Source organism: Ovis aries, chromosome 12 (genome assembly GCF_016772045.2).
Source record: "Ovis aries strain OAR_USU_Benz2616 breed Rambouillet chromosome 12, ARS-UI_Ramb_v3.0, whole genome shotgun sequence".
NCBI classification, from domain to species: domain Eukaryota; kingdom Metazoa; phylum Chordata; class Mammalia; order Artiodactyla; family Bovidae; genus Ovis; species Ovis aries.
Window position 1 is genome coordinate 72,621,027 of NC_056065.1, and position 273,901 is coordinate 72,894,927.

Here is a 273,901-nt window from a genome sequence, read left to right on the forward strand (position 1 = left end):
TGATAGCACATTTAAATAAGATTCCTTTTAAACTCAAGATCTTAATAACATCTATATATATCCACTTGATATCTGCTTATGAAGGTGACATTATTTTATTTTGTGTAACAGTCACAGTAACACTTGTCAGTGATAAGCATTCAGGCTGATTTTTGGGTATCATCAACAGAGAAGTTACATGTTTACCTATTCCAAATGAGTACTAACATGTAAAGAGATCTGTTACAGAAAAGTGAAGAAAAGTGACTTGTAACCCACACAAAAATTTATTCTCTGGAAAATTAAACTGACGTTAAAATCTCCTTGGATTAATAATTTGAACAGATTTTACACTGTTTACACAGAGGTCAGCAATTTCTTTCAGTAATACAATAATACAAAAGGAAAAAGGCACCGAGACAATCGGTGAGTAGATAGTAGAAAAGTCAATACGAGGATAAAATGCAACAAACAGCACATTTTCAGTTACATGAAAATGGTTAGACATATGCTCATCCTATAAAATGGGCTGCTTCACACACGCATCTGTTCATATTTTTGATCAAAAATGCAAATTAATATGTGACAATAATACAGCACTGTTGATAACCATACAGACGCTATATTAATAAGATCCATTAATGGTGTAGACTCTAGAAAATACATCGGAGACAATTTAAGACCAAGGGAAATGTTAGTCAGCAGTGCATTTCTTCAGGTTAATAGAGTTTTGCTCACAGAGCATTTAAACTTCATCACATAGTTATATGCATTATTAGAAAAATAAGTAAGAAAGCTCTGTAGAAACTATCCTATTAAGCTTCTTGCCTCAACAAAAGAAGAAAGGAAGAGAAATGATGATGGAAAGAAGCAAAACAAGGGAATATTGAATAAAAGATTCCACTAATTGAATTTTCCATAAAAATTACATTATGTTGACAAATATATAATACAAGAGTGTTGAGCTGTGATGACCATCATGAGTTTTAGAAAAAAACAGATGCCAACATTTATCAAGACCCTTAAACTCATATAATTGTTTTTCATCAAGGCTAACTGAACTGAAAAGTATATTGATACATTTATAATTTCAACATTCTAGTAAAAATCTAGCCAACGTTTGGCTAGCTCCTCTATGACAGCTTCAAAGATTCCTCAAAATTGTTGCCACTGTATTATTATCTTCACCACAGAAACAAAGGCCATCTCAATAGAATTATGTAGAGACATTATAAATTAACTCTGTAATGCAAGCCATTACTGGAAATTTTCCTTGTAAATTTAAAGTAATATTTATAATTTCAAAATACTGTCAGAAATGTCACCAGTATTTCCTAGCTGTGTTTCAAATAATTGTTTAAATATATTTCAATACTGAGAGAGCCAATTTATATGTAAAAGCTACCTTGGTCTCCCCTCACAAAACAAATGTGACGTTATTGTAGAATGTTGTAAATACTCTCAGTAGTTACGCAAGAAGACTGCCCCACCAGGACCAGCACCCTGTCTGCCCAAAGCCTTCTCATGACTGTTTACTTCAGTCTTCCTTTTTTTTTTTCTTTAATAAACGTGCCCAGTTAAGTCAACATTTAACAATTTAAAATCAGGACTTTAAAAAAGACTTTCTCACCAAATGTAAATTCAAGCTAGAGAGGAAAGAGAAAAGACCAAAAGGTGAGAATTTAGGACATAATGACCCAAAATCTCATTTCCAAGAAGTTGGCTTCTATTCCATTACAACTGAAATCATCCTGGGTATTAATTTGAGTATTTATGGTGTCATACCAGGGCACTAAGACATTGGTCCTTTGCATCAGGGGTCTTTTCTCCTCTAGGTGCTTCTGTATTACTTTTATCAACATTAACAGAGGCTACGAATAGGAATCACTGGTGAGGATTGACCTTGAGGGTATAAGTGGTTTGGTTGTTACTGAAAATAATACCATCTGGAGGAGGTGAGCACATTCAGAGACTGACAAATGAAGTGTTGGTAAGAGGTTCACAGCTTCAGCCAGATGTAAAAGGCAAGAGAGGCAATAAATCTCAGAGATAAGGGGAAGTTACTATTTTCTCACTAAACATAATACCATATTTAATATTAACTGCTTAGATTTCTGGAAATAAGCGTTCTAGCAATATCCAAATATACAAACAAATTTCAGCTAATTATTTTTTCAGTGTATAATAAGGTATTATATTTCCTCTGTTGGGTATTCATTTTAAACACAGTAAGTGTCAGGTGAGAGAGATCACATAGTTAAGGATGAAACAGAAAGGGGTTAGGTTTTTCTTTTTAAAACTGTCTTGAATATTTAAAAGACAAACTCCAATATCAAATAGTCATCAGAATAACAACAACAACAAAGGGTGAAGGGCCCTGAAATAAAAGGACAATTTGAGAAGCAGACTGTCAAGACGACATTGAAATAATGTCTAACATCTTGCAAAACTACTGCTGTATCAGTGACTTTGTTCTCATACTTAATTATTTAGAAATTTTCATGTACTAATGGGTTGAAATTCTACAATAAAATTATGCCAAACTTTTGTTACATTAATAATCACATTTTTTTTCTCTGCTCCCAAGCCAGGCAACATGGTATGAGGGAATCACACTATTCAAGAGAAGTATACAGCAACAGCAACCATCACAAGGTATCCAACAAGCCTGATGACTAAGAGTGCCGAACTTTGCTTTCTCTCCAGTCTCTGAGAACTCCTATCCAGTCCTCTCTGCTGTCCAGTTCATGTGATTAAGTGTAAAAAGTCAGGGTATCACTTTTTGTTAGAAATTATGCAGCTGTGATAACTCTGGAATCTACTGTGAATGTACATGAATGTGTTGTTTTTAGTCGCTAAGTTATGTCTGACTCTTTTGTGACCCCATGGGCTGCAGCCCTCCAGGCTCCTATCCATGGGATTTCCCAGACAAAAATACTGGAGTGGGTAGTCATTTCCTTCTCCAGAGGATCTTCCTGACCCAGGGATTGAACTCTCGCCTCCTGTATTTGCAGGCAGATTCTTTACCACTGAGTCACCAGGGAAGCCCCATACATGAATAGGAATGGAGAAAAAAGTCCTGGAGGAAGGAAGAAGGAACATTTTAAGCAAGATGCATACTTGACTAAATAGGGAGAGAATAAAGCAAGATTCTTATATTCATTTTTGATAATGGATTAGTAAATCAAGTTTGTCAAACTCTCTCATGTTAAGGTTGTGTTAGCCAAATTTTAAGTTATAACCAGACCAAACACTGACACAGGAGCATTCACAAAACAGCCTAATTCCATACCACATTATTTCAAATATTCAGCGAACCTAATTTTTCAGTGGGTTAATCACAGATCTTTGTCAGGAAAATACTTTCAAAACGTAAAATACATTCATGCAACATATTACAGCAGAAAAGTTGGTATGACAACATTTTAAATGAGGGAAAATAGAAACTCAGATGAACATAATATATATGGCATTTATTTTTAGAGAAAAAGGACTCGAGGCTGATGTGTTAACTTGCTATTTGAAATAAAAAACTCTAAGAAAGAGCTAAGCAATCAAGGAAATGGAGATCAGATCAGAAGCGATAGAAACACTGCCGTTTTTGAGTGAAGAATCCAGGAATGAGGTTCATCTGATGAGTATAATGACAATGAAGTCATTCAGGATGATGATAAGAGGCAAGAAAGCTTACTATACACAAGAATGAAAAATGCCACCACCTATGACTACCCCTGTACATGCACTTAAAGGTCAGTCTTATTTCATTTAGAGTACTGACAGGTATACTAGGTAAATATCTTCTCAGACTCTCTTTGCCTTAACCCTATCATTGTAAAGATAGTTTGCAAGGAAATATTTGAACAATAATCCCAAACAAATTTTCAGGAATAATAAAACTAACAGAATAGAATTTATTTATTATATCATGAAACACTTTGGAAAAGTTATGTTGACTGTGAATGCAAAGAAACTCATAATTAAATATTACTTTTAAGTGCTTCATTAAATATCTTTCTTTTTAAGGAAGCACAAGTAAAAAACAAATCAACAGCACTAATCCTAGCTTAATCTTGCTCTTCTTTATCACTATCACACTTTAAGATCTAATCTATGGGTATTGAAACGCGACTGCCAATAATTCTATATGAGTTGTACATTCTATACCAATGCATCTAAACAAAGAATTTCCTGGGAAGCTTAATAAAATTTAGATTCTTGGGCTCCACTCCAGACCAAATGAAACAGAATCTCTGGAGGCGGGGCTTTGGAATACAAATTAAGCTCTCAAAATAATTATTAAACACAACAGTTTGGGAACCACTGTTTTAAAATTTTGCCCTTGGAGAGTATGTCCTGTGATGGGAGTGTAATCTGTATTTGATCTCTAAGATTCAACTCAGGCATTCTTTCCTCCAGGAAGATTTTTCTGAACTCCATGTTATTCCTTTGCTAAACTTATTCTGTGGTTGTCTTTCCACTTTATCATGCAAACTCTGTGAGGGCGAAGACTTTGTCTACCCGATTTATTCTCTCTCCATTTGTAGCACTTAGAAAAACACATGGCACATAGTAGGTACTCTTACATATATGAAATGAAGAATAAATCCATGCACAAGTTCATAAATAAATGTTGAGATATATAACAGTATTATTGACTTCTTCTGTATAGGTAATTTAGTTTAATTCAATATTTATAGTGTGCCTACTATGAGCAAGGGACATACAAAGATAACAATACAGGACATTAAGTACTGGTGAGAGGGGAGATGCATATAATAAAATTAGCTGTCATCCGGTTAAACCTTAACAAAGGGTAGAGAAGCAACATAAAGTAAGAGTGCAGAGGAAGACAAGAGTCTTTCCTCTCATCATCAGTATGGGCAAGACAGAGAATCATGGATACAGGCTATCCACTTCACAGGGCAGAAAAGTGAACGTGTACAATAGAAATATTTGGATTCCCAGTAATGGACAAGGAGCAGAACAAATTGATTCATACATTTTCAGAATATAAGTATAGGCTGAACTGGCAGAGTAAATTAATCCCCAAGTCTTTGAAAATATAAGCCATCTACAAAGTACGACACAAAAGTACCATTTGTGTCCTGAGAAGGAAAACAACCCTCTGATCTTTTCTTCTTTGTCTTGTAATTCTTTTTCCCAAGCTCTGTGTGTTTTGGTCTTCTTTTTTTTCTAGTTCAGCCATCCAACTAAAGCGTGTGTGGGGTATTATTGATGAATGTAATGTTGTTCAGTTTTTTCTTGCAATTAGTTAAGAGGGATACAATTGTAATACGTATGATATAAGTTTCAGAGTAATTTATATGTGGGTCCTAATCCCAGTTCTGTTACTAAGTCTGCGTAACTTCTAACCTGCAGTTGTATCATCCATAAAATGTTGACAATATTACTTACCTCATATTACTGTTGTAATATGAGTATCAAAATAACAAATTATTGTGCTACATCTTAGTAAACTATAGCAGTTACCAGCATCATTATTATACATTTTGGTGAATACAGATGATGTTTTAAAGTTAATCTAGGGGAGGGAGGTGGGAGGGGGGGTCATGTTTGGGAACGCATGTAAGAATTAAAGATTTAAAAAAAAAAAATTAAAAAAAAAAATAAAGTTAATCTAAAAAAAAAGTACTCTGTTTAACTTTGTGCTCAATATTGAGTTTTGTTGGTGATGATGACGACACAATGGCCACTTCCAGTGCAGGCCATGGGTGAACTGGTGACAGTGAAAGAAAAAGGAAATGGGGGAAACTTTGGAATAATAGCTCTCAATGAGAAAAATCTCCATGAGTGGACATGTAGGCAAACAGCAGTTTCAGAACGTGGATTTGTATCATTGCTATTAACAGCTGCATAGAGACCTTGAGAAATTTGTTGGTGACTACTGTTCTAGTTTCATTTAAATTTATACTTCAGCCTCTCTCTCAATCCACTTGAAAAGCTATGATGTCATTTGAGCTCCATCTTCATCTTAAAGAACACCCTCAGTTGCATGAATTCTTGTGCTATAACAGTTTTTGTAAGCATTACATTTCTGACTCACTTGACAAGTAAAGCAAAGATGAAGGAATCAAGAAAATGATTTAACATATAGCCCTGGGCTTCTGAAGTGGACTGGATGAAAAAGTCCACCAGGCCCTAAATTTAAACATGTTGCTATAACTAAGGGTAGATTAGATATTTTCTCATTGGTTTTTCTGTTTTTAAAATTGTGATTCAACTTATTATTTTTGTCACTAAGTTCAACAATATCAAGAATTCGCTGAATGCACGGTAAGAAAATATGCGAAGAAACTTCACAAAAAGTGTGAACAGTACAGAAGACACAAAGATTACAGAAGAAAACTTCTTAAAGGTAAGAGGATATATGAAACCAATTCTCTACTGATTTAAGATACACTCTGCTTCCTGGGCAGTAATAAACAACTACATTTTGCAGCTCATTTGGGAGACAAATAAAACCTGTAATTCCAAGCTCAGGAGCTCCCATGAATGCCAGTCAATTGCTGTATTTGGACTATCTCATTTTATTACAAAACTTAGGGGATCTGAAGAGAACAACAAGAAAGTGGGTTGTCTTTCTCAAGTTTCTCAGACAACACCTGCTGCCCACCACTGGGCCCCTATTTGCTTTAATTGCTAAGATGTAAGATTTTTCCTTTAAGCTTTCATGCAAATTTAAGCTCACAAAAGAGCAGCAGTACAGTCTTGTACATTAGATTCAGCAGAGTGAGTGGGTCTCTTGAGCCCTATTTAATCTTTTTCTCAAAGAATAGACAAATTTGGGGTAGTAATTACTCTAAGTTGTGTCAATCCAAAGAATAAAAAGATATATATTTTGCTGTGTGTGGAGGAGAATGGCAGCAAATAGCACCCCAAACCAAATATAATTTCTAGTAAATATACAGAGGAGAAAAATAATCCGTAAACTTTGTAAATGCGTTTCTATTTAGTTATCTGAAAAAAAGCCAGGGCACCTGCATCTTTACAAATACACACATATATGTATACATACACCCATATATACATATACATATTGTGTGCAGGTGTGTGCTGGGTGTAAATACCCATACACATACTTCATAATCTTTGAGGACTTGGCAGCTGGGGCGGAGGTAGGGTCCTTCTTAAAATTAAAAAAAAATTGTTGATTAAATTTTAGGCCATTCTGGATTTGATCCTTAGACTAGCTAAACCTCTAAGGATATATCCAAGCATACACACACAATTCTGGGCACAGTCTGAAGAAAGACAGATTTAACAAATAATATCTAGATAGTTCTTTACTTGCTAAAGGAGAAAGCACCAAGCTGGTCTCATGTGTTTGACTAGGCTTTGTTACAGCTGCAAATGAGACTGATAACTCTTTTAATTATTAGGCCAATCCTGGTTGTTAGCAGTGCACTTAGTTGTTTCAAAGCCAAAAAAGTTACTCGCAGCATCAAATGCCTAAATCCAATTTCTCAGTGAAACCTACAGCCCCCCTTCTAATCTCTTCCCATATCTGTTGCTAAAAATACTTTCATGAGATATTTTGCCATTTGATTCATGTTTGAACTTTATAACCTAACTGAGTCACAAAACCCTGGAAAATGCTCATTAATGTAATAAGAGAATGGGTTCTTCCTGTTAATGCATCTCTGTAACATACATTCTTAAACCCCATGTCACCTGATACAGCATTTGTTTTGTATCATATAACTCATGTATATGAATGCAGAGAGCTGCCATTTTTTTAAACTAAAAAATATTAGGAGTTCACTGTCTTTTGGATTTCTTTTAAGGCCTTTCAGTACAGCCAAGCTGAAGTAATAATATCTATGCATTTTTTATTATGGTAATAACAAGTTCTAGCTTACAATAATACATAGTACTTAGTTGGGACTAGGAACAATGATATACTGCTTTTGAATAACTGGTAAATAGTCTGTTTTGTCTAATTTAACTAGGAATTAGAAAGAGAAAAAAGAAAATATTTTTCATATATACAAAACATATTCTATTTAATAAAGTATGTGCATAAAATTATATATTGGTTAAGAGGCAAAATTAAAAAGAAAACTGCTTATAATATTCCTGATAATTAGAGTTCCTAAATATAAAAACAACAAATGCCTTGCCATTTAAAAAAATTAGCACATTGTACAACTTTTACATACTTCAGAGGAAATAAAGATCTTGTGACACTGTTCTGAGGAATCTAATCTTTACATTTATAAAAATTGAAGGCCTAATTTTGCAAATACAACTTTCAAGCTGTATGAGCAAATTTAACTCACATGGAAGGCACAGGATGACATCACGTTGAAGAACGTATCTGTAAATTTCATAAAATCTAGTCACAAGTTACTAGAAACATTTTAAGGAATCTCAGAACTGTTTATGCTGTTCTGATTCACACTTAGAATTGAAGAGTCTTTATATCACAAATACAAATTGAAGTAAGAGTGAAGAAGAAGAGAACTGTTTCTTATTTGAATGCTACCTGCTTTATGCAGTGTTGGTTAATAAACACTCAGAGCAGATGATTAAAATTTCCTTTAACTTGAATTGTTTTCAATTTTCAACAGCTTATTCACTATATTTTTTTTAGTTTGTAAAAAAAATGTACTTTCACATTACTACAATTTTAAACAGTCAATCATTGAAAGAGATTTTTAAGTAAAGTCCTGCTCTATTAGCTTCCTACATTGGAATACAAGAATACAGGAAGTGCTTTCAACAGAAAGTTACATGGTTCTACAGTACAACCTGTCTAGGAGACTTGCAAAGGACCAGTACAGTGACTTGGTCTCTTTGGATCAGGCAAAATCAGAGGCAATTGAAGAAGTGAACTTTTCTTAAAATAATACATAAAAAGATTCCCTTATGAAAATGAATACTTGCTTGCACTTAGATTTAGTGCTATTGAGAAGAACAGAGGCACAACAAAAAGGAAAATAACCTGAACTAAAACAATGTACAATGTAACTGAAAGCCTTCACCATTAGACTTGACTGATGCAGGATGACTTTCTCATATTAGAGAAATCACACACACTGGGGACGAGCCAGTTTTGTGGATAATATGTAGCGTGCTGCAACTACAAATTCTGATTTTCAAAATCATTTATAATCGTGACTTTTCATGATGTTACTGGCTCTTTTGCTACAGTAAAATTAACTTCACGCCAAAAGGATGCTCTGAAAGCTCTGGAGGACTGTTAGTTTAACAAAGAGGATGCCAGTTTCTCATTTTCTCAAACGCGCTCTGCTAGAGACCCATCTTTTCTTCGTTGATGTCAGTAATAGACGTTTGCTCCACAGAATTTAAAGCTTTTGGGGAGAATGTTACAGATGACTCTTCAAAGAATAGCTCTTCTAACGGTGACTAGGTAACAGGAACGCTGCACTCAGAGATGCTGCTGCCTGGAACCGGAATTGCCCCTTCCTCCTGAGTCATCACGACTCTAGCAATGCGTGCCATCTACAGACTTGCTGTCCTTTAGACTCTTTCATTTCAGTCCAGTGGTTGAGTTCCTCTTCTCCAGAGCTGTTCAGACCTAAGGAAACCCAGCCTATCATCTCTTTCCTTTTCATGCTGCGTTTGTTATACACGGACAGTATGAGCGTCACATCAGAGAGCTGAAACAGGGCCACTTGAAAAACAAACGTTTCTTTGTAGACCGGATTTGGCTGCCCTCTGCGGATGGATGTCTTGCACTTGGACATCTCTTGGCCCATGGAATTCAGTAGGGTTAATTTAACATATGTATCTACAGAAAAAAAAACAAAGCAAAACATACCACAAATATCATTTGAAACAAACTCAAAATGTCTTTCTTGTAACACTTGATGAGGTTAAGTATTCAGACTTTATAAGGATATACCATGTTTACCATGTTTACCATAGTATACATGTATACCATGTTTAGGAGAAATCTGGTAATTCCATTTTGATGTAGAAGATCATAAAATGTGACAAGTACAGAGAACGCTAAGTAGGCATAAAATCTTTGGGGGTAATAATATCTTAACCTCACTATTTCTAGAATTTAAAGGTATACCTCATAATCCTTCCCTTACCCTGACCTCCCCACCCCCGACCTCCCACTACCCACCCTGCCCATTCCCACCCCCATTTAGATTCACTAAGCAGGACATCATAGCATTAATAAACACTTAGCAAGCTCAGTTAGCCACAACACTGTAAAGCATTCCACTGTGTTTTCAGAGTGTAAGAATAAACAAACAAATAGAAATGAAGGCAAATGGCAAGGAGGAAAAGAGAAAGACAAGAATGCAAAGATGACATCGAAACAGCTTAGGATGAAATGTCAAAAAAATCTCTGCATGGATGTGGTTTTTAAATACATTTTTAAAACATTTCAGGGCCAAAATGAAGCCAAATGCACTAAAGACTCAACGTTTAGCAAATCAAGTAAAACTTTCTCCTTGGTTTCATGCAAGAGTACATTTAATGTGCTTTTTGGATGGTTAAAAATAAATACTACAGGATTCCTTTTTGGCACAATTTAATGTGAAGTTTTAAGTATGGTATCTTAACTATTTTCATGAATTATAAAAAAAAGTTGATGTGATGTTTAGTGTACCAAGTGAAACATAACAGTTCATTGCCTGGTTACTTAGGAGATAAACCCTCATTTCAAACAACTGTGTTTCCAATTTCTTCAGAACTCATGCAAATGATCTTCAGCATGTAGATCCATCATGTGTACTTCATATCAAAATTTCAATTAATTTTATGAAAATTTCAATATTTCTCAATGAAATATGTTTCTACATGAATCAATATAATGAATAAAAATTAAAACCTTCAATTTTAAAAGTTTTGCTAATTTTATAGATACTCTGAATACCATCATCCATAATCAGAGATAAATTCTAAGTTAGTTTTATTCAAAGTACCACAGATAATAAATGTGCATTTTTTGGAAATCAACATGGTGGACAGCTTCACTGCTGGCAAGTTTTAGGGTATTTTGTTTTTGCATGAAAAGACAACATCCAATTAGCCTCTACAGGAACTCACCTCGGATTATATAAACCTGTCCACCTATCAAGTGTTTTAGACAACAGAACAGTCCATCTGAGAACAGGGGGTGGAAAGCAGTAAAAGAAATAATGACCAGATGTCAATTGTTGGGTGAAGGAGGGTCAAAGGTTAGAAGTAAAGAGGAAACGCTGTTCACTGGAGTGGAAGAACACAACACTTTAGCATCTTAATTCAGGTAGAGGGTTGAACAAAGGGTATGTTGGGTAAATTTCATGGAATGAGAATTTTTAAGGTCACTGTGCAATCTTAAACAAAAATTACACTGTTTTAAAGTGGGACATCTTTATAATGATATCCTTGTGGTCTAAAGCACATTGAACATAGAATCATGCAAATTATCAGACTATAAAAGACTGAATAAAAGTCATTAAAAGATCATTATAATTATTATTTCGCTAATTTTTAAAGTTTATCCATGCAATAGTTAACATTTCCAACACTTTTATTAATCCCAATGTAATATAAAATTAAGTTATGAAAAATAGGACTACTAAAATTTTTGTTCCTGAATGTTACTATTGTTCTTTTAAGACAAAAACTGGATTAGTCAGTCTATAACACAGTTCAAAGCTTAGAACCCAGGTATATATGAAGGGTCACAATCTTATATACAGTATGACAAACTGATAAAACTGTCTTCTATTTTACTTTATAAATATTTTATTTCATATAATAAAGATTAATGTTAACTTGTATTTACCTGCTAGCCACCTCCCAGCTAATACCAGTAACTGTCCTAATACTGAAGCTCTAAATCTAAAATAATGGAAACTGCTATAACCTATTCTTTAACCTGAAAGATCTATTCTGTGGATGCAAATCTCTCTTGTATATTATCCTCTCCTGCCTCTCTCTACTCCCTATCCTTCATTTTAGTTCTGATAATTGTTTCTCTGCTTCTATCAGGGTGGCTTCAGCAAGGACAGAAAGACAAACCTATCATTTCATTCTGCTCCTTTCTAGCATTTCAAGTTAAAGATTTGTCAAAAAATTAAACTATTGGCTAAAGTAGGAATGGCAAACTGATGGCTTGCTACTAAATGTAATCCCAAATACATTGGGGATTTTTTATCCCAAAATTTTATCTGTTTATCTGTTACAGTGTTTCAAAAACACTCAAAGTTTAGCAAATCAAGTAAAACTTTCTCCTGGTTCCAAGCAAGAGTACAGTGCTCCCTTGCATTTGCCACAGGTCTTTCCATGATTTTATCTTTCATTTACAAATTCTGCTCATTTAAGTTACTTCCCAGGCCATTTGAGTTTCCTTTCCTAGTGTGGATTAACGAAGATAACCAAGTCACACTTCCAAAGCTGTTTAGTAATCACTTCTTTCCTTCCTCTGAATTTTTCCTTTTGAAAGGAAAAAGGGGACAATAATAATTGCATCCTTTTTACGTGCCTTTATCTGATTTGAGTATCACAATTACCCTGTGAGATACAACCTTAATTTTAGACATAAGGAAACAAACTTAGGGGAGTTAGGTCATTCGTCCAAGGGTAGAAATATAAACCTAATTTTGGCCTCCGACTTTCTAATGCAGGGACAGATACACTGTGTGATGTATGTGAGAAGCAAGGTTTCCAGTACTACTGAGGGCACATTAAATATATTTTTATGACTTTTCACTTTGACTGAAAAAATAATTGTTAGAATACTTAGAAGTAAAGTTAACTCAAGGGTGGAAAAAGTTTCCCCTCCTCCAACAATCATTTGCTACCTGGAGTAAAATACTGCTTTTAGCAAGTTTGTGAGAAATCATGAAACAAATATAAGGGTGCCATTACTGTTCAAGACTTCCTTTCAAATTTTGAGCTTAGGCCATCAACAGCTTTAATTTTACAGAAATATAAAGAAGCTGCTACTTTCCCAGTTCGTTTCTACAGATAACAATAAACAGTTTTGGAGGTATACTGTGACAATTTCTCTGTGCTTGATCCACTCCCCACCTCCTGAACTAGGAGAGAGATGAGAGAGGAGAGAGAGATGCTGATGGACAGGGTAGAGGGGTGTATACCATCTAGCTTTCCTTTCTTAGCATCCAGTATAAACGTCAAACCATTCCTTATTCGTTTTGTCCTGGTAAAAGCAACGCATATTTCATTTAAATAAGACTCTGCAGGCAGTACGGATTTATAATTTTAAAGGAGGAAAAATGTAAAGAAACACTTTTTTTCTTAAAATTGTTAATGCAGACAATAAGGAAAAATACAGAAGGATACACATTAGTTCATAGTACTGCATGCAGATAGAAAACACATTGATTTTCAGTTAACAATAGCTATAAATATTCCTCATCATCTGTGGAATATTACCTTAAACAAAGACTCATAACTTTTTCTGGTATTAGAAGATAATGGCTATGATAGGGCTGATTTATTCTGAAGATGCTGAAAAATGTAAAGTCTTGTCAGCTTACAATTAATATTTTGATTTTCAAATCTTTCTACTTCCCAAATGACTGGAAATAGAAAACATGAAATAGATTAGCTGATGATTGCACCATTATCAATTGGCTAAGACTAAATGACAGGATTGAAGCCCTAACACTTAGAATCCCGTAAGTACAGAAAACATTAGAATTAAGAAAAGTTTTCACTCACTGGGTGGCCTGTTTGCTGCCAAGTTTTTGAAGTGGCTGCCTTTTATCACTTCTGCGGATAGCCTTCCAGTTGTGGCGTTATAGAGCAGACCAATGAGAATTTCTGGGACCGAGCCGTGTTCAAGAGACTGACAGGAGGACGTGCTTTCACTGCAGGACATTTCCGACACGCTCATTTGGGAGTCACAGCCCTGCAATCAAAAATGAGATCTTTATAGTATTTTGTAAAAAAAGATATATTAATAGATATGTTGGTAATGCCCTGTTTGTTGGAATGAGGTAGGTAAATCATGATAAAGACAAGAGTTGCAAGCAAAATTCCCCAAATACTAGATGAGAAATGTTTTTAGCATATTTTGGTTTCTGGATCTCTTTTCATCATATGACAGTCAAAGGAATAACAGGAGATGAGGTTTCATAAATTCTTGCATGTTTGTATACAAAAGAGAAGAGAGAAATTTCTTAAACTCATAGCTGTTAATGAACTCTTTCCTGAACACAAAAGATTGTTCAAAGATTTACTGACCTTAAAAGACTGACCCAGATTTAGACTCAATTGCATTAAATGTAAATGTCTTAATTGTGCCTTTAAAGACACAGATTGGCAGACTTTGATTAAACAAGCAAAAAATCTGCTATTTATACACTGATACGTAAAACACTGACATATAGAAAGTCGAATAAAAAAGGGTGGGAAAATATTTGCCATGCAAATAATAAGCAAATGAAATTTGGTGTAGCTACATTAGTATCAGCCAAGGTTAGCTTCAAGGCAATAATAATTTCTAGAGATAAAGAGGTACACTGAATAATAATAATGCTTCAAATTTACCAGAAAGATAAAGTAATTCCAAATTTGCATGCATGGGCTCAAAAGCAAAGATTTAGAAAGCAAAAACTGCCAGAACTGGAAAGGAAACAGGCAAATCTACAACCAGTGGGATACTTTAGCATACTTCTTTCAGTAACTGACCAAATAAGGAGGCAAATAAATACAGTAATGGTGTAGAAGATTTGAATATCATGATAAGTAAAATTGACCTAATGGTAATATGCAGAACATCATACGCTACAACTACAGAATATACATTTTCTCAAGCACATAGTGGATATTACATCCTTTTTTTCACAATAGACTTCTACAAAAATATGTATTAAAAAAGCAAACAAATTTCAAATGATGGAAATAATTCAGAATTTTTAAAAAATCAGCTATAAATGCAAACTATCTTCTAGTGAAGAAAGAACTCCTAAAAATTTGGAAATTAAGGATATAATTATAAATAACCCACAAGTACTTAAACAATAATGAAAATAAGTTACTTGAAAAGATGAACAAAAATAGATAAATGTTAGTCCAATTAAGAAAATAAGAGACAAGGCACAAATAAAAAAATATCAGTAATGAAACGAGACACTACTATATATTCTACTATATAGACCATGAAAAGATTTTTTAAAGAGTAAAAGCAGCTTTCTTTCAACAAATTTGAAATTCTGATGTAATAGACATATTCTTGGAATAGTACAACTAACCAAAATAGACACAAGAAGAAATACAATATCTGAACAGTCTTACTGAAGAAATTGAATTAGTAATTAAACAAATTTCCAAAACAAACAGAAAATAAAACAAAAAAACTTTAGTTGGAGGCTTCAACAGTGATTTCTAATTAATAATACTAGTCTTATGCAGGGTTTCCCTGATAGCTCAGTTGGTAAAGAATCTGCCTGCAATGCAGGAGACCCCGGTCCAATTCCTGGGTTGGGAAGAGCTGCTGGAGAAGGGATAGGCTACCCACTCCAGTATTCCTGGGCTTCCCTTGTGGCCCAGTTGGTGAAGAAGTCTTATGCAAACTCTTGGATAGTAGGAAAAGAGGAAACACTCCCCTGTTTCCCTAAGAAAGCAGAAAAACTTCGGGGCTTCCCTAGCGGTCCTGTGGTGAAGACCCGTGGTTAAGACCCACTGAATAGGGCACGGATTCCATCTGCCGTTGGAGAACTAAGATCCCACGAACCACGTGGTGTGGCCGAACAAAAATAGCCAAGCCTTAAGATCAAAACCTGACAGGGCATTATTAAAAAATTACAGGATTTTCTCATTCATAAACTTAAGATTCAACACTAAATAAACTGAGCAAAGCAAACTGAGCAACAGATAACATCATACTTAGTAACAATTTTCAGTGTTTCCCCTTTGAAACTGGAGATGTGACAATGATGCCAACTATTACCACTGGCAGTCAGCGCTGCACTGGAGACTCCAGCTAGAGAAGGTCCTTCGCCTTACGAAAGGCAACACAATGAAATAAAAGGTACAGTGACTTGGAATGTCCTTATGTGCATTCTACACAGTTACGCCACCATGAAATCGAAAAAGTCTGCAGACATGTCACAGCTACAAAGGTAAAATTTAAGAATCCATATATTGCTATATACCAGCAACAAATTCAAAAATAAAACTTATTTTGAAATGGCATTTATTAGAGGATAAAATATAAAATATCTAGGAATTAATGAAGAAATGGTATGCAAGGACTCTGTACAGAAAACCACAAATATTATTGAGAGAAATTTAAAAGTGCTGTATATACTATGTTAATGAATTATAAGGTTCAATTTTGCAATATTCTCTCCAAATTGATTAAATGTAATCATAATTAAGACCTTAAGAGGCTTTTTGTGTGGAACTTGACAATCTAATTCTAAAATGCATGCAGTATACAGGTACAATGGAATAGCATTTAGTCTTAAGAAGGAAATCTTGCCATCTGTGATAACATGGATGATCCTGGAGGCCATTATGCTAAGTGAAATAAGTCAGTCACAGACAAATACTGTGTGGTTTCCCTTATGTGAGATATCGAAGATAGTCACAGAGCAGAGAGTAGAATGGGGGCTGCCAGCGGCTGCCAGCTCAGGGAATGGAGAGTTGTTGTTCAGTGGGTATAAAGTTTCAGTTATGCACAGTGAGTGAGTTCTAGAGATTTGCTGTACAATAATTAATCAATCTAGAGTTAACAATATTGTACTGTATACTTAAAATTTGTTAAAGGCTAGATATCACATTAAATGTTCTTACCACAATAAATACAAGATAAGATAGGGCGCTCTGCTCTACTGAGTATCAAAATTTACACTAAAGTTACATTACTGAAGACAATGTGATAAAACAATGCATAAAAGATTATTAAATAGAAAGCCCACTAATTAATCTACACATAATAGACGCAATTCACAACAAAGGTAGAACTATAAAGCAGTGGGGAAAGGACAGTCTTTTTAATAAACAGTGACAGAACAACCAGTTATTGACATAGAAATAAATGAAAATTAACCCTACCTCAAAATAGACCAAAAAACCCCAACTGTAGATCTGAATATAGAAGGTAAAATGATAAACCTATACATTAAAATAAGAGACTATATTCACCATCTCAGGGTAGGGGAAGACTTCCTTAAAGAAAACAGAAAAGCATTAATCGTAAATTAAAGTTTAGTGAATCCAGCAACATTAAAATTAAGAATTTCTGAGCTTCAACCAAGACTTTTAAGAGAGCAGAAAGGCAAAATCATCACGTAGGAACAGAGGTCTGAGATATACATAGTTCACAATTAGCTCAAATTCCAAATATACTAGCTCAAACACCTATAGCGCCATAAGAAAAAGACGACAATGACTTGACAGATACTCGAACCAGCACTTTCACAAAATAATCGTCAATAAAAACCCGAAATGATGTTCAACTTCATTAACAATCAAGGAAAAGGAAATTAAAACCATGAGGTAACACTATATAACAAACAGATGGGCTAAAACAATACTGTGGTTAGGACACAGAGCCTCATTTTCCAATGGTTATAATGTAAAGCGATGCTTTCTCAAAATGTTAAAAATGCACAAACCATAATATCTGTCAATTCCATATACTTATCTCCATCAGGAATATGTGTAATGCTTGCCGAGATACCTATGAAAGAACGTCCTTAGCAGCATTATTTATAAGGACCCGGAAGAGCGGAACAGATAAACAAGTTGTGGTGAGTTCATAAAACACAGCAAGTATGCTGCACATACAGTTTCTATACACTAGACAGCAATGAAACTAATTACAACTACATTTACAAACATGATTTTGAGTGAAAAATGCTGACCCTAAAAGGATACTTAGCTATATGGTTCCATTTATTTAAATTTCGACAACAAAAGCCCAAAACGAAAACCAAAGAAAGACCAGGATAATACTACACTTAAGTATTTCAAATACTAAATTTAAGTATTTCATGATGATGCATGAATAGACGGTAAAATGATAACAACAGTAAAAAAGTGATTAACTTAAAAGTAAAAATTGTGGTTAACCCCAGGGGTGGGGAGAGAAGAAAGAGTGACTGGAAAGGACACAGGGGTTTCTGGGGGGTACAGGCAATGTCTTATTTCCCGACCCGGATGGTAGCTACATGGGTTGTACATTTCTGTCTTTTACGATTTCTACTATGTGTTTGCGTACGTACATGCTAAGTCGCTTCAGTCGTGTCTGACTCTGCAACCCTATGGCTTGCAGCCTGCCAGGCTCCTCTTTCCATGGAATTGTCCAGGCAAGAATACAGGAGTGGGTTGCCATTTCCTCCTCCAGGGGACCTTCTGGACTCAGGGATCAAACCCGCATATCTTTCTGTCTCCTACGTTGGCAGGTGGGTTCTTTACTACTAGTGCTACCTGGGAAGCCTTCTATGCGTTTGGTTTCACAAGAAAAAAGGTTTAATGAAAAAATTACATGACACAAGGATACAACATTTATAATGACTAAAATAGTATAAAAATATGATAAAATATTTAGGATAAAATAATGATAAAAATATTTAGGGCTTTCTTTGCACACTCCTAAAGGGATTCACTCCATGAGTTAAAAGACGAACTAAAGAGCCTCTTGATGAAAGTGAAAGAGGAGAGTGAAAAAGTTAGCTTAAAGCTCAACATTCAGAAAACTAAGATCATAGGATCTGGTCCCATCACTTCATGGCAAATAGATGGGGAAATAGTGGAAACAGTGAGAGACTATTTTTTTGGGCTCCAAAATCACTGCAGATGGTGACTGCAGCCACGAAATTAAAAGACGCTTACTCCTTGGAAGTAACCTAGACAACCTAGACCAACCTAGACAGTATGTTAAAAAGCAGAGACATTACTTTGCCGACAAAGGTCCGTCTAGTCAAGGCTATGGTTTTCCAGCAGTCATGTATGGATGTGAGAGTTGGACTATAAAGAAAGCTGAGCACTGAAGAATTGATGCTTTTGAACTGTGGTGTTGGAGAAGACTCTTGAGAGTCCCTTGGACTGCAAGGAGATCCAACCAGTCCATCCTAAAGGAAATCAGTCCTGAATATTCACTGGAAGGACTGATGCTGAAGCTGAAACTCCAACACTTTGGCCACCTGATGCAAAGAGCTGACTCACTGGAAAAGACCCTGATGCTGGGAAAGATTGAAGGTGGGAGGAGAAGGGGACGACAGAGGATGAGATGGTTGGATGGCATCACTGATTCAATGGACATGAGTTTCAGTAAACCCCAGAAGTTGGTGATGGATAGGGAGGCCTGGCGTGCAGCAGTCCATGGGGTTGCAGAGAGTTGGACATGACTGAGCAACTGAACTGAACTGATAATACTATTATTCTACAACAAATTTTTAGATTTAAAAATTATAGATTTAGATGTTTAGATTTAAAAAATCTAAATATGTCTTGCCCAAGTCTTCAAGTTTGAATTTAGGTTGGCTTATACAAGTAATCAAGGAGAATTAAAACTTACTTGGGGATTGTATAAACTCACTGGACTAATATTGAGAGGGATAAAATCTCCTATTGTCAACTCTAACTCTAAACCACAGAGGAGAAAGCCAGAAAAAAAAGATACATCTTATGTTCCTAAATCATGGGTACACACAGCACTTAGTTTGGTATGTTTTCATGACAGTTGGAGGAGAAAACATAATTTTAGTAAGTTTCAATTAGGATATATCATCACTTATGAAAATAGTGTCAGAAACATGCTCAAGCACATTTGGTGCGTTTGCTACATTAGGCTATTATACTAGCAGCATCTGTTAGAATATTGTGAAATGTATTTTTCATAGTATAGTATTTTTCATGTTAACCTACTGTCAGATAATAAGATAGGAACCTAATGTTTTCTTATCCACCCATTAAGGTCATTACGTGATGTCCCAGGAAAGTCTTGGGAAAGGTCTTTCTTGCTCCTAAGCAAAACAGCTAACTTTATCTCCCCATGTACTGCTGCAAAAATGTCCTTGTCTCCAAGCCCAACAATAAAAAGAAAGAGTGGTAAAATCCTCGGTGATCACATTTTATTTCAGGAAGCCCTGCTGAAATATAGTTAGTGTTTAACAGAAAAAAGACTATTTTCTGAGGAGTTCATTCTGAATTTATACCTTAGAAAAAGTGCAAATCTCACGGTCTTTTCCACTGCCATCGGTGTAACTGCCTATCCAGGGTTGGCATCGGTGTGGCAGTGCATGGGGATCACTGAGTACCATGAAGGCAGTCGAGAGTAACAATATAGAGTAACTGGAGCAAAGACAAAGTAAATACAGATCCTCTGTACTCAAGTGGCATCTTTGCTTTGACGATTCCTCAGGGCAAGTTGCTCCATTCAGCGTGCATTCAGGAATCTACCTACTCTCGCTGCAGACTCCATCATTAATTTATCACTAGGGCTTGCCTTGGTGGCAGTAACTGTAGGTGATTAACCCAAAGTCGAACAAATCCCAATCATAATTGAGTCTACTTAAAGGAATTGTCCCACAGGCTCCCTAAAGTGAAAGTATAACTTCTTCCCATATAACAGAATACTTCTTTTTCACACTTCTCTTCTTTCCTCTTGAGTCCTCTGCCCTAGGGTGAAGGATGATAAGCAATCTGTAGGAAAAAGAATAGTTTAATTTCCCCAAGAAATAAACCAACTCTATATAATGTTTAGCATAAGCAGAATTTGTGCTTATGATAGCCATTACATGTCCTTATGCTAATAGGTTAAAAACAGGTAGGAACTTGTATATATAGAGAGAAAAACATAAGATTAAAAAATATAATACAACAGGACTATTAGGTAAATGTGCTGAGTTTTTAAATTAATACTAAACTGACTTCACCTTACTTGTAACCACTTCTACTCAGGGAAAACTGCTGAACTCTATAATGGTAATTACGATGAATTTGAATATTTCATGTTGAATTTATTTTCCCTGTGCCTCGAAGATATTTCCTGGTTTTTAAGGTAATTTGCACAGCATGAAATGCTTCCATTACACTTTCCTAAAAATGGGGCGATGGGGGCACAGAGGGTGCTGAAGTGTGACTACTCCAGGGCTGCAACACTTAGGGCCCTTCCCAGCCCCAGGGCAAGAGCACCAGTCAGATGAGGTAAGGAGGAGACGCGGTGGTGGTTTAGTCGCTCAGTCGTGTCTGACTCTTGCAACCCTCTGGACTGTAGCCCGCCAGGCTCCTCTGCCCATGGGATGCTCCAGGCAAGAATACAGGCGTGGGTTAGCATTTCCTCCTCCAGGGGATCTTCCCGACCCAGGGATCGAACCCGCACCTCCCGCACTGCAGGCGGATTCTTCCCTGACTGAGCCAGCAGGGAAGCCCACCACGGGCAATTTCAGGAAGGAGGAAGCGAGAACAGAATAACTGCGCCACGTGTGACCCCTCTTCCACTTCCACTCCCTCCCCAATCCAGTGTAAAGGAGAGTCATCCTGCATTTTGGTAGAGGTATAAATACCCATTGACTCTAAAGGATCACTTAACTGGAGTAAGCAAGGATGGGTGGATCGTCTCCATTTCAGAGTGGTACTGGAATCAGGATAGGTTCCGGTTGCAAGTGACAGACAATGGCTACTGGCAGGGTTAGAAGTGGCCTTCCCAGACTGGGTCTGCCCCCAGAGCAACAGGTTACCGAGGTTACCAAGAGCTCCCTACCAAAAACACAGGAGGGACAAAGACAAAAAGCATCAAAGGGAGGACCAAGAGAGGTGGAAGGCAGCAGCAAGCCCTCCTCCTGTCTGCGTGGGGCCCTTGCACTGCACGAGGAAGGAGACTCATTTCAGCCTGCAGAACACCAGTCTGTCTCCCTCCCTGCAGGGAAGCCTGGTGCCGAGAAGCTTCTGGCACTTACCATCAAACTACCAAAACTTTCACGATCTGAACACACACACGGGAATTTACAGCTTTTGTAATACAACAGTTAACACAAGGGCAGCTTCAGATGCTCATGGGTCCAGGCCTCAACCTGTGTCACTAGGAAGAGTTCTCTCCCATTCCTTGGGTTTGTTTCCCAAATTTGGCCTTATTCGCAGGTAGACTCTTTGCTCCAAGCTGCCAGATAGTTTTCAGCAGCTCTGAGTATTTTGGGAAAGAGGAAGATAGCATCCTGATTGCTCCAACCAGAACGAAGTCACTTCATCAAAAGTACAGGGGCAGGATGGTCTCCCAAGCGAAATCTGGATACTGTGGCCACAGGAAGACAAGGGAGCCAGGCAGAAAAAAACGGATGTCTACTACAGAGCCTGTTCAATTGAGCTGTTCGCCCTGCATTTTCCCCCGTGACCTTCAGTGAGGACTATCACTTCTGCCACTGAGGAGCTGGTGACGCTGCTCCCATCGCATCAACCGTGACTACTTCCCTGTTTCTTTGCTTGGTTTGTTCTGAGGTCATTAGCTTTGCAAGAGCCAGAGAAAAGGAAATGATGGTTCAGAGAAAGGGAATGTTACTACACTCGTGGAGCAGAGCTCTGATATTCAGGTTAGCTAATGAAGAGTGGGGAAAAAAGGGGAAAATTCTCACTTTCTCTTTCATACAGAAAGTTTTTTCATATTAACACTGAAGATGTACTGATAAGATTTAAGATACAACAAAAATTAATTGTAAAACAAATAAAAACAAGACGTTTTCTAGTACCAATACTTGAATACAGCATCTTGTGGAAATGGTCATAAAAACTCCTGTTTTTATCTAAATTTCTATATGTATATGTACAAATATATGTACATATTCTTTTTTGCTACATTCAATATGAACATATTTAATTTGGCATTTCTGCATACATGCTTGTGAAAGCTTGCTTTGAGCTTGTGAGACTGGTTTTTATAAACCAAAAAATGTTTCCCATGCTTTCAAACAATTCCTATCCTACATAAACTATTTCAGAGTATACAAAAGAAAAGTACCCTTCTCTTTTGAGATGTATAACTTTGACACTAACTAGATAAGAAGAATATAAAATTATAAACGAATCTCACTTATAAGCATATATGCAGAAACCCCAAGCTAAATACTGTATTAAATTGAATTCAGCAACAAAACTACGTATATATATTTCATCAAATAGGTATTATTCCAAGAGAGTTATGTGTTCATTGAAGTTGCCTTTGAAACTCAACCATCTTTTTTCTTTCTTTTATGAGAATCTGTTTAGACTGCTGATTGAAACTTCTTAATGGTAATAAGTCATCTCAAGTTTCCATTACTCCTGAATCACTTTTAAGAAATTCATATTTTCAAAAAAATTGCCCATTTCATCTAAGTTTTCAAACTTGTTTTTCTAGAATTATTCTCTTTATGATCCTGAAATTTCCACTGAATTGATGATTATGTCCCCCTTTTCACTTAGCATAATGTTTTTCTTTCCTGATCAATATCTCCAGAGGTTTATCTAACTTATTAGCAATTTAAAAAACCCAGCTTTTGTTTTTCCTAAAACCTCTTTACTCTTTTTCTTTCAGTAATTTCTCCTCATTTTCCTTTTCTAACTTCCTGTGTTGAAGAATATTTAACTCATCAATTTCCATTCTTACAATTATATTTAAGACTATACATTTCTCTGTAATATCGTTATATCTGTAGGGCATAAATTTAATTCTGTTCTCATTTTGTCTGGTCCTAAACCTTTCCAATTTCCATTATGCTTTTTTCTCTGACCCAGAGTTAAAGAGTTTCTTATTTATCTACATATAGATTTGAGGGATGGGCAGGCATGAGGCCTTCCTCTTTGACCTCTACTCAATCACGGACTTCTAGCTAAATGGGCCTCCTTGCTTTTCCCCGAAAACATCACACACCCTCTGGGCTCGCAGGATGGGCTGTTCTACCTGCTTGCACTGTTCTTTCTCCAGATATGCAAATGACTAACTCTTTAGTTCTAAGTTTTTGCCCACAAGTTGCAGTGCCTATGGTGACCTTTTGTTTAAATCACAACTCCTTGCCAACTAGCACTCTTGACCCTGCCCACCCTTTCTTCCCATTCACTATCATTATAACCTTCTCACATACTGTATACTTATTATATTTACTGTATCCCAAGTCTTCCCTCTCCACTAATGAATTAAATTCCGTGCAGGTAAAATTTATGTCTACTTTTCATTAATGCACTCAGTACACAAAACAACCAGGATGATGTCTGGCATATAATGTATGTATGTGTCAGAGATATTTGTTGAAGGAAATTCTAATTTCAATCAAATGTGGTCAAAGAATGAAGTTTATATATTAATTCCTTGTTATTTGTGGAGAATTCCTTTGTGGCCTGACATATGTATGGTTGACATTTGTAACTACTCTACACATACTTACGTTTATTAAGTAGAGGTCCCATACATATACATCATTAAATCAAATCGGGCCTTCCATATCTTTGCTAGTATTTTTCTGCTTGCTCTATCTCTGCTTATTTAGGTTTTCTACACACTTAACCTCTCAGCTCACAGTTACTTCTATCTTATTTCCTTCTTTTGAATTCAACGTTCTTCCTCTACAAGCACATGCTTGAGTAATTATCCCAGCAAGGGAACTATGAGTGCTACACTCTCTTGTTCTTTGCTTGAAAACACTGGAATTTGCCCCCTTCCTTAGCAATAATTTAGGTGGCTGTAAGGTTCCAAGTCGGTAGCTTATTTGCTTTGGCTCCACACAGATATTATACCAGTGCCGTTTAGGGTTTAGGGCTGTTGAGAAGCCTTCTGTTGGACAAACTACTGTTCCCTTCCCTTTCCTCTGTGCTTGTTTTTATCATTTTGTCTCCAGTGTTCATCCTATCGCTGTAGCCTCTGTAGATGTGGTTTCATTTATGATAATTCTGCTTATTAGCACTTGCACTTTTTCAATCTGATGATCTATGTTTTTCAAATGTTTCCTCTTACTATTTCTAGTCTCTCCTTCTGGAGTTTTTAAAAGAAAATATATCTTAATATTCTCCTTCTACTCTTCATTCTGCTTACCATGTTATTCATATTTTTCATTGATTCTATTTTTAATGACTCTATCCTTCATTCCAGAAGTTCCATATGGTCATTATTTAAATCTGCCTATTTTCCCATATTGTCTTGTTCTTTCCTTGTGGTTTCTGTTACGTCTTTTAGTTTTTTGTTCATTTAAAGCATATTTATTTTATAACCTCTTCCATAATGTCTTATTAAGTTGAAAGGACTGTTGCTGAAGCTGAAGCTACAATACTGTGGCCACCTGATGCATGGAGCCAATTTCTAGGATAAGACCCTGATGCTAGGAACGACTGAAGGCAGGAGGATAAGGGGGTGGCGGAGGATGAGGTTAGATAGCATCACTGACTCAATGGACGTGAATTTAAGCAAACTCCAGGAGATAGCGGAGGACAGAGGAGCCTGGTATGCCACAGTCCATGGGGTTGCAAAGAGTCACACACGACTTAATCACTGAACAAAACCAACAATAGCAACAACAGTGTCCTATTAATTTATGTCCTAGAGATGCCAACGTATCTATTTTTGGGGCCTGCTATCATCATGGTGGGTTATTTTTTTCTGCCTATACTCCTTTCTAATGTAAGTTCATCTTTAAGCTGCTAAGTCGCTTTAGTCGTGTCCGACTCTGTGCGACCCCATAGATGGCAGTCCACCAGGCTCCGCCATCCCTGGGATTCTCCAGGCAAGAACACTGGAGTGGGTTGCCATTTCCTTCTCCAATGCATGAAAGTGAAAAATGAAAGTGAAGTCACTGAGTCGTGTCCAACTCTCAGCGACCCCATGGACTGCAGCACACCAGGCTCCTCCGTCCATGGGATTTTCCAGGCAAGAGTACTGGAGTGGGGTGCCATTGCCTTCTCCTTCATCTTTAAGAGGGATTGTTTTTCTTTGTCGGGAATTCTGTATTACTTAGGTTTGGCTACCTGAACAAAATAAGATGTTATTTAAGGTTTGGCTACCTGAACAACGTAAGATGTTCCCAAGAAGTAGTAGGGAACAAGATATTTGTAGAAAACCAACAGTAGCCATTATACCCCCATAGCCAATATTTATATTCTCCGCTTATTTAATAATTTTTGGAAATACTTATATTCATCTTACAATCTTGACTTAATTTATTTGTGACCAGACTACAAGCTACTTGCAAAAAAGTAATTAACAAAGCAAATATTGCTTTCTTTATCTTACTGAAGGAAACTAAATAGAATAGAAACAAAACATTTTGGAAGTCAGCAGTATAAGAATCTATTGAATGTTTGTTCTGCACATAGCACTGTTCTTGGGGAGAGATGAACTAATCCTAAACCAGGCTATGCTAACATATAATCAGAGGTTTATGGGAGAATACAGGTAGATCTGATCAACTCTGGAATATCGAAAACTATATTCCCAAGAACAGATTTTGAAGTAGGCCCTAACAGGATTTCAGTAGGCACAGGGCAGGGCATTGCAGACAGCAAAGTGAGCTAAGGCCCAAATGTGGATAGTATATTCGGTTAAAAAAAAAAAAAAATTGATCTGGTGTAGCTGGTGTATATGGGGGGGGGATAGAAAATGTAGAAAGTAAGACTGAAGCCAAATTTTACTCACCTAACTAGGTGAACATTTCCATCATAAACTATAACCTTGCTTTGTCTGTCTTTCTTGCTAGATTCTAAGTCTGTTGAAGGTAGAACCTTTGTTTTATTTGTCTTTTATGTCCCCAAATTAGCATAATACTTCTCACTCAGCAAGCACTTAACAAGTATTGTTTAATAAAAAGAATAAGTTGTGAAAAACATGAAGTGTGGGAGTAAGAAATACTGGACCTGTTCTCTAAGCAGTGGAGAGCAGGAGAGAGAGAGGCACTGTGAACTGGAAGCAACATCTCTGGTTGACGCCTTAGATAGCCGATGGCCAAACATGGGCATGACTGAGTGCCTGGGCAGTAGTCACGCTTTGCTTTGTTCGGCTAGTGACAGATAGGTCTCTCCTTGAGAAGTACCTGTAGTCTGTCTTTGGGTACATTTTACATATTAAGCAAAAAAAACTGTAACTTTTTACCTTGTAGGAAACATAGGCTTTCAAAATATATGATTTACTATAATTTATTTTGATTATTATTGGAGATCTAGAAACATGTCATATAGTGGCAGTAATCATATTAGATTTTTGTAACCTGCAAAACAGCTTTAGCACATAAGAACCAGGACTTTTGTTTCAAAATAAATGTAGCTGACTTCTCTCTTTTCTTAATAATCTATCATATTTCTGAAAACCGGAAAAACTTTTTTTCTCTAAGGTATCTGAGTCACTGGAAATATGTATTGCTAAGGTAGTATAGAGGCTGCACCCCAGAAATACATACAACTCCTCACAGAAACACTTGTGGGAGGTGTAAGCTTTTTAAAATCGGTCACTAAGCTCACAGAGTGTTGCTGCTGCTGCTGCTGCTAAGTCACTTCAGTCATGTCCGACTCTCTGCGACCCCAAAGACAGCAGCCCGCCAGGCTCTGCTGTCCCTGGGATTCTCCAGGCAAGAACTCTGGAGTGGGTTGCCGTTTCCTTCTCCAATGCATGAAAGTGAAAAGTAAAATTCCAATGCAATGCAATTCCTAGTGTATTCCAAACATATTAAACTTTTCCTTTAAACAATTTGTTTTAAATGAGATGATCTGAATCTGTGTTCTTACTAGAAATGTAATTTATTTTTTACTATTGGAAACTGAACTAGAATGATAACAACAGGCCCAAATTATTGGGTTGGCCAAAAAATTCATTCAGGTTTTCCTGTAAACTCATGAAAAACTCAAATGAACTTTTTGGCCAACACAGTATTACAAAATGCTTCCTAAATTTTTTGTTATATTCTATTACCCAGTGGCTACTGGTTTTCTAACTGTGGTTAATGGAACCTATTGAATTTCATTTTGAAAAAAAAAAAATTTAAACTATTTAAAATCTAAAATAATAACTGTAAATGCACATAAATGAGAATTTAAATAGAGAGGTGATACAGCATACTGGTAAGGAAAGCAAACCCTGGGGTCAGACTACCAGGGTTTGTCAGTTATGAAATGTGACTATGAAAAGTAGTCATGCTTTATCTAAAAAACTTGTAATAACTGTCTACTTTCTTAGTAGTTAAACTGAATGCTAACAAACTATAGAATACTACTGCATTTACTTTTATTGAAGGTTTAATTTTGTATTTTGGACTAAAGATTTACCTGCTTGCCATTTCTGTTTATTTAGAAGTAGTACTTGGATTCTGCACAGTGAGCTGTTTAAAAAGAGGTACCATTTGTAACTCTATCTGTGTGAATCAGACTTAGTTTTTGTTGTGCAATATTAAAAAAAAATAATCTGGACTGAATTTAAGAGCTGAAGTTAAGATTAAAACGTATTATCAGCAACTGTATAACTGTAAGTATCTGTGCTATATCTTGCCTCGAAAATTCCACAGACAGAGGAGCCTGGTGGGCTACAAAGAGTCGGACACGGCTGAGCAGCTAAGCATGTACCCACACACGTGCTTTGAAGTAAGACAAGGGATTTATATGCAAGCTCTGACCTTTTGCCATCTGTATGACCTCTGACATATTTTTAAATTTCCTTGAGACTCAATTTCTTTATTTTTAAAACAAAGATAGAAATAGTATCAATACTATCTCAAAATTTTTATTCTACATTTTCTTGTTCAAGAAACAGCTCCATTATTCTCAGTGTTTGATGTTATAAATAAATATTACAAGGTAAGAGCTCTGTTAGTAAAATTATTTTATATATTTGGGTTACCAATAACATTTCTTTGAAATAAAGGATGTGACTGCTTGAGAGACTTGAAAAATCATGTCCCACACTGTCTTTATACTCTTCTGTTTCTGAATGGTCCATTCGAACGACCAAATTTTAAACACTATAAGGCTGTGCTGCCCCCTGCTGCCCCAGTTTCTCTAATATGTTTTGAATTTTCTGAGAAATCAAAACTTACACTTCAGTATTATAGTTAAGTCACTCTACAGTAGGCTGGAAGACTGGATGGTCAAATTGGAATGCAGTGCTCAATAATATATGAAATTTGTCAACTACTTAAGACTTCCCTGGGAGCTCAGATGGTTAAGAATCTGCCTGCACTGTGGGAGACCTGGGTTCACTCCCTAGGTTGGGAAGAGCCCCTGGAGGAGAGCATGGCAATCCACTCCAGTATTCTTACCTGGAGAATCCCATGGGCAGAGGAGCCTGGTGGGCTATAGACCATGGGGTCGCAAAGAGTCGGACACGACTGAGTGACTCACACTTATTAAGAACACACAATCTGATAGTGGGAACAGATAAATATAATATGCTCCCAATTTGCATAACATTTAAAAACCATTCAGTTATTTGGCTGCGCTGGTCTTAGTTGCTGCATGTGGAATCTAGTTCCCTGACCAGGGATCAAACCTGGGCCCCCCGAATTGGGAGCGTGGAGTTCTCAGCCACTGGATTACCAAGAAAACCACCAATTTGCATAACATTTAACAAATGTAGATGTCCCACGCTAAATAACTACTATAATTGCTATTACTTAAAGTACTACTGACACCTTGTGGATAATATGGCTCATCCACAAGAGAAAAAGCAGCCAGTAGAAATTGTCCTGAGGAATCTCTGATACTTGGCTTGACAAGTAAGATTTTAAATCAGCTCTTTAAATAAATAGCTGAGAAAAGAAGAGAAGCTAAAGGCAAAGGAGAAAAAGAAAGATATACCCATCTGAATGCAGAGTTCCAAAGAACAGCAAGGAGAGATAAGAAAGCTTTCCTCAGTGATCAATGGAAAGAAATAGAGGAAAATAATAGAAAGGGAGACTAGAGATCTCTTCAAGAAAATTAGAGATACCAAGGGAACATTTCACGCAAAGATGGGCACAATAAAGGACAGAAATGGTATGGACCTAACAGAAGCAGAAGATACTAAGAAGACGTGGCAAGAATACACAGAAGAACTGTACAAAAAAGATCTTCATGACCCAAATACCTACAATGGTGTGATCATTCACCTAGAGCCAGACATCCTGGAATGTGAAGTCAAGTGGGCCTTAGGAAGCATCACTACGAACGAAGCCTAGTAGAGGTGATGGGATTCCAGTTGAGCTGTTTCAAATCCTGAAAGATGATGCTGTGAAAGTGCTGCACTCAATATGCCAGCAAATTTGGAAAATTCAGCAGTGGCCACAGGACTGGAAAAGGTCAGTTTTCATTCCAATCCCAAAGAAAGGCAATGCCAAAGAATGCTCAAACTACCGCACAATTGCACTCATCTCACACGCTAGTAAAGTAATGCTCAAAATTCTCCAAGCCAGTCTTCAACAGTATGTGAACCATGAACTTCCAGATGTTTAAGATGGATTTAGAAAGGGCAGAGGAACCAGAGATCAAATTGCCAACATCCGCTGGATCATTGAAAAAGCAAGAGAGTTCCAGAAAAACATCTATTTCTGCTTTATTGATTATGCCAAAGCGTTTGACTGTGTGGATCACAATAAACTGTGGAAAATTCTGAAAGAGATGGGAATACCAGACCACCTGACCTGCCTCTTGAGAAATCTGTATGCAGGTCAGGAAGCAACAGTTAGAACTGGACATGGAACAACAGACTGGTTCCAAATAGGAAAAGGAGTATGACAAGGCTGTATATTGTCACCCTGCTTATTTAACTTTTATGCAGAGTACATCATGAGAAACGCTTGGCTGGATAAAGCACAAGCTGGAATCAAGACTGCTGGGAGAATTATCAATAACCTCAGATAAACAGATGACCCCACCCTTATGGCAGAAAGTAAAGAACTAAAGAGCCTCCTGATGAAAGTGAAAGAGGAGAGTGAAAAAGTTGGCTTAAAACTCAACATTCAGAAAACTAAGATCATGGCATCTGGTCCCATCACTTCATGGCAAATAGAAGGGGAAACAATGGACACCATGAAATTTGGAAGGAAAGTTATGACCAACCTAGACAGCATATTAAAAAGCAGAGATATTACTTTGCTGACAAAGGTCTGTCTAGTCAAAGCTATGGTTTTACCAGTAGTCATGTATGGATGTGAGAGTTGGACTATCAAGAAAGCTGAGAGCCAAAGAATTAACGCTTTTGACCTATGGTGTTGGAGAAGACTCTTGAGAGTCTCTTGGACTGCAAGGAGATCCAACCAGTCCATCGTAAAGGAAATCAGTTCTGACTATTCACTGGAAGGACTGATGCTGAAGCTGAAACTCCAATACTTTGGCCACCTGATGCGAAGAACTGACTCATTGGAAAAGACTCTGATGCTGGGAAAGATAGAAGGCAGGAGGAGAAGGGGGTGACAAAGGATGAGGTGGTTGGATGGCATCACTGACTCAATGGACGTGAGTCTAAGTAAACTTCAGGAATTGGTGATGGACAGGGAAGCCTGGCGTGCTACAGTCCATGGGGGTCACAAAGAGTTGGACACGACTGAGCAACTGAACTGAAATACATTCAAAGAACTAAAGAAAACTGTGTCTAAAGAATTAAAGAATGAGAACAATGTCTCACCAAATAAAGAATATCCACTCTAAAATATAAAGCAAAAAGTGGCAGAATTAGAAACAGACAATTCAACAATAATAGTTGGGGCTATCAATGCTTCATTTTCAATACTGGATAGAACAACTAGATAGAAGAACAGTAAGGAGATAGAAGACTTAAAAATTGTCAACCAACTATATCTACATGATATCTACAGGACATTCTACCCAACAGTAGCAGAACATACTCTTTCCAAGCACACATGAAACATTTCTCTATGGATAGATGAGGACAGACCATCTATTACGCACAAAGCAAGTCTCAATAAATTTAAAAAGACTGATAATCATACAAGTTATGTTCTCTAATGACAATGGAATTAAATTAGAAATCACTGACAGAAGGAATTTTTGGAAGTTCATTATGTGTAAATAAAACAACATTCTCATGAATAACCAATGGGCTAAAGATAAAATTATGAAGAAAATTAGAAAAAAAGCTTGAGAGGGATACAAATAGAAACACATCATATCAAATCAGAAAGGAGACAGTGAAAACTAGCTTAGAGGGAAATTATAGCAGACAGTGCCTATAAAAAAAAAAAGAAAATATTTCAAATCATAACCTAACTTCCTACCTGAAGAAACTAGAAAAGAAGAGGAAACTAAATCTGAAAAATTAAAAAGACTGAGAAACAGAAGAAAAGTTACAAAAACTGGAGTAGAAAGACTCTGAAAAATACCAGTAAATAAAACAAATAAATAAGTAAATAAATAAAATTGAAAATGTTTCTTTAAGAAGATCAATGAAACTCACCAACTTTTAGCTAGAATGACCAAAAAAAAAAAAAAAAAAGCACTCAAACTCTAAAGTATGAAAGAGAGGTCATCATTACTGAACTTTCAGAAGTAAAAGAGGTTCTAACAAAATACTATGCACAATTCAACAAGGTAGATAAACTAAATGAAATGGAAAAACTCCTAGGAAGACACAATACTGAAAGTGACCCGAGAAGAAACTGAAAATCTGAATCCCTATAACAAGTAAAGACTGAATTACTAATAAAAAATATAAACAACTTCCCACGATGGGAAGCCCAGACCTTCACTGGTAAATTCTACCTGTTGTGGACTGAATGAGCCCTCCAAAAGATATGTTCAAGTCCTAACACCTGTTACCCTATGCGTGTAAAGTTATTTGGAAACAGGGTCTTTGCAGATTCATGAAGACATACGTTAAGATGAGACAGCACTAGAGTAAAAGAGAAGCAAGGAAGAAATTCTGCTCGAGAGCCAGCAGAAGGAATCAATCCTGCTAACATCCGGGTTTCAAACTTCTGAGCCCCCAAGATCCGTGAAAGAATCAATTTCTGTTGTTTTAAGCCACACAGTTTGTGGTGGCAGCCCAAGGAAACAAAGACACTGCCAAATGTTTAAAAACTGCCCCACATAATAGAGGAGGAAGCACTTCCCAGTTCATTCCTTAAGGTCAGTAATACTATAAAGCCAGGCATAGATATCACAAGAAAAGAAAACTACGGAGCTACGTCTCTTGTGAACATCATAAACATCCTCAGCTCACTAAAATACTAGCAAACCAAATCTGTAATATATAAAAAGGATTATATATCATGGCTAAGTGGGATTTATCCTAGGAATGTAATATCGATTTAATGTATGAAAATCAGTCAAAGTAATATATCATAACAACAGAATAAAGGACAAAAACCACAGTCATCTTAATAGATGCAGAAAAAAAGCATCTGACAGAATCCAGCATCTTTTCATGATAAAAACACTAAACAAACTAGGAACAGAAGGAAATTTTCTCAACTTGATAAAGGGCATATATGAAAAACCTATAGTTAATATTATACCTAGCTGTGGAAAAGGCAAGGTCTGGTGGCTCAGACAGTAAAGAATCTGCCTGCAGAATCTGCCTGCCATGTAGGTGACCCGAGTTCGATCCCTGGGTTGGGAAGATCACCTGGAGAAGAGAATGGCAACCCACTCCAGTATTCTCGCCTGGGAAATCCCATGGACAGAGGAGCCTGACTGGTTACAGCCCACAGGTTTGCAAAGAGTTGGACACAACTGAGCAACTAACACTTTTACTTTTCACACTAGTTGTCAAAGATTGAATGCTTTCTCCCTGAGAACAGGAAAATGACAAGGACGTCTGCTTTCAACATTTCTATTCAACACTGTACTAGAGGATCTAGTCAGGGTGATTAGTAAGAAAAATTAAAAAAAGGCTGTTAAGATGATCACAATTAGGGAGAGAGATCAGGTTTAAATCCAAATTCAGCAAAGACAACTGCAGATTCATAGCCAGTGAGCAGAGTTGAGGGCGTCAGTCGATGGAAAATTTTCAAGAAGAAACATCAAGGGGAGGGAAATTCTTCTTAAACTGGCTTAACAGCATTTCTGTCTAAGGCAGGTCAAAGGCTTACATATCAGAAGCGGGTACATATCTGATCTGGGCTTACAGATCAGATATCAAAGGTAAGGGGAATTCTCCCTAAACTGACTTAGCAGGATTCTCGGCTAAGACTGGGCTGGGCTGAGCTGATTAAAGACAAGATCCCGATCAAGGTAGAGGCTTAGTCGAAAAGATGGCTCAGAGTGGGAAACTGATGAACATGTGGTCAATGGGGCAGCCTTTGTTAAATCATTCTGATTGGAGAACAGAAAATTATCTCTACCACAGATGACACAGTCTTCAATACAGTAAATCCTAAATTACATGGTGGGAAAAAAACATTAGAACTAATGAGTGTGTCCAAGCAAGGCTTCATAATGTGGTGGTTTAGTTGCTCAGTTGTATCCGACTCTTTGTGACCCATGTACTATAGCCTGCCAGGCTCCTCTGTCCATGGGATTTTCCAGGCAAGACTACTGGAGTGGGTTGCCATTTTGTTCTCCCATGTGACAACATATAAAACGTAGGGAACAGACTATGGTTACCAAGGGGGTGGGTAAGCAGAAGGGGGGTGGATTAAGGGTTAGGGTTAGCAGATGCAAACCATTATATATAAGACGGATAAACAACAAGGTCCCACTGTATAGCACAGAGAACTGTTAATATATTCAATATTCTGTGATAAACATAATGGAAAAGAATATAAAAAAGGCATATATATGTATAACTGAATCACTTTCCTGTATAGAAGTAATTAACAGAACACTGTGAATCAATTATACTTTAGTAAAAAATCAGCTGTATTTTTATACACTAGCAATAAACAATTGAAAACAAAATTAAGAAACCATTTCATTCACAAAACCATCAATAAAAATAGAATACTTAGGAATAAACTTAACAAAAGACGTTAAGACTTCTATACCAAAACTAACAAAATGTTTTTTGAAAGAAACTTAAAGACCTAAATACATATAAAGACATCTCATATTAATGGATTGGAAGACTTAAAACAGTGTTACCATGGTAATACCTCACAGGGCAATCAACAGATTCAATGCGATCCTTATCAAAATTCCAAAGGTTTTTTTTTTTTTTTCCTTTTCAGAAATGGAGAAGCTTATTCTAAAATTCATGTGTGGGCTTCCCTGGTGGCTCAGTGGTAAGGAATCTGCCTGCCAATGCAGGAGACACAGGTTTGATCCCTGATCCAGGAAGATTCTACACACCACGCAGCAGCTGAGCCTGTGCACAACTATTGATCCTGTGCTCCAGAGCCCGGGAGCTGCGGCTACTGAGCCTGTGCACCCCAGAGCCTGTGGACCCCAGAACCTGTGCTCCATGAGAAAAGCCACCAAAACGGGATGCCTGCATGCTGAAACTAGAGGGGAGCTCTTCACAACTAGAGAAAAGCCCACGGAGCACCGAAGAGAGGCAAGGGGGGCAGGAGATAAATTAGGGGTATGAGATTAACTACTAGTTATGTATAAAATAGATAAGCAACAAGGATATGCTGTATAGCACAGGGAACTATAATTATCTTGTAATATCCTACAATGGAGTACTATCCACAAAAATATTGAATTATCATGCTCCACACCTGAAACTAATATTTAAATCAACTATAGTTCAATAATGGAGAAAGGAAACGCTACGCACTCCAGTATTCTGGCCTAGAGAATTCCATGGACTGTACAAAGAGTCGGACACAACTGAGCGACTTCCAAATCAAATCAAATAGTTCAATAGAAAAAAGAAAATGGACTAGGTCTCAGGATTCTGAACTCACTATACTTAGTCTCAGAGTCATTTATTACTCATATTAATAAGCTTAAATCCCCATTCTGTTTTTCAAGAATCTCTATAATTTGGCTTCATCCTAACTCAGTGCTGTATTTCCTTCCCTGCACAATTTGTGAGGGCAATAAGGTCCCAAAATTGCTGCTGAGGAAAAATGGGGAGAGCAATTGTTGGAATGATGGGATGGTGATGGGATATTGGTGGGTGAGTATTCCACAGGTTATCAAGAAGGTGAACACAGGCGCTGGAGGTTGCTGTATCCAATTCCCTCTCAAACGTGGAGCTCACACCCTCTTCCTTGAGAGTTTCCTTTATTATTTGAGGCGGCTTTCAGTGGGGGCCAATATAAAATTAAGGAGTCAGATACAGTTCCCTCAAACCTTCCCATAACACTGACACAAATGTATTTTTATGAAATTTTGATGCATATGTTTCTAAAGTCCCTGGATTATTTCTGTATAACACAGTTCCGTCTGAAGCGCCTGCGAGATCTGACCGTACTGTCCTCTTCCCCCTCAGCAATGTTTTCAACTGCAAATCATCCAGTAAAGCCTGCTCATTTACTGTCGATTCCCACTCGGTTCCAGGACTTCTCCTATCCCCCAACCTGCTCTGACTTAAGGTGAATCAAATTTCCACACATAGTGCCCTTCCAACACCCATGGGCACTAAGGTATTTGATTTTCTCACCTTTAATGATTTCTTCCTCCCAATCTCATTATTTTTTGGATCCTGGCATCATCAGAGGCTCTGGTTAGGTCTTCACCAAAATAACCAAGGAAAAATCCCAGGTGTCAAGCACAACCCCTTAGTTGTCTAATTTGCTGATTCAACTGCTACTCTTGCAACACCACTACTTTGCCTAGATGTCCATTCCACTGATGCTAGACTTTTGTTCATCAGCCTCTCCCTGGTCTCACTTCCTCCTCCATCAAGATTCTTCATTTCAATCTTCTCTTCGCTTAAACTTCCCTGCTTTTCTGTCTATTCAACACACTTAATAGGCTGGCAAAATGCTAACCTTGGATGAATTTACTGTACTGGGGAAGTTATCACACAACTCAGTGGATTGGAACTTCGGCTGAGTCACTGTCTGGTTATGCTTACAGTCTTCTTATACTTCCCTAGTATTTTTCCCTTTTCTCAATGATTGTATCATTCCTTCTTCCCAAAGAACCTGACACTGTTTTCTCCCTTACTTATCTTTGCTTTTCACTATACATGCACACACACCATATGGAATCTTCCTCAATTTCCTGCCAAAATATCTACAAACTCTTACATCTGGATCCTTCCCTCCCTTTTTATCTTTGTCCTAAGAGAAGGAATTCCTTCTATTTCAGATCAATTTCTCCACATGTTGTCTAGATTCTGTTTCCTCAAACCTTTTCTGAAATAGTGCACGTCTGTTTCTCTCATATCCTATATATCTCTTTGCACTGGATTTTTCTCATCTATATTTAAATATGCTCATGTTTCACTCATATTAAAAAAAAAAAAAAACCTCTTTGGATCACAAAGTCTCCTCCAGGTATCCTATTCTCTCTTTCCCCTTTTTCCTTTTATGTTTTCCTCATTCAGTGTCAAATCTGGTTAAAGAGTTGGTCTACATTAGCCCATATCCTCAGCTCTCACTTATTCCTGAGCTCAGTATGCTTCTACCATCCCGCCAAATGTTCTTTCATTAAGATCACTAGAGAGATCTCCATGGTAAATCTAATAGGTAACATTCAGTACAGCCAACTACCCTTTCCTGTCTGAAACTCAATCCTTCATTTCTGTGATACCATCCTCTGTTTTTGCTTTCTTGTTCTTTCTTTCTAGTTGTGACACAGACTGCTAACTATTCACAAGAATTTTCTCTTCACTTCTGGATGGGCACATGTCTGCCCCATTTTTCAGCTTCTTTTGGAGTTAAGGTATGGACACGTGACAGATCTCTTGAAAATGGAATATAAGCAGAAGAGGTGGACGCTACTCCTAGGCCCAGGCCTTAAGATAATGGCCATGTCTCTTCTCTATCATCTTTGCCCCTCTCTCACCTGGAATCTGGGTGCACTGCAGACCAACCACATTTAAACAATCACACTAAAGACACTGTCCTAGAGTAGGAATTGGTAAATAACGATGTGTAGCCGTATCTGGCCCCAAATCTGTTTTTCTATAGTCTGCAAGCTAAGAATGAACTTTATGTTTTTTAAGGGTTACAAAAAAAAAAGAAGAGGGAGAAGAAGGGTATGCAACAGAGACTACATGTGGTTGTCAAAGCCTAAGATACCTACTATGTGGCCCTTCATAGAAAAGTATGCTGACCTCTGTCCTGCGAGGATATGTGACAGCAACTACAATGAAAGAAAAATGGATCCCCGACAGACTGTGTGGGGCAGAGCTTTCTCCTTCATCTCGTCTGATTGGCAAGCATCCATCTGGGTCCACCTGTATTGCCTTTATGGAACTCGAGGGCAGGGGAACTGACGCAAACAGGTTGATGACAATGCTGGTTATAAGAATCATCAAGTTCCTTACTGCCAGGATCCACTCAACTGTGGTAGCCTAACTTGTCTACTAGAAGTAGGTTCAATTCTCAGCCTCTTCATGGTTAGCAGGAACCTTGTGTTAAATATTTTTCTTTTAAACATAGTTTGAAAAAAAATCCACATGAGAGTCTTCATCTTTCATTAGGCAACTGCATGTCATGTTATTACTGACACATCGGTCCTGTTGCTTTGTGCTTTCTGTTTTTACTATCTGTTCTGTTCTTTCCTTTCTATATCTATTTTTTGATTTTTAAAAATTAATCTCATATCTGAAATGATCATTCAGTAGAGTTAATGTGGCAATTTAAGTGTACGGTTTAAAAAATTTAACAAACGTATACATTTATGTGCAATCACTCCCAACCAATATGCAGAATACTTTATCAGAAAGTGTTCTATTGTGCCTCTTCTCAATCAATTCTCCCATCTCAGATGACTACTGATCTGATTTACACTAGTTTCAGACTGACACACTAATTTTCCTTTTCAAAAACTTTATACAAATGTAATCATATGATACATATCTGTCTTCTAAAGGAAATCAATCCTGAATATTCATTGGAAGGACCGATGCTGAAGCTGAAACTCCAATACTTTGGCCACCTGATGCAAAGAACTGACTCACTGGAAAAGACCCTGATGCTGGGAAAGATTAAAGGCGGGAGGAGAAGGGGATGACAGAGGATGAGATGGTTGGATGGCATCGGTGACTCAATGAACACGAGTCTGAGTAAACCCCAGGAGTTGGTGATGGAAAGGAGGCCTGCTGTGCTGCAGTCCATGGGGTCGCAAAGAGTTGGACACGAATGAGTGACTGAACTGAACTGAATCTATCCTTATACCAATATCATACCATCCTAATTACTGTGCCTCTGTAGTAAATCTTGAGATCAGGAATATAAATACTCCATCTTTTTTTCCCACAAAATTGTTTTGCCCATTTTATGTCCTGTACATTTTAAAATAAATTTGTCGCTTCAATTTCCAGCCATGATGGAGTAGCAGGAACTGGCTTTATTTTGGTCTAAACCAGTAAGACAACAGATACTAATGCACATAAAAATGGTTTTCATATAACGTGCAACAGGCAGTGCCGGACAGTGTAGTTTACTGCTTGGAGTTTCTAGACTGCAAAGTAGATAGGGAGAAATCACACAGAGCCTGAGGGCTCCCTGAGCTAAGGAGATAGTATGGAAAATATGAGAAGGTAAAGCCTATGATTGTGCAGATCACAACAAACTGGAAAATTCTTACAGAGATGGGAATACCAGATCACCTTACCTGCCTCCTGAGAATCCTGCATGCAGCTCTAGAAGCAGCAGTTAGAACCAGACATGGAACAACAAACTGGTTACAAACTGGGAAAGGAGTACGTCAAGACTGTATATTGGCACCCTGCTTATTTAACTTATACGCAGAGTACATCACGTGAAATGCTGGGCTGGATGAAGCACAAGCTGGAATTAAGAATGCCAGGGGAAATATCAATAACCTCAGATATGAGGAAGACACCATCCTTATGGCAGAAAGCAAAGAGGAACTAAAGAACCTCTTGATGAAAGTGAAAGAGGAGAGTAAAAAAGTTGGCTTAAAACTCAACATTCAAAAAACTAAAATATGGTATCCGGTCCCATCAGTTCATGGCAAATAGATGGGGAAACAATGGAAACAGTGACAGATCTTATTTTCTTGGGCTCCAAAATCATTGTGGACGGTGATTGCAGTCATGAAATTAAAAGACATTTGCTCTTTGGAAGAAAAGCTATGACCAACCTAGACAGCATATTAAAAAGCAGAGACATTACTCTGCCAAGAAAGGTCCATATAGTCAAAACTGTGGTTTTTCCAGTGGTCATGTATGGATGTATGGATTTAAGAGTTGGACTCTAGAGAACGCTGAGCAAAGAACGCTGGGAAAGATTGAAGGCAAGAGGAAAAGGGGACGACAGAGGATGAGATGCTTGGACGGCATCACTGATTCAATGGATATGAGTTTGAGCAAGCTCCAGGAGATGATAAAGGACAGGCAAGCCTGGAATGCCCAGGCAATGGGGTCACAAAGAGTCGGACATGACTGAGTGACTGAACAACAAGGTAACTAAGTTTAACAGGGCAAATTTTAGAGAGCAGAGAGCAGAGAGCAGCACAAAGATATCTTCAAATATTCAGAGGTCTTCAAAAGATACACTTTGAATCTTCAGCTGAGTTTTGATTAGTGCATGCATGTGAGGAAACTATTTACAGCCAAGGAGAATAGCAATGAAGAGAATCAGACAGAATAATTCTCAGAACTCACATAAGCCTGGGAATAATTCATACTTTGAACAGCCAAATGGAAAAAACTCATATGGAGTATCAAGTTGAATAATCAGAAGGATAATCCATGAGCTGTGGGGCTAAATAAGCCCTAGACTAAAGAATCTCTGGCTTTTTAAAATGAAACTTAATAGGATTAAACTGTTTTCAAGTTATTTGACTGCATGTAGGAACAAAGTTCAAATATACTAAAGACAAAAGAATCCAGCACACGGCAACATAAAACCCATAATGTCTGGCATTTAATTAAAAAAAGTCAAGCATACAAGAAAGAAGGACAATACAATTCAGAATAAGGGGAAAAAACCAATCGACAGACCAAGAAATTATACAGATGATAGAATTTCTAGAAAAGGACATTAAGAGGGCTATTATAAAAATAGTCTGGATTTCAAGATAATAAAAGAATGTATAAACATGTTAAGGAAAGACAAAGTGGGTATAAAAGAGACCCAAATTTAACTTCTAGAGATGGAAAAATATATCTGAGATGAAAAGTACACTCAACTGAATTAGCAACACAGATGACACTGCAGAAGAAAAGATTAGTGAACCTGAAGACAAAGCAACAGAAGCTATCCAAGAGCAAACCAGAGGGAAAACTGAAAAAGAACAGAGCAACAGCAAGCTGCGGGATAACTCCAAATGGTTTAATACATGTGTCCATGAGCCAAAAGTAATATTTGAAGAAATAATGGCAAAAATCCAAATTAAAGTTAAATTAAAACTATAAACCTATAGCTCCAAGAAGCTTAACAAACACCAAGTGAAAGAATTATGAATGAAATTATACCAAGTCATGTAACAATTAAGTTGCTTAAATAAAAAGAGACAATCTTTAAAGTAGCCAGAGGGAAAAAGGAACATTATATACTAGAGGAACAAAGACAAGCATTAAGGAGACTCTTTGTTACAAGCCAGAAAAAATGGAGCAACATTTTCTAAACACTGAAAGAAAAATAAACAACTATTAACTTAAGTATCCACACCCAGCAAAATATCTTTCCAAAACAAAGGCAAAACAGATTTTTTTGAGACCCACAAAAAGTGAAAGAATTTGTCACCACCAAGTCAGCACTGTAAGAAGTTTAAAAGGCATCCTCAGGCAGAAAGAAAATAATACCATATGTAAAGCTAGATCTACACAAAGGAGCAAAGAACACCAGAAATGGTAAATATGTAGGTAAAATAAAAGATCTTTTTCCTATGTTTTAAATGTTTTAAAATGTAACTGACTTTTTAAAACAAAATATAATAACAATGTTATTATGGGATTCATAACAAGGAAGTATAATGCATGACAGTAGTAACACACACTGAAAGAAGGAAAATAAAATTATATTATTATACAGCTCTCAGCCTATATATGAAATGAAAAATATTACTGCTGGTACAGTGTAAGTTGAAGATGTAAACCACAAAGCCTAAATCAGCCACTAAAACAACACAATAACAACATCAGCAACAACAAGAAAAGAGAGATAGATAATTAAGCCAATAAAGGAGATAGAATAAAATAACAAAATATTCGATTATTCCAAAAGAAGACAAAAAAAATGAGGAAAGGGGAACATAGAATAAATAGGAAACAAACAGCAATATAATAGACTTAAATAGAGCCAAGTAGGTGATCACGTATAATTTATTATTTGGTTTGACAAATGACTTCAAGGCAGAAGTGACTTTAGGGCTATGCTTATCCTTTTGGGTTCCAGTCTGTTCTCTAGATCTGAACTCAGTAATTCCTCAAAATCTTATTACCTTTTAAGTGCTTAAGGTATTTTTTCATGTTTCCTCCAGCTTTATTCACAGGTACCTTTAGTGAAAGGGTTAATCCAGTTACCTTATCTCACCATTAGCGCTCACAATCACTCTTCTAATTTACAACCTAACAATACTTTTAAATATCCCATGAAATACAAATATAAATATGAATATGTAGCTGACATTTAAAATTTCAGAATTTCTAAATTCAAAAGATATTAAAGCCTATAATAGAAATTAGTTTTATTTGCAACATACCCATAGCAGAACTGCAAAGTTTTCAAGCATCCTAAAGGAACATTTAAAAAGTGTTTGATAACTTTTCAAGACAAGGCATGTTTAAAAGTTAGGCAATATTATTTATAAAATTAATCATGATATTACATCCTAGAACTGGATGTAATAGTTACAGACTTCAAAAACTGAGTGATTAAAAGAGACAAAGAAGATCATTATATAATGATAAAGGAGTCCATCAAAAAGCTATAACAGCTGTAAATGCTGCTAAGTCACTTCAGTCGTGTCCGACTCTGCGCAACTCCATAGACGGCAGCCCACCAGGCTCCCCCGTCCCTGGGATTCTCCAGGCAAGAACACTGGAGTGGGTTGCCATTTCCTTCTCCAGTGCATAAAAGTGAAAGTGAAGTTGCTCAGTCGTGCCCGACTCTTAGTGACCCCATGGACTGCAGCCCACCAGGCTCCTCCGTCAATGGGATTTTCCAGGCAAGAGTACTAGAGTGGGGTGCCACTGCCTTCTCCAACAGTTGTAAATATGCACCCCCAAATCAGAACACCTAAATATATAAAGCAAAAACTAACAGAGATAAAAGGAGAAATAAACAGCAATACGATAAAAGCTGTGGACTTTAATATCCTACTCTCATCATCCAGACAGGGAATCTGTAAGGAAACAGCAGATACGGACAACACTGTAGAGTAAATGAACCCGACAGACATATAGAGACTGTTCTATCCAACAACTGCAGAACACACAGTCTTCTCAAGTGCACACAGAACATTCCCTAGGAAAGACTGTAGTTTAGGCCCCAAAACAAGTCTTAGCAAATAAATAAGACTGAAATCACACCAAGTATCTTCTCTGACCACAGTGGTATCTAAATAGAAATCAATAACAAAAGGAAAACTAAATTAATAACTACATGGAAATTAAACAACACTCTCTTGAGCAACCAATGGATCAAAGAAGGATTTAAAGATGACATTAAGAAGTTTCTTCAGACAAATGAAAATGGAAATAGAGCATTCTATAACTTAAGGGATATGAAAATCAGTTCTAAGACCACAGTTTATAGCAATAAATAGCTACATTAAGAAGCAAGAAAATTCCACATAACCAACCTAATTCTATGTCTTAAGGAGTAGCACAGAGCCCAAAGTCAGCATAAGGGAGAAAATAATAAAGATTAAAGTAGAAATAAATGAAATAGAGAACAGAAAAATAATAGAAAAGATTAACCAAACTGGGAGTTGCTCTTTGAAAAGATAAAACAAAAAACGGACAAACCTTGAGTAAGACTAACTTACTGCAAAAGAAAGAGGGCACACTGGACACCTAGAATAAATGGAAAATATACTACCTACCAAGACTGAACCATGAAGAAATAGAAAATCTAAATAGATCAATTACTAGGTAGGTGATTGAATCAGTAACCACAATTTTCCCATGGAGAAAACCCAGAACCAGATAGTTTCACTGGTGAATATTACTAAACATTTAAAGAAGAATTAACACTAATCCTTCACAAACTCTTGCAAAAAAATGAAAGGGAAAGACTATTTCCAAACCTATTTTATGCAGTCAGCATCGATGAGGACACTGCTAGAAAAGTAAACTACAGGGCAATATCCCTGATGAATACAAATGCGAAAGTTCCCAGCAAAATATGAGCAAACCAAAGCCAGCAGCACATTAAAAGAGTCATTCACTGTGATCTAGTGGAATTTACCCCAGGATCCAAGGATGGTCTAACATGCAAATCAATCAATGTGTTATATCACATTAATAGGATGAAAGAAAATAATCATATGATCATCTCAGTACACACAGGAAAAAGCATTTGACAAAATAAAAAATCAATTCATGATAAAAAAATCAGCAAAGAAGGAACATATCTCAACATAACAAAGGTCATATATGACAAACCTGTGAATATCATATGCAACCATGAAAGTTTTTCCTTTAAGATTAGGAAAAAGACAAGGTCGCCACTCTCACCAGGCTTCCCAAGTGGTGCTGCTAGTGGCAAAGGACCTGCCTGCCAGTGCAGGAGACCTGAGACCTGAGTTCAAAACCTGGGTGGGAAAGTCCCCTGGAGGGCATGGCTATCCACTCCAGTATTCCTGTCTGGAGAATCCCAGGGACAGAGGAGGCTGGTGGGCTACAGTCCATAGGGTTGTGAAGGGTCAGACACAAGTGAAACAACTTTGAATACACATAACCACTCTTACCACTCTAATTCAACATAGAACTGTAAGTCCTAGTTAGAGCAATCAGGGTAAAAAAGAGAAATTTAAGGCATCAGAATTGGAATGGAGGAAGTAAAACTGTGTCTATTTACAGATTATGTAATTTATTTAGATAAAATCCTAAAGACTCAATCAAAAAACTGCTAGAGCTAATCAAGGCATTTGGTAAACCTGCAGGATACAAAATTAACATATAAAAACCAGTAGTGTTTCTATACACTAAAAACAAATATTCTGAAAAAGATATTTTTAAAAATGGATCCCACTTACATAGCAGCAGAAAGTAATTTAATCAATGAGTTGAAAGCACTCTACCCTGAAAACTATGAGACACTGATGAAGGAAGTCAAAGACTATAAAAGATAAATAAAAAGGCATCCTATATTCCTGGGATGAAAAAATTAGTATTATTAAAATATCAATACTACCAAAAACCATCTATAGATTCAATGTAATCCTTATCAAGAATCCAAAGGCTTTTTTACAGAAATAGAAAAAAACACTTCTAAAATTTCTATGGAACTACAAAAGATCCTGAATATAGAAAGAAATCCTGAAAAAGAATAAAACAGGAGGCCTCACACTTCCTGATTTCAAGCCATACTGTACAGATATAATAATTAAAACACTATGGTACTGATATAAAATAGACAGAACATATCAATGGGACAGAACTGAGAGCCCAGAAATAAGCCCAAGTATATACGAATATTTGAAAAGGGGACTATGAATATTCATTGATGAAAAGATAGTCTCTTCAGGATATGGTTTTGTGAAAACTGAATGATACTGAATGAATGATCCTGAACCCCTATCTTACACTTCTCAGAAAAATCAACTGAAAGTAAACTACATACTTAAATGTATGATCTGAAACTGTCAAACTCCTTGATGAAAGCACAGGGGAAAAGTTCCTTGACATCAGTCTTGGCAATGAATTTTTCTGGCGGCCTCATACCGAAACAGAGGCAACGAAAGCAAAAATCAACAAGTGGGACTATATCAAACTAAATAGCTTCTGTGGAGCAACAAAATGAAAAGACAGCCTGTAAACCATGAGAAAATATTTGCAAGCCACCTATCTGATAATGGGTGAATATCCAAAACATATAAAGAACTCATATGATTCAATAGCAAAAAACCCTGAAACAATCCAATTTAAAAATGGACCAGAACAGACCATCTCTCAAAGCAGACACACAAATGGCCAAAAAGTACCTGAAAAGGTGCTCAACAACACTACTCATCAAGGGACTGCAAATCAGAACTGTGGTGATCTCACACCTCCCAGCTTTTAAAATATAGATTATAAAAAAGATGAGATAACACTGGCGAGGGTGTGGAGAAAAGGGACACCCGGCGCACTGCTGGTGGGAATGGAAACTGGTGCAGCCACTGTGGACAACGGCATGGAGTTTTCTCCAAAAATTAAAAACAGAACTCTTAATACCACATGCAAAAGCGAAAGTGTTAGTCACTCAGTCGTGTTCAACTCTCTGCAACCCCGTGGACTGTCGTCTGTCAGGCTCCTCTGTCCATGAGGCTAGAATACTGGACTGGGTAGCCATTCTCTTCTCGAGGGGATCTTCCCGACCCAGGGATCAAACCCAGGTCTCCGGCACTGCAGGCAGATTCTTTACCATCTGAGACACCATATATTTTCTACCAATTTTATTTCTGAAGTCACTGTCTTGAAGACATCACGCAGAATTATTCACAACAGACAAGACATGGAAGCAATCTAAGTGTTCATCACTTAGATAAATGGATAAAGAAAATGTGGTATACACACGCCACTTTAAAAATCAAGAAAATCCTAAAACAGATTCACTGATTTGGGCGGAGGGTGTGTGGGGTGAACCAGGTGAGGGGGATTAAGAGATACAAACATCCTTTATAAAATAAATAAGCCACAGGGATGTAATATACAGCACAAGGAATATGGGTCATAGTATTATAAAACTTTTCATGCAGACAGATGGTTATTAGATATTATGATCATTTCATAATGTATGTAGTAGTGAAAGTATTAGTTGCTCATTATGGAAATGTCAAATCGCCTGAAACTAAGATAATATTTTTACGTTAACTATATTTCAATTTTTTAAAAAGGAAAAAATGAAGAAAATTTGCCGTTTGCCAAAACACGAACAGACCTTGAGAGCATTATGGAAAGTGAAATTAAGTTAGATAAACAAACACTATCATCTCACTTTTATGTGGAACCTAAAAACATAAAATTTGTAGAAATAAGAGAGTAGGATAGTGGCTGCCAGGGGCTGAGAGTTGGGGAAATGGGGTGATGTTGGCCAAAGGGTAAAAGTTTCAGTTATAAAATGAGTAGCTTCCAGGAATCCAGTGTATAGCATGGTGACTACAGTTAATACCGCATTGCATATTTGATGATTGCTCTGGGAGTAGAGCTTTAACGTTTTCACCATGCAGCAGTGGTGGTTAATCTCTCAGTTAGACTCGTTGTGACCCTATGGACTGTAGCCCACTAGGCTCCTCTGTCCATGAGATTTCCCAGGCAAGAATACTGGAGTGGGTTGCCATTTGCTTCTCCAGGGGATCTTCCCGACCAAGAGATCAAATCCGGAACAACAACAAAATGGTAAGGAAGTGAGGTAAAGGATGTACTGACCTTACTGTGGCAAGCATTTCATAGTATAGATGGGTATTAAGTCATCACAAAGTTACACAATGCTACGCGGAAGTTATATATAAATAAAGCTGGGGGAAATCTCAGAAGCGGTTAAGAAGCATAGTTAGGTATAACAGTAAGGAAGATTCAAGGCAGCTACAAAGTCCATGAGACTATGAAGACTTGTCAGTACCACGGACAGCTCCATGCTGACCCAGTTTCTCTGTCTTTAATCCCAAGAGGCCAAAATTTATACCAAGATGCAATATTCTTAAGATTATACCTGGTGGCCATTTTAAAGACACACAGAAAAGAAATACCTCAATTATTTAGGATGCAGAGTATAGGCATATGTTCTTCGTGGCCAAAATAAGTTAGCTGCTATCAGCAGAAACACATCATCATCACCATTATTCCTAAACGCACACCTCGGGACTGGCAAGGGGTCACTAACTTAAAAAATCTATTAAGGCCAAGCAGGCTGAGGAGGGCACCCTCAAGAGGAACTGGACACCAGCCCAAGCAGGATGAGGAACATGTCCATGCTGCGGTGGGGCAGAAGATACGAAGTGGTCACTTAGTGTGGGGAGAAAGAATCCAGATGGGCAGCCTGATGGTGGCCATCAGGTCCTGAGCAGAATGAGGAGGTGTGGCCTAGCCTGGGGTACAGAGCCCCTGGGCAGGGTCAGGAAGATGTCCTGCTGAGGACACTGAGGAGTAAAATAGAATGGGTTATCAGAGACTTAGTAGGGTGAGGGCACCCATTCATAGGATGGGTCAGTAGGGGCTGTCAGATCCCAAACAGGGTAAGGAGGCTGTTTCCACAGACAGGTGATGTACTCCAGGGGTGCCACAGCCAAGCCTTGGCATGCTGCGAGATCACCCATGCAGTGGTGGAGGTGAGGGTGCAGACTGGTATGGGTGTCCGAGGTTGAGCACAGTTAAGAGCTTCTCCACAGGAGGAGCAGACACAGGGATCTGGAGCCCGAGTTTGGAGAGGAGGGTGTGAATATGGAAAACGTGATGGCTGCAATGGATACTGGTTACACACAAACAGATTGATCAAATTGGTGCATCAAGGCCAGTAGAAGGCTTCTCAGTGTCAAAGAAGGTAGTTACAGATTAGAATGAACCCTGCTGTGTTGAAGTGGAACTGGTTCTCTCAGTGTGAATGCACAACTTTTAAATGTAAATTTGAATATACATATATATTAATAGAATAACAGGATAAATATTTTATATCTATGAAAGAGCCATGAAAGATATTTAGGACAGTTTATATGGTATGAGTCAGTTTCATTGAGTTAGACAAGCCGAGTTAGATCATGATGGTGTGATCACTCACCTAGAGCCAGACATCCTGGAATGTGAAGTCAAGTGGGCCTTAGAAAGCATCACTACGAACAAAGCTAGTGGAGGTGATGGAATTCCAGTTGAACTATTTCAAATCCTGAAAGATGATGCTGTGAAAGTGCTGCACTCTATATGTCAGCAAATTTGGAAATCGCAGCAGTGGCCACAGGACTGGAAAAGGTCAGTTTTCATTCCAATCCCAAAGAAAGGCAATGCCAAAGAATGCTCAAACTACCGCACAATTGCACTCATCTCACATGCTAGCAAAGTAATGCTCAAAATTCTCCAAGCCAGATTTCAACAGAACATGAACTTCCAGATGTTCAAGCTTGTTTTAGAAAAGGCAGAGGAACAAGAGATCAAATTGCCAACATCCACTGGATCATCGAAAAAGAAGAGAGTTCCAGAAAAACATCTATTTCTGCTTTATTGACTATGCCAAAGCCTTTGACTGTGTGGATCACAACAAACTGTGGAAAATTCTGAAATAGATGGGAATACCAGACCACCTGACCTGCCTCTTGAGAAACCTTCCGCAGGTCAGGAAGCAACAGTTAGAACTGGACATGGAACAACAGACTGGTTCCAAATAGGAAAAGGAGTATGTCAAGGCTGTATATTGTCACCCTGCTTATTTAACTTATATGCAGAGTATATCATGAGAAACACTGGGCTGGAAGAAGCACAAGCTGGAATCAAGACTACTGGGAGAAATACCAGTAACTTCGGATGTGCAGATGACACCACCCTTGTGGCAGAAAGTGAAGAACTAAAGAGCCTCTTGATGAAAATCAAAGAGGAGAGTGAAAAGGCTGGCTTAAAGCTCAACATTTAGAAAACGAAGATCATGGCATCCGTTCCCATCATTTCATGGCAAATAGATGGGGAAACAGTGGCTGACTCTTTTGGGCAGGGGGCTCCAAAATCACTGCAGATGGTGACTGTAGCCGTGAAATTAAAAGACGCTTACTCCTTGGAAGGAAGGTTATGACCAACCTAGACAGCATATTAAAAAGCAGAGACATTATTTTGTCAACAAAGGTCCGTCTAGTCAAGGCTATGGTTTTTCCAGTGGTCATGTATGGATGTGAGAGCTGGACTATGAAGAATTGATGCTTTTAAACTGTGGTGCTGGAGAAAATTCTCAAGAGTCCCTTGGACTGCAAGGAGAGCCAACCAGTCTATTCTAAGGGAGATGAGTCCTGGGTGTTCATTGGAAGGACTGATGTTGAAGCTGAAACTCCAATACTTTGGCCACCTGATGCGAAGGGCTGACTCACTGGAAAAGACCATGATGCTGGGAAAGATTGAGGGGAGGAGGAGAAGGGGACAATAGAGGATGAGATGGTTGGATGGCATCACCAACTCAATGGAGATGAGTTTGGGTAAACTCCGGGAGCTGGTGATGGACAGGGAGGCTGGGCATGCTGCGGTTCATGGGGTTGCAGAGTCGGACATGATTGAGCGACTGAACTGAACTGATATGGCACAAGTGTAAAATTAAAGCTTCAAAATTTACTTTTTCTTTCATATTTTATAACAAGTCCTACTTGTCAATTCCCTTCACGGGCCACTGCCTCGTCATGGTGAAGGGACTTGTATGACTCAATGCAGCTATGAGCTATGCCAAGTAGGGCCACCAAAGATGGATAGGTCATAGTGGAGAGTTCTGACAAAAATGTAATCACTAGAGGAGGGAACAAAAACCACCCCAGTATACTTGCCATGAGAATCTCATAAACTTAATAAAAAGACAAAAAAGATATGACATGGAAAGAAGGGCTATTGGAAGGACTCATGCTGAAGCTGAAGCTCCAGTATATTGGTCACCTGATGTGAACAGCTGACTCATTGGAAAGTCCCTGATGCTGGGAAAGATCGAGGGCAGGAGAAGAGGCCATGAGAGGATGAGATGGCTGGATGCCATCACTGATGCAATGGACATGAACTTGGGCAAGCTCCAGGAGATGGTGAGAGACAGGGAGGCCTGGAGTGCTGCCAGGGCATGGGGTCACAAAGACTTGGACATGGCTGGGCAATTGAACAATGTTTCTATATTAGTGAGACTATCCATATCAAAAGGCAAAACATTTTTAAAAATTATCCATGTAGAAAGTTAACAGGAACCAAGTGAATTGTGAATATAGTGAACTGTTGGGCTGCTACCAAAAGAAAACCAAATTAAACTATTCTGATGCAAAAAATAGGTAAAAGGTGAAAATAGTAGTGGCTGATAATAGTAGTGATGTGATGATGGTGATGATACTGGCATAGCTAATATTTACTGAGGGCTTACTGAGTCCCAGGTAATGTGTAACTACTTTACACAAATTAAAATCTTAAAGACATTCATCACTGAGGCATTAGAACAATGATGATTTCAGTTTAAATGTATAAACACCTTGAACTTCAAATTTCCTTTTTTAAATTTTAAAATGGTAATACGATTCTCTTGTGCCACAAAACAGACTATTTGAAGATTAGTTCTGATTCAAAATTGAATGTTATGAATAATTTAGTGACAAATGAAATAGCAAAATAAGATTTATATGTTCATTAAAATATGAATATAGAAGGATATTTCTGAGAGTCTTAATGGAACTTCATAATGAATTCCCAAGCTATCAGAGTTATTTCACATGATGTTATTACTGTTGTTTTTGTACATATCCTCACAGAGCATTCAAAGTAGTTCCCAGGGAATGAAATGTTACTAGAAATAGCAATGCCTTTTATTTTACTTCATCACAATGTGTCCTATTACGGAACAGAAAATTTTTTAATGCTATTTTCATTCTTTACCTATGTAACTTTACAGTCTGAATTTCAGGATTGTCCAGGTGGGACTACACTATAAAGATGGCCTTGAAGACAGTTACGAGGTCCTTGGCATATTTTACAAAACTTATGTTCCTGAGAGATCACTGAAACCCAGGAAATGCTAAATTTGTCAATTTCTGAAAATTTTGTTATAGTATCTCCAGTGCCACAATAAACTTTAAGTAAACTGAATCCAAAGAAAATCTAATCTATAATATTCTAGGCTTTATACATAGTAAATATTTTTGGCAAAATAATTCTTACGGCCATAAGTTCTTTAATTCCCTTTAAAATGTTTCTCATCTTTTTCTGTTCTCAAAATATGTCAAGCTTCTAATGCGTCAAGGAGATAAATAATTTTAATATTTTATAATATACCTGAAATACAAAATTTTAAAATAAATCAGTCAATGAAACTTAATACTTACTCCGGTACGCAAAACAATATTTCCTCCTATTCTGGCCTACCTCAAAATAATTTATAAAAATTGAGTTCTCTTTACAAGTATTTAAAACTTCTTGTGCTGATGATTTTGAACTAATGGATTCAGAATTGAGAATCACGATTTTCAGAATTTAGTTCATCACCAATTAAGCATGTCAGAAAGATGTCAACTGTGTGAAACACAGAACTCAAGACTCCTGAAGCAATGCACAGAAAAGTAGGCCTAATTCTGAGGAATCATCAAAGCTTCTGAAACAGGATTCCACCAGTGTCATGTTCAATCACTAAAGCTTTAGTGAATTTCATTTTCAAGGAATTTAAATAAACATTGTGTTGGACACGAGTTGGTTGTCTCCCGAGCATCCATTCAACACTTCCTTCCAGCAGTGAATGTACTCCTTTTCATTTCTTATCTAATGTGGTTTGGGAAGTGACCCACTGCTCAGCTCTAGGGTTAAATCTAATCAGTGCAGCCCATCACTGTAGCCATAGTAACTGGTTCTGAATGGGCATGTAGCCTAGTCAGACACATGAAGACAGCTGCTATAGAAAACTGATCATGAAGTTGACATATGGAACACAGATTGGTAGGGAAGTAGAAAGAGAAAGAAACTAGGACCTTGGTGATCCTAGTGACTTAGAAACTAAGTCACTGGATGAAGCCATGCCCAAAGACACACCCGCTATCTGGATGGATGTTCCCTTACTGCTCGAGCCATCTTGAGTCTGGTACATTCTCTTGCAACTGACAGAATCTTAACTGATGCAAATATTTACTCAATGTAATCACTGGCTCCTCATGGGTAATTTCAGCTAACAAAATCAAAGTGCGGGATTTTCCAAAAAGGCATCTTCTCTTCATATTTTTATCATCACTTCACTGACATTTTGTTATAATTCTGCTCCTCCGAATTATTTTTTCAATGCCCAAAGAACATACATTGGTAAATATTTGAAAAGGAAACCAAAGACAATAAAAGATGAAGAGATCTGATGAAATACAACAACAAAAATAATGTATCCTCTGAACTGACCCTAAAATAAACACCTTATATATTTTATTATTAACATTTTCTATATAAGTGGTCTTTAAATTTTAATGTAGTTAATGACCACTTGGGGAATTTGTTTAAAATAAAGATTACTAGGCTGCTTCCCAGTGATTCTGATTTGGTGGACCTGGTGTTGAGCCCCCATCATTCACACTGATGTGAATGACTGTTAGAGTTCACTCTGAGAAATTCTGCTTTCAAACTACAGGACTTATTGAGAAGAGGGTTAGGTATTTGATTTGCTTCATAATAAACATTTTAGATTTTAATTTTTCATTTTAAACATTCTATTTTTGGAGTGGCATTTATAATATGTATATAAAAATATGAAACAAACCCAAAGGTTAAAAAGTCTAAGTTCTTATTAAGAGAAGATGAAAACAATTAGGGTTTAGGGAAGAAGAAATACTTTATATGAGGGATAAACTTTTTCTTGCTTTAACAGTATAAGACAGCTGTTTACTATCTAGACTACATTTACACATCCACTTTGAAAATAATTAGTGGCTATATACATGATCTGATCATCAGATTTTAAATATGCAATACTGCATACTTGGGAAGAGGGGGAAAATTTAAAGGAGAAAAGTTTCATTTTATACATATTCTTCCAAAATGAACTCATGAACATATAAACTTGAAGTCAGCTACCAAAACTCCTGGTTGTAAACCACAGTGAATACTGCCAGTTGTCCACTCAACAGTCATTCTCCATCTTTTTACTTCTTGCTTGGAGAGCTCACCTCTCACCATGAAGACTAAAATGCCAGATATTTGCATTTCTAGTCTCTCTTGCTGAGGCTAACACAATTTAGTAAACTGTTAAACTGCTCTGAGTTGTGAAATTTTAGGATTGATAATGAAATAACATTTTATAATTCACTCTAGGATACAGGATTGTAAAAGATTCAGAAGTAAATGATGAGAAATATCCAATAAATTGAGCAGTTCTAAAAGAACAAAGTTTGAAAAGAAATGGTACAGAGTAAATCAATGAGAGAATCCTCCTTCACTTTTCATGAAATCATTTTGGTTATGATATATTCTCAGTGGGATACCAGTGTTAATTATTAGAAAGCATTTTTAGTTTTCATTTCTGGATCTATTTTGCATTTTTTTCCTAAAAATTACAATCTTGACCTTTAGGGATTCTTAGAGATTATTACATCTAATAAAACCAAATTTCATGGGAGTAAAGACACTAAAAATTTTAAGTAGGTCTCACTTTCATGCATTGGAGAAGGAAATGGCAACCCACTCCAGTGTTCTTGCCTGGAGAATCCCAGGGACGGGGGAGCCTGGTGGGCTGCTGTCTATGGGGTCGCACAGAGTCAGACTTGACCGAAGTGACTTAGCAGCAGCAGCAGCAACAACACTCATAGAAAAATTTAGTCTTACATAATGATAAGGTTTCAAAGAGGCAGAGGAACCAGAGATCAAATTGCCAACATTCGCTGAATCATGGAGAAAGCAAGCAAGTTCCAGAAAAACATCTACTTCTGCTTCATTGACTACTCTAAAGACTTTGACTGGATCACAACAAACTGGAATATTCTTCAAGAAATGGGAGTACCAGACCACTTTACCTTTTTTCCAGAGAAACCTGTATGTGGGTCAAGAAGCAATAGTTAGAACTGGACATGGAAGAACTAACTGATTCAAAATAGGGAAAGGAATATTAAAAGGCTGTATATTGTCATCCTGCTTATTTAACTTCTATGCAGAGTACATCATGCGAAATGCCAGGCTGGACGAATCACAAGCTGGAATCAAGACTGTCAAGAATAACATCAACAACCTCAGATATGCAGATGATACCACTCTAATGATAGAAAGTGAAGAACAACTAAAGAGCCTCGTGATGAAAGTGAAAGAGGAGACTGAAAAAGCGGGCTTGAAATTCAACATTCAAAAAACTAAGATCATGGCATCCGGTCCCATCACTTCACGACAAATAGAAGGGGAAAAAGTGCAAGCAGTGAAAGATTTTATTTTGGGGGGCTCTAAAATCACTACGAATGGTTACTATAGCCATGAAATTAAAAGATGCTTTCTCCTTGGAAGGAGAGCTGTAACAAACCTAGATAGCATATTAAAAACTAGAGACATCACTTTGCTGACAAAGGTCCAAATAGTCAAAAATACAGTCATGTACAGATGTTGAGAGTTGGACCATAAAGAAGGCTGAACACTGAAGAATTGATGCTTTCAAATTGTGGTGCTGGAGAAGACTCTTGAGAGTTCCATGGACTACAAGGACATCACACCAGTCAATCCTAAAGGAAATCAACCCTGAATATTCAAGGAAGGACTGATGCTAAAGCTGAAGCTCCAATACTTTGGCCACCTGATGTGAAGAGCTAACTCACTGGAAAAGACCTTGACGCTGGGAAAGATTAAAGGCAAAAGGAAAAGAGGGTGGCAGATGATGAGATAGTATCACTGACTCAATGGGCATGAATTTGAGCAAACTCTGGGAGACAGTGAAGGACAGAGGAGCCTGGTACGTTGCAGTCCATGGGGACACAGTGAGTCGGAGAGAACTCAGTGACTGAACAACAGCTACAAATTGATAAAGTACAGAGCAACTAAAAACACAGACTGTGGAGCGATGGACTGAAATTCCTACTCTGCAATTTACTGTGTGACCCTACGAAGTTCAGTTAACCTATTATGCCTGTTTGGTATAAACTGGGGCTAACAGTACCCATTATCTATCTTCAAGGGTAATTCTGAGGATTAAATGACGGCAAGTACTTAAAACTGTACCTAGCACATGGACACACCATTCAAGTTCAAAGTAAATGAATGTTATTTGTTTTAACTTCTTTTATTAATGTAACTATTTTCAGAGATTATGTTAAAATTATTTTAACTAGAATTAAACCCTAGTTATAACTGACAGTGTCCTTGTAAAGCATGGACTACTTAAGATAAAATTTTTAGAACCTGAAAATTTAAAATCTGAGATCTCCTTTTCTAACAGTAACACTAAGCCTTTGCTGTGACCTGTGTTCGTGAGGGCTCAGTGAAGGAAGAAGAAATGAGTTCAGGTATTTTAAGAAGAAAGAGATTTAATTCAGTTAAGTTAGGTGCTTACAGAACAGCAGGGAGAGCTGGAGGAGCAGAGTCCAGGCCGGTCCTGCAGGAACAACTCCTTAGAACACAGAAAAACTGACTCACCAAAGCATCTATTACATTTACCAAAAAGGTGGGGAGATACAGTATGAGTTAAAAACATAACTATTTTAGCTTCATTAAGGGATCAGGAAGTCATCACTGCCGTTACAATTACTCCTGAGCATCCACGAAGCTGAAAACTAGCTATTTGAATGTTGCTAGAGGGGGAAAAAAACATCTTCCTTTGAACTTGCCTGCCTGCAGCAGCAGGAAGATGGCCTCTGTCTCACTTCTACCTTGCAAATCATGCATGAATGCATCTAATTGGGAGAACCTGATTAGCATTCAGAACTCTAGGGAATCTGAGAGCATCCTCGGAAGCACAGGAAAGTAGAAAAGGCTGGGAATACTTGGAGATTGCTAAGCAATCGAATGTAACACAGTGACTTTGGGGTAGTCAAAGTCACTGAAGTACCTTTTTCTCATTGGTAAAATGGGGATAAATAATGATACCCATAGTGGGGTTATGATGAGGATTTAAGAAAACAATAAAAATTATTCTCTTGCAATTTTGAAGCCTTAAGTTTCCAGCATCTAGCATTGCAGCTGAGAAGTCTGACGTCATTCTGATCATCATTCGTTTTTCTATGATACCTGGGCCCTTTTAGGATCTTCCCTTGATGTTCTGAAATTTCTCTATGATGTGTCTAAGTCTGGACGTCTTTATTGCTTGTTCAGGCTCTTTATTTGGACACTCAGGTCCTTCAGCTCTGGAAAATTTTCTTGTATTTTAATACAGCTTCCTCTCTTCTGTGCTTGTTTCTTTTTTTAATGATTCACCTTTTAGTCATATGCTAAATCCTCTTACATATTGTGTCTCTTATTTTTTTTTTCTTTTTTTGGTAATTCTATTCTTTTTTTTTTCCTTCTCTATTTCTGGAAATGTCTTCTCATTTCTATCTTCTGACTAATGGATCAAGGAAATTTTTCGGTAAAGAGCCAGACAGTAAATAACTTTTTCTTCACAAGCCATATGATCTCAGTCCCAACCAGGCAACGGACTGCTGCCGTCCCAAAGCAGCCATGAACACTATGTAAACAACAGGAGTAGCTAAGAATTCTCATCACAAGGAAAAAATAAAATTTCTATTTCTTTAATTTTGTATATATACAAGATGATACACACTAAACTTATTGAGATAATCATTTTATGATGTGTTTATGTGAGTCAACTCAAAACGCTGTATATCTTAAACTGATAAAGTACTGTATGTCAACTGTATCTCAGTAGAACTGGAAGAAAATGAAGGGTTAAAGAATAAAAAGAATATGTGACTGAGACCATATACTGTGGCTTGTGCAGCCAAAACAAAGTTAACTTTCTGGTGCTTTACAGAAAAAGTTTGTCCACCTTCGCTTTAGAGACCTGAAATGTCAATGGAGGTAGCATGTCAATTTTGGGCAGAAGCTTTAAGAGATAAGGCTTAGTTTGCTACGTCCTCTGACAACCAGCAAGGTTTCAGAAAGCACCTCCCCTCTCAGTTTGGACCCCAGAAGGAAGACAACATGGAATAGCACCAAAACTGACCCAAAACGGACATGCAGCACAAGCGAGAAGAAACCTCTGCAGTGTGTAAGGCACTGAAGGTTTCGGCGTTTGTCATCTCAAAATAAACTTGCCTAAAACCGCCTTGCAAGTTTTGCTACAGTAATAAATTACTCCATGTACCTGAACTTCTTTAAATAATATTTATAATTCAGAGTTCTTAATAATTACTCAAAATATATGTCTAAAAAGTTGGATCTTAAAAACGTTCAAGGCTTGAATTATATTTGGTTCCTAAAAAATTATTTTCCTAGTTACTTGCACGGACTAAGCACTCTTTGTATTGTTGGATCAAAGCACTTCTACTTTCCTCTCTTCCTGATTGCAATGTTCCCTCTGATTCTGAAACTTGAAAAACACAATGTAATACATTTTTAAACAGCATTAGCTAAAATTTGTCTAAGGTTCTTTAATTTTTTAACATTTAAAAGTTCCTACTCTGTGCCAGATGATATTCTTTACATGGATAACTTTTTCTTTTTTAATCATCCCTGTTTACAAATGAAAAAAATGAGGCACACAGAGGTTGAGTATTCATCTAAGAACATCAGCAGATGAATGGATAAGAAAGCTGTGGTACATATACACAATGGAGTATTACTCAGCCGTTAAAAAGAATTCATTTGAATCAGTTCTGATGAGATGGATGAAACTGGAGCCGATTATACAGAGTGAAGTAAGCCAGAAAGAAAAACACCAATACAGTATACTAACACATATATATGGAATTTAGAAAGATGGCAATGATGACGCTGTATGCAAGACAGCAAAAAAGACACAGATGTATATAGCGGACTTTTGGACTCAGGGGGAGAGGGAGAGCATGGGATGATTTGGGAGAATGGCATTGAAACATGTATACTATCACGTAAGAATCAAATCACCAGTCTATGTCCGATGCAGGATACAGCATGCTTGGGGCTGGTGCACGGGGATGACCCAGAGGGATGCTGTGGGTAGGGAGGAGGGAGGGGGGTTCATGTTTGGGATCGCATGTACACCCGTGGTGGATTCATGTCAATGTATGGCAAAACCAATACAGTATTGTAAAGTAAAATAAAGTAAAAATAAAAAGTTAAAAAAAAAAAACCACACAGGAAGAAGTGGGGAACTAAGACATGTATCAACCTTCTTATATGCAAATATAAACTTGATCTTGAAAATCTAACAATTTCACCATTAAAACTGTAAGTTTCCACTATCCAGTAATTCTTTTTCTATAATTTATTTTCTAATTGAAGGATAATTAAACTTTACAGAGTTTTGTTTTCTGCCAAATATCAACATGATATCCAATAATTCTTAAACCTTTTATAGGAAACCACAAATGAGCCAGTATAGTTTCAGAACTTGAATATAGTTTAGGAACAATGGCAGTTTTCAATTCAAAGAAAAATATATCCCCTCCAATAATCTAATATGAAAAATGTACTTATCATACATGCTATTTTCCATCAATTAAATGGTATCATATTCCTTTAAAAATGAACCAAATTAAAGTTTAATCAGTTTACTTTTTTACTGTAGAATGTGGATATACTGAGACATATAACTTTGGGAATACAAATTACATACTTTGATTATACAACATGAGATAATTAAAACTCTATGTGTGCCAGACTTAAGTCTTCAGTTCCAGTTAGCTCTCCTAGCTTTTCTCTGCTACAAAAGAATATAATTAGCATGAATCATCAATTGCCCCAAAGGGTGACGGACTGTAAAATGAACACTGTTAATAGGTAAGATATAGCCTATGTTGTTAACTCTAGGTCTAAGATACAAAAATCATTATTTTTGTAAGACCAGAGGGCATCTTTAAACTATAAAACAATAAATAATAGCAGAATGATTAAAATAAATTAAGAATATGTATTTTATTTCAGAGTAAGGTGGTGCTAGTGGTAAAGAATTTGCCTGCCAATGCAGGAGATACAAGAGACGTGGGTTTCAATCCCTGGGTTGGGAAGACCACCTGGAGTAGGAAATAGCAACCCAGTCTAGTATTCTTGACTGGAGAATCCCATAGTTAGAGGAGCCTGGTCACAAAGAGTCAGACACGACTGAGTGACTTAGCATCAGTATGAGCCTGTTCTAAACCTGAATGCAGTATTTCTTAATTCAGTGTAAGAATATAAATGCATCAAATGTAAACTGCTTTTTAAAATTAAATTTCAGAAAAATGCTTTTGTAACTAGCATTTATCAGTTCTCTTTAGATTCCCACTGTATGCCTAAACAGCCATTACCTTGGAAAAGCATCATTAAACCCTGTCAGAGAAAATCGCTCAGTCATGTCTGACTCTTTGCAATCCCGTGAACTATACAGTCCATGGAATTCTCCAGGCCAGAATACTGGAGTGAGTAGCCTTTCCCTTTTCCAGGGGATCTCCCCAACCCAGAGATTGAACCCCAGTCTCCCGCATTGCAGGCAGATTCTTTACCAGCTGAGCCACAAGGGAAGCCCAAGAACACTGGAGTGGGTAGCCTATCCCTTCTCCAGGGGATCTTCCCAACTCAGGAATCAAACTGGGGTCTCCTGCATTGCAGGCGATTCTTTACCAACTAAGCTATCTGGGAAACCCTTACTCTTTGAATAACTGTCTCTAAATAGGCCTATAGCTATTTAGTTTTATAGTAAAGTGAGCCATGACTAACATTACTGTTACTATCTAGGGAACTGAATTGCATACATGCAACTTTCTCCTTGATGCAGAAATTTTTAACTGGGATCATTAGTTTATCATGAAGTATTTATTTTAAATTACTTTATGGTAAAGAAGTAAGTATAATCTACGTTGAGAAAATGAAGGTTTTTATTGACAATAGTAGTGTGTTAATTGTAGTGAATATGAAAATTGCTGAATGATGCTGGGAAAGATTGAGGGCAGGAGGAGAAGGGGACAACAGAGGATAAGATGGTTGGATGGCATCACCGACTCAATGGACATGGGTTTGGGTGGACTCTGGGAGTTGGTGATGGACAGGGAGGCCTGGCATGCTGTAGTCCATGGGGTTGCAAAGAGTTGGACATGACTGAGCGACTGAACTGAACTGAAAAATTTTTAATTTTATATTGGAGTATATAGTTGAGTAACTTAATTTCAGGCATAAATTTTAAAAGTTATTTGCTAATAGAGACTCAAGCATGATTCTTAGAGGAACACACCTTTCAATGATAAAGTCTGAGCAGTAATTCATCTCTCTTAAAAATAATAGTACAAATATCAAACTAAATCAATTCAATCCATTAGTATAAAGACAGGCTGTTTTTAAGACACAGGGATTATAGAAATTAAAGGCTGAAAATACAAGGGTCTAAAATAAGTCAGTCATGAGGAAAGTTGATCATTCTTAGGACACTGTGGCATAACACTCCTGAATGAGAAATTATATAAGTATTTATGTCCCTAATTAGGCAATCATGATTTAAAAATGAAATAATTCCTGCTATGTTTCTATTAATTACCTAGAGGTGCATATTTATTGAATTCCAGGTCACAAAATATTCCTAATAGAGTTGTTTAAAGCATGCTGCTGGGCTTCCCTGGTGGCTCAGTGGTAAAGAATCCACCAGCCACCACAGGAGACACAGGTTCAACCCCTTGGTCAGAGAGACCCTCTGAAGAAGGAAATGGTAACCTACTCCAGAATTCTTGAAATCCCATGGACAGAGGAGCCTGGAAGGCTACAGTGCATGGGGTCACAAATGTTGGATACAATGGAGTGACTAAACAACAAGTGACCTGATACCTATCAGGGAATAACGTTATATTGAACTCAGTAAGACTTTTAAAATGAGTCAGTTTAGCCGAACATGTCAGTGAATCAATTTCACCTATGTTCTAGGATGTATGAAAAATATCAAATAAGGATAACAAGAGTATCTATTCTCCAAGTGGTTAAATTCTAGAAGGAAGATAAAAAATAAATTAGAGAACAAGAAAACACATGACTAGCTGCAAAAATCAGCATTAGGGGCAATAACTGAGAAATATTATATACTATATGCACCTAGTCACCCACCCATCCATTCAACATTTATATAGCAATAATCAGTACAGGTGGGCTTACTTGCTGGGTCAGTTGTAAAGAATCCGTGTGCCAAGTGGGAGACCCAGGTTTGATCCCTGCATTGGGAAGATCCCCTGCAGAAGGAAAAGGCTAACATTTCCTATGCTAGGAATGCACTCTAGCATTCCTGTCTGGGAAATCCCATGGACAGAGGGGCCTCGTGAGCTATAGTCCATGGGGTCGCAGAGTCGGACATGGCTTAATGACTAAACCACAACCAGTACTAGAATATTTGATTCTAGACAGAAAAGATCAACTAATTTAAATTATATTGGACATAATTGAATAAATTTTCATAAAGATTATATTTGATTATATTTAAATTAGACTTTAAAGGAAATTTGAGATTTAAATAGACTCAAATTACGATTAAGTTAAGTTGCTTAGTTGCGTCCGACTCTTTACATCCCCATGGGCTGTAGCCTGCCAGGCTCCTCCATCCGTGGGATTTTCCAGGCTAGAGTATTGGAGTGGGTTGCCATTTCCTTCTCCAGGGGATCTTCCCGACCTAAGGATCAAACCTGGGTCTCCTGCATCGCAGGCAGACTCTTGAACATCTGATCCCCAACAAAGCTAGCTCGTTAAATTATGATCGGGAATGACATTTTGGTATAGTGTTAGTTCAGTTCAGTCGCTCAGTCATGTCTGACTCTTTGCAACTCCATGTGCAGCCTGCCAGGCTTCCCTGTCCATAACCAACTCCTGGATGTAAATGAAGCAAATCCCTGATGATACTGCCATCTCTTTCACTTTAACATTCATTCTATTGGGTTGGTCAAAAGGTTGGTTTGTGGGTGTCCATAAACCCGAACGAACTTTATGGCCAACCCAATATACTCACGCATTCTTGGCACTTCCTCTCCAACGCGAACTTCCATCCTCCTCCTCCTCTTCAGAATCTCCTTGCTGTGCCTTCGGGCGCTCCTCGTTTATGATAAACTCCTCCAGAACTTGAGTTTCTTCTCTGAACCGTCAACACCTTTAACTGAACTCCAATTCTTCCCTGAGAGTGTATCATTCTCCGCAGTCTTTTCACCCTGGTTATTCTCTCACACCTAAAATGCCTCAGAGTCAGGCAGCAAAGTTCTCTGCTGCTTTCGCAAACACTGTTCCTCTAAAATCATGGAAAAGAATAATTTTCCTTTAAGGCGCACGTGATTTTGTCTTCATAGTTATTCTGTCCGAGTCATTTCCTCTTCATTCCCTGATCATTTTCTCTTTGTTTCCTGAGAATCACAATCCTTGATTAAATCCTATTTTATACGTCAACTTCAGCCACCATCTTTTATGACTCTCATGGGGATAACCCATCCAAGAACCTGGCCTCCTTTAACCAACTGGTCCGTCTCCGGTGTCTTTACCTTTTATTCCATCTCAGCTGCCCACTGTTACACTTAGTCACTCATGTCCAACTCTTTGTGACCCCATGGATTGTAGCCCGCCTGGCTCCTCTGTCTATGGGGATTCTCCAGGCAAGAATATCGGAGTGGGTTGCCATGCCCTCCTCCAGGGGGTCTTCCTAACCCAGGGATAGAACCCAGGTCTCCTGCTGTGCATAGATTATACTAATTAAGTACTGTCTGTACTTAAAACAGGTTGTATGTTTATGAAAGAAAGAATAAAGTCTAATTATTAATCAATCACAATGAGTATATATAATATTATTAATAAATTTAATAAGTTCAATAGGAAGTAAAACTTGAGAGGGGAAAAGGGAAGAGGCTATTTCAGACAACTGTAATAGGAAGATTACTATATGGTACCAAAAATGCATGTGAAGAAAGTAACTGGGGTTATATTAATACACAGGAAAATGAAACTGAAAGTTGCTCAGTTGTGTCTGACTCTTTGAAACCCCATGGACTGGGAATTCTCCAGGCCAGAATACTAGAGTGGGTAGCCTTTCCCTTCTCCAGGGGATCTTCCCAACTCAGTAATCGAACCCAGATCTCCCGCATTGCAGGTGGATTCTTTACCAACTGAGCCACAAGGAAAGAATGTCATCTAAACAAGTTAAGAGTAAGAGAAAAGTTCAAATTATGAGAGGGATAAACCATGGTGGGCTTCCCTGGTGGCTCAAATGGTAAAGAATCTGCCTGCAATGCAGGAGACCTGGGTTCAATCCCTGGGTTGGGTAAATACCCTGGAAAAGGGAATGGCAACCCACTCCAGTATTTTTGCCTGGACAATTCCATGGACAGAGGAGCTTGGCAGGCTACAGTCAGTGGGGCTGCAAAGAATCAGACACGACTGAGCAACTAACATTTTCACATCATGGTAGGAAGGGTAACTAACAACACTCTATTGAGTATAGCTTAAGAAATGACTATAGCAAGTAAACACTATACCATATGGCTACTTCAAAGTTTCCAGTCAGGGTTCTTATTTGAAATCATTGGAAGCTAACTCTAAGTGATACAGCGATTTATTAAAGGGACTGGGGTGACAAGAGAACCAGGTTTATGGCTAAGCTTCTGAAGAGCAAAATCTAAAATCATACTGCAGAACTGAGCTGGGGAGGAAATTTGCTACTGCTCGTACTGCGCACTTGAATGCCAAGGTCTCTTCTTTTCTGCAATTATTACTTAACATTGTTCAGCACCAATACAATTTCTGCAAGAACAAAACTATTTCAGAATTACTACTGACTCGATATCAGATTCCTCCACCATCAGCCTCATGAGAACATAAATTGAGTGCAGCATCTCCTTCTCTGTTCAGTCTGTGCCGAGGTTTCTTGGAGGTGAGTATGAGTGGAGTGTCTAGGTACCTGCCCTAGCTACCAGTGAGACTGGGAACGTGAAATAAACAGCTTAACTGAGGGAGGTGGGAGTATTAACTGGGACTTCCTCAGACATAAGAAGGTTGCTGAAAAATTACGAAGAAGTGAGAAAACATAATAAATGTCCACAATTAAACATCACATACTAAGCATACAAAACTCACCTAAAAACCATTAACTTCCCCCTCAATATATATTAGTAGAATCAGAGAACAAAGTGATGGGTAGAACCTTAGAGATCATTTCTTTTAATTCCCTCATTTTACTAACAAGAAACCTGATGCCAAAAATTATTAATTTATCCAAATGCACCAATTAGTAGGTGCAACTACTAATTAGGCAGAACACGTGCTTTTTAACCCTTTGTATATTTTCTACTGTTCACTGATCAAATTATATGCTTATCTTAATGTTAAACTTAAATCTTACCCTCAAGGAAACTCAGGGCTTACTTCTCAGAAAGTTAGTTTGGTGATACTGGTCATTTTTCTCTCAATGTATTGTTTGGATCAGTTTCTGAAAAATTAGCTATAAAACTAACTTATTTATGCAGAATTCTAATTTTCTATTATTACGCATGGAAATGAACCATCATTAAGCTTCAAATATGCTTTAACCAAAGTTTGTAAATTTTTTGACTAGATTAGAAATTTCCCTTGCCAAAAGGCTAATAATATTCTTTCAACAAGAAGAAATTATTCAAAAGCTCTAAGAATAAATGTTTAATTATGAAAGTACCTCTCACTCGTATATTATTACATCTTACAAAAGCAGAGCTAAAAATCACCGAGGTGATCTACAATCACATGATTTCTTTATACAGTTAATATCAAAACTTCAGCAAAGAGAACATTAACACTAGAGAACAGCCAGAATATATACATTCTTTTAGTCTTTTATTTTTATGACAAGAAAACTGATAGAATTTGAACTCTGAACCTCTCAATTGTCAAACGCTAGCTGTTTGGCACAGAAGCCAAAAACAAGCAATGAGATTTTGAGCAGGTGGAGAAAAAAGAAGACAGAGAGAGTAACAGTTCAACAGAGGCAGACTTTTAGAAGTAGCAGAGACTTTGAGAAGCATGGCAACGCAGAGGAAAAATTCTCTAAGAGCAGAAGATAAGTTTTGTTCAGATTTAAACGTTACATCTTAGATGCTATCTACTTAGCACTTTTTTCTTTTTGTGAACACTCCACAGAAATTAATTGTACTGGTTGTCAGAAATATAGAAATACAGAATTAAATTTAGGCCAATACATGTAATGGAGGTGTGTACAGAAATCATTTAGTTTGGCCAGAAGGAAAAAAAAAAACATGTTAAAACCATATTATTTTGTATGGCTTCATTTTCTTTGTGAAAAGTATATAATTAATACAGAATTGGGAACAGAAAAGTCAAAGCAAATGAAGGAACACAAAATACATACCTCTTGATGGTACAGGCATTCTCTTCTAATATAAATCAGGTATTTCTATATATAAGAATGCATTTTCCACAGATTAACTAGTAACCGCTCAGACCAAATAATGAGAAAGTTTAAAAAAATCACAGTAAGAATTACAGAATATTTAGTTTTATTAAAAAGTTATCTTTCCCCTCTGAAATAGTGCTTGCATTTTTTTTCCTGCTCCCTTCTGATAAACTGCTGGCATCTACAGTAATTCTAAAATTTAAAGTGAAAACAAGCTATCATTTTATCCAATAAAGGATAAATATTATCTTAAAAACCCAGAGAGATACACTAAATTATCACCTTTTGGTTTTTAAAGACGCTGAAATCAGCTAGTTGAAAAGGTATGGTTCTACTGGGGATGAAGGTCCTATGAGATCAAAGGCTGCCTGGTAGAAGTTCAATTAAACTAATCTTGGACTTAACGCTTGACATTTAAAAGCTTAGAAACAATTCTAAAATAGTATACTTTCATTTTAATACACAGATTTATTCCAAACCTGTGTATTTATGGGTAAAAATACTTCTTATTCAATTGTAAGAGGACTAAATATAATTCAAAATTTCTATTTATAGCATATCATGGATTTTCTCATAATCTAAATAGCTATGTGGCATAGTATATCTTCCTGGTTTAAATAAGCTCTCCTGTGACCTGCAATGCCTTGTGGCAATTTAGTTTAAAATACGAAGAGAGACAGACAGACAGACAGACAGGGTATGTGATCAGAACCTGGAGGAAAAAAGAGAAGAGCTTATAGTACTAAACACAAATATTCTCCCAGAAACACCGTAAAATCTTTGTTTAAAAAAAAAAAAGTAGAAAGTATAACAAGGGCAAGGTTTTTTGAGCCCTTTAAGATAATTTCACAGCCGTTCTGGAAAGACCATCAGTTATGACTGAGGCAGGAGCATATACTCTGTAAGAACAAGTAATTTCTACAGTGTATCCAACAAGACATGGGGCTAGATAGTCGTTAACATATCAACCTAGATTTAACATGGAGAGAAAACGATAAATTCTCTAAAGAGTTCAGATGATATCACAGGCAATCATCTAATACATGTTTAATAAGTATGTGAGACATCAGGCCAGGCTCTGTGAACATAAAACACATAAATCATATATAATCTTCAAGGGCAACTTTTATAGATGAGAAAAGGTTATACCTACCTATCTAGGACTTAGAAATTTTGTAGGTATGATTACCATGGGAAAAAAATAGGCTGAGAAAGTTGTTGGGTTGATCATAGATTTTAAAAATTGTGTATATTATATACCATGACATAAACTGTATTTGGGCTATTTGAGCAGATACTCACAGAATGATTGTAAGAAGGTTCCAATATCACAGGTAATGACATTTTCCCTTGAAGATTCAATTTTGTTAAATAAAAAATCTTTTCCCCCACAATCTTTTCTTTTTTCATGCGGTGTATACCATACAGTCTAAACCGAACTGCATAATTTCCAATCATCTCAGATTCAACATGATTAAATTTGAATGTTTCTGTGAAGACAGGGCATGGTCCTCTCTGGATGCTGGTTTTTGCTCTCTGTTTCTTTATAGGCAGGAGCACAAGGTGTACTTGCCATGAGTTGCCACCTGTCCTGTTATATGTTGGGATATCTGTGACAGCTGTCACTGTTACCAGAAGCTTCTGTTCTTGTGAGTCATAGTCAAAAGTCACATCCAGGGTACCATATTTAGCTTCTGGCTCAGGATCAAAAGGTTTAGGAAGCTGTGAAGACGATCCTCGAGCTGACACATCCTAGGAAAAGCAGATTTAAATGTTTTCAGTTTTTAACTCCATTATTTAATTCAGCATGTAAATAAGTACCTGGTATGTCTTTAGAAAGATGATATAAAAACTGCTTTGATTTGCTGTCATGAAGAAAGTAATAATAATCAGCAGCCAACTACAATCAAAAGTTACTCTTTGGAGGCAGAATAACGTAAGTTAAACTCAAAAACTTAGTAAATAAAGACATGGAATAGTCACCATTACAATTTTGAGAAAGTTGGCTGTATGTTTTTAACGTGAGAAATTGAAAATATATATTTCAAGGTATATCTCTGTTCTTTTTGTGAAAAAAAAAAAAAAAGCTAAATTTTTAATGTTATAAACAATACAATTGACAGCTCGGTATCAGGTTTGAGAGAAAGAGAACATGGATATAAGTATAATGCTATTGAAACATCTGGTTCCAATTCCAGATGTGTCCCCAGATGCCCCCACCTGTATCAGAATGTTAATATATTTAGGCTTAAAAGTCAATGGAAAGGTGAAATATGAAAGTATAAATACAAAAGCCTCAAAATACTTAAAGTCAAATATTTATTTTCCATAACACACACACTATTTCTATTTTTAACTAGAATTTCAAAGTATATATTATTTTTAATACTAATCACTGTTGAAAATGGTAGGATACATACTTCAAAAGTTCAAAAAGTGCTAAACTGTATATTTTAATTATAAGAGTAAAAGAAACTGTATCCACTTTAATTGTCTCAAATTCCTGCTAATCTAACTATCTGGGATGTAACAGTTTCAGCTAGTTACTGAATAGTACCAAATCCAGCTCTCAGACTTTTCAGCTATACCACTTCACCCCTTCAAGTATTTTAACAAATCAAAGGTCCGTCTAGTCAAGGCTACGGTTTTTTTAGTGGTCATGTATGGATATGAGAGTTGGACTATAAAGAAAGCTGAGCGCCAAAGAATTGATGCTTTTGAACTGTGGTGCTGGAGAAGACCCTTGAGAGTCCCATGGACTGCAAGGAAATCCAAACAGTCCATTCTAAAGGAGATCAGTCCTGGGTGTTCGTTGGAAGGACTGATGTTGAAGCTGAAACTCTAATACTTTGGCCACCTGATGTGAAGGGCTGACTCACTGGAAAAGACCCTGATGCTGGGAAAGATTGAGGGCAGGAGGAGAAGGGGAAGACAGAGGATGAGATGGTAGGATGGCATCACCGACTCAATGGATATGGGTTTGGGTGGACTCTGGGAGTTGGTGATGGACAGGGAGGCCTGGCATGCTGCGGTTCATGGGGTCGCAAAGAGTCAGACATGCCTGAGCGACTGAACTGAATTGATAGCTGATTGGGGGCAGGAGGAGAAGGGGATGACCGAGGATGAGATGGCTGGATGGCATCACGGACTCGATGGACATGAGTCTGAGTGAACTCCGGGAGATGGTGATGAACAGGGAGGCCTGGCATGCTGCGATTCATGGGGTCGCAAACAGTCGGACACGACTGAGTGACTGAACTGAACTGATGGCTATGTAACTCTGCTCCAGCCCATGGGAAAGAGAGAGAGTTCTGAATAAACCATGCAGATCAGGTCTGCAAAAGAAACTACGTGCTCTGCACTCTCTTTCTCTGTCACTCTTCCCACAGCAGATAACACACAGAGGATGTGGGGGTCAGCTTGGACCATGTAGGTCAGGTCCACACCCTAGGGGATGACAGAGACTAAAAAGCATGGCCTGGGCTGGCGGGTGACGCTGTCGAGCGGTCTGTCAAACGAAAGGCAATCCTCCGCGGCTTTGTGTTTGACGTGATGTTTGTCTCCTTGTTTTAGGACCTTTGTTGTTTAGTCACTCGGCTGAGTCTGACGTTTTGCAACTCCATGGACTGTAGCCTGCCCGGTTCCTCTGTCTGTGGGATTTCCCAGGGAAGAACACTGGAGTGGGTTGCCATTTCCTTCTCCAGGGGATCTTCCCGACCCAGGGATTGAACCTGCACCTCCTGCATTGGCAGGTGGATTCTTTCCTACTGAGCCAACTGGGAAGCCCAATAGGACCTTAACGTGTACCTAACTATTGCGCCTACTATGTGCCTGGCTGTATGTTACGTGGCAGGATGCAGCAGAGAATCAAAACAACACAAGTCTTTGACCTTATAAATCTACATGTCTACCTATGAGGATCCAACTGCTATCACGTAAGAAAAGATGACAAGTGAAGAATTCTTTAGGAGCAGGAACAAACTCTCACGGGGGAACTCATTTTTTTATGCAATATGATTAGACTGGTATAAAAATATTCTTACTCTGTTACACTTATAGTTTAGAGCAAGATGTTTTAATACATGCCACTTCATAATTATAGATGATTAATTACATTAATTTATTTTTCGATTAAATATTTTCTAAAATAGTGTCATGACAGCTAAGATTGTCAAGGTAATAAATATTTTTATAAGGTCCCAGGAGGCTATTTCTGAATTTTGTTTCTCTTGGTGCCTTCCTGGTTTTTTTTCCCCCTGGATATTCTGAGAGCTGTCATGAAACTGGGGGTTTAAAGGGACCTTTAGAGATAAAAGCTACTATTTGTATTCTACAAATAGGTAATTAGAAAACAACTCTTCTTTTCAAGGTTCTGAGCCAAAGTTGTGAATAATCTTTAGCTAGCAACAGGTTATCAACACAGTTAATGAACTCCTTGCCTGGGAACCTTGTGATTCCTCCTTGGTCCTCTCCCAGTTCAACTGTGTATGGAGAGAGATAGGCTCTAAGAGAGCTGGAGCCTGGACTAAATCAACAGGAAGGTAAGAATTTTCTAGTTGATAAATAATATCTATTAAAGGAATGGTGGTAAGCAAAATAAACTGCAAAAGACACAAGAACAACATAGGCTATCAGCAACACAGGCCAACAGCACTGAAGTATTCAGGTGACATGCATTTGCTGTAGCTTGAATATATCCAGTTTTGCTGTAGAAGACACAAATACAAGCAAGGATAGGGGAGACTCCTTATAAGAAGTAATAACACAAGAGAGCAAGCTTCTGAAATACGGGCGAAACTCACAGGCTCTGTTAACTATAGGTAACAGGTAAGGAAGTAACTTGAGAGACACAAGCAGAATTCAGAAGATGTGATAAATATAGATAATAACTAAGTTAATCACTTGTAAGATATGCTCAAGACAGAATAAACAGAAAACAGGACAGCACACATGACTATTAGCTATGGAAAGGGACAGAAAGCCTAAGCTATGATCAAGTCACCTCTGGGCTGACAGCTCTGCCACCCATGTGTTCTATTTAAGAAATGCAGATAAAATCCGTGTCTAGTAGACTAGCTGCAAGCCTCTATGGTGGCCAGGAGGACCTTCCCCTGCATGTCTCCCATACAACCAGTATGGCCCTTGGAACCCTTGTTCAAATCTCAACTTCTGACCCTGTTACCAGGCCATAATTAGGGAATGCTAATAGAGCAGAAATCGTAAGACTGGACATGAGGACATCATGTAAACTGGGATTCACACAGTGTGGTCCTGCCACCTGTCCTTACTGGTATGCTATCCTAAGTGTGTTCTCCTACCTTATCTTGCTCCTCTTGCTTCTTGCTTTATATCTGAAATAGCTTAACACACACACGCACACCTGCATATGCACTCACACATACACACACCAGGGTAATCTGAGCATCTAAATTCAGTCTGTTTTGAGTCCTCTGGGACTTGGAGGGAACCAGTGCTTCAAAGCAATTCCCCACTCTATGATTCAGGTGAAGGGGGCACTGTAGCAAAGCTTTTTAGAGCACTGTTTTTACAGTCAGGTAGACCTGGGTTTGAATTACATTTAAGATCTGTTTATACTTGGGCAAATTGCTTAATTCTCTGAGTTTTAGTGTTTTCTTTTCTAAAATGGAAATAACAACTTCCTGAAGGTGATGTTGTTAGAATTAAATGAGCTGACTGTGTAAAAATTACAGCAAAATTCCTAGGACAATTGGTGATAGCTGTTACTGTTGTTAGTTAGTTCCACAATCCAGGTTTCATTGTTACCTTCTTGGCTAGCTATATAGTTTCCAAGTCTATAAAATAGTTATATCAAATTTGCTCAGCTATAGAACATGGAGAAATATTCTTTGTGGAAAATCATGAACTACTGCTATATTAAACTTATAATACCAATGTAGAATTTTAGATACTATATAATAACAGTAGAAATAGTAGAAAAGTAGTAACAGATAAAAAGTGTCCTTAGAAATTTTTATGTGAGAAAAAATGTAAGGAAATTGGATTCAGAGCTCTACTTTCATTATCTTATTTTGGCAATAGATAAAAATTCACCTAGTAAGAACACTGACATCCTGCAGTATCATGAAATGTAGTATGGGACAAAGCCTATAAAAACTTGCAATCTAGAAGAAAGTAAATACTGCCTTATGAAAACCTCTAGATTACCTTTACAGTTTCCATCATCATAGGAAGATCAAAACAAATCCTTTTTAGAACATGGAAAGACTTCAAAAGTATAACACACCTATTTTTATTGCTGTTTTCACATTTTCTGCTCCACAAAAAGGAAATCTTAAAGCACAACCCACCAATCACTCTGAATGCATGATGCCATGGATTCAAACTTCATAGTAAAGCTGAGCATCACTTATCCCTTCCATATCCCAGAGAGTGAAAATGCAAACAATATCCTGTAAGGTTTGTAAAACATTAAAGGGCAACCTCCCAATAGTAAAAATATCTAAATTCAGTAGTTTAAGAAATAAACACAAACATAAATAGGAACCTTAACATAAAAGAAATGGGTAATTCCAGAATATTTTATGTAAAATGCTAAACAAAAATAAATTTTTTTAAACCCCAACAGGAGTTGAAATGTCGGGGAAGATACTTTTCAGCATCTTGTATATTGCTCTCAGTTTTATCAACCCATCCTTTTTTTGAGGGGGAGTTGAAGGATGGGTGGGACAGCCCTGAAAGGTCTGCTGGATAAAAATAGAAACAGTAAGCCACAAGGACACGATAGTGATAAAACCTTCTGACCAGGAGGAGAAGCACAGGATTATCTTCCAAATAACATTAATTTCAACACTCTAAGTGCTTTTACTTACTTCGGGGCTCAGGACTGCGGTGCTGTCACTCGGAACATCTTCTTCAAATCCTTTATTATGAAAACTTTCTATTTCATGACCTGTGCTTCCTTCACTCGGACACTTGTTATATGAGCATCTTGGACTGTTGCTGCAGTGGGAAAATTCACATTTACTGTCCCCAATTTCTGAGGGTGTACATGAGAGGTGGGGAGAACCACTGTCATCCTGATATGGTGGTGGCTGCAATTCATCCAGTGGGGGTGTTCTTCTCATTCTCTGAATGCAGTTTCCTGATAATGATTAAGAATCTGGTCACTGTTTCCAATTAGCCTCAACATGCAGTATAGTCCACAATAATTGTAAATAACTTAAAAAAATTGGATTAAAATTTTGTGGCAAGGTAATTACTAGATTTACTAATGAGTTTTCTTCTTCCCTGGTTCAGATGCAGAAATCAAATAATCTGGTTTCTCAATCCTCTCCTGCATGGTAAGATCAGGAAAAATAAGTTATGTACCAAGACACCCTGTTTCTTCTTATAAAAATGGGACAGCAATAAATACTAGTGAAATCGATGATTCATATAGGTCTGTCTTTCAAAACAATCCTAAAGCATACAAACTTCAACTATTCCCTCATGATCCGTGACCTCTCTCGTCACAATAGGTAGGTAAAACAAATATAAACCTCATTTATTTTCTTCAATTACTGAGACGAACTTGAACTAGCATTCACCTCAGCAGCACTGGAAACTAGGTTTTCCTGTCTATCCGAGCTCCAGAATCCTGAAATGAAGTGCACTGTGAATCAAGGCCTAATTCCTCCTGCGCTGTGCTTAGGCACTCAGCTGTGTCTGACTCTTTGCAACCCCATGGACTGTAGCCCGCCACCCACCAGCGGAGTCTGAAGTCCGCAATCCACCCTGTCTCCCTTATAAAGAGGTCACTCCCTGCCCCACCACGTCCTGCATCAGGGCTCCCTTATAAAGAGGTCACTCCCTGCCCCACCACGTCCTGCATCAGGGCTCCCTTATAAAGAGGTCACTCCCTGCCCCACCACGTCCTGCATCAGGGCTCCCTTATAAAGAGGTCACTCCCTGCCCCACCACGTCCTGCATCAGGGCTCCCTTATAAAGAGGTCACTCCCTGCCCCACCACGTCCTGCATCAGGGCTCCCTTATAAAGAGGTCACTCCCTGCCCCACCACGTCCTGCATCAGGGCTCCCTTATAAAGAGGTCACTCCCTGCCCCACCACGTCCTGCATCAGGGCTCCCTTATAAAGAGGTCACTCCCTGCCCCACCACGTCCTGCATCAGGGCTCCCTTATAAAGAGGTCACTCCCTGCCCCACCACGTCCTGCATCAGGGCTCCCTTATAAAGAGGTCACTCCCTGCCCCACCACGTCCTGCATCAGGGCTCCCTTATAAAGAGGTCACTCCCTGCCCCACCACGTCCTGCATCAGGGCTCCCTTATAAAGAGGTCACTCCCTGCCCCACCACATCCTGCATCAGGGCTCCCTTATAAAGAGGTCACTCCCTGCCCCACCACGTCCTGCATCAGGGCTCCTAAAGTCCACTCTACCTTGTCTATAGGAGGCATCTCCAGCTCCACGTTTTCTTTCTCTCTTAAATTTTTAACTTTTACGTCAATGATTTACCTAAATAACAGAATAAGCAGGTCTGTGAACAGGACAGAGGTGGGGACAGGCAGGTATGTTAGGAAATAGAGTTCACCATATAACTCAGGGATAGCTAAATCCATGCAAATAATTCCTGGACATAATATCAGATATAAAACTTAAACATGGCTCAGTTTTTCCTTTGATGGACTGTCACTCTCCTTTCTCGAAAGGAGCTCTGGAAAATGGGTCGTTTGTAATTCTTCTAACAGAGAAATGTTCAACAGGTCTTCTATTCTTGCTAAGATAGAAAAGCTTCTTGCTAAGACAGAAAAACTCTACATAAGAACTATAAAACTCATTTAAAAATTACCATGATGTCTGGCTCAAATGAAAAACACTGATCTGCATGAACTTAGCACAGATTTACTTATTTGATCAGAAGTCCTAATTTTGGAAAAGGAAACTAAATGAGTCACCTAGTGAGTCTAACATACCAGAGTTAGGAAATAAACACAACGTATAAAAATTAATGACTTAAGTTGAAACTAAATTTGAGGAGATAGATTGGAAGTAGTAGCCAATAACACAATAAATCAGATTTCAGCATGGGGCTTCCAGGAAAGCTACTGTTTTCCTGACAAAGCAGCAGACTTAACTTGCATGTCCCTTTTGCCCAGTGGCCTTTCCCCTTTCTCCTGCTTTAGCGGTGTGGCACTCATAACCATGAAGTAACAAGCATGAGAATGAAAACTAAGGATGATGAAGGGGTATCTGAAGAATCACCAAGTAGCTACCTCCAGAATTTCTTGATGTCTGAGACAAATAAATCTCTATTTGTTAAACAAACAAAAAAACCCACAAAAATGACGACTTCCTTGGCAGTCCAGTGGTTAAGACTTCAAGCTTCCACTGCAGGGGACATGGGATCAATCCCTGGTCAAGGAACTAAGATCCCACGGGCTGCATGGCATGGCCAACCCCCACCGATCCCCGTCTCCAAAACAAAAAACCCCCAAACTTGATATCTGAATTTTCTTTTGTTTCTAAATAGTCTCTGATAGTTTTTAAACTGACATCTTCTCTCTCTTTGAAAATGTCTATTTAACCAGTCACTGAATTATAAATTAAATTGTAATACCTAAATATTTACTATAACATGAAGTAAATTAAAAAATTCCCAACATAGTAGTTCTAAGAATCAGCATACCATCTTTTCCTTTATCTTAATTTTTTAAAAAAGAGAGATGATCTTTCCCAGAAGTCTCTTATTAATAGCATATTATCCCACAGGTCTCACTGGACAGAACTAGGTCACATGTCTATTTCTAAACCCACCTGTGGTGGGGGGATGTGATTACCATAATTGCCTTAACCAGAAGCCATCAAATTGAAGGATAGGGATAGGATACATCTCACTGCTCATATCTATATGGTAAAAAGTAGATGCCACTCAACGAATTAAAAAAAAAAAAAGGACTGGGAACAAGGATTCTGACTCTCATGGTACTTGAAGTCCTAGCCATAGAAATTAGGCAAGAAAAGAAAGACATCCAGATTGGAAAGGAAAAAGAAAAACTATCTGTATTGGCAATGACATAGTCTATATAGAAAACTGCAGTGTCCACAAAAGAAAACCTTTTAGAACTAATAAACATAATCAGTAAAGCTGCTGGATATAAAATCAATGTAAAAATCAGTTGTGTTTTTATCAACTCACACGAATTACCATCAGAAGAAGTTAAGGGGAAAATCCCAATTACAACTGCATGTAAAGGATCCACCTGCCAATGCAGGCGACATGTGAGACATACATTTAACCCCTAGGTTGGGAAGATACCCAGGAGAAGGAAATGGCAACCCACTCCAGTATTCTTGCCTAGGAATTCCCATGGACAGAGGAGCCTAGTGGGCTACCATCCACGAGGTTGCAAAGAGTCAGGTGCAGCTGAGAAACTGAGCATGCACCAGCATGCACCAAGGGATAAATTTAACCAAGGAGGTGAAACACCTTCACACTAAAAACTATAAGACACTGATGAAACACAAATAATGGAAAGATACTCTGTGTGTGTGGATTGGAAGAATACTGTGAAAATATTCATACTATCCAAAGCAACCTACAGATTCAATGCAATAGCTATCAATATTCCAATGGCATTTTTTTTCACAGAAATAGAAAAAACAGCCTTAAAATTTGTATGGAAATACAGAAGATTTCAAATAGCCAAAGAGATCTTGAAAAAGAAGGAAAAAGTGGGAAGCATCAAACTTCCTGATTTGAAAGTATATTACAAATCTACATTAATCAAAGCAGTATGTTACTGGCACAAAAGCAGACACATTGTCCAACAGAACAGAGAGCCCAGGAGTAAACCTACATATGTATGGTCAATTAATTTATGACAAAGGAGCCAAGAAAATACAAGGAGAGGATAGTCTCTTTAATAAATGGTGATGGGAAAACTGGACAGCCATATGCAAAAGAATGATACTGAACTACTGTCTTGCATCATATACATAAATCAACTTGGAATGGATGAAATACTTGAATATAAGAACTGAAACCATGAATTGGTCTTAATAATGTTTTAGATCTGACACCAAAAGTAAGGGCAATAAAAGCAAAAATAAACAAGTAGGATTACATAAAACTCAATAGCTTCTTCACTGCAAACAATCAACAAAATTAAAAGTCAACCTACAGAAGGGTGGAAAATATTTACAAATCATGTATCTGGTGAGGTGTTAATCTCCAAAATACATGAAGAACTCACACAACTCAGTGAAATAACAAACAATCTGACTGAAAAATGGGTTGAGAAACTAAAAAACACCTTTGGAAAGAAACTGTTTTCCAAAGAAGATATGCAAAGACCAACGGAAACATGAAAACGTTTTCAAATCACTAATCATCAGAGAAATGCAAGTTATCCACCACGAAATACCAACTCACACCTGTCAGAATGGCGATTATCAGAAAGCCAAGAGATAACTAGCACTGGGCAGGATGTGGAGAAGAGGGAATCCCTGCACACCATTGATGGGAGTGCGAACTGCTGAAACCGCTATGGAGAATAATACGGAGATTCTTCAAAAAATTAAAAACTGAACTCGTATATGATCCAGCAATTCTACTTCTCTGTACTTCTCTGAAGGACATGAAATCACCATACTGAAAAGATACCTGCATTTCCATATTCACTAAAGTACTATTTGTAACAGCCAAGACATGGAAACAGCTGAAGTGTCCATCAATGAATGAATGGATAAAGATAATGTGCTTTATACAGACAATGGACTACATTCAGCCATAAAAGAAAAGTTGCCATTTGTGACAAGAGGGATGGACCTTGAGGCCAATAATGTTACGCGAAGTAAATAAAAAAAGAGAAAGAGAAATACTGTATGATGCCACTTATACACAGAATCTGAAAAATAATGAATTCACGGATATGGAGAACAGATTGGCGGTCGGCAAAAAATGGCAGGGTTGGGGGTAGGAGAAAGGGATGAAGGCGGTAAAAGGCACAAACTTCCAGTTACAAGATAAGTAAGTCCTGGGGATATAATGCACAGTGTAGACTATACTTAATGATACTGCATTGCATATTTAAAATTTGCTGAGAGCAGAATAAAAATAGATAAAAGTTCTTATCAGGAGAATAAATGTACAACTATGTAAAATGACTGATGTTAACGAAGCCTATCGTGATGGTCACTTTGCAATACTTACATATTATGAAACCATTATGTTGTGCACCTTGGAATAACACAAAGTTATATGTTAATTAAGTCTCAATAAAACTAGGAAAAGTAAAAAAAATGACTCAGTGCTTTCCTTCCAAAAACGCATGCACGCTGGGAGTACAAAAACACGCACGCATTAAACAAAACAAAAACGTGGATGCCTGAAGATGCCAGGAAGGAGGAAGATACAGGATCCTTGCCTTTCTTATCCATCAGTCTAGCAACTGATTTCAGTCTTTATTTTTATTTAAAAAAAGAAATCTTCTCTTTATGTGAGTCCGTTTCCACTTTTAATAATCCTCTTCTGAACTTCCTTTTGACGCGACCAGCACATACAGTTTCTGTCTGGTAACTGTGTTATACCTCACTTCCTTCGGCTTACTCTCTCACACATCAAGTCCTTGTCTAGCTGCCACCAACTGCGGCACTTACACGGCCGACCTCCAATCACCTGGATCTTATTTAGAGTTCGTGTCACTGTGGTCCAAAGACTAAGGCAGAAGCTATCCCAAAGAAGTTTACTGATATTTAAAGATGCTAAGTAGGCTCCATGGGTTGATTTCAATATTGTTTCTGGATTTGAGAGAAACAACTTTAAAGCTGTGAAGTGGAATATATAAAATATTTTGGAATACATAGATATACATATACAAACATTGGGATTTATAAATTATATGTTTATATAATTATGTATTATTGTATAAATCCTCAAAGCTCTGAATATAATTACCACACTTTTCTCTTTAATTTTCATTTTACTCTTGCATTTTACTTCTCAAAGAGAAGAAGGCCAAACGTATCTGGAATGTAAATTTCATTGAAAAGATACAGTTATAAGGATTTCTTCTTTAACTCTCTGCAATAGTATCTTTTTTTCTCTAGCTGTTAACCGCTTTTCACTGTCTACATAGTGTAAGAACTTGGCTTAAATTGAATTGATGTTGGAAAAATTTTAAGACAATTGTTTTATAAAATAGCACAATTTATGTCAGAGTTGTTAGATTACACTATAAACATCCAACCTTAGAAAGAAATTTTTTGTCGGACTATCAAATACCAGAATGATAATGCCATACTCTTACTTCATTCCTCGCTTTACAACCCAATTTCATACTCCGTTTTATGGAAATGATATAAAAGGGTTCATGCATGAATATATTTTAAGCATTTTAATTTTCCATTTGCATATCGTACAGCACCTAGAAAACAAGACAAATTATCTTCCTACTTTAAGAAAAAAAACAGGATGCACGCATATCTGGAATATGACCTGTAGGTCTCAACACTGTGTTTTAAGACACTGGTTTTCAAAGTTTGGCAACTGCAGCTCTAAAAACAGGTGAATATTCAACATTTGTAGAATTCATACCACTCTTCAGATGCCTGTGGAAATCTGCTAAAATTTACCATATACTGGGTGATAAGGCTCAACATATTTCACAAAACTGGGAGTGTAAAGGGGATGTTTTCAAACCACAGTGGAATTAAATTAAAAATCAGAAACAAAAATATAATAAAATTTATAGAAATCTAGATAAAACAACTAGAAATTAAGATAAACTTCTAAACTGCCCATGGATTAAAGGAGAAATCACAACAGAAATTAGAAAATACATTGAAAATAATGAGAATAAAAATAATCCATATAAATACTTGCAGAATGTGGCTAAGAAGGACAGTTACAGGCCTAAGTGCATATACTGGGGAGGGCAGGGGAGAGAGGAAGGCTGAAAACCATAATCTGAGTACCCATTTCAAGATGTTTTAAAAACAAACAAATGAAATTCAAAGGAAGTAGGAAGAATGAAACAAGGAGCAGAAATCAAAAATAGAAAACACGCATACAAAAAAATGCACACAATAGAAGAGCATTAGCAAACCAAAGGCGAAGGCAATGGCCACCCACTCCAGTGTTCTTGCCTGGAGAATCCCAGGGACGGGGGAGCTTGGTGGGCTGCCGTCTATGGGGTCGCACAGAGTCGGACACGACTGAAGCGACTTAGCAGCAGCAGCAAATCAAACTAAAATCCATTGAGAACACTAATAAAATTGATAAGATGCTAGAAGAGACTAGCCAAGAAGAAAAAGAGATGGCATAAATTATTAATCTCAAGAATAAAAAAGAGGACATCATTTCAAATCCGTGACACATTAAAAAGACAGGGAGCTTTCCCTCTGCTCTCCCCTTTTTGGAAATCTGTCAGTCCCGGAGCTATTCAGTGGGCAGAGGGAGGCAGCGGTCCGCACTGCTGGTGGCACCAGAAGCTGTGTGGGCCAGAGCCATGTGTCAGAGCCCAAGGAGGGCAGAGAGGGCATCTGCACGCGGGGCAGCGCCACGCAGCACGACCGAGTCCAGTCTGAGTGAAGCTGGGTGTGCTGGGTGAGCACAGCATGGGGAGCCAGAGCCTCAGCAGGGTACGTGGCTTCCCCGTGGAAAGGAAGCCTAGCCCAGGCAACAGAGCCCAGAGTGAGGAGTGTGTCCACAATGAGGGAAGGGGCCAGAGCTGGGGGAGAACCAGGGGAAGAACTGGAACACACCCTGTGCTGCTGAATTAACATGGAAAGATATCAGTGTGAGCTCAGGTGTTTAGAGGTGGGCATAAATGCAGTGTAAATATGCATACAATGTGTATACACACACACACACACACACACACACACTCCTGAGTATCCTGGCTCTATCCACAGCTTAAGAAAAACCCTTTGACAGCAACAAGCATACCTAAGTGCTCCAATCCTGGCTTCTCAATCAGTTCTTCACTAAAAGGAATCAGGACTCCATGAAGAAATGGCTAATTCCAGAGCCGAGGAAAGGAAAATACAAGCCAAGCCTAGATAAGCTTCTTGTGTTGAGAGTAAGGACACACTCAAAGAGTGATGAGGTCATGTCAAAAGGACAAAGAAGCCAGCTTGAAGGGGGTCACACTGACCGAATCTCACTAACAATTTGAGCTTCAAAATAAATAAATAATCACAATAATGGATCATAAGACACAGAGGAAAAGAGGACACCATGAGTCCATCTAGATATAAACAAACACAAAAATAAACTGAAAGAACTTTGAGGAAAATAGGTCATTTTTACAGTTAGAGATGCATTCTGATGAAGGACTTAATTATCAAGAGTAATTTAGTGAAGAAGCCTAGTAGACACCTCCTTAACGATGAGAACAAAGGGAACATTCCGAGCAATGGAATAAATCAAAATTGTGCATCATCTGCTAAGATGCAATGAGAGGAATATGGCACCACTTTCACCTAGAGGTGCATAACCTGAATCTTATCATGAGGAATATCAGACAAACTCAGATATCCAAAAAAAAAAAAAGTGTAATAGTCAAAAGGGGAATGACTGAAGCACTATTCTAGACTAAAGGAGACTAGAAAGAAAAGGTAACTAAATGCAAGACAAGATTTTGAATTTGATCCTTTTGCTATAATAACATTATTTGGACAACTGTTGACCTTGAGAAGGTTCTGAGAATTAAATGGCAATAAGATGTCAAAATATCAATATTAGTACCTTATTTTTGATGGTTACAGTAAGGCTATGCAAGAGAATATTCTTGCTTGTAAAAAATACACACTAACACATTTGAGGGTGAAGAAGCAACCCATTTACCCTTAAATGGTTTAAGGTGGAAACAAGGACTATAAAGTCTTGCTACAAATGCAGGATGGATTTAACATTAGAAAATGAATCTATCAAAGTCATTGCATTGAAAGAATAAAGGTTAAAAGTAATGTGATAATTATAATAGATTAAAAAATCATTTGATATAATTAATTATCCAATTATGCTAAAAGATTTCAGTGCAAAAGAGGAATAGAAGGCAATTTTCTTTAACTCACAAAGAGTATCTTTGGAAGTCCTCTGTGCGTGCATATGTGCGAAGTCACTTCAGTCATGTCCGACTCTTTGTGACCCTATGCACTGTAGCCTGCCAGGCTCCTCTGCCCATGGGATTCTCCAGGCAAGAATACTGGAATGAGTTGGCATGCCCTTCCCCGAGGCATCTTCCCAACCCAGGGAGCGAACCCATGGCTCCTGCACAGCAGGCAGATTCTTTACCTCTGAGTCACCAGGGAAACCAAAGTCCTCTAGTAAACATCAAATTTACTGGTAAAATGTTGAGAACTTTACCTCTGAGGTCGAGAGTGAGAAAAAGATGCCTAGCCAGAAAGGTGAAAAGACAACTCTCAGAATGGGAGAAAATAACAGCAAATGAAACAAGTGACAAAGGATTAGCCTCCAAAATATGCAAGCAGCTCATGTAGCTCAATATCAGAAAAAAACAAACAACCCAGTCAAAAAGTAGGCAGGCCAATTCAGGCTAACACATATCAAAAATCATCACAATATTATAATTATCCTCCAATTAAAATAAATAATTTTGAAAAAAGTAGGCAGAAGATCAAGCAGACAGTTCACCAAAAAAGGCATACAGATGGCTAATAAACACATGAAAAGATGCTCAATATTGCTCATTATCAGAGAAATACGAATCAAAACTTCAATGAAATAATCCCCTCACATCGGTCAGAATGGGCATCATCTTGTTGATGTTTGAAAGAACACAACAAAATTCTGTAAAGCAATTATCCTTCAATTAAAAATAAATAAAGTGGCAAAAAAAAATAAATCTACAAACAATAAATGCCCGAGAGGGTGTGGAGAAAAGGGAACCATCTTGCATTGTTGGTGGGAATGTAAACTGATATAGCACTATGGAGGACAGAACGGAGGTTCTTTAAAAAGCTAGGAATAAAACTACTATATAACCTAACAATCCCACTACTGGGCATAAACCCTGAGAAAATCATAATTGAAAAAGACAAATATACCCCAGTGTTCACTGCAGTACTACTTACAATAGAAATAGAAATATAATGGAAGCAACCTAGGTGTCTATAAACAGACGAATGGACAAAGAAGCTGTAGTACATATATATAATGGAATATTCAGTTCAGTTCAGTCGCTCAGTCGTGTCTGACTCTCTGTGATCCCATGAATCGCAGCACGCCAGGCCTCTCTGTCCATCACCAACTCCCGGAGTTCAGCCAAACTCATGTCCATCAAGTCGGTGATGCCATCCAGCCATCTCATCCTCTGTCGTCCCCTTCTCCTCCTGCCCCCAATCCCTCCCAGCATCAGGGTCTTTTCCAATGAGTCAACTCTGCATGAGGTGGCCAAAGTACTGGAGTTTCAGCTTTAGCATCAGTCCTTCCAAAAGAACACCCAGGGCTGATCTCCTTTAGAATGGACTGGTTGGATCTCCTTGCAGTCCAAGGGACTCTCAAGAGTCTTCTCCAACACCACAGTTCAAAAGCATCAATTCTTCAGCGCTCAGCTTTCTTCACAGTCCAACTTTCACATCCATACGTGACCACTGGAAAAACCATAGCCTTGACTAGACAGACCTTTGTTGGCAAAGTAGTGTCTCTGCTTTTCAATATGCTATCTGGGTTGGTCATAAGTTTCCTTCCAAGGAGTAAGCGTCTTTTAATTTCAGGGCTGCAGTCACCATCCTGCAGTGATTTTGGAGCCCCCCAAAAAATAAAGTCTGACACTGTTTCCACCGTTTCCCCATCTATTTCCCAGGAAGTGATGGGACCAGATGCTACTCAGCCATAAAAAGGACGGCATCTGAGTGAGTCAGTTCTAACGAGGTAGATGGACTGAGAGCCTATTACACACAATGAAATAAGTCAGAAGGAGAAAAACAAATATTGTTTATTAACATATATATATGAGTCTAAAGCGATGGTACTGATGAACCTATCTGCAGGGCAACAATGGAGACACAGACCTAGAGAACAGACTTATGGACATGGTGGGGGAGGAGGGGCTGGGACGAATCGAGAGAGTAGCATGGAAACATATACACGACCATATGTCAAATGGACGGCCAGTGGGAACTTGCTGTGTGGCTCTGGGAGCTCAACTGGTGCTCTGTGAGAACCTAGAAGGCTGGGATGGGATGAGGGGGAGAGAGGTTCAAGACGGAGGGGACATATGAATACCTATGGCTGATTCATGTGGATATATGGCAGAAACCAACATAATACTGTTAAGTAGTTATCATTCAATTAAAAATGAATTTTTTAAAAAAGGAAAGAGAACAATGTGCCAGAGGTCCTAGCCAATGGAATAAGCTGAGAAAAAGAAAGGGATTGGAAAGAAAGAAATAAAACTGCCGTAATGCTCAAATGATGACTGTGATATAATAACAGTAGATAAATTCAAATGTTCAAGCTGGATTTAGAAAAGGCAGAGGAACCAGAGATCAAATCACCAACATCCACTGGATCATTGAAAAAGCGAGAAAGTTTCAGAAAAACATCTACTTCTGCTTTATTGACCATGTCAAAGCCTCTGACTGTGTGGATCACAACAAACCTGTGGAAAATTCTTAGAGATGGGAATACAGCCAGACCACCTGACCTGCCTCCTGAGAAATCTATATGCAGGTCAACAAACAACAGTTAGAACTGGACATGTAACAGCCTACTGGTTCCATATCTGGAAAGGCATACGTCAAGTCTGTTTATTGTCACCCTGCTTATTTAACTTATATACAGAGCACATCATGAGAAATGCTGGACTGGATGAAGCACAAGCTGGAATCAAGATTGCTGGGAGAAATATCAATAATCTCATATGCAAACGACACCACCCTTATGGCAGAAAGTGAAGAAGATATAAAGAGCTTCTTGATGAAAGTGAAAGAGGAGAGTGAAAAAGCTGGCTTATAGCTCAACATTCAGAAAACTAAGATCATGGCATCCGGTCCCATCATTTCATGGCAAATAGATGGGGAAACAATTGAAACAGTGAGAGACTCTATTTTGGGGGGCTCCAAAATCACTGCAGATGGTGACTGCAGCCATGAAATTAAAAGATGCTTACTCCTTGGAAGAAAAGCTGTGACCAACTTAGATAGCATATTAAAAAATAGAGACATAACTTTGACAACAAAGGTCCGTCTAGTCAAAGCTATAGTTTTTCCAATAGTCATGTATGGATATGATAGTTAAGACTATAAAGAAAGCTGAGCACTGAAGAACCGATGCTTTTGAACTGTGGTGTTGGAGAAGACTCTTTTTTTTTTTCTTTTATTAAATTTTTATTTTTACTTTATTTTACTTTACAATACTGTAAGTCTCTTGGACTGCAAGGAGATCCAACCAGTCCATCATAAAGGAAATCAGTCCTGAATATTCACTGGAAGGACTCATGCTGAAGCTGAAACTCCAGTACTTTGGCCACCTGATGCGAAGAACTGACTCGCTGGAAAAGACCCTGATGCTGCAAAAGATTAAAGGTGGGAGAAGAAGGGGATAACAGAGGATGAGATAGTTGGATGGATCACCGACTCAATGGTCATGAGTTTGAGTAAGCTCTGGGAGTTGGTGATGGACGGGGAGGCCTGGTGTGCTGCAGTCCATGGGGCCGCAGGGTCGGACACGACTGAGTGACTGAACTGAGCACCAAATATCTAAAAATAAACTTCAGAAAACACCTTGCTGCTGTTTTGGGGGTTTACTATCAGAATGCATACTCTGAAAGCCATTGGCAGAATCTACACTTGGCCTTTCCAAGCAATGTCTATGTGCTATATAGGAGGGGACAACTGGAGACTAGTGCAGACTTCTTTCTTTAGCAACATGACATCTCAAAGGAAGAGCAGAGATTAGTCTTAGTCAGAGGCGTGAGGTGTGAGGAAGGCCTCCACTAGTCTGGCCTCTACAGAAATTAACAGAATTGAAAAATAACGGCAGAAGACCAGAAACTGAATTCGAAGACGACATCAAGTGGTGCTGCCACTCCGGATGGAGCCATCTTACACAGCAAATTAACACAGCCTCGGTATTCGATACCTAGCTTTAATTTAGCAAATGCCTTTCCCTTCACAGCAATCCAGAGTGAACACAAGTAACAGGTTATTTACATCTCATCTGGTAAGAACAGCAATGCTTCTACCACCCTACATCAGGGAAACATAGTAAAGTATTCTTGTTCTCTGCTGTGATCGGCTTTGCAGAGACCCTGGCCGCCCTCACATTCCAAACAACATCTCCTTGAACCTGTTCTAGAAGACAGCAAGCTATTAGGACTTAGAAGAGTAGAAGACTGGACAGATGAGATTTCTTGCTAAGTGTACATGTGTGATGGAAGTGAGAACCAAATCTTAAGGAAATACAGGGGACTTGCCTCGTCAACCAAGTTCTTGAGGATCTAGGGTTTGGTTGGAATGTTCCTCCCAAAGTCAAAGAGAATTTGCTATCCCTTGTCTGCTTGACACGAGGGAGACAAAACTTTGGTGGGCCTCTTTAAACTTGAAGAGAACCACAGTCCACAATTGAGTGTACAGCTCTGATACTTTTATAAGGTAAAATAAAAAGCTATTAGCTTTGAGCAAGAGCTATTACCCAGAGCAAGGTAAATCTCTCCAGGTGATCCAGGTACAGTGGCATAAACTCTACACTTGACCTTTAAGATTCAGCAAACCAGACGGTCCTCCAACGATTGCAATAGGTCATGATGCTTAAAAGTATTACTGAGAAGTTCTGATGGTAGACTGGCACTGCAGGCCTTTTGATTTTTTTTTTTTTTTGGTACCTCCAAACACATTTTATTAGAAGACATAGATCAGATTATTTTTGTACCATGCCTTAAAACCCTAATCTTTCTTGCTTTATTTCCCTGATAGCTTGAAATAATTTCTGATTTAAAGCGAACTTCATATGTAGCTACTGACTTTGTAACAGTACAGTCTTATTCAGTGCATCTACTTTCTGAGTAGAAAATAATTTCATTGCCTCTCATTTCTTGACTCTCCAGTTCAGTTCAGTTCAGTCGCTCAGTCGTGTCCAACTCCTTGCGACCCCATGAATTGCAGCACGCCAGGCCTGCCTGTCTATCACCAACTCCCGGAGTTCACTCAGATTCACGTCCATCGAGTCAGTGATGCCATCCAGTCATCTCATCCTCGGTCGTCCCCTTCTCCTCCTGCCCCCAATCCCTCCCAGCATCAAAGTCTTTTCCAGTGAGTCAACTCTTCGCATGAGGTGGCCAAAGTACTGGAGTTTCAGCTTTAGCATCATTCCTTCCAAAGAAATCCCAGGGCTGATCTCCTTCAGAATGGACTGGTTGGATCTCCTTGCAGTCCAAGGGAATCTCAAGAGTCTTCTCCAACACCACAGTTCAAAAGCATCAATTCTTCAGTGCTCAGCCTTCTTCACAGTCCAACTTTCACATCCATACATGACCACTGGAAAAACCATAGCCTTGACTAGTCGGACCTTAGTTGGCAAAGTAATGTCTCTGCTTTTGAATATGCTATCTAGGTTGGTCATAACTTTTCTTCCAAGGAGTAAGTGTCTTTTAATTTCATGGCTGCAGTCACCATCTGCAGTGATTTTGGAGCCCAAAAAAATAAAGTCTGACACTGTTTCCACTGTTTCCCCGTCTATTTCCCGTGAAGTGACAGGACCGGATGCCATGATCTTCGTTTTCTGAATGTTGAGCTTTAAGCCAACTTTTTCACTCTCCTCTTTCACTTTCATCAAGAGCTTTTGATAAAAAGATTACACTCATTTCAGCAGGTGAAGTCAAAGTGGTTTGTCCAGTATGTAGCAGCAGCTGGCATGCGATCACCCAGCTACTGAGTTACAAATGTCAAGCTGTACCCCACCATCAAGGGAAATTGGCAGATCTTGCATGAGGACTGAGGAGGCTCTGAAAGCCAAGGAGGTATTATGATTATCTTGCTAAGCCTGCACGTGTAGCCTCACAAGTAGGCTGATTACAAAATTATGTCTAGGACTTCCCTGGTGGTACAGTGGATAAGAATCTGCCTGCCAATGCAAGGGATGTGGGCCTGATCCCTGGTCTGGGAAGATTCCAGTGTCGTGCGGCAACTAAGCCCATGTGCCACACTACTAATCCTGCACCCTAGAGCCCACAGGCCATGCCCACTGAGGCCGTGCGCCACAAGTACAGAAGACTGCATGCTCTACGCCCATGAGCCGCAACTACGCAGCCCACGTGCTGCAACTCCTCAAGGCCGTGTGCCCTAAAGCCTGTGCACAACGAGAAGCCCACGCAGCACAATGAAGACTCGCTACAGCTAGGGAAAGCCCACACACAGCAACGAAGACCCAGCACAACCCAAAGTAAAATACAAAAAAAAAAAAATTTATGGCTAATGATATGCCCCAAACCAGAAGTGGAATGTTCTGGGATTATGAAGAGCTATAATCTTTCAGAGCCCCTGAGAGGTAAGAAAGAAGGAAACTCTTCTCAGTGGATAGAAGAGATTTTAGAAGTTTCATGGAAGGTTTTATCATGAACGGAACTTGAATACAGTAAAAACATTGCTCCATCAAGTATATTTTGCAACTGTTGAATACAGTGTTCTATCAATGTTAACCATAAAAAGTTGGTTGCTTTCTGTTGCTGAAGTCTTCTACATCCTAACTGATTTTCAATCTACTTTTCTTATTCATTACTAAGAAAGAACTACTGAAGCTCTGAATATAATTGTGCATTTCTATTTCTCCTTTGCTTCAAGTTTACTGAAACTGCTATTCAGGACTGTTATATCTTCTTGATGAACTGACTCAAACTATTGTGGAAATGTCTCTCTTTATCCCTGGTAAGAATGCTTATTCTAAAATATTCTTTGATATTAACATATAGCCTCCTCAGCTTTCTTTGAGTTAATGTTTGCATGGTAGGTATATCATTTTTTTTCTATCCCTTAACTTATAAATTATCTATGATTTTATATAAAAATTAGGTTTCTCATATACACATATATTTGGATATTCTTTTTATACATACAGTTTTGCTTTAAAAATCTCATATGACAATCTTTGCCTTTTAATTGGCATATTTAAATCACTTAGATTTAGTATAATTATCAAAATTGAGGACTGACAAGCTTTCTCTAACAGACCACACAGAATAAATAGTTTAGAGTTCGTAGGCCACACACAGTGTCTACCTCACATTCTTTGTGTGCATTTATCGTAGCTCTGTGGCTCAGACGGTAAAGTGTCTGTCTACAATGCGGTAGACCCGGGTTTGATCCCTCAGTTGGGAAGATCCCCTGGAGAAAGAAATGGCAATCCACTCCAGGACTATTGCCTGGAAAATCCCATGGACAGAGGAGCCTGGTAGCTCCAGTCCATGGCGTCGCAAAGAGTCGGACATGGCTGAACGACTTCACTTCACATGAGTTTTACAATACTTTAAAACTATAAAAATCTGTTATATAAATACAATAGGATATTATTCAGCCATAAAAAGGATTAAACTCTGCTATTTGCTATGACATGAATGACACGAAAGACTCTTAAAGACATTGTGTGAAGCAAAATAAACCAGACAAAAGAGGACAAATATTGTATGCTTCCATTTATGTAAGTTACTTAGAGTTGTCAACTCATGGAGACAGAAAGGATAAGGTGACAGAAAGGTGACTGGCAGGAACTTGGGGGAGTGGAGAACGGAGAATTATAGTTTAATGGGTACAGAGTTTCAGTTTGGGAAGATGAAAAAGGATGGATGGTGGTGATGGTTGTACAACAATGTGAATTTACTTAATGTACATTTAAAAAGTAAATTTTGTCATATATATTTTTCATAATTAAGAAAAATGTAAAAATCATTTCAAACACACAGGCCATACAGAAACAGGCTGCATGCAGATGTGCTTAATGGGGTATAGTCTACCCATGCTGCTGCTAAGTCACTTCAGTCATGTCCGACTCTGTGCGACCCCACGGACTGCAGCCCATCAGGCTCCTCCATCCATGGGATTCTCCAGGCAAGAGTACTGCAGTGGGGTGCCCCTGCCTTCTCCGAGTTTACCTACATCTCATCTATATGTTTGAGTCAAATCTACCCTCCTGTAATCTGTTTATTTGCCCTAATTATTCTTTGCTATTGTTGAATTATTGAAAAATTGCTGAATTGTTGAAAAAATTATTCATTTTTATTCTTTCTGACTTCTTTTGGATTGAGTACTTTTATGATTCAATTTTCTCTCCACTATTAGCTTACTAGCCATCAGTTCTGTTCTATTTTCCAGAGGTTCTTCTAGGATTTATAATATCTATCTGTAACTTCAGAAATGTATCTTCAAATAATTTCAGATATAATATAAAATATTACAATAGAATACATCTCCTTTGACTTTTTGTGTTATTTTCATATATTTTTACTTCTACATACATACAGTATCTACATAGTAATCAATATTAATCATGACTCTAAATTACTACTAAAGATACAATTAAGTTACATATGAAATATAAATCAGAAAGATTTCCATTAAAAAATTAAAGAATTCTCATGCTTAAGGAATAAATTCCATTATCTTTTGAGGAATATAGATAGCTTGTAACATACAGCATTCATATTACATCAGAGATGCAAGAAATTTATTAACGTATAGCTGACTTTATTTCCAAGTGCAAATTCTAGATATCTGGTACTTCTCATCTCCAACATTTTACAGGCTCCTAAAATTTTACATGTTTATGTCAATCAGCATATAAAATAAGCTTATAAGTAAATGAAAAGTAAAAAATTAATATAACTGAATTACAAAATAGTATCTGCTACATTTCCCATTGTATTTTTTATTCATATAAAAGAAGATAATAGATTTTTTTCACATCTGAGTTTTAATTCAATCATTAATCTGAAATAATAAATTTTAGTTTATTTGCCTGCTTTGATGTGTAAACCAGAAAATAAAATGTAAGTACTATATATGCAAATGTTATACTCTACTTGATACTACAACACATACCAAATATTTAATTTTAAAATCAGCTTAGGCCTTGTTGAGTTTATATATTACATTTTTTGCCATGAATAATCTGGTGAGAAATTTTTATATTTGTTTTATGAAATGGGAAAAAAAAAAACAAACAATGTTCTTAGAAAGACAAAAGAGTAATTCAGTTCTGGCCTGTAAAATATACATAGATTTACACAGAATGATGTTAAAAGTGTAGCTGGAGGTGGGCGTGGGGGTTATATACTAATAAAGACAAGAACGAGAACAACTAATTAGCTTTTACTTATGACATAAACTGGGGATGTGATCTCAATTCTTTGAGAATAAAACAATAATGCAGATTTCATTACCATTTTGTGTTAAAAGACTTCAGGCATTCTGAGGATTTTTATTTTTTTCATTTTTATAACACCAAGTAACCAGACACTTCAAAAATAGATGGCTGAAACAGTAGCAATTCAGGATTATGAAGCAGTTAAGTGCTTCACAATGTTGATGTAATATAGCAATTACAGACCTTTGTAATTCAGCAAAAAGGCTTTGTTTTCTTTTATTCATATTGAAACTATACAATAATAATGCCTCCTTATTTTCACAGAAAAGGGTTCATGTTTTTTTTTTTTAATCTGCACTAGTGTTTTGACCATTGTTATGAACTCACCATTTGAAATTTATTATTTTGTAACTAAAAATAAAATGAAGCACTAAGGGGGAAAAAGGTTGTATAATGTTAGAATTTTGATTAGCAATCACAGCTGCACCAGAATTAGTTTCTATAGCAACAGGAAGAAATAATGTGTTGAATTGCAATGCAATACAAGATTATTCTTTACAGATTGCAATTCAAAAGGAAATCTTTAAAGAATTTTGTCTTAAAAGAGTTATTAATCTTTTATCCACCATAATTCTCCAACAGAAAATACTTATTCTAGTCTACTTTTCCAGAATCCTATTTTAATTCATTCAAATGTAATATGTTCGAAAAAAGATTGAAAATTTAATATACCTGAACAATAAGAATTTTAGCTACTGTCTTATATGCATTTTAAAATAAAAATTATGGACTCATTCTCACACATTGTGTAGATAGAGAGTATGTTTGCTAGGTATATTAGAATCTATAAGAAAAAACCTGATGGGTGCTGTTTTGAATAAACTATGTTGGAGGGATAAGAATTAAAAATAATAAACAAATTCCACATTTGTATCAATACGAAACTAAGCCTACTTTTTATCAATGTATACTCACAGGTTCAAATTATGATTAAGAAACTATACCACCATGAGCGTTCAAAGCATACACCTCCTTACTTTTGTAAGAAAAAAAACAATCATCAAATTTCAAACGCTGCCCATACTATTTCTAACACTGAAAAATATTACTTCACTGCATCCTTTCCAGCCACAGCTATTTTTGGAAACTAATTAAAAGCATATGCCTGAACCTTTTATGTATTTTGCCCTTATAATGAGACCTATTACTGTGGCTTACTCTATCCATCTGAGTTTCAAAGTATCTTTGGAGTTACCATGGATACCAGTGACAAGCATTCTCCCACAACTGCTTTATGTGTCTCATCAAACACAAGAAAAACTGACATGGCAGGAATCAAGCCATCTCGATACTATGAATTTCTAATTATGCGTACAATTATTGTTTTTAAAAAAATAGAAAAAAATTTTAAGTAAACAAACCAGATGACCAGCAAATTATTTCTGAAACTCTGAGTAGATATCAGGGCTTGCCTTGTGGCTCAGCTGGTAAATCAAATTACTGGACAAAAAATAAAAGGTATTATAAAAGAAAAGGTACAAATACTAAAGTAAACCAATACAATAGCCCATCAGCGATTCATAGGGTCCAAAGTGAAACCTGGACTTCGGTTACGAACATTTCAAATTATACTAAATAATGTCTCATAGGGACATTTATAAATATAGCCCACAATAAAAAATTTCAGAACTCATTTATGAGAACATGTAGAATGTCTTAACTGCTGCCTTCTAACCAAAGCATTATTGCAAAATAGAACAGAATGTGTATTATCAGCAAAATTACCAATAAAAATTATGTGGACAATATTAGAAACCATCTCCTTTGTCTATACTTTTTTCTTTCTTATTGTAGCAATCAAATTTTCTTAAAAATGAAAATCTTTCACTATGTAAAATATATTTTTTAAAAAATCAAGAATTTAAAATCAAACTATTTCTAGCAAGGAACAATTTTAGCATCTCCTTTTGTAACTTATATTTTTAAAAAAATAGTGTAAGTAGGTAAGGGGTGGTGCAGCAGACTTCTCATAGAGTTATAGAATTTTATTTTTAAAGACAAAAATATGTATATACAGTTTCATTCTCTTCAGAGGACATAAATTGCAGGAATTACTAAATATGGGCAGATATGTCATTTAATGAAAGTTTAATTACTCTAAATTTTATGATTAAGATACATCAACTTAGCAATACACATATTATTCCAACTATAAGGACATTTAATCTAGAAATCATATAGAAAAATAAACACAATTTTTGTTTTTTTTAACCTAACAAATGAATGTATGATTTACTGAAGGAAAGCTCCTGAATTTATAAGTAGTAAACATAATAGTGGCTCAGATGGTAAAGTGTCTGCCTGCCGTGAGGGAGACCCGGGTTCGATCCCTGGGTTGGGAAGATCACTGGAGAAGGAAATGGCAACCTACTCCAGTATTCTTGCCTGGAAAATTCCATGGACTGAGGAGCCTAGTAGGCTACAGTCCATGGGGTCACAAAGAGTCAGACACGACTGAGCAAATTCACTTTCACTTAAACATAATACAGAAATTCAGTCTGATATAATGAATTCTACATACAAGTTTCAAGTCAGATTTCATAATGCCTCAATTTCTCCATCTGTAGAGGGGGAGAGCATCTTCCGTAGTTACTGAAAGATTATGAAAGTTTCTAAATAGAAATCATAAAAACAGTTAAAATGAGATTACTTGGTTGAAATCAGAGTTCACTGAGGGAAAAATAATACATCTCTGAAATTCTTGTAAGGATTCACAGTAAATGTTTAATACCTGTTTCCTTTACCACTAATGACTATAGCAAAAATCTGTGGAAAAAATTATACTCACACTATCCTTGTTGAATTTAGGTGAATAGCAGAGAAAGTTCATCTACCTAAATCAGTTTCTCTCATGATTGCCACAGGGGACCCAAAGCCATGTTCTGCTGAGTGGTTTTGGGAAATAATACGTAGACCCACACTGAAAAGCACCCACCTGATTTCAACAGGCCTCCTCAACAGGCTCACATATAACAAAGTGTAAACCACTTAAAATGGACTTCCCTGGTGGCTCAGCAGTAAAGAATCTGCCTGCAATGCAGGAGACGCAAGTTCAATCCCTGGGTTGGGAAGATCCCCTAGAGAAGGAAATGGCAACCCACTCCAGTATTCTTGCCTGGGAAATCCCATGGACAGAAGAGCCCGGCAGGCTACAGTCCATGAAGTCTTAAATAAGTTGGCACACGACAGCTACTGAACAACAACTTAAAACAGAGCAATTCCAAGTTTACCTATCTTTCTCTTTTAGGAAATGATAAATGTATTTATTTTGGTATCTATTTTGTGCTAGGCACTGAAACGCCATTGGCCCCCAGAAGAAAACCTAATTTGCTTTTATGTCAGAGATAGGAGAAAAAGAACACTAAACAGGGAGGGAGAAAATCTGAGTTTGAAACTGTGCTCTACTACTAAGAAGCTAAGTAAGCATATATACTCTGGGCCTGTGGGTATAAATGGAAGAAAATGAATTTATGATTTAAAAGATCTTTATAATTAAAAAAGAAAGATCCTTGCAGTTTTAACTATTATGAATCCACAACATTTAACAGTTCCATTTTGGAACGGAAATAAAGTAAGGGATTAATTTTCTTAAAGTGAAAATTGCTAAAGACGTGATGAATTGTAAGAGAACACTGGACTAGACTTCTACTTTCTTGAAGTCTATTTGCTCAAAACTAGTTTTACCTTTTGATATTTGAGATGTAGATCTTCCTGCATAACTACATAGCTTTCAAGACCCTATCTGGCTTTGAGATTCCAGAACTAAATACATGGTTATTGCACAATACAAAAGGAGCTGGAAAGCATGTCAAGAAAAGTTACAGGTAAAGGTTAAAAGAGGAAAAGAATAAAAACATTTTTCACTCCTAAGAAGATGACATTTATATCAAGAAATGTAAGTGATCATTGCGTATTGCAGATATTTTACATTAATATTATGCTGGATCTCAGAAATAATTTCAACTTTAATGTGAACAATGTTTTATTGCAGTGTTTCTAAATCCCTAAACCTTGTTTAGAATGTTTACAAATATCCTCTTTTCTAAGGATATTTCTAGAGACACAGATGCCATCAAATAGAGAGACCATCACAAATTTATGCACACTAAATTATGTCCCTAAAAATCACATCAGGATGAAGGCCAAAAAAGAGAACAAGCAGCGCAGAAAGAGTGGAGTGAACAGACAAAAGAACATGGCAGAAATAAATTCAAACAAATGAGTCACTGCAATAAGTTTTACAATAAACATATAGGAAATATATAATATAATGTGTATTACAGTTTTTGAGTCCATTCCCTGAAAACTATAAAAATGAAGAGATAAACACGGTTAATACCGTATAATGACAGATGGGATGATTTACCAAAACATATAAATCCGTAAATATGTAAGTCCCTGAAAACATAACTTTAAAGTAATTTAAGAAAAACTGAGAGAATTCCAAGAGAAAAATCTGTTAACAGCCAAAGATATAATACATCTCTCAATGACTGAAAGGTAAAGCAGACACTCACTGCTAAGTCACTTCAGTCTTGTGCGACCCCATAGATGGCAGCCCACCAGGCTCCCTCGTCCCTGGGATTCTCCAGGCAAGAACACTGGAGTGGGTTGCCATTTCCTCCTCCAATGCATGAATGTGAAAAGTGAAAGTGAAGTTGCTCAGTCGTATCTGACTCTTTGCCACCCCATGGACTGCAGCCTACCAGGCTCCTCCATCCATGGGATTTTCCAGGCAAGAGTACTGGAGTGGGGTGCCATTGCCTTCTCCGAAACACTAATTAGAGAAATGAAAAATCAAAACCACAATGAGTTAAGATACAGTATTACCTGACATCTGTCATAATGACTATCATGGGAAAGACCACCAATAACAACTATTAGTGAGGATGTGCAGAAAAGGAAACCCCAGTACACTGTTGATGGGAAGGCCAACTGGTGCAGTGAAACTGGGGAACAGTATGGAAATCCCTCAAAGAAACAAAAAAGAGAACTGCTCTATGATACAGCAGTTCTACTCCTGTGTATATATCCATAGAAAATGAAAACACTAATTCAAAAGACACATGCAACCCAAAGTCCACAGCATTATTTACAATACCCAGGATAAAAGACACGGAACAACAGACTGTTTCCAAATGGGGAAAGGAGTACATCAAGGATATCGTCACCCTGCTTATTTAACTTATACGACACGACTGAAGCGGCTTAGCAGCAGCAGCAGCAGAGTACATCATGCGTTGGATGACGCACAAGCTGGAATCAAGACTGCCGGGAGAAATATCAATAACCTCGGATACGCAGTTGATACCACCCTTATGGCAGAAAGTGAAAAAGAACTAAAGATCTTCTTGATGAAAGTGAAAGAGGAAAGTGAAAACATTGGATTAAAAAAACGAAGATCATGGTATTCGGTCCAAACACTTCATGGCAAATAGATGGGGAAACAATGGAAACAGTGAGAGACTTTATTTTGGGGGGGGGGGTCTCTAAAATCACTGCAGATGGTGACTGCAACCATGAAATTAAAAGACACTTGCTCCTTGGAAGAAAAGTTATGACCAACCTAGAGAGCATATTAAAAAGCAGAGACATAACTTAGCCAACAAAGGTCAGTCTAGTCAAAGCTATGGTTTTTCCAGTAGTCATGTATGGATGTGAGAGTTGGCCTATGAAGAAAGCTGAGTGCCAGAGAATTGATGCTTTTGAATTGTGGTGTTGGTGAAGACTCTAGAGAGTCTCCTGGACTGCAAGGAGATCAACAAGTCCATCCTATTGGAAATCAGTCCTGAATAATCATTGGAAGGACTGATGCTGAAGCTGCAACTCCAGTACTTTAGCCACCTGATGCGAAGAACTGACTCACTGGAAAAGACCCTGATGCTGGGAAAAACTGAAGGCAGGAGGAGAAGGGGACAACAGAGGATGAGACGGTTGAACGGCATCACCAACTCGATGGACACGAGTTTGAGCAAGCTCTGGGAGTTTTGGTGATGTTTGATGATGGACAGGGAAGCCTGGCGTGCTGCAGTCCATGGGGTCGCAACGAGTCGGACACGACTGAGTGACTGAACTGAACTGAAGATAAAAGAAGCAACCTAAGCCATCCATCGGGCTTCCCTAGAAGCTCAGTGGTAAAGAAACCACCTGCCAATGCAGGATATGTGGGTTCAATCTCTGGGTCCGGAAGATCCCCTGAAGAAGGAAGTGGCAATCCATTCCAGTACTCTCGCCTGGGAAATCCCACAGACAGAGGAGCCTGGTGGACTACCATCTTCGGGGCTGCAAAAGAGTCAAACACTACTTAGCGACTAAGCAACAGCAAAAGACATCCGTCAAGATGATTGGCTTAAGATGTTTTATACTGTGTGTGTGTGTGTGTGTGTGTGTGTGTGTGTGTGTGTGTGTGCGCGCGCGCGTGTATCTATTACAGAATATCACTCAGCCATTAAAAAAGAATGAAATTCTGCCGTCTGCAACAATGTGAATTGTCCTAGAGAATATTATGCTACTGAAGTAAGCCAGACAGAGAAAGACAGATACTGTATGTTATCACTTATATGTGGAATCTAAAAAAAAAATAAAATAAAATAAACAAATGTATATAACAAAACAGAAACAGACTCACAGATATAGAGAACAAATTGTTGGTTACTAGTGGGGAGAGGGAAGTGGGTAAGGGCAAGATAAGAGTATGGGATAAGAGATACAAATGACTATGTATAAAATATTTACATAGGCAGCAAAGATATGTTGTACATCACAGGGAGAAACAGCCATTGTTTTATAATAATGGTAAATGGAGTATAATTTATAAAAATACTGAATCATTATGTTGTACACCTGAAACTAATATAACATTGCAAATCAACTATATTTCAATTTTTCTAAACAAAGGTCAAGCAGAAAAATATTTAGGAAAGACACAGTCAATTTGAACACAGTAAGTTTGACTAAAGGACATTCATAGAACCTTGCAACCAAGAATTAAAGAACACATATTCCTTTGATGGCGATATTAAACATTGACAACCTGCCCTCTCACTCTCTCCAAAATACCTTAGCCACAAAAAGCAAGTCTTAACAAATGGTAAGAGTCAGTATCACATAGATTCTGTTATCTCTTCACAACATAATTACTTAGAACTCATGAACTAGAAGAGACTTTTTAAAAATTCAGTTTATTTGGAAATTTTCTATATGTTTGAATATTTTTCTAAACTTTAAAATAACTTATGAATGAAAAAATAAAAAAGAAATCATGACAGAATTTAGGGAAATCATAGAAACAAATGTGAGTAAATATATTATGTACTAAAATGTGTGATACAGTTAAAATGGTAAAGAAATATATACCCTTAGTTACAGTATGTTAGAAAACAAAAACAACAAAGATAATAAAGTTTCTAGTTCAAGATGTTAAAGCAAGGATGAACTCCAATGAAAATGGGAAAAAAACAACACGGAATTAATAAAATTTAAAAATATACTCAACAGCAACGATTGATAAAAACCCCAAACAAGTTCCTTGAAAAAACTACGGGGGAAAAAAAGTAACTCTTAAAAGATTGGATAAAAACCAGAATATAATTAATAACTTTATAAGCATAATTTTAAAATATATAAAAGAATTTCTGGGAAAATATAATTTACCAAAACTGATTCAACAAGAAAATAAAGAACCCAATTACACTTGTAACATTCAGGTACTGAATCATTTAAAAAAAAAAAACTAACCACAAAAAAATGATAAGGTACAAGTGATTTTACAGATTGATTCTACCAAACACTTAAAGAACATGTAACTCGCAATTTTATATATTATTCTAAGAAAATGAGAAACAGGAAATAATCTAAAATTCATTTCATGATTTTAGTAAAACGCTGAATCTAAACCTCAAACTAGGGCAACATGAGAAAAGTTTACAGTAAGTTCCTTTAGGAACACAGCTACAAAAATCCTAAGGCAAACAAAAGAGTAATACTAAATATAGATATGATTTGATGCTATCTCCACAATGCAGGTTTGATTTAACATATGAATATCTTTTAAATATAATTCATAACATAATTGAATAACATAAGCAGATTAAAAGTTAACAACCATGTGACCTTGAAGATCACAAAATGCAACTGATAAAATTAATCAACTCATAACTAAAAAACAAGTCTTAGAAAACTAGAATGGAAAGAAATTTCTGTAACTGAATAAATGATAATTTCCAAACATCTACAGCAAACATAACAAAATGAAAAGATAGGAAATCCCTTTAAGATAGGATCAAGAAGCATTTGTTAGCATTCAACATTGTACAGAAGTTCCTAGCAAGAGCTAGAGGCAAATTGTTAAAAATTATTAAAAACAACAAACAAAGATGCTGAATAAAGTATCTTTTCTAATATTTGCCTCTACAATCTCTTTCCTCTTTTAGGCAAACAATCACGTTTTCCAGAAATGCCTGTTTTATTTCTTCCTTTCAAATTTTTACAAATTTCATTTCTTTTTCTGTCTTATCTGTTCTTCCTAGGAACTCCATCACAATGCTGAATTCTCTCTACTAGACTGCCAAAGTGAAGAAGTCTGGCAACCACCTGTGTTGATAAACATACAAAAGGTCAGTAACAACGCTTACACACTGTGAATGGAGGGCAAATTTTAAACATATGTTAAAAAAATGCATGGGAATGACAAACACCAAATTATAAAGATACATATACATAAGTCTTCAAATCTATTTAAGGTTCCTTTTTAAAAAAAATTCATGGAATATAACAGAATGTTAGAGTCTAAAAACACCAGAGAGTGTGTGTTATCATTACAAAATTATCTGTACTAATTTGCATGCGTAAAACATTTCATTTAAAAACAAATTATTAAAACTTCTGGCTGATAATAAGAGGAGCTCTACTCATCTGTTCTCCACGACAACTGGTGAAAATGATTAAAAAATTAAAAAATGTTAACTCTGGAAATGAACTACAAATGAAGAAATATCCATTCAAGAATATCGATGAAAAGTCACTAAGAAAGAAAGACAAGAGTCTATAGCATTTGACCCAAGACTGCTCCCCTTTCTTACTCTTTCTCAGTTTAGCAAGGCAGAGACTGCTCTAGATTAGTTTATAGAGCAATTTAAGACTCAGGGCATTTTTATAAGTACCAGGGTGATCGGCTAGAAACTAGTGGATTTTGATAGCTGGGTGTGTCCAGGGAACAAGAGCCTTACTGAAACCACTATCACTCATGGAGACTATGGGCCTACCCAAAGCTGTGGCTTAAAATCAGAACTGAACACTGTGGCAGAGAAACAAACTTCACTGAAACAACTCAGGGAGTCACTAAATAAGTAAACAAGCAAACAGTAATAACAAGCCTCCAGCCTGGGGGCATCAGTACCTACAGTTTCTGTATTATATAAAATGCCCAGTTTTCAACAACAAAAAAGTTATGAGGCATTCAAAGAAACAAGAACGTATGAATCACACAGTTAAAAAAAAAAAAGAAGAAGCAACTGAAACTGTGAGATTTCAGTTTTATCACAAAGATAAATAGTAGCTATCAAAAATATCACAAAATTGAAGGAAACCATGATTAAAGAAATAAAGGAGGGCATGATCAGAAAGTTGTATCTAATAGAGGATATCATTAAAGAGGAGAAATTACTTTAAAAAATAACCAAAGAGAAATGATAGAGTTGAAAATCACAAAAGCTGAAATAAAAATTTCACTGGAAGGGTTCAACAGTAAACTGTGAGGAACAAGAATATGTAAACACAAGTTATATCCACAGAGATTCTGCAAGCCAACAAACCAGGAGAAAAAAGAGTGCATAAAAATGAAGAGCTTTTTAGAAAGTGGATCACCATTAAGTACACTAACACACACCAAAAATGGGAATGTCGGCAGAAGAGAGGAAAAAAGCAAAAAAATATTCAAAAATATTTTTTAGAAGAGAGAGAAAAGGCAGAGAAGCACAGAAACATCGTAGTAAAAATGCTGAAAATCAAAGCCAAGGAGAAAATTCTGGAAGCAGCCCAAGAAAAATGACTCTTCATATACAAGGGAATCCAACAAAATTAACATCTGACTTCTTGGCAAAAACACTAGAAGACAATGGGATAAAACATTCAAAATTAAAGGAAAAAAAAAAACCGTCAACCAGGAATTCTATATCCAGCAAAGTCATCTTAAAAAGAAAATAAATAAAAATGAAGGCAAAATAAAGACTTTCTTAGATAAACAGAAACTAAAGAAAATTAGAAGGATAGGAATTATTTATGTAGGAAGGTCTAGGAATGTTTAAGAACAGAAAGAAATGAATCATGGAAAGAATTAAGCTGAATAGTAAAAAAAGGGACAAGTGATTGCCAATAACTGATTCTAGCTGAGGTTATAAGTAGAATGTAGCAAAGGCATAGGAAAATTATTTGACCTCTAGTAAAGATGACAGGTAAAAATAAAAAGATTCTGAAATGGAAAGAAGGAGCACTGAAAAACTTCACATTGGTAATTAAAATCAACATTAAAAAGAAATCAAGAAAATACCTTTGATGTAATGAAGTCAATATGACCCCAACCAAAGTAGCATGTGAACTGTTCTAAAGTGCATCTGGAAGAATTAATGTATAAGAATAACTAGAAAAAAAATTGACAAAGAATAAGGTGGTGCCAGTGGTAAGGAAACCACCTGCCAACGTAGGAGACGTAAGAGACACGGGTTCGATCCTTGGGTCAAGAAGATTCTCTAGAGGAGGGCATGGCAACCCATTCCAGTATTCCAGCCTGGAGAATCCCAGGGACAGAGGAGCCTGTAGGCTACCTTCCACAGTGTAGCAAAAAGTCAGACATGGCTGAAATAACTTAGCACATCCACAACATAATGTTACAGAATATCATTACACACTGTAATGGAGGAAGCAACTGAAACAGAATAAAGTTCAGAAATAGACACAAATTCAAAAATAAATTTAATATATGATAAAAGTGACATGTCAAATTAGTAGTTAAAATATTATATTCTTCAGTAAATAACATAAAGATAAATGTCTAGTGATTTGGAAAAGAAGAAAGCTGTATATTCACTTCAGTCCTTATATCAGAAGAATTCTACCTTTTGGATCAAAGCTTTACAGGTAAAAAATGATACCATAGAAATACTAGAAGAAAACACAAAAATTTTTCAAATCTAAAAATATGAAAGGTCTCTCTAAACATAAGATTAAAAAGCCATAAGTGAAAAGACTAAAAAAATTTTAATCAATATAATATTAAAATTCTAGGTTAGAAAATCAGTATCAAGAATATTTAAAAAATCAACCTCAAAAACATTTATTAACAAACAACTAAGACTATTATTTCCCATTCTCCGTGGAAGTGCAACATACAGGATTTTAAGAGACTGCAATGCCATATTTCATTTGTAATGTAAACTTCAAAATGTTTATGGTAAGATGTTATAAGTAGCAACAAAAAGCTTCCTAATTTTTTATTTAAAAAAATGTAAGCGAGGGGCATGCCTAGGAATAAACTCATTATCTCTGAAAGGTAATCCTTTTTCACGTTTATTACTACATTTTTGTTTTCTACTGTCAAAAGTTTAAAAATTATAAAAAAAATTACTGACCTAGTACACTTAGCAGACAGCACATTTTATATTTATAAAATACAAAACAAGTTATTATATTGGCAGTCAACCATTTGCAGAGATTGTCCCTGTGTAGTTTTACACTGTAAAAATCAAGTTTCCAAATATGCACTTGGTTATTAGTTCTATTTTTAACCTGCCACTCATATACTGCCATGTACTTAAAATTCAGAACATGTTTACATTATCCATCCAGCAGGCTAATGCAACTGCACACCAGACAGTCATGCATAATTCAAATCAATATCCTCAGGCTTGCAAATCTAAGTCAAAGCTGCCTTTAAAAAAGCTAGGGTGTGACTTTAACATGAATAAAGTATAACTAATTTTTCTTTTTATGTGACAAATTGATGCTTTCTGCAATGGGATGCCAAAAATGCAAAGCCACTGTATAATAGATCTTTACACTACTGAATAAAGAGATAATTGAAAAAATAAATAAGGCAAGTACAGCAGTCTTAGAAAATTAATTCTAAATAGCAAAAGACATAAAGCTGAACAAGAGTCAAATAGCAAAGCTCACGACATAACAATAAATTATATGAAGTTTTGCCAACAACTGGAACATACATAAAATTACAAAATCAAGGATCTAAGTTATACTGTGAATTGAGAGTTCTTTTTACACTTAAATTCAGATATGGTTTTAATATCAGTAGAGTTGATTTTACTTAAATTTCTTAAATAAAAAACTCACTACTAAATTTCTATAACTAGTAATATGTATAGAAATGGCTTAGGTCTAGAAAACATTGATTTTATTGAACTTAAATTGAGGTTTATCAGTCAAGTATGTCAAGACATCGCTCTAAATATCTACAATATCAGACTTGAGTCTCTGTCACCTCACAGTGGATATTTGTTTTTTAAAAAGTTAAAAAAAGAAAGACAATTGGGTCTTAACCTATACAGGTCTGTTTTTGAGGCCACTAATTACATAAATATATTTGCCAATAGCTTGAAATGTGGCACATAATTGATGAACCTCTGGATTAAAATTCTTCTAAGAATAAATGCATATATTTTGATAATTCTTCCTCCCACAGGCTTCAGATTTGACTCATCATTTAAAGAAACCCTCCAGATATGAACGACATCCTTGCTTGGGCAACTCAACTCAATTATAAAAATTTGTTAGTCCTATTCAGTATTACAGACATACCAAACATAATATCCTCTACAATGACAGTCCATTAATGTCAAGGTGCAGTAATATGAAGGATGAAATTAACGGGATAGTGAGAAGGATTCAATGGTATCTGAGTTAATGAAAAAAAAGATTAAATGGCAGGCCTTTGGGAAATACTCTAAAGGCATGGAAGTCCTTTCAGTGAAGACAGAGAATCTAGTTCAGTTACACAGAATATATCTTTTTAGTTTTCTTGCAGAGATGGAAAATTCAAACAAAAGTTCAGATGACAGAGTGGATAAATCAAAGATGTCTTCATTGATGAAGACCTGAATTTAATTAGGAGCTTATAGATAGCACTATTCGCCATACTAGTCCAAAAACTATTCTATAAGAGAGTAGCAGGGAAAAAAAAAAAAGTTTTAGAGCAATTCAACCAATTAATGCCAGATAAACAAATCACAGAAATTAAAAAATTATAATAGCAATAGCAAATTGAAAAGTGCCCACTTTACAGATTATACTAGAAACTATAAGGGCAATAAAATGAAATTTTAACAGTTCTGCTTAGGACCACAGGACCTCAGAGTGTGGGAATGAGAATGAACCTTCGGTCATTTGCTCAACCCTATCATTTCCACAAAAGGAAGCAGACAGAGCCTGTGAACTGACCAAAGTAACGGTTTGTAAGAAGGGCAAGATGAGAAGCCACATCTGCCACTTGAAAGACTGCTGAGTACAGACCTGTACAACCACCTGTGGCGGCTCAAACCTTTTATCTTAAGTGGTGGTGGTTTAGTTGCTAAGCCGTGTCTGACTCTTGAGACCCCAGGGACTGCAGCCCGCCAGACTCCTCTGTCCATGGGATTTCCCAGGCAAGGATACTCGAGTGGGTTGCCATTTCTTCCTCCAGGGGATCTTCTCAATCCAGGGACTGAACCCACGTGTCCTGCATTGTAGGTGGATTCTTTACTACTGAGCCACAAGGGAATCTTTTGTCTTAAGTAAGTCTAGGCCAAATATGAAGTTTTAACAGTAATACAGATAAAGCAGAGGCCAAAGTCAGACTAGAGCTGAGGTTCAGACACAGTTCATAGAAGGAACTAGATGACACCCTCAACTTCCCACCTCCCACTCCACACCTCCCACCTTCCCCCACTTTCTACTCCTTACTGATCAGGGCTGAGAACCCTTCAGGAGATACCTTAAGCTAAGACTACATACAAGTATGTTTGGAATATTAGAGGGTGAAGTGAACAAGACGATCCAAATGGGACTCTGGACACACACAGTCTGTTAAGGAAAATCATGCTAAGCTTTAGGGCCTGAAGTCAGGGAAAAGAGACCCTCTCATACAAGGTGATGAATCTATCAGGCCGAACTGCTGCGGCCATGAATTCACGCTCTGGGAAGAAAACATGCTTTGCATGAACTGAAAGAAAAGTCTCCTAGACTCTGTTAACACGTTGGAGCTCTTAACTCAGCCAGGATTCCCCAAACTGAGCGTAATGCAAAAAGAGAATTCTCTTTCTCACTTGCAAAAGGACGGTGAGCTGTCATGTCCCAGGCATTATTGGGTGCCAAGGTGGTAGAGGTCAACTGTTACTGCTAAAAGCAGTGCTGACAAGGTGTTTATAGGGTTGCAGAACCAAGATCAGTGCAGAGCAACAGAGGCAGAAAAGGAAGTAGCAACCTGGTCTAAATGGCACCACTCGAGAGCTCCCTGAAATAGCTGAAGGAATGGGACATGCAAGAGATCAGAGTGTCTGCATGAGTACGAAAAGCTGGAACTGCTAAGATTTGAGCATTACTGTAATGTGATCCCATTCATGCCCACATGACAGAAAAACTTGGCAATATTTGGGATGGATATACAAATACACACACACACACATTTTCTCATTCAGGTTAGCAGAGGTGAGTTTATCAGCTCTTAAATATCAAATCCTTTCCCAAATTACTAAATTACTCTCTCTGACTCTAGTGTTGGATTTAATTAAAGAAAAATGTAAAAAGCTGGGTTTTCATTATATACTATTATATTTATTACATGTATTTTAGTTTCCCTGGTGGCTCAGATGGTAAGAAGTCTGCCTGCAATGAAGGAGACCTGCGTTCGATACCTGTATCAGGAAGATCCCCTGGAGAGGGAAATGGCAACCCACTCCAGTATTCTTGCCTGGAGAATCCCATGCACAGAGGAGCTTAGCGGGCTACAGTCCATGGGGTCGCAGAGTCATACATGACTGAGTGACTAATACTTCTTCTTTCACATATATTTTGAATACATGAAAGCTGAGTTTATTGATTTAAAATATGTAAGCAGTTTGTTAAACATTCTTACTTCGGAAGAATATAGCATGAAGCAGCATATTTTTTATTCTGATCTCTTCTAATGGTATGATATTGAATTTCCCCATACTGTCTTTAATTTGGCCTTAAGAAAGTTCATACATTCCCAGCTACTTTCTGCCTGTAAGGAATCTCAAGCTAATGGAATTTAAAAACTCCATTCCCAAGTCTAACCCAAATCTCACCTCTATATCTAAGTTTTCTAATTTGTGAAAGAGTTAAACCCTCTACAGTTCACAGAGCTGTTAAAAGACTAAATGAATACAGCTGAAGAGCTTAAAACAGTACCTTTTTCATAGTAAGTACTATGTAAGTATTATTGATAGCTTTTATTACCCCCTCCCATGGATGCAGATAAGCTGCTCACAGCATCAAGCGGGAGGCAAGCTATAGTCTGCACTTGCAGTCCTCCTTGTCCAGCGTTCGATACCTGTATCGATACCTGTATCCAGCTTCTCCAGCACCTCGGTAACTCAGTTCTGGGACATGATCTGCCCCTTATTCTCCCGACTCCAGTTACTATGCTGCATTGAAGAGGGAAAATGGAAGAAATCGCTAGAACTGCCTGACTGGCTGCCTGCAGGTGGTGGGGAACCCCAAACCTCACTGGAGTCCTGAGCATGCTGGCAGCTCTTGCCGACGTGGCAGTTTCTTCATAGGAGATGCACAGGATGGGTTAGGGTGACGTCCAGCCTCCCCAGAACAGGACAGCCACGCTTTCCCTCCCCTGTGGTCAGCAGTCCACGCCCCCAGCCCTCGTACTAGGTGGAGTATCTTCTAGCTCGTAAGTTGCCCGATCAGCCCCATGGCTATGTTCTCTTCAACCTTCCATGCTCTTCCTCATGAAACCTCAAAAACACCTCCATGCCTTCCAAGAATTCAAGTGCCCACTGAGAGGTGAGATGAGAAAAAAAGAGCTTTAACATACCATCTTTCTATTTCAGACTCCCAACTCTCTTTTCTTTTCCTGTCTCAGTCTTCTATTTGACGCGGGATGGGTGCAGAGATGTGGGTGCTGGAATATTTGTGGGTAACAGAGCCAGTCTGTACTCACCTCATAATACATACTCAGGGAAGTTTCTGACTCAGACTGCTAGCTGGCTCCAGATTTAGGACAGAGTGTCGGGAATATAGTGTCACCTTCTCAATCTATCTTTGGGCCTCGACTTAACCAATTATAGAAAAGCAAATGTCTCAAGAAAAGTCCCATTGAACACCCTCATTTTGGGATAAACTATTTTCCGCAAACATCACTGCAGCTTGTATAGGGGCTGATACACAGGCTAAAAGCATTAAATACCTGTGTGAGAGCAGATAGGAAGTACACATATTCTATACATTGTGACGGATGCTCCTCTTTACCCCTAAACAGTCAAAAGAAATCTGTATGTACGAAGGAGTATTCTGTTGCCAAGGTACAGAGAAGTAGAAGAATAGCTGTCAAAAATGAATGACTTCTCATCCCATTCTGCGGGCAAATCAAGACGAACGCAAAATGAGAAAGAGCATAAAGCTCGTTAAAGAATCACACTGAGGTTCAAATATGCAGATAACTCACAAGATTAAAGTTTCATAGTAATGAGGGAAACAGATTTTAATTGGGAAAATCAGGTTCATAAGTTAGTTTCAGTTAAATAAAAAAAATAACTGATCTATTAAATTTGTATCCTGTGAGCACTGTGTGAGAAACTAGAATTCACACTGCAGTGAAGTGAAATAAATTACTGTATGTCACAAAAGGACAACCCAAAGTAATATAATCAAGAGCTATAGAAATTGTGAGAATAAAAAGATCAATGTGTGGGAGTATTAGGAAGAAAACTTCATGGCAGGAGCTGGCCTTAACTTTTGCTTTGAAATATAGAGCTAAATAAGTGAAAAAAAAATTATGGTATTCCAAATTTGGGTAGAATATCAACAAAGGTACAAAGTCAGGAAAAAGCATGATGCCCACAGACAACAATAAGCAACTGGAGAAGGTGTTTAACAACAGGAGAACAAGGAGCGCCTTACTTAGACATTTATACCACCTCATGTTCAAATGCCGTCAATCTTTTGATTTCAACTATCAATACTATTAAAATGACTTTCAGAGAAAAGCTGTCTAGTTATAGACACCTATGTTCAAATAAAGTGTAATTTATTTAAACCAGTAAGACATGAGGACCGAGATCTCCATCTCCCCATTTGCATTTCCCACCCTCATTTGTTCTCACTCCTAGCCACAGGACCCACCCACGTGGCACAGGTTTAAAACTATTGGGGACTATCTGCGGGTCTCAACTAGCTTCAGGTGGTTCTATTCTCATCTAGTTTCATATCCCAGAGATGCCATCTATGGGGTCGCACAGAGTCGGACACGACTGAAGCGACCTAGCAGCAGCAGCAGCAGAGATGCCTTTATACATGGTTTCACCACAAACTCTTAAGAGACTTCAACTCCATTAGGCTAAATGTTGGAAATAATTTACATCAGAGCAACTTTTGTAATACTATGTTACCTGATGTTCTTTAAAGAACATGAACTTAGGAAAATAAGGCTTTGGGTCTAATTTATACCAGTATTTTAAGTGATTTTAAAATAAGCAAACTTTGCATCCGCATGTATAATTGAAGAATTTTCACTAAAATTCAGGTTGCTGCTGCTGCTGCTGCTAAGTAGCTTCAGTCGTGTCCAACTCTGTGCGACCCCACAGACAGCAGCCCACCAGGATCCCTCGTCCCTGGGATTCTCCAGGCAAGAACACCAGAGTGGGTTAGGTTAGTTATAGGCAAAAGGACAAAATATTTTTAAAATATGGTATCAAAAATCTTAACTACAAGGTGTTTCTAAATGCTAAGAAGAAAGTCTTGTTTAGAGGTGGTTTCTAGAAGTCTTGTGAGAGTGAAGTGAAAATGGTAACTGAGAATTAATTTAAATTTTAACTATTTAACCAATAACTATTGATATAACTGGAATTAATTTTTTGGATGGGAGATAATTCTATTTTTAAGAATACTACTCTGATAGGGAGAAAATGGGATACTTTTGCCCTTTTGACTAATGAAAAGTCAGCAGTTCCAATTTCTATAGATCCAAGTTTATGAATTCATTTTTTCCCATAAGGTAGACTCAGAAAAGCTAATTGTGTTACACATACAATAATAATCAAAGATGGATTTTCATTTTTTCCACAATGTATTCATTTCCTGACTCATGTGACTAAGTTAGAATATGATGAGAAGCAAATTCACTCCAGAGAACTCTAGAAAGGCTCATGTACTATGGAAGTGTTTGTCCAAATCAAGAAAAGACAGACAAAAACTGCATGATAAGCAATTAACACCCCTGATCCCAAACTGCAGATGACACCACCCTTATGGCAGAAAATGAAGAGGAACTATAAAGCTTCTTGATGAAAGTGAAAGTGGAGAGTGAAAAAGTTGGCTTAAAGCTCAACATTCAGAAAACGAAGATCATGGCATTCAGTTCCATCATTTCATGGGAAATAGATGGGGAAACGGTGGAAACAGTGTCAGACTTTATTTTTTGGGGCTCTAAAATCACTGCAGATGGTGATTGCAGCCATGAAATTAAAAGACGCTTACTCCTTGGAAGAAAAGTTATGACCAACCTAGACAGTATATTCAAAAGCAGAGACATTACTTTGCAGACTAAGGTCCGTCTAGTCAAGGCTATGGTTTTTCCTGTGGTCATGTATGGATGTGAGAGTTGGACTGTGAAGAAGGCTGAGCACCGAAGAATTGATGGTTTTGAACTGTGGTGTTGGAGAAAACTCTTGAGAGTCCCTTGGACTGCAAGGAGATCCAACCAGTCCATTCTGAAGGAGATCAGCCCTGGGATTTCTTTGGAAGGAATGATGCTAAAGCTGAAACTCCAGTACTTTGGCCACCTCATTCGAAGAGTTGACTCATTGGAAAAGATTCTGATGCTGAGAGGGATTGGGGGCAGGAGGAGAAGGGGATGACAGAGCATGAGATGGCTGGATGGCATCACTGACTCGATGGACGTGAGTCTGAGTGAACTCCAGGAATTGGTGATGGACAGGGAGGCCTGGCGTGCTGCGATTCACGGGGTCGCAAAGAGTCGGACACGACTGAGCGACTAAACTGAACTGATCCCAAACCACAGCCTTCATACTAAGCATCCAAGCATCCATTGAGGAATGCCAATATAGGCACAGGAAGAAGAGAGTCATCATACTGAGAAGAGAATAAATGAAAATCTGTATGATGATCAGGAAGACACTCAGCTGCTTATTGTTACTCAGTTCCAAGAAGGCTGGCAATCAAGCCACTATCACAAGCCTACTGAAAGAAGGGTGATGACTCCATCTTCTGAAAAACTGAACGGCCTCCAAAACTCTGCTTATAATAAAGTAGTGCCCAAGGTGCATCATTACAAAATTGCACAATATAAGAGGACAGTGTCCTAAAATTTCCAGAGGAAAATATGTCACCAAAATATGACTGAGAATCAAAATGGAATAAGACTTAGAGCAACAATGTAAAATGAAGACAATAGAGCAATGTCTTCAAATTTCTAAAGGAAAATGACTTCTAAACTAGTATTAAATATCAAGCCAAACCATCAATCAATTAGGAAGTTAGAATAAAGATATTTTCATAAGTGCAACATTTCAAAAAGGTCACATGAAATACATTTCTCTGGAAGCTACTGGAACATCTCAGGTTGGCCAAAAAGTTAATTTGGGTTCTCCTATAACACCTTAGAGAAAAACGTGAGTGAATGTTTTGGCCAACTCAATATATTCTACACCAAAATGTAAAAATAAACCAGAGAAGAAGATGGTTGATTTTTTATGGACTTATCTGCATGAATTAGTTTCATAAAAACTAAAAGGTGCTCTGATGTCAAGACCAGGGTTAGAATAATGGCTAATGGCTTTAGGTTTTGAGATTGGTACCAGAAGTTGAACACTTAAGCACTCATTTTCTAAACATAATCTACAGAACTGCCTAAAGAATGCTAGGAACTGTTAGGTTTGGCTACTTGGCAAGATCCCTATTATTGCTGAAGTAAACCATAAAAATTTCTTGCCTAAACAGTTACCTTATCTTCCTACCTTTAATTTCTCACATCTCTAACCCATTCTTCATGGACTCTGCAGTGCTATCTTCCCAGAACAAACATCAGGTCATGTAATGCTCCTATTTAAAAATTTTATAATGGCTCTTCATTGCTGAAAATAAAGTCTAAATTGCTTAGCCCAACAGCTAAGACCTAAAAGACCTGAACTAACAACTGTTCAGTCACATATTTCACTGCTGCTACTCTAGCCGCATATGACCACTTGTTGCCATTCAGCCACAAGCGAAAGAAGTTGATTTTCTCTTTAAAAAAAAAAAAGCTACTTTCTATATGCAGCATAGTGGCATAAATCAGTAATCCACTGTAGTAAAAGAGCAAAGAGCAAAAAAGCATTCAGTAGATAATGAGATTATATGTAGAGATTCCAAATGTCCGTGTTGCAGTGTAATTTAGCCTTCTTTCATCTGAACTATGTCTTTATGTGCAAATAAATGGAGAATATTTGGAGCCATGAAGCAGATACTGTACCAAATTATAATACTGAAAGTTGTAAGAAAATGCACAGAATACATTTTCTATACAGAAGGACATGATTGTTTAATGACAAGCCTGAAACTTAAAGGTAACATATTATGGATTGAGATTTTTTAAAAGGTCAAGTTCTAAACTTTCAACAGACAGGTGGAACACTTTGTTAATTAACATATCTCTTTATTTTCTTGTGAGCAATCTGTTGAATGGATTCCTAACCATTCACAACACTTCCTGTCTGCCAATTCTTTATTATTTAATAGTTGTCTAAATATGCCATTGTTTTTGTGCTTAGGAGTTTTTAATACCGAAAATTGGTTCTAAACAGTTTACAATGGGGGGGAAAAACCCAAGAGCCTGAATATACTAAAATTTTTATAATTAAGAGTTCAAATAAACTGTTCTTAAAAGAGTAACTTAACAGATAAGAGCTTGAAAAGAACTAAATAAGTCATTGTTAATACTTTTAGTATTCCTGATAGATTCAATTCAAAATACAAACCAAGAAATTTTACTATATATATATATACACACACACACAGAAGGTCCCAAAGTTAGTATACATAACAGACAAGAAAGTTCAATAATCTGCTAAAATAACTAAAATATACTTAGTACTTTAATCATATTAAGTATAAAGGAAACAAAGTAACAGTTATAAGGCTGATAAGTCTTTCAAAGAAACAATATTAATATTGTATACAAAGCAGTCTGACCCACAGACATAGAAAACAAACTTATAGTTACCAAAGGAAAGGAGGGGAGGGACAACTTAGGACCTACTGTAGCCCAGGGAACTACACTCAATATTTTATAATAAGGGAATATAACCTGAAATAAGGGAAATAACCTGAAAAAGAATATATATATATATATATATATAGTACATATATATGTGTGTGCATAAATACTGAATAACTTTGCTGTATTCTTGAAACTAATACAACATTGTAAATCAACCATACTGCAATTAAAGCTTCTTTAAAAATTAAAAATAAAATAGTCTGAATGGTATTTCCGTCATATGTAGGAACTGGCTGAATATGCTATGTGCTTATTTAAATGTATCCTGCAGGTGTAAAAACAAAGGAAGATATCCCTGTGACCTCACATGCAGTGATTTCCTAGATACATTAAGTAACAAAGGAAGATGAAAAAGAAAAAAATATATATACACACATATATATACACAGACAGATATGTGCATATATACACATATGTATACTACCTTTCATATAATAACAGAGGAGAAAAAACACATACTCTTACTTCTGAAAAACAAAACCAAAAAACATAGGAAGGATAAACTAGAATCCAATGAAAGTGATTACATACTTGGGCCCACCACTTACTAGTTGTAGAAGGCAATGGCACCCCACTCCAGTACTCTTGCCTGGAAAATCCCATGGATGGAGGAGCCTGGTAGGCTGCAGTCCATGGGGTCGCGAAGAGTTGGACACAACTGAGCGACTTCACTTTCACTTTTTACTTTCATGCATTGGAGAAGGAAATGGCAACCCACTCCAGTGTTCTTGCCTGGAGAATCCCAGGCACGGGGGAGCCTGGTGGGCTGCTGTCTATGGGGTCGCACAGAGTAGGACACGACTGAAGCAACTTAGTAGTCATGCAAGTTTAAAGTCTCCTCATCTGTAAAATGGGGATGATGTTACTATTTAACCTACAGAGACGTGAAGATTAAATGTATTAAACACAAAAAGCTTAGCAAGCTTACTGGCAACCACACGAAGACTTGCATGTGGATGTTCATAGCAGCATTAACTGGAATAGTCTAAAACTGGAAATGTACTGAATGTCATCAGCTGATGAATGCACACAGAACATGTGGTGCTTTTACGCAAGGAAGAAACTATGGACACATCTACAGCAAGAGATAAAACTCAAAAACACTACGCTAAGAAAAGAAGCCACACACGAAAGACTACGCGTTGTATGCTTCCATTTATATGAAATGTCTGGAATAGGAAAATTTATAGAAAGCAGATTAGCAACTGCTTGAGACTAAGGGTGAGGACAGAGATTAACTGTGAGTGTGCATGAGAGATCTTTCTGGAGAACAAAAATGTTCTAGAAATGATATAAGGTGATAGTTGTAACACTTAGTAAAGTTACTTAAAAACAACTGAATCACACACTTGAAATGAGTCAATCTTATATGTAAAATAATACCAATAAAGCTGATTTAAAAAAATACTTAAACAATATATTCAATAAATGAGTAATTATTAAGTCAAGTAATTTTTGCACTATGTAATTTCATTGGAAGGACTGATGCTGAAGCTGAAACTCCAATACTTTGGCCATCTCATTCGAAGAGTTGACTCACTGGAAAAGATCCTGATGCTGGGAGGGATTGTAGGCAGGAGGAGAAGGGGACAACAGAGAATGAGATGGCTGGATGGTATCACTGACTCGAAGGACATGAGTTTGGGTAAACTCCAGGAGTTGTTGATGGACAGGGAGGCCTGGCGTGCTGTGATTCATGGGGTCGCAAAGAGTTGGCCACGACTGAGCGACTGAATTGAACTGAAATGAATTTGTATTATCAAACAACACAAAAGAATATATTTCCCAAGGATAAACAGATCATACAATAAAATCAGCAAAATATTTGAGAATTAGAATATAACGACAACTTTCTAAAAATTTACAAGTTATAAAGTTACTTGGAAAATCTGCCTATAACAGAAACAAAGAAAAAATATTCCCATAGAGACTTACAAAATCTTGGTTTTGTTTTAATGTAATGATTTTACTTACTTAATTTCATACACACAGAGTCTACTAGTTGTTACTGATGAATGCACCTTCAAAACACTATCTTCAAGCACCACCTACTTTAAAAAAATTTTTTTCTTTCTTTTAAAAACTTTACAGAGGTATAATGATAGTGAATTCTGGGAGTTGGTGATGGACAGGGAGGCCTGGCGTGCTGGATTTCATGGGGTCGCAAAGAGTCAGACACGACTGAGTGACTGAACTGAACTGAATGATACACAAAACTGTACATATTCAGCATACACAATTTGATGAGTTTGGACATGTGCATACACTCAGGAATCCATCATCATAATCAAGGTAATAAAGATATCCATCACCTCTGAAAGCTTCCTCGTGCCCTCTCTTTTAAAAACAAATTTGGGTGTTTGTATGTGTATGTGTGTGTGTGTGTGTGTGTGCATGGAAAGAACACGATAAGAAATCTTAACATTTTATTACCAGGGTAGATTTCATCGAGATGCTATTCTAAACCAAAGTTCAGAAAGATGAGAAATTTTTCTCATTTTGTAAAAACCCTTCTTGTTTATTCATTTAAGTACAATTATATTAGAGACATGAAATGGCTAGAGGAAGCTTTTTTCAAAGTCTTCACTCATATGAAAGCATATTCCTTCAAAAATGCCGGTAGCATTATACTGTTTTTAAAGCTTATTTTATCTGAATGTCAAAAACCCCACACATACATGAACACACATAGAGGATATGTCCTTCCTTAAAGTATGCTAAACTTACAAATTTTAAATGTATTAAATGGAAATGTGATTCTGAAATAAATAAACTTCAAATTAACCACATTCAAAGCATCTCATATTTTTATAGAAATCTAATTAATTTGGGAAAACCATTTACTTTGTATTTAGTATTATTTTGAATAAACAAATCTTCATTTGATGAGTTGGTGATGGACAGGGAGGTTTGGCGTGCTGCGGTTCGTGGGGCCGCAGAGTCGGACACAACTGAGCGAGTGAACTGAACTGAATTATAATATATTAGGAAAATATTTTGTGGACAAATTCACACTGATGAAATTAACTTCCACAATTTTCACTGTATTAGAAACTTTCAATGGAATGTGTGTAGTATGAATGCTTCTTTTAATTTAAAATCCAAATATATGGGAAAATAATATATAGTCAATAAAAATATGTAGTATTATTAAAAAGAATCACTTTCTGAAAATTCCAGGGAAGGGGAAAACTTTTAATATAATTTTATCCTTAGAATAAAAATATCTGTGCAGGAAGATATCGTTAATATCAATATAAATAGATTCAGGAAGGATGAATCTATCATAATAGCTGGAGGAAGCACCCTGAGAAGTTCTGAAACTGAAACAAAAGATTTTTATGGTCTGGATTCACTAAAAGATTCTCAAGCAATAGAAAATTTCCACAAAAGGACAGATGCCAGCAATGGTTTAAATGGGGGAAAAAACCAAGGTGAAATTTCTAAAGGATCTCAAAATTTAATGAAATTTCATACGTAGCTTCAGATGGTAAAACACAAGAGTCATTAGATACATTTCTATATAGTTAGCAATAGAAACCAACTAGAGCCACCATAAGCAAGGAATATCAACGTATATGAAAAAGGATATTTGTCGCACGATCCAAGAAATGATAGAAAAACTAAACCTTTAAAAAGGGGCATGAACCAGGATCCCTCTAGAGACCCAAGGGTGGAAACTGATGCACCTTCCCTTTAGAATGGTCGATCAACCAACCAGAGCCACAGTGGTAAGGTCATGAAATCCACCCGTAACTGCTGGGGCTCTACCCCTAGAAATCAGAACTAGTCCTTAGAGAAGGGGGCACTGCTTTAAACTGAAATGCCAACACAAAAGGAGTATAATATTTTAAACAATTAAAAAAGTACACGCTCTATTGTCTACACTATTGAAAAGTACTTTGTCAATATTGCCCTAATCAAAAATCTGGGCTAGGAGGCAGATTGATTATAGTGTAGTATATAATAAATAAGCCTCACCCAAACAAGAGTCGCTTGTTTTAAATACCATCTATAGTTATGATTCCCAAATTCATTGTTCCTAGTCTCAATCTTTCCTTGCAGTATTCAGACACATACCATGAACTATCAAATTGGTATTTTAAGTGGTTTATCTCAAAGTTGCCTTCACATGTCCACAAAATCCTTATTTCTAACCTAGTCTTTTTCATACTATCCTCACCGCTCAAACAAAAACCCAGGAGTCTATCCTAGATTTCTCACTTTCTGCCACCTCCATATTGAATCCAAACTTTGTTGATCTTCACTCCAAAATATGTTTCAAATCTCCCTACTTCTATTTCTGCTGCTGCTACTGCAGTTCAAGCAGCCATGATCTGCCCTTTGGGTCATAGTAACAGTCTCCCACCAATCCGTCTTATGCTTAAAAGAATAAAAAATCAAATATTCCTCTGTATGGTTAAGCTAAAGAATACATGGCTAAGCTCCTTTGTTTCACCATGCTTTTGGTTTTTAGGGTTACATGTTTTTAATTGAATTCTGCTTTATAATTATGTAAAACAAGGCTTGCCAGAGAAGTCTAGTTTCCATCCCTGTCTCCTCTGCCCCATTCCCTCCATTCATTCCTCCCTTCTTCTCAGGTAACTATTTGTTAAAGTTCTTCTTTTTCCTTCCATTATTTTAAAATGCAAGCAAATACAAACAAATTCTCCCTTTCTTCCATTAAAAGTAGTACACTACACACATTTTTCTGGACTTTGCTTTTTTCCCCTCACTTAATATGTGCTGCATATCTTTCAAGAGTAGTGTAAATATTTAGCATTCATATATTGCAAACACACATATACTTTTCCTAGGAAATAACTATTTGGTAAATTATTGTGCTTTGCCTGTGTCACTAGTAATCATATCATCATCAGTGTGGACATCAGCTCAAGGCTGACATTCACCAGTATACCAGTACAGCTTTGGTTTCCTCATTTGGAAACTTCCTTGAGGCTAGTTGGAGCCAGCAAGTAGATACCATAAGTTCCACCTTCTGGACACAACAGGGACTCTAGAGGATTGGCTTAAGGCCTCTTATCTGGGTCCCTCAGGAGCCCTGGGCTGCCCTAGCCCCCATTAGCAGTGTTCCAGGCCCTATCCTGACATGTCCCCACAGACACCAGAGGAGGAGGGCACTGGCCCTCCAGCAAACAAATGCTCAACGTTCATCTGGTCTACTCGAGCTCCAGGTACCTGCTGTCTGTCTATCTTCCAACATGTAGCTCCTTGTAGTAATCGCAGTCCCTATAGAACCAACTCTGAAAGATTTAAGGACGGCAGAGGAGTAGATGGTAATGGAAGTCACTGCAGGTATCATCTTGGTGTTGCAACACAAGCACTCCTGTAACGGGACAGAGACCAGGGTAGCCTGGCAATATGAGGCTGGCGAGATGCCCAGGACAGGGAAGTCCTGTCTAATATTCTGAGTTTCACAGACTCATTGAAGATCTAGCCAACACTGGCATAATAATATAAATTTCATTACTAAAAATGCAAGTTAATCCTTATTATCATTTGTCCAGTGATTGACGCTTGCTCCTTGGAAGAAATGCTATGGCCAACCTAGACAGCATATTAAAAAGCAGAGACATTACTTTGCCAACAAAGGTCCATCTAGTCAAAGCTATGGGTTTTCCAGTAGCCATGTGTGGAAGTGAGAGTTGGTCTATAAAGAAAGCTGAGCGCTGAAGAATTGATGCTTCTGAACTGTGGTGTTGGAGAAGACTCTTGAGAGTCCCTTGGACAGCAAGGAGATCCAACCAGTTCATCCTAAAGGAAATCAGTCTTGAATATTCATTGGAAGGACTGATGTTGAAGCTGAAATGCCAATACTTTGGCCACCTGATGCGAAGAACTGACTCATTGGAAAAGACCCGGATGCTGGGAAAGATTGAAGGTGGGAGGAGAAGAGGATGACAGAGGATGAGATGGTTGGATAGCATCTCTGACTCAATGGACATGAGTTTGAGTAAACTCTGGGAGCTAGTGATGGACAGGGAGTCCTGGCGTGCTGCAGTCCACAGGGTCGCAAAGAGTTGGACACGACTGAGTGACTGAATGAACTGAAGCGAAAGTTTCCAGTTATTAAGACTCAAGCCTACTAATGGCTACAAACTTAATGGGAAAAGAACTGGAAGAGCTTCAGATAGCTTCCACTATCAAACAATGGCTAAGAAAAGCGTATCATTTAGCTGGTAAGAGCAGCAAACAGAAGATCACAGCAACAATTTCTAAAAGTTGTTGTTCTTAAAAACAATTAAATGAGTATAAAATTACTAGAATTATGATAGTTTTTCCTACAACTTATACTGCTTCAGTAATTAGATTTATAATAGATGAACTTTAATCTAGGTATAGAATAAGGGATTATACAAATTTTACTTACTCTCGATATATATATTAGTTAATATTATATCAGTTGTTAAATATTTTTAATATCACCACTTCTGAGTCACTACAACGCTCTCACTATAATGCAGTTCATAATGAACCTCACCTTGAATTGTTTTTAGCACAATACAAAACATGAGCAGGCACAAATCACATCAGATGTCTTATTAAAAACATAAACGTGGAATTAAAAAAAGCTCCTCTGAACAGTACGATTCAAGTCAGTATCCTGAACAAACAGAGAATGTCAAAGAACATGGTAGAAAAGAAGTCAGATTTTAGGGATTATTAAGAGCAGCCTATCCATAAGGAAAAATAATAAAGACTAAATGTCAGTAACTGGAAATTACTAAATAAGTATGGTGCACCCATGCAATAATATATGCACAACCAGCACAATTTATCTACTTGATGTTGTAGAAGTATATGAAGAAATGCTATCTTTTTTAGTGGAACAAAATCAGATTACTACACTTCATGCAAAGTAGAAGCCATTTTGATTTAAAAAACATATGCAAAGAGAAATATCTGTAAAAGTCTATTTGAGAATAAAAGCAATGGTTCTCTGATAGTGGGAATATGAATGATTATTCTCTTTGTTCACCTGTAATTTCTGAGTTTTCAATTTTCAACATATTACGTATACAATAAAAAGAGCAATAAAGAACTTATTTATTAATAGGTCTAAAATTATGTAAAAAGACAGAGGTATTTCAGTGGAGATGGTCGGGACATCAGATCTGAGGACAGCTGACTGTATTTGAATTCTGGCTCCTTAACACAGCTGGTGTACAACTTCAGACTATCCTCATCTACAAAATATGGACACTGAAGGCATCTGTCTCTTAGGGTTATTGCAGAAATTAAAAGAGATAATTTATGTAAGGTGTTATGTAAGGTGTTCAGAATAGTGTTTTCTACATAATCATTCAATGTAGTCAAGCTAATGGAATTTATGGAACTCTAATTAACCTTTTGTTAACAAAGTAAAAGCACAGATTTTCAGATTTCAAAAACATTTTAATCTATCATATTAAAAAAGCTGTTCACTATGAAGTTTAAAAAGATTTAGTTTAGAAATATTTCCTTCATAGATCACTGATGCTTAATTAAATTTATACTTAAAGAAGCATTTCCAAGGTTACCAGTGACCAAAATCCCATAGTATGTTTTTTTCTTAACTGCTATGACAAAGCATAATGACTTGGTTTAAATTGTAAAACTTTAATTTTTAAAAAACTTTAATGTGAAAGTGTAAAAATTTAATTTAAATTGTAAAAGAAAAGAATTTTCTTCATAACTATCTAGGCCGTAAATAACTACCATACTAATTCTCAAAATCCATATAAATTACCTTAGTTTTTGTTGATGAAATTACTGAACACCTCAGAGACTTAAATATAACCAAATTTTCTAAGAAAATCTTTATCCGTATGAATAGGTATCAAGCAAAAGGAAAGGGATATGCCAAAACATCAAAACACCTCTCAGCTTCTCAATGTAATTTTTGACTCATACATCAGAGACTTCAATGTAGTGTAATATTTTCTCAAAGGCAGCAAGTTTCCAAAGGATGGAGAGATTTTTCATCATTTTAAAGTAAAGCAGAACCTCATATCATTTCACCAAAAACTGATAATTAAGTTGATACCTCCCTCTTTGAAACACCTCAGTAATTATTCACCATGAATGGAGCTGGAGGAGTAACTACCTGTCACGATGTACCATTTGTGTAGTTAGAGGTCTAACTCAGCTTTCACAGTCGACCCCAATGCCCAATAAAGTCTGCATTTGCTCGGGTCTCTTTTCTCTTTCCTTCTGAAATTTAGACCATGATTATTATCTGCTCAAATGAGGGGCAGACATGTCCTTCTGACAGCGTCACATAAACATGTGGCTCATGCTATTGCCGTCATAACTGCCTTATTTTTTTTCTCTCTTCATTCATTCATATTCTATCTTGTGCTATAGCAGAAGTTTCTGTTACAGTTTCTGCTTTCAAAGAAAGGATTGTGAACAAGATTAGAAACATGTAAATAAATTTAGTGTAAATGCCTAGTCAAGTCTGTACACACAATGTACAGAATGAGACACATGGAAGAGCAAGCTGGGAAAACAGTATAGGGAAGTTAATCCATCGCTAATTATCATCTTCATGAGAAAGCTTTTAAATAAGACAACACAACACTGATACATTCCTCGGTTCCACTCTGCATTTATAACTATTTGCATTCTTTCTCGGTGATGGATTTTTAACTGAGCATTACAGAGTCAGAATCACCTCTAAAAAATGAAAGAAGGATATATGAGGAATTATCATCACAAATATCATAAATAAACAATTATGATTTCATATTTTAAGGCTCTGATTAGGTTTTCCTTTTCACCTTTTCCCTGTTTAACTTCTTCTCGTTTTAGAAAGACAGGCAATAATTCAGAAACTTCTAACCGTAAATACTCTTCCAGTGGTCCACAAAGTGTAAATTAATTTAGAATAATTAACTCTGGGATGTAGACACACCCTAAGAAAATTACTTAGTGGCCTAATCAGATTACATTAGGCATGAAGGGATAGGAGGAAAGGGGTATTTAAATATAGAAGACTCAGTAACTTGTCTAAAGAAGTTCAGAGTCTAATGAAGGAAGATTTTTATCTTATCCAGCTGTTCTATTAACTGATACTTCTTGATTTCCTTTTACTCACTGTTTACTCCTTTTCCCCCAAGGAAAAAGGTACATTATACCTTCAATGGTTCTAAGGTGAGACCATTTATGTACATTTAAAAACATACAGAAGTATACTTTCTATGAACGGCTTATACGTATATGTAAAATACGAAAACAAAGACTGGAAGCATATATATACCAAACTTGTTAAGGGTAACCCTGAGAAAGGGTGAAGGGTCAAGAAAAGGGAACATTTAGCTTTCACATTAAATTTTTTAAAAGTATAGTTGATGTACAATATTGTGTTAGTTTCAGGTGTACAGCAAGTGGTTCAGTTAAATAGATATATATATATTTTTCAGAATCTTTTCCATTACAGGTTATTACAAGACACTGAACATAGTTCCCTCTGCCATACAGTAAGTTCATAATTCTATATTAAGAAAATACCTTGTATCTGTTAACCCGAAACTCCTAATTTATCCTCCCCCAGATGCTCTCTTTTCCCTTTGAAAACCGTAAGTTTCCAAAGTTTGGAAACAAACCATAAGTCTGTTTTCCATCTGTCAGTCTCCTTCTGTGGTGAACGTTGATTCATTTGTATTATTTTTTAGATTCCACATGATATCTGTCTGTCTTACTTCAGTTAGTATGATATTCTCTAGATTCAGTCATGCTGCTACAAATGGCAATATTTCATTCTTTATTATGGCTAAGTAATATATCATTATATATATCTTCTTAAGCCAGCTGTTGCCAGGTACTTGGGTTGTTTCCATGTCTTGGCTTGTCTTGTAAACAGCGCTGCTACGAACTCTGGAGTGCATGTATCTCTCTGAATTAGAGGTTTTGTCTTTCCCAGATATATGCCCACGAGTGGGACTGCTGGATGATATGCTATCTCTATCTTTAGTTTTTAAAGGAATCTCTGTACTGTTTTCCATAATGGCTGTATCAATTTACATTCCCACCAACAGTATAGCAGGGTTCTCTTTTCTCCATACCCGCTCCAGCATTTATCATTTGTAGACTTTTTGATGCTAGCCATCCTGACAGGTTTGAGTTGATATCTCCCTGTGGTTTAGATTTGCATTTCTCTAATAATTAACAATTCTGAGCATCTTTTCATGTGCCTGTTGGCCATCTGTATGTCTTCTGTGGAGGGAAGTCTATTTAGGTCTTCTGTCCATTTTTTGATTAGACTGTTTTTCTGATATGAAGTTGTATGAGCTGTTTATGTATTTTGGAAATTGAGACCTTGCTGGTTGTATCACTTGAAAATATTCTCTCCCATTCAGGGAGAAAATAAAAGCAAATGAAACAACTGACAAAGGTTTAATCTCCAAAATATACAAGTGGCTCACACAGCACAATACCAGAAAAACAAACAACCCAATCAAAAAGTAGGCAGAAGATCTAAACAGACATTTCTCCAAAGAAGACATACAGATGGCTAATAAGCACATGAAAAGATGCTCAGTGTTGCTCATTAATAGCGAAATGCAAATCAAAATTACAATGAGGTGTCACTTCACACCATTCAGAATGGCCATCATCAAAAACATCTACTAACAGTAAACGCTGGAGCAGGTGTGGAGAAAAGGGAACCCTCTCACACAGCGGGTCGGAATGTAAATTGACTCAGTCACAACAGAGAACAGTATGGAGATTCCTTAAAAAATCAGGAATAAAACTACCATATGAGCCACAATCCCACTACTGGGCATACACTTCAAGGAAATCATAATTGACAAGGACACACGTACCCCAATGTTCACTGCAGCACAAAATTTACAAAAGCTACAATATGGAAGCAACCTCAGTTCAGTTCAGCTCAGTCGTGTTCGACTCTTTGTGACCCCATGAACTGCAGCACACCAGGCCTCCCTGTTCATCACCAACTTCCAGAGTTTACCCAAACTCATGTTCACTGAGTCGGTCATGCCATCCAACCATCTCATCCCCTGTCGTTCCCTTCTCCTCCTGCCCCTAATGGCTCCCAGCATCAGGGTCTTTTCCAGTGAGTCAACTCTTTGCATGAGGTGGCCAAAGTATTGGAGTTTCAGCCTCAGCATCAGTCCTTCCAATGAACACCCAGGACTGATCTCCTTTAGAATGGACTGGTTGGACCTCCTTGCAATCCAATGGACTCTCAAGAGTCTTCTCCAACACCACAGTTCAAAAGCATCAATTCTTCGGTGCTCAGCTTTCTTCACAGTCCAACTCTCACATCCATACATGACCACAGCCTTGACTAGATGGACCTTTGTTGGCAAAGTAATGTCTCTGCTTTAGATGTCCATTAAGAGATGAATGGATAAAAAAGTTGTGATATATATATATATATATATATGTATACAAGGGAATATTATTCAGCCATAAAAAGAATGCATTTAACTCAGTTCTAACGAGGTAGATGAACCTAGAGCCTATTATACAGACTGAACTAAGTCAGAAAGGGAAAAACAAATATCATGTGTTAACACATACCTAGAATCTAGATAGATGGTACTGATGATACTATTTGCAGGGCAGCAAAGAGATGCAGATGTAAAGAACAGGTGTGGACACAGAGGGGCGATGATTTTAGAGAGTAGCATGGAAACATATATATTATTATATGTAAAACAGATAGCAAGTGGGAATTTGCTGTGTGACACAGGGAACCCAAACCTGGTGCTCTGTGACAACCTAGAGGGGTAGGAAGGGGTGGGAGGTGGGACGGAGGTTCAGGAGGAAGAGGACACAAACATGCCTATGGCTGATTCATGTTGATGTACGGCAGAAACCATCACAATATTGTACAGTAATTATCCTCCAATTAAAAATAGAATAAAATTTAAAACAAGAAAACATTCTCTCCCATTCAATAGCTTGTCTTTTTGTTCATTTCCTTTGCTTTGCAAAAGCTTTTAAGTTTGATTAGGTCTTTTATTTTTGTTTATGTTTCTGTTGCCTTGGGAGGCTGATCTAAGAAAATATTGCTACAATTTATGTCAGAGAATGTTTTCCCTCTGTTCTCTTCTAGTTTTATGGTATGGTGTCTTATAGTTAAATCTTTAAACAATTTTGAGTTTATTTTTGTAAATGGTGAGCGAGTGGTCTAATTCCATTGATTCAGAGGTGGCTGTCCAGCTTTCCCAACACACTTGCTGAAGAGTCTGTCTTTTCTCCGTTGTATATTCTCATCTCCTTTGTTGTAGACCGACTGACCTCAGGTGCGTGGGTTTATTTCTGGGCTGTTTGTTCCATTGATGTATCTATCTGTTTTGTGCCATAATCATGCTGTTTTGATTCCTGTAGCTTTGCAGTCTTGTCTGAAGTCTGAGAGCATTATGCTTCCAGCTTTTTTTTTTCCCCCTGAGGATTGTTTTGGCAATTCTGGGTATTTGTGATTCCATGTGAATTTTAAGATTATTTCTTCAAGTTGTGTGAAAAATGTTATGGGTGTTTTGATAGGGATCACATTAAATCTGCAGATTGCTTTGGGTAATATGACCATTTTAACAATATTAATTCTCCAATCTAAAAGTATGGGGTATCTTTCCATTCCTTTGAATCACCTTCAGTTTCCTTTATTAATGTTTTATAGTTTTCAGTATACATATACATCTTTCATATCCTTGGTTAAGTTTACTCCTAAGTATTTTTTGTGACATAATTTTAAACAGAATTGGTTTTTTCATTTTCTTTATTACCATTTTCCTTGGTAGTATAAAGAAATGTAACAGATTTCTATATACTAATCTTGTATCCTGTTACCTTGCTGAATCCATTAGGTCTAATACTTTTTTAATGAAGCCTATAGGTAAGTGTAGTTACTCAGTTCAGTTCAGTTCAGTCACTCAGTCGTGTCCGACTCTTTGAGACCCCATGAATCACAGCACACCAAGCCTCACTTTGCGACCCCGTGGACTGTAGCCCACCAGGCTCCTCTGTCCATGGGATTCTCCAGGCAAGAATCCTGGAGTGGGTTGCCATTTCCTTCTCCAGGGGATCTTCCCGACCCAGGGATCCAACCTGGTCTTCCTCATCATAGGCAGATGCTTTACCCTCTGAGCCACCAGGGAAGCCCTAGGGTTCTCTACACGGAATATCATATCAAGTGCACACAATGGTAGTTTTATCTCCTCCCTTCCATTCTGGGTACCTTCTACTTCTTTTTCTTGTCTGACTGCTGTTAGGATTCCCGATATTAAGTTGAAAAGAAGTGGTTGACAGTGGGCATCTTGACTTGTTCCTGAATTCAGCAGGAAGGCTTGTGGCTTTTTCACCACTGACTATTATTTGGCTATTGGGTTTGTTGTAGATGGTTTTCAACATGTTGAGGTAAGTTCCCTCTATACTGATTTTGGTAAGTGATTTTATCATGAATAGATGTTGAATTTTTTTGTGCATCTATGGGGATCATATGGCTTTTGTCTTTTCTTTGGTTAATGTGGTATATCATACTGATTTCTCTGCATATGTTGAATCATCCCTGCAACCCTCGGATAAATCCAACTTGATCATGGTGTAATGATTCTTTTTATGTATCGCTGGATTTGGTTTGTCAATATTTTGTTGAGACTTTTTGCATCTATATTTATCAAAGATAATGACCTATAACTTTTTTTGTTTTGTCTGTCTGGTTTTGATATCAGGGTGATGGTGGCTTCACAGAATGAATTTGGAAATGTTCCCTTCTCTCCAGTCTTTTAGAATAATTTGAGAAGCATAGGTATAAGTTCTCATTTGTATGTTTCATAGAATTCTACAGTGAAGTAATCTGATCCTGGACTTTTGTTTGCAGGAAGTTTTTTTTTTTTTTTAAATCACAGATTCTGTATCACTTTTAGTGATTGGTCTGTTGAAATTATGCTTCTTTTTGACTCAGTCTTGGTAGATTGTATGTTTCTAGAAACTTGTCCTTTTCTTCTAAGTTGTCTAGTTATTAATAGCTGGCATATAACTGCTCATATGACTTTTTGTATTTCTGTGGTATTGGTTGTTATTTTTTCCCTTTCATTTCTTATTTTTTTGGTCTGCTCTTTTTTCTTCTTGGTGAGCCTAGGTCGAGGCTTATCATTTTTATCTTTTAAAAAAGCCATCTCTTCCTTTTATTTATGTTTTTTACTGTTTCTTTAAACCTCTATTTTATTTCTTCTCTAATATTCTGTTATTTCTTTCCTTCTGCTGACATTGGGGTTTTGTGTTCTTATTTTTCTAATTCTTTTAGGTGGTACGTTAGTGGTTTGAGATCTTTCTTCTTTCTTGAGGAAGGCTTACATCACTATGAACTTCCCTCTGAGAACTGCTACTGCTCTATCCCAACCGGTACTATCATTACTGCTTGTCTTGAGGTATTTTCTGAAGGCCATGCCTTGCTATTCATGAACTGACGCTGGGCTCCAAGGTTCAGCCAAGATCACATCCCAGGCCCTCGGGGCTGTCTTCACACAGCTAGATGGAGTCCACTCCCAGGGATAAACACACGAGTTTCAGTGCCTAGCCACTGCGCGTACTAGCAGCACCCACCTCCCTACCCACCATTCAGTGCATGGTTCCAGACAGGAGATACCATGAGGCGGCAGCACTAGTGTCTCTCCACCTTAATCAAGCTGAATTTTTAAAAGCAAGACATATTCACATGTTAGTATATAAATTGTTTTAAAGTACAGCCATAAAAAATTTCTGGAAAAAATAACGCTGAAGTACAAATGCTTGTTGATTCTGGGTAGTATGAACATTAGTGAAGGACATTAACTTCTTTGTATTTATTGTTTTAGTTCCTACCAGTCCATTAGAAGGAAAGGTGTAGCTCTTTATTAGTTGACTAGTTTATTATTCTATCAGGGATGCCCAGTTTCATAGCAGCTGCCTTCTCAGTTTCAAGAACTGTAAGTATCACAGTAGTAGAGATACCTTTATTACTGCTGGGACTGTTACAAAGACTTATGATATTAGATAGGGCTTCCTAAATCTCCTATCATATACTCTAAAGCAAAGGTCTACAGCCAAGCTTTCTGCCGAACAGTAATAAACCACCACCTAAGATGTGACACTTCACATTCCCTGCAGAGACCCTTATGCTCTTGCTGTGGTTTGCTTAATACAAATATGTCTGGAGGTGACAGGAGCCTAGTTCTAGATTCCTGTCTGCTAGACAATTGAAATATTTCACATAGGAGCCAATTCCTAAAATCTCTCCCCTTATCTAAGTGAGTTTTCACAACAGTCTGTCATGACTATTGTTTCACAGTATCTCAAAAAAAAAAAAAAAAAAAACAACACCCAGCTCTGACCTTTCTGAAATAAGCCTAACAGGTAAAGTAACAAGTCACTGGTATTTCCTCAAACTTTCTGTACCAGGTTCCAAGGATACGAAGTCTGCATACAAGCAACTTGCAGAAAGGCTAAATACAGGAGGCATAATATGCTTCGTATCTGAGTTTGAGGCCAAACCCCAGGTATTTCCCACTTGTAGGGTTCTTTATTTGCCTAGGAGTCCAAAGTCTTCATGAAATGTTCTTGGAACAATGAGATAGCAATCTCAGAAGATAAAAGTTCCTTCATTCTTGTATAGGTAGGAGAGTAGCTGATACAGTACATTATGGTGGTCAAGCAACTGTCCTCTGAACCAGCTGAGCCTGGATTTGGGCTCCAGCTCTTACAGTCGTGGAAAACTGGGCATATTAATGTACCTCTGTAGATGCTGTTTTATTTTCAGAATTGATTAATTAAATATATAAAAAGTAATAAAACCAGAAGATTTCTGTGAAGATAAATTCTATACAAAGACTTCAGCAGTGCCTAAAAGAAGAATTGATGCTTTTGAACTGTGGTGTTGGAGATAACTCTTTAAGAGTCCCTTGGACTGCAAGGAGATTCAACCAGTCCATTCTGAAGGAGATCAGCCCTGGGATTTCTTTGGAAGGAATGATGCTAAAGCTGAAACTCCAGTACTTTGGCCACCTCATGCAGAGTTGACTCATTGGAAAAGACTCTGATGCTGGGAGGGATTGAGGGCAGGAGAAGCAGGGGATGACAGAGGATGAGATGGCTGAATGGCATCACTGACACGATGGACATGAGTCTGAGTGAACTCCGGGAGTTGGTGATGGACAGGGAGGCCTGGTGTGCGATTCATGGGGTTGCAAAGAGTCGGACACGACTAAGCGACTGAACTGAACTGAACTGAAAAGAAAATAAACATATATTCCACTGTAGCCACATTAATAAATATTCCTCCAGCTTGAGGGCTCCTTCATGACATGCCCTTCCCACCATGCTGTCCTCCAAATTTCCACTAATACTCTAAAACAAGTGAGGGTTTTTTCTCCTGGGCTCCAGAGTTGACAGCCATGTTGGGCTTAGTCTTCAGAAGTAGCTTCAAATTTTCCATTTCCTTAAAGAGATTACCTCACAAATAGACTTGCCTCTCTGATTAGGGTTGGTTTCCCAGGAGATGTACCTTGTTGGTAAGCTTAAACTCAGGGAAAATACAGATGTTCTAGTCAGTTTAAACCACCCACTACTGCTCTTAGAAATAACATTATTTTCAATCCATTTGTGACTGTATGTAATGCTCCCTAAATGCAGGTGAGATTGAGTTCCTATAGGCATTGCTAATGCCTGTAACCCTGTAAATTAAACTTGTAAATTAAAGTGTCAGGCCCCAATTTAACCTTGTCAGATTGCCATCAGCATTATTCCTCCACTTTCCAGATATGCCTCAGCCTCTCAATGGACAGAGCCTGCATTCAATTTATAATTATCTCTTATTAACTCAGGTGACTGAGTAGTTCTTTTAAAAGACACCGACCTATTCTCTGGTTACAAATGCCTAGAGCCTCAGTTTTGCAGCTAATGAACTGTATGATCTTAGCAAAGCTGCACGTGTCTGGGTGTCAGTTTTGTAATCAATCTATTAAGGGTATCTTTAATGTCTATGTTTTAATTTCCATCATTCCACTACTAGACAAGTATCTCAGACAAAAAATAAAACTATGAAGGATCCATATAGATCTAGATCCGTTCAACACAGCAATCCTACCAACTTACTTTAAGATTGGAAGTGTATAAAAACAGCCATTTAGGACCACTGCGTATGGTTGTGTAGTCTGTACACTGCAAAAAAGTACCTGGCTGAGGTGGGTTTGCTTAAGTACAACGTGACCTTGGTCTGCCATATCTTACACCTGGAGGAAGGAATGCCTTTTTCTTCTAACACAGGTGATATCTGCTTCACTGAACTATATTCTCTTGGTGTACTGTCTGCTCAAAGGCAGTGCTGCTTTCTAATTCATCCACCCGGCAGGCCACGCCTTTAACTAAGTTGCACAAAGACATCTCATCCCTTAGGTGAGATGCGGTTTGCAAAAGTAGCATAATGAAAGAATTCTTCACTACTGGTAACAATTGACCTCATCACAGAAAAAAGATCTCCAAAACACAAAAATGTAGGAAAAGTCTTCAAGATCAGTTACTCCTCAAACTGGTCATATTTAGAGTACAGATACATGTATACATATACACATGTACACAATAAAGAATTCTTCAGAGGATAAATTTTCATGAATAAAAACCTGAAGTCAAGGAAAATGTTTAACAAAAATTTAAATAAACCATGTAATATATATCACTTTTACCATGTTAAGACACTAAAAATGTTTTTGTCAAAAGCATGTGAAAAATACAGACAAAATTTTTTTGTACTTACCCTCTTCACACAGAAATTGTGAAAATCAGTAGAACAATCTTTATAAAGAACTTAAAATGCACTTAAAGAAAATATAAACAAAAAATTTATTACTATTAAGTACTAAATTATTTTAAAAGTAACATTTAAATAAAGGGAATAAAAAAAATGTGCTTTAATGGTCCGAATCTTAAGAGTGCGCTTCCCCGGTGGCTCAGTGATAAAAAATCTGCCTGCAATGCAGGAGACGCAGGTTTGATCCCTGGGTGGGGAAGATCCCCCACAGAAGGAAAATGCAGCCCACTCTAGTATTCTTGCCTGGGAAATCCCATAGACAGAGGAGCCTGTTGGGCTACAGTCCATGGGGTCAGAAAAGAGTCAGACATGACTTAGCAACTGAACAACATTCTTAAGAAAACATCAAAGTCAACAGCACGGAGCTTGTGAAGCAGCCATAAGAAAGAGTGGCGTGTGTGTGTGTGTGTCTGTGTGTGTGTGTCTGTGTGTGTGTGTCTGTGTCTGTGGGGGGGGGGGCGGGGTCTGTGTATGGGTTACATGTACCCTAAGACATAAGGCATACTGGAAATTATTTTATTTTTAAATATCATTTAAAATTAGTTCACCAAAAAAAATCATACGATTTTTAATATAGCTATGCCATAATATGTAAATATAGCTTGATAATCTCTATGGTAAATTAAGAACAAAAAGCTATAAGTAACAAAAAGACATTCTAATAATTTTATACTGCTTTTTCTTTATATAAAATCTAATAAGGCGTCTCATATAAAAATGGTAAGTACTAAATAGCATGAATAGAATTTCAACGGTTGTGCTATCTTACCAACTTAAACAAGATATCACAACCTACTATTCAACTCTTAAAACCTTTTTAAATTAAGAGGATTATCAGAAAATCTTAATTTTAAGAACATAGTAAAATAAAATTGTGAACAAAGGAAATCTGATAAATTATTTTAATGTTCATTTTTTCCAAAAAAATTTCTTAGAGATAGTATCCCCTTTTGTATTCCAAAAAATGGAAGATGAACATGGCCACCTAGAGGAGAAAATATGATCAACAAATACAGGCTGTCACATTTTCTTACTCTTTCTGTAGTATCTGTATTTCAGATTTATAATATGTATAAACGTCTCTAAAAGACCCGACGGAAGAGATTAATTATAAATAAAAGAGACAGGGAGGACACTGAAGCAGCAGTGATAACCCATCAGAAGCTAAAGCATCATTTGTTTTGTAGTGAGCTTGACAAACGTAGTCTTTCTAACTTACTGTGTGACCTTAGGTTAAAAGCTACTTATTTGACCTAAAATCTCCTCTCACTTCTGTAAAATGGAAATAATCTTATCACAATGTGTTGCAATGAAGACTAAATGTGACAAGGGGTACAGAAACTAACAGTGTCAGGCACACAGGAGGAGCTCAGTGAATGGAGGTCCTCCCTGCGCGGCCAGAAGGTCCTCCTGCCCTGTCGCTCCTAATCCCTACCCGGCCCTCTCTGACCCCCTCTACCCTTACAGATACTGCCAGTACTGGCTGTTTCATAGCGTCTCTACTGGAATTATTCAGAGCTGAGAAATGGGGTAATGGTTCCTTACCAGCCCTGATGAGGTAACAGTTCAGTTCAGTTCAGTTCAGTTGCTCAGCCGTGTCCAACTCTTTGCGACCCCAAGAACTGCAGCACACCAGGCCTCCCTGTCCATCACCATCTCCCAGAGTTCACTCAGACTCATGTCCATCGAGTCCGTGATGCCATCCAGCCATCTCATCCTCTGTCGTCCCCTTCTCCTCCTGCCCCCAATCCCTCCCAGCATCACAGTCTTTTCCAATGAGTCAACTCTTCGCATGAGGTGGCCAAAGTACTGGAGTTTCAGCTTTAGCATCATTCCTTCCAAAGAAATCCCAGGGTTGATCTCCTTCAGAATGGACTGGTTGGATCTCCTTGCAGTCCAAGGGACTCTCAGGAGTCTTCTCCAACACCACAGTTCAAAAGCATCAATTCTTTGGCACTCAGCCTTCTTCACAGTCCAACTCTCACATCCATACATGACCATAGGCAAAACCATAGCCTTGACTAGACGGACCTTAGTTGGCAAAGTAATGTCTCTGCTTTTGAATATGCTATCTAGGTTGGTCATAACTTTTCTTCCAAGGAGTAACAGTATGTCATGTAAAAATGCACATTAAAAAATATCTTCCCTTCTACCTTGTAATTCCCTTTAGTCACCTCAACCCACAGGAGTCAAGTCCGATCTTCATAAACATGCAGAATAGTAGGCAGATAAAGGGTCAGATCAGTAATGAGACACATAACCTATTCAGCTGATCTCTTTACTTGTATCCCAGGAAAATGAACAAATCCTACAAGAGAACGGTACTCAGCGGTCCTCTTAGGTGGCCAACCACGAAGTGAGCAGTATTTCTCCTGAGTCAGCTATGAAGAGGTACAACCAGCTGGCAGAGACCCAGATGGGTATCAGAAGCAACCCACCCCCATTATGAATACATACCAGAGGAAGGTTACTGTTCTGGGGTTGGACACAGAAGATGAACCCCTTCAACTACCTCTTTTTCTTGATAAAGGAGGAAAAAGTAAAATGAAAATGCAGGTAGCAAATGAACACTCTTCGCCTTACTGTCTCCCAACCACCCTCAGTCTCACTTATGAGTCTACACTTCTCAAACGTACACAGAGTTACTGATCAACTTCTAATGGACAACGGAGCTCGTCCGCACTCTCATCCCCACTCTCTCTGCAGTGTGGCATCCAAAACTCTCCTTCTGTGGCTGACGAAATACAACGTTCTAGTGAGTCTCCATTTTATCGGTTACTTACTCTTCTCTGTTTAAGCGACACCCTTAATTCTGTTAATGAAAGGAAATGACTTTCTTTTCTCTCCACACATTCTCCCTCATCAGTTTAATTACGTTCCTTGGCTTCTATTGGCTAAGTATATATGATCTGGCAAAGCTTCTCCCAAATTCATTCATGATTTTAAGATCCACAACCATTTCCAACTGCTTAAATATTGTGCCTTACCATACACATGAAACCACTCTTATCTCCCACCCCTCCCCCACCTTCCAAGTAAGAAACGTCCCTCTCTGGATTTCTTATTTATATTAATGACCTCAGCATTTTCCTCGTCATACTTGTTGGAAACTAGGATCATTTTTGACATTTCTTCCTTCATTCTAAAGTTCCAATACATTTAGTTTCTAAATCCAGTAAACGATGCCTCTATAAGATCTCTCCCATCCTCTTATATTCCTACTGCCATTATTATAATTCAGATTTTTACCATTTCCCACATAGATGATTCCAAAGGCCTCCTTAATTGGTGAGTTTTTCCTATAGTCTTCCTGTTGTAAACTACTCTTTTTAAAGCATATCCCTGGTTGCGGTTCCTTGGTGAAAAACTTTCAATGAGTTGTTGCTGGCTAACCAATGAAATCCAAACTTCTCAGAAAGTCACTCCAGGATTTAGACATTATCTGTCTTCCCACTTTATTTTACACATATATAAACATGTATATAAACACACACATATATATAAACACATATATATATAAACACATATATATATATAAACACATATATATATATAAACACATACACACACCTATGTTAGAGTTAAGAAGAGCCTTTTCTCTGTTTCTGAAATAGTCCCTAGATTTCACTACTTTGTACTGTGGCATTTATGAACTTCATTCTAAGATACCTCTACTTATTCTTTTTACCAACTTTCTACCCATTTTCAAAGCTGAACCCTAATGCCATTTTCACAGAAGCTCTCTCACACTTCCCCAATGGATAGTATTTCGCTCCCTTCCTTAAAACCTTTCAGCATTTCATATGTATTTCTGCATCTTTAGCCTGTGGGCATGTTCAGAATTTAACTATCACTTGAAATTGCTGTTCTCTAAAATCCAGAGCTCTGAAATGTCCCTTTCTAATCAAGTTCTCCTGTTCATTTCCTTTCTTCACTGAATCTACTTTGGACTCACAGCAATCTCTGATTTTTCTATTAGCAATAATCTATGATACAAAAAACTATCTTCTTAGTCGATCGCTATCTTACGGTCATCTCTCCATCCTAAACCCCAGTGCCAGCATTTTAACAATAAGGATATCCATCTCCACCTGGATATTCCACAGACCCCTGAAATACAGCATGACTGAAACCAGACTATCTCCTCCCACAAACCTACTTCTCTTATGCTTTCTAAACGCATTAAACAGTCTTTCCTCACACACAGCATGCAGTCATTCGCCAGGATATACTGAGAAGTCCCTCAGTGTCTTCTTGAGAAGTCCCTCAAGTTCTTTGTCCCTCAGTCAACATTGCTAATAGGATCTCATGGCTGTTTATCGAATCTGTCCTTCTGTCTTGAGCAGTTCCTACCTCCAATTCATCTTCTGTTACAGTATTTAAACACTAACCTAAAAGTGCCACACTAGCCAGTTTAAAAACTTTCTAGGGCTCCATATTTCCTGGAAGACAACATCCAAACTCCTGAGCATGGCATTCAGGCCCATTACTGCACCTTCTCCAAGCACAGATCCTAGATGAAGCCTCGGAAACACAGTGCGTTCTGCTTTCCTACAATCACTATTCTGTGTGACTGAACAGCCCCCCTCAAGTCTAGCTCACCCACCCCATGCAGATCCCCCATCCCCACCTCCCAAAGCCTCAGTCACCTCCTCCTCTGTATTTCTGCATGACGCTATTCTTGTAATTAACAGACTTCTTACCACACAACGTGACACGTGTACTCACAGGTCATCCTCCGCCAGTCTGGGGGCTCTTTAAAACAAGCTTGCTTTGATTAATCTTTTATATAATTTTTTATAAAATGCTTTTATTTACATCCACAGGATCTAGTATGGCACATAAGAAGCTTTCAACAAATGCTTATGAAATAAGTAAATCTCACTTCAGAATGCCTAAAATCAAGCTATCCTGGATGTTTTACCAAATGATTTAGGGGAGAAATGGTAGAAAGGTAAGAGTCCTAAATACACAGGTGATGTTGAAATGAGAGGTGATTCCAGAGGGAAGGGCAGGAACGGAAGGGCCACTGCGGTTACGCTTCTCTCTCTACCGCGTTCCCCAAACTGCTGAGCCATAGGAGAGTAACAGGACTAGTGGGAAGAAGCAATCAAACCAGCCCAGAAGCGTAGGGTGAGAAGGGATGAGTAGAGCAAAAAAGCCTAAACTGAAGCTGCAAAACAGAAAACGACTAGAGTCCCATATTGCACACTCATAGCTTGCTTGTGGCTACTCACTCTCATCACCATCACTGTTTCCTCAATCACAGCTATGACTACCATTTACTGATCACTTACCAATCAGGCATCAGACACTGTGCTAAGAACACCACACGTGACATTTAAGGTCCATGACAACCCTATCAGCAAGTTATTATTCACACTGAGAGACAATGAAACAAACCTACTAACTGTTAGCTGCACTGCTCAAGGGTTCACAGCTTGGTGAGTCACAAGGTCAGAATATGCACACGGATCAGCCTTTAAGATCCATTCTTTCTGTTCTACTATTCATGAGCCAGGGTTTACATAAGCTGGGGACTGGCTTTGTCATTTTTGCATTATTTAGTTATCACTGTAAACAATATCTTATTTTCTCTAGTGTTAAGTAAGGTATTTTTGAGGGTAGAGTCCATGTCTAATATTTTTTATTTCTTTCCGAACATCTCATAATGAGCTTTCTATATTTATTTTCTTACTATACCTATGTACTAGCAGAAATAAAAGGGAGGTATATATGCCAATCTTTAGTTAGCATTAAGCCAAAAACAAAAGTAAATGATTTAGCTCTTTTGACAACTGTATGTGCCAGGGTAAGTCATCAACAGTAACAGGTCCCAAAACACAAGCCACAGCTATAAAATCAAGGTTAGTTTGCGTCTGATGTGATAATAAAAGTGCTATTTAAAATACATTGCTCTTTTCTTCATATCTGGACATATATATAATAATTACTAGGAGTAGAGACACACTGTATCAAGTACATGAACAACTTACTTAAATGTGGAAGGAAAAATGCTGTAAGCAATAGCAAAGCTTTGGCCATTGCCTTCTCCATTTCTCTTTCAGAAAGATATAACAATGTGTGAGAGTGGACTTGTATCTTCTATGTAGGTTGAGTTCAAACGTCAGTGTCCTCATGTGAGGCAAAAATCAGTTAGAGACAAAATAATCCTTGAAAACTCCTTAAATTCCCCGTAAAACCTAGTACAATACAGTGCAGGTACTCCATAAATTTATCTCAGTTTTTCCTCTACATGGAACAGATCATCATTTCTTCTGCTACATGCTGCATGAAGTGTCTGGCTCATGCTAGGGGCCATACTGAATGAAAACGCATTCATTTACACATGGCAATCACAGTCAACACTGTGAGATATCAGTTCCTGTAACAGGTATTTAGGAAATGATTCCATCTGAGACAAGAGCATATTCCCATTTCCCATTTCATGACTGCTAGACATATGTTCATTGTGAAAGAGCACTAGAATTACCACTGTATTTCAATTCTTGGTGTTTTGGTTTGGGATGTTCTGGTTTTGGCTTGAGCTCAAAGATTTGAATTTGAATAAACTGCAGTCCCAGAAATGCGACTAGACTATTTGTGCTCTCATTTACTGTGCAGCCACAGATGCCCAGAGGTGTAGAAACAAATAACTAAATACTATAGCGTATCATCTAAAAAAATTAAATAATTAACCTATCTTACCTTCATCTATTGATGCTTCACTACTGTATCCATCATACTCTGCAGAAAGAGGACTATATTTCTGTCTCGTTTCCCAAGTATAGCTCTTTTGTCTAGAATCTGCCAATGGTAGTCTGGAATTGTGTGTTCTGGATAAGGCCTCATGGTATTTACCCAGAGCTTCATCTTCACTTTCAGAGGATGAACCATGCTCATCTTTGTCCATGTAGGAATTATCTATTTGGAATGACAAGGAGAGCAGATCAAAATTTAATGCTATAAAATAATGGCAAATTTGCTATAGTCATATATATGTTATATATATGTGTCATATATATTCATATACACACAAATATATATATACACACACAATCTGAATTTTCCACTTTAGAAAAATATTTTTTCATCTAAGAAGCCCAAGTTTTGGATTTTTATGTTTTACTAGAATAAACTGACTTGCATATTTGAATTATATAAATAATGTTAGTCATAGGGATTTTCCAACCATGATACAGATAAACAGAATAATAGGGCTTGCCATCTTCCACAATTTTTTTTAAAGCATTAGTAGCACACAAAGAAGTTTAAGTATTGCTAATACATACGGATCTGACTGAAATTATTCATGTAACAAGAGACATTATTGGTCATCATCTTAGCCAAAATTTTCATAGCTGATACTGCTTAGTGCTAGAAGCAGAACAAAGAGACAGACAGACATACACTACTGATTGAAATATTAATGATTCAACTTTCTAGATAGCAATCTGGCAAGACATATCAAAGTTTCCAATTTGTATAGTCTTTGATTCATTTGTAAGAATTAACCAATTCCATTTCTAAGAATTCAGCCTAAAAAAATAATTAACAGATGGGCAGTGATATGTATTTACAGAACTGTGTTTAACAGCAAAAGAAAACAAAAATGCACGCTAAATGTCCAACGCTGGGCCTTGGTTAAGTAAATTATGATACATCTGTGCAATGATACACTATGCAATCATTAAAAACGAGGAGGTGAACTTAGAAGTGCTCACAGGGAAAGAATGCCTACCATATAATGTTAAGAGAAATAAAACAGAAGTTATCATCTGATTTAAAAAAACAGAGTAACACACACACACACATCTACATGCAATGAATACACACATCCATGCAGTATAAGTTTATGGATACATACAAAAATATCTGGAAGCATATATATCAAACTTAACACATCATCTGTGAAAGACAGACTTCCCAGGGAAACTTTACTTACATATACCCAAATTTCAAATTACATTTCCAGAAGACAAACGGGCCAATTAATTTTATATTCTTTTAAAAAGCACTAGTTATTATTAATATCATTTACTTAAAAAGTAAAGATTTTGAAACTGCATCACATTGAGATTCATTTAGACAAGATGTAACCTTCTCAGAATTCTAAAACAACCCCAGAAGGATGAAGAGACCACAGCAGTCAGAAGTTATTAGTTCAGTCTAGACATTTCTCTCATTATACTCAGCTAAAATCATCTGCACTACAGGAATCAAAGTTTAAAATTCAAGTGGAGAGACAAAGAACGAGAATAAGATATGGGATCTAAATTCAATATTTAGAGTTAGAAACATGGTAGCCTCAGGGTCCCTAGTCCAAGTCCCACTTTTAATTCAGTAAAATAAAACTATCAAAGGGTAAAACCATAACCAATGTTATATTCTGCACTGACAACACTTAGTCACCAGCCACATGCAGTTATTTAAATTAAGTAGAAATAATAAAATTTAAAACTTAGTTCTCCAGTGCTACTAGCCACATTCCAAGTGCTCAAGAGCTATGTGTGGACAGTGGTTACTGTATGGAGCAATACAGATGTGCCAAACTCTTCCATCACTGCAGAAAGTTCTATCAGACAGGACTGCGATGACGGCAGATCTACTCTAGAACCTAGGCATTCTGACTCCCAGGTTTTAGCACTGCGTGGATTCTAAGGGAGCAGGAGAGCTCTGAGGAGGGTAGCAAGAAATTTACTACTATAAGATATTACCTGAAGTAGGCCCTGCATTCAGAAAGGGAAAAGGAAACCTGTCTTCCTCTTATTATATCTTATAAGCTCTGTCAGAACCTAGGACTCAGGTATTAATACTAGCAATATTGCAGTTCAGCTATATGAAGGGACAATCCATATGGGTCAAATGATTTTCAAAATGATTTTTAAATCATAATATGTTCCAGTTTGGAGGTGGTGGTTCAGTTGCTAAGTCGTGTCTGACTCTTGCGACCCCATGGGCTGACTGTAGCACACCGGGCTCCTCTGTCTACGGGATTTTCAGTTTAGTACTCATTAAAATCTAGAATATTGAGAGATATGTGATTCCTTTAGGTAGTAGCATGCTTCTTAATTTAAACAAATCAAAATTTTAAATTCTGCACTACTATCTGTGAAGTACTTATTAACAGCATCCATTCTGTTATTTTATGAATAAGATAATATGTAAACTATTTTACTTAATTTTATTTCTTTTGATTTTTATTACTTCAGGTAATAAGGCTACCAAAATTAAATCAAGGCTACTGAAAAAAAAAAAAAAAACACTGAATCTGACATTTCAAACAACTGCTAGGAGGATAAACTTCAAAACAGATATATTTCCAAAAATTTACATTCCTTTTTAATTGGCTCATCCATCTTGGATCAGCCTCTATTATATCATTTAAAAATCACTCAGACAACTGATAAACAGCAGCTTCCCATCACACAGAAAGTCTTGCAGCAGAACTGAAACGGCCTTCTGCATTTCTAGTGCTACTCAGTTTTTTGTTATTTTATGAGAATGTAAACATACACAAAAATTCCATATGTATCTTTTATAAATAAAAGCCAGTGTACTTCTGGTGTTGTGATCAGATCAATGGTAAACGAGAATGACTAAGGGATAACCATGGCTCAGATGATAAATAATCTGCCTGCAATGTGGGAGACCTAGTTTTGATCCCTGATTGGGAAGATCTCCTGGAGAAGGGAACAGATACCCACTCCAGGAATTCTGGCCTGGAGAATCCTATGGACAGAAGAGCCTAGCGGGCTACAGTCCATGGGGTCACAGAGTTGGACATGACTGAGCCACTTTCACTTCACTTCAAGGGATAACCAGGAGTGGTAACTGACAATATGAAGAAAACCAAGTAACTGTCAGCTAATTGTTTTGAAAACTGTCACAAATATTGTGGATGAAAATTGTGACTGCTTAGTTGGAATCGTAATTGTACATAGAGAACTCATGAATAAAAAGATTGTTCATGTATATGCTTCGGAAACCCAGAAGTCATATAAAACTCTCAATGTATGGCGAAATGAAAAGACATATTCTGAAGCATGTGTTTCAATAAAATAAAAATCCATTGCTTTCAAGGAAAACATAAAACATTTGGTAGATTCTTACCAGGAAAGATGTGAAGAGCAACAATGTACAAACGGTTAAGGGTAGGTTACAAAAACACAAAATTTTAAAATTCAACTACAGCATGCCAAATAAACTCCAATTAAAGTATGCAGAGTACTTAAGAAAACCATAGAGTTCTGGGTTGTACAATAAATGGGCATTAGGTAAAATGAAGGTCCTTAAAATTGTCCAAATAATGCAGGGACCAGGGGCAATACTTAAATCAGAGGACTACAAACAACATGCTTTTGAAAGGACTGTAAGAAAAAACTGCATGACTTTAAAAATGTCTCCCAGTAAGAGGACTCAAGAAAGCCTTAGTAATACAGATGCACAGAGAACAATTAAAGAAGTTGGATGATGTTTTTCCTAATGTGAAAAAATTAAGAGAAAATTTTATCACTCAAACTCACACTAGGAGACCTCACCTTTTTCTGATATTATCTTAAAATATTTTTCATCTTTACTCTTTGCTGTTTCTTTTTTGGCAGAAATGGCTTCATTTTTCTTTGTTCTTATATCTGCTTTCCCTTTATAGTATTTTGTTGGATTCATTTGTTCTTTGATTTTTCCTTGACACTGCTCTTTAGAATTAGTTGATGCTGCTGGATATAAGTCTTCCTTCTTAATGGATTTCTGTATCATATGTCTACTGCTTTCCAAAATATCTTTTGGAGAACATTCATTTCCTAAATAGTTATTCCCTTTGTGGCCTTTACTTTTAATATGTGTTTCAGCTTTCTTTAAGTAATTTTCTTTCATTTCTTGATATCTTACCTCCTTTAAGTCAGGTTTACCGTCACTGGAAATTTCTAATCCATTTTTTTTATACCTGTCAGTACTTTCAAGTTCTTGCCAAGCAGATCCAGCACTTGCATCCTGCCTGCTAACTGATATCCTACCATCACGCACATGGCCTTTCAAAGAATCGCCTTTCAAGCCATTATCTGTTTCCTGATACTGCGATGGCATCTGCTGCCTATTATTAATATGTTTAACTCCTCCTCCTTCGTTCATTCCTCGGTCTTGCTTTTGTGAAACTGAAGTATTATAGCTGTTTATCCGATTTGCTCGGTTCTCTAAATTAAATGGTGCTTTCTGACAATTAGTGTTTTGGGAGACTTCTGGTTTTGTGGTGCTTTCTTGTTTAGAAGTATCTGCAGCTTCTGGGGCTGCAGAGCTTTCCTCTTCTGGGCGAAAGCCATTTATCATGCTTGTTACCTGTTCAGCAACTGAGTCAGTGAACGCATAGCTGACTTCTCCTACGGCAGCGGTCAAATCTTCCACAGCACTACTGATCGTGTCCACCAGAGAGGACACTGAAGGCAGATTCTGCTGAAAACTTCTGAAAAATGCCATTTTCTATTCCTTGTTCCTAAAAGCTGCAATCATGGAATTTTCTCTTCTCAAAATATTAAGCACTCTGGAGTTTCAATTTAACATTTACTTAAATGGTGCTATTCATTAGCTCAATATCAGTATTTCACATTAGGCCTTTTAGTCTTTCTGTAATAGCTTATGTAATGGAAGAAATATGTTGACGTAAACGACGCTTCAAAAAAAAAATCAAACCACTTGGTTTAAACGTAACGACATTTTTTCCCACTCCACAGCTGTCATGACAGCAGCAAGACAGTATTTTTCCCTCAAATACTATTGGGTTTTTATTCTATACCTGCAAGAAGAAGTATAAAAAGGATTTTTATTATGTACTTTTTAGTTAACTTATTAATAGTCTATGTGTGGGAACTGCCCTATATTATTAACAAAGCACCAATACCATTTCAAAATAAAAAATGTATTAAGGATTCCCCCAATACATATATTCCCCCAAATATGTATTTGTTTATACATCTAAACAATTTTGCAGAAATTAGAATAGGGAAGAGCAGAGAGAGAACATTTGCTGAGTGGCTATTACACGTTAAGAATTGTGATTTACAAATTTTTTTCTTATTTGATCTTATAATAAATCTAGGAGGTAAATATTATTATTCTTATTTAATAAGTGAGTAAAGAAACAGCCTCAGAAAAATTAATAAGGTCCCCCAATCTTTCCAATAGATCCTCAAGGTCAAAACTCTTTCTACATTGAGAGTAAGAGGATATTTAACTTTTCACTTTCATTCACTCAAACGAGCTCTTGGGTTTTCCCGAGGCCATGGAACAGACTGAATGCAGGAGCAGATACGAGAATCCAGTTGCTTCCTTCTTCTGTGCCAGTCATTAGACTTGCAATGTAAAACAATGTCGCTCCTCTCATAAAACGTATTTTTTGGTTTTAGAAAATATACAGTTTTTAAAATTAATACATTTTAGATTAACAAGTAATAGACTTACTGTTGGGTTTTTAAAACTAAATTGAAAAAATATTTAAAATTTTTCTTAGCTTTTAACTTCTAACTTGGTATATATCATTGAGCTATAACTCACTTAAACAAAAACTCTTTGGGGTCCTCAATAATTTTTAAGAGTGTAAAGGGATAAGACCAAAGAAAAACTAGAAATGCCAAAACAGAGAATTACTGGAGGCTACTAAAAGAGGTTTCTTTAACCAGTTTATTCTACACAAATGATGAAAAAAAAATAAAACAGGTGAAGTATGAGAAACATTAATCAAACCAAACCACATAAAATACCACAGTTTCCTTAATGCAAAATCTGCATGATGTAATTCAACAATAAGATTTTTATAAACAATGAGGCTATCACTTTTTAAGTTATCAGATATAAGAGAAAAGCATCTCTTTAACACTTATACATGGGCAAGAAGTGTAAGGCTTCTCTTGTATTTTTCCTTAAAATTCTAAATTAATGTCTCACGTTTACAATTTTCAACTTCTTTTTGCTATTATTTACATAAGCCAGTCTTTGGAAACAGCAAATAAAGAACTCTATAATAAGTTAAAAAAATAAAAATTTTTCTTAAGAAAAAGAACAATATCACAGCCCTCATCTTTCCTAGTATCTGGTAACACTAAGCAATATATCTATGTTGCCAAGGAGGAAAGAAGAACACTAAGTTTCATAATCAGATTTTACATACTAAATTACTAGAGAAAACCACCTTCTCTAAACAACAAAATTATCCATTGCTGAGAATTCAACAGCAGATTAAAGAGTGAATACTCTCAAAAGCTTTCTAGGGACATGGGAAAAAAGCTCTCTAGAAAACTATTTGGACAATGGATTTAAGCACAGAAAGCAATAAGATATGTCCTTCTTCTTAAAGTATATAAAAATGTCATTCTATGATGATATACAATTCATTTTTATGCAATATAGTAGCAATTCATGGGCAATAAAAAGATAGCTGAACATAATCTATGTAATAGATCTTTTACTCTCACAGAATAATGTCTAAAAGTTAGTTTACTGTATGTCAGAATCAAGCTTTTTAATGTACATCATATTTTTAAAATAAAGTAATAAACAGTAGATAGACTAAACAAGAGAAGCAGCGATATGATACTTACAAATTTTATCTTGTGAATTCTTCCTTGCACTGTATCCTGAACCAAGATCTGGAAACCCGCCAACATTTTCAAAACAGAACTTCTTATTAATATAGAGAAAAAGGAGCAGCATCAAGATAATAAACACCCCAACAGCAGACAAAAATCCAACTGCCTCTGGAGATACTGGAGGGAAAAAAAGTCACAGCTGTAAGCATTTATTCTTCAAGTTACAAATAAGAAGGAAACCCCTATACATTGTGTTAAGATTGCTGCCTTATTTGAATTTTATTTTAAAATTTTCATAGTTCACAACAGTTCAGTTTGTGAGAAAAAATAAATTGCGCAGTTTAACGAGTTGTTCAATTTATTCAAAAGTATGTTAAAATTTATTGAAGAGTATATTAACAGTTTCCCTGTAAGTTATGTGGGAACAATCTTACAAGAAATAGGTCTATAAAAGAGGCAGTTACCATATATTTAGTCCATTGACGAGTATTAAAAAATTTTTAAAACAAGATTTAGAAAAACTTATTTCCCAGGCACTTAAATTTATGAGTATACTATTGCTGTTATCTCTAAAAGCTTCAATGGTTCTTTTTGTGTTAAACAACTGTGGACTTTTTAACTTGGCATTGAAAACTCCAGCCTCTTTTCAATACTTCTCTCCAATCAGATGATTCTGTTTACCACATCCCGTGTTTTTGTCTGCCTCCTCCCCTTGCCAGGAGTGACCAAGTATCCTCTCTATACCAAATCCCACTCATTCATTCACCCAACAAATACTCTGCAGCAGCGGCCATACACCGAGCATATCACACATGCATTTCCTATCTTCCTTGAACAGGCTGGTGAAGGCAGTCACATCGCAGTGCAACCAAGGTTATGTAACCCAGTGCTGAAGGATCAAGTAAGCTTTTCTGCAAGTTATGGCTCCTGTGATTATATTTTAAGAATCAGCCAAAAAAGTGAAAGTGAACATCGCTCAGTCATGTCTGACTCTTTGCAAATCCCAGGGACTACACAGTCCATGAAATTCTCCAGGTCAGAATACTGGAGTGGGTAGCCGTTCTCTTCTCCAGGGAGCTTTCCCAACCCAAGGATCAAACCCAGGTCTCCCGCATTGCAGGCGGATTCTTTACTGTCTGAGCCACCAGGGAAGCCCAAGAATTAGCCAAGTGAACACTATTTCATGCAGAAGAAACAGCATGTGAAAATAAGAGTTTCTGTGCATTCCAGAAACTCCATGAATACATGAGAATCATGAACACAAGAGAATACATGAAATCATCCAGGGAGATTTGGTAGAGTGAGAACAGACAAAACCTTCTCCAACTTCTCCAATCCTTAGTCATCTCTTTCTTTTCAGCTTCTGCATTCTCTCTCTCTGTGGGACCAGTCATTTGGAATTAAACAGAACTAAACTTTTATCATCTCAGTGTCTGACTTAAGCATTAGTAGACAACGAATCCAAAGCCTCAAATACCACCCTACTCTTTTCTCCTCCACTGCTCAAGCAGCAACTAAAACGTCATCTCCTCCAAAATTCCTTTTTTAATCTGAAGAATCATGACAATTAGCATCTAACTCATTTGTTAAAAATGAAGTCACCCACCAGTCAATGATGAGTGCTTTACTCTCCTAGCTCTTCAGCATTTGTGAAAGCTAGGCATCCCAGGTGCAGGACTGATATGACATTATGGTCTGTTCAAAGCTGGGTCACCAGTACTGCAGTCAAGGACAGAGCAGAGAATGATACTGCAAAGGAGGCGTGATGAGTGTGAGGCAGAAGGCGGCAGGAATGGTGGAAGTGCTCTGAATTGCAGCCCAGTGCGGAGGAACAGATCCCGCTACCAGAACCAAGACGTTACGCCTAGACGTTAGCCCTTTCTGTCCCATTCTCAGGCTGGAGCATAGTCAGGAAATAGAACATAGTTTCATAAAAGAATCTAAGGTATATGACATAAAACAGTGATACACATCAAGCCTGACGGTTAAGGTAAAAAAAAAAAAAAAGGTAAAAAAATTATCATCAGCAGATCTAAAAGCTAGGAAGATCGCAGCAGGACAGAATCTGGTACGAAGACACAAAATTCTCAGTGTGACCATATTCAGTATTACATTATAAACAGCACATATAGGAGCTCCCCTTTCAGCCCAGGCCCAAAGCACACTAAGAAATGTGATGCCGTAAGTGAACACACAGCATTAGCTCTAATAATAAGCGGCTTAAAATCTCCCATCCCGTATGGCTGAGTCCCTTCACTGTTCACCTGACACTATCACAACACTGTTAATTGGCTATACCCCAATACAAAATGCTTTTGGTGTTAAAAATAAATAAGTAAAATTTTAAAAAAATCTCCCATCTCTTAGAAGACTACATGAAGGAGGAAACACGACTCACCTAAGAAAGCCAGTTACTGCTAATAAAAACAATATAGCATATATTATGTGCTATTCACTTTCAAGTACTTTATATTTATTAACTCTTTTAATCTTCACAATCTTCCTCGTTGAGACATGGAGCTATTATACCACGTGCCCAGCTAGAAAGTAGAAGAATCAGGATTCAAGCCCTGTCTGGCTCCACAGTCTGGGTTTTTAACTACTGCCCATACGTCTCTTGTGTTCCTTTGCTTCCCTTCCCGCCTTTCCTACACCTTTCCTCAATCCTTATTTCTGTGTTCCTCTCTCATTTCCCTCCTCCCTTCCCACTTATAAATTTAACCCAGGGAGAAAGGTCAACTATAAACACGTACAATACAGCAAGCATGACAAGAGAACTACTGAATATATTAAGCAGTGCTGCTGCTGCTGCTAAGTCACTTCAGTCGTGTCCATACTGGAACACAAAGAAGGAATACTACCCGGCAAAGTTACAAACACTTCAGAAAGGAGATAACACTTGGGTAGGCTATGAAAGATTAATAGAAGCTCTATTAAAGAGTAAAGGGCAGATGAAAGAGCGTGATCAAAGACCAGGAACAGTGCGCATGGCGTCCCATCGGCACTACTGGGCCATAGTCCTGGCTGTCTTATCTACCTTTGGCTCCTCTAAGTACTTAGCACAATGCTACCAGTGGACACTATACAAACATTTGTAAATGCATGAGTGAATGTGTGTTCAGGAAAGATCAAAAGTATGCCAGAACAGTTACTGAAAATGAAAGCAAGGTTCAAACTGTCAAAGAACTCCAAATAGCATCCTAAAGACTTTGTACTTGTAGAACTATATTCCCTGAAACAATCAGAAAACTTGGCAAACAGCAGGGAGTGGATGGTGGCAGAATATGAGGACTAAGCAGTAGCGGCGATGGCAGAGAAGAGGGGTGAGTTTGTTCAGAGGAAATTGGTAACAATCCAGTCAATTAATGGAGAGAATGAGGATAAAGAGAAGTAGAAGGTAATTCTAAAGTTTCTAGCTTGAGTGAATAGGTGAATGGTACTGTGCTGAGTTTAATCGCTCAGTTGTATCTGACTCTTTGCAACCCCATGGACTGTAGCCCATCAGGCTCCTCTGTCTATGGGATTCTCCAGGCAAGAATACTGGAGTGGGTTGCCATGCCCTCTTCCAGGGGATCTTCCCAACCCAGCTCTCCCACATTGCATGCGGATTATTTACCATCTGAGACCCTAGAGAAGCCCAAGAATACTGGAGTGGGTATCCTATCCCTTCTCCAGGGGATCTTGGCAACCCAGGAACCAAACCAGGCTCTCCTGCATTGCAGGTTGATTCTTTACCATCTGAGCTATCTGGGAAGCCTGGGTGAATGGTAACACCATTTAAAAAAATGAAAAAATACAAACTTAAAGGCATGTGGTTTAGAGCATGGGAGTCGAGAAATCAGTGGAAGAAGAGAGGCAGGTAGCAAGTTTAGGTTTTGACATGTTACTTTAGCATGTCTGCAGACAACTGCAGAGTGGATGTCCAGAAAAGAGAGAAATATGATAGTGCTCTGATGAAGGTCAGGTTCATTATAAAGAGTTGGGAGGTCTCCTTTTGCTCATCTGTTGCATGTAAAAGGCATCACTGACTAAATACAAACCTCACTGGCAAATGACAGGTACTATGCCTTAATGGAAAATCTCCTACTTCACAAATTTTCAGATCAATACAAACCATTAATTTGGACAAAATGAAAACAGAATCTTTCCGCATTAGAAAATGGAAAAAGGTGCCTTATACTTACAAGGCAAATATACTATATAACTCCCTTTTAATCCACTGCTTGGCTAAACGCCCATTCTCTACATTCATGGAAAAACATTTTGTATTTAAAATTTTAAAACAGTAATATAATTGTAGAAAAGAAATAACATTTTCTGACAGAAAGTATTAAAAAGCTTCAGACTTTTACTTTTTCACCCTTATGTCAGGATTGAGATATTTAATTATTATTTGATAATCCCACTTGTCCATAAAACAGAGATGGAACAATACACTGAAATCACCCTGAAGATATGAATATGATACACCATCAAAACAGTTAAATAAAATTACATGAACTCAAACCTCACTAATACAAAACATATTTTTTAGTATTTGATGGAATTTATTCCTAAATTCTTAAACTATGAATCTGCTTAAAAAGCCACAGAAATATTTCTAAGATTATGATCAATTTATCTATAGATAAATCTACTCTCTCCAAACATTCTAGGTCATTTGCTACAGGCAAGTAAATGCTATTTTAAATGTCTATTACCTCTTAACAGAGAACCTTTGAAGTCTCTAACAGCACACAGTTAATTAGTTTAAGTTAATAAGTTAATATCTTACATTTAAAGAACTAAATTTGCTGAATCAAATTTAATTAAACAATAACAACAAAGACCAAACAATAACAAAATTAATAATATCAAACATTTAAGGAGTGCTTAATATTTGCAGGGGGCTGCTTTAGAAAATGCATTACAAACATCATCAAACTGAATCCTCATTACAACCTCATTTTTCAGGTATGGGAACTGAGGCTCAGTAAGAACAAGGAGAATTCTCCAGATCTTAAAATTGTTATTCGGTGACATGAAATCTTGATATAAATATAGGCACACTGATTCCTGCTCCCAAAATGTCAAACGCTAACCCTTACTGCTTTCTATTTGCCAGGCGCTATTTTAATCTTTCATTTTAAATGTAATGCTCAAAACAATTTTGTGATAATAAATACTACATATTATCTTAGGCTTTAGATTAGAAAACTGAAGCTCAGAGAGTAATACGTTTGTCTAAAGTCACAAATCTAGGGAATGATAGAACCTGGATTTGAACCCAGATACTTTGACTCCAGAGTCCACGGTCTTAAAACACCAAGTAATACTACTGCTTCCTTAAATGCCAACCTGAAATATAAAAATAAGGGAAAGCCATGTGATCAAATAACATAGCTTAGTACATACATTGTGAAAAAACATCTCATGGATTAGCTTTGTACATATGTATATAGGAACTGATTTCCGCTTTCTCAAATATACAAATTATAAAATTGGAATCATAGTTATTTTCTATTCAAGATACTTTTGAAAGCTAATGAAATAGAAATTTAAAAACAAAGTATTCTATAGAATAATAAGCCTGACAGGCATTAGTAATGCTCAATAAAAATATAAGGAAGATGTCTGTGAGCTATATGACTCTCTATATGAAGTATCTAAAGACTACACTGCAAAGTCAAAAAGGGAACAAGGTATAGCATCTCACCAGAAAATACGAAAAGTTTAGCTTGTCCAAGATAAATAATTACTTATGCTATGTATATGGAACTGGCTTTGCAGTTATCTATACTATATATTTAGAAAAGAATATATATATATATATTTAAACTAAAAACTAAACTAAACTAAAAAAACTAAAAAAATACCACTTTCTGCCCAAAATACAAAGATGTACTGAAATATAAGGGAGATATTTATTAAACTAACAGTTTCAATATAAATTTATTTATATAGTAATATTCTTTTCTAATCTGTATCAAAATATTAATTTTTAGTTACAAAATAAATATTATAAAACTATTTTTCCCATTATATTTCAAACACATACAAAATAAACAAGTACTTATGATTCCTATACAGTAATTCTTTTAAAAATAAGAATAAAGAAAAACAACTTACAGTTTTCATCATAAGGTCTTTATTGCTGATTTGTGCTGCTGGGCAAGAAATACTAGTCCTCTAACAGCACTGTCATGGAGACTTAAATAATTCATTTAATAGATGCAATTCTATCTCCTGAACAAAATGTGAACTATATAAGAAGTTGACTTTCATTTTAAAAAGAATATTGCTCCCTATTTAATAATCCCTGAATATTTTCCCAGATTTTAATCAGAAAAACCCCTCCATTGATTTTTCTCTGGTTTAGACATAAAACAGATCACCTATCAGAGATCCAAGAAACAAGGTAGGAAGGTAAAAGATTAATTTGATGTTTTGCTTAAATTTCCTTCTGTAACATCTCGGTTACTCCCACAAATAAAAACTGCTGTGAAATTTTTATATTATAATATAAATGATGAAAAACTGAAAGAATGACATACAAATCAAAGAAAGGAATAATACATATCTATAATTCTAGATTTTATTAAAACATAATCACTAAGAAAACATTTACTCACACGTGACATAGTTGGCTGCTGAGTAATTTAAAGGGACAACAGGGGGAAGGCACTGATGTAATAACATGGGACACTGACGATCTTAGAAACAAAACTCCCCTCTGGGAGACAGTCACCTGACCAGGCTGATAAAACAGAGGCTACCCAACTTGTTTCAAATGGCAAACCATCAATAAATTAAATCTGTATTTCCTCTAAGTAACATGTAGTAAATTGGAATTTCGTTCAAATCCCGAAACAACAGCAAAAAAAATACTAATTTTTTTTCAGACTGAAAAAAAGAACGCAAACACTTATGAAGTATGGAACATCAAATACATAATATATTTAAACTTCACACTTAATACTTACGGCTTGCTAATAATGTACTTACTATACTTAATATATTTAAAGCAAATACTTGTTAATAATAAATCAAGCTCTATGTCTGAAAGAGATTTTTCTTCAAGGGCAGGCTTGACTGAGGCTTCAAAATTGTAATTCCAGTGAAGTTGAGACCACGAAAAACTTTTTTCCTGGTAAGTCACCCAATAGCAAAGCACACACATTCTTTTAAACAACAAAGAAGAGTTTCCTGCTCCAAATTTGTTCTCTATTCAGTGTGAATGAATTCTTCCATAATTATCTGAATCTCAAATGGTATGGACAACAGATAAGGTCACTTCTTCCCCTTTTACTTTTTCGATGATTATTCACCCTTCCTTTTCAGTAAGATCTTCACTGATAAGATTCTGAAACTTCAACACAACGCCAACCGCAGGAGAATCCTTCTAGTTAAAGCCAACCTCATGTCAAATAGTTTTAGATATGCTTCAGACTTTAATTCTAAAACATTGAATTCTGATCAATACAAACCAGTTTCTTTCACATCTAAGAACTTCCTCCTATATTTTAATATCATGTCAACTAGTTCTCTTTAAATTTGTTCATATTATTATTTATTTTTTCCAACTTTATTGAGGCATAGTTGAGAACTGAAAACTGTAAGTATTTAAGGTACAACTATGAATAGTCACCACAAACAAGCTAATTGATACTTCCATCACCTCAGTCATCATCTTTTGTGGGTATGTGTAGTGAGAACACATTACGACCTCTTGCCAGGGATACAACCCAGTATCAATAATTTCAGTCACATTGTTATACGTTCAGTCTCCAGAACTGATTCATCTTGTATAAATGAAACTTTGTGTTGGAGCAGAATGAAGCAGGCAGCAGTTTCAGTATTGGTCCTTTGAGGCTGCGGATCCAACCTTCAAATCATTAAAGTGGGGACTAATTTCAGTCAAAAATGTTTTCAGAATAAGGAGTGGTTCTGGAAGTTAACCAAATCACCCATAACAACATCAGCATTAATGACACAGCTGAAGAAAGAATCTATCAGTCAAAAAGGGAAAAGATGAGCAATGGAATGATGAAACCAACAGGAATAAAAATTGGCGGTGCACCATGACGCATCTTTCAGTAGGGTCTATTTCAGCTGGAGATTTAGGGAGATACCACATAATTTAACTAGTAGGTAAACTTTTTTATATTTTAAATTAATAACAACAAAAAATAAAATTTTTGCAATTAAAAAAATAAAATTCAAAACAATGAAGCCTTAATACTTTTAGCAGATAGCTTTGTTTACCCATAGGGGATAAACGTTCTCTTTTCTGTCAGAGTAAATATATGAGAAGTACTAAATGCACCTTAATTTATTCAACAGATACTAAGCAACAGGAATGAAAGCCCGAATAAGACAGATGTGGCTCCTGAATCCAGAGACTTAACAATGCAAGCACTACAAGGCACCTGACCTTGACTTGGAAGATAGAGACTGCCTGGAGGAAATGACTCCTAAACTAAAATATGAAGATATAAAGATTCCAGAATAAGAAAGAAGAAGAGATGAAGCAAAGAGAAAAAAAAAAGAGTATTTATGGTTTTTTAAAAGAAATTCACAGAAAAGAGAGAAATACATTTTATGAGAACAGAATAAAAAGTATAAAGTGTCTAGAGATAAAGCTGGATAGAGAGCAAGGTCAAAATCATGAAAGACCCTGTAAAGATTGTTGAGGAATATGAATTTTACCCTGAAATCAATGGGGCCTCTAAGGGGCTTCCCAGGTGGTGCAGTTAGTAAAGAATCCACCTGCCAATGCAGGAAATACAAGAGATGTGGGTTCAATCCCTGGGTCAGGAAGATCCTCTGGAGAAGAAAAATGGCAACTCATTCCAGTATTCTTGCCTAGAAAATTCCATGGACAGAAGAGTCTGGCAGGCTTCAGTCCATGGGGTCGTGAAGAATCAGACATTATTGAGTACTGTGTGATAAGTTCACTCTGGTATAGAAATAAGGATGCGAGTGGGCTCACTCTGGTATAGAAATAAGGATGCGGGTGGACTAGTAAAACACATTTCGTAATTTCAGCAATCCAAGCTAAAAAACAGTGATAAGCCTACATACTAGACGGCCCAGCTAACAGACTAGAAGAAAGAGGTACTTGTTGGAGCCTACCTTTTAGGCTGTCTCAAATATCTAAACTGGTAAATGCAGCAACACATATGTAAGGTCCTGCATTAATTTTTAAAATACTTTTCCTGTAGCTGCTCCATTAATGCTCCTATTTCCAGTGATAGGAACTTCCAATCCATGGCATGATATCACAATCTTCTAGCAAAATATAAACTACTTAAGGATTTTGTGAACACTATACAAGCTGGCAAGCCATTCACATGCTCTGACAAGTGATCCTTCTCCTATGACGATCCCATTGATATTCAGGTAAATGAAATACAGTCTGTGGGTTAAAATGACAAATGCTATTATTTTTTAAGGACAACCATCGCAGTGACACAAGAAAAGATTAGTACAGATTATCAAAGTGCCAAGTTTTAATTATCTAGAAAAACATGTGACACTAGACAGTCATCTTTATCTCTCACTGAAATATTTCAGGATGAGCTGTTGACTTCTTTCTGTTAAAGAATGACTAGTTACGTAGACAAAAAAACAAAAACAAAAAAACAAAACAAAAAAAACAACCAGATACCATGTCTAGCATTCTTGGGAAAAGCTCACAGTTTCCTCTAAAACGAAAATTTTAATTTAATCTACAAACTTACTACAAACTTTAATTTAACTACAAACTTATCTACAGATAGCATCTAGATTCTAGATGAAAATCTGAAAGCCCAACAAGTCAGTCACTAGGCTTCAGGGCAGGTCATACCACTCAGGCCCTCTCTCAGGCAGGTGCAAATATTACAGCCAGCTTTGCTTTTTCGCCCTGTGCCAACCTCTCTGCTTCATCACAACTGCCCTAACTGGTGACTCGATCTATTGTCATAAGAGGACACAGAAGTCACTCCCTCTCTAATTGAATATTCTCTTTTTCTGGCCCAGCAACCTAAGATGAGGGAATAGCAAACAGCTGTGGACATGACTGAGTGCTGAGATATGGACATGGACAGAGGCAGAAAGAACAAATCTACACAAAAGGATGGAAGGTTACATCCAAAACTCGACGGCTCGGGCTCAGCCTAAGGGCTTCCCTAGTGGCTCAGACTGGAAAAAGAACTGCCCTGTGACCCAGCCGTCCCACTGCTGGGCATACACACTGAGGAAACCAGAACTGAAAGAGACCTGTGTGCCCCAATGCTCATCGCAGCACTGTTTACAATAGCCAGGATATGGAAGCAACCTAGATGCCCATCAGCAGATGAATGGATAAGAAAGCTGTGGTACATATGCACAATGGAATATTACTCAGCCATTAAAAAGAATGCATTTGAACCAGTTCTAATGAGGTGGATGAACTAGAGCCTATTATACAGAGTGAAGTATGTTAGAAAGAAAAACACCAATACAGTACGCTGCTTAGTCGCTTCAGTCGTGTCCAACTCTGTGTGACCCCATAGACTGCAGCCCACCAGGCTCCGCCATCCCTGGGATTCTCCAGGCAAGAACACTGGAGTGGGTTGCCATTTCCTTCTCCAATGCATGGAAGTGAAAAGTGAAAGTGAAGTCGCTCAGTCGTGTCCGACTCTTAGCGACCCCGCAGACTGCAGCCTACCAGGTTCTTCCGTCCATGGGATTTTCCAGGCAAGAGTACTGGAGTGGGGTGCCATCGCCTTCTCCAATACAGTATACTAACGCATTTACATGGAATTTGGAAAGATGGTAACGATGACCCTATGTGCGAGACAGCAAAACAGGCACAGATGTAAAGAACGGTCTTTTGGACTTTGTGGGAGAAGGCAAGTGTGGGATGATTTGAGAGGATACGTTGAAACGTGTATATTATCATATGTGAAGCGGATTGCTGGTCCAGGTTCGATGCATGAGACAGGATGCTCAGGGCTGGTGCACTGGGATGACCCTGAGGGATGGGATGGGGAGGGAGGTGGGAGGGGGGTTCTGGATGGGGAACACATGTGTGCCCATGGCTGATTCATGTCAATGTATGGCAAAACCCACTACCATATTGTAAAGTAATTAGCCTCCAATAAAAATAAATAAATAAATTAAAAACAAAAAGAATCCGCCTGCAATGCAGGAGACCTGGTTTGATCCCTGGGTTCGGAAGATACCTGGGAGAAGGGAACAGCTACCCACTCCAGTATTCTGGCCTGAAGATTTCCATGAACAAAGGAGCCTGGCAGGCTATAGTTCATGGGGTCACAAAGAGTTGGACACAACCGAGAGAATTTCACTTTAAATCAGCTTAAAGAAAATAACTCTATAAACTGTTATTTCATACCTTTACCAATAAACTGAATGAGGGAACTGAGAATACATTCATTAATTTTGTAGATGATGTTAGGAACGTTATGCTGGGCATGGTGGCCAATTCATTAAAAGAAAGATACATGAGGAATCTCAAAATACTAAAGAAGTAATACATCAAAACAAAACGAAGTTCAACACAGATAATGGCAAGTTACTATCCCACTAGGAGCCAAATGCTGATAAAGGTTAATGAATGTTTTGGCTTAATAAAATGGGCTAAACAAAAGTAAAATAATGTTATAATACATGTAAGATAAATATCAGCAGCGTAAAGTTTTTAACAAGTGAAAACTAAGCCTTCTATTATGCCATCGGATTCTTATTAAAGCAGTTAGGCTATCTCATGTTCAAAACAATGTTCCATTTCTAGTCTCCTTGAGTTCCAGTGAAAATAGCAGCCTGATATCCCATCTCTTGTATTTTTACAAATATCTTGATATTAGTTGGAGGCTAATGAAAGTGTAATTCAGTCTTAAATGCTGTGTTCTTTTCTCATAAAAGGATTCAATTAAACATTCAATTAAAGAAGTTTTAAAAAGAAGGGATAAAATAGCCCTAAAAAGAAAGCAGTAGAAATAATAAAGATAAAAGCATCAATTACTTAAGATTAAAAACAATACAAGAATTCAAGAACTTTTTCTTAGATTTGGTGGGGGTGGAGAGCTAAAATAAAATATACACACCTTTAGCAAGTGTAATCAATAATTACAATAAAACTAACACTAATCCAGGGAATTCTGCGGTGGTCCAGTGGTTAGCACCGCACACTTCCGATGCAGGGGGCCAGGGTTCCATCCCTTATCAGTTAACTGAGATCTTGCATGCCCTGTGGCATGAAAAGGAGGCGGGGGGGGGGAGGGGGAGAAAAACCACTAATTCCAGGTTTACTATGCCATATTTTACAGGTAATGTTTCCATTCACATTCTGTGACCCTACCCTTGAAGAAAAGGAAACTGAAACTTGATGGGCTGAATAATTTCAAATTCACACTTAAGTGGCAGAGTCAAGAGTCAAACAAAAGTTTTTTAACATCTCATTATCTGAACCAACATACTGTTTACAAATACAGGATACAGAACAGAGACAACCATAGGTAGGGATGATATTTAAATTTTTAAAGGCAAATACTATGCATACCTCAGCACAGATACATTTCCAAACATCTACAGAATAAGCATAAAAAATTTTAAGTATAAAGACTTACCTTAACTAAAGCCCTGTTTATTTTTTAGTGCTTTTAATATGTGTTGAGTTGCTCACTCATGTTGGACTCTTTGTGACCCTTTGGATTGTAACCTGCCAGGCTCCTCTGTCTGTGAGATTTTTCAGGCAAGAGTGGGTTGCCATTTCCTTTTCCAGGAATTATGGTGGCAACAAGTGAACACTGTGATTTTTGACGTGTTTCAAACATTGCAGAGATTTTGAAAGGGACTGAGCCAGGGCCTTCTTTCTCCCAACTGGTGCATGATCACTCATCTCAGCTTTCAAAAGAGTTTGAGCATCACTTCCCAGCCACAAAAGATCCCCAAGCTGGGAAGGAATGGATCTGAGAACATTAATAAGCCAGGTGAACTGAATGACTGTAATATACGAGAATGACTGTGCTTGAGATTGCAAAATGGTGGTCTTAAAAGTACATTTGAGACAACTTCAAATCTCCGTTAAGTTCAGGATTCAAGTCAAGGCAGAATACCTTGAGATGGCCACAAAAGCACTGAAAAATCTGCCTCCATGTCCAACATCCTCTCTTTGTGAAGCAAGGTTTTCTGCAGCGACAGCAACCAAAACGAGATTGTGACTGGACATGAGCAACACATTTGGAATGTCGCTGCCTCCTATCACCCCCAAATGGGACTGTCTAGCTGCAGGAAAATTTTGCTCAGGGCTGCTACTGATTCTGCATTATGGCGAGTCATACAATTATTCCATTATTATCACAATGCAATAATAACAGAGGTACAGTGCACAATAATGTAAGGCACCTGAATCATCCCGAAGGCATTCCCTGCCCCGGTCTGTGGGAAAACTGTCTACCATGAAACCAGTCACTGGCGGCAAAAAGGCTGGGGACCGCTAATCCGCCACTATGCCACACCCTTAACAGTCATTCCCAGACACATTCCCCATGTTTCAGTCTATATAAACTGGAAAAATCAAGCAGTTCTTCTGGATTATGGAACTCCTCCTCAAGAGTCACTCTTTGTACTTCACGTCCAAGGCAGCTAAGACTCCAGTCCACTCAGGTCCAGAGGGACAGAGGGACGGTGCAGGAGGGCTTTACGGAGAATCAGGAGTGTGTCACAGAGCAGCTGTCTCAGAGGAGGCACTGCAGCTTCCTTGGGCATGTCATGCTAACTCCAGACTCATCAGGCTCTTCCCATGTGTCACCATTCCAAATTTCAGGATCCCACCCGCTCCCCCAACCCACCGCAATCAACACCCTCATTTCAACAGGAGACATTCTACAAAGCTGGGGTCCAGTTTGCATTGTAATTTAGCCATTTTGAGGAAAAGACTTTGGGTTTCATTTTCAGCCATCTCAGTTCTCTGAACTACAAGAGATAAGGCTCTCTTTAGGGGAAGACAGAAATTTTCAGGTGATTTATGAGCTAGGAATTCAAATCCCTATGCTCACCTTTTTCTCCCTGGCCATGTTCATGAAACTTGTTATTCTGAAAAAATGTTACCAGGTGTCAAAATACATGGTCACCCAAGGACTCACCTATTGAAAAGTATTTGATTAGGAGTATCCACTGATGATCTTGTGCCTATCACTATTGCCACACCAGGCCAAGGACAACCAGTACTCTCTTTACTACTTAAAACAGAATCAGCACCTTTAAATCAAATCAGATCAAGGGACCAGTTAGAGAAATCCCAGAACAAATTCGGAAAATGCATTCTTAAGATACTCTTCCTTTAAAAGTACTCTGTAACCAAACCTGTATTAGGGTTCTCCAGAGAAACAACAAAGAGGAGAGAGGGAGGGAAGGAAGGAGAGGAAGGGGGAAGGATTTACTTTGAGAAACTGGGCCGTATGATTGCTGGGGCTGGCAAATATGAAACATCAGGAACAGGCCAGCAGGCTGAAGACCCAGGGAAGAGTTGATGTTGTAGTCTTGCAGTGACAGAAATCCTTCCTTTTCGGCTGGATCTCAAGTCTTTCCTTTCAAGGCCTTCAGCTGATTCGATGACGCTCATCTGTATTATGTACAGTAACATGCTTTGCTCAAAAAATTACTGGCTTAAAGGTCAGTCATATCTAAAATATACATTAGAGAAACATTTAGACTGGTGTTTGACCAAACCACTGAGTACTATACCCTAGCCAAGATGACACATAAAATTAACTCTCACAGTATCCATACAAAAACCTGTACACAACATTAACTCTCACAATATCCATACAAAACCCTGTACACAAAATTGTATAACAGTTTTATGTGTAATAACCCCAACATGGAGAGCACACAACTGTTCTTCAACAAGCGAATATTTAAACAGACTGTGGTACACTGACACCATGAAACACTCTCAGCAATAAAAAGGAGCAAATTACTGATACAGGCAACAACTTGGGTGGAATTCAAGGGCATTATGCTAAGCAAAAAAAATCCAGTCTCAAAAGGTCACATATTATATAACTCTACTTATATAGCATATTAAAATTACAAAATCAGAGTTAAAAAATAGAGTAGTTATTGCTAGGCATTAAGGATATTCATTCAGGTCATTATGAAGATGCATTTATTAATATAAGAGGGATTTTTCTGGTTAAGAATTCATGGGAAGGTTTAGAGAGAAAATGTTTTAAGAGATGCATAATGATTTTCACTAAACCAGATATTAAAATAATTACCAAGATTAACAAAAGGATAGAATAATGAAACCATATAAAAAGTTCAGTATATATGTATACATAGTGAGCCAGAATATGATAAAGAAGGTTATCTCATATCAGTGAAGAAACAATAAACTCAGAGGCTATTCAATAAGCAATGCTGTCATCTGAGTATAGATACAGGGATTTCACATACATATTAGCTATTTGAAAAAATGTTTAAGTTTAAATGAATTTCAATTTTAGATAAAATTTATAAAAGCAAAACAAAAACCCATAAATAAAAATGATTAATACTTTTTTCCTGCATACAAATATAAAAATTCTATGCATCAAAAGATGCTATAATCAAAATTCAAAATTATACAATGAAGAGGACAGCAAAAGTTTAGATATGGCAAAAAAAGAGAGAGAGAGAAGTTACCACTCTTAACATGCACTTGATATTTTTAATAAACTTTAAACCTACAAGAGCAGTTTCAAATAGACATTCACCAAATAATTGTAAATTATCATTAAACTGAAAAATATCCTAAGACTCTTTGCGTACATTCCAAAAGTCACTGGTAAATGTAATCCAGTTGATCTATGCAAGGGCAACAAAGGAAAATTAAGAGAATTAGAACTAAATTCTCCTTTGGGTCTGGTAAAGCCACTCCTGTCTTACCAAGGAATTTCTTTGTGAACAATCCCCAAAATCAAATCTTTTGTGCCTTAATTTCCCATCTACTCTGAAGACTGAGGTGCATACGACGCTGTTGAATATTTTGGTCACTGTGTTGTTTCAAATCACACTGCTCCTACTGCAGGATTTTCTTTCATAAAATTAAGTATAATCTATCAGGTAATGCTGGTTTCTATTCTTAAATCTAATCCTATTCTAATAGATGCCTAGATGACTGTATAGTCCATCTGGGACAAACTAATTCAGCAGTCTTGGTAGCTACAAAAATAAAGGGAAGGCTACTCAAAAAACTGCATAGCAGGCTCTGGAAGGACTCTAATACTAAAAGTTCAGTTTAGACACTTAGGGATTTTTCATTAAAGACAACAGGAAGAAAAATAACATGAAAAATATCCGCATTCATGGTAAACAGAGAAAGGGAGGGTAAAACAACATACCAATTTGACAAAGCTTTTTAAACAAAGAAATGAGAAAATAATCTTCTATGTGATTATTATTAATGAAATCTGCTATAAACTTTTAAAAATACCTTAAAAATTAGGATATTCTTTGACACTGATAATCTATTTCCAGGAATTTTGTGTCAATGTAAAAATTACTTGTTTCTAAGGAAATAATCACAGCTACTGAAAACACTATAAATGTTTCTATTCAAAAATATCATTTGTAAAAACATAAATTTGTACATTTTAAAAAATCCAGAAATAGGAGATTGGTTAATAAATACTAGTATTTCCATACAATGGAACACTATATTATCATTAAAAATTAGATAAACAGTAAGAAAATAAATTGAAAAACGGTTGCTAATGTAGGAAAATATTCACAATGTTACATTAGGTTAGAAAAATTCTGGACATAATTCACAGAGTGATACCTGTTTTGTTTAAACTATGTATATATTTAAATTTAAAAATTATATGATAATATTGAAATATTAATTGTTATTGTGGAGGGTAGAATTATGTGCTATATATTTTCTAAACAATTCTCTGTATTTTCTAAATTACTGACAATGAACAAGTATTCTCTGTATTTTCTAAATTACTGACAATGAACAAGTATTATTAGGTGATCAGAAAAAAAGCTACTGTATTTCATTACATAAATATATATTGAAATTATATATATAAAATACACACACCCCCCTCACACACACAGGATCCTTTTATTCTTAAAAAGGCAATACAGAACAATTTCCAAAATCTGATCTAAAGAGCACAAGATAACAGGATTTTAATATGTGTTATTTGCGAGAAAAGAATGACAAAGGTTCTATAATAAAACACATTTAGGAAAAACTGGGCAAAATAGAGATAAACAGTCTTCTTCAGGCTTCCAGAGCCTTCAAACGCAAATTTTTCAATCTCAGCCACCTCCATGCCAGCCCCTAGAGAGACTCCATAGAACCTCTAAGAATTCGGAGAACCACTTAAAAATCTCCAGTCTCTTCTATTATTCTCACATGCTGGATATATTTTATAAAATGTAATGAGACAGGGAGGGAAGAAGAATGAATTATGTTACAATAATTGTGAACTTCCACAAGGCAGTAATTTCTAAGTACATATTGGGACCAGGGAAAGGGTGCAAGAATTAAAGAAGATAGCAGATGGAAAGATGTGTAAACTTGACTTGCTTACTAAAATTGGTTTTATATGGATATATTATAAAATATGCAAATTGCATAAATATGCTTTTACATGTGATGACAAATCATACGGATGTGGTAGAATTTTAAAGACACTATAAATTGAAATTATATGTATACCTAAGCATTAAATTAAAACTGCACCTTTGACTTTAAAAGTACCAGAGAGTCAGTGGTAAAATTTATGCAGCAGAAAACAAACTTAAGCATTCTTTACCAAACAGATCTTCATATCAGCCATTAGATGGCACCACATACCTACTAGTTAACATAACTGTAATCTTCCCCCATGTGTTTAATTATAAAACATATTTATCTTTTAAGTAAATATCATACATATCATCTTTTGTCATTATTAAATGTTAAGTTTTCAAATTAAGAAAAATAATTAAACAGTTATATCAGTATCACCCTTTCTGCAACATTACAATTTAAAAAAACTAAGTCCATTCAGAAATCAAACTGGAATGTTCTAAGACAACTATTCAAAAGTTAAATGTCAAATGGCTACAGAATGTCTTCCCTTAAGACAAACAGAACATAAGACTAATTTTCTACCTTAATTTTTTTCTACTTCTTTTCTTTCATAAACCTTATACTGTCCAGTTTCTAATTCTTCTCAATAATCTAATTTCTGTCTACTGTTCTTAACTAAATTTCATCATATTTTATTCTCTAATCTAGGACTTTCTCAAATTCTATCAATTTAAAGTATCGCTTCCTAGTCTCTACCCTGATATCTTCTGTTCTTTTTATCTACAATTTAGACACACAAAAAACTGCCCTCTTCTGCTCACTGCTTTTTCCAATCCCAATTAAGATAGAGTAACAAGGATAAGATTGACCCTACGACCTGGAAACAACGAAACGAGACAAAATATATGGAAGACCCTGGACACAGGCAAGCAAGGGCAGTGACCGTGCAGAAAGGAAAAAAGTGATAATTATTATTTTCCAAGCTTACTGCCTGGAGAAAGTTTCCAGGCTGCAGCAAAGAGAAAGGAAACCCAAGCAGAGCCCTGGGAATAAAAGGAGGCTAAGGAGGCCAGAGTTTGCACAGCTGAATGCCAGAGAATGGAAAGAATATTCGCTCAGTCGTGTCTGATTCTTCGCGACCCCATGGACTGAAGCCCACCAGGCTCCTCTGTCCATGGAATCTTCCAGGCAAGAATACTGGAGTGGGTTGCCATTCCCTTCTCCTGGGGATCTTCCCAACCCAGGGATCGAACCCAGGTCTCCCACATTGCAGGCATATTCTTTACCGTCTAAGCCAGCATGAAAGCTGTGCAGAAAGAACTCCAGAGAGCCGTGCTGAGTCACCTATAAGTAAGAATACAGCTGAGTGCTACTCAAGAAATTCCTGTGAGAAAACCACCAGAGACTGGGAAAAGACTCCTCCAAAAAGGATTAAAGACAAAAGTGGTCAGGCATCACACAGCACAGAAACAGGGTCTATTTTCAAGATCCACTGATTAGAATTCTAGAATATCTTGCCCAAAGGTGAGGAAAAATTAAACTGTAGAATAAATGCAGGTATGATTCCACCAAACAATATTTAAAAGAAGACCAAAAGGAACAAGCTGTTTCCAAGTAACAGCCTAATTCATAACAAAATTCAAAACAGTAAACAAAATAGCTAACATACAACAAGGAAAACTTCACAATATCTAGCATTCAATAAAAATTTATTAGGCATGCAAAGAAGAGGAGGTGAAAATTTAAAAAAAAATCAAAACTGACTCAGAATGATAGAATTAGCAGACCATGATATATGGTTCCAGGTAATTTCACCAATAAGCATCTTTGCTACATACTAGCCATAAATATTTTCACCACATACCTAACTGGTCATAAGGTAATTCTGCTGTAAAAGATTAATAATAAAAAAGAGGGACATTTAAAAGTACATAATGAAACATTAAGAAATGAATATATTAAAGAAACTATAGCAAAATACAAAAATGCGGAATATATTTAAAATGTGTATAAAGTCATAACAAAGCTGTACAAATGACTGATTTTATGAGTTGTAACAAGCACTGTCCTCAAAGTCTTTCATTCACAGAATTTTATATGTTTTTTCTTCCTATTAATTCATCTCCTCATTGGAATTACTCTTTTACTTTTTCAATAAAATTTCTTTCTATATTAAGAGGAGTAACAGTTTCCAAATACTAGGATGCATATCTGTAAACTGAGCTTTGAATTTCTGTGAAAGCCATCCACACGGTTGCTTGTTCCTCCCATACTGTCTCATGTCTGTTGACAGACACTGCAAACTTCTAAGGGAAATGTGAGTTCACTGCTGCAGGTTCAGATCACCAAAGGATCTGCAAACTGATACATTATTTCCTAGTATAATGTGCAATCAGGCTTTATCCTCTCTTATTTCACACTTCGAGTATGTTTTATTACCATATTTTCTATCAACTCAATATATATATAGTTTGTTATCATCCACTATTTTAAGATCACCACACCTACTGGTCACTCTATAGACTATTTATATAATATAAAAATGGGTACAGTGCGTTAACAGAGAAATGAAACCAAACTGCCAACCAGTTATTTTATCTTTATGGCAAAACTGCCTTACAGCCAACTAGTTATGCAATGACAATGCTTGCAGGGAAGATGCTTAAAGAGAAATACTAACAGTTATTATAATGTATCCCATGGGTTCAAAAAGCTAGCAAAAAGACAAAGTATTAAGAACCATTGATATATGTTTTTAAAAACCTAAATCAACCTTCTAAAGATGAAAACTATAATATCAGAGGTAAAAAGATTAACAATAGATTAAATATTGAAAAATAAAATATTCGTTGACTTGAAGACATACCAATAGAAAGTAACTGAATAAAACAAAGAAAAAAATTATTTAAAATGAACAGAAAGGCTGTATGTAAACTGCGAGACAACTTAAGGTGCACAAATATATACGTAATTACGGTCCATAAAAAAAGAGGCCAGAGAAGGGAGAATTAAGAAAACGTGAAAAAATAAAGTTCAAAATTTTTACAAATTAAATGAAAATGACAAACTACAGAAGCTAGCTGAACCCAAAAAACATGAAGAAAGGTACAAAAAGGAATACCATATTCAATTATTTAAAAATGGTTATTAAGATCTTAAAAGCAATCAGAAAAAATTTACACATTATGTATAAAGGAAAAAAGATAAGATTAACAACAAATTATTTGTTAGGAAAAAATGCAAGCTAGAAAAAGTGGAGCACCCATCACTACAGCGTTGAAAGAAGGGGAAAGGTGATTAACCTAGAATTCTTACCAGTGAAAATATCTTTGAAAAACAAAGGTAAAATAACTATAATAAATTGTTTTTAAACTGTGAGACATTCAAAAGCGAAAAGAATTCATCACTAGCAAACCTACTTGAGAAATGTTAAAGTCCTTTAAGCAAAAAGAAAATGATACCACATGGAAAGAGAGATTTATCAAAAAGGAATACAAGGCGTTGGAACTGGCAAATGCATGGGTAAAGACAGGTTTCATCTTATGAATTTTTTTAAAAAGATAATCGAGAGTGATATCGTGGAAAATGGAGGAGAAAGCGTCAAGGGTTGGTTTCTGCACTGAAACAACTATTACACTGGAAAAAGGTGTCAGAACCAACTGTTCTTCAACAAAAAAATTTTGTTGTCTATTTCTACCTACATGAGATAGCAGATACTCACTAAACTTACTGTGATAATCATCTCATGATGTATGTAAAGTTGAATCATTATGTTGTACACCAGAAACTTACACAGTGCTGTATCTCAATTATATCCCAATGAGATTTAAAATTTCTTTTTAAGTCAACTGTTTCTGAATTCTGCAACCTAATCACACACTTAGAGCAACCAGAGACATACCTGATGAAGAGGTTGCTGAAATTTGGGAGCAGAGCAGCGGTGTAGGAGCCAATGATAACCCTTCATCCTTGGCCCCGCCTGGGTGGGGAAAGCACCTTATGTTCCTGGAGCCGCTGGCTGGTGCTGGGGGGGGCTGGGGGTGGCAGTAAGCACTCTGTCTTATGAAAATTTGGGGTGGCACACTTTGGTTCTTCTAGCGATTCCCTAAAGGACCAGTGCAGATGTTTGCCTTTGTTTTAGCTCCCTCAAACTACAGTGACATCCCTGGCAGGAACTACTGAAAAATTTAGACAGGTAGATCTTTGTTTTGCTCGGTATTTTGGATCCAGACATTTAAGAAAACCTCTATGAGGTCATGGCTGACCACAGATATAATGCAAAAGGAAATTTAGTGACCACACATAAGAAAGGACAAAGACTTTACAAATATAATCTAACTGCAGCACCCAACATGCAAAAGTCAGCAATCCTTGATAAGCAGGAGAATCTGATTTTCATGCCACATTATGGCATTCAAAATATGCACTTTCCAACAAAGAATCACAAAGCAAGGAAACTGGAAAGTATGTCCCGTTCACATGAAAAAAAAAAAATATATATATATATATATATATATATATATAAACATTTCAAAACTATCTCTAAGAAACCCAGACATTAAAACTGCTAGTAAAACATTAGAAATCAACTGTATTAAATATGCTCAGTGAGCTAAAAGAAACAAGAAGAACTAAAGGAAATTCAGAGAGTAATATATTAACAAATAGAGGGTCAATATATACACACTGTTCAAAAGAAGCAAGAATTCTGATGATGAAGATGACTGAGATATAAGACAACTGGAAGTATTCAGTTTGAGAAGCAGAAACATAATGAAGAAAAATTAACAAAGTCCAAGGGACCTAGGGAATATCGTCAAGCATACAAATATATGTACCATAGGAGTCCCAGAAGGAGAAGAGAGAGGGACAGAAAAATATTTGAAGAGATAATGGCCACCAACACCCTAAATTTGTTGAAATAAATGTAAACATCCAAGAACGTCAAGAAATCCCAAGCACTATAAATGCAAAGTAACCCACACAAAGACACATTAAACTCCTAAAAAACAAACTCTTGAAAACAGGAAGAAAGAAACATCTCACTACATAGCAAAAGTTCTCAGTAACAGCTGATTTTTATTTGTTTTAATCAGAAACCATGGAGGGCAGAGGGAAGAAGGATAACATATTTAAAGTCCTGAAAGGAAAAAAAGAAAGTCTGTGAACCAAGAATTTTAAACACAGCAAATTATCTTTTAAGAAAGAATGAAAAGGTAAGACATTTCCAGACAAATAAAAGTTGATGGAGCATGTTACTAGAAGAACTGTCCTCCAATAAATACTAAGGAAGCCCTTCAGGCTGAAAAGGAGAAACAGTGGACAATACTAGAAGCCACGAGACTAAACAATTCAGGCTAAATGGAACTACACAGATTAAACAATAAAGCCAGTTATTGCATCCTGGGTTTATAACTCATTTCCCTCATCACTGTTTCCAAAGAAAATACATAAAATAACCATTACAAATCTATGGGCACATAATGCATGCACACTGACAGCTATCAGAAAGTGGAATTAAGAATCAAACCTCACTTACAGTTGCATTATAAAGAATAAAATACCTGGCAATAAACCAAACCAAGAGGCATAAACTTCTACCCAGAAAACTATAAACAATATGATCCTGATGAATGCAGCTGAAAATGACACAAATGGAAAGATATACTATGCTCAGGAACCAGAAGAATATTGTTAAAGTGTCCGTATTACCCAAGGCAATCTACACTGGTTCTAGGAAAGACAAATCAATAAAAAGAAAAAACAATCTAAATACAGATACTGACCCACACATACATACACGTACACACACACACACACACACACACACACACACACACACACACACACACTAACTTAGTATATAATAACAGAGGTATATCAAATTAGCCAGGATGAATTATTCAATAATTAGTATTCAAATAACTGGTTAATCAAAAATAAATACAAAGCTGAGTCCTTCACACCGAAAAAGTTGCAAGTGGATTCAAGACTTCAATGTTTAAAGATGCCCACATTTTACAGTAATTAGAGATTCACTGAGTTAAACTATGAATTCTTTAGAGAAATCATCTCCAAATGTAAGCCACAGTCAACATCCGTATGCCTCTCACTTTGTGGACAACTTTCTCAAAGGTTTGTTTGTGGTTATCTAACTTTGGGGGTTAAAAGGTAGAAAAGATGAATCCTATTTTGGTTGATGCACAGAAAACTGTCCTCTGTAGGTATTATCTCTCTTCTTGAAAACGGTCATGCTGCTGCTGCTGCTGCTAAGTCACTTCAGTCATGCCTGACTCTGTGCAACCCCATAGACTTTAATTAAATTTATTGTTCAAAACAACTCAGCCATATATATATCTCTTTATATAGAAACATATAAATATAAAAGTACTTAAGCCAATATATCCCATTCTTTCATCTGAGTCTTAGGATGAAATAGACCCATAAGAACAACAACAACAAAAATCTCCCTTCTCCCCTACTCTGCTTCAAAAGGAAAAACATCTTAGGAGAGAGAAACCAAGACTAAATTGATAATGCGGGCAGCATTCTGTAAAATGTTCCGACGCTTATCACTGAAAAGGGCTGTAGTGGTTGGTATATATGATATCAATTTTCAGAATGGCGTCAAGAATTCATCTCTAATCATCTTCTCTGAAGGATTAAAAAGGAACCCTGAACATCTCAGCTTCAAATCAGTGAGGCATTGATCCTGAGCTGGAATAGGCTGAGACCTTGTCCCTTGGACCTCAGGCTGGACAGTTAAAAACATTCTGATTCTTCTGTCCTGGTACGAATAAATGAACTTTCTTTCCCTTTTTAGAGTCAGTTATTAAAGAGTGTGTAACACAGCTGAATAACGCCTATGGGCTTAGGAAAAACGGAAAGAGGCTTTAACTCTATAAAGTTGGTATCTAGAAGTCATTCTGCAAAACAACTTACAACTAATTCAGGCTATAGAAAAAGAAATAAAAGGATAAGAGAGACAGTGGTACTTTGAGACAGAAAGGACCTGGTGAGGTACAGGGCTGGCTCTCACACAGTCTACGTTCTGAGTGTGCTCTCCATTTTTATAACAATGACTCCAGATTCTCATAATACTGTGGCCTTCACAATAAATTCTTTCCCCTTAAGTCCTGAACTTCAACCTCCCCCTTCAACTGTTGAGGGGCTGCCTTACTCACTAAATATTGATATTAACTTACAGCAGCCTCAATTTGGAATGTAAAACTAAAAACAGCAGGCATGAGTCAACGCGGAAGGCTCTTTTCCCTCGGGGTGCACATCAACCTCTCATTAAGAAGTTCGAGGAAGCTGGGAATGAATCAAAGAAAATACAGCTCCATGATTTCCACCTTCCATTAAATTGTAGATGAAAATGTCATTTTAATTATAGTAGCAAAAGCCCTATTCTTTGTTACCATCAAGGCTCTATAAATTCACAATCTAATTAAAAATTCTTGAGTCAGGGAAAAAAAAAGAACACCTTAAAATGTACTCTAACACAATAGCTTCAAAAATCTACTGGTCCCCTCAACTCAAGAATATCTCTTATTAGCACTGCCTAGAAGTCACTGAGCTATTTGAAAGGGAAAGACAGCTAGCCAAGAGCCGTAAAATATGAAAATAGTATAAATAGGAGAACTATATTACAACTCTAGACTTTTTCAGAAGATAAATTCAAACTAAGTTACATGCTAGGAAAAGAAGCACATTATTTACAACACACTATTTAGTCACAACAAAGAAATAGTCACAAAAAATTATAATTTTTAGTATTTGAATGTTGATTTAACAATACATTAAAAAAATGATTTTTACTGGATTTGCATGGAAACTGAACACAGATCTCTTCATATGCCAACATCCAAAAATTAGGGCTCAGAATTTTCCATACTTGGAGCCACTCCCTTATTCAGAGATCAGCCAAGTGTTTCCTTTATAAATATCCCATTATTTAAATGGATTACTAAAACACTGTGGAAGTTCATGTTGAGCCAAGTCATTAGCAGCTCTCATACATTCAGAATGCTGAATGTCAAACCACTAAAACAATGAGCGACAGAAACTATCAGGACATATCTTCCACGTTCATATATACAGAACACATCTGACCCATTGTAAAGAGTCTGCAAGTTTCAAGAGCTGTCCCTAATCCTTCATTAAAATAGTATCAATAACATGCATATACCAACTTACTGGCTAAGAAGCCAGACACAAAAAGCCTACACAATTCACTTAGCCTAATGTTTTCGAAGAGTTGACTCACTGGAAAAGACCCTGATGCTGGGAGGGATTGGGGGCAGGAGAAGGGACAACAGAGGATGAGATGGCTGGATGGCATCACTGACCCGATGCACATGAATTTGAGTAAACTCCAGGAGTTGGTGATGGACAGGGAGGCCTGGCGTGCTGGGATTCATGGGGTCGCAAAGAGTCGGACACGACTGAGCAACTGAACTGAACTGAACTGAATGTTTTCAAGATGTATCCATGTGGTGGCTTACATCATGTTTCATTCCTTTTTGTGTGTGAATAATATTCTATTGCATGGATATACCAATTTTGCTTACTCCACTGATTGGCGGATGTGTATTTAGGGGTCATTTCTATTGTTTTAGTGATTATGAAAAATGCTGCTATGAACATTTATGTACAAGTTTTATATTAACATGTATTTTCAATTCTCTTGAATATACCTGGGAGTGGAATGGCCAGGTCATCTAGTAACTACAGTTGTTCCTCAGTATTCACAGGGCATTGATTTCAGGACCTGCTGTGAATACCAAATCCAAGGATGCTAACGTCCACAGTGGGCCCCCTATGACCACTATTCTGCATCCACGGATCCAAACAACCATTGATCAAGCATTAAGCTCATCATCTGAAACTGGCTGAACGCACACACGCAGAACCCATAGATAAGGTGTTGACTGCATATTCATTGAAAAAGTCTGCATGTAACTGAGCCCATACAACTCAAATCCATGATTTCAAAAAATTAACTATATATTTTTAACTTTTTGAAGAATTTTCAAACTGTTTTCTAAAGTGGTTGCACCATTTTATATTCTTACCAGCAATACATGAAGATTCCAGTTTCTCCACATCCTTACCAACACTTGTTACTATTTTTAAGATCATTCTTTTAGTAAAGCATTTGGAAGAGAACAATAAAGAATCCTTACACAGTTTTATTTTATTTTTCCTTAGAAGCTGCCAAAGTAGTAAAAATTACAACTGAAAAGGAGTAAATAAAACTATCATTATTTGCAGGTGAAATAAATGTCTATATAGAACACCAAAAATATCTGTAGAAATATTAAAACAGTTTAGCAATAAGACTGGATATAAAATTAATATAAAAGTTAACTGCATTTACATTATCAGATTCCCTGTTCTTTAGAGCAATAAAAATATGAGATTTCTAAGCACAAATCTAACAAAAATTATGCAAAATTTTTATAGAGAAATTTTTAAAACTTTATTGAAAGGCATTAAACAAATGCAAAGATACACTATGTTCAAGAACAGAAGGTTTCAATTACAATAAAGACATTAACTCCATATGGATGCAAAGATTCAACATAACTCATTAAAATTTCAAAAGGGCTTTTTAAGAAACTGGACAGATTGATTCTAAAATTTAAACAAAAAACAAATCAAAGGCCCAGCAATAATCATGACACCACTGAAAAAGAAAAAGAATCTGCCCTAATAGATAAGAATCACAAAGTTCTAATAATCAGTGAAGAAAAGGAATAGATAAGTGTTGATAATGGAACAGTGTGAAATATTTGAAATACTTGGTAAATTGTGTAAAGAAAAACTGAAATTAGCTTCTTACTTTTATATTTGGAAATATTAAAAATTTCCAAAAAATTAATTTCAGCCAGATTAATAACTATGACCAAAGTTTAAAAGGTTAAGACTTTAAACTTTTAAAAATATTGTGTCCCCACAAAGTCCCAAAGAATGCTAAAGAGAAAAAAGGAGAGAGAAAGAAAGAAAAGAATGAAAAAAAGAATATTTACAAGTCTGACTAATATTAAAATTTTTGCTCAAAGACCATAGACACCTGGAAGTTGCCTAGCTCCATGCCTCCCAAATTTTCCTCTCCAAATTGTAAAAACTAGCAGTAAAAAGTAAATCTCTATAAAAACCATGTCCTCAGAATAACTTGAATACAGAGAATATGGAAATCTCAAAGTAACTGTTAGTAAAAAAGACAAAACTTAACAGATCTTAGGGCACAATCTCTCAGGTTCTCACCTACTCCAATCCCACTGAAAGGCTTTGCCTTAAACAAAGAAAAGACGAAGAAAAACTGCTGAGAAGACAGAAGGGAGAAGATTAAAAAAAAAAAAGGTGACCTAAAACTACTGTCAGAAAGAAAAGCCCACCCTAATCTGAAAACACTAAAAAAAAAAAAAAGAAAGAAAAAACAATAGATTTAGATAGAGCACAGGGAAGGAATCTCAAAGTACATGTGAGCCGAAGGGACAAGCATGATTTAAATGGGTGGTGGGTGCCTCTGTAACTTAGTTTCTGGAGAAGGAAAAGGCAAAAAGGGAGAAGGTTCTTTGGCAGTTTGGTGGAGATGAGGAAAAGAAACAAAATGGAATAGAGTCTTGGGCTTCCCTGGTGGCTCAGAATCTGCCTCCAATGCAGGAGACTCGGGATTGATCCCTGGGTCAAGAAGATCCCCTGGAGAAGGGAAAGGCTACCCACCCCAGTATTCTTGCCTGGAGAATCCCCATGGACAGGGGAGCCTGACGGGCTACAGTCCCTGGGTTCTCAGAGTTGGACAGGACTGAGACTGAGCAGCTAACACTCACTTGCAAAGACAAAAGAATCACAAAATCAGACGATGCAGAACCCCTTCCCCACCAAAACAAAATACAACAAAATACCCTCACTGTATCTTTCCATTTCAATATCCTATTCTACTCAGCCTGAAATTCGCTCACTGATGTCACATTTTTAAATTACACATCCACATCTGCAGGGAATTTATGCAGATAATCGTCATTAACGTAAACAGAACATGTAAGACAAGGAAAAAGTAGGCATATTACATGAGGGTGGACTCACTGAGAAGTGGGAGAATGGGGCTTGCCATACTTCTTGGGCTCACTGCTTCATTACTATTTCCCAGCTTTCTTTGAGGTTAGATGTAGCCATGCCTGCATTATTGACAAGGGGTATGCATCCCAGGGAATGTGCTCTGCTTCTAGGCCTAGCCCATAATCACCTCCTAGGCAGAATCCTCCCTCCCCCTTCCCTCTTCCGCACCCCCTGCTGGATGCAGATAAACCCGCCACCTCCAAAAGCACACACGGAAGGCGCCAGAGCCACGAGAGATAGGAGCCTGGATCCCTGAATCGCTGCTCAAGACTGTGATGTAGCAATCACACCGATAGACCTGACTCAGACAAGTGAGAAAGAAACCTGCATCCTATTCAACTCATTATCTCTCTCAGATTTGCCTGACATACCAATACCTTAAATAATACAAAAGGCTATTTCCTAAGGAAGCAAAAAACCTTAACTAATGATATACGGTAAGAAGACGCCTATGGCAACGCTGAAGGAAAAGGGGTGGCGAGGCAGACTGTGAATGACAGGCCAGCAGGGATTCTCTCTGGCCAACAAGGCACTGAGGTGGGTGCCCGAAAAGAGAAGTGAAGCTCTAAACACAATGACTGTATAACAAGCGTTTACTGCAAACATCAGTGCCAAGTGAAAGTCACTCAGTCGTGTCTGACTCTTTGCAATCCCATGGACTATGAAGTCCATGGAATTCTCTAGCCCAGACTACTGGAGTGGGTGGCCTTTCCCTTCTCGAGGGGATCTTCCTGACCCAGGGATCAAACCCAAGTTTCCCACACTGCAGGAGGATTCTTTACCAGCTGAGCCACAAGGAAAGCCCAAGAATCCTGGAGTGGGTAGCCTATCGCTTCTCCAGTGGATCTTCCTGACCCAGGGGTCAACCCGGGGTCTCCTGCATTGCAGGCAGATTCTTTACCAACTGAGCTATCAGGGAAGCCCAATAAGCCTTGATCTAAAAACGTAAACTCCGAAAATCGAAATACAACTATACAGGGAAAATGGGATGTGGACAAACGCATGGGGAGGATGAAATAATATTTTATTACTGTCAATAATGATTTAAATCACTGAATTATTTATGGAATGCTGATGCTGCTAAGTCGCTTCAGTCATGTCCAACTCTGTGCAACCCCATGGATGGCAGCCCACCAGGCTCTTCTGTCCCTGGGATTTTCCAGGCAAGAATACTGGAGTGGGTTGCCATTTCCTTCTCCAGTGTATGCATGCATGCTAAGCCGCTTCAGTCATGTCCGACTCTGTGCGACCCTATGGACAACAGCCCACCAGGTTCCTCTGTCCATGAGATTCTCAAGGCAGGAATACTGGAGTGGGCTGCCATTTCCTTCTCCATTTATGGACTGGTTTTACTCAATAAATATACTAATATTCATTTAACATGTATTAGCTAGTTAATAATTAGCTAGTTAATGCTGTGAATGTGTTGCACTCAATATGCCAGCAAATTTGGAAAACTCAGCAGTGGCCACAAGACTGGAAAAGGTCAGTTTTCATTCCAATCCCAAAGAAAGGCAATGCCAAAGAATGCTCCAACTACTGCACAATTGCACTCATCTCGCACGCTAGTAAAGTAGTGCTCAAAATTCTCCAAGCAAGGCTTCAGCAATACGTGAACCATGAACTTCCATATGTTCAAGCTAGTTTTAGAAAAGGCACAGGAACCAGAGATCAAATTGTCAATATCCTCTGGATCACTGAAAAAGCAAGAGAGTTCCAGAAAAACATCTACTGCTTTATTGACTATGCCAAAGCCTTTGACTGTGTGGATCATAGTAAACTGTGGAAAATTCTGAGAGAGATGGGAATACCAGACCACCTGACCTTCCTCTTGAGAAACCTATATGCAAGTGAGGAAGCAACAGTTCGAACTGGACATGGAACAACAGACTGGTTCCAAATAGTGAAAGGAGTATGTCAAAGCTGTATATTGTCACCCTGCTTATTTAACCTGTTGGGCTGGAAGAAGCACAAGCTGGAATCAAGATTGCCAGGAGAAATATCAATAATCTCAGATATGCAGAAGACACCACCCTTATGGCAGAAAGTAAAGAGGAACTAAAAAGCCTCTTGATGAAAGTGAAAGAGGAGAGTGAAAAAGCTGGCATAAAGCTCAACATTCAGAAAACGAAGATCATGGCATCTGGTCTCATCACTTCATGGGAAAGAGATGGGGAAACAGTGGAAACAGTGTCAGACTTTATTTTTGGGGGCTCCAAAATCACTGCAGATGGCGATTGCAGCCATGAAATTAAAAGACGCTTACTCCTTGAAAGAAAAGTTATGACCAGCCTAGATAGCATATTCAAAAGCAGAGACATCACTTTGCCAACAAAGGTCCGTCTAGTTAAGGCTATGGTTTTTCCAGGGGTCATGTATGGATGTGAGAGTTGGACTGTGAAGAAAACTGAGCGCCGAAGAATTGATGCTTTTGAACTATGGTGTTGGAGAAGACTCCCTTGGACTGCAAGGAGATCCAACCAGTCCACTATAAAGGAGATCAGTCCTGGGTGTTCTTTGGAAGGACTGATGCTAAAGCTGAAATTCCAATACTTTGGCTACCTCATGCAAAGTGTTGACTCATTGGAAAAGACCCTGATGCTGGGAGCGATTGGGGGCAGGAGAAGAAGGGGACAACAGAGGATGAGATGGCTGGATGGCATCAGCAACTCGATGGACATGAGTTTGGGTGAACTCCGGGAGATGGTGATAGACAGGGAGGCCTGGCGTGCTGCTATTCATGGGGTTGCAAGGAGTCGGACACAACTGAGAGACTGAACTGAATGTCTCTGAAAAGCAGAGACATTACTCTTGCTGACTAAGGTCTGTATAGTCAAGGCCCACTGGTCACATACGGTTGAGAGAGCTGGACAGTAAAGAAGGAGGAACACCAAAGAATTTATGCCTTCAAACTGTGGTGGTGAAGACTTCTGAAAGTCCCTCGGACAGCAAGGAGATCAAACCAGTCAGTTTTAAGGGAGATCAACCCTGAATAATCACTGGAAGGACTGATGCTGAATCTGAAGCTCCGGTATTTTGGTCATTGGATGCGAATAGACGATTCATTGGCAAAGTCCCTGTTGCTGGGAAAGATTGAGGGCAGAGGAGAAGAGGGCGTCAGAGGATGAGACGGCTGGATGGCATCACTGATGTAATGGACATGAACTTGGGCAAACTCTGGGAGATGGTGAGGGACAGGGAGGCCTGGCGTGCTGCACGACATGGGCTTGCAGAGTCAGACATGACTGGGTGACTGAACAACAAGCTAGTTTAATCCTCACAACAACACATGAGGAACACAATACTGGTATCCCATTTCATAGATGAAGACAGTGAGATACATGTTGTTGTTCAGTGGCTAAGTTATGTCCAACTCTTTGCAAGCCCATGGACTGCAGCATATCAGGCTTCCCTGTCACTAAGATATATAAGGGCTCAGTAACCCATCTAAGGTCAAACAGTTAATAAGTGGCAGAAAGACAGTATTATTAGAAGCCAGGCATCTTGATTCTAGAACCATATACCCAACCAACACACTAAACTACCAGAACTAAACCTTTACCTACAAGAGAAGGAAAACAACAGATGTTTAAATATTTTTGAAAGCAAGAAATAGAGAAATTAATTTAGAATATGAAGGTGAGCAGAAAACAGCTAAAAGGGTTGAGTGCCTTTGACTGGGGGAGTAGGATGGGTGTGAAGGACGGAAGGGCTAGGAGCATGATCTTATTAACAACAAAAGAAGCACTGCTTTGATTTAAAATCAGAGCTTTAACTTTCAATGAAAGGAGATAATTAAGACATGTTACATACATCATAATTTTGCTTGAACTTAGACCTGCTGCAAATTCACTTTAAAAAGTGGACCTAACAGAAACTAACACGATAAGTTACAAGCTCCTTTGTAATAGAACACTTTAAGGGGAAATTCAACCTTAGTACCTAACTCACTTAGTACAGCAACTATAGCTTGTTGCCTTGTCTACTCTCTAATTGTCAAAACCCCAACCTCAGAAAGAACCACTAAATTAAAACTGGCTGAGAACATTTATTCCTGCATGATGCTTTCAGTTGAGAAAATCATTGGAAAAATCAAACAACTATCCCTGGCAGAACATAAGACAACCATTAAGTGTGTGTTTTGAAATTAGAATTCCAAAGACAATACATTCATTAAGACAATAAACTATTCACGTTCAAAAACCACAACATAAACATCTCTTTAACGCTTACATGTAAATCTATGTTCAGGTTATCCTTGCATTTCGTCTTCTCTTTTCTACCTAAGCTCACTTCCTGGGTGATCTCAAGTAGTCTCGCTGTTTTAACCACCACATATCAAGGGAGAGCGACATCAGTGTGGTAGCTGCTGATGCTTTCCCCATGGGATAATAAGCCGGGATCGAACATATTCACAGATTAACTTTGGAAGACTATACCAAAACAGAGAAAATTGGAGAAGGTACCTATGGAGCTGTGCATAAGGGCAGACAGAAAACTACCAATAAAGGGGTAGCCATGAAGAAAATCAGACTAGAAAAGGGAAGAGGAAGGGGTTCCTAGTACTGCAGTTCAGGAAATATCTCTTACTAAAAGAACCTCGTCATCCAAATATAGTCGGTCTTCAAGACGTGCTTATGCAGGATTCCAGTTATATCTCATCTTTGCATTCCTTTCCATAGATCTCAAGAAATATTTGGATTCTATTCCTCCTGGTCAGTTCATGGATTCTTCACTTGTTCAGAATTATTTGTACCAAATCCTACAAGGGACAGTGTTTTGTCAGTCTAGAAGAGTTCTAGACTTAAAACCTCAAAATCTATTGATGGATGATAACCGAACAATTAAACCAGCAGATTTCGGTTTTGCCAGAGTTTCTGGAACACCCATTAGAGGATACATCTATGAGGTAGTAACACTCTGGTGAAGATCTCTGGAAGTATTGCTGGGGTCAGCTCGCTACTCAACTCCAGTTGATATTTGATCAATAACTTTCAGAGCTTTGGGCACTTCCAACAATGAAGTGTGGCCAGAAGCGGAATCTTCACAGACTATGAAAATACATTTTCCAAGTGGAAACCAGGAAGTTTAGCATTCCACATCAAAAACTTGGATGCAAATGGCTTGGATCTGCTCTCGAAAATGTTAGTCTATGATCCTGCCAAATGAATTTCTGGCAAAATGGCACTGAATCATCCATACTTTAATGATTTGGACAGTCAAATTAAGAAGATATAGCTTTCTGACAGCTTCCACGTCTTGTGTCAAGAACAGATGATTGTATTTTTACTATTATCTCTGTTTATGTCTCATATATTTTCTTTTCTTTGTTGTAAAACTTAAGCTATATTCCATCTTCTGATTTCAAAAGTGTTAACTTAAAAAGGTAAATCCTGTTCTATATGAATTTAAATGTAATAATTCTGTATATGTTTGTAGATCCCACTGTAACAACCGTTTGTTACTATAATAAAACTATATAAATAAATATAGTATTGATGTCAGGAATTAGGAAAATTTTGAATTAGCTTAAACCATCTAAAATGCTATAGCAGTCTACTTTTCTTGTAGTTAAAAATACTAAAATTTAGGAAAGTGTGCTAAATTCAAAGTTCATAATGCTCTGAAGTATTTCTTATGCTCCAAATGTTTAAATTTTCTTGTCAGTTTCTTGCCATACTACCTGCTTAAAGAGGAGTATTCTTCAACTGGTATTTCAATGTGTGACCTACATGCTCAGGCATTCAGAATGAGAAAACTAACCAGATTTGAGAGATAATGCTTAATTTATAGAGGTTTTTGGTAACATAAAACTAACATTAGTGTATGATAAAGTTTGCTAAGTTTTATAGTCAGAGATCAAGGGCTGTCCACAGCAGGAAAGAACAGTTTAGAAAATTTATGAGCTATTCTATTTTTGTTTTCCCTGGTGGCTCAGATGGTAAAGCGTCTGTCTACAATGTGAGAGACCTGGATTCGATCCCTAGGTTGGGAAGATTCCCTGGAGAAGGAAATGGCAACCCCCTCCAGTACTCTTGCCTTGAAAATCCCATGGACGGAGGAGCTTGGTGCAGGCAACTATCCATAGGGTCGCAAAGAGTCGGACACGACTGAGCGATGTCACTTTTCATTCTGTTTTTAGGTAGGTTATCCATCTGACTGAATTCTTGTGCTTTGGTCAGCGGTAATAACTATACAAAGGAGTTGCTTATCTTGGCTTTCAAGTCTGACTAAAACTGCAAATTTTGACATAGTTTAGTTTATTAGCAGCCTTCGTTGAAGGTTCTCATGTATAATTATTTAGCTAAAATCACTAGCCTTGGGAATTGCTTATTAATGCTCCTCACTGTGATTTTTACCTGTAAGCAGCCTAATTTAAATTGTTTATTACAGCCAAGAGAAATCTCTAAAAATAACTGTATCATTTTTCAGTTCAGTTCAGTTTAGTCGCTCAGTCGTGTTCCACTCTTTGGGACCCCATGAATCGCAGCACGCCAGGCCTCCCTGTCCATCACCAACTCCCGGAGTTCACTCAGACTCATGTGCATTGAGTCAGTGATGCCATCCAGCCATCTCATCCTCTGTCGTGCCCTTCTCCTCCTGCCCCTAATCCCTCCCAGCATCAGGGTCTTTTCCAATGAGTCAACTCTTCACATGAGGTGGCCAAAGTACTGGAGTTTCAGCTTTAGCATCAGTCCTTCCAATGAACACCCAGGAATGGTCTCCTTTAGGATGGACTGGCTGGATCTCCTTGCAGTCCAAGGGACTCTCAAGAGTCTTCTCCAACACCACAGTTCAAAAGCATCAATTCTTTGGCGCTCAGCTTTCTTCACAGTCCAACTCTCACATCCACACATGACCACTGGAAAACCATAGCCTTGACTAGACGGACCTTTGTTGGCAAAGTAATGTCTCTGCTTTTTAACATGCTATCTAGGTTGGTCATAACTTTCCTTCCAAGGAGTAAGCGTCTTTTAATTTCATGGCTGCAGTCACCATCTGCAGTGATTTTGGAACCCCAAAAAATAAAGTCTGACACTGTTTCCACTGTTTCCCCATCTATTTCCCATGAAGTGATAGGACCAGATGCCATCTTAGTTTTCTGAATGTTGAGCTTTAAGCCAACTTTTTCACTCTCCTCTTTCACTTTCATCAAGAGGCTTTTTAGTTCCTCTTCACTTTCTGCCATAAGGGTGGTATCATCTGCATATCTGAGGTCATTGATATTTCTCCCAGCAATCTTGATTCCAGCTTGTGCTTCTTCCAGCCCAGCATTTCTCATGATGTACTCTGCATATAAGTTAAATAAGCAGGGTGACAATATACAGCCTTGACGTCCTCCTTTTCCTATTTGGAACCAGTCTGTTGTTCCATGTATACATTAAAAAAAAAAACAACCCACATACCCCCAAATTTATCTCCTATTCTGACCTTTCCTCTGATTTCCAAATGCAAATATCCAACTAACTTTCTTCCTAACATCTATGATAAATAGGCATCTCAAAGCTAACACACCCAACACAGAGAACCTGATTTCTACACGCCATGACTCCTGCCGGCCTCATCAGCTCTCCCAGTCTTTCCCAGTTCGCTTAATAGCATAGCCACTCAGAAGTGACGTCAAAACCTCTTAGTATTTCTCTTTCCCTTCCAACCCCCTCCATATTAAATCTATACTGAAGTTTTGTCAATTCTACCTATAAAATATGTCCCCAACCTAATAAGCATTTCTCAACTTCTCCAGAACTAACATCAAAACCCAAGCCCCATCAATTCTTACCTAGACTATTTCAATAGCTTCCTATTGATGTCTTTATATCCACTTTTTAACCTTTACAAATGACATATTAGAAAGAAATCATATCACTCATCTGCTTAAAACCCTCTTTAGCCCTCTGTGTTTCAAATTAAGCACAAACCCCTTACTATGGCCTAAGTCCACACATGATCTGGAAACCACCCATCTCTCTGATCTCAACTGTAAGACTTCCCACACTCATTCACTCACTCACTACTTCTCAGCCACAGTTCTCTCAGCATCTGGGACATGCCAAGCCGTTTCCACCTCAAAGTATTTGCATTCTGTTCTCTATGACCTTTCCTGAGCGCCATATTCCAGCTCCTCCTTGTCATGCAGATATCGGCTTAAATGTTATCTCCTCAAAGAATCCTGACCTGACACACAGACACACAGACACATGCAGGCACAGGCACACACGCACGCACATGCACACACACCCCCACGGGCACACACACGCACACACACATTCTCGCTCTCATTCACCTCTGAAACTTGCTCCTTGACACCTACTGCAACTACCTCTTTCGTGGCACTACAACCAATAAACCCACACCATCTCTTCCACGGAGGAGTGAAATGTTACTAGAGGGTAGAAGACAATAAAAGAGCCATAGAAGCCGGCTTAAAAAGGAAAAAGAAGGACAATCCAGCCCTAGGGCCATAGACTCAGAGTTTGTTGAGAAAGAGATGGGGAAGTTACAGAACCATATAACCTGTAGGCCTTTCCCTTCAGATTTTAGACTCTCTTAATTACCCCAAGTCAAAGAAGGGGTAAGAAAACACAGAGGGCTTGGGTCTCCTCTATACATGGAGAAAAAATAGGGACAATGCCAAGCAACTCGCAGTAAAATTAGAATACAGACGCAGGTTTTCTGTAGTGTCCTCTATTTAGATAGCCCTTGGCATCTAAGACCTCCGCGAGGGACAGCGTTCGAGACGGCCCCACTTCCGCTTCTCACTCACCTATCCAACCCCTTCTCCACAATGCCCTGGGTATCACGTCTTCAGGTCCATAATTTCTCACCTTCCATAATGAAAGTGAAATATCTGATAAAGTGTGGTAACAAGCTTGGATCCAAATGACAGAGGACCCCAACCTTCTCTTTCCATGTAATACATTTGATATGAATTTCTAAAGATCAGACAGACTCTAATTATAGCAAATGTCAGGGAATGAAAAACCATGGGATGCTGCTACAAAAAAAAAAAACATTTCAGAAGAGGCAGGTTTTTCTGGTGTCCTTTAAATCATGCCATTTCAAACATTTGTGTACTCTACAGACAGAGGTGAAAGAGCTATTCAACCGCACTTACATGAGAAATGAAAATATGAATGATGCTGAACTATTTTTACTTACCGGAGTACCAAAAAATCCACAAGTTATGACACTCTGTCGGAAGAGCTGTGAATTATATATTTCTGGTGTAATGCAAAATGGTACAATGCATAAGGACAGGAATTTTGCAATTTCTATAAAATGGTGTAAGAATTACTCTTTGACTCATTTTTTTTTAAGAAATCTACTTAAAAACAGACCACTAATAAGCAGTAACAAACATACAAAAGTATTCACTGTGGCATAACTTCAACAGCAAAAATTTTAAAACAAAGCAACTTCCACTGGTAGGAATTAATTAAATAAATTTTGGCACATTCACATACTAGAGCACAAAGCAGCCAGGAAAAGGAATGAGAGAGATCTCTACCAACTTGAATTTAACTCTGCAGTATACAGTTAGGTTTCCTTTTCAAAAAAAAAAAAAAGCAATATGGAAAAAAATATACATATATTTCACCTTTTGTAGGAAGAAACATTATATATTTCTGGAATGGGTTGCCATTTTCTTCTCCAGGGGATCTTCCTGACCCAGGGATCAAACCCATATCTCTTATGTTTCCTGCATTTGCAGGCCGGTTCTTTTTTTTCTCTGCTCACAGGATCTCTTATTGTACAAAAGTTTTAAATTTAAAAATGGTACAATTTATCAGTCATTTCCTTCTGGGTCTGCTTTCTGTGACTCAAGGACTTGTTTCCCACACTGAAATCACACTGTATACGAAATATTCTCCTAAAAGTTTTAAAGTTAATCCAAATAATATTTATTTTAGTGTAAAGCATGAGGTACAGATCAATTTTTTTTTTGCATATGGATAAACATTTGTCCCAGCATCACTTAATAAGTATCCAATCTTATCCACTGAATTGTGATACTCACATTTTACATAAATTTCCATATAAATGAGTATCTTTTCGTGTTCTTTCTATAGTGTCTGATTAGACTATTTGTCTGTATCTGGGCCAATTCCACACTATGTTAATTACAGCAGCTTTACAACGAGCTCTGGATATCAGCAGGACCAATCCCTGAAGCAGGGACAGCTAACTGCTATCCATTCTCTCTCTTCCTTTTAGTTATGGAATCAACCTCTGGATTTTCCTTGCTCTGCTCAGGCAGAACTATTCTAGGCTTCCCTTGCAGTTAGATATGAGCATGTGACTAAGTTCTGGCCACTTGCACGTGAGCAAAAATTATCTGTTTGCAATTCCTGGATTGTATCCTTAAAAAGACTGACTTTTTCCCTTTCCCTTACTGGGGACTGGAATGTACACACGGTAACTTCAAATGTGCCAAGGAAGACATCTTAAAGGTCATCAAAGTAAGACAAATGAACTCACCAACTAGAATCACCTAATTCCATCCTGCCTATGAGCTTGGAGTTTTACATAAGAGAGAAGTAAACTTTCCTTCTTTAACCCCTTGGTCTCTGAGAAAGCAACCAAATGGATATCTTATTAACACACACCCATGTTCCTTTACTGGAAAGCAAACTTAGTTCTTCTTGGCTGTTTGAACTGCCATATACACTTAAGAATTAATTTGTCCGCTCTCTGAAAATTCCTGATGGGATTTAGATTAGGACTGCATTGAATTCATAGATCAATTTGGGGCACCCTGTGAATTTAAACATACTGCATATTTCTACCTATAAAATTATTTATCTCTTCATTTACAAATCTTCTTTTATATCTATATATAAACCTTTTTAACTTTCTGTATACAAGTCATAAACAACTTTTGTTCATTTTGTTCCTGCGTATTTACAGACTTCATAATACTCTAAAAAAGATCTTATTTTACTGCATTTCCTAATTATTTGTTGCCTACTATACAGGAATGTGATTGTGTTAGTCACTCAGTCATGTCTGACTCTTTGCGACCTCACGGACTGTAGCCCTTCAGGCTACTCTGTCCATGGGATTCTCCAGGCAAGAATACTGGAGTGGATTGCCATTCCCTTTTCCAGGGGATCTTCCCAAGCCTGGTCCCCTGCATTGTGGGCAGACTCCTTACCATCTGAGCCTCCAGGGAAGCCCATATAGGAAAGTAGTGGATTTTTATAAAGTGATCTTGCAAAAGCTGGCTTAAAACTCAACATTCGAAAAACTAAGATCATAGCATCCAGTCCCATCACTTCATGGCAAATAGATGGGGGGAAAATGAAAATAGTGATAGACTTTATTTTCCTGGGCTCCAAAATCACTGTGGACGGTGATTTCAGCCATGAAATTGAAAGATGCTTGCTCCTTGGAAGAAAAGCTATGACAAACTTAGACAGTGTATTAAAAGCAAAGACATCACTTTGCCAACAAAAGTCCATATAGTCAAAGTGATGGTTTTCCAGTAGTCATGTATGGATGTGAGAGCTGGACCATAAAGAAGGCTGAGCACTGAAGAAATGTTGACTTCAAAATGTGGTGTTGGAGAAGACTCCTAAGAGTCTTGGGCAGCAAGGACATCAAACCAGTCGATTCTAAAGGAAATCGGCCCCAAATATTCACTGGAAGGACTGATGCTGAAGCTGAAGCTCCAATACTTTGGTTACCTGATGTGAAGAGCGTATTCATTGGAAAAGACCCTGATGCTGGGAAAGACTGAGGGCAGGAGGAGAAGGGGGCAATGGAGGATGAGATGGTTGGATGGCATTATCAACTCAATGGACATGACTTTGAGCAAACTCCAGGAGATGGTGAAGGACAGGGAAGCCTGGTGCGCTGCAGTCCACGGGGTTGCAAAGAGTCGGACATGACTTAGCGACAGAACAACAACAATAATTACATAGAAAGTGAAACTGGGAGACAACGAACTTGGATATCAAGCTTAGGAGATTTTCAAACAAAGTGCTCAAGGTGGCAGCCTGGTGTCTTCATGCTATATATGGTTAAATTTGAGAGGAATGAGATAAAGTGAGGGAAGAACTGTTAAGCAGAAAGGAACCAGTACCTGATGATTTGGAAAATCCTCCAGCCTATCCAGGCTGTAAATTATGCTAAAATCGGGGGTTCGGTGTCAAGAAAGCACGCTCTGAGACACAGCCAAGGTGGGGCTAGACCACCTTCACCTTTGGCTGGTGCCTCAAACAGAATAAAGGGTCAGAATGCTCAGTGACTCTGAGCGCTCTCTGAAGAAGTCAGACACGTGACTCACAGATCTCCTTAGCCACTCCAGCAGAAGCCAGAAACAGAGACAGAACCATCCAGAAAAGACTGTGGAGGGGCGTCCTGTCTGAAGGAAGGAGCCCGCCCCCGATATAGAGGGAAGACTCACGAGAACCTTTCCTGAGACTACACTATGCTAGCAGAAACACCACCACGTTAGACTGAAACGGACAAGAGAGGACAAAAGGAAAGAAGAGCGACAGACGAACATCCTACGGGTGGCAAACAGCCTGGTGAAGATGCTCAGGTGCAAATATACCCTGCCCTTCCGGAAGAAGGAAGGATGACTCCAAGGATAGAGTCCTAAGCCTGAGAGTGGAGCCTCAGACGTCAGGGCCAAGAGCCACAGAGTGTTATTTCCAGTGTCGAAACCTAACATATTTTTCCCAGTTGGGTTTCAAAATTGCTTGGCATCAGTGACTCCTCTCTTCCACTTTCCCACTTTGGGAATGGAAATGTCTGGAACTGTTATCCTGCTCCATCATTGTGTTTGAAGAGCAGGTGATATATTTGCTAGTTTCACATGTCTACAGATGGAGAGGAGTTCTGAACCAGGACAGATGACATCTAGAGTTTCACTCAGACCTGATATAAATGATTCAGATGACAGGACTTCTAAGTCAATAATATTTAGACGATATTTTGATGATTTATGGGCTTCCCTCATGGCTCAGCAGGTCAAGAATCTGCCCACAATGCAGGTGACCTGGGTTTGATCCCTGGGTTGGGAAGATCCCCTGGAGAAGGGAACGGCTACCCACTCCAGTATCCCGGCCTGGAGAATTCCATGGACTGTATAGGCCATGCGGTAGCAAAGAGTCAGACATGACTGAGCGACTTTCACTTTCACTTTGATGATTTTCATGGGAAGACTTCTGAGTTGATGTTATAATGTAAGGCTTTAGAGATCAGGGTAAGGTCTTTGACTTTATTTTAGGTATAGAGGGAATCCAGAGAAGAATTCCAGCCAGCAAAGTGATATGACCCAATTCACATTTAAAAGATCACTGATGCGCACTGAGAGGACATTAAGAGTGGAAATGACGGAACCTGTTAGGAAATCATTACAGTGGTGGAAGCAAGAGAAGACAAAGACCCAGCCTACAGTGGTAAGAGCAGGCTGGAGGAACAGAGGATTAGGTTAAAAGATGTATTCTGAAGGTAGAACTGCCAGAAGTTGCTAATAATAATAAATGCAACGCAGAAGATAAAAGAATGAGAGAAACTTGGATGATTCTTAAGCTGGGACTTGACCAACTGAGTAGACTGTTCTGCTCACTACCTGAGATGCAGAAGGCTGAGGAAGGTATAGATTCACGTGAGAAAACCAAGATTTGCATTTTAGACACACCAAGTTTTTATTCTGACAGATAAGCAGATAGAAATATAAAGTAAGGACTTTGATATAAGAGGAGGGAACTCAAGGGCAGTTCAGAGCCAGATTTATGAATCTGCATGGCATTGTAAACAGAAGAACCAGGAGTTACCTGGTGGTCCAGTGGTTAGGACTCCATGCTTTTACTGCCAAGGACATGGATTCAATCTCTGGTCAGGGAACTAAGATCCCACAAGCTACATGGCATGGGCAAAAAAAAAAAAACAACCACCAGAACCAAATTATATGTTTTGGTTGGTATAACCAACCATCTATTCTAAAGAAAGAATAGGTGGAAAAAGAAGCAATCCCAAGACCAAAATCTAATATATTCTAATATTTAGAGGTCTGACAGAGGAAAGAAGCTAGCAAAGAAAGCAAAACAGGTAAAAACAAGTTGAACACAGTGTTAGAGATGTCTTCTTACCAGGACCATTGATACTAATTATAATTATTTGTCTTGACATAGCCTTCATTGGAGAAGGCAATGGCAACCCACTCCAGTACTCTTGCCTGGAAAATCCCATGGACGGAGGAGCCTGGTGGGCTGCAGTCCATGCGGTCACTAAGAGTCAGACACGACTAAGCGACTTCATTTTCACTTTTCACTTTTATGCACTGGAGAAGGAAATGGCAACCCACGCCAGTGTTCTTGCCTGGGGAAATCCCAGGGACGGGGCAGCCTGGTGGGTACCATCTATGGGGTCACACAGAGTCAGACACGACTGAAGCAACTTAGCAGCAGCAGCAGCAGCAGCAGCCTTCATAGGCTCTACTCTACAAAAATCCAGTTTAAAATGCAAAACTTTCAGATCTGAGCATTCATTTAAAAAATATTCATATGCTTAGGAAACGTCCCCTAGAAGAGGACACAGTACTGAATGATGAGGGGATACACAGAGATCCAGAAACTCTTCCATGATATGGCCACATGGAAATTAAAAAATTTTAACTTTAATCACAGATTTTAAATTCTATAGAAAATTGGAAGAAGTGAATATGCTGGACTAATCTAGAGAAATCTGGGCACGGCATGGTCTGAGAACCACTGGGATAGGAATGGAGGAAGCAATAAAGAACAGCAAGAAGAGCCACATGAAAAAGGTGAGTTCAGACCAACATCTAACACTACCAACACTATTTTCTCCGCTGTAGCTTCCTGTTCCCCTTGCAGCCACAAGTCCTTTATGCATTTTGTTTTCCAACCCTCTGGCTATCTCTACTGTTGTCTTCTCTCTTTACCTATCCACTGTTCTTACAGTTTTTGATTCCAGTTGACTTGTATAATGTCTTTTGCTGTTCAAATAAATTCTGTGTTTTAAAAAGTTTTTGTGGGACAAGGTAATACCTATAAAACTATTTAAAACATTTGTAGTACATCTGGATTAACATATTATAGGTGAAGACTAAAAATGTTTCCATAGGGGAAGAAAACAAGGCTAATTTGTCCCCCCTCTCCCATTTTAGATAGGAAGCACAAGCCAACAATGGTTATAGCATTGAAAACCACAGTTCTAAATCTGAGATTTCAGGGAACTGACTTCAATTTTCTCCTTTATGGTACCGGATACACAGATATATTACACTTTAATAAAGGAGGCGGCTATTTTTAAATGAACAGCAATCAAAGCTGGTGACACATAGATAAGCTAGTATGATTATGTCAAATTCACCTAAAAGAGACTTCAAACCTTTTATTCAACTTGAAAGAAGCTGAGGCTTTTCGGACCCGTGGAAGACTTCCTGACAGTACGCTGACATTTCCCGGTTTGCCAGTCATACCCACGTGCCACAAATACGGACAATGCCTCAAGCCTCCTCAGGGTGAAATATGAAGGCAGGAAGCACTGCTACTTGGCCAGACTCGGGAGGGCCAACTCGGTTTTCAAGAAAGATGAAAGAAAAAGACAGTGTCCCAAATTTTAAAAGGAGAAAAGAGTAGTACATTTATGAAGATTTCTCCTCCCCAGGTACACCTTTTCCTTTCTGCACACCCTTTCACAGATGTGATCGCTTACGAGAGTGGGAACTCCCAAGGTTCTCCTGATTCTTTCTGATCTAGAGAATACCTGATTCCTTGCCTCCCACCTAATAACTGAATTACCTTTCCTGGGGCCACCTCGTTCAACCACCTGGTTGTCAGGTGGCTCCTTCTAAGGAAGCACAGACAGCTGTTGGTGCCAAAAGATGTTGTGGTCTTTGGACATGATCCCGATGGGAATCGCAACCAACTCTTTACATCTCTCTGATGGGGTACAGTAATAGAACAGAAGTCAACGGGAGGTCAGCATGCACTCAGATTCCAGATTCTGAAAGGGAACAAAAATCAAACCCTCCATTCTGTGCCTCTTCACCATGTCTGACAACCAATAGGCGAGAAACTGGCCTTTACCAGCCCATGAAAATGAAATATAAAGTAACAACTCTCAATAACCACATAATAAGCAGTATGCACTTTATGAAAGGTTAAGTCTACAATACAAACAAGTAATATTAATATTTATTCCATTTTATACTTTGTAAGTCCCAATTATCTGCCATTGTACTAAAATGCATCCTGCTCTGTGAAGGGTTCACTTTGTATCTAAGTATCCATGCAGAGCACTGACTCACCTTTTCTAATACAAATAAGTTCATGCACTCCACAGGTTCTTTCTCCACCTGTTAAGAAAAAATTTTTCAGAAATTAAAAACAGGTCATAATCTGAGTCTGACTGTTACAAAGAACTGCTGTAAATTAGATTCTAGAAATGGCCTCAGAAAAACGTGCCCTAACTCTTCTCTTCAAATTTTACTATAGAAATATGCTAACCTGATACACAGTACCCTCCTGAACCCATAAGCTAAGATCTTATAAAATCCTGGAATAAGGAAGCTTCATTCAAGTATGTTATTTTAAATGGCAAGCTTCTCAAGAGCAGACATCGTAGCACCACTTCCTAAACACGTCTTCACATGATCCAGAAGGAAACTCTGCAAAGAAGGGCCCACTTTTATATCTGAGCCTTAATTTATGCAGGTAAGTTAGCATGGAAGGGTCAACACTGTAAAGGCGATATTTATGTTTTACAACATATACTCATATTCGGATCCTTTCTCCATTCTCCAGCTACCCACTCTTCTAAATCTACAAGACAAATTTTATAAATAGCATGATGATAAAACTAACAAATGTAACCAAAAGAATTACTTTATCTTAATCACCATTATTAGGGAAAAAAAAAAATCACACTCGTTATCTTAAGAGTAATGTTATTTTTTAGTTACATAAAATAGGTATTTCCTTTGCACTGAAACATAGCACCACTACCTTAAACGAAAGTGCGCTGAATGACATTCTGTAGTGTTCTATATATGCACGAATAACCTTACAATTGTGCTGAAAATTATGCTTAAACTTTATATAATAGAAATGTTAAATAATTTCATCATCTTAGCTCACTACAGAAGCTTATTATAAACAGTTAAGTTATAAGAAATAGAAATATCTTATAGCCATAACATGAGACAGAAAAACTATGATATCCACTGAAAAAAAGTAGGTCATTCAGGAAGCAAGCTAAAAAACTAGAAAACAGTATTTCTATCACTAAAGTAGGTTAGAGCTTCATTCTAACTTGTCTGTAACAATGCCACTGCCTCTTTATTATCAACAATAGAGACTAAACACTGGTTATCAGGAAGATAGACTTAGCAAGAAACGCTTAATATAGTTATGATAATAAATTATTACTTAGCAAACCTTAGTATAAATACAGTAAGACTTTATCAAATGGGATATTACCAATGAGTAATCACTGATTACTGGCTAAAAGGGCAGAATTAACTATACCTACAAAATATACTTTATACAAAATACACTTTATCTTTAAAAATGAGAAATTAGTCAAACGACTGCTGGAAGGGGAAGCTTTACCAAGTTATAAGAAGTAACTATTTTCAAGTGGTTTAGAAGAACCATGTCATACAACACAACTATAATATATATTGACACCATCACTGATATTTTCACAGGCTACTTAGAAATAGTCCTTATACAGTCATTAAGATCTATTGTCAAAAAGGTAACACTTCTAACTTAAGAGATACGCACATAATTCACGTAACAGCCTTTCATGCCTATAACTGAAATCAGACTTCCCGCATATGTAATATAGATTTGTTTGGTTTTACTATACACATCTAGTCTTCAACATAACTGTATCATTTTTTACAAGGCTTAATATAACAATAACAATAAAAACTACTGTAGTCTAAGACTTTTCTCAAAACTGCAAATGACAATAAAACCTAACTCTCAGAAAGAATTTTACAAATGAAAAGTTAAGTCAAATAACTACTGTATTTTAAATTTATAGTGTCAACCAATAATTACATTTGCCAAAGTATGCACAAAAACCACATAATTAGGAAAAGCAAGTAATACCGAACTCTACTATTTTTGATATTTGTTCTGAAAATTCTAACCAACAAGCGAGATTTCACTGATGTGTAACTCACAAGCAATCACTAACTGAAATTAAAAGGAATAGTAAAGATCGGTAAATGCCAGACAAAAAAGGTGAAATTGAGGGAAAAAAACTTTCAAAAGTACGAAAGAAAAGTTAAATAAACCTTATTACATTATCAAATACAAAAATCAATATTCTTTTATCCCCAGTCCTTCCTAAGGCCAGAAAGAATATAAGGGAAAAAATATGCATTGCACAGGTTAAATGTGTATTTTTAATGTACATGTTTGGGAATCAAAGGTCTAAATATTTCTTCCATCTGAGATACAGCAAACTGTGTACAAATTTTATACCTTTTCAAACACTGTCTAAAAGAAAATCTGAAAAGTTTACCAGAGAAATGTCAAACTTGTAAGCAAAAAGCAAGCCACTGGAGGCACATCTTGACTTAAATATGGAGGTATGGAAGACCCCCTGGAGAAGGAAACGGCACCCCACTCCAGTGCTCTTGCCTGGAAAACCCCATGGATGGAGAAGCCTGGTAGGGCCACAGTCCACGGGGTCACAAAGAGTCAGACACGACTGAGCGACTTCACCTATGGAGGTAATCCAAAAGTGGTCTACTGATTTTTTAAGAGTATAAGGCACAAGGGAAATGACTATTGACTTTTAAAATTTCAGCTTTCTGGGGTATAATTGATATATACAATTTTAAGATATTTAAAGTGTATACCATTACGATAACCAAGAACGTATATCCAATATACGGGAGAATAATTATTTTTATTTGTTTCTATTGAGATAAATGACCATACAACACTGTGTAAGTTTAAGGTAGACAATGTGCTGATCTGATACTCTACACAGTAAGATTTCCACTTTAGTGTGAGCTAATAACATGTCGAGTGATTCTTTTCGTTTTTGTGGAAGGGACACTTAAGATCTAGTCTCTAAGCAACTTTGAAGTGTATATACACTACTGCCCTTGCTGAGTATCTGATTCCAGGACTTATTTATCAACAGGTCGTGAGCTGTGCTTAGACAGCATCTCCCTACTTCCCCCACCCTCCTTTCCCCGGAAAACATCCTTCTACTGTCCGTTTTTATTTTATGAGTTTGGCTTTTTCAGAATCCACAGATAAGTGTTATCATATACTTGTCTTTATCTGACTTGGCATAATGCCCTCAAGGTCCATTCATGTTGTCACAAATGGAAGGATTCCCTTCTTACCCAGAGCTAAATGATATTCCACTATATATGTATATACATATATACATATGTATGTGTGTTTATCTCAAACCTTCCTTTTCCATTCATCTATTGACAGACACAAAGGTTGTTTCCATATCTTGGTTATTATGAATAATGCTACAATAAATATGGCAGTGAACACATTTCTTTGACTCTCTGTTTTCACTTCCTTTGGATAATTATCCAAGAGTGGGACTGTGGATCATATGGTAGATCTATTTATAATTTTTTGAGGAACCTCCACATTTTTTCCTGTAATCGCTGAACCAATTTGAAGGAATGATTATTTAATCAATTAGTCAATCTCTTTAGAAAGAGATGAGTTTTCCACTAAAATGAATAGCCACCCCCAAAATGAATTCTTGTATAAACAGAATTTTTCACATGCCAAATTTACTTCAAAGACATAATAATAATAAAGACTTTAAAATCATGTTAAAATCACTGAATATAAAAAGACTAAAACTCGAAAATAAATCTGTCTTGTTCATTATACATAAACAAACCAAGGCACTTAAAGGTTAAATAAGGTTGCTCAGGGTCACTAGTTAACTGTCAGAAAAAAGCAATTGGGATCCTAAGTTTAACAGAGTAAGAAAATAAACATTGATATTTATGAAAAAACAAAAAAAAAAGAAAATTTGCGATTGTTTTCTAATCCTTTAAGGTAACTTAAGTAAAAATGAATTTCTCAAAACTGTTTTTAGCGATAATACTAGCATTGCTCTTGAAATGATCATCTCAGCAACATGGAAATGAGAAGTAGATAGAAAGTGACAAGCTTAGTCAAAGTTACCATCTTTTCCCTCAGGCAAACCCATGTAAGAGCATAATATAAACTGGCATAATCCTCTACAATTGGGGTAAGTAAGGGTACAACAGGAAATAGACGTGCGTGGGCTCACACACGTGTGCTGTGAATGCGTGCATGTGTGTGTTTGGATATGAATGTGCACACACCTGGAAGTGCCTGGGAGCCAGCAATTTGAGGAGGGGAGGAAGGGTTAGTTACTACAAAGTGCTTTTCACATGTCTACAGAAGAAAGTACGCAGTGATGTCATATTTCCATCAAATTGTGCTCAGGTATACAAATTAAACCCAAAGATTTAGTTCCTTAAAAACAAATCTAGTCCTTTCTAAAACTGACTTTTATTTTTTCTACACATTTATTTTGACCATTAGCCCAAATCACTACAATTTACAGGTTCTATTAAGTCTAAGTCAAACACTACTGCAAAACTACTTTAGAAATATTTTAAATTCCACAGTCCATTCTAAAGGAGATCAGCCCTGGGTGTTCTTTGGAAGGAATGATGCTAAAGCTGAAGCTCCAATACTTTGGCCACCTCATGCGGGGAGTTGACTCATTGGAAAAGACTCTGATGCTGGGAGGGATTGGGGGCAGGAGGAGAAGGGGACAACAGAGGCTGAGATGGCTGCATGGCATCACCGACTCGATGGACGTGGGTTTGGGTGAACTCCGGGAGTTGGTGATGGACAGGGAGGCCTGACGTGCTGCAATTCATGGGGTCGCAAAGAGTCAGACACGACTGAGCGACTGAACTGAACTGAACTGAATTTCATCTAAAGATTTCTCTCCAAAAAACCATGCATTAAAGTAGCCACAGCCTTTTAATTAGTGTCTAGCTCACTTTAATAAACTGTTATAGCTATTTCTTCAGTAGACATCTATGTTTCCATAATAGGCATGAAACTTTAAATATTTCCTACTAATGTTGCCAACCACTCCTAACCGCTATAACCCATTTAGACTACAGTCACTAATTTCTAGATACTTGTTAGTTTCTCCCTAGTTAAGTCATTCAAGGAATAATACCAATTTTAGTCTCTGATTGAAAACAGTGTTGTTGAAAGACCATGGTTTGCACAGCATAGTAAATACAGGTTCTCTTTTAATCCATACAAGTTTCTATGAATTTTTTCAATAGTTATTCTAAGAGGTATAATATTTACCTTATAAATTTACTGTTCACAAATGTAATCCATTTTTCCCACTTTTGACTACTTTTCATTCAGTTTTTGCTGTTGTTATTGCTTTTAATTATGGTTTTGACTCTTTGAAGCTCATTAATATCATAAAACCTTGAATACGTATACTTCACAAGAAGGTTTCTACTTAATTTAATTTTCTATTTAATGGAGAATACCATTTTCTCCACTACTGCACCAGATCATTTTTTTAAAGCTACAAATGGTCATTATTGCATTAGTAAGTTCAGAATATTGAATTTAATATTTCATTAAAATCCTCTATCTTTTGATGACTCATACCATTACTGTGAATATCAATTCTAATAACAGCCCTAAAATGTGAAAATAGGAAACTGAACTGAATACACATATGGATCATAGGAGTTTGTTTTTAAATAAATTCCTAATAACAGCTTGCTGTGTTGTCACTATCTTTTCTAAAAAATGGAAAATCAAGTGTCCCAACTTTAAGGTTTCTATTAAAATTTTACTATATATACAAACAAAATATGCAAATATTCATTTATTCAAAGCTTGGAATGTTTTTTCTTTATAGTAGTTTGATCAGCCTTATGCTATCCCTATACATAAGCTCACATTAGGTATTAACAGGTGAGGATCTGGGGATGTTGGGGTAAAAGCATGAAAGTCAGCTGAATGGAAATCAAATCCATGAAGACAATCTACTATACTACTACACACACGCTATGGACAAACATTATAATCATTTTAAATAAAGCAACTGTGCAAACACTATTACTCAACAAATTGTATAAATAAGCCAATATGTGATTTCGCAATACCATGGAAAATAACAAAAAGCGAAATGCATCTTAATACGAATATTTCTCTAGTGTTTTCTACTTCTTTTCCTAATTTTGCTTAGTGAGTTAGAAAGGGAAACTAAAATAAACTGTAAATCATTCAAAAGTACTGTGTAGAGGTCTCTGAACAAATTTACCTAATATACAAACATGTCTTAAATCTCCATGAAATGTTAGAAATTTGATTCCTGCTGAAAGCCAAAGGATCTCTTCCAGGAACATCACTGCTTAAACTGACTGTAAATCTTCCAAAAAACAAACTGTTCAATAAATTGCCTTACTCAGTCACAGACTGATAGCTGAGACTTCCTAATTACATTACCCCCTGTACACACTGTAACATCTCTCTAACAATAGCATGGAAAGCAGGAGTGTGGTGTTCTCCCTCAAGACTAAGAATACAACATGCTTGCATTGTTGTTGTTGTTGTTTTAAATTAGTTCTTTATTTTTTTTTTTTTTCACTGAGCCCCGCCACATGTGGGATCCTAGTTTCCGGACCAGAAATCAAACCTGCACGCCCATGGGGTCTTAACCCTGGACCACTTGGGGAAGTCCTGTATTGGGTTTTTTAATTACACATTTCAAACAACTTTTGAAAGCCCAAATTATATCTTGGAAATCTCAGAGTCACAACAAATCTTCACAGGCATCTGAGTGGTACTAATGACTTACAAAATAAATGTGAAAGTGTGATAAACACTTTCAAAGTGTGTGCAAAAGGCCTTGTGAATAAAAAGTACCAACAGATTCTCTCTTTCACTATTTTTCTTTTTTAAAAAGTTACCCAGAGAGGTTAAGTAAAGTTACTATGTGTAGCAAGTTAACAATGAAGGTGAATATTTTTACTTCAGCAAAACATTCTGCAAGGAGTCTAATGTTATTCCAATAGAACAGACAGAAAAATGTGGACTAAATGGAGAAGGGTGTAAGTCAGATCACTAAAGACTAGCTTTATCTTGAGGTTTTAAATCAGACTTGCCCTTTACAAAGATAACTAGAAATAGTGTGAAAAATGGATTGGAATGAGACTTAAGACTGGAGATAACAAGACAAGGGAAAAACTAATACAAATCTCTTAATGACAGAAAAGGGAATAAACTAAAATGTAATTCCAGTTAATCTGAGATGCAGGTGTGGTAGGACTGAGTGATCAACAGGATGTAGAGAGTGAATTATAAGACAGGGTTGATTTCCAGCTTTCTAATTCAGACATCTGGTTATTTAAAAATGCTACTCAGATGGCAAATTTGCATGGAGTGGGGAGTATGGAGGCTGGATTTGGTAGGTGTGAAGACAACTTTGGTTTAGGACATTTTGAATGTCCCAAGCTAAACATTTTTGATTGCTATGGGACGTCCAACATATATAGCTACTATGTGGAATTGTATTGGGAAAACCATGTGTACTTTTAATTTAGTAATAGTGAATTTTTATTTTATTGCTCCAGGAAGCAGAACTAGGAAGGGATAGATAGACAAGTTACTAAATGGCAGACATTTGGTCAAATACATCTGGGCAAGGGATGCAACCCTTTACGATAATCGATAGAACTCTCAACAATTCAAGAAACATCTTGAGTACATACTATATTCAGGTACTGTACAAAATCTAATGAATAAAAACCAAATAAATGTTATGCTCCAGGCATTTATGGTCAGACTGGGGAGACAAATTTACAAACAAGAGATTTCCACATGATTCAAGGGGTGCAATCACAGCAGTGTGTACAAAGTAGAGTGAGAATAAGGTTGAGAATGGAAACAACAGAACATTAGATCACGGAGACAAAGAGAAAGCTTAGAAGTAAGTAAGAAAGGGAGAAAAAACTTCAAAAAACCAGGAAAGAGTCAACAATGTCTAGAAGTGTTAATACGCCAGATAACAATTATATATCTTGACAGGCCGGCTAGACCAAGATTCCCAACCTGGTATCTCCCACAAGACCTCTAGGGTAACAATAAGGGTCTATAAGCCATTCTTAATATTTTAGTACGCTTTTTAAAAAATTGTACCTTAACCTAAGATAGGGCTAACTTCTTCACCTCTGACTGGAATTATATTAGCTTAGAGTGATAACACCATCATCTTATATTTGTCTGAAGTCCTGATTAGCAGATATCTGATTGATAAGAGGAGGAAATAAATGATTAATTTGTATTGTAAAATAGGGGCTTTGAAAAAAAAGGAATAAATAAAAGTAACCCTTCGTACTTAAAAGTCTGAATTGAAGGGTTAAAATGTTGGGCCAGGGCTCATAAAGAGTACGCTTAACAGATACAAATAATCTCTTCTCTAAATCAAAACACTAGTTACCTAGGCAAGCAACTGAAGACACATGACTTGGAAGTAGCCCAGATAAAAAAGACTGTGACTTTGGTTGATTACAACTTCATCCTGAGCCAACATGAAGCTCCAAAATGGCTATTCTAATTAGCTACACTAATAAGATTATGCACAAGGAGTGATATAACCATTTTAACAAAACATCTGGAATGCAGTGGCGCACTACCATATTTCAAACTTTACAACATACAACGACCAACCATCCAGAGGAAGAATTAAATATTGTGTCTAGAAAAGAAAATGCTCAGGAGTTGTCTCAAAACAGTAGAAGTGAGGTCAGGTACACAGAAAATAGGGAACTTTTAGTTTATTGCTCCAGAAAGCAGACCGAGGGTGAGTGGATTGAAGGAAGTTACTAACAGCAGATTTTTGGTTAAAACCAGGACCTTATGAACTATAAGAATTATAGTTCCACATCGGCATAAATGTTCATTGGCATACGGGCTCAATGAACTCATTATCATTGAATATTTTTATACAAAGTAAGGATGATTCATCTCCTGGTGTTCACACTATATTGTAATTGCATGGTTAAAATTATCTGTCTCCCCCACTAGAATATGTACTCCTTGAGGGGAGAAATGTGATTTTATTCATCTTTGTGGCCCCACAGGGTCCAGCACAGGATGCCAAGCACATCGACTGCTCTGTAAGTCTACAAAATTAACAGGTGAATGAAGACACTGACTATTTTAAGAACCACTTCTTTGGGAAATGGGAAGAGATGCTCCTATGGGCCCCTTAAAATTCTAAGATGTCCCTAGTATAAAGCCCTCAAACAGAGTTCATTCTACTTCATGACACAGCTAGGGGGTAGGGTACAAACAATCTGCTTTAGTATGTGACAGACAGCACACCTTACCTGACATCTTTATTCGAAATGCTAGCACTTTAGCATTTGAAATGCTAAACTATAATGATAGTTTCCTTGCCAAACTAGAAAACACATAACTCCTGACAGTTATATTATGAAGCCATCAACAAATTATTAAGTATGAAAATATTAATTGAGCGTCTCTCAAGCACAAAAGAATCTCTAGAACAGGAAAATTTGAAAAATCTTGTTTTTTAACTATACAAGCAGTAGTAGGCAGAGCCTGGTGGCTCAGCTGGTAAAGAATCCACCTGCAGTGCAGGAGGCCCTGGTTCGATTCCTGGGTCGGGAAGATCCAGCAGACAAGGGACGGGCTACCCACTCCAGTATTCTTGGGCTTCCCTTGTAGCTCAGCTGGTAAAGAATCTACTTGCAATGCGGGAGACCTGGGTTCGATCCCTGGGTTGGGAAGATCCCTTGGAGAAGGGAAAGGCTACCCACTCCAGTATTCTGGCCTGGAGGATTCCATGGACTGTATAGGCCATGCAGTTGTAAAGAGTTGGACACAACTGAGCAACCTTCACTTCACAGTAGGCAGAGCAAAATGCCTTCTGACATAAAAAAGTAATGGCATGTAACAATGAGAGGCAGAAGGGAAGAGTCAATGGAGAAAAGGGGGGAACTGGAAATTTTTTAAAGAAATTTTAAGTTATAGGATCATACATGGATACTATCTTGCTAATTCTTCTTCACCTTCTACATAAGCTTTTTTTGTCTTTACCAAGTCACAAGAAATTCTTCCACAGAGTGGTTGGGGAAATAAAGTACAAAGCATAAATCAGTATATTCTGTTTCTTGATTTTTAACCTCTAGTAAATAGTAAGATAAAGTCTGAAAGTACTGTCTGGATAATAAGAATATCAAAGATTATCAGGAGATCTTATTCCCAGTATTCTCCATCACTTTAGCTAAACGGTTAAGTGCGTCCTAAATCTCCTCAGTGGTGTCTCTTTGCTACCCTGTGGACTGTGGTCCCTCAGGCTCCTCTGTCCATGGGATTTCCCAGGCAAGAATACTGGAGTGGGCTGCCATTTCCTTCTCCAGGGGATCCTCCCAACCCAGGGATCAAGCCTGTGTCTCCTGTGACTCCTGTATTGGCAGGCAGATTCTTTACCACTGAGCCATCTGGGAAGCCCCTTAGCTAAAGCATATACTTGAAACTGTCTGAAGAGGTAATCAATCTTTTAAAATAAGTAAGATAAACATAAGCACACAACTAAACCAATTCTGGAACCAGGAAAGCTGTATGCCTCAGGGTTGGCCACCAAGATGGAAAGTGCTTTCAAAAGTTGTATTTAGGAGAAACATAAAACTTAGGCGAGGTCTGACAATGCTGTAGGTGCCTTACACGTTTGTACAGATGCGCACACACACACAGGGAAGTTTTACAAACCACTTTCATTGTTTGAAGTAAGGTAAGGGTGGGATAGGGCTCAAACATGCTGCAGACTTGCACATAAATCCTAGACGTATCATATTAATTTTCACAATATTGTCCTTTAAAACAAAGCAAAATATAGACACTTCATGCCAGTTACATGTTTCTGTAAGAAGAGAAAAATACACTTTAGTGCCAGCTGTCTACCTTATCGAGGAACTTTAATTAAGCTATTTTTTGAAAATATGAGTATGGATGGCACCATAACACTTAATAGACTGACATATATGCAGGATTTTAAGAGTGCATTTCTTGTAAAGATGTCTTTGCATCTCTTTCCTAGAGAAAAACCAGTTTTGAGTGTTAGGAGAGAAAATTCTTGAGAAGGAAATTACCCTCACTCCAAATTTCCTGGTCCCCTACAACAACAGCACACAGAAGGGGAATGGACGGACAGCGCAGTCCAGCATCTGCTCCAGAGTAGGGGCTGAGAAGGGTTAGGATTGGGGACAGCAAACTGGCCTCCCAGTTTGGGAGGAAGGGGAATACCGCGGAGGGCGGCTTGTTGGGGCGAGGTCAATGGAAGGCGGGGTACACCCTGCGCTCCCGGGCTCCTCCAGCCCGTCCTGCCGGGTCTGCAGGGCCGCACCGGACCCCCCACCCCCGCCACTTCCCCCCGACTCGGCGCCGCCGGGCGCAAGCAGCGGCCCCGGCGGCGCCGTACCTGTCGGCAGGAGCCGCTCGACTCCTCGCGCCGGGCCGCGGGCCGAGGCCGACGGAACCACCGAGGCCAGGTATGGAGTCTGGCGGCGCCGCTCCGCCCACCAGCCTCCCGGGACGCGGTCCGGGACCCTCGAGCCTGCACAGCCGCTCCGGGGCCCATCGGCGCCGCGGCCTCCCGGGCACCCCCGAGCTCCAGCTACCTGGGCGCCCCCCACCCTCCGCCCCAACCGCGGACGGCCTCCACTTACCCTCAATCGCCATGATGCGCTCGCCCTGGACCGCACCAAGTGCGCGGCCGGGGGCGGCGAGCGGGGCGCGCGGGCGGAGGACGCGCCGGGGCCGCCGGCGAGCGGGGCGGGGCGGGGCCGGGCCCGCAGGCGCGGGGCTGCGCGGCCGGGAGGGGCGAGGCGCGGGCGGGGCGGAGGAGGGGCCCGGGCGCCGCGCGCGCGCCGAGGAAATGGACGCTTCCCGGGCCGCCCGCCGCCGCCGCCGCGGCCGGCACGTGACCCGCCCCGCCGCCGCCCCGCCGCCCCCGCAGCGTCTAGCGCCGGGGTTCGGACCGGGAGTGGGGCGCGGAGGGCCCCCGAGGAGCCCGCACCCGAGACCAGCCCCGGGGCCTCTTGGCGGTCGGAGCCGCGCACCGAAACGTCCGCTCCCCGCTGGCGGGCGGCAGCCGGAATCGACCGAGGGGCGCGCGAAGGCTGCGGTCAGCACCATGGACAGGTCTCAGCTGTCAACCGGGCTCCGGGATCCTCACCCACCGGGTGATGACTCCCTGAGATCTGGTCATCCGAAAGCCTGCTTGTTGGGGTTTTGCTTTGCCTGCATCAGCCAGATACTTGCCTCAGATCTCCGCTGAGGGTTAGAGACAGCCAGCTGGCAGAGAAAGGGATCCTGAGGACAGCCGCTTCTCTGTCTCCCTCCCTCTCAGTTTCTCTCTCACACTCACACACACACTCACACACAGTCTCACACACACTCACACACACAAACACACGCAACGTGTTAGCGTGCACTTCACCCCTTAGGTTCCTGATCAACCCGATCAGTTCTGGCCATCAACCTCAGCTTGGTTTTTCCCCTCGGAAATACGCGTTGGCATTTGTCTCCACATATTTGAGGTCACAACAAAAGTAAACGTGAGACAGACGTTGTGACAAAGGGCCTGAAAAAGCAAGTCACGTGCAAGTTATTTAAACCGGCAACCCAATGAGCATTATGAACACAGGTCAACGTTGACCACAGAACAGCTGGTAGATTAATTTTGACCTGAGGTACCTCAACCACTCAACATTCACCCAACTTTCAACTTCATTTGGTCTTTGAGGACCTGGACAAGGAAGAGCTTAAACAAGATTAACGCACAGAGAGTTGGTGATTCTCCTTACAGAAAAAATGCTAACTCCTAGTGCAAAAGAGCTATACTGGGGACTGACACGAAGAAAATTTTGCACTTATGTAAGTGAGATTGGACTGTAAATCTAGAGCAGAAATTGTCTTTCATTACATTTGTGTAATCTCTCCCTCAGTCACAGTTTATGTTCAATAAGCATTCATTTTTTACCATTTTGATTAGTCCAGTGAACATGTATCAAACTAGCATTGTGCTAAAAGTTAACTACAAGAAAGTGTTGTTACTGAAGGATCAAACAAAATGCTCTTCTACCAGTAAATACTAAAATGTCTATATTTTAGGAAAGATTTATGTGTATGACGCTTACTCCTTGGAAGAAAAGTTATGACCAACCTAGATAGCATATTCAAAAGCAGAGACATTACTTTGCTGACTAAGGTCCGTCTAGTCAAGGCTATGGTTTTTCCTGTGGTCATGTATGGATGTGAGAGTTGGACTGTGAAGAAGGCTGCGCACTGAAGAATTGATGCTTTTGAACAGTTCTGTGGTGTTGGAGAAGACTCTTGAGAGTCCCTTGGACTGCAAGAAGATCCAACCAGTCCATTCTGAAGGAGATCAGCCCTGGGATTTCTTTGGAAGGAATGATGCTAAAGCTGAAACTCCAATACTTTGGGCACCTCGTGTGACGAGTTGACTCATTGGAAAAGACTTTGATGCTGGGAGGGATTGAGGGCAGGAAGAGAAGGGGACGACAGAGGATGAGATGGCTGGATGGCATCACTGACTTGATGGACGCAAGTCTGGGTGAACTCCGGGAGTTGGTGATGGACAGGGAGGCCTGGCGTGCTGCGATTCATGGGGTCGCAAAGAGTCGGACACGACTGAGCGACTGAACTGAACTGAACTGAACTTACCATAGATATCTGTGAGATTCAGGTAAAATATGTATACTGTCAAAGTTATTTTCTCCAGGCAGCTTCCCTTAAAATAGCCTTGAGTTCCAAGATACTGGTTTGAACTTGAAACCACAGTTCTGGGTTTGTGGTTTCTGGTTGGCTCTGAATAATCCAATTGCTCAGCTTTTTTTAAGAATTTCATAATGAAAGCCAGAAACAAACAAACAAAAATCATTATTTCATTACCAACTACACAAGTTAATAATATATATGGAGCCAAGTTATGTGAGCTCCCATAATTCAGGTTAATATCACAGTTTCTCAGAAAATTAATCTGTGTGTTGTGGTGAGTGTGAGCTTCAAATATGTCAAATCTGGGAATTTAGGCCAAAGCTACTCAATATTGATGACATTTCCCCTCCGATTAGGATGCATAATTCTCCTCACCAACTTGCCTTTTTTTTTTTTTTTTTCCTTAAGTGCTCCACAAATACTAGTTGGGAAATTCCTGTCATTACTGCTGGACAACATCGTATGACTTACCTTTCCAGTGCTTCCTATGGCTTTTCTTTTATGTAGTGTTCTTTGTTTGTTTTGGCTGCACGGGGTCTTCGCCTCTGTGCAGGCTTTTCCCTAGTTGCAGTGAGCCGGGACTACTCTCTGTCGCTGTGCAGGGGCTTCGCTTGTTGCAGAGCATGGGCTCTCGGCTGTGTGAGCTTCTGCGGTTGAGCCATACGGGCTCTGCAGGTGCAGGTCCCCGGCTCTAGAGCACAGGCTTAATAGTTGTGACACATGAGCTTAGTTGCTTGGCAGCATGTGAGATCTTCCCCAGACCATGGATCAAACTCATGTCTCTTGCATGGGCAGGCAGATTCTTTACCACAGAGCCACCAGGGAAACCCTCATATGGTGTCAGAGTTTGCTTGGCAGCCACATGGAATTGAGATTTAACTTCTTAGATACTCCTACAGTATGCCATGGGCTTGATACATTTAATTTGGGGAATGTCAATTATTTATAATTTAAATATTTCAAATTTTATCCATCACACATCCTACCCAATGACAAGACATTTTTCTAATTTTGACTGTATACTTCTAAGTAATGTTTAGTGTATACACCTTTACATTGTAGGGGATGTTTTTAAAACGCTCATTTTAAATTCTTCATTCTTCCTTATTAATGAATTATTTGAAGAATAGTTTCCAAACATGCAGCACAAGCAATTACCCAGTTTCCCCATTATGTGTTGTGGAGAGATAGTTGGGGCTGAGATGGGAAAAGAAAAACAAAAGAAGTCAAAAGTAACTCCTTTTCTTTTGACTAGGAAATGGAAATATGTTTTTGGTATTTTAAGTTTCCAATCAATCTTGCACACACATGATTTAAGATGATCGTTTGACTTATGGGAGGCCACAGTGCTTAATTATCCAGTGGTGTGGCTGAAACATCGCTAGATGAAGGCGTGAAGGTGAATCGTGTAGAAAGAACACCTCAAAGAGGAAATGAAAGGTAATTGTACCTATATTAGTTAAGTAATTTTCATGTGCCAACAAAACAATCTACCACTATTAATAAAAATACTATCTTGATGAAGAGTATGTTCCGAGTTACAAAAGTTCCCACTGTACTTCTAAAGAACCAAATGATTTTTCCAGTTGGAAACTTCCTTTATTTAAGCTATCCAACTGAAAAAAATCAAAGCCATTAAAAGAATGGAAAAAATATATCTAGTAATATATTTTATTCTAGTATATATAATTAAATAGATGCTTAATTCTAGTATTATGTATTACCTATAAAAAAATGGAGTCTTAACAAATACCTATACCAAAATTATATTTTGGAAAATTTAATGTGTTAATTATGTTGTCCAGGAATTTTGAGTGTTTGAGTAAGAGAGATACTTTTGAACTTTACGTTTTATTAGCAGTTGCAATTATCTGAGAAGATGTAGCTGGATATAAGGATCTAATGAAAATCTAGTTAAAACCATTAATATTGCATTTCTTTCATGAATCATAATGTTGTGGAAACAACTATAATATTAGTTTTTTACCCTGATAACTTTTCCAGTGAGAGCAACTCAACTTGAAGTAGCTTAAGTAAAATGGAAAGTTAATTACAAAGATATAAGCATAGAAATAAAGCTGGGCCTCAGCTTTAGTAATCTTGGGAACCTAAATGCTAACACATTTTCTGCTTCATATCTCTAACTGTTCTGCATGCTCATTTTTTGCTTGCTCACCACAGGCTAACTTTTTCCCAGTGATGGAAAACATAACCCCCGAGAAATCCCAGGCTTTATGGATTCTGCCAAATTTCTAGGTCCTAACTCCATAAATCCCAAAAAAGTAGAGTGTCACTAACTCTACTTAAATAAGGTAAACTATTTCAGTTGGCTTGAAACTCAGCATTAAAAAACTAAGATCATGGCATCCAGTCTCATCACTTCATGGCAAATAGAACGGGGAAGTGGAAGCAGTGACAGATTTTCTTGTCAATTCAGTTCAGTTCAGTCGCTCAGTCGTGTCCCACTCTTTGCGACCCCATGAATCGCAGCACGCCAGGCCTCCCTGTCTATCACCAACTCCCGGAGTTCACCCAGACTTGCGTCCATCAAGTCAGTGATGCCATCCAGCCATCTCATCCTCAGTTGTCCCCTTCTTCTCCTGCCCCCAATCCCTCCCAGCATCAGAGTCTTTTCCAATGAGTCAACTCTTCGCATGAGGTGGCCAAAGTACTGGAGTTTCAGCTTTAGCATCATTCCTTCCAAAGAAATCCCAGGGCTGATCTCCTTCAGAATGGTCTGGTTGGATCTCCTTGCAGTCCAAGGGACTCTCAAGAGTCTTCTCCAACACCACAGTTCAAAAGCATCAATTCTTCAGCGCTCAGCTTTCTTCACAGTCCAACTTTCACATCCATACATGACCACAGGAAAAACCATAGCCTTGACTAGATGGACCTTAGTCGGCAAAGTAATGTCTCTGCTTTTGAATATGCTATCTAGGTTGGTCATAACTTTTCTTCCAAGGAGTAAGCGTCTTTTAATTTCATGGTTGCAATCACCATCTGCAGTGATTCTGGAGCCCCCAAAAATAAAGTCTGACACTGTTTCCACTGTTTCTCCATCTATTTCGCATGCAGTGATGGGGCCGGATGCCATGATCTTCGCCTTCTGAATGTTGAGCTTTAAGCCAACTTTTTCACTCTCCTCTTTCACTTTCATCAAGAGGGTTTTTAGTTCCTCTTCACTTTCTGCCATAAGGGTGGTGTCATCTGCATATCTGATCGGATAATCACGATGGTATGATCACTCATCTAGATTTTCTTTTGGGGGGTCCAAATCACGGCCGGTGGTGACTGTAGCCGTAAAATCAAACTATGCTTGCTCCTTGGAAGAAAATCTATGACCAACCTAGACAGCATATTGAAGAGCAGAGACATTACTTTGCCAACAAAGATCCATCTAGTCAAAGCCATGGTTTTTCCAGTAGTCATGTATGGATGTGAGAGTTGAACCATAAAGAAAGCTGAGCACCAAAGAATTGATGCTTTTGAACTGTGATGTTGGAGAAGGGGCTCTTGAGAGTCCCTTGGACTGCAAGGAGATTCAGCCAGTCAATCCTGAAGGAAATCAGTCCTGAATAGTCACTGGAAGGACTGATGCTGAAGCTGAAGCTCCAATACTTTGGACACCTCATGCAAAGAACTAACTCATTGGAAAAGACCCTGATGCAGGGAAAGATTGAAGGCAGGAGGAGAAGGGGACGACAGAGGATGAGATGGTTGGATGGTATCACCGACTCTATGAACATGAGTTTGAACAAGCTCCAGGAGCTGGTGATGGACAGGGAGGCCTGGCGTGCTGCAGTCCATGGTGTTGCAAAAAGTCAGACACGACTGAGCAACTGAACTGAACTGAACTGAACTGAACTGAACTGAACTTGGGACCTATAAGACTGAACAGGGGAGAGGGGGAAATGGTTCCCAGAAAGAGATTCTTGGACAGAGAAAGCTTGAGTGATGTCTGCAAGGGTAGTCTACTTCAGTACATTTCTCTGAGATTCTCTTAAAGCAAAACTGTTCAAAAGAATTGTCTGCGATGATGAAAACTGTCCATTTGTGCTGTCCAATGCAGTGGCCACCAGCCATATGTGGTTGGGTGTCTACTGTATCAGACAACACAACCTCAGAGCCACAGAAATGACATGGCATAGCTCACGGGGCACTTCCAGAGAAGAATGCTTAATGGATACTTGGTGGGACAAACTGTGATGTCTGTAATGAGAAGAGAATGGTAATAATTTTCCATGTATTGATACTCTACCTGATGGACTGGTACAATGAGAAGTGTATCTGTCATGCTGTGTAGAGGTAATTAAAAATGAAGATGGAAAGAAGAAATAAAAGTAAACATAAACCAAAACCACTTTTTTTCTCTTCAATTTCCTCCACCAATTATCTTCAAGACTGGTCACTGACTCCACTATAGGCAGCAAAGTGATAGCTGAGAGAAAAAAGTAAATGTGAAGCATTCTAAAATTGTTTTTATTCAGTTAGATCAAATGGTAGTTTTCTTTCTTGCCCTCTAAAGCTGTAGAGCTACCACAAGCTCTACCAAAGAAAAGAGAAAAGAGATCTGATAGCACGGACATAATTTACTACTCCACACTTACTTTCCATTACATTTTCTAAGCCTTTCCTGCAGACTGAAGAGCCACCTACATGCGTCTTCCCTTCTGTCTCCAAATATGATGTTCTCCTGTATAAAATCTGTTGTAATATCTTATTGATCAGTGAAGTTATTGCTGTTGGCTAAACGTATGGAGCTGTTCACTGCAGGATACTGGTCTGTCAGTGTGGAGGAGTGAACACTCAGCAACTATAGAGCAATGTCACACAAAAATGTTCAACAAGTACATGCTCAGTGGGATACAAACTAAATTAACTCCAAGTTCTTTATTCGCAACAAAGAAGTATATTACTTTGTTCTATGTAGGAGTACTTGAATATATTTAAATTTTTTTCACAGCTGGATGCTCCCATGATAATGACAAGGGACAGTTATATAACAGTTTTCACTCAAAGTCAAAAAATATGCTACAGACTATTTCGATGATGTAACTATGTCAGGCAGAAGTAAATGTAGAAAGCAGAAGGCAACATGTAGCAAGTTTCAAGAACACAGGTATGTAGGAAGGAAATTGAATTCTACGCAGACTAAAATAATTGATAGCCTGAGTTAGATGAGAAAATCTGCTGTCGCAAACGCCACTCAGGTTTCCTTAGCTTATGGAACTATAAATGTGTGGGCCTCGTTCAGAGAGGGTCATTAAGAGCACTGAGTGCTTACATTTATCAAGTACACAAATGACAAGCTTGAATTCTGTATCAAACTCAGTCAAGAGGGAGGACAAAATTAAGTCATTTAAGGAATGCATAGATTCAAAACTTTATTCTCATGCACATTTGTTTATTTTTTAGATTTTAACTTGAAATAGCCCAACAAAATGAGAACAGAATCCTAACCTATGAATACAATGAAAAGAACCCATAGCATAACAGTTGGACATCAAGCCTAGAGAGCAACATATTTAAATTAGAAAAGAAAGTCTGAAGAGGATGTTCGGGGAGAAAATTCTTTCCATTCAACAACGATTAACAATATATTACAAAGCTGGAAGATATTATCATGAAAAAGGTATATTTTTACATATTTTTAGAAAAAAAAAAAGGCAATTAGTTAGTCAGTGGGGAAAGCCATATAGTCCATGTAACAAGCAAATTGAATAGGGCATGATTTTGAGTAGCTGTTAGAATTTAAGAGTTAAGTCTTTCAGTTGAGTCTGACTCTGCTACCCTGTGGACTGTAGCCTGCCAGGCACCTCTGTCCATGGAATCCTCCAGGCAAGAATACTGGTGTCGTTTGCCATTCCCTTCTCCAGGGGATCCTCCCGACCCAGGGATTGAACCTGGATCTCCCACATTGCAGGCGTATTCTTTACCATCTTAGCCACCAATCCATCTGATCTTGACATTGTTTGGGTCAGCACTCATTTAGCAACAGAAAATTACATTTTCTAATCATATAACTTGCATCACAATAAATTTATTCAATCATAATATTATAAAATATCACTTATTTGTCCTAAGGGGGTGGAAAAGGTACAGAATACTTACCATAAAGAACAGAATGTAAATGTTAGCAATATTGACAACATCAAAGTAAAGACAGAGCCATCAGGAACTAAGTGAAGCAAGAGTTGAGGGCTTCCCTCAGTCCAGTAGTTAAGGAGTCCACCTTGCAATGCAGGGCACAGTGTGGGTCTGGGGGGATCCCACATGCTATGGAGCAACTAAGCTTGAGCACTGCAAGTACTGAAGGCCACATGCCCAAGAGTCTGTGCTCTGCAACAACGAAGCCACTGCAATGAGAAGTCTGTGCACTGCAGCTAGAGAGTTGCCCCTGCTAGCCACAGCTAGAGAAGACCTGCAAACAGCAACGAAGACTCAGCATAGCCGGAAACAACGGAGTAACTAAATGAATTTTTTAAAAAAAGAATAGTTTTCAGTTCAGTTCCGTTCAGTTGCTCAGTTGTGTCCGACTCTTTGCGACCCCATGGACTGCAACACGCCAGGCCTCCCTATCCATCACCAACTCCCGGAGCTTGCTCAAACTCATGTCCATCAAGATGGTGATGCCATCCAATCATTTCATCCTCTGCCAGCCTCTTCTCCTACCTTCAATCTTTCCCAGCATCAGGGTCTTTTCCAATGAGTCAGTTCTTCACATCAGGTGGCCAAAGTATTGGAGCTTCAGCTTCAGGATCAGTCCTTCCAATGAATATTCAGGACTGATTTTCTTTAGGATGGACTGGTTGGATCTCCTTGCAGTCCAAGGGACTCTCAAGAGTCTTCCCCAACACCACAGTTCAAAAGCATCAGTTCTTCGGTACTCAGCTTTCTTTATGGTCCAACTCTCACATCCATACATGACTACTGGAAAAACCATTGCTTTGACTAGCTGGACCTTTGTTGGCAAAGTAATGTCTCTGCTTTTCAATATGCTATTTAGGTTGGTCATAGATTTTCTTCCAAGGAGCAAGCATCTTTTAATTTCATGGCTGCAGTCACCATCTGCAGTGATTTTGGAGCCTAAAAAGATAAAGTCTCTACTGCTTCCATTGTTTCCCCTTCTATCTGTCATGAAGTGATAGGACCAGATGCCATGATCTCCATTTTTTGAATGTTGAGTTTTAAGCCAGTTTTTTTACTCTCCTCTTTCACTTTCATCAAGAGACTCTTTAGTTCTTCTTCACTTTCTGCCGTAAGGGTGGTGTCATCTGCATATCTGAGGTTATTGATATTTCTCCCGGCAATCTTGATTCCAGCTTGTGCATCTTCCAGCCCAGCGTTTCTCATGATGTACTCTGCATATAAGTTAAATAAGCAGGTGACAAAATACAGCCTTGACGTACTCCTTTCCCAATTTGGAACCAGTCTGTTGTTCCATGTCCATTTCTAACTGTTGTTTCTTGACCTGAATACACATTTCTCAGAAGGCAGGTCAGGTGGTCTGAGGTTCCCATCTCTTGAAGAATTTTCCATAGTTTGTTGTCATTCGCATAGTCAAAGGCTTTGGCATCGTCAATAAAGCAGACGTTTTTTTCTGGAATTCTCTTCCTTTTATCTATGAGCCAATGAATGTTTGCAATTTTTAAAGAATAGTTTAGGGATGGTAATTTCTCTCACCTTACATAAAGCAGAATTAGAAGTTTTCATGTTTAATTGCTGGAAGATAATTAGAATTTTATATATTTTTGATTGATACAAAAGATAAATAGAACATGTATATACATTCTTTTGTTATTAATATATGTGGTATAGCATTGAATACATATTTAAGAGGAGAAGGCAATGGAAGAAAAGGTGGGAAATAGTACAGATAAGCCAAATTCCTCTTCTTTCATAAATGGGAGTAAGTAAATTTTCTCTGAACTTACAAATAAAAAAAGAATTATAAATATATTCTTCAGAATTATTATGATAATCACAAGAATCAAAATCAGAAACATTTAAAAGAAGCTTACCTTTTAAGAATATGCTGGGTGTATGGGAAGTTTCAATTAGAAAATATTTATTTTTATTTTGCTTTATATCATTCTATACATAAGTATGTTTTATTGAAAACAAAAGCATAAGTTAAGTGGCTCCCACTTTCACTACTCTCAGAATAAAATCAATACTTACAAGGTTCTTGACAGTCTAATTCCAAATGACCTTTTCAAGCTTGTCTCAGAATTCATGGATCTGATTATCTCAGTTTTTCCCGAATGTCCCCTGCTTTCTCACCCTTTCATGCATGTCTTTTGAACACAGTTATCTTTCTGTCAAGGTGGAAGGTAGAAATCTTCTTTGACAGGGAAATTTCTGTTAATCATTTAAGAATAACATCAGCAAGAAATCATTTTAAATGGAGAAATCAGACTAGATAAAAATTTACGACTTCTTATGGAAGAAAGACACTATAAGTAAATGCTGTCGTGTCTGACTCTTTGTGACCCCATGGACTATAGCCCACCAGGCTCCTCTGTCCATGAGATTCTCCAGGCAAGAGTACTGGAGTGGGTTGCCATTTCCTTCTCCAGGGGATCTTCTCGACTCAGGGATCAAACCCAGGTCTCCCTCATTGCAGGCAGACGCTTTAACCTCTGAGCCATCAGGGAAGCCCTTAGAGGTAAATACAAACTGGGAAATGGAATATTTGCAGGAGTTGGAAGGCAGTAAAGAAAGTGGTTTGAGCACATACTCCAGAGCTAACATGTCTACCACTAACCGCTGGGTGCACTACTTTGCTCAAGGTCTCGGGCAGGTTAAATAACTTTCATGTGCCTCAATTTCTCCATCTGTAAAATGGCAATAATAATAGTACCGACTTTATAGCATGTTTTCGAGGAATAAATTAGTACTATACCATTTAGAAATTGGCCTATCCTGAGTGGCATATCAATTTTAGATACCATTATATTGTTGAGAATTTAACAGTGCGCTTATTCTCTACTAGGCAATTTATTTGCAATGCTTTGTTTAACTGCCGTCATGACTCTGTAAGGTATATCATGTTATTAGCTTAGTCTTATAAATAAAGAAACAGAAATTCAGAGCCATTTGGTGGCTTATCAAGTTTACAACTCAAACCCAGGCCCTCTGACCCTGAAGCCCACATTCTTGATGTCAATATAGGTTGGAGGCCAATGCATATGCTTTGAGCCATTTATTTTATATAATAAATATATGCAGCAATTTTATGTATCACCTTGACTGGGCCACAGGAAACCCAGATATTTGGCCAAACATTATTCTGTTTGTGTCTGTGAGGGTGTTCTGGATGAGATTAACATTTGAATTGATAGACTAAGTAAAGCAGATCGCCCTCCCTAATGTGAGTGTACCTCACCCCATCACTGGAAGACCTAAATAGAACAAAAAGGCTAAGTGAGAGGAAACTCATTCTTCCTGACAGCCTTGGAGCTGGGACACTGGTCTTTCCTTGCCTTTGGACTGAAACTGAAACATCAAGTCTCCTTGGGTCTCCAGCCTGCCAGCTTCTGGATTGGAACTTACACCATCAGCTCTCCTGGGTCGCAATCCTTTGGACTCGCACTGGAACTGTATCATCAGCTCTCCTGGGTCTCCAGCTTGCCAACTGCAGATCTTAGGACATTTTATAATGATGTGAGCCAGTTCCTTACTCTCTCTCTCTGTCTCACTCTCATTTATATTATATAGATAGGTGATACAGATAAAGGTATAGATACATGGACACACATCCACACTATTGGTTCTACTTCTCTGGAGAACCCTGACTAGCATGTATATATTAACACGTTTTAAAAACACTGGAGTGTTGGATAGATACACATCAAACTGTTGACAGTTGTCTCTTCTAGGGGCCAGAAGCACGGGACAGACTCTCACTCTATGTTTTCTCATTCTGGGTCTTTAAAGGTTTCAGAAGGAGCAAGAATAGCATTTAAAATTAAAAGTAAAAAAAAATTAAAAGTATATCATTATATTCTGAAAGTTGAGTTAAAAATGGCTCCTCCCCCTCTCTGTGATGCCTCCTGATTCTCTTCCTCCTTAATCAGAGGTAAGAACACTCCTGAGATTTTACATTTACATTTATTATAAAAGTTAGGGTATCTCTTCACAATTGAATGAGCCTTAGATTGAGTCTTGCATTAGGAACCCTGTTGCATTCATCTTCTTGGTCACCTTTCACTGAGGAGACTAAAATGGGAAGTTCCTCAAATAGCTTTGGTTTAAGCTAGACAAGGCAACCTAACCTGAGGGAGCAGGTAATGCATTCAACCCACCTTTGCCTGTGCTCTCCTTCTCTTTGTTTCCCTGGAAAGGGTTTTAATGCTCTCTGTTAGGGGCCATTCCCTTTTGACTTAGCCTCCTTTTATGTCTGAGGCTTAGTTATATAATCATAGCAAAGTTCTTTATTTTCTCCAAATTTCCTATGTAGGTGCTGGTCATTGGGGAGTCACTTAATGTTCTGAGCTGTAGCTCTGCAGGATGGAAGAATCTAGATCCAGGCAATAATTTTAAAGAAAAATTTGGACAGGGATATCAAGGATCCACAGCCCAAAGGAACCCCTGAGCATAAACACCTCCAAACTGGGAGCAAGGCTTGGATTTATATGCATCTCTTTTCTCTCTTATTGTCACGCAAAGACCTAGGAAAGACCTCAGTCTTGTATTCTGATCTCCCTCATGCTGACTATATATGACTGTCATTTTCCCCAGGGTACATTAAATAAGAGTATATGCGTGTCTGTTTGTGCGCAATATAAAAGTACTAAGTCTAAAACTTTGTGGTTAAAATGACTAACACCTGAACTAACTATCCCATCTATGTTCTCAGATTAGCCAAAGTGATCAACTGGAGAGGGGAACTGGCTAAGAACTCCATCCAGAATACTACACTATTAGTCCCACACTTGCACAAACCCAAAAGTGAGTGCCTCCTTAAATTTAGCACCCTAGATGTTTTGCTTATCTCCCTCTCAGTCCTAACCCTGGGTCCTGCCATCCCCACTTTCCCTGGGTCACAGCAGTGGGAGAGGATCCTGCTGCTGCTGCTAAGTCGCTTCAATCGTGTCCAACTCTGTGTGATCCCAGAGACGGCAGCCCACCAGGCTCCCCCATCCCTGGGATTCTCCAGGCAAGAACATTGGAGTGGGTGCCATTGCCTTCTCCAGGGAGAGGATCCTAGTAGCGATAAATCTTTCCCACTCCCTCTGCCAAGCCCACGGTGGTTCCTTATTAACAAAATGTATTTAATTAATGAGATGTCTTCAATAAAGTCCTCCAATAAATGAATGAAAACAGGAGAGATGAGACCTAGGTCAGAAGCAGCACAAGTGGAAAGGACCTGGAGTTTTCACTGAGAATTAGTTTACATTTCATACACAGGGAACCTACTAAAATTATTAATGTGATTTTAGGCTGCTGTTTTAGACGCTTATTATCTATCATAAAGGAAGCAGTAAACCCACTCTTCTCTGCCCTGGTAAGAAGCTACCTGGAGTGAATTCAGCAGCAAAGTATTTCTAATTATATTCTATGAGAAAAGGTTAAAAAGCTGATAATGTTTAGTCTGAAAGAGGGATGACTCAGGGACTCCAGGATAATTGTTTTCAAATATCTGAATGTTTGCCAGATGTAAAGGATGCAGGCTTATTCTGCGTGATCGCAAGGGTTAGAGCCAAAACCAGTGGGTGGCAGCTGCATAGAAACAGATCTTGGCTTGTTATAAACCCTGGTGCCCAGATGACTGCTATTCCAAATAATCACTCCCAGTTTAACATGTAAAATAATTGGATTTTTTTTTTTTTACCACCGTAAACCAGATCGTAATCATATCCTGTATACAAGCTCTATTGGGATAGAATTATGCTAACAAAACACGGGATGGATGGCAGATTGGAGAAGCTGTCTTGTCTTCTTCCTTCCATCCCTTTCCCCTCTTACTCACTTGGCTTTTGTTTCTTCATCTTGTGCACAGTTTTCCCAGGTGGGCTCTTCCTGGGGAGTTCCCTCGTGGTCCAGTGGTTAGGACTCGGCCCTTTCCCTGCCGTGGCCCACCCAGGTTCAATCCCTGGTCAGGGAACTAAAAGCCTGCAAGCCAAAAGAAAAATGAAAAACCTCTTCCTCGAGCCCATCCCACGCTCTCTATCCCTTCCTCTCCCAAAGTCCAATTCCCCCAGTAGTCTTCACTGTATCCCAGCCCCCTGGGATAGAATGGCTTTGTCACATGGACAAAACCTTATATTTTGCATGCCCCATCCCATCCATTTCTATCTACCTCATCTCCCTTCTCTTCATTTATACTTTTGATTTAATTCCCAAATATTCACCTCTAATCTCCCTAAGGTCAAGAAGCTAAAATGAACTAATGCCTATATAGAGACTTTTCATTTTTGAGATTCTGTGATTCTAAGAAAAGGCTGGGATATAAATGAACATGACGTGTTGTGCTTGAAGGATGGTGATAATTGCAAGATACAGGAGCTGTATTAGGGAATCGTAAGGGTTATATTAGAAGGTTATAAATGCCTGAGAGAGAGTGAGAACCCTCCCAAAATTTGTAGGTTCCTTGCAGTAAGATGTTATACTATGTTTGCCAATCCCAAATATATTATAACATCCACTGGCCCCAGTGATTGGTCCAAGGAATAGGCACGTGGCCCAGGCTGGACAGAAATTAATAGGAACGCCTTGCTGAGACTGGTTAAATCTAAAATGGAGGCCAAACAGCTTTTCTTTACGCGCGCTGAGCTGTAGGCATGTGGCATCAAGTCTCTTACTGGTGCCCCCGCCTTGTGAAAAATAGAAAATCTAGCTACCATCTAGACAGAAAGAGCCCATTCTAGTGGCACTAGTTTGCTGGTTCCAATTCCGGAGGCTCCTAGACCTGTTCTAGTGCCCGTACCACTTTTGTTGATTCTGTGAACTACCGCTGGATCTTTCCAGCAAATTCCCTTTTTTCCTTAAGCTAGGTGGAGTTCCAACCCCGTTAGCTCTGCTGCTCAGGAGACTCTTCGTGACCTCATGGACTGTACCCCACCAGGCTCCCCTGTCCATGGGATTCTCCTGGCAAGAATGCTGGAGTGGGTGCCATTCCATTCTTCAGGGGATCTTCCCAACCCAGGGATGGAACCTGCATTTCTTACATTCCCTGCATTGGCATGTGTATTCTTTATCACTAGCATGACGTGGGAAGCCCTCAGTCCCATTAGCTCCAGTCCAATTCAAACTCCGTCATTTGCAAACCCCACCCCCGTGTGTGAGTGTACATATATACACACACACACACAAAACAGATGACAGATACAGGATTAAGTACTGAAAAAAGCAAAATTAGTTCTAATTTTTTCTAATGTTAGAAGCATGAGACCAAATTATGGTATTATTCATAGAAATATGAGGATTAGAAACATTTTATGGGAGATGATTGTTTTGCAAGATGATACTCAAATAAAAATGTATTGTAAGGTACTGAGGTTAATAAAGATTGGAGCCTTAAGGAGAGGTCTCAGGAAGGAGATGCAGTAAAACATAGACTTACCGCTTGGAACTAGGAGGTAAAATCAGTTTACTAAGATAGTACATTGGGCTTTTACTATGTAATGAGATGATCACTTCCTCTATTTTTATTTTGTATATATTTTATAGAATCAATATGAAATTGTTCAGTTCAGTTCAGTTCAGTTCATTTCAGTTTCTTAGCCGTGTCCGACTCTTTGCGACCCCATGAATCATAGCACGCCAGGAGTCCCTGTCCATCACCAACTCCCAGAGTTCACTCAGACTCATGTCCATTGAGTCGGTGATGCCATCCAGCCATCTCATCCTGGGTCGTCCCCTTTTCCTCCTGCCCCCAATCCCTCCCAGCATCAGGGTCTTTTCCAATGAGTCAACTCTTCTCATGAGGTGGCCAAAGTATTGGAGTTTCAGCTTTAGCATCAGTCCTTCCAATGAACAGCCAGGACTCATCTCCTTTAGAGTGGACTGGTTGGACCTCCTTGCAGTCCAAGGGACTCTCAAGAGTCTTCTCCAACACCACAGTTCAAAAGCATCAATTCTTCGGCCCTCAGCTTTCTTCACAGTCCAACTCTCACATCCATACATGACCACTGGAAAAACCATAGCCTTGACTAGATGGACATTTGTTGGCAAAGTAATGTCTTTGCTTTTTAATATGCTATCTAAGTTGGTCATAGCTTTTCTTCCAAGGAGTAAGCGTCTTTTAATTTCATGGCTGCAATTACCATCTGCAGTGATTCTGGAGCCCCCAAAAATAAAGTCTGACACTGTTTCCACTGTTTCCCATCTATTTCCCATAAAATGATGGGACCAGATGCCATGATCTTCGCCTTCTGAATGTTGAGCTTTAGGCCAACTTTTTCACTTTCCTCTTTCACTTTCATCAAGAAGGTCTTTAGTTCCTCTTCACTTTCTGCCATAAGGGTGATGTCTTCTGTATATCTGAGGTTATTGATATTTCTCCTGGCAATCTTGATTCCATCTTGTGCTTCTTCCAGCCCAGTGTTTCTCGTGATATGTTCTGCATAGAAGTTAAATAAGCAGGGTGACAGTATACAGCCTTGACATACTCCTTTTCCTATTTGGAATCAGTCTGTTGTTCCATGTCGAGTTCTAACTGTTGCTTCCTGACCTGCATATAGGCTTCTCAAGAGGCAGGTCAAGTGGTCTGGTATTCCCATCTGTTTCAGAATTTTCCACAGTTTATTGTGATCTGAACAGCAAAGGCTTTGGCGTAGTCAATAAAGCAGAAATAGATGTTTTTATGGAACTCTCATGCTTTTCCCATGATCCAGCGGATGTTGGCAATTTGATCTCTGGTTCCTCTGCCTTTTCTGAAACCAGCTTGGAAGTTCATGGTTCATGTATTGCTGAAGCCTGGCTTGGAGAATTTTGAGCATTACTTTACTAGCATGTGAGATGAGTGCAATTGTGCGGTAGTTGGAGCATTCTTTGGCATTGCCTTTCTTTGGGATTGGAATGAAAACTGACCTTTTCCAGTCCTGTGGCCGCTGCTGAGTTTTCCAAATTTGCTGGCATATTGAGTGCAGCACTTTCACAGCATCATCTTTCAGGATTTGACATAGCTCAACTGGAATTCGATCCCCTCCACTAGCTTTGTTCGTAGTGATGCTTTCTAAGGCCCACTTGACTCCACTTTCCAGGATGTCCGGCTCTAGGTAAGTGATCACACAGACAATTTCTTCATTACTGTAATTTGGCAATTAGTTCAAATTAACTATATTTTTATTTGTATGACAAAGGTTAAACAAAGTCAAAGCCAAAATAATATTTAACACAAACAATAGCATGTGCCTCCAGAGATGGAAGTGGCAACCCACTCCAGTATTCTTGCCTGGGAAATCCCATGGACAGAGGAACCTGGTGGGCTACAGTCCATGGAGTCACAAAGAGTTGGACATGGCTAGGCAACAATTTAAAAAGATGTTGAAGTCAACAGAATAAAGAAAAATAAATAAATCCATGGGTTTCAACAGATTATTTGGGTATGTTTCAAAGATATATAAGAAAAAATTCCTCAGTGAGCTCTGAGCCCAAGTAGTCTGTTGCCATATCATACCGGTCATCAAATTTTGCATATATTTCATCTAATAAGTACTAAATGTTTGGCCTTGACTCTAATACAAATGTTTCAATGATGACTCTAGTTCTTCGTCTTTTTTGTAAGTCTTATCTTCCTTAAAGGTCTTGATTCACTTCTTCACTGTGGTAGAGAAAACATAGGGTTGGAAAGAAATAATTATAAAACCTAATAAGCACATATGTTTTCCAAATTAAAAAGAACAATAGCATGTACCTTAAATATTTCTGGATGTAATTACTTCAAGTAATAATTTTATATCTGAAAGAATGTGAATGAGGAGCAAGAAGAAAGTATCCTACTCATGTGTCATTACAGCTTTAAAAAGTAATTAGGAAGAGGAAGAATTGGATTGCTAACTCATTCTCAAGCTAAGTCAAAAGTGACTTAAGTTTTAAAAATTCTTCCTTCATCAATCCCATTTCTGAGTCAAATGACAGTGTATCTTTCACTTTCCTTGAAAATTTTCGGTTCAGAGTCATTGCTATAGCAGTGATACATTTGAAGACACAGAGAATTTTAACATATAAGACTTCTCTTTAAGAGATAAGAACCCTCTTTCCCAGAAAATTGATTAGGCCAGTAGGTGATGAGGTAGCTGTGATAATTATGATACTGTGCCATGCCCTCAATGATCTGAATTCTCAATTTGAATTTTTCACAAAGAACTTTTGGCAGCAATCTTGCAACTCTTGCCAAGAAGAGTTGTCCCTGATGGCTATTCAAATTAGCGAGTTAAGCAAACTGAGGTATTAAATATTCAAGTTTCTTTAAAATACCTGCTTCAATGAATTCGTGTATTTTCTTGACTCTTGAAATAGAAATCAGATTTTTCTTTTTGCGTGTAGCATAGCATGAAAAAGGCCTTCTCCACGTGTGCTTCCTGAAGCATGGTTCTTAATTCTGTATCAGTACCAGCTGAGACTTGTTAGACACACAAACTCCCAGGCTCCATCTCACATCAGGCAAATTAGAATCTATGGAGGTTCGGCCTGAAAATCCACATTTCTTAAAGCCTGCCCTCTGAGGGATTCCCATGAGAGGCAAACCCTTACTCTGTAAAGACCGATTTTTAAATATTAACTCTTTTATTATGTGTGATAGTGTCGGTCTTCCTCACGCTGCGGATCTTTGTGGCCTCCTGCAGGATCTTTCACGTGGCACACGGACTCGCTAGGCACACTGTGTGGGCTCTGGAAGTTGTGGTACACAGGGGCTCTGGCTGTGAAATGCAGGCCCCAGGGAGCATGGCTGTGGCACTCGGGCTTAGATGCTCCGTAGCATGTGGGATCCTAGTTCCCCGACCAAGGACTGAACCCCCATCCCCTGCATTGCAAGTGCAAAATCTTAGCCCTTAGATCACCAGGGAAGTCCCCGAGACTGATTTTAACTGCAGAATATTTCCCCCTCTCTAGATGACTTTAAGTTCAGGAATCTAACACATGTTGAAGTTTCTCAAATTTAAAAAGTTTCAAAGAATACTTTCTCTGTGTCTCAGAAAGAAAGACTAGGGAAACAAATCTTTTGGGATATCTTCCTATTCCACGACACATGTTCCCTCTCTGAGGAGTTTTCCCAGCTACCAATGGTGAGACCCTAGGAGTCAAGCTGGTATAGTATACCTTAATCTTTGGTCCTGTTTGATTGGGTCAGGGTAATACCTAACCCAGGCGGGCCAGTAAATCTCAGTCAACCTCCTTCTTTCAGTTGAACTGAGAAAGAAAAAGAACATAATAGCTGGCAACTGTCACCTTAAAGCTTAGAATGAAGTTCACTAACTCTTGACACTAACTTCCCTATTCCCATTCTTAACTTAGGCCTGAGACAGAAGAAGATATTTCAACTGTGAAACCAGAACAAAACAAAACATCTACAGTACACACACACACACAAATTTTTTTTGAACTTAAAAATAATATAAATTAAGTCTCAGTATGAGTTGAAAGATGCAGTTGAGGACATATCCAGAAAGTTGAGTAAACTGACAAAGATACAAAAAATAGGGAAATCAACATAAGGGGACACAGAAGTTTCAATATACAAATGAATGGCGTTTCAGAAAAACAGAGATCATCAATGAAAAAATCTAGGAAATTCCTCATATCTGAAGGACACAATTTTAAGAACTGAAAGGGCCTCTGAGTGCCCAGGACACTTGATGAAAAGAGAGCTACGTGAAAACACATCTCATGAATGTATGGAATACTGAGGACAGCTAGATGATCAGAAAAGAGATGTATCATAAGGGTAAATATAGGACAATCTGATTTATGTAATAGTTGCTCAATAAATTGAATTAGCTTGGCTTTGCGCTTTGACACCACAATCCTATAAATTACAAGGAACTAAAACAATGCCTTTGGAATTCTGCAGAAAAAATATTTCCTAAACCTCTATATTCACCTAAGTTATAAACAAAGCAAAGAAGTAGAATAAAGTTATTTTCAGACCTCTATGATCTCAAAAAAAAAAATCTTACATCCTATGCACCCTTACTTGAATAATTATTTGAGACAGTTCTCCAACACAGTAGTGAACAAAACCAAAACAAAAAGGAAGACATGGATTATAGGAAAGAGGATCTGTAACATGGAAGAGAAAGTCTTGGATCCCAGGGGGATATCTGGACGAGCATAAAAGGCAATGAATTCTAACAAATCAAGTCAGAAAACTCCAGTTGAAGATGAATTTGACAGAACAGTTGAGTTGCCTGAATATCTTGAGAGGGTATTTAGACCCTTGGACTTGGATTAGTGATGGATACATAGAAAATGAAGAAGTTTTGTTTTTTAAGTAAAAACAAGACAATGATCAACTTCAGTTTGCCCAAAAAAAAAGTAATCATTGTTTACTACATTGCTTATCTCTGAATAGCAATCATTCAGTCATCACCGTGTAAACACTGAATATTGATCTAGCCAAAGTATAATTTAACACTCCTGGAGCATAAAAACTAATAATAACCCAAGTCTCCTGTGTCTCCTGCATTAGCAGGCGGATTCTTTACCACCGAGCCACCTGGGAAGCCCCTTATTATATTACAGAAGTCTTATATCATCTTTTTAAAAAAATTCGACTGCACTGGGTCTTCATTGGGGCAGATGGGGCTTCTCTTGCTGCAGTGCTCGAGCTTAATTCCCCCCACAGCATGTGGGATCGAACCCACATCCCCTGCATTGGAAGGAAGATTCTTAGCTACTGGACCACCAGGGAAATCCCAGTCTTATATTCTCTTGGTAATCAGGGTCAGTTACCCCTGACAGATGTTGAGCCTCTTCTTTCCTGCTGATTCCTGGACACAGGAAGCCAAAGTACACAAGTGGCAGTTTTCACTTAGAGTTCAAAGGCCCCTTTGGTGGGCCAAGGTCTGTAAACCTGCAAAGCCCAGAATTATGGGGGTAGGAACTGCAGAATCCCTCTGTGGGTCATGAGAAATGATGATCAGGGGGGCCACTTACGCTTCCACCCCTTCATTCCCAAGCCATAAACAGAAACCTGATTCAGTGAAGTGTACCTATTGTATCTCCCAGGATGTCACTCCCTCCTTGCGAACTATGTTTCCAAGCTGGCATTTCAGTTGTAACTTCAGCGGGTCTTTCCAATGCACTATCAGATCTGCTATTTCTGGATGATGTGAGAGGTGATTCAACCAGTAGGTCCCATCATCTTGGGCCCCCTCCGGCGAGGTCCCTGCTGTGAAGCTGATCCTCTGGTTATTGGTATACTGTGAGTGATTCCATGCTTATGAGTCAGGCACTCCATAAACAGTATCATAATGGTGTTGGCTGAGACTGCAGGCTGGAAAGGCAAAGCTGTACCTGGAATAAGTTTCTTTTCCTGAGGGTGAATCACTGGCCCTTCTTGGATGGAAAGGACCCAATGTAATAAACTTGAAACCAAGCAACCAGTTGGTCTCTCAACGAATATTGCCACACTGTGAGCTCAACATTGTTCTCTGTGGCTGATAGACCAGACATTCAGAGGAAGCGATGATTATTGATTATATAGGCCTTGGCATGTGGGATTCCATCCTACTGGGCTCACGCCTAGACTCTGCCTCTGACACCATGATCACTGTATTCACACGCCCATCGTGCCAGTTCTGGGATTCCTGACGGTAAAGGCTGGCTAATGTCGACTGGCTAAGTTATTTTATCTACTTGGTCATTCAGTGCTTCCCCCACGCTGGGTGGGCTTCATATGACACAGTGGTAACGGGAGGGCCATGATGACCTTTTCGGTTTCTAGTTTAACTTAAGTTTCTCATCCAACAGTTCTCAAAATACCTGGGCATTCTCCTTTCTCCAATGTACAGTCATCTGAGTGAAGTGGCTGAAGGTCCCTTTGGGAAGGCACTAAAAGAATCTTTACCATACATTTCCCCTAGGGACCTATTCGCCTTTTGAGTTAATAATAATTTGGGGGTCTGAAAATTGGCTTAGGTCCAATTGGCTTAGAAATCGAGCAAAGGATCACAGCTTTTTATTGGAGCAATTGCCCCGAGGCTTCTCTCACCTATTCTTGCATTCTTTTGATTGTATTAATATAAAGCAGCTTTGGGGCGTCCCACTTATTTGTCTCTAGGGACGTCATTTCACTAAATTATCTCCACAGCTCCCGTGTAGATTAAGTTCCCTTAGGGATCTCTCCAAATTTACCATCATCTTCTTACTTGTTTTCTCCTGGGTTCTGGCAGTCAGGTGCCACCAACTAGTCTCTATTGTTTCATCATCCCGTCATCCCCACGGCTACTGATGAGCCCGGTTCTGTGATTGTGTTTTTTACCACCAGCCCTGGTCGACAGAGAAGAGCCGATACTGATCCTGGTGGTGCTGACCCCCATCTCATGAGCAAACTACCGATAGTTCGGTATTTTGTGATTGACTTTGAACACAATCCTCTGGTAGGTCTTCTTACTTCACATACTATATATATTCCAACATGCTCATTTCCCTGATACTTTTTTTAAAATTAATTTCTATTAGAGTATGTTTGCTTTACAATATTGTGTCGGTTTCTGCTGTACAGCAAAGTGAATCGACTATACATATACACATATCCCCTCTTTTTTGGATTTCCTTCCCGTTTAGGTCACCACATAGCACTGAGTAGAGTTCCCTGAGCTGTACAGTGGGTTCTCATTAGCTATCTATTTTATACATAGAATCACTACTGTATATATGACAATTTCAGTCTCCTAATTCATTCTAACTTCCACTTCTCCCTCGGTGTCCATATGTTTTTCATAACTTCTGTGTCTCTATTTGTTTAATAAATAAGATCATCTTATTCCTCTGATGGGCTTCCTGGTGGCGTTGGTGTTAAAGAACCCACTTGCCAATGCAGGAGATGGAAGAGATGTGGGTTCGATCCCCAGGTCGGGAAGATCCCCTGGAAGAGGGCGTGGCAACCCACTCCAGTATTCTGGCCTGGAGAATCCCGTGGACAGAGGAGCTTGGTGGGCTGCAGTCCATGGAGTCACAAAGAGTCAGACACAACTGAAACGACGTCGCATGCATTCTCTTATAGTTTAAATCCCTTCTGTCACTTAGGCATTTCAACTCAACTAAGTATGAGCCATCACTTTCTCCAGGTTTCTAAGAACCAACCATTCTTCTACTTAGGAGTGTCCTCAGGTTAACAAAATCTTGCTTATTTTCTGGCTTCTGTGATCAAGCACCCCAGATCCTGCCAGAACATGCTAGCTGAATTCTTGCAGCCTCTTTGGGGTATGACCTCCTTCCTGCCTTTGCAGGTACAGTATGTACCAGCTGGACCTGCTAGAATATAAGCCTCGTGATTAACCTAGCATCAAGAAGAGGAAGGGGGAGTGCTCTTTGTTGCCTCATTGAGGCAAGGACTCTGCACTCGCTTCTCACATGTGGCACAAGCTAGCTCTGAAGAGCTAGGATGGGTCACTTTAGCAGGCTAAGCCACTTTTCAGTTCTCTTTATGAATTTTTTTCTGACAATTTTCTCTAGAATATTGATATTTCTAAAGTTCTCCCCATGAACTCACTTGATAACAAAACTTTTATTAAAAAAATTCTTGAAAACACCATGAGGATAAGAGGAGAGGAAATAAACTGGGAGCTAAGTAATTGTCATTGCAAAATACATTATAAAGCTATGTTCCTATTGATAATTATTTTTCGGATTACCTCAATACTCTGCTGCCTGCTGTTATCATACACCACAGTTGCCTAACTAAGATACTCTTCTTGGATCTGTGTTTTTTTAGCAATTTATACTATGACTGCAAGAAAAATAAATAGAATGCGTTCGTACCAAGTATTCCTTTCCTCCTCATTCTGCTAACTTGAACAGCTCTCTAGCAAACATGCATATAAATATACGACCTATAAATAGGTCTTTTTTTTTTGCCATAGAAATAATGAACCAAAATCAACATTACTGTGTAGTCCCAGGGAATTTTGATGACCTGTCTTCCAAATGTGTGCAAGTGTATTCTAAGATAAGGGTAAAATAATATAAAAGTTTCATATCATATTCATTGGCCCTTTATCCCTGGTCCCTAAATTCTACTTTGCTTTTCAGTTTTAAGTCATTATGTCATTAGCCCCGCTATTGAGAACCAGAATAACCATAGGTCATTATTGCTCCTGTTTGTCATCTTCCTTCTACTGGGGTAATCCCTGGGCCCTGTGGGGATGTGCTCTGAAATTTTAGTTCTCAGTTAGGTATAATAATAGTTATCATTTATTGAACACCTAATATATATTACATCATTTAACTCTCAACACCACATAGATAATATTATATCCATTACATCAACGAGGAAATAGAGGATCAGAAAAAATAATAATAATTTACTTGTTCAAAGATGCTCAACTTGCAGGTAGCAATCTAACTGACCAAAAAAGCATATGCTCTTAATTTTTTCAGAATATTGCTACATATTACAAATGCTGCCAAAATAATCCAGCCTGGTCACTTCTTCGACTGGTTTCTGCCTGATGGGATTTAACCTTCCCCAGACCTACTATGGGGCTTCCTTGGTGGCTCAGATGGTAAAGAATCTGCCTGCAATGCAGGAGGGCTTCCTTGGTGGCTCAGATGGTAAAGAATCTGCCTGCAATGCAGGAGACCTGGGTTCGATCCCTGGGTTGGGGAGATCCCCTGGAGAAGGGAATGGCAATCCACTCTAGTATTCATGCCTGGAAAATTCCATGGACAGAGGTGCCTGGCAGGCTACAGTCCATGGGGTCTCACAGAGTCGAACACAACTGATCAACTTCCAGACCTACTATGAATCAATTAGGGTCTCTTCTTTTCCCTCTACTGCCTCTTAAGTACACACAGATAAAGAATAAAGAGATGGGAAAAGAGCAATGATAAACAGTTACAGCTCAGTCTCATCTGATAAATGCCCATATTGCGTAAAACAACATGTATATGTTGTTGTCCATACAATATATAGAAATATACTGCATTTGCCATTAACAGCACAAAGGAAGTGAGAGCAAAGCTCTCCTAACAAAATGACTCCACATGGTAATTTGAATCCACAGGAACAAATGAAGAGAACCAGAAGTTATAAATAAGAAGACTGATATAACAAAAGTTATAAATATACACTTTCTCTCCTTTTTTATCTTAGTTTCATTTTGAAACATAAAATTATAAATTAAAAATTATAACTATGTATTTCTGGGTTTACAACATTTATAGATGTAATATAGACTTACTATAATAATACCAAGAAAGGTATTATAACAATAGAAGGGAGGAAAGAGAATAGAGCTAAATAGGATACCATTTGTACATCTCATTGACATTGTTAGTATAAATTTGAAGCTGTTAAGATGTATATTGCAAGCCTTAGAGCAACCACTAAAAAATCCCTCAAAACAGTGTGGTGAAAATAAGTGAAATAAGCCAGGCACAAGAGAGCAAATAATATATGATTTCACTTATATGAGCCAAAGTAGTCATATAGATAGAGACAGAACAGCAGTTTCCAGAGGCCGGGGCAGGGGCAGAATTATTGCTTAGGGATACAATGTTTCAGTTGGAGAGATGAAAAATTCTGGAAGTTGAAAGTAGTGATGGTTATACAGCAATGTCAGTGTACTTGATGCCACAAAATTGACTTTAAAATGGTTTAACTGGCCAATTTTATGTTATATGTATGCATGACCACAATTTTTAAAAATTAAACGAAAGAATGAAGTATCCATGTGTGCTATAATCCAGAAGAAACTTGAAAACTTTATGCTAAGATAAGGAAGCCAGTCATGAAAGACCAAATATTCTATCATTCCATTCACACACAATCCCAGAATAGGGAAATGTATTTCTGAATGAGACAAAAAGTAGATTCAGTGGTTCTTAGGGCTGCGGAGGATGGAGAAGTAGGAGGATAACAGATAAAGGAGCTTCTTTTTCAGGCAATGAAATGTTCTAAAATGGACTTTAGTGAACATTCCATATGTCTGTGAATATACTAAAATCTATTCAATGGTACACTTTAAATTGATGAACTTTAAGGTATATGGATTCAGTTCAGTTCAGTTCAGTTCAGTCGCTCAGTTGTGTCCCACTCTTTGTGACCCCATGAATCACAGCACGCCAGGCCTCCCTGTCCATCACCAACTCCTGGAGTTCACTCAAACTCACATCCATCGAGTCGGTGATGCCATCCAACCATCTCATCCTCTGTCGTCCCCTTTTCCTCCTGCCCCCATCCCTCCCAGGGTCAGGGTCTTTTCCAATGAGTCAGCTCTTCACATGAGGTGGCCAAAGTACTCGAGTTTCAGCTTTAGCATCATTCCTTCCAAAGAACACCCAGGACTGATCTCCTTTAGAATGGACTGGTTGAATCTCCTTGCAGTCCAAGGGACCCTCAAGAGTCTTCTCCAACACCACAGTTCAAAAGCATCAATTCTTCGGTGCTCAGCTTTCTTTACAGTCCAACTCTCACATCCATACCTGACCACTGGAAAAACCATAGCCTTGACTAGACGGACCTTTGTTGGCAAAGTAATGTCTCTGCTTTTGATTATGCTATCTAGGTTGGCCATAGCTTTCCTTCCAAGGAGTAAGCGTCTTTTAATTTCATGGCTGCAGTCACCATCTGCAGTGCTTTTGAAGCCCCAAAAAATAAAGTCTGACACTGTTTCCACTGTTTCCCCATCTGTTTTCCATGAAGTGATGGGACCAGATGCCATGATCTTCAGTATGTGGATTATGTCTCAACAAAGCTGCTATTTTAGAAGCTAGCTATAAGATGAACATCCGCCATCACTGCTTCTGTGTGGCACTGCACTGAGGGACCTGGTGGTGGTGGCGGTTTAGATGCTCAGTCGTGTCTGACTCTTGCAACCCCATGGACCACAGCCCTCCAGGCTCCTCCGTCCATGGCATTCTCCAGGCAATAATACTGGAGTGGGTTGCCATTTCCTTCTCCAGGGGATCTTCCCGACCCAGGGATTGAACCTGGGTCTCCTGCACTGCAGGCAGGTTCTTTCCCAAATGAGCTATAAGGGAAGCCAGGGAACCTGGCATAAAGGTTGAAATGGAGGGACTTGCCTGGTGGTCCAGTGGTTAAGAATCCGCCTGCCAGTGCAGGATACATGGCTTTGATCCCTGGTCCAGGAAGATTTCACATGCTGTGGGGCAACGAAGCCTGCGCACTGTAACTACTGACCCCACGTGCTGCAACGGCTGAAGTCTGTGCCCTCGGCCCGTGCTCTGCAACGAGAGAAGCCGCTGCAACAAAAGGCCCACACGCAATGACTAGAGGGCAGCTCTGGCTTGCTGCAACCAGAGAAAGCCCGGGGGCAGCAGTGAAGACCCAGCACAGCCAAAAACAAATAAATAAATACTTAAAAAAAAAAAAAGATTTAAAGGAAAATATACTGAACTACTCTATAAAATTGCAAACTTCTTGAGGACTCTGTTTTAATCTTCTTTGTATCCTTGGAAGTGCCTAGAATTCAACATTTTGTACGGTAAGCCTCAAAAAGGTTTGTGTTTAACTCAACTGAAATTGAAACCAATTTGCAGTAGATTGTCTAAGCTAGACCGTCTCTCACTTTTAACATTATTCTATAGCCAAAGATGACCAGATACGAGGTGCGTCCAAGATACAAGGGAGACCCGAGGGAGCCGTGAAGGAGCACAGTGCAGAAACCAGGGTTTTTAATTCTTACAGTTAATGTCTCAGAGAGGAAAGACACGATATTTATCTATAGGGAAAAAAATAGATCCCTATGTAAAAAGTAGACCCGGAAAACAAGACAGAACTCTTGAAGTTAAATATCTGATAGCTAAAATTAAAAATTCAATATCATAACTGGGAGACAAATAGAAAAAAAAAGGATGAACAAAAGGAAAAAATATTCGAAAATCAGTCCAGGAGATCCAATTTGTCTCCTACAGGATTCCGAAACACAGAACAGAGAAAATGAAGAGAAAGGATTATCAAGGAAAGATTATTATTCTTTAATTTCCCACAATTAAAAAGATTTTTTTAACTGAAAAGGATCACTAAGTGCCTGGAGGAAAGGAAGGAAAGAGAAAAGGAAAAGGAAAGTAAAAGGAATAAAATGATGTTAACAAAACTTCACCAGGAATAACAGATCCAAAATTTCTCAAGAAAGAGAAAAGGTCCACATACAAGGGACCAAGTATCAGTGTTGTGGTTACCTACTGTTGCATTATCAACCACCTGACAATTTAGTGGCTTGAAATCACAACAAGAATTTAATTTGTGAATTGGCTGAAGAGCTCACTTCCAAGATGGTTCACTTATGTGAATGGCGAGTTGGTGCTAGTTGTCTGACTGGAACTGAGGGCCAGAGCTCTGGATTCCTCTCTGGGGTTGGTTTCCTCGTGGGCTGATTGGCAGCCAAACAGAGCAGTGGATAGAACGATCTCTATGTGATGTGATTGGAAAAGTCTTTGTACTTAATTAAAGATAATACCAAGTGATTAAAAAAAAAAAAAAAAAAAAAGAATGGTGCTGTGCTCCCAAAGCAAGTGTCCCAAGAAATAGGGAGTAAGGATTTCCAGGTTCTACTATCATAAATGTCAATGCTACCACATTCTATTTGTTCAGAAGTCAAAGAGCTTGGATTCAAAGAGACAAAACGCAGATTCTAACTCTTAATAGGAGGGCTGTCAAAGGATTTGGGGCCCATGTTTTAAAACTGCCGAAGGGTCCTATATCCATACCTGTGAACAAGGGAATGCCATTGATTGTTACAAGAGAGATGACATGGCCCTAACTAATTTAGATTAATCAATTTGTATCTGGAAGTGGGGTCAAGTTTTATAAAGTCACATGAGTGAGGAGGTAGGAAGAGACTGGTTGCTATATAGTCAGCAAATGCCACCACACTGGGCGGGTGTGAGGGGGGGTGGTTTGTATTAAGTTGGCTTTCCTATTTTTAAAACAATTTTTATTCGCATTCATTTTTTGCAGCATTTATTCCTGGGCCAGAAGTTTTGTTTCTTCAGTTTCTTATGGAATATCTTTTTCTTCTGTGCAGTCTCCTCTTCTGGTTTAGGAACAATCTGTTCTTTTTCAATAAGGGTCATCTCCATGGGGCAGGGAGAGCCCACATACGGGTCAATTGGACCATAAGCTCTGTAAACCCTGCACCGCATCTTAGGGGCTTTGTTCACCTGGATATGTTCAATGGCCAGAGAATTGACCTCTAAGCCCTTAAATTCAGCATTACTCTGCATTTTTGAGCACGTGCAGTAGAACTGCAGCACTGTTTTTGTGCCACCGACCCTGTGTCCAGCCCCGCTGTTTGGCTCGTGCACACAAGCCGACTCCACCATTGTAATGATGGGATGGTACACATGGTCTCTTTAAAGTAGCCTCCTTCCCATACTCGGTGGCTTGCCGGGTATGCCTCCCTTAATGGCCTGGGAAGTTTCACGAGTATTCTTAAAGTGAACTTGAAGGTCTGAACCTCTTGATTTGCATGATTTTATGGGGTTTTCTGGGTCAAGTGAATAGCATACCATTTTCAGAGGTCACCTGGGGAATATTTATAATCTAGTTTAAAGCAGAAAAGTGCAGGGAGTATAATCCATTGTATAGATAGGCTTATGCAAAATATATTCAAACAAAATGCAGATTTTATAGAAAATATACAGACTAGATTGTGTGATAGCACTATTTCAAGGCCTTAAGAATGACTCTAGTCATACCATATCATTATATTATAAAGCATGAGAATTTATCATCATATCCAGGATTTAACTGAGACTTCTTTCCAATCACTGATTTTAAGTGACATATTAAATATTCTTCATCCTGAATTTGTTCAGATAATTAAACTTCTAATAGCCAGATATTTAGTTGCTATAAACTTTTATCTCCCCCAAAGAAAATGTAGTTATAGCCTATAATGATATTAAAAATAAAGCAAAAATAGTCAATTCTCTGGGATGAAAAATGTCTCAAGGAGGCTTTATTCATTGCTTGATGTATAATTCAGCCTATTAATTGAAGACCATTTTATCTTCTTTGTATAAATTTCCTTTCATTAAAAACTAATTGAATATTGTACAAAACTGCAGGATATAACTTTATATGACATTTATGAACACTTACATTTATTTGCAGACTAAGAAAATTAGTCCATGAATAAACCTTTGAAAAACTGAAGTAGCAACTTTTAAAAACACAGAGTGCTTTGCAAGATGACTATTTTGTTCATTAGCATTTTAAGCATTTTAATAAATTCAAATGATTCCTTTTCAGAAAAAGTTAGTGTTTTTCTATATAATGTGAATTAAAGGATAAACAGCAATTTCATACATCATTTTTTCTTTTATTTATAGAGTTACCGGCAGTGGAAAAGAAAAATAAGATATGCTGTTTTGTGGTGCCAATTTGGCATATGCATTCCGGATTGGCCTCGGGGTAGTGAGGCAATTTGGCTTGTTAAAGCTAAAAAATTGATGAAAACACAGAACAACAAAAATATCCTGCGAGTGCTGCTAGAGAGCAACTCCCCACACCATCCCTGCATTGGGCTATTTTTTAGGAATTGTAATCCTGTATGTACTCTCTTTTTATTTTGCTTTGTGTTTATGGCAATGAAGATTATGAACTGTCCCTGTGGTTATAGTTTTGTTTTATTTGTTTGTTTTTCAGTATCTGCCTTCCACCACTCTAAGCTCGAGACTTCTCTGGTGGCTCAGTGGTTAAGAATCCGCTTGCCAATGCGGGAGATGCGGGTTCAGTCCCTGGTTCTGGAAGATCCCCTGGAGAAGGAAATGGCAACCCATTCCAGCATTCTTGCCTGGACAGTCCCTTGGACAGAGGAGCCTGGCAGGCTATAGTCCGTGGGGTCACAAAAGAATCAGACACTATTTAGCCACTAAACAACAAACACTCCAAGTTCAAGCATAGTGCCCATCTGAATCTCTGCAGGCCCTAGAGCCAGGCGACACTGACTTAGATTGGCCTATTGGTGGTGGTGGTTTAGTTGCTAAGTTGTATCTAACTCTTGCAACCCCATGGATGGTAACCTGCCAGGCTCCTCTGTCCATGGGATTTCCCAGGCAAGACTACTGGAGTGGGTTGCCATTTCCTTCTCCAGGAGATCTTCCAGAACCAGGAACTGAACCTGATCCCTGACACAGGGATCAAACTCAGGTCTCCTGCACTGCAGGTGGATTCTTTACCGACTGAGCCCACCAGGGAAGCCCTGGCCTCCTGGGGATACCTGGAAAGAAACCCAAGATGGACAGTTGACTCCAGAAGGCTTATCCGAATACACATCCCTAAAGGAACTGAGGAAGGCAGGAAAGCTGAGGGAGAAGGTGACCCATGGGGTCTCAGCTAATACCAGCAGGGAACCTGGATCCCAAATCAAGGCACAGAAGGTTGTCTTTTATACCCCCTCATTCAGCCAGTCACTGGCGATGCGCCACTCTAGGCAAGTGATGGACCTTTGGATGAGGTACTTGTCTGCAGCTGAGGGTACTTTCCCAGTTTAGACAGTTCCGAGATAGCAGCAGCTAGTACATTCAGAAGCTGGAAGATGAATCCCTCTGCCTTGAAGAGAGGATCCAGATGGAAAATGCAGTATCCAACACACTTCACTCCTTGCTTCACTCAGATTCCTAGAGGAGGTTCTCCCTGGCAACAGCTTCTCTAGAATTGATGAGGTATGAATTTGTTAACTACATACCAGAAAGGGTAAGAGATCTCTAAGGTACCATGAAGTTAGCAAGAGCAGGAAGCACTACCACCCTAGGGCTGAGCAGACAAATGAAATATTTGAAATTATGAAATCTTAGAAACTTGGGAAGAGCGGCTCTGAGGATCTGAAGCTTGGACCTGGAGGAGACACTGCTTGACCAGTGCTGGGGCCTCTGACTTGGGGGAGGCTCTGTGAGGCTTGGATCCAAACTTGAGAAATCTGACTGACGCTGGTGTCTCTAAGACAGCTGTGATAAAAGTTATTCCCCAATTGTTGGAAAAACTGCAAACTGGGTATGTACACACACAGATACACACACAAAACGGAATATTCAGTTCAGTCGCTCAGTTGTGTCCGACTCTTTGCAACCCCATGAATCGCAGCATGCCAGGCCTCCCTGTCCATCACCAACTCCCAGAGTCCACTCAAACTCATTTCCATTGAGTCAGTGATGCCATCCAGCCATCTCAGCCTCTGTCATCCCCTTCTCCCCCTGCCCCCAATCCCTCCCAGCATCAAGGTCTTTTCCAATGAGTCAACTCTTCACATGAGGTGGCCAAAGTATTGCAGTTTCAGCTTTAGCATCAGTCCTTCCAATGAACACCAAGAACTGATTTCCTTTAGGATGGACTGGTTGGATCTCCTTGCAGTCCAAAGGACTCTCAAGAGTCTTCTCCAACACCACAGTTCAAAATCATCAATTCTTTGGCGCTCAGCTTTTTTTTCACAGTCCAACTCTCACATCCATACAATGGAATATTACTCAGCCTTAAAAAAGAGTGAGATAATGCCATTTGTAGCAACATGGATGGACCTAGAGATTATCACATTAAATGAAGAAGTCAGAGAGAGAAAAACACATAGGTGATATCATGGACTTCCCTGGTGATTGGGAATCCACCTCCTATTGCAGAGGACATGGGTTTGATCCCTGGTCCAGGACGATCCCACACGCTATGGAGCAGCTAACCCCTTTTACCGTAACTGATGAAGCACAGAGCCTGTGCTCCACAAGAAGAGAAGCCACTGCAACAAGACACCTGCACGCAGCAGTGAGGAGTAGCCCCCACGCCGCAACTAGAGGAACTGCATGCAACCAAGCCAAAAATAAGGGAGTCAAGATTTTAAAATGATATCACTGATAAGCAGAATCTAAACAATAATACAAATGAATCTATTTACAAAACAGAGGCAGACTCAGAGGCATAGAAAACAAACTGAAGGGCAAATGGACAGGAGGAAGGATAAATTAAGAGTATGGGATTAACAGACACAAACTACTGTATATAAGATAGATAAACAACACATAACGCAGAGAAAATATTCGCTATCTTTCTACTTGTAGTAATCTAGAATGGAAAATAATCTGAAAAAATGCATGTATACATAAAACTGAATCACTTTGCCGTACACCTGAAACTAACACGATATTGTAAATCAACTCTACTTCAGTTGGAAAAAAAGAAAAACTGCAAACTGAATTTAGCTGCTGTTATGGGAAGTGACCTCTGCTGTCAAGGTAAAGTGCGGTAAGGGTGATACTCACGGAACTTAAGCTCTCATAGGCAGAAAGGGTGACTTTCCTCTCCTTCCTGCAGGCTTGGGTTTTCCGTCTAGCACCCCGATGGACAGAGCCCAACAAAGACCCAGCTGGCAAAGCAGAATGTGGTTTGCAGAGTCACAGTTCCAGCACCCCCGAGTATAAACGATGGGCTTGGGGAGAAGAGCAACGGCTGAATAATGAGCGCAGAAATGCACAGGGCAGGTTAGAGGACTGATCAGAGACACATTACTTGTGGACACAGGTTTTGGAGTCAGCCAGACTCAGGTTTCTCAAGCCTCTTGAGAACATGGAACAACAGACTGGTTCCAAATAGGAAAACGAGGACGTCAAGGCTGTATACTGTCACCCTGCTTATTTAACTTCTATGCAGAGTACATCATGAGAAACGCTGGGCTGGAAGAAGCACAAGCTGGAATCAAGATTGCCGGGAGAAATATCAATAACCTCAGATATGCAGATGACACCACCCTTATGGCAGAAAGTGAAGAGGAACTCAAAAGCCTCTTGATGAAAGTAAAACAGGAGAGTGAAAAAGTTGGCCTAAAGCCCAACATTCAGAAAACGAAGATCATGGCATCTGGTCCCATCACTTCATGGAAAACAGATGGGGAAACAGTGGAAACAGTGTCAGACTTTATTTTTTTGGGCTCCAGAATCACTGCAGATGGTAATTGCAGCCATGAAATTAAAAGATGCTTACTCCTTGGAAGAAAAGTTATGACCAACCTAGCTAGCATATTCAAAAGCAGAGATATTACTTTGCCAACAAAGGTCCGTCTAGTCAAGGCTATGGTTTTTCCTGTGGTCATGTATGGATGTGAAAGTTGGACTGTGAAGAAAGCTGAGCGCCGAAGAATTGATGCTTTTGAACTGTGGTGTTGGAGAAGACTCTTGAGAGTCCCTTGGACTGCAAGGAGATCCAACCAGTCCATCCTAAAGGAGATCAGTCCTGGGTGTTCTTTGGAAGGAATGATGCTAAAGCTGAAACTCGAGTACTTTGGCCACCTCATGCGAAGAGTTGACTCATTGGAAAAGACCCTGATGCTGGGAGGGATTGGGGACAGGAGGAAAAGGGGATGACAGGATGAGATGGCTGGATGGCATCACCGACTCGATGGACGTGGGTTTGGGTGAACTCCGGGAGCTGGTGATGGACAGGGAGGCCTGGCATGCTGCAGTTCATGGGGTCACAAAGAGTCAGACACGACTGAGCGACTGAACTGAACTGAACTGAACTGAAGACTCAGGTTAAAAGTTCTGTTCTTCTGCTTGGTGGTTGTGAAGTTTAGTGATTATCTTAATTTTCTGTGTTTCAGCTTCCTCATCTGTAAAACGGAGCTAATAGTATCTGCCTCATGGAGTTGTTTTGAGAGATAATGTCTATAAATCACCTGGCTTTATGGCAGTTTGCCTGGCTGGTGGTAGTTGCTTAGTAAATGAGTTGTGATTATTACCCTGGAAAAGTTTGCAGGCAGAGACCCCTGTAGGATACAATTGTTGCAACACAGGATTTAGCATTAAAAACTGAACAAAACTTGTGGTCGTGGGAATAAAAATAGTGAGATAGACGGAAGAGCCCTTTGAGATAAAGAATAAAAAGAATTCAATGACTGGATGTCAACACATTTGACATTGATTCCTATGCAAGATGAAAGAAGGGGGAAATCTCAAAATAGGTGACCTATTCAGATCGTCTCCTTATTCAAATGGAAATGCCCCTGTCTCCTCATGAAAACCTTGTGCTGCTTTGTGCCAGCCTAAAGAGATAACCTCAGTAATCAGAGAAACACTTATGAAGCCAGCGTGGAGGTACTGTTTTAATTATACTGAACCATCAATTATTTACTCAGCAGCTTACTTTTGTTCAGTTCAGTTCAGTCGCTCAGTCGTGTCCGACTCTTTGCGACCCCATGAATCGCAGCACGCCGGGCCTCCCTGTCCATCACCAACTCCCAGAGTTCACCCAGACTTGTGTCCATCAAGTCGGTGATGCCATCCAGCCATCTCATCCTTGGTCGTCCCCTTTTCCTCCTGCCTTCAATCCCTCCCAGCATCAGAGTCTTTTCCAATGAGTCAACTCTTCGCATGAGGTGGCCAAAGTACTGGAGCTTTAGCATCATTCTTTCCAAAGAAATCCCAGGGCTGATCTCCTTTAGAATGGACTGGTTGGATCTCCTTGCAGTCCAAGGGACTCTCAAGAGTCTTCTCCAACACCACAGTTCGAAAGCATCAATTCTTCAGCGCTCAGCCTTCTTCACAGTCCAACTCTCACATCCATACATGACTTTTGTTAAGGGTAGTCAAAGTTGTGGTGAGTTTGGTCTATATTGATATGTGTATGCTGCTGATGGCATGGTAAAATTAATACAGCTCATTTGAAAAACAATGTAGGATAGTTATCAAAAATAGTTTAAATGTTTATTGGTTTTGCACTCCAGGAGTCTTGTTTGAAAAATCTTATGGACAGAAGAGCCTGGCAGGCTACAATCCATGGGGACGCACAGGGCCAGACACAACTGGGCAGGCGCATATGCACGCACGCTGCTGACAGTACTTTAAACATTAAAATTCATGAAAAGAAGTTAGGATGGTGCAGAGCACGTTGATAACCTTGGATGGTAATCTTAAGAGCAGCTACTGCTGATCCATGTAGTGTCCTTCGGCAATGAAACTGGTTTGACCTGCGATGCCATATTTAATGTGCCCTTATCCTTACTTTTGACCCCAAGTCCTGCAAAGGAACTGATGACAAGCACTCTGTTAAGCAGTTACACAGCCAGGCTCCAACAGCAGGCACCCTTCCTCCAGCTTCTTGTCTGTGTGGTTAATCATTGCCCTGTAATTTATAAGTGTACGGGTTCTCTTAGTTAAACTGTATGCTCTCTTAGAAATTATCATGATGGATCCACTTTTTAAAAATCCCTGGATTGATGATTGGTTCAAGAAGGTATGGTAGGGAATTCCCTGGTGGTCTGTGCTTAGGACGCAGTGCTTTCACTGTTGAGCGCCTGGGTTTGATTCCTGGTTGGGAAACTAAGATCCTGCAAGCTGTGAAGCACAGCTCCCCACCAAACCCAGAAAATGTGGATGATACATACAATGGAATATCACTCTATTACTCAGCCATAAAAAAGAACAAAATATTGCTATTTGCCACAACATGGATGGACCTAAAGACATCATACTAAGCAAAGTAAATCAGACATAGACAAATATACGATACCACATGAGCTAGAATTGAAAAGATAATACAAATGAATCTGTATACAGAACAGAAGCATATTTACAGACATGGAAAACAAACTGATGGCTACCAAAGGGGAAAGGGAGGAGGGGATAAATTGGGAGTATGGGATTAACAGATACAAAGTGCTACAAAGAAAAGAAACAAGGATTTACCATATAACACAGGGAAATATTTTCAGTAATCTTGTAATAACCTATAATAGAAAATAACCGGAAAAATAAATATAGAACTGAATTGCTTTGCTATACACCTGAAAATAACACAGTACTGTAAATCAATTATACATCAATTAAAAATGTCCCTGAATGACTCAGGCCCCAGCCCTCACAAGCCAGTGGCATGAGGTCCACTCTGGGCTACCTCCTTCCTTTGCCCTCCTGGGGTTGCTTCTGCTTCTCTTATAGCAACGTGGCCTTTTTTTTTTTTTTTTTTCCAGCTTACAAGACCATCAGCTTCAGCACAGCCTGGAAGCCTTTAATCAAAACTTCATCCTGACACCTTATCATAACCATTCTTTCAGCTGTTGCTCACAAATCTCTGTTGACACTTATGAAGATGTAGGTCAAAGGAGTAGAAAGGGTGCAGTAATCATCCAAGGAGGCCAAAGAACTGCCACTGAAAAGTGTGTTCGTGGAATTTTAAAATGTTTCTCAAATTATAGTGAGGGTACGGTGGAAATCTGGAAAACCTACTTCTCTTTTTAGACGTGCCCCAAATCCATGCCCTTTTAGCCCTGGCACCCTGTCCTCTTTAGACAGTGAGGGGCACTGTCACTTTCTTCCCCGAGCGTGTGTAAGTTTGCACAGACCTTTGTTAGAGCAATTCTTCTTCTGTAATAATGCTGTTTCTATATTTCTGTTCCCTTCTATACTATGAGCATCTCAAGGTACTGTCAAGGAGTAAAATGTTACCTCTACCTGCTCAGGGCCAGCTGAGTCTAAGAATTAAGTTGACATGCCAGGTTAACAGGAGTAAAGCGTACACATTTTATTTAATATGTTTACATGTACATGGGAGTCTTCATTGGAAAATGAAGACCCACAAAGCAGTTAGGCTTAAGTGTTTATATACTAGGTTGACCAAAGAGAAGCAACTATGGGAAAATAACCGGAATACATGGGAAGACTAAGGAAGATGAGCATTACTTTAACAAAGGCTGTTGGTAAAGCTTTCTCTTGGCCTCAGCTCCCCATCTCTGGGGATAAGAATGTTCTTTCCTCCTGGTATAGGAAGGGCGTCTTTCCTATGGAGTTTCATCTACTGCTTTGAAGGAGAAAAAAAGGAAACCAGAGCACCTTTCTTGCATCTGCTCTTTTAAAAGTACCTTTAGCTCACTGTAATCAATATGTTAAAGTGGCATATTTTTCTACCCTTCAGTGGCATCCATTAGGTACTGAATAAGTGCTTGCTGAATGTTTGTTGATTCCACTTATCTCCTTGTGCAACTCTAATACTCAATCAGCTTCCAGTTATCCATGCTAGTGGAGGAGAGAGGAGGCTTAGGATGAAATAAAATAATTGACGGTTCTGAGATCCAAATCCCTGAGTTGACAGGCTCTGTATATTCAGTGATGCAGTCACACCTCTGCACACAAACAGCTAGACAGCTAGGAAGATTTGAGAGGAAGTCAACTGATTCAGACTCTACAGGGTGGCTTAGCCGTTCACGGGAAACAGTGAAACCAGCAAGGTGGAATTTGCTCTGCCAGAACGCCTTTGCAGCAAATCCCAGTGGTCAAATGTCCTTTCCTGTCACAGCTCCAGGCCAGCAGCTTCACTTCATTAAATTGCAGGTGATTCGTTTTATCCTGTATGCCTTGATGCCAGTTTCAGCCTAGGAGGCGTGGAAAGTAAGGTTGAAGAATTAAGCTGGCCTTGCCTGTGGGGAGGACTTGGAGTTGGAGTGGAACCACTAAACAGCAGGAGAGGAACGTGCAGAGAGGTGGCTTACTGAGCACCCATCCGAGGATGGCATGAACAGGGCAGAGGGAGGCAGGGGAAAGTCATTTGGGAAGGGGCTGAGACAACAAGTGAGAAAAAAAAGTCTTTGAATGGAAGTAGGGTATCAGTTCAGTTTAGTTCAGTCACTCAGACATCGCTGACTCTCTGCGACCCCATGGACTGCAGCACGCCAGGCTTCCCTGCCCATCACCATCTCCTGAAGCTTGCTCAAACTCATGTCCATTGAGTTGATGATGCCATCCAACCATCTCATCCTCTGTGGTCCCCTTCTCCTCCTGCCTTCAATCATTCCCACCATCAGGGTCTTTTCAAATGAGTCAGTTCTTCACATCAGGTGGCCAAAGTATTGGAGTCTCAGCTTCAGCATAAGTCCTTCCAATGAATATTCAGGACTGATTTCCTTTAAGATGGACTGGTTGGATCTCCTTGCTATCCAAGGGACTCTCAAGAGTCTTCTCCAACACCAGAGTTCAAAAGCATCAATTCTAAAGCAGAAAGGGAAAAGTGATAAAGGACAATAAATTAAAGCAAGGCTCGGAAGCAAAGAGAGTCCATTTTAGATGACCTCCAATTTGTCAGGTATGGGGGAAATGTGAGGAGAGGAGCAGAGGTTTCATCTTTGGATGGCAGTTTGGATTGACATGGGGATCGTGGGGAATTTGAAGGATCGACTGAAGTTAGTCCTCTGTGGCCTTTTTTAGCCAGCAAGACCCGCCACTGCCCAGTGCAACCCAGAGGCATCTGCTTTGGAGAAGAAGTCAAACAAGGCAAAGAGCAAGTCTCTGGGACCAGACAGGACAACTGTGTACCTCTCTGGGGCCCATGCATGTGTCTCTTTGGATGTCTTTCCCCATTTCAAGCACTCAGCAAAGACATACTGAGATCTTTGCAGAAACTGTGTTCCCCCCCACACACACAAATTGGAGATTTGTGGCAACCCTGCAATGAGCAAGTCTATTTTTTTTTTTAACCAGCAGCTTTGTTTTTAATTGAGGAATGTACTTAGTGTTTGAGACATAATGCTATTGTGCACTTAACCGCCCACAGTAGACTGTGAACATAGTGTTGACGGGCACAGGGAAACCAGGTAATTTGTGGGGCTCACTTTGCTGCGATATTCGCTTTAGTGCGGTGGTCTGGAACCCAACCTGCAGCGTCTCCCAGCTCTGCCTGTGTTCAACATTCATTCATTCAGTTTGTGTTTATCCATTCATTTGTTCATTCAGCTTGTGCTTATAGAGTGCCTGGTATACACTGTTCGAGGTGCTGGAGTTAAAGCAATGAGCAACAAATCACACAGGTGAACTAATCTTGTCTAATGTTTCAGTTGGGGAGACAGGTGAGAAGTAAAAAAAAAAAGTCACAGTTCCTCATCTCTCTCTCTTTTTTTTTTTTTTGACCGTGCTGCACAACATGTGGGATCTTAGTTCTCTGACGAGAGATCGAACCCATGGCCCTGCACAGCAAGCAGAGAGTCTTAACTGCTAGACCCCCAGGGAAGTCCCTGCTCATCTTGATAAAGGCTATAAAGGGAGGAAGTCAGGGTTATTAGGGGAAAGGTTCAGAGGAGGCTTCGTTTGAGCTGGGAGGTAGGGGATGGCCTCTCTGAGAGACAGTCACTGAGCCAAGATCTAAGACAGAAAGCTCCAGCTGTGAAAAGCCAAGGCAAAGCCCTGCTGGGTGGTGGGGAGCGAGTGCACTAACTTTGAGGTGGGAATGAATCCAGAGCCGGCAGACAGCCGCAGGGGAGCCAGTGTGGCTGGGATGCAGGCAGGGGTTGGGGGGGTGGGGGGAGGCAGTGTGGGGAGGAGAGGAGGTGAGTCTGAAGCAGCAGGAAGCAGACAGGTGGGGTCACCAAAGCCCCAGCTGAGGCCTTGAAAGGTTGCTTTCTCCTCTGCGCTCTGCCACCGATTTCCTGTGTGGCTAAGGACAGTCATCCTGGGTCTCAGTTTGCTTGCTGCAAGATGAGAGAGGCTTGGCTAAGATGATGTGGCCGGCCACAGCGGAGCACTTCTTGTTGTTTGTTTCAGAGGAAGAATCTTTAACGTTCTTGGCAGTGTGTTCTAGGCCCAGTGCTGCTCGGGGCTGATGACCACTCTCTTGTCAGCTGGCTCCAGGTTCCCATTCGAACAGTGTTTCCCCAAAGGGCGGCCCTTAGCATGCTTTCACTGGGCTGCTCTCCCTGTCCTAGAACACAGCATTCTGCCCACCTCCCCGGATCTGCTTATGCTCAACACCCTCCTTTCTGTTGTCCCTTTGGTCAACCCTCAGCTACTTTTGAATTGATGCTTTTGAACTGTGGTGTTGGAGAAGACTCTTCAGAGTCCCTTGGACTGCAAGGAGATCCAACCAGTCCATCCTAAAGGAGGTCAGTCCTGAGTGTTCATTGGAAGGGCTGATGTTGAAGCTGAAACTCCAATATTTTGGCCACCTGATGCAAAGAACTGACTCATTGGAAAAGACCCTGATGCTGGGAATGATTGAAGGCAGGAGGAGAAGGGGACAACAGAGGATGATATGGTTGGATGGCATCACCGACTCAATGGACATGAGTGAGTACACTCTGGGGGTTGGTGGTGCACAGGGAAGCCTGGTGTGCTGTATTCCATGGGGTCGTGAAGAGTAGGACACGACTGAGCAACTGAACTGAACTGAACTGAACAACTACTTTTTGGGCTTCTAACATGGCGCTAATGTGAAAGAACCCAGCTGCCAATGCAGGAGACACAAGAGACACGGGTTCAATCCCTGGATCAGGAAGATCCCCTGGAGGAGGGCATGGCAACCCACTCCAGTATTCTTGCCTGGAAAATCCCATGGACAGAGGAGCCTGGTAGGCTGTAGTCCATAGGGTCCCACAGAGTCAGATGCCACTGAAGCGACTTGGCACACACCACACATCTACTTTTAAGCTCTAGATTAAACCCCACCCTGTTCATAAAGCCTTCTTTGAGCATGCATCCTCCTTGGAGACCCAGGTTCAATTCCTTGCTAGGCAAGATCCCCTGGAGAAGGAAATGACAACCCCCTCCAGTATTCTTGCCTGGACAATCCCATGGACAGAGGACTCTGCAGGCTACATGGTCTTGGTGTCACAAGAGTCAGATATGACTTAGCAACTAAACCACCAACCACCTCCTTAAATCCAAGACAGTTGATTCCCTCCATTTATGAGCAGTCACATGTTATTGGTTGTTTTCCTTTATACACATTTTAATCTTTCCAACATTATTCATTATTCTAACTTCTGGGTGGTATATTAGTCAGGGTTATCCAGAGAAATGGAACAAACCAATAAGGTGTGTGTATATGGTGTGTGTCTGTGTGTACTGAAAGATACTTATTTTAAGGAATTGGCCCACACAATCTGGGGGGCTGGCAAGTCTGAAATCTGCAATCTGTTGGCAGGCTGGAGACCCATAGAAGAGTTGATGTTCCAATCTTGAATTTGAAGACACCCTGGAGATATTAACAGAACTGTCTTGGTTCTTAAGACCATCAACTAACTGATGACCAACTAACTTAAGACGAAAAGCTTATAGAAGTCAGGTAATTTGCTTAATTGTGTTAGGTGTGATAGTCAAGGATTGTAAGTTGTTGATGGTCTTAAGGCAGGTTCTTAAGACCACCCATGTTAGGGAGGATAATCTGCTTGACTCAATATCTACTGATTTAAATGTTAATCACATCTAAAAAATACTTGCACAACAACGTTTAGACTAGAGCTTGACCAAACAACTAGGTGCCATAGCCTAGTCAATCCTAAAGGACATCAATCCTGAGTATTCATTAGAAGGACTGATGCTGAAGTTCCAACACTTGGGCCACCTGATGTGAAGAGCTGACTCATTAGAAAAGACCCTAATGCTGAGAAAGATTGAAGGCAGGAGGAGAAGGGGGCGACAGAGGACGAGATGGTTGGATGGCATCACCGATTCAATTGACATAAGTTTGAGTGAACTCCGGGAGTTGGTGATGGACAGGGAGGCCTGGCGTGCTGCAGTACGTGGGGACTTTAAGAGTCGGACACGACTGAGCGACTGAACAACAGCAAATAGCCTAGCCAAACTGACACATGAAATTAGCCATCATAGGTGAGGGTGTAGCCTTATAAATCTATGTATTCTTCAGTAAAGGCAGCATAAATGCATTGTGCAGTAAATACTTGATGAAGAGATAACTAAAGCGCTCTAGTTAGTGTGTGTACTCCTTCATTCCATAAACACTATGTTTAATGAGCACCTACTTTGTGCCAGGGAAGATCCCTTGGAGGAGAGCATGGCAAGCCACTCCAGTTCTGTTGCCTGGAGAACCCCATGGACAGAGGAGCCTGGCAGGCTACAGTCTGTAGGGTGGCAAAGAATTGGGACTGAAGCAACTTAGCACCCATGCACTTTGTGCCAGGTACAGTTGTAAGGGTTAGGGAAATACCGCTGAGTAGAATTGAAAGTAATTAGATCTTGTTCTTTTTTGTTCATATGTTTTGACATCTTGTAGACCCAGTCTGAGAGGGTTTTTATTGCTCTGCTTTCAGTTTTTGTTTTGTGTTTAGTTAGCTGATGCTGTAAAGTTATAGAAAGTGAAATCCCTTTAAAGCTCTGGTCATCAAAGCTATCAGAGTAGAATCCTAAAAAGCTTATAGAAGTCAGGTAATTTGCTTAATTGTGTTAGGTATGACAGGCAGGATTGTAAAAATGGCCCCTCAACATTCTTATCCTCTGGTAATTCAGTCAAACACTTGTCTAGGAAATGCTGAGAAAAGATTTTGCTGATATCATTAAAATCCCAAATCAGTTGACCTTGAGATATAGATATTATCCAGGTGAGCCTGACCCAAAAGATGCATTCTTTAAAAGCAGAGCTATAGAAGAGGAAGTCAGAGATTCAAAGCATTCAGGGGATTCAATAAACCATTGCTGGCTTGTAGAAGAAAGGGCCTGTTTTCCAAGGATGGGGGCAACCTTAAGGACCTAAGAGCTGCCTGCCAATAGTAGCAAGGGAATTGGACCTCGGTCCTACAACCACAAGGAACTGAGTCTGGTCAACAACCTAAATGAACTTGGGAGCAAATTCGTCCCCAGAGCCTCCCGAGAAGAGTCTGTTGGCCAATTCCTTGGTGTTGGTCGTGTCAGACTCCACACAGAAAACCTGGTGAGCTCACACAGACTTCTGACCTACAGAAATAATAAACAGATGTTACTTTAAGCAGCTAAGTTCTGGCTACTAGGTTAGGCAGCAATAGAAAACAAATATAGAGTGCCTTGCTAAGCAGTGATTTAGCCTGTTTTAAAATCTTATTTTTTAAGTGGTGGAGAAAGTAAAAATTTTTCTCATTTCAATAATCCTTGACATGTATTTGTATAAAAGAAGAATATTTTCTTATATGGTCAGTGGTATTTATTTACAAAAATACCACAAATCTAGGACTTACCAGCGCTGCTTTGAGTGGGGGAAAAAAAAGTCTATGGCTAAAGTATTAAGTTATTATGCTCAAAGCAAAATAAATTAATGAGGATCCATAAGCCATATCTACTGTCATTTGTGTAAAATATTTAGTATCATCTTTATCACATGTTATGAGAATAAGTAATAATATGGTCAAACTCCTGGTGTTAAACACCCTAAGGACTAAAGAACTTATGAAGGAAATGAATAATTTGTTAATGCTTTGGAAATGAAGGCTTTAGGCAAGCAAAGCTGAGTTTCCTGTTCTTAATAAATGTAGATGGAAGTGTTTCATGATAATTTAATATGTCTGGAATAAACTCCCACTTTGCATCTGGCAAGTTTCTCCCTTTTTATTTATTAGATTTTTTTTTTTCTCTCTCTAGACTCACTCATCTCCCAAAACCTCTTAGAACCACCAACACACCCTGAAGGCAATCCAAGCCGAAATACTGACTTTGGACTATAAATAGAATATGGGAACAGGAAGGGTGTCAGGAATGATCCGGCTCAAAACATCCACAGTTCAGGTGAGGAAATTGGGCCCAGAAAAGGGCCTTGTCCAAGTCAGGGACTTGGGTTGTGAGGTTGGGGCTAAAACTATTTTTAAGATGGCAAGCAGAAATCCAAGGAAAACTGTCTAGATCGATACTTGTCAGATTCAACTTGGTTAACATGTACGAGCTACCTGGGCAGTTTTCAGTTTTGAATTCTGGGTCCCTAAATAAAAATAACCAAAAAGTCTCCATCCTCCTTATATTTGTTAACTGTAAAAGGGATAGACTTCCTGTACTAGGTCATCTTTGAGGACCGTTAGATAGTATTTATGTATATGTACATTTAAAATTACTGAAGCGTCCCACAGTTTAGCTGATCTATGAAAATAAGGTTAGCTTTGATACGCAACAGACAAAGAAGCAGAAGGCAAGGCAGAAAGTCCCTGACCTAATAATGGAGCCCAGAGTCCTGGCTCCGCAATGACTTCTGAACTAGGGCTGTTAGATAACATGTGTAAGAACCACTAGCCAAAAGGGAACAAGAATATCAGCTTTATTAATGACTTGGCAAGGGTCCGATAATCTCCCCAGTGTGGGGGACCCTATGGTGCAACTTAGACTAGAAAATCTACTTACAACTGACGCCCTGCACTCTGCCCTGGACTCTGAGCCTTGGGAGAAGCAAGAGGATCCCAGGGTACGCTGGGATGGGGGCTCTGGGTCTGAAGGGAACCCACTGAAGCAAGGCTGCCAGGCGGAGGCCCAGATCACACACAGGACCACAAGCAGGGTAGACAGTACTCTTCGCTGCACAGACAAGGGCCAGGCCCTGGGCTCCGCTTCACCTCTGAGAATACATGCGGGGCCTGCACTCCTCAGAGGACCTCCTGGACCCATTCTTGTTTTGGAGGCCAATAACCCTGCCCTCTATAAAGAGTCAGGAATTAACCATTTTTTTCCTATCTGGGATCAAGCCAGTTGAGAGTTGGAGATTTGAACAGTTGGTGCCAGTTTCCTCCTCTGGGAAGAGGTGAGAAGGGAGGGAGTATGCTAGGGAGTATCCCTCCAACTGAAAATGGTGATTCTTCTTTGGACAAAGTTTGAAATCAACTTGGTTTCAATATTTTAGAGACCTCTGAAGCAGAAGAATTATTGACTGAAACTTCTGAGAAACTGACAGAGCAGATAATTGCTCCTCATCTTGGCCTGGCGTTTAACATGCCTTGCCAGCAGAATATAGGGCCTGTGGAAAGTGATGGTGGGAGGACTCCACTACTTGTGGGCTGTATGGCCCTTGGAAAGTTCTATCCCCTCTGAGTCTCATGAAATGGAGACCAGCTAATCTGCCATAAAGGGTTGTTGGAAGATTAACAGCCCATAGTAGACACTTAATAAATGGCATTACTAACAGCTCCTAATTTTTCCACAGGTAAGGATACTAAGAGAATGAAAGGAGAAAATACATTCAAGCTAACTGGAGAAGAGAACATTGTAGCTAAAGAATAAGATTAGGCTTCCCTCTGTCCAGATTTTAAAATAAAGACTCTTAGTTGGGATCTACAGGTCTCTCTCTGTCTATATGTACATGTACGTGTGAGAGAAGCTGCTCTAATATTGCTCTGATCGGTCTAATGCAAAATACTTAACATAAAAATATTCAATATGTACCAGGTACAGCAGTAAACACTATATGTATATTATTTTAATTCTACCAGAAACCTGGCACATAGTGAAGACTCCATAAATACATGTTGATGAAATAAAGAAATGATTCTCACAAGAACATTATATGTATCTCTCTTTTGCAAATGAGAAAATAAAGTTAGGTAGGCAGAGTAACTTTTTTGAGGTCACATACCCATCAAGCATTAGAGCTAGGGTTGGAAACCAGTTCTGCATGATTTCAGGACCTTGCACCACTGTATCACACTACCACACACACACACACACACACACACACATACATGCTTACACACGTGTTCATATGACAGAAATTCCTGACTCACATATATGTCTTTGCTCACACAAAGGGACTCTCTTCATGCTGCTATGGTATGCTGTTGGTTTTCTTTTTTAAATCACTGCCAAGTTTAGTTAGACAGACACATAAGGGTCCCATAAGGGACAAATAAGTATGACAGTTAATGTTATTTTTATCACCAGGTAAATATTTATTGTATTAGGCCCCATGGAAGATACAAAGATAAACAGCCTGTACATACGGGATCTTCAAGGAACCTCCAGTTTAGTGGAGGAAATGATACCTAGATATTTATGGTACAAGGTGGAAAGACATAAACACCATAGAACAGACACAGGTAAAGTGTCATAGAAGAAGAAAGAAACTGAATGCAGGTTAACCAGGAAGGTGAGGTTAGAATTTGTGAAGGAAGTTAGGTGAAATGGGCCTTGAGGATGTGTGGATTTAGGAAGGGAATTCCAAGATGGTGAATAGCATGAGCAAAGGGCAGAGGTAGAAAAGCACGAGGTCTGTCTAAGAAACTGCACTTTCAGAAGGGACTTCCCGTGTGGTTCAGATGGTAAAGCGTCTGCCTACAATGCGGGAGACCTGGGTTTGATCCCTGGGTCTGGAAGTTCCCCTGGAGAAAGAAATGGCAACCCAACTCTTGCCTGGAAAATCCCATGGACGGAGGAGCCCTGTAGGCTACAGTCCATGGGGCTGCAAAGAGTCAGACATGACTAAGTGACTTCACTTCAAGAAGGAAAATGGAGAATGAAAATCAGGGAGATGGGGCCATATTGTGGGGAGGAATGATGTTAAATAGTAGGCCAAGAAGTTTCAATCTGGTGATGGGAAACTGGTGAAAGATTTTTAAAAACGAGAGCTCCTTGATCCTAATGCTGTTATGGGACATCAGCCTGACAGCGATGTGTAGGATGAATGTCCCAGGGAGAGCCTAGAGCCAAAAGTCCAGCTAGGAGGTGCTCACAGAGCACTCGGTGGGCAGTCTCGAGGGCTGGGCATTAGTGGGGCAGCATCAGGAGGACAGGATGATGGGGTCAAGTGGACAGGACCGTGATCCGGGGGTAGACTGAGGAGGAAGAGCGCCGGGTTCCAACCTATAACTGACATGAGACAAGGTATACAGAGTGACAGGTCTGGACACAGCAGCCCCGTGAGGTACATGGTATTATCCCTGGTTTACACTCAAGGAAACCAGACTCAGAGCGGTCTGTCCCAGGTCATGCCCTAGACCCGCCCCCCCCGCCCCGCCAAGGTCATGGCCTAGAGCTCCGGGGGCTGCAGTTTCCTCATCCATGAAATAAATGAGTGATGGGCTAGGCTGAAGATTCTTTCGAAGATTCTTTCTGCTCTCACGTCAGGAGGAAGGGAAATATGGCTCTGACCCTGAGGGCGGTGGTTTATTGCTCAGTCCTGTCTAACTCTTGCGACTCCGTGGACTGTAGCCCACCAGACTTCTCTGTCTATGTGATTCTCCAAGCGAGAATACTGGAGTGGGTTGCCACTTCCTTCTCCAGGGGATCTTCCTGACCCAGGGATTGGACCCGGGTCTCCTGCATGGTAGGCAGATTCTTTACTGACTGAGCTACAAGGGAAGCCCCTGACCCTGAGGGAGGTAACATGTAGAATCAGCAAGCCTTAGAACTAATCAGGTGTTAGAGTGGGGAGGGTTGGAAGGAGGTACCCTTTTAAGAAAACACGCATTTCCAGACCTGGGTGACTGGGGGAATGGTGAGGTCAGTAACAGAACTTCAGCGACAAAGAAGGCTCACATCTGTGGGGGACCTGCTGCGTCTTCAGATTTGAACATGTTGAATTTGGAGAGCCAGCGGGACATGCAGGGGCTCATGCTCTAGTGGGCGATGGCAGCAGAACACTCACCTGCAAACGGGCTCATCTGTACTCTCAGCAGGGCAGGGATAGAGACCCAGACGTAGAGAACGGGCATGTGGGCACAAGCGGGGAAGGGGAGGGCGAGACGAATTGGGAAATTAGGATTAACATAAATACACTATGGGGCTTCCCTGGAGGCTCAGACTGTAAAGAATCTGCCTGCAATGCAGGAGACCCAGGCTCGATCCCTGGGTCAGGAAGATCCCCTGGAGAAGGGAATGACAGTCCACTCCAGTATTCTTGCCTGGAGAATCCCATGGACAGTGGAGCCTGGTGGGCTACAGTCCATGGGGTGGCAAAGAGTCAGACATGACTGAGTGACTAAAGTTTCACTATGGACACGGCCACGTGTAAGAGATAGCAGGTGGGAAGCTGCTGCATGGCACAGGGAGCTCGGCTCAGGGCTCCGTGACTGCCTGGAGGTGTGGGTGGGTGTGCGGGTGGGAAGGAGATCCAAGCGGCGGGGATATGTGTTACTTAGAGCTGACGCACTTCATTAGACAGCAGAAACTAACACAGCGTGTGAAGCAATTGCACGCCAATGAAAAGGTTCATACCTGTTCATAACTCCTTTGTTAGTTGAACGTCTCCCTTTCTTCATCTCCTCAGACTCTTTGCATTCACTCCTTCCCCTTTCTCCCTCCCTTCTTTGTTTTTTTTTTTAATTTCCCCTCTCATTTCCTCTTCTAATCTTTTTAATCCTTTCCCTCTTTTTCTCAACTGAGTTAAAACATGCAGAAGTCTTTTTAAACTAAAAAGCTACAAAAATATAAGGGACTAATATTAATATTCTCTTTCTTCTCTAACAGTGCTTTTCAACTGGGGACCATTTTCCTCTTGGGGGACTCCTGGCAATGACTAAAGACACTGTTGTTTGTCATCCACGGGAAGGGGGTGATCCTGGCACCTCATGGGCCGAGGCCAGGAACACTGCTCTCCTACAGTGCATACTCGCTTCCCCCCAGATGTCAGTAGTGGAACAGTCGAGAAATCCCACTCTGTACCCTAGGTCTGGAGTGACCACTGCAGCCTGGCTGAGTTCCACCTGTGACTCTAGTTCAAGGCAGGGAAGATTGGCTTATTCAGTCAGAAGTCTGGCCATTGTAGACGGAGGCATAGGAGAATCTGAAATTTTTGTGATGGATTGTTTTTCAAATGTGAAAATAAGAACTAACCTTTATTGAGCACTTACTATGTGCTAGGCATTCTTCAAAATGGTTTACGTATATTAACACAGCTATTCTTCCCAACTATCCTTTCAGGTAGGAACTAACTAATTCACACAGGAAGTAGGTAGCCAAGCCAGGAAACAAATCCAGCCTAGTTCCTAAACCACACTCTTAAACACGTCACCATGTTGCTCAATATAGCAAAAATGAGACTCTTAAGATGCTTGGCCTATTCCTTTAATGGTTTTCCTAACAGAGGCCTAGATTATAAAACTCCATTTATATTTTCTCACTAAGGCTTGCTTTCCTTAAGCTACTTTTAATTTTACAGTGAGTAGCCCATGGTCATAAAACAGAGATTTTCCTCTCCGCAAAGCTAAGTAATTCCTCTCCACAAATACTAAAGGATCTAATTCAGCCTCATTAGCAAGACAATTGCTTTGTGCCTCAGTTTCCTCATCTGTAGATAGAAATATTAACTACATCATAGTATTTTTTATGAGGGTTAAATGAGATAATAAAACCTCTTTAGCCTATGTGCTCTTCAACATACGATCCTTAGGTGGGTGCCAGTTACTGGTACATAGGAAAATAAGTATAGAAATTAAGAGTAAGAACTGAGAAACTTTGATAGCAATTTGCCAGAGTAATTTTATCTCTGTTAAATCTAACAGTTAAAAAAGCTTCATTTTGCAATTTTTAATAAAAATTTCACTTTTCTAATAATACATTTTTATTTTACAAAACTGTCTGTCCATAAGTTAGGAAATTAAAAAAAAAAAAAAAACTGGTTCATCATCACAGATAGTATGCCAAGAACTGAATTAACATGTGTTGAACACTTAAAATGGCTCCTGACATTGAGGAAGTGCTTAATAAATGTTAGTGAATAGTAATAATAGCATTAGATTCTAACAAAATGAGCTATCTATCCCAAAGATGTATGTTCCTGAGATTTATCTTCCATGTCATTGTGAGTTCATCCTCAGTTCTATTAAATCTCTTTTCTACAGTGTGAGCCATTAAAGAAAGTGCTACTACACTCCTCACTCATTTATCCTATATTATCAGACACTAAATATTTTAACAGCTAGTGTCTGCCATTGGTCCCAAGGGGAGTAAAACCAGCATCCTACACAGCTATTCTGGCTGCTATTCTGCCACAAAAGGTGACGCAATCTTACACAGAGCCCCAGCTGCCCAGGGACCTGTCTCCCTGACTCGTCGTCAGGCTGATGTCAGGAAGGCCAGGGCTAGATAGCAGTTTGTTCTCGTTCAGTCGCTCAGGCATGTCAGACTCTCACGACTCCCAGGGACTGTAGCTCACCAGGCTCATCTGTCCATGGGTTGCCATTTCCTTTTCCAGGGGATCTTCCCGACCCAGGGATAGAACCCATGTCTCCTGCATTGGCAGGCAGACTCTTTACTGCTGAGTCACCAGGGAAGCCTCTGTGTTGGGCTGCTCTTAGTCGCTCAGCCATGTACTACTCTTTAAGACCCCATGCCAGGCCCCTCTGTCCATGGGGATGCTCCAGGCAAGAATACTGGAGTGGGTTGCCATGCTCTCCTCCAGGGGATCTTCCCAACCCAGGGACTGAACCCAGGTCTCCAGCACTGCAGGCAGATTACTTACCATCTGAGCCACCAGGGAAGCCCCTAGACAGTAGTCAAAATAGATTCTACTCAGGATTATTGCAAAGTGAGAAAAGAGACTTTGGTATAGAAATGGGCAGCCTTTCAAATGCAGCATGGACAAGAGGGGATTTATAGCTGAGGAGCATGGTGGGGGTCAGTGGATGGGAAATTACTAAGAGCAAACAGCAGGGGTCAGGAGATTCTGCTAAGATGACCTAACAGGATTCTTGCTGAAGACAAGTTACATGATCAACTATCACCTGTGAAAGCTGGGGAACACCCCCTGCCCCCCATCAGATATCAAAGGTGATCAGATATTAAGGGCCAGGGTTTCTTGGTAAAAGTGGATTTTAGAAGGAAGCGCACAGACGAGCCTGGGCTTTCCTGGTGGCTCAGTAGTACAGAATCCTCCTGCCAGTGCAGGAGAGGTGGGTTCCATCTCTGGGTCTGGAAGATCCCCTGGAAAAAGGAAGTGGCAACCCACTCCAGTATTCTTGCCTGCGAAATCCCATGGGATTACAGTCCATATGGTCGCAAAAGTCTGACACGACTTAGCGACTAAACATCAACAACAAGCATAGACAAGCCTAGGGAGAAGGTCCAGGATCCTGACTAAAGTTTGGTGGAGCAAAAAGTCTTGGTCAGAGGGAGACCACTGACTCACCCTTCCTTCATCATCCTTGCATGGTCTAGTATCCCCTCCTTGAGGAGCTGCACTTTCATCAGCCCAGGCACTGTTAGATCAGTGTTCCCCAGTTTCCTTCAATGCGGCGTCAGAGGCACATTCCAAATTCCTGAGCTATAGAAATATCACTGCGGAATAGCATCCCTCTCCCTGATACTGTTGATTGCCTAACCTATTTTCATTTAGAGGATAAATGAAAGGGGTGTGAGAAGTAAAAAGAGAAAAATCCATTGCATGCAAGTGGTCCAGCTCATCCGAGCAGGGTGCACACTGACTTCTTCGAATTAATGTTTGCTTCCTTCCCTGTGACCTACTCTGTGCAGCCTATTTTCTCTGTCCTCTCTTAAACCATTACAGGCGTATCGCCTGCTCCTCTGAAAGCCCCAGTGGTTTTACAAGGTCACAGACAGGCAGGTCCTGACTCTCTCCAGCCTCATTGTTCTTCCAAATTAATGCTGCCTGATACCCTCTGATTCAAGAATCCCTGGAGAATTTGGTGATGCCCATTAGGATAACCAGAAGTGGGATGACTTATTGGATATCAACACAAAGGTCTAAAACAATTTTCCTGAAGACTCTCGCGGCTTACCAGGCCAGGTGCCAAAATGAAACTTCTTACGGAAGAGTGTCATATGAGCCCTTTTCTCCAAGAGTTTTTCCTCTGGAGTGGGAGTCAGAGCGCTTGGAGAAGCAGGATGCAGGGCTCACATTTTCCTCTGTATTGAAGCTCCCAGGGAGGGCTTCTTCCCCGCTTAATCATTCACATCATAATAAAATCTCTTTGCCCCAGAGGAACGTGACCAGATTTCTTTTGTTAAAATCTCATTAAAGCCTGCCTCGGCCTGTAATAATTTGTTAATAGATGGCAGTGCTACTTGGCTGCTATCTGGTTTCCTTTCATTTCTTCTCAGGTCTCATAATTGTTGCCTTATCTCCAAGGCATTTGGTTGTCACTGAAGTGTAAAAGACGCTAGAGCCCCTGCAGACCAGTCGGGGAGCCCACGTTATCTATGAGGAAAGGGATGTCTCATTAGTTTCCTTCCCTCCTCTTTTTCCCTTTTTAAGAGCCTTCCTCTCCAGATGAAAAATGTGACTCTTCTCATAAAGCCAGGCCAGATGCCTCGATATTTCCCTTGTTCAGTGGTGTGAGTTAAGCTTACCCACTGAGGGTCTCTCCCTTGGGTTGCGTCTTCATAAAACCATCACAGGCGGTAGTTTAGATTTTTTTAAAAAGGTGCTTTCTTAAAAAAATGTGCTTTTTGAAAAGTGTGCCTCCAAACAGCAGCGACGAATGCATTTCCAGAGGCCTGTGACAGATCCTGTCTCTGGGTGGGGAGGTTAAAACCTCAGGGGGGCACGGTAGAAGTCACAGAGGGTCGTAGAGGTGGATACGCTTTATAAAATCTAGCCCCTGGAGATGGAGGGCCATGAAATGATTTGGAGTACCTGGCCTCTGGCTGAATCGTGGGAGGCCCTGGTGCGGTAAGTTTAAATAGAGGCATGAGGTACTTGTACCCAACACTAGATCTACTGGGCTAAGAATTCCTTCGTCTTTTATAAAGCAGGGTGAGTGAGGAGGGGTGGGTTGGTCTTTTCACTTGTACTGCTGTATCTGTTGATCAGTTCCCGCCATGAATGAGAACATAAACACGATGGCTGAGTCACACAGCCATTCCCCTAATCTCTCCAGTAGTTATAAGCGTAAAAATTCTTCTGATGATTTCATAAGGAAAATGGAATTCCACCTGGAAGGAAACGGTGACCCACTCCAGTATTCTTTTCTAGAGAATCCAATGGACGGAGGAGCCTGGTGGGCTGCTGTCCATAGGGTCACATGGAGTCGGAAACGACTGAAGTGGCTTAGCATGCATGCATGCATTGGAGAAGGAAATGGCAACCCACTCCAGGGTTCTTGCCTGGAGAATCCCAGGGACGGCGGAGCCTGGTGGGCTGCCGTCTATGGGGCCGCACAGAGTTGGACACGACAGATGCGACTTAGCTGCAGCAGCAACATGGAATTCCACTGCTACTACTAACAACATCATAGCTAACATTTACTGAACTCTTCCTCTCCACCAGGCACTGTTCTAAGATCAAATATCTCTCCTTGTATTTATTCCTTTACTCGGGCTTCCCAGGGAGCACTAGTGGTAAAGGAATCCGCCTGCCAATGCAGGAGACACAGGAGATGCGGGTTCGATCCCTGGTTCAGGAAGATCCCCTGGAGCAGGAAATGGCAATCTGTGCCAGTTTTCTTGGCTGGAAAATTCCATGGACAGGGGAGCCTGGCAGGCTACAGTCCATGGGGTTGCAAAGAGTCAGGACACACCACACACAGACACACAGACACACAGACACACAGACACACACACACACACACACGGAGGTGGGGGTCATGGGGATGAAGCAGAAGAAACTGTCCGAAAAGTTTTCCAGGTTTGGCGTTTAAAGTGATTGGGTGGATGCTGGAGCCAGTATAACTGATTCAGGTGGAAGAACAGAAGAGTCTTCCTGCATTTTGAGTTGCACGTGCTGAGTGGGTCTTGAGTGGAGAACTCTGAACTAAGACTGTCGAACCTGCCATTGGAGGTGAGGATTTCTTGCTCAGAACAAGCGCTGAGACCAGAGACAAAGGCTTGGGAGGTTTCAGCCTAAAGATGGCAGAAGATTGTGTGATTATCCAGATCTGAGGTGAGAAGGGGCCAAGGACTGAGCGCTTAGGGAGGACAGTGTGCGGGGCAGTGTGTGGAAGAGCTCATACAACCCTGGAACCTCTCTGCTCACTCCACACTGGGAACGTCTTGGTGCCCTGGCTGTTTCTTCCTGGCGGCAACCAGATAAAAACAAACAAAAGAGCCCTTCTGTTTGCCTTTGAGGATAGCAAGGAAGAGTGTAGTTAACAAGGAAATAACCTCCTCCAAAATTAGTCCTGAGGAGAAAAGAGGCCTGAGGAGACTAGGTACAAAGGACAGCTGGTGACACGTGGAGGGGCTGCTGAGAGATGAAGGAAGGGGGTGCAAGGCCCCTGGAGCTGGGCTGAGAGGGTGCTTGCCTGGCGGGAGACCTCCGTGTTTTCTGACCTGGTGGTCTGAGCTGAACGGCCTTATCGTCTTTCAGGGAACATGGATAATGTCACCAGATCACAGGAAGCTGACCGCTATAAATGCCAAGTTGGTGCCAAAGGGACTTTGTTCTCTGGTAGACATGGCTTGAAAGGCCCACAGAGGAATGGGCAGTCATTCAACAAGATCGCTTCGGGTCCTCTGTGTTGAGAAAGAAGAGGTGGGTTTGTCTCACCTCAGAATCTTCACCTTCGTGTATGCTTTTTCTTTTTCCTTCCCAAATAGAAGAAAATATACCATGAAGACTCTCTGAAGCCTGTTAACTTGGTTTTGTGGAGACCAACTGTCTGGGCTGCGTGAGATGTACTATTCAAAGTGTCCCAGGTTTGTAAGCTCCTTAATGACAAGGATTGGAACAAACCCACTTTTTCTTGACTTTCTGAAACCACACTCATCCTAACTCTATCACATCTATAGTCTATTTTCACTGGGTCCCAGGGCCTCCATCCAAACTCATTTGTGAGAAAGTCTCAAATCTCTCGTGCTGATAAGCGCTTCACAGAGCTGCCATATACAACCTTGCGGACTGGCGCTGTGCAATTCTAAGAGGCTTAATGGGTGATACTTCCTGGCGATGCCTTGCACTGGGCAAAGGCAAATCTCCAGCCAAGGAGCAAATCTGAAATGTGGGATCTTAGTCATCACTTGAGCAGAAGAGGGGCTTCTGAGGAGGACCAGGGACACCTCCCCCAGTCCCTGAAATCAAGCAATTAGCTACTTCTTCCAGTGACAGCAGACTGTTCTTGCTCCCAGCATAACCTCAGAGGCCATTAAGTCAATCTCCTGTTGCCAGTAAAAAAACCCAATTGACATTATGTTAAAAGACAGCGTGTGCCAGCCATTTGCCGTCCCTGTAGACCTCCAGCGTTTCTCCTCCACCAAGGCTAACTTTCCCACAGAGATTTTTATATAAGGCAAAGTCATTTTTGCTCATTGAGCTCGTGGGATTTTTTCTACTTCTCAAGTAAATACTTTTGGTGAAATAGGTCCAGCTCTTTGGAATACAAGTCCTTAGCTCAAGGTTGCTTGAGTGGAAATTTTTAACAAGCCATTCCCTCAGCTCCAGAGCCATGCAAAATGTGATTTGTCTTAATGTGTGTGTTCTCACAGAAGCTAATAAATGGACATTCTTCTGGTATGGACACATCCTGTTACTCAGCTTGATCCTAATATCACTGGCAAAAACCCATTTGCTGCACTAGCAAACAGCTGAATTCATTATGTCCAGCCACATGAATAATCCCCAGACAGATTCTTGTTGACACAGACAGAACGCCTGTCGCGGAGGGATGACAAGGCTGCCAGGTGGAGCAGTCGGTGTTGCCGTGGTCCCTCCTGCTGCTCCTGAGGTATCCCACTAATAAGAAGTCACCACTTGCTGCTGATACAGTGATGGATGGCAGACTCATGACATCTCATTATTTCTGAGACAAAGGGGCGGGGGAAAGGACACCAGGAAGGAATGAATAATCTCCAGGTTTGGGCTGGGGGGTGGGGATTGATGATCAGCAGAAGATACGTGCCATCACTCAGGGAGCTGAAAAACAGGCCTTCAGTATGCAGCTAGTTGCACAAGGTAATCTTGGATTCTCAGGTTGAATGGGCTCCCTGAAGGACATCTGGTCTTCTCTCTGCCTTGGGGCCGAATCATCCCCATACCCACACCTGCCTGGGTTTGGAAGACTTCACTGAAAGGAGACTGCGTGGCCACTCCATCACTCATTCTGGTAGCACATCCCATAGAACAAATTTGAGAAGGACTGCTGGATTCAAGCATAACAACCCTTGAGACAGAAAGCACCCATCATGTCCTGGGAGAATTCCAATGGTCAACTGAGCCTTGCCTTGTGGAGCATGAACAACCCTGCAGGCTACCAGGCAGTCTTCTCAGCAAGCCTTTCTTGGCCCGAAGCTACCTCTATTTTCCAGACGATTCCCAGACTGGTCCGGGGAAGGTAAAAGCATACCACCAGTCCACACCAGCACATCTGATTGTACTTCCCATTGTATTCAAGAATGAGTTAATTACTGGCCTGTTCATTCTTCTAAGTGTTAGTGTCCTAAATGACTGTGTCCTGTGTTGGTTCTCAGCAAAGTTATCTTCTTCTTGGGTTGTCCTTGGACGTCAGGTGTCTAGTCCCCTACCTCTTCACTGAAAAATCTTCTCCATGAAGCTCTTTCCAAAACAAGCCTTCAACCTGATGTAGTTTCCTCCACCTTATATTCCTATAGCAGTTTGTGTGCTACTGCGACTCCACTCAAATCCCATGGACAGAGGAGCCTGGTGTGCTATAGTCAGTGAGAGCGCAAAGAGTCGGACAAGACCGAGCATGCGTGCACCACTGTTACTCCACTCACTCATTCATTCATCTAACTAGCACCTATCGGACACTTGCTATTCGTAGACCAGGCATTGTTCTAGGCCAAGGGGACATAGTTACGACTAAGACAGACGACATCCTTATCTCATGGAGCTTACAGTCTAGTGGGGGAGATCTTCAGTAAACAAGTTCCATTGACTGTTGCTGAGAGTCAACCATTTTTTCAGCCAAAGAAATAAAAATTATAAGCCCTCCAGATTCTCTGATTCAGTCCTGGTTCAAATCATAACAGCAGTTCACAGCAATGTTTGACAAGCCTTGGTTTGAAACAAATGTCTATCTTAATGAACAGTGTCTTTACACTGTTTGAAGTGCTTTCCTGAAGCTGCCAATCTCCAAAATTATTTTATGATCCCAAATTCCCCACTTCTCCTTCTCCAACCAGAATCTTTATCCTTATAGGGCAGCTGCTTAACTAAGTATGAGAAAGAAAGCAATTTTATTGAATTAATTCATACTAATGTGTGAATGACTAATTCACACATAGCTCTCAAAGTGTTTCTGACATTTTGTGATAATCTTTGCTGACCCTAAATAATATCTAGACTTTTTCAGTCCTTATTATAAATTGGAAAAAGGAAGGCAATATAGGAAAAGTTTCTACTAGATTGTAAGCTGTGGGTTTTCTTGAGGACAGAAGCCATCTCATTTTGAGGTGCTCAGTTATCTAGCCCAAATGATTGGGAATTAATCAACATTTACTGAATTGAAAAGAATGGAGAAACACAGAGAAAGATGATAGGAAGAGAAAGGCAGAGGGTAGGAGAGCAAGAAAAGTGAAGAGAAGGAGAAAAAGAAGGAAAGAAAGAGAGGAAGGTAAGAAACCCAGAAGGAGGGAGAAAGAGAATTAACAGAGCCCAAATTATTTCTTCTGTGGTCAAGGCCCTCAGAGAAACTGTAGCAAGGAGGAGTCTATTCCAATAGAAAACGAAAAAAACTGCTGTTGCTTCAGAGTGCCAGCAAGAGAATGGAGCCAGGAAATGTCCAGCCCTAAGGATAGATATTGATCAAAGCCATAAATTTCTCTTTTCCAGCACGATAGAAATGACTCATGACAGATGACTGGCCACTGTCAATTAGCCTCCCTGAGGGGCCCCTGGACCCAGAGGAATGGATCCATTATTACCTAACAAGCACAGGAACTCAGGAACTAACCCTGTTAGGGTTATAAAAATTGATCTCTGTAAATTCAATATAATTAAAGAGTCTGCATTCATCCATAGAAGGCCACAGTGGAATTTTCCACTGAACCTGAACTAAAAGGGAAACTTGAGAGAGAAGTGGAGGTAAGGAGGCAGGGAGCCAGGACCACCAACTTCCTTTTAGATCTTAGGAAATAAGAGGAGGAATCATTTTAGACACTAGAGAAAGAAGTGAAGCGGCAGACTCTGGATACAGGGCATGCAAGAGAGCAAATACTCTAGCATTCAGAGAGAAATGGGCTCAGGCACTCTGCACAAGGGAATCCTGGAGCAAGATGGGCCTAAGAAACAAAGGGAGTTGCCATTGTCTTTGCTAAGATACACCTCTCGAAGTATAATCTGCATGGTCTGTGATGGGTCTTCTCTAGACAGGTATATTAAGAATAGGTCTACTCAGTTCACAGCCAATGAAAGTATATGCCTTTAAGTGTTCACTTTGATAGGCACCAAGAACGAAACCATGATGCCTGGATTTAGAGTCAAGTAGAATCCTGATCTGAGCACTCACTAGTTTTATGACCTTGGTCATAAAATTTCTCTATTCCTTAATTTCTCTACTCCTCCATTTCCTCATCTGTAAAATGAAGAAAATGGCCTCTCTGTCTACCATTTAATGAGTTTCCTATTGCCAGATACCGTGCAGTCTAATAATCTTCTTTACTCTTCACTACCACCCCAAGAGGTAGGTATTATTATCATCTGTTGACAGGCGAGGAAAACGAGGTTTAAAGAGATTGTAGCAACTTGTCCAAGGTCACAGAGCTGGGAAGTGTTGGAACCGGCACTCGGTCTAACTTCAGGGTCTGCAACCTCACGCTGGGTGGCATGGCCCGTCCAGTTGTCCCAAGACCGTGGAATGCAGAGGGAGATTATCCACATTTCTGTTCAAACACAGCTGAAGGAGTACCCCCTTCCCCCATCCCAGCAAGATCTATAGAAAACAGGGGTCCTCTCCTGCTTCTTTCTCAGTTAACAGATGGCATGGAGGCTTTCCTTCTAGCTTGGCTTTGTTTTGGCTTAGTAGCATAGACTCATTCTAAACTTATGGCCTGGGAAACATGAATCTCAGCCCCAAGGTCTCCAGAACAGAATTATTACAAGAAATTGCCATTTGTCTGGCTTCCTCATTACCCTCCACGGGGCAAGGGCACTGCTAAAGCATGGGCCCTGTTTCTATGGACCATCGGCAGCTACAACCTTGGAATTCAACCTCTCCAGCTTATGAGGACAACAAATTACCCAGGATGAGGACTGCAGTGCATTCAGATGGAAAATGGTGTCTTCTTTTTAATGAAGTGATTTAATTAGGAGCCATTTCCCATCAGCTGGGGTGTCAGAGCACAGCTCGGGCAGCCACTGAGAAAAGCACCAGGCCTCTGCCTTGCCGGCTCCCTCCTTTCTGCTGCCACCTGTCGGAGAAGGAGGAAATTGAAATCACTTTGGGAAAGCACAGGTCAAGCTGGGAAAGGAGGCAGGTCAGGCCTGAGGGCCATGTTGTCCGATCCTCGAGAGAGTGGATTGTCTCAGGCTGTGCTCTCCAATCTGTAGCGCTTTTCTCCAGCGCAAGGATTTTTCAAGCTTTTTTGCATCTTGTGCTTCTGCATTCTGCTCCTTGCCCCTAGTCATGACCTCCTGCAGCTCTGGTGGCTGAGAAAGTGAAACAATTCGTAAAGGGATCTTTGCTGGAAGTGTGTGACTCTGAAGGATGTTCTGGGTGGAGAACTGTGGGAGGTTTAACCAAGTTTGGTCTGTGCTGTCCAGAGTCTGGAAAGTCTCTAACAGCACTGGCAATCTAATCATAAATACATATAAAAGCCCACGTTCCAGGGCTTCCCTGGCAGTCCAGTGGGCAGGGATCCGTGCTTCCTCTGCAGGGGTCACAGGTTTGATGTCTGGTTGGGGAGCTCAGATCCTACGTGCCTTGTGATGCCCCTCATCCTCGGCCCCAAAGAAAGCCCGTGTTCCATTCTGGACAAGCTTGATTTGCACATTTTTGATGTGCTGCCATTGTATTTTCAGCACTCAGATATGCAGAATTTGTATCTTTAGAGAGACTATGTCACCCCTGCATCATCCATCAGAGCCTCCAGCCCTCTCTCACAGAGCTGGGAATAAGCAGGGTGAGAATCTCCCAAACCCCAGTGGGAATTTTGTTTTCTTTGCAAATTCCTAGAAGGAAGGGGATAAAGATGAGGTTTAGGATTAGCGACCGCAAAAATGTATAACAGCGCTGAGAGGATCAGAGCTCCATGAGTTTAGTCTGGAAAGAACTCATGGAGAAAGAGAGCTTTGAACGTGGTTTGAAAATTTTTGACAGATCTGTGGCTCCCTTTATGCATATTTAAACTTTTTTTTTTAACCCACGAAAACCCAATAGTCCAATTCTTTTTTGCTCACTTATGGAATGTGGCATACACATGTAATCTTTCAAAGGGAAATATTTTCAAAGGGAAATACTTTTGTAAGAAAGTATTCCTTTTCATTCGATGTGCAGCTGTGATGGCTTATGAGTGATGCTGTCACCTAGAGCAGTGTTTATCAAAAACTGAGCTGAGCTGAGATCTCTTAGTGGGTTGTAAGGTCAACTCATGGAAAAAGCAAGAGAGTTCCAGAAAAAACATCTATTTCTGCTTTATTGACTGTGCCAAAGCCTTTGACTGTGTGGATCACAATCAACTGTGGAAAATTCTGAAAGAGATGGGAATACAGACCACCTGACCTGCCTCTTGAGAAACCTATATGCAGGTCAGGAAGCAACAGTTAGAACTGGATATGGAACAACAGACTGGTTCCAAATAGGATAAGGAGTGCATCAAGGCTGTATATTGTCACTCTGCTTATTTAACTTCTATGCAGAGTACATCATGAGAAACACTGGACTGGAAGAAACACAAGCTGGAATCAAGATTGCCGGGAGAAATATCAATAACCTCAGATATGCAGATGACACCACCCTTATGGCAGAAAGTGAAGAGGAAGTAAAAAGCCTCTTGATGAAAGTGAAAGAGGAGAGTGAAAAAGTTGGCTTAAAGTTCAACATTCAGAAAACGAAGATCATGGCATCCGGTCCCATCACTTCATGGGAAATAGACGGGAAACAGTGGAAACAGTGTCAGACTTTATTTTTTGGGGCTCCAGAATCACTGCAGATGGTGACTGCAGCCATGAAATTAAAAGACGCTTACTCCTTGGAAGAAAAGTTATGACCAACCTAGATAGCATATTCAAAAGCAGAGACATTACTTTGCCGACTAAGGTCCATCTAGTCAAGGCTATGGTTTTCCTGTGGTCATGTATGGATGTGAGAGTTGGACTGTGAAGAAGGCTGAGCACCGAAGAATTGATGCTTTTGAACTGTGGTGTTGGAGAAGACTCTTGAGAGTCCCTTGGACTGCAAGGAGATCCAACCAGTCCATTCTGAAGGAGATCAGCCCTGGGATTTCTTTTGGAAGAATGATGCTAAAGCTGAAACTCCAGTACTTTGGCCACCTCATGCGAAGAGTTGACTCATTGGAAAAGACTCATGCTGTGAGGGATTGGGGGCAGGAGGAGAAGGGGATGACAGAGGATGAGATGGCTGGATGGCATCACTGACTCGATGGACATGAGTCTGAGTGAACTCCGGGAGTTGGTGATGGACAGGGAGGCCTGGCGTGCTACGATTCATGGGGTCACAAAGAGTTGGACACGACTGAGCTGAACTGAAGGTCAACTGGGTGGGTCATGACCAACACTTTTTAAAAGGAGATAATCGAATGGAGGGGAAAAGAATAGCAAATAGTTTAGGACTGTAGGTGTGCCTTTGCTCACATACTGAGTCACACTATAAAATGCACTTCTTACAGCCTAAATTTGGCATCAGAAGACCTAAGTTCTAATTTTGGTTCTTCTATTAACTGAGCTTTCTTGGTGGCTCAGCTGGTAAAGAATCTGCCTGCAATGCAGGAGATCCTGGTTCAATTCCTAGGTCAAGAAGCTCCCCTGGAAAAGGGCATGGCAACCCACTCCAGTATTCTTGCCTGGAGAATCCCACTGATAGAGGAGCCTGGCGGGCTACAGTCCAGAGGGTTGCAAAGAGTTGGACATGACTGAGTGACTAAGCAGAGCATTAACTATGTAACCAGAGGCAAGTACCTAACATCCCTTCCCTAAACTTGACTTTCAGGATCTGTAAAATGAAGGGCTCTGGTAAAATTCTGTGCTTCAGTAATTCCATAAAATAGGAAGAATAGAAATTTATTCCTGCACAAATGTACTACAGCCCAAAGTCAAGTAGAAATGGGTTGAGGGGTTTTTTTTGGAGTATAGTTGCTTTCCAACGTTGTGTTCGTTTCTACTGCACGGCAAAGTGAATCAGCTATCTGCATATACATCCCCTCTTTCCTGGATGTCCTTCCCATCTAAGTCTCCACACAACACCGAGTAGAGTTCCCTGTGCTGCACAGTAGGTTCTCATCAGTTACCTGTTTCATACAAAGCAGCAATAGTGCATATATGTTGATCTCAATTCTCCCGGTTCATCCCCCTTCCCTTTCCCCCTTGGTATCCATATGTTTGTTCTCTTTAGCTGTGTCTCTATTTCTTCTTTGCAAATTGGTTCATCTGTACCATTTTTTCTATGTTTCACATCTATGCGTTAATATACAATATTTGTTTTTTTCTTTCTGACTTACTTCACTCTATATGCCAATCTCTAGGTCCATCCATGGCTGCAAATGGCACAATTTCATTCCTTTTTAGAGCTGAGCAATAGTCCATTGTATCTATGCACTACACCTGTTTTATCCATTCATCTTTTGATGGACATTTAGGCTGCTTCCATGTCCTGGCTATTGTAAATAGTGCTGTAATGAACATTGGGGAGCATATATCTTTTTGAATTATTATTTTCTCTGGTACATACCCAGGAGTAGGATTACTGGGTCATATGGTAGTTCTCTTTACAGTTTTTTAAGGAAGCTCCATCCTGTTCTCCATAGTAGCTGTACCAACTTACATTCCCACCAACTCTGTAGGAGCGTTCCCTTTTCAGTAGCGAGCGTTTTTAATTATCTGCACTGTGGCTCCTCCAGTGACATCTACGTGGCCACTCAAGACTTGGCTGAGATAAGACTTCGGATCCATCCAGCCGCACTGTCCAAGGAACGCTAAGCTTACTGCAGGTTTTATGGAAAGATATCAAATTATGATAACATTTTAAAAATAAGTATGTCAAAGACAGAAATCCTGGTACACGATTGCTTGTGGTCTAAGCGTCTCCTCTACCAAAATTTCATGTCCCTGAAAAAAGAAGTATAACAAGAAATATGAAGCTTTGTGGAGCTGGAGACCATGCCGTGTGAGGGCTGACACACTCCCTGTTGGTCCCCTTTCACGTGAAATGTCACGGATGCATTCCGGAATGAGAACTTCCCTTTACATGTTCTGCACCCTGGGCTCCTCCCCACTGCTCTGCAATTGACCAAGAGTCTGACTTCCGCCTTCACTGGCGACCCTCAGGCCGCAGTTTGTCAACCCCAAGTCTAGGTGACCCCCAAAGTCTCTTTAAGTTTCAACAGTTCCTTTAGGTTAGAAGTGAATTACTTGGATACCAGATACACAATACATTAAATGTAAGATCCCAGATGTAAGAACGCCAGCAGTTTACCTGTTTTTTAGATCACCTTTTTCTTTGCCTGTGCATCAGGCCTCAAATGCAATCCGCCATGGCATTGCTGTGTGGATCTGTCCTAGCCTGAGTCAGGATTTTGCTGAGAACTCATGACCATCAGTTCTCACAGGCACACGTTTCAGATGGCCCAGCCAATTTCCTGTATATCCTACACATAGAGCATTGCTATGTCCTTGAACCTGTTCCCCTCTAACCTCTGAAACTGAAATGTAATGGAACTTGATTTAAGTCCTCATAGTTGATTATAGCACAATAATTGGAATGTTTTGTAATCATGTAATTGTGTATCTCTTTCATCACACGGTGAATAACTTGAGGTGTACAATTTTGTCACTCTGGTGAGATTCCCCTCCAGCAAAAGCAGCTCTGGGCACATTCCAGCCTCTCAGTAAATGCAACTGAAACTCAGCTCCTCACTGGGGAAGAGAAAAAATGTGACCTGAAAGAACAAGTAGAGTACTGGAGCTCCTACATCTGGGATCTTACGTTTAAATGCACTGTGTATCTGGTGTCCAAGTAATTCACTTCTAACCTAAAGGAACTGTTGAAACTTAAAGAGACTTTGGAGATCACCTAGACCTGCGGTTGACTATGGCCTTGGCGTCAGATTCAGTCTACCACTAGTTTCTATAAATCAGGTTTTGTTGGAACACAGCCATGCATTGTCCACCGCTGTTTTGTCCTACACCTACAGAGTTGATCATTACAACAGAGACTGTATGACCCACCGACCCTGAAACACTTGGCTGGCCCTTTACAGAAAAGGTTTGCTGGCCCCTGATCTAGACAGAGCGCCACTCTAATTTTATATGCAAGGGCACTGAGGTCAGCGAGAGGAAGTGGCTCATTAACAGCACGCTCTGTGTCTCCACACCCACGCTCTGTGTCTCATCTTCTTCATTGTCTCACTCTTCCTTCACCTGAATAACAAGAACTCACTTGGGAGACTGGATTCAGAAGAGCCAGAAAACTGTCATGAGCTCCTCTGCTTTGCCAGGGAAACATCCCTGAGCCTCTCAGAGCTGTCACGTGATGTCCTCTTTTCCCACGCGTGTCCATCTGAAGCAGTGGCAGGGTTTCCGCCTGAACCTGAACTCTGTCCACCCTGGGTTCAGACAATGTGAGCATGTTTGGAGAATCACAGCACTGGGCCTCCTCAGAGGGCTTAGAGTTTGGAGAATCATAGCATGGCCTCTCATAAAAGAGTTCATCCTATGGGCTTCCCAGGTGGCACTAGTGGTAAAGAACCTGCCTGCCAGTGCAGGAGATGTGAGAGTCATGGGTTCCACTCCTGGGTCGGGGAGATCCCCTGGAGGAGGGCATGGCAATCCACTCCAGTATTCTTGCCTGGAGAATCACACTGACAGAGGAGCCTGCCAGGCAACAGACCATAGGGTTGCACAGAGTCAAACACGACTGAAGTGATTTAGCATGCATGCATAAGGAGCAAAGGGTTCAGTTCAGTTCAGTTCAGTTGCTCAGTCGTGTCCGACTCTTCGCGACCCCATGAAACGCAGCACGCCAGGCTTCCCTGTCCATAACCAACTCCTGGAGTTCACTCAGACTCACGTCCATTGAGTCAATGATGCCATCCAGCAATCTCATCCTCTGTTGTCCCCTTCTTCTGCCCCCAATCCCTCTCAGCATCAAAGTCTTTTCCAATGAGTCAACTCTTCACATCAGGTGGCCAAAGTACTGGAGTTTCAGCTTTAGCATCATTCCTTCCAAAGAAATCCCAGGGTTGATCTCCTTCAGAATGGACTGGTTGGATCTCCTTGCAGTCCAAGGGACTCTCAAGAGTCTTCTCCAACACCACAGTTCAAAAGCATCAATTCTTCGGTGCTCAGCCTTCTTCACAGTCCAACTCTCACATCCATACATGACCACTGGAAAAACCATAGCCTTGACTAGGCGGACCTTAGTTGGCAAAGTAATGTCTCTGGTTTTGAATATGCTATCTAGGTTGGTCATAACTTTTCTTCCAAGGAGTAAGCGTCTTTTAATTTCATGGCTGCAGTCACCATCTGCAGTGATTTTGGAGCCCCCCAAAATAAAGTCTGACACTGTTTCCACTGTTTCCCCGTCTATTTCCCATGAAGTGATGGGACCGGATGCCATGATCTTCGTTTTCTGAATGTTGAGCTTTAAGCCAACTTTTTCACTCTCCTCTTTCACTTTCATCAAGAGGCTTTTGAGTTCCTCTTCACTTTCTGCCATAAGGGTGGTGTCATCTGCATATCTGAGGTTATTGATATTTCTCCCGGCAATCTTGATTCCAGCTTGTGTTTCTTCCAGTCCAGTGTTTCTCATGATGTACTCTGCCTATAAGTTAAATAAGCAGGGTGACAATATACAGCCTTGATGCACTCCTTTTCCTATTTGGAACCAGTCTGTTGTTTCATGTCCAGTTCTAACTGTTGCAAAGGGTAGAGTTGCACAAATCTGGGTCCACGTGGGAGGAATAGAAAACACAGGTGTTCTTCCCTCCAGGTACTCAGGACACCTGCTTGAGCTCCAGGGAGAAAGGGTGCAATAAGGAAAGAATTAAAACTATGTGAGCAAGATTTCCTTGGTGGTCCAGTGCTTAAGACTCCATGCTTCTATTGCAAGGGGCACAAGTTCGATCCCTGGTCTGGGAACTAAGATCCCATATTCCACCTGGTGCAGTCAAAAGAATAACAACAACAAAAAGCCTAAGTGAGTGGTTCCACAGCACCTGGCAGGGCACCGAGGGTGTAAGACAGATGGGCTTTATGACCCCACTGAGGAGGCTTTGGCACAAGCGGTGGTGTGGTTGCCTCCAGGCAGCTTCATGGGCAGCTCTCTCACAGAACCCAGCCCAGCAGGCTGGGGCAGGACTGGAGAAAAACGGTGGATGTTCGTGATCACCCAGCGGACTCTTCTATCTGTGCACCTGAAATGCCCCTTGGGGACTCCTAGAACCACGGAGTTGGGGGACTCTGATGAGGCTGAAGGGTTCATAGTAGCAAATGGGGCTAAAAAGGTGAAATGCTATTGTTTCTATCCCTGGTCAGGAGAGCAGGCAGAACTGAGCGTGACCACTGCCAACCCCCACCTGCCTCAGCTGGTGTGAGAGCGCCTTAGAGGGCGAATCTGGACTCTCCCCAAGTCATATCTTTGGATGTGGACAGTTAAGCCTCCCAAGCTCTGCTGTTGAGTTCATTAACCCTGGTTCAATAGGGCAGGGATAAACTCCAAGTCATCTAACAAGCAATTCCCTCACTGTCAGTTGCCGCTGCCTATAAATATAGTCAATGTAGTTGATGGTATTGGCACAGCCAACCTAAACTTGAGTGGGATCCAAAGGAAATGCTTTTGGCCTGTGAGGGGAAAAGCGAAAGAGAACAAACACTTGCTTAACAACCGTGATTCCCATTTATAGTAGGACATATTGGCTCATAAATAGGGCTTAAAATAAGTTATTCACTCCACTTGAGTTTTCACTGCCACAAACTAAAGACCGTGGAGGGAGGTGTAAAAATGGCAAAGGACTGAGGGCAGGGAAAGCAGGCAGTGTCTGCAGTTTGGGTTAGATATAATTTCTTTATATAATGCCTTGATATATATATACATATGGGTTTCCCTGGTGGCTCAGCTGGTAGAGATTCCGCCTGCAATGCGGGAGACCTGGGTTCAATCCATGGGTTGGGAACATCCTCTGGAGAAGGGAAAGGCTACCCACTCCAGTATTCTGGCCTGGAGAATTCCATGGACTGTATAGTCCGTGGGGTCATAGAGAGTCAGACACGACTGAGAGATTTTCATTCACTTCACTTATATATACATATATATTCTTTATATCTAAAGAATAAATTTTTTTAGATATTCTTTATAGATATACTTTATATTAAATAAAATATTTATCTAAAATAGAGACTCTGTATTTGGCTGCTCCTGGCCTTAGTTGCACACGGGATCTTTAGTTGTGGCATGTCCAGATGGTCTAGGTCCCTGGCCAAGGGTTGAAAGTGGACCCCCTCCATTGGGAGCATGGAGTCTTAGCTATTGGACCACCAGGGAAGTTCCTTGGGTTGGATAACTTCTGGGAATGATTTTCTAGGCTCACCCATTATCATATGCGGTGAGTTTATTTGTGATGATATGAAGAAAAATTACCTAAAAGTTGGAAATAAGACAAAAAATATTACATGTGCCCTTTAGTGTCATGCCATCACTCTGTCTAACAAGCCAACTTAAAGGTCTTCTGATGCTCATAGTGAGGTAACCTAGTTAGACTTGCGAATTATTAATGATCCAGGCCCAGATTCTCTGGGAGACCTTAACTTCAGAATATTGCTAGGCTACAAATGGCTTGTATTCAGTAGAAATGCAGATGAATTCTGTCAGGCAGAAAATGTAACCCCAAAAGGTCTGCTCTTCTTGTCACATGTGACATTAACTAGCTTTATCTACTGTGCAAACTTACTTCCACATCCTTTCTTTTAAGGATAACATGAAACAGTCCCTTGTATCGCCCTGTGATTGGGCTTTGTCATCCTGCTGATTCTCTAATGAATTAGATAAATCTTTGACTATATGTCTGTATGAGAATCTTGGTTTTTAATTTATTTATTTTAACTGCAGGCTAATTATTTACAATATTGTAGTGGTTTTTGCCATACATTTTATAGAACCTCTCCACCCTTCCCCCCAAAAAAATTCACTGTGGGCTTCCCTGTTTGTAATTATCCATCTTACTCTAGGTGGATCATAAATTAGACTCATCTGGCTTTCATTTCTCAGCTGGCAGTTCAGTCAAAAATTTTTTGTTTGTTTGTTTGTTTTTTAAATGAAAGTTCCTTTTATTTCTGCTATGAAGCTAATTCACCTCAGCAGGTTCCTTAGTGACCTTTTGGGCCCGGCGTTGTACTGGTTACTCCATGAATTACAGAAGACAGGCCAGAGCCCTCTCCTTAGGTATCTCACAGATCAGTTGAAGAGATGAGTCTTATGCATCTTTAAATAGTCATCAGCGTTGAGACATGCCTGTGATAAGCTCAGACCAGCTAGCTACCTTGAGCTCTGAGGCTAATCTAATTTTACTCAAGGATCCAGAAAAAAAGGTAGCAAGAAAGATGAGTGTGGCTGTGACAAGTTTCTGCCTCTCTTGGCTCTTGCCCAACTCATCGGCCTGGGAGATTGAATTCCCCTCCAGCCAGCATCTTGTTCAGCATTTCTGCTCATCATGCCCCTGGCACTGCTTCCTCAGCGGACTGTCCATCATCCCTAAACCATCGCTGGTCCTCTTGATAGATCAGCAGACAGATGCTGGGGATACAGATGGAAATTCAGAAAATATCACCTGATTCACAGACTCATTCCTTCCTTCTTGTTACCTTGCCTGGCTTCTGACATCAGAGAGAGTCATCAGGCAGTCTGGCAGTGAGTCAGGAGGAGTGTGTGTGTGCGTGCGCGTGTGTGTGTGTGAAAGATAGGGATGGGAGCACCGGGACTAAACAGGAGAAGATTCCTGGTATGAATTTGAAGGAAGAAAGCTTCTAAATGGGGTGTCCTCTAACCTCTCTGAATTTTTATAAGTCCCTCTTTTAGAACGGTTTCAGAGAATGAAGCTGGCAGTACAGTCTCTTCAAGGTCAGAAACAAAGGCCAATGTGTTCCTTGTTGAATCAAACAGAGAAGGGGCGGAGAGTGGGCTTCGGCACCCACATGTCCATTGGGATGAGAGGCTAAGAACTGGGTGGGGTTAAGTGGGGAGGAGGCCGAGATACCACAGACACTTTTGGCCATACTTCCATTAAACAACTTTATCAATGAAACCTAGCAGGGGTCTCCCAGTCCCTTCAGATCCAGATAAGGTCTGTTTGAAATGTCTGCATTATTCCAAAGTGGGAGCCCCCTCCCGGATTTCTGTGAACTATTAGGGGCTGTAGAGGATCTTGTCCATCTCTGGCTCTCACTTTCTGCCCCTGCTGAGTTCATGTTGTCTGCCCTATGTGTTATGACTGTTCCTTCATTTTCACCCAGCTTTAACCCAAACATGGAAGAAGAACTTGGCCCCCTTTCCATAAAATAACCATTCACACAAAGAGACGAAAGAGATTTACAGGCAGCAATAGAAACTATTTAAAATTGAATAGTGGATATTCCTCTTCTTAAAAGTCCCTTGGCCACTCTGCCCTATTGCCCTGCTATCTCCTAAATCCTCTTGCTCTTTTTTGCAAAGGCAGTGTGGTATAGTGGTCTTAGGGACATGAAGGCTGCCTGCTGGAGTTCATATCCTAGTCTAACCCTCACCAGCTGTATACGTTACGTAAGTCCCTTCACCTCACTGTGCCTCAGTCTTATCATCTGTAAAATGGAGATAATAATCCACTTACTTCATGAAGCAGTGGGAGCATGAAGGAAGATATATATGTGAATAAGCACACTGAAGAGTGTGTGGCATCACTGGGTCCAAGATAAATGCAAATCCAAACCACAGGGAGCTGCTCCTTCATACCTGGATGGCTAGAATTGGAAGTTCAGATAATAACAACTGTTGGTGAGGATGCAGAGAAATCTGATCACGTTATATCCGAATGCGATGTGAGATGGGTTAGCTGCTTTGGAAACCAGTTTGGCAGTTCTTCAAATGGTTACACGTAGATTTACCACGCGTCTCAGAAATTCTACTCTAAGAGAAGTGAAAACACAATAACTTGTACCTGAGTGTTTGCTGTTTAGTTGCTAACTCTTTGCAACCACATGGACTGTAGCCCTCCAGGCTCCTTTTGTCCGCGGGATTTCCAGGCAAGAATACTCGAGTGGGCTGCCATTTCCCTCCCCAGGGGATTCACAGAAGCACTGTTCATAATAGCAAAGCGTGTAAACTATCCAAATGTCTATCAGCTGACGAGCGGCTAAACAAAACATGGTCTAACCACATAACGAGGTGTTATTCAGCCACAAAAAGGAATGGAGTATTGACACATGCTGTAATGTGGAAGAACCTTGAAAACATTACGCCACACAAAAGAAGTCAATCACAAAAGCCCACACGCTGTATAATCGCTTCATATGAAATGTCCAGAATAGGGAAATCTAGAGAGAGTAGATTAGTAGTTGCTTAGGGCTGAGACGTGGTGGTTGCTGAAGGAGTTTATAGCTTAAGGATATGGGTTTTATTGTTAAGTTGACAAAATGTATTAAGATGACCATGGTGATGTTTCCATCTAACAGTGAATATTCTAAAAAACAACTGAATTGTATACTTTAGGTGCGTGAATTGTATGGTATGTGAACTATATCTCAATAAAGTTTTTTAAAAAGAAAAGAGAGAGGATGTACATTTATATTTACAGCAGTACCTAGCACATAGGAGGGGTTTCCCTGGTGGCTCAGATGGTAAAGAATCTGCCTGCAATGTGGGAGACCTGGGTTCGATCCCTGGGTTTGGAAGATCCTCTGGAGGAGGGCATGGCAACCCACTCCAGTATTCTTGCCAGGAGAATCCCATGGGCAGAGGAGACTGCTGGGCTACAGTCCGAACGGTTGCAAAGAGTCAGACACGACTGAGAGACTAAGCACAGCACACAGGTGAGTTCTGAGTCCTGAGAGGAAACCGTGCAATATTTAGATGAGTCGTGTGTGTGTGTGTGTGTGTGTGTGTGCGCGCGCGCGCGCATGCTTGGAATTTTCCAGCTAAGAATACTGGAGGGGGCTGCCCTTTCCTTCTCCTGTGGATCTTTCTGACTCGGGGATCGAACCCATGTCTCTTGCTTCTCCTGCATTGGCAGGCGCATTCTTTACCACTGCACCACCTGGGAAGCCCTAGAGGAGTCCTGAAGGAGAGATAATGAAAGGTCTATTCCCAAAGATGTGGAAAGGGGAAACTAACAAGGTGGAGTGTCCCGTGGGTAAGAGGAGGGAATCCAGAGAGTGAGCTGTGGCAGCAGAGGGTGGCCAACAGAAGCTGTGGTTTTCAGAGCCAAAGCAGCCCCTGCCTCGCAGCAGCCCACCAGGGAGGAGCCGGGAGAGGGGATGCTTTCTCATGGTCACATCCCATCTGCTGGGACTCCCCGTCATCAGCACCCACAGGAAAGCCTGAGACGCCCGCTGAGGAGACCACAGATGCTGTCCATCCAGACTCAATCATGTGGACCAATTTATTCTTTCCCCCTTTCCTGGTACCCTCGTAACAACCTCACCCTAGGACCCATCTTTTAGGACCCAGCTTTTCCCACTATTGGTTTCATAAGGTAGTTTCTTAATGATTGTTTTCTTACTTAGTTACTTTTCTGCAGCAAAATACTTGCTGCCTTTTGCAACCACAAACTTGCTCTTAGAAGAGTCAGAGAAAGGAAAGGAAAACACGACAATGCTTCTCCCAGGCTAATCATGAAGACTGGGGTAGAGGTGGGTGGCTGGCTGCTCGCCCTCACCTTGAGGCCCAGCATGCTAAGTTGCCTGGGTCGTGTCTGACTCTCTGCAACCCCGTGGACTGTGGCCCGCCAGGCTCCTCTATCCGTGGGATTCTCCAGGCAAGAATGCTGGAGTGGGTTGCCATGCCCTCCTTCAGGGGATCTTCCCCAGCCAGGGATCGAACCTGCATCTCTTACGTCTCTAGCACCGGCAGATACATTCTTTACCACTAGCGCCACCTGGGAAGCCCACGGCCCAGTGCAGGAAGTAGCAAGAGTACCTGTTGAAAAGAGACAGGTTCTCA

The 273,901-nt window shown here is 39.1% G+C and overlaps 1 protein-coding gene and 1 pseudogene across 3 annotated transcripts; one reads left to right on the forward strand and one right to left on the reverse strand.

Moving 5' to 3' along the window:
• Positions 1 to 247: 247 nt before the first annotated feature.
• Positions 248 to 200,879, reverse strand: SYT14 (synaptotagmin 14). 3 transcript variants are annotated; one of them, XM_027975977.3, is made up of 8 exons: positions 200,846 to 200,879; positions 189,371 to 189,418; positions 144,426 to 144,590; positions 137,545 to 137,760; positions 73,001 to 73,272; positions 67,452 to 67,901; positions 13,657 to 13,846; positions 248 to 9,754 (listed from the first exon to the last, which is right to left on the reverse strand). In XM_027975977.3, exons 1-8 carry the CDS (start codon positions 200,856 to 200,858, stop codon positions 9,441 to 9,443), a joined length of 1,668 nt encoding a protein of 555 aa, XP_027831778.2. In that variant the 5' UTR covers positions 200,859 to 200,879; the 3' UTR covers positions 248 to 9,440. The 3 variants fall into 3 exon arrangements, with proteins under 3 accessions (XP_027831778.2, XP_060252720.1, XP_027831777.2); XM_060396737.1 differs by lacking the exons at positions 189,371 to 189,418; positions 200,846 to 200,879 and adding exons at positions 11,032 to 11,088; positions 141,378 to 142,624 and having other exon boundaries at positions 144,426 to 144,512; XM_027975976.3 differs by lacking the exons at positions 248 to 9,754; positions 13,657 to 13,846; positions 189,371 to 189,418; positions 200,846 to 200,879 and adding an exon at positions 141,378 to 142,624 and having other exon boundaries at positions 65,384 to 67,901; positions 144,426 to 144,512.
• Positions 147,401 to 178,320, forward strand: LOC105616622 (cyclin-dependent kinase 1-like; annotated as a pseudogene).
• Positions 200,880 to 273,901: the final 73,022 nt, after the last annotated feature.

Bases quoted from the DNA above. Each gene is read 5' to 3' on its own strand.
- SYT14 (XM_060396737.1), bottom strand. From the start codon at position 142,308: ATGGCATTTTTCAGAAGTTTTCAGCAGAATCTGCCTTCAGTGTCCTCT. The intron at 67,902-73,000 runs GTAAGTAAAAGC...TGCTTTTCCTAG, and splicing joins CCGCAGTCCTGAGCCCCGAA to GATGTGTCAGCTCGAGGATC. The intron at 11,089-13,656 runs GTGAGTGAAAAC...CCCTGTTCTCAG, and splicing joins GGCAGCAAACAGGCCACCCA to ATGGACTGTTCTGTTGTCTA.